This window comes from Haemaphysalis longicornis, unplaced genomic scaffold (assembly GCF_048455015.1).
Source record: "Haemaphysalis longicornis isolate Haplotype H1 unplaced genomic scaffold, Haemaphysalis longicornis Haplotype H1 scaffold_8, whole genome shotgun sequence".
In the NCBI taxonomy this organism is placed as follows: domain Eukaryota; kingdom Metazoa; phylum Arthropoda; class Arachnida; order Ixodida; family Ixodidae; genus Haemaphysalis; species Haemaphysalis longicornis.
Window position 1 is genome coordinate 69,026,520 of NW_027526445.1, and position 288,358 is coordinate 69,314,877.

At 50.2% G+C, this 288,358-nt stretch overlaps 2 protein-coding genes, 1 long non-coding RNA gene, 1 other non-coding gene and 2 pseudogenes across 7 annotated transcripts; 4 read left to right on the plus strand and 2 right to left on the minus strand.

Moving 5' to 3' along the window:
* Positions 1–7,652: 7,652 nt before the first annotated feature.
* On the minus strand, positions 7,653–146,350 carry LOC144149758 (uncharacterized). Of its 4 annotated transcripts, XM_077681409.1 has the most exons (5): positions 145,990–146,350; positions 144,617–144,697; positions 95,347–96,681; positions 89,135–89,312; positions 85,191–88,096 (listed from the first exon to the last, which is right to left on the minus strand). In XM_077681409.1, exons 3-4 carry the CDS (start codon positions 95,525–95,527, stop codon positions 89,173–89,175), a joined length of 321 nt encoding a protein of 106 aa, XP_077537535.1. In that variant the 5' UTR covers positions 95,528–96,681; positions 144,617–144,697; positions 145,990–146,350; the 3' UTR covers positions 85,191–88,096; positions 89,135–89,172. The 4 variants fall into 4 exon arrangements, 2 of the variants coding, with proteins under 2 accessions (XP_077537535.1, XP_077537534.1); XR_013318356.1 differs by lacking the exons at positions 85,191–88,096; positions 89,135–89,312 and adding an exon at positions 7,653–7,769 and having other exon boundaries at positions 145,990–146,348; XM_077681408.1 differs by having other exon boundaries at positions 85,191–89,312; positions 145,990–146,349.
* Positions 36,887–41,528, plus strand: LOC144148895 (uncharacterized; annotated as a pseudogene).
* On the plus strand, positions 41,490–41,669 carry LOC144150343 (U2 spliceosomal RNA; annotated as a pseudogene).
* On the plus strand, positions 74,083–78,489 carry LOC144148780 (uncharacterized). Its single transcript, XR_013318058.1, has 2 exons — positions 74,083–74,164; positions 74,413–78,489. It is a non-coding gene; the product is annotated as an uncharacterized LOC144148780 (long non-coding RNA).
* Positions 146,351–147,835: 1,485 nt separating the features above from the next.
* LOC144148332 (endothelin-converting enzyme-like 1) lies at positions 147,836–156,315 on the minus strand. Its single transcript, XM_077679881.1, has 3 exons — positions 156,277–156,315; positions 153,018–153,317; positions 147,836–147,856 (listed from the first exon to the last, which is right to left on the minus strand). The coding sequence occupies exons 1-3, from the start codon at positions 156,313–156,315 to the stop codon at positions 147,836–147,838; spliced, it is 360 nt and encodes a 119-aa protein (XP_077536007.1).
* Positions 156,316–266,356: 110,041 nt separating this feature from the next.
* On the plus strand, positions 266,357–266,428 carry Trnat-cgu (transfer RNA threonine (anticodon CGU)). Its single transcript has one exon. It is a non-coding gene; the product is annotated as a tRNA-Thr (tRNA).
* Positions 266,429–288,358: the final 21,930 nt, after the last annotated feature.

Sequence of the window (288,358 nt, forward strand, 5' to 3'; positions counted from 1 at the left end):
TGTGATTTCTTTTGTTGTACCCACTGCTCGCTACTGTGGGCGTGTATTCAACAAAAAAACCAGAAATCAATAAAGAAACAACAAAGAAAGTGCCTATGTGTTCATTGTAGTTTGTGGTCGAAGTATTGTAAAACCTTTTGTATACAGCAAACACTTCCATCTGGAAGGGCACCCAGCTGGGTTCTGGCAGTTGCCTAATATATGAAGACAAAAGCTGACCGAACTGCTCCGGAGCACCGTTTGGCTGATGGCAGCAAACACTTCGATCTGGAAGAGCACCCAGCTGAGTTCTTGCAGTTGCCTAGTGTAGAAGCCAAAAGCTGACCGAACTGCTCCGGAGCACCGTTTGGCTGCTGGTCTGTTTGCATATGGCATCCGCGATTTTTTCCAGAACACCCTGCCTCTCGGCCCACTCTTTTGACGGCGGAGCACTTTTGAGTGCCTTGGTCGCTTCGCAATAGGCCCGGAGTCTCTGGCTGTGTCGGAATTTGTAGTCGGAGTATTCGATGTTGTCGCTGGACTTGACGGGCTGGAGTTCTCGTCCTCGGATAGCACCAGCTCCTCGGAGTACTCTTCCGAACCCTGTATTCTTTTCGGTAAAAGAATATTAGAAGGGACGAGTTTTATTGCGGTATTTAAAATGGGTGGTTACCTGGTCAACATCTGGCGTCTCATCGAAGATGACCGCATCCAGAAACCGCAGACTTCCAAAAAACCTCCACTTCCCGGTTTACACTTATTTGAGGCTTTCGCTGCTCGTGACATACTGAATTTTCTTTCTTTTAGCTCAGTAGGTGCACCGCTTGTTGCAGAACGCAGCTTTGAGTGCATCTGCAAAGCAATAAATCGCAGCATTCAGAAGCACCTCTGTATACATGTAATATAGAAACTCATCAAGCATGTAACGTTTCTCTAGTCACGTGGCTTGCACACGATTACTAGTCGGACCACGTGGGTGCATTGTTCGCTCTTGGAAAAGTATTGTGACGAGCTCTTTGCTGTCCCTTTCTGTCCCTAATTGCCCCTCCCTGAGGCTGTGTTTCCAAAGCTAACCTTTTCGCACACCTCTACTCAACCGGCGTTATTGTGTCGTGCCCCTAGAACCATTTAGTTCGTTCCCCCAGCACTGAAAAACACATTGAAATGGTAGAATAAGTTGAACCAGTAGCAAGATGGAGGAAAGCAGGTCGCAGGAACAAGGGGGGGTCAGCTATTTTCAACGAAAAAAAAACAGGTGGCCAGAGTAAAAAAAAAACAAAGAAAAAGAAACTGAAGAATAAAACTCTCCCCTCACGTTCCACCTTGAGCAATCTTGGTGACAGTATTGGCGCTACAGCGAACCCCGAGCCCCCAAACATAAGCTGGAACCAGCCGTGGTGATGTGTTGTATGGTGAAGAGTAGAAACCTCAAAAGTTGGTCTTCCGAGCCCAGGTCAAGCTCCGGCGGATGGGCTCCCACTCTGTTTACCAGGCATGGAGCTCTTCAGCTATCAGGGTAAGGCTGACGAAAAAAGTACCCCTGTCTCCCCGCTTTTACACTATGCTGTATGGTATTTTTAACCCCCCCCCCCCCCCCCCCCCCCCCCCCCCCCCAAACGTGATCGGTCACTTCCATCTCTCTTCCAAAGCCCGATAATTTCTCACGCTTTTTAGTAATGGAATCCCTGGATAAATAAAACACCCATCAGTTCCCAGTCTGTCTTTCTCATTTCCAAGTTTCTTGAAAGTCTTGCAGCCAAATCGTACAAGGCTAAAAAAGCTCACAACGGGAGAAGTCCTAATTGAATTCCAAAACAAACAATCCTGTAACCTCTTGAAGCAAACGTGCATGGTTGATGTTGACATCAAGATCACGCCCCATCACAGCCTCAATAGCTGCCAGGGCGTGATCTCTGATCGAGATCTAATAAATTAGACTGAAGCAGATCTGCTCGAGGGCATTCGCGATCATTGTGTGACAGCAGCTTGGCGAATCACGATACGCCGAAACGACCAAATAATAGGTACTAAACATAATCTTGACGTTTGACTGCTCAACACTTCCTGAGTCGGTCAACGCAGGCTTCATGAGATGTCCGGTCCGACCCTATGTGCCAAACCCACGCCGCTGCTTTTAGTGTCCCCCGCACGGGGCACCTTGAGCAATTTTGGTGATGGTGAGTGGCGACACCGCGTACCCCGAGCGCCCCATACTTCAGTTGTTACCTACCATGGCTAGAAGTTGAACGGTGAAGGGTTAGAAGCCGTGAACGGTGGCCGTCGGAGCCTTGGTCAAGCTCCGGCCGATGGGCTCCCTGCCTGTCTACCAGACAGGGAGCTCCGGGACCTCTTTGGCTACCAGGGTAAGGTCAAAGAAGAAAGCACCCCCGTCTCCCTGCTTTTATACTATGCTATATGGCATTTTCAAACCCCCCCCCAAACGTGATCGGCCCCCGAAAAGGGCCCGCACCGAAGTTTCTTTTCCACCACTTCCTGACTTGAGTCCTCCGAAACCGAACAACTATCCTCGCTTCATCGTGATGGAATCTGTAGACAAATCAAAACCTCTTGCTTCACAGTCGGTATTTCTCATTTCAAAGTTTCTTGACGGTGTTGTTGGAGGGTCGTATAAGGCCAAAAAACATCGAACCGGTGAAATTCTTGTCGAGGTCAGTAGCCAGGATCAGGCCAATAAACTTCTTGCTCAAACCAGCATCGCCGATCTGCCAGTTCGAGTCACGCCCCACCGCAGCCTAAACAGCTCCCAGGGTGTGATTTCCGAGTATGACCTACTAAATGAATCTGAAGCTGACCTGCTGGAGGGCCTTCGTAGTCAGGGCGTAACAGCGGTCAGGCGCATAACCATCCGCAGAGACGATGAACAAATACCGACAAAGCACCTCATCCTAACCTTTGACAAGTCCACCCTTCCAGAATTCATCAACGCAGGTTACATCCGATGTTCAGTCCGGCCGTACATCCCAAACCCGCGGCGCTGTTTCAAGTGCCAACGGTTCGGGCACGGCACAAACTCCTGTCGCGGCTGACTTACCTGCGCAAGATGCGCCCAGCACGACCACCCGTTCGACAATAGTAGCGTTCAACAATTTCTTTGCGTAAACTGTCAGGAACCACACGCGGCGTACTCCAGAAAATGCAAGAAGTTCCAGCTAGAAAAGAAAATAATCAACATCAAGGTCACAGAGAACATCACCTTCCCAGAGGCGCGAAAGAGGTTCACCTCTTTCCCCCTGGGGAGGTATACCGACGCTGCTCGCCGGGGGGCGGAGCGGTGTCTGGTTTCGGCGGGGTCCCGCCCCCGCCCCCCCCCTGGGTTGCCCAACCAGCCTCTACACCGCTCGCTCACCCAGCAGTGGCTGTGGTGGCAACAAGCCGCTGCATCCACTGCTTCCTCTCCACCGGCCCAAAGCACACGCAAGGGCACGGAGGCAGTCGCAGCGACCCCCTCCCCCGCCTCACTGCCTGTGCCACCTGTGGTGCTCCCCACGCCTTCGACACTGGCAGCGCAGGCAAAGAACACCCGAAAGGGTACCACGTCAAGGGGGCCCAGTCCGCTGGGCACCCCCTTGCCTTCAGATGCCGACATGGACGTCAAGCCCTTCCGGCTTTCATCGCAACAGAAGGAACGGGCTGCGACGTCCAGGTCAGTAGAGAAGGCCAGAAAAACCCTTCCAAGAGTCCAAGCCCCGAATGGCCCCACATAAATAATCACAGTAGAGTAGCTCTAGCACATCATAATGGGAAGAGAAAACATAGTTCAATGGAACTGCAGAGGCCTTCTGAAAATCTTGACGACGTGTACGAGATTCTGCATGCCAAGTATAATGTGTGTCCAGGAAACACATCTCAATTCCAAACACAAATTTCTTGAATAGTTACCTGGTATACAGGAAAGACAGGGATGGCTGCACACACTCTTCTGGCGGTGTGGCCATAATCGCCCGCAAATCCTTAGCATGCCACCCTGTCACCTTGAACACCGTCCTTGAAGCTGTAGACATCCGCACAATAATTTTTAATAGGTTGATAACGGTATGCTCCATTTGCATCTCTCCTGATCTTGCACTTCTGAGCTCTGACTTTGAGGCGCTGGTCAACCAGCTTCCTGAACCATGCATCTTAACAGGCGACTTCAATGCACACGATTCTCTTTGGGGCTCTTCTCGCAGGGATGCCCGAGGTCGCCTTATAAAGAAGTTTTTAACATTCTCTGGAGCATGCCTTTTCAACAAGAAACAGCCTACATACCATAACATAGGAGACAATACATACTCAAATCTTGACTTGGCTATTGGTTCGGAAATTCTCTTTCCATCCGGAGCTCTCCACTACGGCACACCTCATCGCCTGCGTTGCGTCGGCGCGTTAAACCCTTCAATGAATCACTTCCCCACTTCACTAACATATATAGGTAAAGGCCCAAGCACTTCATCTTCGCATAATAGGTTCAATGAAGCACGAGCTAACTGGGACACATTTACAGAGGCATCGAAACTACACTACACATCCATAGGACACATACACGTTGAAGAAGCTACCCAACTCCTCACGGCGCACATCCTCGACGCCGCCGAAAAGTCCATTCCCCACGCCTCTGGTAACCCGCGCAACCAGAGCAGGCCGTGGTGGAATGAGGACTGTAGGCGGGCACGAGAGGCCCAGAACAAGGCGTGGGATATCCGTCGGTACCCCACGTCGGGTAACCTTATTTTGTTCAAACAGGCTAAGGCGTTCGGAAAACGTCTGCGCCGTGAGGCAAAACAAGAGAGTTGGCACACCTTCTTGACATCCATTAATTCATACACGGACACACACAAGGTCTGGACACGTGTACGTAAGCTCAAAGGACAACAGACACACAGCCTACCCAGCTTAGCACAACAGGGGACACACTTGAAGACCAGGCTAACACACTTGCACAAAACTTCGAACACGTGTCCAGTTCAGCACACTACACAAGCACTTTCATGAAACACAAAACATCTGCAGAAAAAAAGCCCTTACAAGGCCAACACAAATCAAATACTTACAACTCTGAATTCACTCTCTATGAGTTGAGGGTTGCCCTGAGCACGTGGAAACCTTCAGCCCCAGGCGCAGATAAGATTACATACACCATGACACAACACCTACACTCAGACACTCTGAAACACTCTTGCACCTATACAATAAAATATGGCTTTCGGGGCACGTTCCACGCTCTTGGAGGGAGGCCATAGTAGTTGCTTTCCTAAAGGAAAGGAAGGACGCTTCTTCTCCCGCCAGTTATCGTCCCATTGCCATGACAAGCTGCGTGTGTAAGCTCCTCGAGAAGATGATAAACAGGCGACTTGTGTACTTAGAGTACAATGGTCTTCTCGAAAGCTGTCACGCAGGCTTCAGGGCGGGGCGATCTACCAGCGCTTGTTGCGTTAGAGGCGTACTATATCAAAGATGCTTTCCTCCACAAGCACTACTGTATGACAGTCTTCTTTGATATGGAAAAGGCGTACGATACTGCTTGGCGGTACGGCATCCTCAGCGATTTGAAGTCCTTTGGCATGTCGGGTAACATGATGAACACGCTTGCCAGTTACCTGTCTGGAAGAACGTTTCGCGTGCGAGTTGGAACTGCACTTTCTAGGGTTCATCTGCCTGAACCCTAGAACCCCATGTTCTTGTGGAGCTGAACAAAGCACATAAACATCTTCACAGTTATACTTTTGTTGTATGCTTTACACTATCCATCACATGAACTGTTACAGAAAACTGCAGAATACGCAGTTGTGCCACACACATTCCCTACACTTACCTCAAACCCTCCAAAGCAGAAGGGGTAGTTGTCCTTGAGGAGCTTAAATCCAGCTGCATAGGCGTCTGTTGTTTGGCTGTTGTGCACCATTACAGCAATGGGCACGGCACCAGCTGCTGTTGCTGTCAGCAGGACTGTCACATTTTTCCGTGCTGTGTCGGATGATGCTGTAGAATCGACGAAAATGGCCTCGGAGGATGACATGAGCAACTGGGCACGCCTCAGGATTGGAGTGACGAGAAGGATCGTCCAGAAACCTGCGTCTTCTTTGTGAACCTTCACGTCAACTCCTGCAGAGGAATTAACAGATTGATTGCTCCAGCGGCCCACAAAAGGAAAGCTAGGCATGTACAGCAAATCTGCTTTGTCCAAGCTACAGCACATAGTGCTAGTGAAAGCAGTTATGACTGCCTAGGTTTTCAAAGCAAGGGCTAAATTGTGGTAGCATACTGACCTTCAGCTACAATAGATTATGCTATAATGCAGACAACAAAAATGCTGGTATGTTTATTTGTTTTGTTGCTGATACGCACCTCTCGTTAAGGATATAAAATAATAGGAGACATTTTATGCATCTCCGTGGATAACAGCACAAATTGCTGTGCAAGGTGAATAGAACTCATAAAATCACTACCACATGCGACATTAGTCATCGAAATTAAATTTTTTGTTAGTTTATTATTGGGTATCATTTAATTGTAAAGAGTACAATACAAATTATTTTTCCCAGCACACACATGTGCACTTACATATACAGAGTTCCACTTACAATCACTAGTATATATCGCATAGAGCTGTCAACTTTCGCTTCCAACCAATGCAGTCATGACTGCAAAATTCTGTGGGACGTGCAGCCATTTACCGCGATACAGTTGCTGTGCCTTCTAGTAGTAGTATTTATTGAGACTGGAATTTCACAAGCCAAAGCCATGTCCCGGCTATGGTGCAATGTAGTGGAGGGCTGCAGACTACCTTAGACTACCCACGGAACAGACGGGCACTTCTGTTCTTTGCCTCTGTTGTAGAAATTCCTGCTGCAGTTTTGAACTGAACCAATATCTCTAATGTCTGCAGTTATGTTTTGTAAATTATCATAACCACACACAGGCAGATTCCACACCAGTCTCATTTTCTGCAGCCATCACCAAAGTAAAAAGAATTGTCATATTAAAATGATCTACCGTTGTGAATGTAGCTTATGTCCTCGATGCATTTTCTCATTGCTAGTGGCTTTTCTAATGCTATCAAGAGCTGATTTTTATGTAATTACAATGCTATTGGCCTAATTGCATTTCTGTGATTTTCTATGAGTGTTTATTTTTGTAACCTTATGAATGCCTTTTTCAGCCTAGTGTAATTAAGTTGGTAGCTGTTTCATTAACAAAATGAATTGACATTTACAATGAAGTCACTTTATTTTAACTGACTGTGACCTGTATAAGGGCTTATTTAAGACCAGCTTAGGCTTCTGGTTACTTAGAACTTACCTTGTGCTGCGTACTCTGGAATTTTCTCCTGGAGCTTTGTGAACGGGTCCAGAACTGTGCCATGGTGCTCTTTGCGCCACTTCTCGTAAAGGTGGTATACAATTAACCCTGCTTGTGGGGTTTAAAGCACCGTTGGCCAGTTTCAGAATTCCCCCAGAGTCCCCTTCAACACAGAGAGCACTCGTGAAACTCCATGGCTGCAGCAGGTGTCATTCCTTGGGCAAAATATCCATGGAAAAGTTCCTTTGTGTCATCGTTGCACCGCAGGAGACGCAGGCCATCAGCACTCTGTGGGATGGTTGTGCTGGGCACTTATTTTCATAACAGCACATAGGGGAGGGTCCCGTCGGAGGAAGGCATCATTCCTTCTTGTGTCACGGTTGACTTTCTTGACCTTGATGTCAATGCTGGCTGGGCATTTAGTGGTGCGATTGCTGGTAACCTTGTTGTGGTCATAAAGGTGGCATCGCCACGTCTTGTGGCACACCATCCTGCGAAATTTTGGATTAGTAATGTGGTGTTTATTTTGAATCTCGTGGTGCACACTTCCTGAAGTGAACGTAATGCAGTTTAATGGTTGATCTTACCGCATGTATGGCTTATGTAAATGAAGTAGATCTGCGAACTCACCAATGAACAATGAATTTGAAATCATGAAACCGATTCTATAAGACAATCCATTTGCAAAATGAAAATGAAAAGAACAAAAGGGTAAGCTGCTTGTTTTGGAGCACTAAGCACTACAAATAAATTTTACATTGTTTAGTTTGCAGTTTTAAATCATCCCTGCCCCAGTTACAACAAGCAAGTTCATGCATGCTATTCACATATGGTCCTCTCTCTCTCTATATATATATATACCCCCAAGTGCAGGAAACAAAAATACCTTAACATAAATACCCGAAAAAGTGCTGGGGAAACAGCCCCGTCGGTAGCGCAGGGGTGAGACAGCTGCGCATATTGCGCAGATTTGATACAAATTTGTTTTCCTGCGCCAGGCTGCTCCAAAAGCTTGAAAATCGCAAAAATTGCGCCAAACTGCTCCAAAACAGTCTGAGAGCCAAGGATTTTAACGCACCCGTCAGTTCCAGTGTGGAAAAATGCTTACTGACGGCATAATTTTCCAGCGCCCCCAAGGTGATGCTGTTTGTAAATTTTTAATTGATTGATCATTCCATGAAAAACCTGCATAAAATTGTCCCCGAGGTAGTTTTTGTCTAAAGTCACAATGTCGGGTTGCACATGTTATATTCCGTGCGTTTTTAAAATTTTCACATTGAAAATTTCACATTGAAAACCATTGCAAAGTCCTGTAGAAAAAATGCTTAGGTGTACTGAGGCGTCAAACCGCTTGTGCAAGTTGATGAAAAAACGGCAATTTTGGGAGCGCCGTATCTCCGGAACGACGTTACTGGGCACCGCCACCTTGGTGTGATGAAGATATGAAAACATGGCCTCCGGGTGAAGCAGTTCCTTGTGGTTCAGGCAGAGCGCTCCTCGCCAATTTCTTGGTTTTAGTTATGGGGGTGGCTGGGTTTACATTTAGTCATTTGATCGGTTGCTGCAAGGGGCGCGACTCAAAAGACGGGGGAGCTCATCAAAAACAACATGGCGGCCGTGAATTCGCCGTGTTTCGGCCTTGAGTGTGAGGCCAGTACTTGCTTGAAGTGAAATTTCGGACTCATTGCGGTGCTATAAAACACTGAGTTATTGATACCTTTCCTAGCGGACTTGCAAGCGACGGGAATGGGACGATCGACGCTGCAGAAGTGGCGGCACAGGCTACATCGCCGCGAAATGTTCAAGCAGTCTTCGATAGCGGGACGGGCTATCATTGCACGCTAGTAATAATGGTTCATTTATCTGAAGTGAAATTTATTGCCAAAAGAAGGGAGGTGGATAAACATACCAACGTTACTCAGATTATGATTGTAGTGAACATGCACCTTGGGGATTGAAATGGGAGGGCTGGTGGGGTGCGACGACTGTGACCTCGCTTTGGCCGTGGCTCTACACTTGTGCATAAAGACGAGTCTGCATAGGATTACAAAAGTAACAATTTTGGCATTCACATGATAATAAAAATACGTTACGATCGCTTAGTTTTTCAATTTGATATTATCAATGGAACTCCACGCTATGTATGCATAGAGCCTAAGAATTCAAAAATGGCTAGTAAAAAGGTAGTGCAGGTCGTACCTTGTGATACTCTGGTAGAAAAAACTTTATTGAAAGGCTGTTTCAGTGTTATGTACGTTCAAAATCAATTAAAAAGTGCACTTTTCACCCGTGAGTTGCCAAAAATTTGATTTTTTTGGCTCCTAAGGTGATATAATAAATGTCGTTCTGCTCCAAATCAAGGTTCTTCTGCTCCAAAATCGATATTTCGCTGCTCCAAAAACTGCTCCCAAATCTGATTCAGCTGTCTCACCCCTGGTAGCGTACTGCTTATCGCACCAGACCGGTATTCTGAAGGTCGTGGGTTCGGATCCCACCCGGTGGGCATTTTTTCACCACTTTCTTTTCGACTAAAAAATTCTTCATCTCTTTCTATGGCCCACCACAACATCCCCTTTGCTTTCCGAGGTTTTCTTGACTGCCAACCCTTATTTTCTGTCTTATTTACGGAGCCCCTCATTTCCCATTTTCTGATTCGCTACATGCTTAGCGAGGGCCTCTGTTCTGGCAGTCTTGGTGCCAAAGGGAGCTTAAGAGGGTTCAACGCTGGTCGACCAAAGTAACGGCCAGGGGGATAAAAAGAAGGTACGGCCAGGGGGATAAAAAGAAGGTCCCCTTCACCGCGAGTAGTCCGAGTGGCGCTGGCTACCACCCCCAAGTGCAGGAAACAAAAATCCCCGCACGGGGCACCTTGAGCAATCTTGGTGACGGTACTGGCGATACCGCGGACCCCGAGCCCCCAAACATACGCTGGATCCAACCGTGGCAATGTGTTTATTTTTGGAGGGTTAGAAACCACGAACGGTGGCCGTCGGAGCCCAGGTCAAGCTCCGGCGGATGGGCTCCCTGTCTGTTCACCAGGCAGGGAGCTCCGGGACCTCTTTGGCTACCAGGGTAAGGTCAAAGAAGAAAGTACCCCCGTCTCCCTGCTTTTTCCTATGCTATATGGATAATTCAAAACCCCCCCATAAACGTGATCGGCCCCCGAAAAGGGGCCGCACCGAAGTCTCCTTTCCTCCCTTGACAGAGTTGACATTTCCAAAACCTGACAATTTTTCCCGCTTTCTAATAATGGAATCTCTTGACAAGTCAAAGCCCGTCACTGCACAGTCTGTTTTTCTCATCTCCAAGTTCCTTGAGGGCATTGTAGGGAAATCCTACAAAGCCAAGAAACTCAGAACAGGGGAAATCCTGGTCGAAATTAACAACAGGCAGCAATCTATCAACCTCCTCAAACAAACCCGCATGGTAGATACAGACATAAAGATCACACCCCACCGCACGCTGAACAGTTCCCAGGGCGTCATCTCCGATCCTGACCTGATGAACGAAACAGAGACAGATCTGCTCGATGGCCTTCGAGATCAGGGCGTGACGGCAGTGCGAAGGATAATCATGCGTCGAAATGACACCGAAATTCGTACGAAACACTTGATCTTGACATTTGACTGCTCAACGCTCCCCGAGTCGGTCAATGCAGGCTTCATACGATGTCCAGTCCGACCGTACATACCAAACCCGCGCCGCTGCTTCAAATGCCAGCGGTTCGGGCACGGTACCAACTCTTGCCGCGGCAAAACGACCTGTGCGAAATGCGCCGCACAGGACCACCCGACAGATAACTGCAACTCCACCACCTTCACTTGTGTTAACTGCGGGGGATCGCACGCGGCGTACTCCCGCAAATGTGAGAAATTCCAACAAGAAAAGAAAATCATCAATGTCAAAGTAACTGAGAACATCACCTTCCCAGAGGCGCGGAAGAGGTTCGCCTCTTTCCCTCTGGGAAGGTACGCCGACGCAGCTCGCCGGGGGGCGGAGCGGCGTCTGGTTTCTGCGGGGACCCAGTACCGCGAGTCGGACTTGGTCCCGCCCCCGCCCCCCGCTGGGTTGCCTCACGCAGCCCAACCCGGCACCACGCCGCTTGCTGAGGCAGCAGCGGTTGTGGTGCAAACCACTTCTGTCGGGACCGGTGCCGCTCCCGCCTCTGTCTCCCCGTCCTCCAGTCCGTTGGAGGGTACCGAGGTGATGGACACCACGGGCCCCGCACCGGCTCCCACCGTCACCGCACCGCCCGTGCCACCTCTGGTGCCCCGGACGCCCTCGGCGGTGGCGGCTCAAACGAAGGGCTCCCGAGGGGGGGCCAAGTCCGGGGGGCCCGGTCCGTCGGGCACCCCTCGGACATCCGACGACGAGATGGATGTCGGGCCGTTCCTGCCTGCAACGCAGCGCAAGGAGCGGCCTCCGACGCCCAAGCCAGCAGCAGAAAGGCCCAAAAAGCCAAATCCTAGAGTAACAGCCCCGAAAGACACATGAACACACATACACACAGACTTCAGTAGCTTCTAAATCTCCATAATGGGAAGAGAAAATATTACTCAATGGAACTGTAGAGGCCTCATTAAAAATCTTGATGATGTCCATGAGATATTGCATTCAAACCAGCCAAGTGTGATGTGTCTTCAGGAGACACATTTGAATCCCAATCACACAAATTTCTTAAATAGGTACATGGTATTCAGAAAGGATAGGGTTGGCTGCACACACTCTTCGGGCGGTGTGGCCATAATAGCCCGGAAATCCCTAGCATGCCATCCTATCACTCTCAACACCGTCCTTGAGGCTGTAGCAATACGCACAATAATTTTTAATAGGTTGGTAACGGTATGCTCAATTTACATTCGTCCTGATTATGCACTTTCCAGCTCTGACTTCGAGGCGCTGGTCGACCAGCTGCCCGAACCGTACATCCTAACAGGCGACCTTAATGCACACAACTCTCTTTGGGGCTCCTCCAGAACGGATGCCCGAGGTCGCCTGATAGAGAAATTTCTTACATCTTCAGGAGCATGCCTTTTCAACAAAAAGCAGCCTACATACCATAACTTAGGACATAATACATACTCACATCTCGACTTGGCTATTGGTTCTGCAATTCTCTTTCCATATCTTGAGTGGGGCGTGGGCACTGACCCATATGGTAGTGACCATTTCCCCACTTCCCTAGCATATATAGGTAAAGGCCCATGCAGTCCATCTTCCCATAAAAGGTTTAATGAATCACAAGCAAACTGGAGCACATTCACACAAACATCTCAACTACACCACACATCCATAAAACACCTACACGTGGAGGAAGCCGCCCAACTCGTCACGGCGCACATCCTCGACGCCGCCGAAAAGTCCATTCCCCAGGCCTCCAGTGGGTCCCGCTGCCCAAGGAGGCCCTGGTGGAACGAGGACTGCAGGCGGGCGCGAGAGGCCCAGAACAAGGCGTGGGGTGTCCTTCGCCGGTACCCCACGTCAGACAACCTCATTTCTTTTAAACGGGCAAAAGCTTTTGGGAAGCGAGTGCGTCGTGAGGCGAAAAGGGAGAGTTGGCGCACCTTCCTCACTTCCATCAATTCATACACTGATACACACAAAGTCTGGACACGAATACGAAAACTAAAAGGACAACAGACACACAGCCTGCCCCTGGTTAGTACAACAGGGGACACACTGGAAGACCAGGCTAACACACTTGCACAACACTTCGAACACGTGTCCAGTTCAGCACACTACACGAACACTTTCATGAAACACAAAACATCTGCAGAAAAAAAGCCCTTACACGACAAAGACAGATCAAAAACTTCCTACAACTCTGAATTCACTCTCTATGAGTTGAGGGCTGCCCTGAGCACGTGCAAACCTTCAGCTCCAGGCGCAGATAAGATTACATACACCATGATACAGCACCTACACCCAGACACTCTTGAAACACTCTTACACCTATACAATAAAATATGGCTTTCGGGGCACATTCCTCGCTCTTGGAGGGAGGCCATAGTAGTGGCTGTCCTAAAGGAAGGGAAGGACCCTTCCTCTCCTGCCAGTTATCGCCCCATTGCCCTGACAAGCTGCCTGTGTAAGCTCTTCGAGAAGATGATAAACAGGAGACTTGTGTACTTCTTAGAGTACAATGGTCTTCTCGAGAGTTGCCAGGCAGGCTTCAGGGCGGGGCGATCTACCAACGATCAACTCGTTGCATTAGAGGCGTATATAAAAGATGCTTTCCTCCATAAGCAGTACTGTATGACTGTATTCTTTGATCTAGAAAAGGCGTATGATACTGCTTGGAGGTCCCCGCACGGGGCACCTTGAGTATTCATGGTGACGGTGAGCAGCGACACCGCGGACCCCGAGCTCCCAACATAAGCCGTGTCCAACCGTGGCGAGGTGTTTAAAGGTGAAGGGTAGAAGCCGTAAACGGTGGCCGTCGGAGCCTTGGTCAAGCTCCGGCCGATGGGCTCCCTGCCTGTCTACCAGGCAGGGGGCTCCGGGACCTCTTTGACTACCAGGGTAAGGTCAAAGGAGAAAGTACCCCCGTCTCCCTGCTTTCCAATGTATCACATGGCATTTTCCAAACCCCCCCCCAAACGTGATCGGCCCCCGAAAAGGGGCCGCACCGAAGCTACATTCCCACCCTTGCCAAGAATTGCAGCCCAAAAGCCAGATAACTATCCGCGATTCTTGATTGTTGAATCTCTTGACAAGTCGAATCCCATCTCCTCCCAGTCAGTGTTCCTTATCACCAAATTCCTTGAGGGCATCCTGGGCAAGTCTTTCAAAGCCAAGAAACTGAGAACCGGCGAAGTCCTGGTCGAGGTGAACACTCACCAGCAAGCCACAAGCCTCCTTACCCAGAATCGCATGGCAGATCTGGACATCAGAGTCACACCCCACCGTAGCCTCAATAGCTCTCAGGGTGTGATTTCTGAGCCAGATCTGATAAATGAGACAGAAGCCGATCTGCTCGAAGGTCTGAAGGGCGAGGGCGTGACGGCAGTGAGGCGCATCACCATGCGGCGAGATAATAAGCAAATCATGACAAAGCATATAATCTTAACATTTGACCGTTCCTCACTCCCCGAATCCATCAAAGCAGGTTTCATTCATTGTTCTGTCCGGCCGTACATCCCGAACCCGCGGCGCTGTTTCAAGTGCCAACGGTTCGGGCATGGCACCACCTCCTGTCGTGGAAAAACAACGTGTGCGAAATGTTCATCGCAGGATCATGAGACAGATAACTGCCAGGCTGAACAATTAATGTGCAGCAACTGTCATGGACCTCATGCTGCGTACTCCCGCACGTGTGAAAGGTTCCAGATGGAAAAGAAAATAATCAACCTCAAAATCACTGAAAACATCACCTTCCCAGAGGCGCGGAAGAGGTTCGCCTCTTTCCCTCTGGGGAGGTACGCCGACGCAGCTCGCCGGGGGGCGGAGCGGCGTCTGGTTTCCACAGGGACCCAGTTCAGTGAGTCTGACCTGGTCCCTCCGCCGCCCCCCTCTGGGTTGCCTCTGGCAGCCCAATCCGTCGCCACGCCGCTTGCTGAGGCAGCAGCGGTTGTGGTGACATCTTCTGTAGGGACCGGTGCCGCTCCCGCCTCTGTCTCCCCGTCCTCCAGTGTGTTGGAGGGTACCGAGGTGATGGACACCACGGGCCCCGCACCGGTTCCCACCGCACCGCCCGTGCCGCCTTTGCCGCCCCGGACGCCCTCGGCGGTGGCGGCTCAAGCGAAGGGCTCCCGAGGGGGGGCCAAGTCCGGGGGGCCCGGTCCGTCGGGCAACCCTCGGACATCCGACGACGACATGGATGTCGGGCCGTTCCTGCCTGCAACGCAGCGCAAGGAACGCGTCCCGACGCCAAAGCCTCCCGACAAGCCAAGAAAGGCGAGAGTCACAGCCCCGAAAGACGACACATAAACACACACACTCCAGTAGCTCTAACACTAAATAATGGGAAGAGAAAACATAATTCAATGGAACTGTAGAGGCCTTCTTAAAAATCTTGATGACGTATATGAGATTCTGCATGCCAATCAGCCAAGTGTAATGTGTGTTCAGGAAACACACCTGAATTCCAAGAACACAAATTTCTTGAACAGTTACTTGATATACAGAAAGGACAGGGATGGCTGCACGCACTCTTCTGGGGGTGTGGCCATAATTGCTCGGAAATCCTTAGCATGCCACCCTGTCGCTCTGAACACTGTCCTTGAGGCTGTGGCAATTCGAACAATAATATTTAATAGGTTGATAACGGTATGCTCCATATACATTCCTCCTGATGTTGCACTTTCAAGCTCTGACTTCGAGGCACTGGTTGACCAGCTGCCCGAACCATACATTCTTACAGGCGACCTTAATGCTCACAACTCTCTTTGGGGCTCCTCCAGAACGGATGCCCGAGGTCGCCTGGTAGAGAAATTTCTTACATCTTCAGGAGCATGCCTTTTCAACAATAAACAGCCTACATACCATAACATAGGACACAACACATACTCATGTCTTGACTTGGCGATTGGCTCCGCAGTTCTCTTTCCTCTCCTCGAGTGGGGTGTGGGCACTGACCCATACGGTAGTGACCACTTCCCCACCTCACTCACATACATAGGTAAAGGCCCATGCAGTCCATCTTCCCATAATAGGTTCAATGAAGCACGAGCTAACTGGAATACATTTACAGAGACATCCAAACTACACCACACATCCATAGGACACCTACACGTCGAAGAAGCTACCCAACTCCTCACGGCGCACATCCTCGACGCCGCCGAAAAGTCTATTCCCCACGCCTCTGGTGCCCCGCGCAACCAGCGGAGGCCGTGGTGGAATGAGGACTGTAGGCGGGCGCGAGAGGCCCAGAACAAGGCGTGGGGTATCCTTCGTCGGTACCCCACGTCGGGAAACCTCCTCTTGTTCAAACGGGCCAAGGCGCTAGGAAAACGTGTACGCCGTGAGGCAAAACGAGAGAGTTGGCGTACATTCATAACATCAATTAACTCCTACACAGACACACGGAAAGTATGGACCCGAATACGCAAACTGAAGGGACATCAAACACACAGCCTGCCTCTGGTCAGTACAACAGGGGACACACTTGAAGACCAGGCTGACACACTCGCACAACACTTCCAACACGTTTCGAGTTCAGCACACTACACAAACACTTTCATGAAACACAAACTCGTGGCCGAAAATAAGCCTTTACGTGACAATGACACGTCAGCCACTTCTTATAACTCGGAGTTCACAATTCATGAGCTGAGGGGTGCTCTGAGCACGTGCAAACCCTCAGCTCCAGGCCCAGACAACATTACATATACAATGATACAGAACTTACACACAGACACTCTTGTAACACTTCTTCACCTTTTCAACAAGATATGGCTTTCGGGGCACATTCCAAAGTCTTGGAGGGATGCCATAGTTGTAGCATTCTTGAAAGAAGGGAAGGACCCTTCTTCTCCTGCTAGCTATCGACCCATTGCCCTGACCAGCTGCCTGTGCAAGCTTCTCGAGAAGATGATAAACCGGAGGCTCGTGTACTTTTTGGAGTATAACGGCCTTCTCGAGAGCTGCCAGGCAGGCTTCAGGGCGGGGCGATCCACGAATGATCAACTTGTGGCACTAGAGTCGTATATTAAGGATGCCTTCGTGCATAAACAGTTCTGTTTAACTGTGTTTTTCGACCTAGAAAAGGCCTATGACACCGCTTGGCGTTATGGGATCCTTACTGACCTGAAGTCATTCGGTGTTTCTGGTAGTATGTTTAACACCCTTGCTAGCTATTTGTCGGAGAGAACCTTTCGCGTCAGAGTTGGTTCTGCACTGTCAAAGGTACACGTGCAAGAAAATGGCGTGCCGCAAGGCGGAGTTCTAAGCTGCACTCTCTTCATAGTAAAAATGAACTCCCTTGGGAAGGCACTGCCGCCTACAATTTCTTACTCCATGTATGTAGATGACGTGCAGATATCTTTTAAATCATGTAATATGTCCATCTGCGAACGTCAAGTCCAGCTCGGCGTCAAGAAGCTTGCCGGCTGGGCAGACAAGAATGGTTTTAAATTGAATCCTGTAAAAAGCTCCTGCGTTGTGTTCTCTAGGAAGCGCGGGGTCCATATAGACCCAGACATTACTCTTAACAGCGTGTCGATTCCTGTGCACAAGGAACACAAGTTTTTAGGCATTTTATTCGACGAAAAGCTTACATTCATCCCGCATATCAAACAGCTCAAATGCAAATGCTTAAAAACAATGAATATTCTTAAGGTCCTCTCACATCAATCTTATGGGGCCGACAAACAACTCCTGATGCGCCTTTACACGGCCTTGGTGGGGTCTCGGCTCGACTATGGCAGTGTCGTGTATGGGTCTGCTACAAAAACAGCACTGAAAATGCTCGACCCAGTGCTGCATCTTGGCCTTCGCCTCTCATGTGGCGCATTCCGCACTAGCCCTGTTGAAAGTCTTTATGTCGAGTGCGACAAATGGTGCCTAGGGCATCAGCGGGAGTATGTTGACCTGTTGTATGCATCCAAGATCGTGTCTCTGACTACCCATCCTTTTAATCCCACCATGAACGATATCTCAAATTTACAACTCTTTTTAAACAGGCCATCGATTCCCTTACCGTTCTCTCTCAGAGTTAGGGAGGAGGCTTCTGCACTCAATGTCCCCCTTTCTGACACACACAAGACACCCATTCATAATTTCATCGCACCATGGCATCTTCGTTCTGTATCATGCGACTTGTCATTCACTCTTGTAGAAAAAAATAGGGTACCCAGGAATGCAATTCTGCAGCACTTCCTGTTCCTGCAGGACAAGTACAGGTGTGCAGAATTCTATAGCGACGCGTCGAAAACTGGTTCTACAGTATCTTGTGCAGCGCACGGACCAAATTTTAGAGTCAGCAAAACAATGAATTTTCATAACAGTATTTACACGGCAGAAGCATATGGCATTTTACTCGTTTCAAACCACATCATCAGACACAAAATTCCCAAGTCCATTGTGTACACAGACTCTCAAAGCGTTGTACGGGCACTGTCATTAGGAAGGTCATCTAAAAACTATGTTATAAATGCTCTTTTTAAGGTACTAATGTCTGCATATGCCTCAAATCTTGAAATAACTATATGCTGGGTACCAGGGCATTGTGGAATCCCTGGTAATGAGGCCGCCGACCAAATGGCTGGTGATGCTGCTCTCATGACTACGGTTGACATTACAACAGTACCTTACACCGACCTAAAGACACACATCAGACGACAGCTTCGTAACACATGGCAATCACACTGGAGTCAACAAACAGACAACAAACTACACGTAATAAAACCACAACTGGGACGCTACATAACTGACTCACACAACAGATACACTGAAGTCGCCCTGGCTAGGCTGCGGATAGGCCACACACATGCGACGCACTCCCACCTGCTCACTGGAACTTCGGGACCCACGTGTAGCAGGTGTGGAAAGGGCCTATCCGTAGTCCACATACTAATCACATGCAAGGCACTTGACACAACACGACACAAACATTTCCCTGAATTATACAGACGACACATCCCTTTGCACCCATCACATTTTTTAGCCGACGAACCCATGTTTTCTAGTCAGCGTGTTTTCAAGTTTTTAGCTGAGGTGAACTTTCTGCAGCTCTTGTCATATCACGTATAATCACCCTGGCCCTATACACCAGCCATCTCCATTGTCTTTTGTTTAGCATCACTTTTACTTTTAGTCAAATGTTTTAGTATGTACGGTCTCATCACAATTCAGTAACTTCTTCTTTGGCGCTCTTTGCCCGTAGTCGGCCTTGCGCCAATAAAACCCAACCATCATCATCATCATCATCACTGCTTGGAGGTATGGTATCCTCATCGACCTAAAGTCCTTTGGCATAAGGGGTAACATGATGAACACGCTTTCTAGTTACATGTCCGAAAGGACGTTTCGCGTGCGACTTGGAACTGCACTTTCTAGGGTTCATGTGCAGGAAAACGGCGTGCCGCAAGGTGGAGTTTTAAGTTGCACCCTTTTTATTGTAAAAATGAATTCCCTCAGGAAGGTGTTGCCACCATCGATTTCCTGCTCCGTTTATGTAGACGACGTACAATTATCCTTTAAGTCTTGTAACCTCTCTGTCTGCGAGCGCCAAGTCCAGCTTGGTGTTAACAAGCTAGCTGGTTGGGCAGACAGCAACGGTTTTAAATTTAATCCAGGGAAGTGCACTTGTGTCTTATTTTCCAAGAGGCGTGGCATCCGGCCGGATCCAGACATTCATCTCAATGGTGTCTCGATTCCTGTCAAGAAAGAACACAAGTTTTTAGGTATAATCTTTGACGAAAAGCTCACGTTTATCCCACATATAAAACAACTAAAACATAAATGCTTAAAAACAATGAATATCCTGAAGGTTCTGTCGCACATTTCTTTTGGTGCTGACAAACAACTTCTTTTACGTGTTTTTACCAGCTTGATAGGCTCACGACTGGACTATGGTAGCGTTGTCTATGGGTCAGCCACTAAAACATCCCTCAGAATGCTGGACCCCGTGCTTCATCTAGGGCTCCGCTTGTCGTGTGGTGCCTTTCGGACTAGTCCAGTCGAAAGTCTGTATGTAGAGTGCAACAAATGGAGCCTAGAACGTCAGCGAGCCTACACAGACCTGCTTTATGCTTTTAAAATCTCATCAATGCCTCACCATCCTTTTACGTCAGTTTTTTATGATACATCAATATCTCAACTTCTTACTAATCGCCCATCAGTCTCTGCTCCCTTCGCTTTCAGAGTAAGAGAAGAAGCGTCACAACTTGATGTCATGTTCTCAGACACCATCAAAACCTCCTCTACTGAACTTCTAGTACCGTGGCAGCTTCGCCCGATATCATGTGATGTATCTTTTAAAAGTGTCGAGATAAACAGAGTGCCTAGAAGCGCGATCGTGCAACATTTCTTGTCCCTGCAGCACAAATACAAGTGTGCTGAATTTTACACAGATGCTTCTAAAACTGCCACAACTGTTTCCTGTGCTGCGCATGGTGGTGGTACCTTTAATGTCTGTAGAACTATGAATAGAAATACAAGTATCTTTACGGCAGAGGCCTATGGCATACTTCTTGTAGTTAAACATATTGTTCTAAGTCGAATTCCGAAATCTGTAATTTATACTGATTCTTTAAGTGTTGTGCGTACATTATCCTCACAGAAGTCTAAAAACCATGTGGTCAATACTCTCATTAGTACTATTATGACTGTGCATGCTGTGTGCTGGAATTACAGGTAATGAGACCGCAGACCGAATGGCGGGCGCTGCTGCCCTTACAACAACAGTTGACATAACAACAATACCCTACACCGACCTCAAATCACACATCAGACAACACCTTCGCACAACATGGCAAGCGCACTGGAATCAACAGACTGACAACAAACTACACATTATAAAGCCACTCTTGGGAGCATACACCACGGATACTCACAACAGACACAACGAAGTTACCCTGGCTCGATTACGGATAGGCCACACGCATGCAACACATTCCCACCTGCTCACGGGATCTCCAAGACCCCTGTGTAGCAGGTGCGGGGAGGGCCTATCCGTGGTCCACATACTAATAACATGCAAGGCACTTCACACAACACGACACAAACACTTCAGAGAACTCTACAGACAACATATCCCACTACACCCATCGCTGTTTCTAGGTGACGATGCCAGTGTTTCTATGAAACGTGTGTTTGATTATTTGTCAGATGTTAAGTTTTTAAACCTTATCTCATATCACGCGTAATCAAATCTGGCCCTATACACCAGCCATCACCATTACCTTTAATTGATTTTACAATGTCCGATTTACATGTTTTTATACCTACCTTTTTATGGTAATCACTTCGCTTCATTATATAACTTCTTTTCTGGCGCTCTTTGCCCTCGCTGGCCTTGCGCCATGAAACACCAACCATCATCATCATCAGGAAACAAAAATACCTTAACATAAATACCCGAGAAAGTGCTGGGGAAACAGCCCCGCCGGTAGCGTAGTGTTTATCGCACCAGACTGGTATTCTGGAGGTCGTGAGTTCGGATCCCACCCGGCGGGCATTTTTTCACCACTTTCTTTTCGACTAAAAAAATTCATCTCTTTCTATAACCCACCACAACCTCCCCTTTGCTTTCTGAGGTTTTCTTAACAGCCCCTCATTTCTCATTTTCTGATTCGCTATATATATATATATACAGAAAGATAGGTCGGCAGTCTACAATGCCAAAGGAGGCATAGGGGTGTGGTTAGCCTCTTTTCTTTTTTGCTACGGTTAATTAAGTAAACATTTTTTTTAAATATACAGAAGAAAGAAAGAAAGAAAAACACGCGCCCAGAGTGGGGACCAAACCCACGCCTTTCGATATATATATATATATATATTTATATATATATATAATATCAAAAGACTAACGGATCACGAACGCAATTTTATTAACGTTTTGGCTCGCGGCAAGCCTTCATCAGCTTGCCCAAGGCTGTTTTTTTTTTTGCTCCAAGCCAAAACGTTAATAAACTTTCGGTTGTTACCCGTTAGTCTTCTCGTTTACCGCACATTTTTACCTGTCCCATCGTACCGTCCTACGCATGTCTCCCCCCCCCCTTTCTCTCTCTGTGTGCGTGTGTCTAAGCATTTGCACTGATGATTTGGACACTTGTATATAAAAAGGTCGTAGCACCGACATCAAAAACGTACCCTAAATTTTTGTAAATAATTCACATGGTTGGCTCTGTAAATCTTAACCTGCTCTAATTTTTTGCCCGACTGTAATGCTGGATCATCTTGTGCTCCTCGAGGTAAAAAAAAATTTGTTACTTCGATCTATAGATGACATTGAAATTCATTGCTTTTAAATCCGCAAGTGCGCCCTTCGGCGTGAACTAAATGAAATGTTCTGGTCAACTTCCACGTGCCCTAGCTAACTCGAAAAAAAACAACGTAAAAGCGATAGGAATTTCATTCAGGAAGGAACGAGACAGTTAGGCAATTGGCGCAATAACTACTTTACAATTTGTTCATTGTGCTGTCTAGACGCACTGATTACGTGCTTTGAATGTAAACGCAGAATCTCTGAACCACACTCCAGGAGCTGCTATGTCAGTGTTTGGGAAACGGTCTAATTAGTGTCGCATAATGGCGGCGATGGAAGCAGTCATAGTTGATTTTACCCAACCGGCCGAACCGCTTCCGCTCACTGACTAGCCAGAGTAATGACTCGGGCTGGTCAGTGAGCAAAAGCGGTTTGTCCGGTTGGGTAAAATCAAGACAGACTGATCCGTTTGCAGTTGCAAAACGACAACAGCGAGGATAGCTGTCCCCACACGGAGGGATCGGCCACTGAAGATGACAGGTGCCGGTTACAAAGCTCAAGGCGTCATAATTTGCATAATGCTTTCTCACGCAAATAAAGTAGGCATAATTGCCCAAATAGTTCTTCAGTTAAGATTTAGTCAAGAATTATTGAGTTAATATTCATAATGCATACAATAAAGCGTTGGTAAAAGTTGGACCAAAATTCATTAGTGCGTGAGGAAACGTGCACAAATTAACGAATTTGCACTTGCCGTTGGCACTTCCCTTCCGTGCGGGCCATCCCCGCACGGGGAACCTCGAGCTATCTTGGTGACGGTACTGGCGATACCGCGGACCCCGAGCCCCCAAACATACGCTGGATCCAACCGTGGCGATGTGTTGATAGGTGGAGGGTTAGAAACCACGAACGGTGGCCGTCGGAGCCTTGGTCAAGCTCCGGCCGATGGGGTACATAGTGCCTAGAATATACTGGCTAGTGTGCCGACCGCGGCCTCCCGGGTGGCACCGCGAGCGATGAATGCCGGCGGCCGCCGCTTGGAGCGCTGTCAGGCGGGTGGGTGCGGGCCGCGCTGCGCAGCCTTCGCAACGCCTGCAAGAGGGCTCGTGCGTTTTTGCTTTTGTTCAGCCATAATCTCTTTTATTGAGAAGTTTAGGGAGGAGGGTATGGTTCATCTATTCCGGACAGCAGCTATTGGCGGTGAGATGTTTGAGTGGCGCTCTTTGGCTCTGACGTCGGCTTAGCGACTCGCGCCGCTGTCGTCTGCTGCTACGCTCCGCCTGTGCAGGGCAGCAGTGCCTGCGCCAGAAATCGACCGCTTTCATGCTGTAGTGGATTAAAAAGCCCATTTTTTTGTAATTCAGTTATTTGTGCCAGCTTTTGCACATCAGAATAATTTCAAGCTGTACCCCCCGCCCCACAAGTTTGGAATACACGAGGAGAGAGAAAACAACTTTCTTCAGAGCATCGGTCAGAAGATCGTGTGTAACTCGTCTAGCTTATTCACGAGGTTCAGTGCTCAGAGCTCTTCGATATGTGTTCAAAACGCACAGACTTCCCTACAGTATTTTTGAGATGCTCCTACGAAGACACAACAGGGTAATGCTTCCTGCCAAGCAGCGGGCCCCTATACACGCATCGTACAGCACAAAATGAAGCGGTTATCTTCTATTTCTTTCGTTGCTGTTGACTTGTAGCAGAATAATGTTTTTTTTCTGTTCCCAACCCATTATTCTTTCTGCACCGTTACAAGTCGTATTAGAAGGTTTGGGGATGTTTAGGAGGCTCACAAAGATGGTGTGGATATTTTCTTCAGGCTGTATGGCATACATTCCCTAATTCACGAATTGGATTTCGTTATGGCTGCGTGCAAGAATATGCATATCCGTATCGTGCGTTGTTTATTAACATTCAAATACAAAGAGAAGGTTTGTGCTAGGTCAACGCGATCGCGCCCCAGACATCGTTGTCCAGAGGCTGCTTTTGTGCTCCGGAATTCTATTGTATCCATCGTTATCATAACGAACTGGCTCTCAACCCGAACAATTATGAAATGATTACGGTATTGAAAGCTTTATACACTCGCTAACGACCCCGCATGGGGCACCTTGAGTATTCTTGGTAACGGTGTTGGCGACACCGCGGACCCCGAGCCCCCCACATAAACTGTAACCTACCGTGGTGATGTGTTTAAAGGTGAAGGGTAGAAGCCTCAAACGGTGGCCGTCGGAGCCCAGGTCAAGCTCCGGCAGATGGGCTCCCTGTCTGTTTACCAGGCAGGGAGCTCCGGGACCTCTCAGGCTATCAGGATAAGGTTTGAGAAGAAAGTACCCCCCGTCCCCTACTTCTATGCTATGATGTATAGCATTCTCTAACCCCCCCCCCCCCAAACGTGATCGGTCCCTGAAAAGGGGCCGAACCGAAGTATCTTTTCCTTCATTGCCATCTTTGACATTTCCTGAACCAGATAATTTTTCTCGGTTTCTTGTCATGGAATCCATCAATCCAACCCACCCTCTTGCATCTCAGTCAGTCTTCTTGATTGCCAATTATCTTGAAGCCATAGTAGGTAAATTGTATAAGTGCAAAAAACAAAAGTCTGGTGAACTCCTAATTGAAATAAATGACAAGCAGCAGTCTGCAAAGCTTCTTGCTCAGACTAGACTGGCTGATCTCGACATCCGGGTCACACCCCATCGGAGCCTCAACAGCTCGCAGGGTGTGATATCCGAGACAGACCTCCTGAACGAAACGGATGCGGATCTCCTTGCCGGCTTGAAGGATCAGGGCGTCACTGCCGTGAGACGCATCACTATCCGCAGAGACAACAGGGAGATTCCCACCAAGCACATTAACTTGACCTTTGACCGCGCAGTTCTCCCATAACACAAATGCAGGTTTTATCCGTTGCTCCATCCGTCCGTACATCCCGAACCCGCGGCGCTGTTTTAAGTGCCAGCGGTTCGGGCACGGTACGAACTCTTGCCGTGGCCGAACGACGTGTGCAAAATGCGCGGCGCATGATCATCCGAGCGACAATTGTCCATCCGATAGCCTGTCTTGTGTGAACTGCGGGGGGCCGCATGCACCGTACTCCCGCAAGTGTGAAAAATTTCAAATGGAAAAAAAGATAATTAACATCAAGGTCACGGAGAACATCACCTTCCCAGAGGCGCGAAAGAGGTTCGCCTCTTTCCCTCTGGGGAGGTACGCAGACGCGGCTCGCCGGGGGGCGGAGCGGCGTCTGGTTTCCACAGGGACCAAGTTCAGCGAGTCTGACCTGGTCCCACCCCCGCCCCTCGCTTGGTTGCCTCACGCAGCCCAACCCGGCACCACGCCGCTTGCTGAGGCAGCAGCGGTTGTGGTGCAAACCACTTCTGTTAGGACCGGTGCCGTTCCCGCCTCTGTCTCCCCGTCCTCCAGTCCGTTGGAGGGTACCGAGGTGATGGACACCACGGGCCCCGTACCGGCTCCCACCGTCACCGCACCGCCCGTGCCACCTCTGGTGCCCCGGACGCCCTCGGCGGTGGCGGCTCAAACAAAGTGCTCCCGAGGGGGGGCCAAGTCCGGGGGGCCCGGTCCGTCGGGCACCCCTCGGACATCCGACGACGAGATGGATGTCGGGCCGTTCCTGCCTGCAACGCAGCGCAAGGAGCGGCCACCCACTTCCAAGCCTACAGACAGGCCTAAAAAGCCTAATCCCAGAGTAACAGCCCCGAAAGACGACACATGAACACATACACACACTCCATTCATTCTTAAACGTAAATAATGGGAACAGAAAATATCATTCAATGGAACTGCAGAGGCCTCCTTAAAAATCTTGATGATGTGTATGATATCCTGCATGCCGATCAGCCAAGTCTCATGTGTCTCCAAGAGACTCACCTCAATTCCAAACAGACAAATTTCTTAAATAGGTACATGGTATTCAGAAAGGACAGGGCTGGCTGCACACACTCTTCAGGAGGTGTGGTAATTGTCGCCCAGAAATCCTTAGCCTGCCACCCTGTCACTCTGAACACTGTCCTCGAGGCTGTAGCAATTCGAACAATAATATTTAATACGTTGGTAACGGTGTGCTCCATTTACATTCCTCCTGATCATGCACTTTCGAGCTCTGATTTCGAGGCGCTGGTCGACCACCTGCCCGAACCATACATCCTAACAGGCGACCTTAATGCACACAACTCTCTTTGGGGCTCCTCTAGAACGGATGCCCGAGGTCGCCTGATAGAGAAGTTTCTTACACCTTCAGGAGCATGCCTTTTCAACAAAAAACAGCCTACATACCATAACTTAGGACACAATACATACTCGCATCTTGACTTGGCTATTGGTTCCGCAGTTCTCTTTGGGACCATACACCACTGACACACGCAACAGACACACAGAAGTCGCCTTGGGTAGGCTGCGGATAGGGCACACCCATGCAACTCACTCGTATCTGCTGACGGGATCTTCTAGACCCCAGTGCAGCAGGTGCGGAGAGGCCCTATCCGTAGTGCACATACTAATCACATGCAAGGCACTTCACACAACACGACACAAACACTTCAGAGAACTCTACAGACAACATATTCCCCTACATCCATCGTTTTTCCTAGGTGATGATGCCATTGTTTCCGTGAAACGTGTGTTTGATTATTTGTCCGACGTCAAGTTTTTAAACCTCATTTCCTATCACGCATGATGAAATCTGGCCCTATACACCAGCCATGCTCATTGTAGTTTTGTGACTACTTTTGTTTTTGCTGATTTTACTTAGTGTTTAAGGTTTCACCCCTATCATCGACTATTGTTTTGGCGCTCTTTGCCCCAGTTGGCCTTGCGCCATAAACATCCAACGATCATCATACACCACACATCCATAGGACACCTACACGTCGAAGAAGCTACCCAACTCCTCACGGCGCACATCCTCGACGCCGCCGAAAAGTCTATTCCCCACGCCTCTGTTGCCCCGCGCAACCAGAGGAGGCCGTGATGGAACGAGGACTGCAGGCGGGCGCGAGAGGCCCAGAACAAGGCGTGGGGTATCCTTCGTCGGTACCCCACGTCGGGAAACTTCCTCTTGTTCAAACGGGCCAAGGCATTAGGAAAACGTGTGCGCCGGGAAGCAAAACGAGAAAGTTGGCGTACATTCATAACATCAATAAACACCTACACAGACACACGGAAAGTATGGACACGAATACGCAAACTCAAAGGACAACAAACACACAGTCTGCCTCTGGTCAGCACTACAGGGGACACACTCGAAGACCAGGCTGACACACTCGCACAACACTTCCAACACGTTTCTAGTTCAGCACACTACACAAACACTTTCATGAAACACAAACAAACGGCCGCAAAGAAGCCTATACTAGATAACAATAGGTCAACATCTTCTTATAACTCAGAGTTTTCACTGCATGAGCTGAGGGCTGCTTTGAGCACGTGTAAACCCTCAGCTCCAGGCCCAGACAACATCACATACACAATGATACAACACCTGCACGCAGACACTCTTCTAACACTCTTACACCTATATAACAAGATTTGGCTTTCGGGGCACATTCCAAAGTCTTGGAAGGAGGCTATAGTTGTAGCTTTCCTGAAGGAGGGAAAGGACCCTTCGTCCCCCTCAAGTTACCGTCCAATAGCCCTGACGAGCTGCCTGTGCAAGCTCTTCGAGAAGATGATAAATCGCAGGCTCGTGTACTTCCTTGAGTACAACGGTCTTCTCGATAGCTGGCAGGCAGGCTTCAGGGCGGGGCGATCCACGAATGATCAACTTGTAGCTCTTGAATCGTATATTAACGATGCCTTCGTGTATAAACCGTATTGCGTAACTGTGTTTTTCGACCTCGAGAAGGCCTACGACACCGCTTGGCGCTACGGGATCCTCAGTGACATGAAGTCAATCGGTGTCTCGGGTAACATGTTAAACAGTCTTGTCAGTTACCTGTCAGAAAGAACGTTTCGAGTGAGAGTCGGTGGTGCATTCCCAAGGGTTCACGTACAAGAAAATGGCGTGCCACAAGGTGGTGTGTTAAAGGGGCACTGACACAAAATTTTGAAGGCGAGATAGCTTCGGAGATAGATTGGTGGGAACACATTTACATCATCTGCAAAATATCAGCGGCGAATACAGCCTAGAACATATTTAAAAACAATTTTAAAGTGTGCGAAACGCAACCGAGCAGCCAGCCGTGGACCACGCGCAATCGACATCCCGAGGATATTGGGTAAATAAACAACGTCCAAACACGTCACGAGTTTGTGTTTGCCGCTTCCGCACTGCCGGCGTTTTTCGTCGGCTCGCCAGGCTCACCGCTCCAATCGGAGGGCCGGAGGGCGGAGCTTCTGCTCTCGAGAACGAACGACCCGATCGTTCGCGGCGGAGGCGCCGTGATTTCGTCAGCTCATCGGGCAGCTGGCCGCGACCAAAGTTCTACAGCGATTCCAGGCACTCTGTTTCTATTACTGTTTATTACCATTGGATGCGAAAACGCGCCGGAGGCACGAAAAGCCCACTGAAATAGCCGCCCGGTCGCTGTGCAGGCGGCGGCCACGGCCGCGAAGTGGCCCAGGCCGGCGCAGGTAGCTCGAGTGATAGCTTGTTACCGCTGCACGAAATTGTCCCCAAGTCCCGACCATGGTGGCTTACATGAGAAAGGAGTTAATGATGCCATGGCGGTTGCATTAAAAATTGTCATCTGAACCGCTTACGAGAGCGGCACTCGAATATCTGCCGCAGTGGTAAGCCGAACACATCTGTAGGCGGACCTGTAGGCAGACCGGCCGGCTGCTCCCAACGCGCGTCTTGCACCACCATCTCGAGCGTTGCGCGTCGTTCTTTAGCGCGGTAGCATTTGCACTCGCATCGCCTGCGTCACATCCACGGTCGCTTTTTAATTAAGCGCCTCACGAGATCAGTACGTGGGGGCATTGGCAGAAACTGCCGTCGATGCGGATTCGACAGTGCTACGGCGGCTCTGCTCTGTGATATCCCTCCGACGGTCACGTGGTCAGCTTTGTTCACACAAAATCTACAAAATCCATCGTTTCGCGGCACTCGCTGAAACCGAAACTGCGACTGGCCGCATTGAAAATTCCTCTAATTAAACAACCGTCGCACGCTGAAGCAAATGAGGTTTCTACAGGTTATAAGTAGGTCACTAGCTACTTATCGCAACAAAAAAAACAAGATGCAAAATTTTTGTGTCAGTGCCCCTTTAAGCTGCACTCTCTTCATAGTAAAAATGAACTCTCTTGGTAAGGCACTGCCACCCACAATCTCTTATTCCATGTATGTAGATGACGTCCAGATATCCTATATGTAATATGTCAATCTGCGAACGTCAAGTCCAGCTTGGTGTCAAGAAACTTGCCGGCTGGGCAGACAAGAATGGGTTTAAATTGAATCCTGCAAAAAGCTCTTGCGTTGTGTTCTCCAGAAAGCGCGGGGTCCATCCGGACCCAGACATTACTCTGAATGGCGTGTCGCTTCCTGTGAACAAGGAGCACAAGTTCTTAGTTGTTTGGTGACGGTACTGGCGATACCGCGGACCCCGAGCCCCCAAACATAAGCTGGATCCAACCGTGGTGATGTGTTTTTAAGGTGAAGGGTAGAAACCTCTAACGGTGGCCGTCGGAGCCCAGGTCAAGCTCCGGCGGATGGGCTCCCTGTCTGTTTACCAGGCAGGGAGCTCCGGGACCTCCTCAGCTATCAGGGTAAGGTTGTGGAAGAAAGTACCCCCGTCTCCCTGCTTTTATACTATGCTTTATGGTATTGTCTAAAACCCCCCCCAACCGTGATCGGTCCCTGAAAAGGGGCCGCACCGAAGTATCCTTTCCTCCGTTGCCGTCGTTAACCTTTCCTGAACCGGACCATTTTTCTCGATTTCTTGTGATGGAATCCCTCAATCCAACCCACCCTCTTGCATCTCAGTCAGTCTTCTTGATCGCAAAATATCTTGAAGCCATAATAGGAAAATCGTATAAATGCAAAAAACAAAGGTCTGGTGAACTCTTAATTGAAATAAATGACAAGCAGCAGTCTGCAAAGCTTCTAGCTCAGACTAGACTGGCTGATCTTGACATCCGGGTCACACCCCATCGGAGCCTCAACAGCTCGCAGGGTGTGATATCCGAGACAGACCTCCTGAACGAAACCGATGCGGATCTCCTTGCCGGCTTGAAGGATCAGGGCGTCACTGCCGTGAGACGCATCACCATCCGCAGAGACGACAAGGAGATTCCCACCAAACACATTATCTTGACTTTCGACCGCGCAATTCTTCCACAATACATAAATGCAGGTTTTATCCGTTGCTCCATCCGTCCGTACATCCCGAACCCGCGGCGCTGTTTTAAGTGCCAGCGGTTCGGGCATGGTACGAACTCTGGCCGTGGCCGAACGACGTGTGCAAAGTGCGCGGCGCACGATCATCCGAGCGAGAACTGCTCAGCCGAAACTCTCACTTGTGTAAACTGCGGGGGGCCGCATGCGGCATACTCCCGCAAGTGCGAAAAATTTCAGCTAGAAAAGAAAATCATCAACATCAAAGTCACTGAAAACATCACCTTCCCAGAGGCGCGAAAGAGGTTCGCCTCTTTCCCCCTGGGGAGGTACGCCGACGCGGCTCGCCGGGGGGCGGAGCGGCGTCTCGTTTCCACAGGGACCCAGTTCAGCGAGTCTGACCTGGTCCCTCGCCCGCCCCCCCCTGGGTTGCCTCTAGCAGCCCAACCCGCCACCACGCCGCTTGCTGAGGCAGCAGCGGTTGTGGTAGCAACCTCTTCCGTCGGGACCGGTGCCGCTCCCGCCTCTGTCTCCCCGCCCTCCAGTGCGCTGGAGGGTACAGAGGTGATGGACACCACGGGCCCCGCACCGGTTCCCACCGCCACCGCACCGCCTGTGCCACCTCTGGCGCCCCGGACGCCCTCGGCGGTGGCGGCTCAAACGAAGGGCTCCCGAGGGGGGGCCAAGTCCAGGGGGCCCGGTCCGTCGGGCACCCCTCGGACATCCGACGACGAGATGGATGTCGGGCCGTTCCTGCCTGCAACGCAGCGCAAGGAACGCGTCCCGACGCCAAAGCCTCCCGACAAGCCAAAAAAGGCGAGAGTCACAGCCCCGAAAGACGACACATAAACAAACACACACACTCCAGTAGCTCTCACACTAAATAATGGGAAGAGAAAACATAATTCAATGGAACTGTAGAGGCCTTCTTAAAAATCTTGACGATGTATACGAAATACTGCATGCTAATCAGCCAAGTGTGATGTGTCTTCAGGAGACGCATTTGAATTCCAAGCACACAAATTTCCTAAATAGGTACATGGTCTTCAGAAAGGACAGGGATGGCTGCACACACTCTTCGGGCGGTGTAGCCGTAATAGCCCGGAAATCCCTAGCATGCCATCCTGTCGCTCTCAACACCGTCCTTGAGGCTGTAGCAATACGCACAATAATTTTTAATAGGTTGATAACGGTATGCTCCATATACATTCCTCCTGATGTCACACTTTTGAGCTCTGACTTCGAGGCGCTGGTCGACCAGCTGCCCGAACCGTACATCCTAACAGGCGACCTTAATGCACACAACTCTCTTTGGGGCTCCTCCAGAACGGATGCCCGAGGTCGCCTGTTGGAGAAGTTTCTTACATCTTCAGGAGCATGCCTTTTCAACCAAAAACAGCCTACATACCATAACTTAGGACATAATACGTACTCACATCTCGACTTGGCTATTGGTTCTGCAATTCTCTTTCCATGTCTTGAGTGGGGCGTGGGCACGGACCCATATGGTAGTGACCACTTCCCCACATCCCTAACATACATAGGTAAAGGCCCATGCAGTCCATCTTCCCATTCCAGGTTTAATGAATCAAAAGCAAACTGGAGTACATTCACAGAAACATCTAAACTACACCACACAAACATAAAACACCTACACGTGGAGGAAGCAGCCCAACTCGTCACCGTACACATACTCGACGCCGCCGAAAAGTCCATGCCCCAGGCCTCCAGTGCGTCCCGCAACCCAAGGAGGCCCTGGTGGAACGAGGACTGCAGGCGGGCGCGAGAGGCCCAGAACAAGGCGTGGGGTGTCCTTCGCCGGTACCCCACGTCAGATAACCTCATTTCGTTTAAACGGGCAAAGGCTCTTGGGAAGCGAGTGCGTCGTGAGGCGAAAAGGGAGAGTTGGCGCACCTTCCTCACTTCCATCAACTCATACACCGACACACACAAAGTCTGGACACAAATCCGAAAACTAAAAGGACAACAGACACACAGCCTGCCCCTTGTTAGTACAACAGGGGACACACTGGAAGACCAGGCTAACACACTTGCACAACACTTCGAAAACGTGTCCAGTTCAGCACACTACACAAAAACGTTCATGAAACACAAGACATCTGTAGAAAAGAAGTGCCTGCGTGATAACAACAAGTCGCACACTTCTTACAATTCTCCTTTTTCAATTCATGAGCTGAAGGTTGCTCTGAACGCATGTAAGCCTTCAGCTCCAGGTGCAGACAAAATCACATACACCATGATACAACACCTACACCCAGACACTCTTGAAACACTCCTACATCTATACAACAACATATGGCTTCCGGGGCACATTCCTCGCTCTTGGAGAGAGGCCATAGTAGTGGCTTTCCTGAAGGAAGGAAAGGACCCTTCCTCTCCCGCTAGCTATCGGCCCATAGCCCTCACAAGCTGCCTGTGCAAGCTCCTCGAGAAGATGATAAACACGAGACTGATGTACTTTCTTGAGTACAATGGTCTTCTCGAGAGCTGCCAGGCGGGCTTCAGGGCGGGGCGGTCCACCAACGACCAACTCGTCGCGCTCGAGTCCTATATAAAGGACGCCTTCATTCACAAGCAGTTTTGCACAACGGTATTTTTTGACCTTGAGAAGGCCTACGACACCGCTTGGCGTTACGGGATCCTCTGTGACCTAAAGTCTTTCGGTGTTTCGGGCCATATGCTCAACACCCTTGCTAGTTATTTGTCCGAAAGAACGTTTCGCGTGAGAGTAGGTAGCACACTCTCAAGAGTTCATGTGCAAGAAAACGGCGTTCCGCAAGGTGGAGTGCTAAGCTGCACTCTGTTCATAGTTATGAACTCCCTTGGGAAGGCACTGCCACCTACAATTTCTTATTCAATGTATGTAGACGACATCCAGGTATCTTTTAAATCATGTAATATGTCCATCTGTGAGCGTCAAGTCCAGCTCGGTGTCAAAAAACTTGCCAGCTGGGCAGACAAGAACGGTTTTAAACTTAACCCAGAAAAAAGCACCTGTGTTGTCTTCTCCAGGAGGCGTGGGATCCATCCGGACCCAGACATTATCCTTAATGGCGTATCGATTCCTGTGAGGAAGAAACACAAGTTTTTAGGTGTGGTGTTGGATGAAAGGCTTACGTTCATCCCTCACATTAAACAATTGAAACATAAATGTCTAAAGGCTCTCAACATTCTTAAAATCTTGTCCCACCAGTCGTATGGAACGGATAAGCAACTCCTGTTACGTATTTTCAGAAGCCTAGTGGGGTCTAGATTGGACTATGGATGTGTTGTGTATGGGTCAGCCACTAAAACAGCACTTAAAATGCTCGACCCAGTGCTTCACTTGGGGCTTCGCCTCTCTTGTGGCGCATTCCGTACGAGCCCTGTACAGAGTCTTTACGCAGAGTGTGACAAATGGTGCTTATCACACCAGCGAACCTATGTTGACTTGTTATACGCCTGTAAAATTTCATCAATGGACAACCATCCTTTTAAACCGGTTTTTAATGATACATCCACATCAAAGCTCTTTTTAAATCGCCCATCCATTCCTGTTCCCTTCTCGCTCAGAGTAAGGGACGAGGTCACTATTCATGATGTCCCCTTTGTAGACACATTCAAGTCATCTATCACCGATCTTGTAGCACCATGGCATCTTCGTCCTGTTGCATGTGACTTGTCTTTCTTAAAATACAATAAGAACAGGACACCAAAAAGTGGGATTTTGCAGCATTTCATGTATATACAGGATAAATACAAGGCTGCAGAGTTTTTCAGCGATGCATCTAAAACGTCCACTGCGGTGTCTTGTGCTGCGCATGGGCCCAATTTTGAAGCATGTAGAACAATGAATGTTAATACAAGTATTTTTACGGCAGAAGGATATGGCATATTTCTGGTTGCAAGTCACATAGTTGAACATCGTATTCCTACATCCGTCATTTATACAGATTCGTTGAGCGTCGTCCGTGCATTATCATCCGGAAAGTCATCAAAAAACCATGTCATTAATCTTGTCTTCAAAACAATTATGGTAGCTTATTCCTCAAACCTTGGGGTGACTGTGTGTTGGGTGCCAGGCCATTCTGGCATTGGCGGTAATGAAGTGGCGGATGAAATGGCCGCCAATGCTGCACTCCGAAACACAGTAGACATGGCAACACTACCGTACACAGACCTCAAGCCACACATTAGACAACAACTCCGTAAAACTTGGCAAGCAGACTGGAGCGAACAGACAGACAACAAACTACACGTAATAAAACCACACTTGGGACAATACACTACTGACTCACACAACAGGCACATTGAAGTTACCTTAGCTAGATTACGGATAGGCCATACACATGTGACGCACTCGCACCTGCTCACGGGATCTCCAAGACCCCTGTGTAGCAGGTGTAGGGAGGGCCTATCCGTAGTCCACATACTCATACAATGCAAGGCACATGACACAACACGACACAAACACTTCAGAGAACTCTACAGACAACATATTCCCCTACACCCATCCCTGTTTCTAGGTGACGATGCCATGGTTTCTGTGAAACGCGTTTTTAAATATTTGTCAGACGTCAAGTTTTTAAACCTCATTTCCTATCACGCATCATGAAATCTGGCCCTATACACCAGCCATCACCATCATCTTTATTGATCTTACTATGTCCGGTTTACTCTTTTTATACCTACCTTTTGTGGTAATCACTTCTTTTCATTAAATAACTTCTCTGGCGCTCTTTGCCCTCGTCGGCCTTGCGCCATTAAACAAAAACCATCATCAAGTTCTTAGTTGTTGTGTTTGACCAGAAACTCACATTCATTCCACACATCAAGAAACTTAAACATAAATGTCTGAAAACAATGAATATGCTTAAGGTTCTCTCCCATCAATCTTATAATTCCGACAAAGAACTCCTACTACGGCTCTATACTGCTTTGGTTGGGTCTCGTCTAGACTATGGCAGTGTGGTATATCGGTCGGCGACTAAAACAGCGTTGCGAATGCTTGACCCAGTGCTACACTTGGGGCTTCGTCTCGCCTCGGGTGCTTTTCGCACTAGCCCTGTCGAGAGTCTGTATGTCGAGTGTGATAAGTGGAGCCTTGAGAACCAACGAACGTACATGGACTTGCTATATGCTTTTAAAATTTCAACACTGAATAATCATCCTTTTTATCCTGTCTTTAACGATACATCCACATCTCTGCTCTTTGTAAATCGCCCATCCGTTCCTCTGCCCTTTTCACTTAGAGTGAAAGAGCGAGCCTCGGATCTCGATGATGATGTTTAGAGTTTAATGGCGCAAGGCCGACTAAGGGCAAAGAGCGCCAAACAAAAGTGATTACATGAAAGTGACATGGAAGTAAAAGAACATTTCAGTAAAAATAAACAAAGAAAAACACAACGTAATGAAAATGACTGGTGTAGAGGGCCAGGTTGTCAACATGCATAAGAAATGAGACGTAAAAATTTTACGTTGGTGAGAAACTCGAAAACACGTTTGATTGAAAACAGGGCTTCGTCTCCTAAGAAGTATGACGGGTGTGGTGGAATATGTCGTGTGTGTAGTTGTGGGAAGTGTTTTCGTCGTGTAATGTCGAGTGCCTTACATTGTATGAGGATGTGGATCACGGATAGGGCCTCTCCGCACCTGCTGCACAGAGGTCTTGGAGACCCCGTGAGAAGGTGCGAGTGCGTTGCATGAGTGTGCCCTATCCGTAATCTAGCCAAGGCGACTTCAGTGTATCTATTACGTGTGTCGGTGGTGTATGGTCCCAAGTGTGGTTTTATTATATTGTATTCGAGAGTGTAGCAGCCGCAGCCATTCGGTCCGCTGCTTCGTTCCCGGCTATACCACTGTGGCCAGGGACCCAGCATAGAACCAGTTAAAATTTGCGTACATACACCGACATAATACCCTTGACTATTAGATTTACAACGTGATTTTTTGAAGACTTTGTTGACGACAACGCCCGCACGACACTGAGGGAGTCTGTATATATAATGGATTGTGGGATGTGACTTTGAAAGATATGATTAACAACAAGAAGTACACCATAAGCCTCTGCCGTAAAGATACTGGTATTACTGTTAAGAGTTCTAGTGACATTAAGGCCGGGCCCATGCGCCGCGCAGGACACAGAGGTGGCAGTTTTAGAGGCGTCCGTATAAAATTCAGAAAATTGATACTTCTGCTGCAAATACAAGAAGTGCTGCAGAATTGCAAATGTGGGAGCTCGGTTTTTATCTACATGTGTGAAGGATGTGTCGCATGATACAGGGCGGAGATTCCATGGTTCTATAAAATCTGTTTGAGAACTTTGTATGGTGTCTAAAAAGGAGACATAAAGCTCTGACGCTTCCTCTCTAACTCTGTAAGAGAAGGGCGCAGAGAACGATGGTCGGTTTAGGAGTAGTGCAGTCTGAGACGTATCATAAAAAGCCGATTTTAAAGATGGTGTGGCATAGATGAAATTTTAAAAGCAAAAAGAAGATCTGTGTATGCTCGCTGACGTTGTAGGTTCCACTTATTACACTCCACATAGAGGCTTTCCACTGGGCTAGTCCGGAAGGCGCCACATGCCAACCGGAGCCCCAGATGAAGCACTGGGTCCAGCATTTTCAGGGATGTCTTACTTGCTGACCCATAAACAACGCTTCCATAGTCTAATCGTGAACCTATCACGCTGGTAAAAACACGTAAAAGAAGTTGTTTGTCAGCCCCATATGAAAAGTGGGAGAGAACCTTGAGTATATTCATGGCCTTTAAGCATTTATGTTTAAGTTGTTTTATGTGTGGAATGAACGAGAGCTTTTCGTCAAGGGCTACACTTAAAAACTTGTGTTCATTTCTGACTGGAATTGAGACACCATTGAGTTTGATGTCTGGATCCGGCCGAATGCCGCGCCTACAAGTACACTTCACTGGATTAAATTTAAAACCGTTGCTATCTGCCCAGCCAGCTAGCTTATTAACACCAAGCTGGACTTGGCGCTCGCAGATAGACAGGTTACAAGACTTAAAGGATAATTGCACGTCGTCTACATAGATTGAGCAGGAAATGGTTGGTGGCAGAGCCTTCCGAAGAGAGTTCATTTGTACAATAAACAAAGTGCAACTCAAAACTCCACCTTGCGGAACACCGTTTTCCTGCACATGAACTCTAGAGAGTGCCGTTCCAACTCGCACGCGAAACGTTCTTTCAGAGAGGTAACTGGCAAGCATGTTCCACATGTTACCCGACATACCAAAGGACTTCAAATCGCTGAGGATGCCGTACCGCCAAGCAGTGTCGTACGCCTTTTCAAGATCAAAGAATACTGTCATACAGTACTGCTTATGGAGGTAAGCATCTTTAATATATGACTCTAACGCAACGAGTTGATCGTTCGTAGATCGCCCCGCCCTAAAGCCTGTTGACTTGTCAAGAGATTCAACAATCAAGAAGCGCGGTTAGTTATCCGGCTTTTGGGATGCCATGGTTGGCAATGGTGGGAATGAAGCTTCGGTGCGGCCCCTTTTCGGGGGCCGATCACGTTTGGTGGGGGGGGGGGGGTTGGAAAGCTTAAGATGCATACAATCAAGTGCCTCTTGGAGCTTGACCTGGGCTCCGACGGCCACCGTTCGTGGTTTCTAACCCTCCACCTATAAACACATCGCCACGGTTGGATCCAGCTTATGTTTGGGGGCTCGGGGTCCGCGGTATCGCCAGTACCGTCACCAAGATTGCTCAAGGTTCCCCGTGCGGGCAACAGCGATGGATGTAGTGGGATATGTTGTCTGTAGAGTTCTCTGAAGTGTTTGTGTTGTGTGAAGTGCCTTGCATTGTATGAGTATGTGGATTACGGATAGGCCCTCTCCACACCTGCTACACAGGGGTCTTGGAGATCCCGTGGGCAGGTGGGAATGTGTTGCATGCGTGTGGCCTATCCGTAATCGAGCCAGGGTAACTTCGTTGTGTCTGTTGTGTAAGCGTCCCAGTTGTGAAGGGACACGGGACAGCTACTCCGGCTCATCCCCCCAGCACCCACCACCTTAGTGAATGATCAGCAGGGCAAATAGAAGAGTCCGAAGAGACACCGCAGGCTTCAGTGAGCATAGTTCAGCAAGAAAACTAAGAGGCGCCGATCTACGAACGCACGAAAAAGCTCCGCCGAATTGCCACCAGGCCAGTAAACGACCAAACATGGCAAGAAGCAATGATGATCACAGATGAAGCACTCTCTGTGGCCCAAAAGACAGTAAAGATAAAATTAACGGACAGTGACAGGCGACCACCGAAACAGATCAACCCGGAATGCGCCAAGGACATCTAGAAGTTATATAAACGCAACCGTCGCCAGGCAGTCCGGCTCATCTTAGAAGGCCCGCCAACACCATGCCCCATCCACTGCATGAAGTTACAGGAGGTCTAAGCGGAGAGGACCGGCAACAATTCACTACTGACAACAAGGCTCCCAGCACCTGAGGCCATTGATACACAATGGTTCCTCGATCAGGACGTGGCATTATTAGGTGCGAGAGCATGGCACCGGGGGGGGCAGATAGGCTGATGTACCAACACTGGAAGAGCATAGATCCGGAAGGGGCATTTCTTGCCGGCACGTTCAACGTCTGCCTTCGCTTCCGCCGAACACCGGCCTCCTAGAGACACTCTGGAACAATATTGCTGCTAAAGAAGGGAGACCCCACCCACCCTGCAAAATACAGACCGATAAGCCTGGGCAACACAATCGCCAAGCTTTATGCGGCATGTTTGGCAGGACGGCTACAAGAATGGATTTCGACACACGCCGTTCTTTCCCGCTGCCAGAAGGGAATTCTACCTTACGATGGGGTCTTCGAACATAATTTTGTGCTCACAGAGAGACTGGATGCTGTGCGAAAACTGAACGGAGGAAACATATGCATCGCGTTTCTTGATTTCGCGAACGCATTTGGCTCAGGCCCCTGCAACGCCCTTATAGATGCAGTGCATGGTGCCGGCGCAGGCGAGGCATTCACGGCAGTCGTACAAGAGCTCTACATCGAGAATACAACATCGGTGGTGGGATCAGACGGTGCGACCGACCCCATTTCAATCGCATCAGGAATCCAAAAGGGGTGTCCGCTCAACGGGCCCCTATTCAACATTGTCGTCGACCCCGTGATCCGGGCAGTTCAAGGGGGCAGTGGAACCCACAACATAGCCTACGCGGACGATCTCACGCCACTGGCCGACAGCCCTGCAGCTCTCAAGCGGCGCATTCGGACAATCGAGTCCCTGACAGGCCAGTTGGGTCTTACGGTAAAACCGACAAAGTGTCGAAGTCTGCACCTTTCGGGCATGCGACCAACAACGTTCTATGTTGCCGGAGTCGCCATACCGCACCTGAGACTTCGAAGGCCACCCATTCCTTGGAGGACCAGTTGGGTAGCGGGTTCTCAAAGATGACGGAACAATAAGAGAGGCCATCCAAAAAAGAGAGAAGCTGTTAAAATCAATGCTTGCACCCTGGCAGCGACTTGATGCAGTGAAAACCTTCCTCTTTCCCGTACTCAACTTTGCGATGAGGATGGGGGCATACGGGAAAGATGAGTGGAAGAAGCTAGATGAAGCACTTCACCCCTTATCAAGAAAACGCTCTACCTTCCAGTAAACGTCACAAACGACTACCCGTACGGCAGTAGCAAGGGAGGAGTGGCAGGAATACCGAATGCAGCAGAAACAAGTGATGCCTGCCGCATAGACGCTGCGTTCAATTTACTATCCTCAGTGGATGCAGAAGTATGAACACTGGCACTCCAAGCGTTCTCGGACGTCGTCTCACGGAGGCTTCGACGGCCTGCCAAACAAGAAGATATGGAAGCTTACCTGACCGGCGACACGGAAGGTGACTTCCGGGCGACGTCAAGCCAAGCTACCACAGTATGGGTGGAGGCAAGAAAGGCATCTCGGCGACTGGGAGTACAATGGGAGCTAAATCCAAGCGGCGCCGGAGTCGCCACCGGTGGAACATCGCTAGCACATAAACATTGCTCCAAAGTAATTAAGACGATACGCAGCCACCTGCAATCGGAACACGATGCCTCTCTCCATTCCAAGCCGAATCAAGGGAAGGTACTGCAATGTGTCGCGGCAGGTCGCGCGAGCTCACATTTCACGCGCACCGGGCACTACACACGCTTTACAGACTGGAGATTTATCCACAAAGTGCGCGTCAACCTCCTGTCCCTGAACGCAGCCCGGCCTTGAAACTTCACCAGTGACAAAGCCTGCAGGGTATGCGGAAGACAACCGGAAACCCTCCCACACGTAATTTGTCGCTGCATGACCCACAGCATGGCCGTGACCGACACACACAACCGTATTGTCAACAGAGTCAAAAACGCGGCAAAGAATAAGTTCACGGTGACGCATAAAAACACTGCTGTAGGCGACACCAGGCTGCAGCCTGACTTGGTTCTGGCAAGAGAAGAAGCGGTAGTCATTGACGTATGTTGCCCATTCGACAACCGGCCCGAAGCCCTCCTCAAGGCCAGAGAACAAAAAGTCGAGAAGTATGAACCAGTGCGCAGATGGCTTCTGCGAAGGTACCAGCAAGTATCGGTGAGTGCGCTCGTGGTTGGGGCCCTTGGTTCGTGGGAGCCAGCCAACGACCGCATTCTACGACGGTTCTTCTGTCGCTCATAACTGAAAATGATGAAGCTGGCAGTGAGCGAAACGGTGTCCTGTTCGAGGAACATATACGCAGCACGTGACTGGGAGAAACGCTCGACCAGCCAACGTGAGGTGGTTCTGATGACCGCTTGTAACCAGCGATGGGCACTGTACGGTCCTATTAGGGGTGTTTTTTCTCTTTCTTTTTCCCTTTTTGTTTTTTTTTGTTCATTTGCGTGATCGATGTTTTGGGTTCATTTTGCTGTGTTTTAAACTTTTTAAGTGCTGTAGTTGAATTTTGATGCTATCTTTCCTACGATTACTACATTACTACTACAAGTTACATCGTTAAGTGTTTGCTTTGCTAATGTCGCGTTATTTGCTTGTATTTGCGTTGTCCTTATTTCTACCCCGTTTTGTATTGTTTCAAGCATTCAATAAAACTCTGTTCTTATCAGCTTAATATCTGATACGAGTCCTATTTGGACGCAACAAATTAAACTAATTTTTGCCACTTGGCGCCGTGAAGGGGCTTGCTCCTCCGGTGCTTGTCCCGGCGTTGGACTGCTGCCGGGTTCGGCCCAAGACACGCTTTGGGGGGCCTGTAATCAAATCCAAAATCAGAAACGAGCACTTTCGGGGAAGGCCCTCATGTCGGCATACGCCTCAAGTCTTGGAATAACAATATGTTGGGTTCCTGGCCACTGTGGAATAGCCGGGAATGAAACCGCAGATCAAATTGTCACTGCTGGTACACTCTTGAATACAGTGGACATAACAACAGTGCCGTTCACAGACATGAAGCCACACATTAGACACCAACTTCGCAACGCATGGCAAACACACTGGAGTGAACAGACAGATAACAAGTTACATGTAATAAAACCACACCTGGGACAATACACTACTGACTCACACAACAGGCACATTGAAGTTACCTTAGCTAGGTTACGGATAGGCCATACGCATGTAACGCACTCGCACCTGCTCACGGGATCTCCAAGACCCCTGTGTAGCAGGTGTAGGGAGGGCCTATCCGTAGTCCACATACTCATACAATGCAAGGCACTTGACACAACACGACACAAACACTTCAGAGAACTCTACAGACAACATATTCCCCTACACCCATCGTTGTTTCTGGGTGACGATGCCATGGTTTCTGTGAAACGCGTTTTTAAATATTTGTCAGATGTTAAGTTTTTAAACCTCATTTCCTATCATGCGTAATCACATCTGGCCCTATACACCAGCCATCACTATTATCTTTATTGATCTTACTATGTCCAGTTTACACATTTTATACCTACCTTTTGTGGTAATCAATTGTTTTCATTAAATAACTTCTCTGGCGCTCTTTGCCCTCGTCGGCCTTGCGCCATTAAACACCAACCATCATCATCATCACTTTCGGGGAAGGCATTGAATGGTATGCATCGGATTTCGAGTCTTTCTCTAGCGCTGTGTTCAAGTTTCTTTCTCGATACACTGTTTGGTGCAGGCGACGTACTGCTGCTTTTCGGTGCCAGGGTGTTTTTTCGGTGGGTATTTGTTCTGTATGTACATCGTTCTATAAACAGTAAAACGGCGTCCAATGGACAGAGACATATAAACGAGTGCCCGCGTGCCTTGCGGTGAAGCTCGACGCGTGGTTAAGGTCGATTTGGGCTCGCCTTGTGGCCACCGTTTTGCTCGTGTTGTCTTGCGCGTCGGAGACTAATTAGAAACTTGATTAACGTTATCGCTTCTCGGCCTTTTGGCTAAGATCAAAATGTAGTCAGGCCGAGAAGCAACAGTCCGAAAGGACTGTCACTCTGCCCGAGCGCCCACCTGGCTCCCTGGACCACTGGACCCCTTGATTGCGACCCCACACCCCTGGACGGCTGCCAGCTGCACGGACCCGCTGCGAGCTGCTGTGGTTCTCTTGGGCCTCCAGCCTGGTCCCACTTGGCTGCCTCCAGACTGGGTACAATACCTGGGGAGGTCTCTCGGCTTAGCGGTGCTCGAACCCAGAGCCAGAACCTCCCGAGCTTCAGAAGGCGCCAGCAACGCTGCGTGCTCCTCGGGCATGCCTGCCTGGGTGCGGCACTGCGCCAGGCATTGCGGTGCCATACCTGGACGACTTCCATCAGCGGGGAAGGCGTTTTTAACCCTGCGCGCCTGGTCCTGACCCCCTGATCCTGCTGGTCACCACCCAGCTGTCTGCGGCTACCTGCAGCTGTTGCGGCTGATCATTCGACTTCGTGGTCTTCCGCCTGGTCCCTCTGGGCCTGCGTTGCTCGTCTGGACGCATCCTGCGAACCCGAACCCTAGCCCTGACCCCGGTTCCCATTGCGGGGTCTTGCAGACTGGGATCGCTTGCCTGCTTTCTTTGGGGTGGTAGGCCCCATACAAAGTCCTTGAACAGTATGCATGAATATTAGGGGTTGTTATTGAGTCATAAGTAGCACCACGGCCTCCGCGATCGGCTGCCGGCGGCGCGCCGTTGCTCCGGCCGTCCCATTCGGCGCGTCCCCCAGCAAAAAAATGTAATGCGGCTCACTCCGCAACGTGCCGCGAGGTGGCGGTGTTAGCCGATGGTTCGACCGCTCGCCCCGGCTCCTCTGAATGGCTTGGCGGAGATAGCGCGGCGGGGTGTCTTCGCTGTCGTAATTCCTCATGCCTCCCCTGCGGGCGTTTTGTTTAGATGAAATAAGACTTGGCAATGATTTTATGAAGTCGGCTTGTCTCAGCAGCTTAGAGAAACTTATTTAAATGAAGCAAAGGTGTGCCAGCGATCAACGAAAGGTTGACCATGTTTCAAGCATGGAGCGAGCATACGGAGTGGTACGCAGTACTTTCTCGGAGGTCATTTATAGAGTTATTATAAATAGTTATTTGGGGTGATGAGAACAAGTTTGCAGTTGGCGTGCCATGTTGTTGCAACGGTCGCCTACCAGGCCCCATCGCGCAAGAAACTAACATCCAGGGCACTGCAACGTGATTTGAAATTATAAGCATATATATGAAATTTTTTACCGCACTGAAATATTTTCTGCTTGTGTCAGGCACACGCTTTGAGATCCTACATTTGTGAATAAAAATACTGCGTATATATATAAAAAAGTTTACTGCCGTTCTGTGTGAAAGCTGACCAGCGGCCAGACCAGCAGGGTGCAATCGAAGAAGTGCATGAAACAAACATTGTTTGTAATTTGTGATTGAACGTATACGGTATACTCCTTAGTTAATTTGTTTAATAATGAAACTTTACAACCATATGAAGCTGTTCGTTTCCCTTACGTAAATGTATTAACTGCAGACGGGAATTCCAACTTCAGCTGTGAACTACTTAGTGGTGGAAAGCAGATAAAACCTGGCGTAATGTTCGAGTCGTTTCCGCTAATAATTGCCATATTTGTTTCGCGATAGTTTTGATAAAACAAAAGTTACAGTCGTTGTTTGTATCCATACACTCTACACATGGCCTTGTAGAGCAGACGGGATTTTTGTAACATTTATAAAGTCACTGTAAACTAATTATGACAATTAAATGAAGCACAGCGTAATGACGCAACCACCCTGGCGACCAATTTTTTAATGATTTTTTTAGGACCGAGATGAGATCGACATATACAGAGCAAACGCCAGAGAGTTGGCTTTGCCGCAAGATGCATGCTGTCAACGCGACTTTTTCTACACACCCTGTCGACGTTCGCAGCTACTGATCGGAACCTAGCCTGTAACACTTCCCCTTAAAAACGTTCACAGAGACACTTTGCTTACTTGCAGGAATGCGAATGCATTTTATTTTAAGCTGTGCGATCCTCAATGTAGGTCCGTTGCGGTTGTGTCACCTCCGATTTCGACAATGTCTTAGTCATCAGAGGGACTATCGCGGCAGCCGATCGCGGAGGCCGTGGTCTGGAATCTACGTGTCGTAACGGTTGAGGAGGCGTCGATTAGGAACGGCAGCGAGAATTTGCGTCTTTGTCCGCCTTGCCTAATTTTTTGTTCATTTGCATCTTCTACATTATGCATCCAGCATAAGAAATAGTAATACCTGTTTGTGATTTGAACATCATTTAAACGCGGAAAGTTTCGCTCGCGCGGTATTATCGGAAAGGCATAGTCGGTTCCGTGGAGCGTAGGGCGGGACAGCGCATGTGAAATAACCCCGTCTTGTCGCCACCGTAGCTGACATAAAAGCATCACCAGGTGCTCTAATATTACTTTCCATTCCTAAAAGCAGCTATGGCCGTTTATTTTTGCCATACGGAGCGCAAAAGCTGTCAAAAGCCATTTCGCGGACCGGCGCAGCACGGACGGCTGCTGCTTTTAACCATCGGCTCCGCGCGCCGCGGTGCGGCGGAAAGCGCCGAAACGGCCCCTTCGAAATTACGCTCTCTCCGACCGAATGGGACGGCCGGAGCAACGGCGCGCCGCCGGCAGCCGATCGCGGAGGCCGTGGTAGCAGTATCTCCAGGTCGTTACATGCATATGTTACTTTGTGGTTCCTCTTGCCACCTCCCCGCACGGGGCACCTTGAGCAATCTTGGTGACGGTACTGGCGATACCGCGGACCCCGAGCCCCCAAACATACGCTGGATCCAACCGTGGCAATGTGTTTATAGGTGAAGGGTTAGAAACCACGAACGGTGGCCGTCGGAGCCCAAGTCAAGCTCCGGCGGATGGGCTCCCTGTCTGTTCACCAGGCAGGGAGCTCCGGGACCTCTTTGACTACCAGGGTAAGGTCAAAGAAGAAAGTACCCCCGTCTCCCTGCTTTCCAATGTGTCATATGGCATTTTCTAAACCCCCCCCCAAACGTGATCGGTCCCTGAAAAGGGGCCGCACCGAAGTATCTTTTCCTCCTTTGTCTTCGATCTCCATTCCAAAGCCCGATAATTTATCGCGCTTCCTGGTAATGGAATCCCTAGATAAATCAAAACCCATCACTTCCCAGTCTGTCTTTCTCATTTCCAAGTTTCTTGAAAGCGTTGTAGGCAAATCGTACAAGGCTAAAAAGCTCACAACCGGAGAAGTCCTAATAGAAGTCCAAAACAAACAACAATCCTGTAACCTCTTGAAGCAAACGCGCATGGTCGATGTTGATATCAAGATCACGCCCCATCGCAGTCTGAATAGCTGCCAGGGCGTCATCTCTGATAGAGATCTAATAAATGAGACTGAAGCAGATCTGCTTGACGGCCTTCGCGATCAGGGCGTGACAGCAGTGCGGCGAATCACGATACGCCGAAACGATCAAATAATACCTACCAAACACATCATCTTGTCGTTTGACCGCACAACACTTCCTGAGTCGGTCAATGCAGGCTTCATGAGATGTCCGGTCCGACCCTACGTGCCAAACCCACGCCGCTGCTTCAAGTGTCAGCGGTTTGGGCACGGCACAACCTCTTGCCGTGGTAAACCGACGTGCGCAAAATGTGCAGCACACGATCACCTAACCGACAATTGCGAATCCGAGAGCTTCACCTGTGCGAACTGCCAGGGACCGCACGCTGCCTATTCCAGGAGCTGCGAAAAATTCAAACAAGAAAAACAGATCATCGCCTTGAAAGTAAACGAGAACATCACCTTCCCAGAGGCGCGAAAGAGGTTCGCCTCTTTCCCCCTGGGCAGGTACGCCGACGCGGCTCGCCGGGGGGCGGAGCGGCGTCTGGTTTCGGCGGGGACCCAGTACCGAGAGTCGGATTTGGCCCCGCCTCCGCCCCCCCCTGGGTTGCCTCTTGCAGCCCAACCCGCCTCCGCACCGCCTGCTAAGTCAGCAGCGGCTGTGGGGGCATCCACGTCCGGTGGGGATGCTGCTGCACCCACCGTTTCCCCCTCTCCACCGGCCCGAAGCACACGCGAGGGCCCGGACGAGATGGAGACGGAGGCAGTCGCAGCGACCCCCTCCCCCGCCTCACTGCCTGTGCCACCTGTGGTGCTCCCCACGCCTTCGGCACTGGCAGCGCAGGCAAAGAACACCCGAAAGGGTACCATGTCAAGGGGGCCCAGTCCGCTGGCCACCCCCTTGCCTTCAGATGACGACATGGACGTCGAGCCCTTCCGGCTTTCATCGCAGCGGAAGGAACGGGCTGCGACGTCCAGGTCAGTAGAGAAGGTCAGAAAACCCCTTCCAAGAGTGCAAGCCCCGAAAGACCCTACATAAATAGTCACACTCCAGTAGCTCTGAACACATAATAATGGGAAGAGAAAATATTGTTCAATGGAACTGCAGAGGCCTTCTGAATAATCTTGACGACGTTTATGAGATTCTGCATGCCAATCAGCCAAGTATAATGTGTGTCCAGGAAACACATCTGAATTCCAAACACACAAATTTCTTGAATAGTTACATGGTATACAGGAAAGACAGGGATGGCTGCACACACTCTTCTGGCGGTGTTGCCATAATCACCCGCAAATCCTTAGCATGCCACCCTGTCACCTTGAACACCGTCCTTGAGGCTGTAGCCGTCCGCACAATAATATTTAATAGATTAATAACGGTATGCTCCATATACATTCCTCCTGATGTTGCACTTACGAGCTCCGACTTCGAGGCGCTGGTCGGAGCTCACCTTGAACACCGTCCTTGAGGCTGTAGCCGTCCGCACAATAATATTTAATAGATTAATAACGGTATGCTCCATATACATTCCTCCTGATGTTGCACTTACGAGCTCCGACTTCGAGGCGCCGACTTCGAGCTGCCCGAACCATACATTCTAACAGGCGACCTTAATGCTCACAACTCTCTTTGGGGCTCTTCCAGAACGGATGCCCGAGGTCGCCTGATAGAGAAATTCCTGACATCTTCTGGAGCATGCCTTTTCAACAATAAACAGCCTACATATCATAACATAGGACACAACACATACTCATGTCTTGACTTGGCTATTGGCTCCGCAGTTCTCTTTCCTCTTCTCGAGTGGGGTGTGGGAACTGACCCATATGGTAGTGACCACTTCCCCACCTCACTTAGATATATAGGTAAAGGCCCAAGCAGTTCATCTTCCCATAATAGGTTCAATGAAGCACGAGCTAACTGGAACACATTTACAGAGACATCGAAACTACACCACACATCCATAGCACACCTACACGTAGATGAAGCCGCACAACTCCTCACGGCGCACATCCTCGACGCCGCCGAAAAGTCCATTCCCCACGCCTCTGGTGCCCCGCGCAACCAGCGGAGGCCGTGGTGGAATGAGGACTGTAGGCGGGCGCGAGAGGCCCAGAACAAGGCGTGGGGTGTCCTTCGTCGGTACCCCACGTCGGGTAACCTCATTTTGTTCAAACGGGCCAAGGCGTTAGGAAAACGTGTGCGCCGTGAGGCAAAACGAGAGAGTTGGCGCTCATTCATAACATCTATAAACTCATACACAGACACACGCAAGGTATGGACGCGTATACGCAAACTCAAAGGACAACATACACACAGCCTGCCCCTGGTCAGTACAACAGGGGACACACTGGAAGACCAGGCTGACACACTCGCACAACACTTCCAACACGTGTCCAGTTCAGCACACTACACGAACACTTTCCTGAAGTATAAAGCCTCTTGTGAAAAGAAGTCCCTACACGACAACAACAAATCACAGACTTCTTACAACTCTCTGTTTTCACTACATGAGCTGAGGGCTGCCTGTGCAAGCTCTTCGAGAAGATGATCAATCGCAGGCTTGTGTACTTCCTCGAGTACAATGGTCTTCTCGAGACCTGCCAGGCAGGCTTTAGGGTGGGGCGATCGACGAACGATCAACTGGTTGCACTTGACTCATACATCAAGGATGCCTTCGTGCATAAGCAGTACTGCTTAACTGTCTTTTTCGACCTCGAGAAGGCCTACGACACCGCTTGGCGTTATGGGATCCTTAGTGATCTCAGGTCATTCGGTGTTTCGGGTAATATGTTGAACACCCTTGTTAGTTATTTGTCGGACAGAGCGTTCAGAGTAAGAGTTGGTTGTGCACTTTCAAAGGTTCACGTCCAAGAAAATGGCGTGCCGCAAGGAGGCGTGTTGAGTTGCACTCTCTTTATCGTAAAGATGAACTCTCTTGGAAAGGCACTGCCACCAACAATCTCTTATTCTATGTATGTAGACGACGTGCAAATATCTTTTAAATCATGTAATATGTCAATATGCGAACGTCAAGTCCAGCTTGGTGTCAAGAAGCTTGCCGGCTGGGCAGACAAGAATGGGTTTAAATTGAATCCTGCAAAAAGCTCCTGCGTTGTGTTCTCCAGGAAGCGCGGGGTCCATCCGGACCCAGACATTACTCTGAATGGCGTGTCGCTTCCTGTGAACAAGGAGCACAAGTTCTTAGGTGTGGTGTTTGACCAGAAACTCACATTCATTCCACACATCAAGAAACTTAAACATAAATGTCTGAAAACAATGAATATACTTAAGGTTCTCTCCCATCAATCGTATGGTTCCGACAAAGAACTCCTACTACGGCTCTATACTGCTTTGGTTGGGTCTCGTTTAGACTATGGTAGTGTGGTATATGGGTCGGCGTCCAAAACAGCGTTGCGAATGCTTGACCCAGTGCTACACTTGGGGCTACGGCTTGCGTCGGGTGCTTTTCGCACGAGCCCTGTCGAGAGTCTGTATGCCGAGTGTAATAAGTGGAGCCTTGAGAACCAACGGACGTACATGGACTTACTTTATGCGTTTAAAATTTCATCGCTGAATAACCATCCTTTTTATCCCGTTTTTAACGACACATCCACATCTGTTCTTTTTGTAAATCGCCTATCCGTTCCTCTGCCCTTTTCACTGAGAGTGAGAGAGCGAGCCTCGGATCTGAGCGCTTCGTTTTTAGATGTGTACAGGTCATCCTCTTTAAACATTTTACCTCCTTGGAAAGTTCGTCCTGTGTCCTCCGACCTTTCTTTTATGAAACTTGACAAAAATCGGGTACCGCGAGCTGCAATACTGCAGCACTTTCTGTCTCTGCAGTTTAAATACCCACTTGCAGAATTTTACAGTGACGCGTCTAAAACCTCCACTATGGTCTCCTGCGCTGCTCATGGTCCGAATTTCTGTGCAGCCAGAACCATGAGCGTCCACACGACAATTTTTTCAGCAGAGGCGTATGGGATTTTGCTGATTGTACGGCACATACTTGAAAATCAAATTCCAAAGTCTATCATCTACACAGATTCCTTGAGTGTTGTTCGCGCACTGTCATCGCATACACCCCCCAAAAACCACATAGTTAATCTTGTATTTAACATTATCATGTCTGTGTATGCAAAGAAGCATCAGCTGCTCCTCTGCTGGGTTCCAGGACACGCTGGGATCGCTGGGAATGAGTTGGCAGACGAGAGGGCAGCTGCTGCTGCACTCAGGAACACTGTAGACATAACAACCGTACCATATACAGACCTCAAGCCACACATAAGACAACACCTGCGCAGAACATGGCAAACACACTGGGACGAACAGACAGACAACAAACTACACGTAATAAAGCCACACTTGGGACGGTACACAACTGACTCACACAACAGACACACAGAAGTCGCCTTGGCAAGGCTGCGGATAGGGCACACCCATGCGACGCACTCGCATCTGCTGACGGGATCTTCTAGACCCCAGTGCAGCAGGTGCGGGGAGGCCCTATCCGTAGTGCACATACTAATCACATGCAAGGCACTTCACACAACACGTCACAAACACTTCAGAGAACTCTACAGACAACATATCCCACTACATCCATCGCTGTTTCTAGGTGACGATGCCATGTTTTCCGTGAAACGTGTGTTTGAGTACTTGTCAGAAGTGAAGTTTTTAAACCTCATCTCCTATCACGCATAATCATATCTGGCCCTATACACCAGCCATCACCATTGCCGTTAATTGATTTTATTGTTATTTTGGCTTCAGTAGCTACTATTTTATTTTAGATACTTTTGTTTGGCGCTCTTTGCCCCAGCTGGCCTTGCGCCAAAAAACTCTAACCATCATCATCATCATCCTCTTGCCACCTATCTCTGTCCTACTTTCCCGAACGTTGCTGAGGGCTGTCATCAACATGGACAAGCCTGGACAATCGATCCAACAGAACCAGGAGAAAGACCCTGGTTTCGAGCCTCGGGAAACTCCTCCCGAGGGCAGGCAACCCATACGCACCGATACCACACTGACGGTCTTTTTTCCTGCCCCGACAACGTTCAACTGCACGGAGGTTGGGTGCCGGGCCAGCTAGTCCCCCGCAGTTTGGACCTCTAGACGACAATCCCTGGAGCGCCACCTGGAAAGGGAGCACGGCATCCGAATCGGTGAGACCGTCGACCAATGCTCATTTTGCGATTCGTCAATTGGGACGCGACCTACCTGCCGCACTGGAGGCACATTGCTCGCTTTAACGAGACAGCGTCATGGTTGCGCGGAATGCCCCCTGTCATTTCCTTCCCGCAAGGCACTAGACAATCATACTCAATGGCATCGGCGTGAGCAGGCCAGGCAAATGCGCTCCGCACAACCTCAACAGCCGCAGCAGCAACAGCTGCCCACCATACTTGTCAAACGCATGATCGGCTCAGCTCCCACCACCAAGAGCCTCCCCAGCATGTTAACCATGCCACCTCCCGCTCCTGCTCTCCCGTTGTGCCTGATAGCCGACCTTTAGGCAGCCCAGAACCGCAGGTTATGCCCGAGACAGCGGATTTCGCCGCCACTTCCACACCTATCTCGAGTCCGCCAAACACCCCTCCCGGCACTCCAACAGCAGACGGCACTTCCCCGGCAACACAGGATACTCAAGGTGAATCAAGCCCACCTGATGCCGGTGAAGGTGACAGTGCCACAGAATCGAACCTTGAGGCTGAACTGTCCACCGAAAGCCTAGTGGAAACCGGTGACGAAGAGCATATTCTCCGGGAAGAGACAATGCAGCTGCGGCGCCTGCTTGCTGAGGCCACAACTGAGGAAAACTGGGAGAAGGCAACCCTAATTATTGAGGAGGCGATAACCAAGGTCCAGGCAGCTGTGAAGCTTCCTCCTGCGAAGTCAACCACGAGGCAACGGAAGACAGTGAACCCGAATAAAGCACAAGAAATTCAAAAGCTATACAAAAGAAACAGGCGGCAGGCTGTACGACTGATTTGTAGAGGGCCCCTCCAATCCATGCCCTTGCGCCTGAAGACCTGGAGGCGCATTTCATTAACACCTGGGCCGATCGGGAAGCCAACACCATACTATTAACCTCCAGAGTACCAGCGCCAAAACAGGTTGACATGGCAAACTTCAGACCGGAGAAGGTAGCTGCGCGCCTTCGGAAATATTAGAGCACTGCACCTGGAAGTGATCGTCTCACGTACCAACATTGGAGGACGGTCGACCCAGAGGGAGCGTTTTTGTGTACAGTATTCAACATGTGCATTTGCTACTGTGCATTCGCTACCTGTGCATTCGCACGGCGCGTTGCGCTGCGGGGAAGCTAGCTCTGCCATGAAGTTTAGACTGCCGTCTCCAAAAGAGCACTGCTTTGAGTTTAGCGCTCCTAAGGAGGCAACCATTGACGATATCATTGATGGCATTCACCAGACTGTGGGACCTGGAGGACTCCGAGCCCTTCAACACCAAGGCTCTACCAGATTCTGTGCAGCGGTGGCTTCGGCGGTTGTGCGGAGGCCCGAATCTTTCGTGCGGAGGCCCGGACGATTCGGCACAACCGGCGGTTGTGACTCTGCGACGGTGCTAGCGGCCCAACCAGCTAAGCCAATTCAAGCGGTGTGTGGTCGTTCCTATGTTCGTAAGGACGGCGTATGTATAGGGTCGTGCCTTGCCCCAATATTCAGTGACCTCCTACTCGCACGTTTCGACAGAAAACTTCGTCAGTTGCTTCCGTTGCTCTGCACTAACGTCACTAAGATTTTCCGCTTCATTGACGACTTCCTAGTGCTGTAGCAGCTCAATTCAGAGGGCACTACACATCACGTTGAAGAAGTGTTTTGAACTCTTTCGTTCCACCCTAAATGTCTCTTCGTAAACAATAGAAGCACCGGTCGGGGGATTGATGCAGTTTTTGGATATGGAGCCCAAGGTGAACCGTGACCATGTGTGTTGGATCTATTCCCCTCGATCCAAAAAGGACTGCTTCAGTTCACGTCAGCTCTCGGGAATGCGCTGCAGCGCTCGTGCACACACCAAGCTGAGGCGAGTTTCTGTTCATAGGTGGAGCTACTGAAGGAAGCAGGGTTTCCTTGCGACCTTATCTTGGCAGTTGGCAAGAAGCTTCTTGTCGAGTCACGCACCAAGAAGACGACGTGCGAACGGGGCAAGGGCGACAAGATGGCCGTTTTACCTTACGTCCATAATGTTGGGTAAAGGATCCAGAAAGCTAGGGAAAAGGTGGGGGTTATAGACATGCGGGGTGCTGGAAAAGACATGAGAAGCGCTTTTTTAACTGTCAAGCATGCGTCGTCTACGAAACCCCCTCGTCCAGTGGATGATCGCACATTGGCTAAACGGGCCGATGCATTAATGATCGACTGAGGGTACACGCCGACAGCCTCCGCACTTTTACCGGCAGCAACCTGGCCACCCACTGTAAAGACTGCAAAGGCTGTGCGCCACGCCTCGAAGCATGCGAATTTACAAAGCATTACAGGGGTGCGCGCAGGATGGAGATTTTTGCAGAGTATGCGATTCTGAAGAAAACAGCGAAGATTGCGTCACTTCACCATCGGTGTCCTTACCAGCACGATCACACATCTGTGAAGCACCGAGATTGCGTTTCGTGACTGAACTTTTGGGTGTGATTTGGTTGTTCATCTTAGTCCTGTGCCCTAGGTTATCGCACATGTGTAGATCGCAGTTTCATTCATGATGTGTTCTTCACTCAAATAAAACATCACTTGCTAGTCTGCGCCCTGTGTGTCTATCGTCTTCTCTTGTGTCCTCGTTTTAATCGCGGTTTTTTTTATTCGGAATGTACCAACTAGCCCAAGCTGGCATGAAGCGCTTTTTTGTGCTGGGTGAACTAGCACAGCAGTCACCAGCACGATCACACATCTGTGAACGCTTTTCTGCTAAAGGAATGCAGTCACTAAAGGTGAGGTATTTGTGAAAATTTGAGGGATGCTTACTGCACAAGCGCTATTCAAGAAATAGTCGTCTGGGCTGCTTGGAATGCCAAACCTAGATAAAAATGTGAACTGGGTATACATTATATACATTATACTTTTGCCCTTGCCAACACTGGCTTATGGCAGAGTGATCTGGAGCACTAGCTATATTGTTATGCAATTCGCAAGCTGAAATCCCGTAGCACTTTTTATTTTTTTAAGCTTTTTATTTGTTTTTGGGCGGTATATTCTAAATTAAATTCACAATTTTGGCGATGTTTCTGTAAACCTGGCAAAACTTAAGGGTGTGCAAATTATGCGAGTAAATACGGTATTTTACAGAACCGAAACAAACTGGTTTGAATACTAATCTTGGACATTGTCCAATTACGTAGTAACTTGTATGAACGTCACTGCTTTAGTTGCTGTGGCTGCCTCAGGCCGTGCGTGGCAGTTTTTCCCCTTTCAGGCCTCATAAAATAAATACCGCCTTATCGACAGGATAAACGATGAAAAGTGTGTTTATTTGAGCCATTATACGCAGTTCAAACAAAAAAGACAGGAACTTGACAAATTCACTTCGGTGTCCTTTTAATACCCCACAACCCGCCGCTGTGGCTCAGTGGCTAAGGCGTTGTTCAGCTTAGCCTGAGGTCGCAGGTTCGCTTCTCAATTGTGGCGGCCGCTTTTCTGATGGAGGTCGAAAGCGAAAACTCGCTTGTGCTCGAGATCCCATGCAGGTGGTCAAAATGTTAATCTGGGGCCCTCCACTATGGCGCACCTCATCGCCTGTGTAGCGTCGGCGCGTAAAACATAATACCCCCTCGTGCCTTTGTCTCTCCTCTCTATCTGCCTGTCATGCCCTCCCCCACTCCCCACACGAGTGGACATACTGGTGTCCATGCCTAGGTGTGACAATTTACAGCTGCTGGTGCACATTCCTTTCTGCCTTCCAGGAAATTCATTCATTTTGGTAAAGGATAAAAATTACTGCAGCCATAATTCTTATACTTGCTTTCTGGCACCTATACCCATGGATAATACCGTCGAACCCCACTACAACGAACTCCGCTTCAATGAAATTTCCATTCCGACGAAAAATTTCCAATTCCCCATCAGTTAGCCAGGGAAGTCAGTGCAACACAGTCCTCGCCCCAACGAACCATTTGTCTGGCTTGCTTTCGCATCAACGAAATTTAATAAGTAGCTGTCTGTCTGATACCTTTCACTGCTCACTACTGGTACACATTGTAAGTGACGCAGTGCCTTGTGTTCTACCCAGGCATCCTGCTGGCACGGGCAACACGGCTGGAGGCAAGAACCAAGGACACTCAACTTCATGGGAACAAGCCAGACTGCTGATGACTGCCACATGAAGCTATCATCCCTGCTTATAAGTATATAGCGGGTTTACGGTTACCTTTTTTTTTGTGAGAGCTTTCTCCTGTAATTCTTTCTGATTGATTGATTGTAGGGTTTAACGCGCCGACGCAACGCAGGCGATGAGGCGCGCCGTAGTGGAGGGCTCCGGATTAATTTTGACCACCTGGGGATCTTTAACGTGCGCTGAAATCTCGTACACACGGGCGTTTTTGCTTTTCGCCTCCATCAGAAAAGCGGCCGCCGCGGCCGGGAATCGAACCCGCGACCTCGTGCTCAGTAGCGCAACGCCTTAGCCACTGAGCCACCGCGGCGGGTTGTAATTCTTTCTGCTTTAACGCATATACCTAATGTTACAGGTTGATTTTATCGTTTTGTTGTACACAGGACACAAAACATGTGAAATGAGACCTAGCTGGCATCAAGCAACTCTTTTCTTGTGAGTTGCTAATTCTTGTGAGTTGTGTGTTGCGCTAACATCACCTTCAGTTGTCCTGCCTGCTTGATGCTTTCTCTGTTCACACAGGCCGGTTGCTGCCAGCTGTCAACAATTAACATGCCCAGTGGTTGCTTCCAGAACACTCAACAATGACCAGCCCTTCTCCGATTAAGTATCTTTTAAACTGCGTGCCAGTTTAAGCAAAGATATTTATTCGGAGAACACCGGGCAGTTGAGTCAGTGTTCCAAAAGCAGCTGCTGGGTGCGTCAATTGTGGGGACAGCTCGTAGCTATATTTCAGGCTAGCCTGTGTGTACAGAGAAAGAATTTAGTGGGTGCCACGAAGGAACGCCTGAGTAAACGTGGATAACGTAATTCCTAAAACCTCTTGAAAAGGTCTTAAAACTCCTTGAAAAGAAGTTGTATAGAAGTCCACAAGAAGGTGCTGAGACATCCTACAAGAAGTCCTGTAGATGTCTTGCAAGCACCCAGATAGACGGCTATAAGCGTCGCGTTAGCACAGCTACAAGACTTCTTCAGGATGGCTTTTATAAATAACTTCTTGGCCGAGATGTCTCTAAGCAGTTCGAATCGTCTTGTGTAGATGTCTTTTAGATTTAAAATAGCCCTTTTTGCGTTTCATGGGCGGAGATGACACCTTGAGTACTGTTCAGGCTCCGGTGGGGTGTCACCCTGATTTCAAGATTAGCTATGCGAGTTTGTTCAAGGCGGATCTTTGCATGCTGTTGGTTGTGTACTTCAACCAGGATTTCTCCAGTTCTTTGTTTTTTGGCCTTATATTTGTCACCAATGATGCCCTTCAGAAATTTTGATATTAGGAACACGGACTGTGATGCAAGAGGCTTTTCTTGGTCACTGGATTCCAACACCAAAAAACGGGGGTAGTTATCGGGCTTTGGAAGACTGAGGGTTGGGAGTGGCGGAAATGAACCTTCGGTGCGGCCCCTTTTCAGGGGCCGATCATGTTTGGGGGGGATTTACGATTTACCATATGGCATGTAAAAAAAAGAAGCAGGGGACGGGGGTACTTTCTTCTCAAACCTTACCCTGATAGCCTGAGATGTCCCGGAGCTCCCTGCCTCGTAAACAGACAGGGAGCCCATCCGCCGGAGCTTGACCTGGGCTCCGACGGCCACCGTTTGAGGCTTCTACCCTTCACCTTTAAACACATCACCACGGTAGGTTACAGTTTATGTTGGGGGCTCGGGGTCCGCGGTATCGCCAGTACCGTCACCAAGATTGCTCAAGGTGCCCCGTGCGGGGAGGTTTCGGAATGTGGATTGTTTGAAGGGATGGAAAGGAAACTTCGGTGCGGCCCCTTTTCGGGGGCCGATCACGTTTGGGGGGGGGGGGGGGGGGTTGAATTATCCATATAGCATTGGAAAAAAGTAGGGGACGGGGGTACTTTCGTCTCAAACCGTCGGAGCCCAGGTCAAGCTTCGGCGGATGGGCTCCCTGTCTGTTCACCAGGCAGGGAGCTCCGGGACCTCTCAAGCTATTAGTGTTGTGTGAAGTGCCTTGCATGTTATTAGTATGTGGACTACGGATAGGCCCTCCCCGCACCTGCTACACAGGGGTCTTGGAAATCCCGTGAGCAGGTGGGAATGTGTTGCATGCGTGTGGCCTATCCGTAATCGAGCCAGGGTAACTTCGTTGTGTCTGTTGTGAGTATCAGTGGTGTATGCTCCCAAGAGTGGCTTTATAATGTGTAGTTTGTTGTCAGTCTGTTGATTCCAGTGCGCTTGCCATGTTGTGCGAAGGTGTTGTCTGATGTGTGGTTTCACGTCGGTGTAGGGTAATGTGGTTATGTCTACCGTATTCAAGAGTGTAGCAGCAGCAGCCATTCGATCCGCTGCTTCGTTCCCGGCTATACCACAGTGGCCAGGGACCCAGCAAAGGATTAGTGCAAATTTGTGGACATACACAGACATAATACCCTTGACTATTAGATTTACAACGTGATTTCTTGAAGACTTTGTTGCCGACAACGCCCGCACGACACTGAGGGAGTCTGTATATATAATGGATTGTGGGATGTGACTTTGAAGGAGAAAGCTCAGAGCCGCGGCGGAGCATATTTTGCCAACGCTGCCGCTCTCCACCACGCGTCGCCCCAAGCTGAACTGGTCACATGATTGAAGCGTTTCGTGCACGGGTCCTGTATCGGTTTAAAATGTCTTTTTTACATGCCGCCAGCAGGAATTATCACCGCCGCAAAATAAGACCCGGCACCAGCGGGGCCAAATCTGATACGGCGCTTTTTGGATAAACAGTGCGCGGTGCATGAAAGAGAACGAGCGCACGATCATCCCCGTGCGGCTGCGAGTTCGCCGCCGATTGCAACTGCAGCAACGTACACCGCGAAAGAGCAAGGCCAGGCCGCCGCACACATGCCGCCATATTTTTCGTTCACTTTTTCAGCCTTGAGCGGAGTGCGAGATTCATGGTGTCAAAAAACTTGCCCGTAGCAGACGGCAGTATGAGCAGCGCAATAGCGGAAGTACGTCACCGCTGAAGAGCGCAGCATCATGGGAGGGGAGGCTCGTGCACCGTCAACAGCAGAGAATAAGTTGAAAGGAGGAAGAAATGCGGCGCAACGATAATGCGCGGTTTTTGATTTACGATTTCTCAGCTAATACTCATCGCTTTAACAAAATTCTTGCGGGAGGAGGTTGCTAATGCATTTCTTTATTAGGTTACATGTACATCCATGCATCGGCTGAAGGTAGTTCAGGACCCCTTTAAGCATGGGTGCCTCGTCCTTTTACATAAAAGTGTCAAGAACCCTCTCCTCCCGAAATCCTAGCATCCAATAACTAACTGTTTTAAATGCAGACTATACGATTTTTGCCTCCCTCCTTGTTTCACGCATGAAAACCATCTGGCCCAACCTAATCTCTCCTGAGCAAACATGTTCACTTCCAAACCGGAATATTTTTCGGCATTAAACCTCACCCGTGATTTAATAGCATTCACCAATCACACTCAAAACTCTGGCTTCTGTATATCACTATACCAAGAGCAAGCTTTTGACAGAGTATCCCACAACTACCTATATGCAGGCCTAGCTGCCTTCAACTTCCCGTTACAGCTTGTCAGCCTCTTCTCCGCCCTATACAGCTGCCCGAGCCGTGCTCTTTGTATTAACGGGTTAACTCACAGCAACCTGGTGATAGGTCATGGTGTACGACAGGGGTGCCCGCTGTCCCCGATGCTTTTTGTCCTGTGCCTGGATTACTTCATCAGGAAGATCTGTGGGAATCCGATAATACGGGGACTTCCTCTTCCGCGCCAGGGGTCTGTTTCGGTGTCTGCTTATGCAGACAACATTTGTGTATTCGTACGCGACGGAGACAGCATTAATGCTGTGGTCCAAGATTTCACTTGCTATGCACAACTGTCAGGTGCAAAGCTAGACATGAATAAAAGTACCCCTTCAACCCCTTGGCTGCAGATATGCACCACACCCCGCTGGCTTCCGCCGGGTAGCACAAACAAAGATTCTTGGAGTGTGGTTTCACCGCGAGGGCACCCCTCCTAACCAGTTTAATGAGCTAGTTGAAGAGGTACACAAGGAAGTTGAGCGAGCCAATTCCATCCCTTTTTCCTTCAGCGAAACGGCATGCCTGATAAAATGCATTTTCCTCCCAAAGTTTCTCTATATAAGCCGGGTCACACTTCCTCCAGAACCCATAATCTATAAATTGACCCAGTTGATGTTCCGTTTCTTCTGGGGCAGCAACTCAGAACGGTTGGCCCGGGATGCGGTGCGCCTGCCGAGGCGCCTCGTGGGTTTCGGACTGCCCTGCATTGGTACAACAGCCCGGCTGTTGGCCCTGCGGGTGCTCATGACCATAATCAGTGAAACTGGTTCTCCTGCCAGAACCGTTGCCCTTTTTTCCTTGGGCCGTCTAGGCGGTTCTTCGCCCCTCATTTAGGAGGCAACTTGTTCCCCAGTGTGGAAAGCCGGCCGCCCATGTACAAGGCCGTAATAGAAGTCCAGAAAGAGCTTTTGGCTCTGGACCCGACCACTGACGTGCAGGAGACCCAACTGTCCCGACTAGGGGAACTGGTAATAAAGAGAGCGAGGCAAAGGGTGGATCCTCCGGATTTCACGTGGGAGGCCCTCACGGCGGGTAACCTGCCTGAACGGTCTTACCCACCAAGGACCGGCTTTGCCGCTGGGGCATCATAGCAAACGATGCGTCTCCTAATTGTGGATGCCAAGAAACCACAGAGCATGCTATGTCCAGCTGCGTGGTGGCGAAATGCTTTTGGCGACTGGTTCACCGAGCATTCCCGGGACTGGGGCTGGGCAGGTACTGGTGGGGGGCAGATGTCCCTGGGATGCTTTCGCTAGGTTGTGCATCGTCCTGGGAATACAGGTTCTATGGCAAAAAAAAGGTGTAGAGCAGCGGCACAGGACAGGCACCTTCGGTTCCAGTGGCCACTTGTTGCACACTTTAGGCAAGAAGTGACACCCTTTCTGGGGTTGCAGCTGTTCCGCTTGGGTGAGGAGCAGTTCTTGCAACACTGGTCGAGCCCCTTCATCCGAGTACAGTCTGGTTACATAAAACTTGGCTTACATTTTCCAGATGTTTTTATGTGAGCCACCAATTATAGTACACTGGTGCCAACGTGTGTGTACTGCACTATTGAAAACTAGTTGAATGTGTAACTGTTCGGTACTGCACGACACGAAACGACTGCTTTAAATCAATCCTTCTTTATGCCCAACCTACGCTCAATCTTAGCCACTATGCTTCAAGAAGCCTGTCGCCTCGCCCGCCTTCGCATTCTCGCTTCCCTAGATCGCGCTATGGCGGCTTGTGCTATCACGGGCATGGCGGTGTCTTATCTGCTGGCGGGTGGACAATGATTTCTAAGCTAACTTTTGGCTTTACCAAGAGAATTATGTTCCCATTCTTTGTGAACGCTGAAGCCACCCGACATTTTACTCGCGGTATTTTTATCATAAAGCCTGATGCAACGTCACGCCATGAGCATTTCAGTTAATGCTTGCGCTTTTTTATTTCTTCTTGTTTCCCACATTCGTTCGGTAATAAAACGGCTGCAAACTAGCAGAGCTACACCACTGTTCCACGAATGTTCGGGAGGACAGCGACCAAAGAAGGAAAATTGTGGATCTCAGCTTGCAAGCCTACACTCAGAGGCAGATATTCGAAATGACGAATCGGCCGCTTTCAACGGTAAACCGGATAGTCCAAGCGTACCGGAAAGAGCGGGGAATTAAGGATGCGCCCCGCAAAGCCCCCCCCCCCCCCCGGAAAGTGACAACAGAAGACGAGGACATGGCCATTGTTGCAGCAGCTGTCGCCTGTCCAACTGCAACTGTTTGCGAAATCAAGAACAGTGCAGGGCTCGAAGGTGTGTCCGACAAGAGTGAAGTGTCGTCTGTACGAGGCTGGCCGCAAATCTAGAACGGCGGTTCAGAAGCGCATTGTTAGTGAGGCTAATAAGCAAAAGTGCCTCAAATTTGCTCGGCAGCACCAGCAATTGACCGAGGACCACTGGGGGAAGGTTGTCTTTACAGACGAATCTACATTTACGACAAAGGCGGGACCAGCGGCAGCGAGTCTGGCGTCCCCAAAACTGCCCGTAAGCACAAATTACAGAAGCTCGCGTATCCTAGAAAGTATTAACTTGCATTTTGCCCTTAGGTTTTGGCTGTCCACATGCATATTCAAGTTTGTGTGAAAAAATAGGAATTCCATTCTCACGGCACTTTACCACCAACTTTGAGCTTGCTACAATGCATATAGCATGCGTTCGAGGTAGTAAATCGAGCAGATCTCTGAAGCCAGAGTTGCGTCACTACAATGCGCCTGTCGCGAAATCAGTGCCTGTGAAATATGTCTAACTTACCGCAGTAACCGCATTCATATGACATTTTAGAGGAATAATAATAATAATAATAATAATAATATTGTTTGAACGTCCCGAAGCTGCATGTGGGGATTGAGACCTGATAGAATGGGATGAAATTATAATTTACGTTGTGCTTATCAGGCTAAACATTTTAAACAGAGCATTGAGAAGACAAATATGATCGTCGGGGCGTGGTGCCAGTACAACAATTTGAGTTTAGCAGCTAGAAATCCGATTTACGCACACTGTGGCATATGTAGAGATGTTTTGCCAAAATCTGGGATTATGTAATAATCCCCAAAACACATGAACTGAGAAAAGAGAGACCGCGTTTTGCATATTTTCCCTTTTTGAAGTTTTCCCTTCTGACCCTGTGGCTGCCCTGTAGTGAAAAACTAACTTTGGCACTTAAAGACTTCGGTTTGAATTTTATGGTGTGCGAGGCGGGTAATTGCGTGGGTTGTTGCAGCACTGGTGTTGCCGACGGATCAGCTCCTGCGGATGCTGGTTGCTGCTGGCGGTGACCTGAACCGGCTGAACTGGACGGCGAGACACGGGAACCCGTGCCTGCAGGTGTCGGTCAGCGACCGGGACCGGCTCGTCCGAGTCCTGCAGATGGGGCTCGACCCCGCTCTGGGCCTGGACACTGAAATGGCCAACCTCAAGCTGGCAACGTGAGCCTCAACTTCCCCCCTACTTTGTCCATGGAAGCTTTGTTTAGCGACTACGAGAGTTAAGGCGGTGATTTGGGCTAGTCGGTTCGCTTTTAACGAAGTTCAGGACAGCGCTAACAAATGGGACAGGAAAGGACAACAAACATGTGGCAGTGTGTTGTCCTTTCTTTGTTTGCCCCGTTGGTTGGTGCTGTTCTGAAGTTCATTGACTATGGGAGAGAGACAGAAGAGGGACTGGTGGGCACGGCTTGTTCTTTGACGAGGGACGTGTGGGGCCCTCAGCTGAGCAGCCACCGCCTTTCTATGCCTACGTGCTGAAATCACTAAGATCACTGCGAGCGCAGCTTCACGAGCTTGATTTTGCACATGTGCAGCCTAGCAAAGTGAGCGAAGTGCTCGCCATTGCGCAGCTGCACAGGGAGCAAAAAGCAATAAGTGATAACGTCCGCTGGAAGCATGATGATGATGCTTGGACGTTTATGGCGCAAGGCCAACTGGGGCAAAGAGCGCCAAAACTATAGCCATCTATGAGGGGTGAAACCTTGATGATGGTTTGATGTTTATGGCGCAAGGCCAACTGGGGCAAAGAGCGCCAAAACAATAGTCGTATATGAGAGGTGATACCTTAAACACTAAGTAAAATCAGCAAAAACAAAAGTACAATCACAAAACGACAATGAGCATGGCTGGTGTATAGGGCCAGATTTCATGATGCGTGATAGGAAATGAGGTTTAAAAACTTGACTTCTGACAAATACTCAAACACACGTTTCACGGAAACAATGGCTTCGTCACCTAGAAAAAACGATGGATGTAGGGGAATGTGTTGCCTGTAGAGTTCTCTGAAGTGTTTGTGTCGTGTTGTGTGAAGTGCCTTGCATGTGATTAGTATGTGCACTACGGATAGGGCCTCTCCGCACCTGCTGCACTGGGGTCTAGAAGATCCCGTCAGCAGATACGAGTGCGTCGCATGGGTGTGCCCTATCCGCAGCCTACCCAAGGCGACTTCCGTGTATCTGTTGTGTGAGTCAGATGTGTACCGTCCCAAGTGTGGCTTTATTACATGCAGTTTGTTGTCTGTCTGTTCGTCCCAGTGTGTTTGCCATGTTCTGCGCAGGTGTTGTCTTATGTGTGGCTTGAGGTCTGTGTAGGGTACCGTTGTAATGTCCACAGTGTTCCTGAGTGCAGCAGCACCGGCCCTCTCGTCTGCCAACTCGTTCCCAAAGATCCCTGCGTGTCCTGGGACCCAGCAGAGGACCAGCTCATGCTTTTGTGCATACACGGACATGATAGTGCAGAATACAAGATTAACTATGTGGTTTCTGGGGGGCTTGTGCGATGACAGTGCGCGAACAACACTCAAAGAATCTGTATATATGATGGAATTGGGAATGTGATTTTCAAGGATGTGTCGTACAATCAGTAAAATTCCATACGCTTCTGCTGAAAAAATTGATGTGTGCATGTTCATGGTTCTGGCTGCATTAAAATTAGGACCATGAGCAGCGCACGACACCATACTGGAGGTTTTAGAAGCGTCACTATAAAATTCTGCAGATGTGTATTTAAACTGCAAAGACAGAAAGTGCTGCAGTATTGCAGCTCGTGGTACACGATTTTTGTCAAGTCTCATAAAAGAAAGGTCGCACGACACAGGGCGAACTTGCCAAGGCGGTAAACTGTTAGAAAAGGATGACCTGTACACATCTAAAAACGAAGCACTGAGATCCGAGGCTCGCTCTCTCACTCTAAGAGAAAAGGGCAGAGGAATGGATGGGCGATTTGCAGAGCAGATATGTTGATGTATCGTTAAAGACAGTATAAAAAGGATGATTATTCAGTGATGAAATTTTAAAAGCATATAGCAAGTCCATGTACGTTCGTTGGTTCTCAAGGCTCAAATTATCACACTCGACATACAAACTCTCGACAGGGCTAGTGCGAAAAGCACCCGAGGCGAGACGAAGCCCCAAGTGCAGCACTGGGTCAAGCATTCGCAATGCTGTTTTAGTCGCCGACCCATATACCACACTGCCATAGTCTAAACGAGACCCAACCAAAGCAGTATAGAGCCGTAGTAGGAGTTCTTTGTCGGAACCATAAGATTGATGGGAGAGAACCTTAAGTATATTCATTGTTTTCAGACATTTATGTTTAAGTTCCTTGATGTGTGGAATGAATGTGAGTTTCTGGTCAAACACAACACCTAAGAACTTGTGCTCCTTGTTCACAGGAAGCGACACGCCATTAAGAGTAATGTCTGGGTCCATATGGACCCCGCGCTTCCTGGAGAACACAACGCAGGAGCTTTTTACAGGATTTAATTTAAAACCATTCTTGTCTGCCCAGCCGGCAAGTTTCTTTACACCAAGCTGGACTTGACGTTCGCAGATTGACAGATTGCATGATTTATAGGATATCTGCACGTCATCTACATACATGGAATAAGAGATTGTAGGTGGCAGTGCCTTACCAAGAGAGTTCATTTTTACTATGAAGAGAGTGCAGCTCAACACGCCACCCTGTGGCAGGCCATTTTCTTGCACGTAAACGTTTGAGAGTGCACAACCAACTCTTACTCGAAACGTTCTGTCTGACAAGTAACTAACAAGAGTGTTTAACATGTTACCCGATACACCGAATGACTTGAGGTCCCTAAGGATCCCATAACGCCAAGCGGTGTCGTATGCCTTTTCAAGGTCGAAAAAGACAGTTAAACAATACTGCTTATGCACGAAGGCATCCTTGATGTATGAGTCAAGTGCAACCAGTTGATCGTTCGTCGATCGCCCCACCCTAAAGCCTGCCTGGCAGCTCTCGAGAAGACCATTGTACTCGAGGAAGTACACAAGCCTGCGATTGATCATCTTCTCGAAGAGCTTGCACAGGCAGCTCGTCAGGGCTATTGGACGGTAACTTGAGGGGGACGAAGGGTCCTTTCCCTCCTTCAGGAAAGCTACAACTATAGCCTCCTTCCAAGAGTTTGGAATGTGCCCCGAAAGCCAAATCTTGTTATAGAGGTGTAAGAGTGTAAGAAGAGTGTCTGCGTGCAGGTGTTGTATCATTGTGTATGTGATGTTGTCTGGGCCTGGAGCTGAGGGTTTACACGTGCTTAGAGCAGCCCTCAGCTCATGTAGTGAAAACAGGGAGTTGTAAGAAGTCTGTGATTTGTTGCTGTCGCGTAGGGACTTCTTTTCACAACAGGCTTTATGTTTCAGGAAAGTGTTTGTGTAGTGTGCTGAACTGGACACGTGTTGGAAGTGTTGTGCGAGTGTGTCAGCCTGGTCTTCGAGTGTGTCCCCTGTAGTGCTGACCAGAGGCAGGCTGTGTGTTTGTTGTCCCTTGAGTTTGCGTATTCGTGTCCATACTTTCCTTGTGTCTGTGTAGGAGTTTATTGATGTTATGAATGTACGCCAACTCTCTCGTTTTGCCCCACGGCGCACACGTTTTCCTAACGCCTTGGCCCGTTTGAACAACAGGAGGTTTCCCGACGTGGGGTACCGACGAAGGATACCCCACGCCTTGTTCTGGGCCTCTCGCGCCCGCCTACAGTCCTAATTCCACCACGGCCTCCGCTGGTTGCGCGGGGCACCAGAGGCGTGGGGAATGGACCTTTCGGCGGCGTCGAGGATGTGCGCCGTGAGGAGTTGTGCGGCTTCATCTACGTGGTGTCCTATGGATGTGTGGTGTAGTTTGGATGTCTCTGTAAATGTATTCCAGTTAGCTCGTGCTTCATTGAACCTATTATGGGAAGATGGACTGCATGGGCCTTTACCTATGAATGTAAGTGAGGTGGGGAAGTGGTCACTACCGTATGGGTCAGTTCCCACACCCCACTCGAGAAGAGGAAAGAGAACTGCGGAGCCAATAGCCAAGTCAAGACATGAGTATGTGTTGTGTCCTATGTTATGATATGTAGGCTGTTTATTGTTGAAAAGGCATGCTCCTGAAGATGTAAGGAATTTTTCTATAAGGCGACCTTGGGCGTCCGTGCGAGAAGAGCCCCAAAGAGTGTTGTGAGCATTAAGGTCGCCTGTCAGGATGTATGGTTCGGGCAGCTGGTCGACCAGCGCCTCGAAGTCAGAGCTTAAAAGTGAAACATCAGGAGGAATGTATATCGAGCATACCGTTATCAACCTATTAAATATTATTAAGCGTATTGCTACAGCCTTTAAGGACGGTGTTCAAAGTGACAGGGTGGCATGCTAAAGATTTCCGGGCGATTATGGCCACACCCCCAGAAGAGTGTGTGCAGCCATCCCTGTCCTTTCTGTATACCTGGTAACTATTCAAGAAATTTGTGTGTTTAGAATTCAAATGTGTTTCCTGAACACACATTACACTTGGCTGATTGGTATGCAGAATCTCATACACGTCGTCAAGATTATTCATAAGGCCTCTGCAGTTCCATTGAACAATATTTTCTCTTCCCATTATTTAGTGTGAGAGCTACTGGAGTGTGTATGTTTATGTGTTGTCTTTCGGGGCTGTGACTCTTGGATTCGGCTTTTTGGGTGGCCTATCTGTAGGCTTGGACGACGGAGGCCGCTCCTTGCGCTGCGTTGCAGGCAAGAACGGCACGACGTCCATCTCGTCGTCCGATGTCCTGGGTGTGCCCGTCGAACCGGGCCCCCCGGACTTGGCCCCCCTTCGGGGGCCCTTCGTTTGACCCGCCACCGCCGGTGGTGTCGGAGGCACCAGAAGTGGCACTGGCGGTGCGGTGGCGGTGGGAGCCGGTGCGGGGCTCGTTGTGTCCATGGCACACTCCAACGCACTGGACGATGAGGAGGCACGGACGGGAGCGCCACCGGTCCCGACGGAAGAGGTTGCCACCACAACCGCTGCTGCCTCAGCGAGCGGCGTGGTGGTGGGTTGGGCTGCCAGAGGCAACCCCGGGGGGGGGGGGCGGGACCAGGTCCGACTCGCGGTACTGGGTCCCCGCCGAAACTAGACGCCGCTCCGCCCCCCGGCGAGCTGCGTCGGCATACCTCCCCAGGGGGAAAGAGGCGAACCTCTTGCGCGCCTCTGGGAAGGTAAGATTCTCAGTCACTTTTACCTTGATGATCTCCTTCTCCTGTTTGATGATGATGATGGTTGGATGTTAATGGCGCAAGGCCAACTAGGGCAAAGAGCGCCAAAACAGTGGTTAAATATGAGAGGTGAGAACTTAGACACTGAAATCAATAAGCAAGAACAAAAGTAAAATCAATAAAAGACAGTGAGGATGGCTGGTGTAAAGGGCCAGATTTCATGATGCGTGATAGGAAATGAGGTTTAAAAACTTGACTTCTGACAGATACTCAAACACACGTTTGACGGAAACAATGGCATCGTCACCTAGGAAAAAAGATGGATGTAGGGGAATATGTTGTCTGTAGAGTTCTCTGAAGTGTTTGTGTCGTGTTGTGTGAAGTGCCTTGCATGTGATTAGTATGTGCACTACGGATAGGGCCTCTCCGCACCTGCTGCACTGGGGTCTAGAAGATCCCGTCAGCAGATACGAGTGCGTCGCATGGGTGTGCCCTATCCGCAGCCTACCCAAGGCGACTTCCGTGTATCTGTTGTGTGAGTCAGATGTGTACCGTCCCAAGTGTGGCTTTATTACATGCAGTTTGTTGTCTGTCTGTTCGTCCCAGTGTGTTTGCCATGTTCTGCGCAGGTGTTGTCTTATGTGTGGCTTGAGGTCTGTGTAGGGTACCGTTGTAATGTCCACAGTGTTCCTGAGTGCAGCAGCACCGGCCCTCTCGTCTGCCAACTCGTTCCCAGCGATCCCTGCATGTCCTGGGACCCAGCAGAGGACCAGCTCATGCTTCTTTGCATACACAGACATGATAGTGTTAAATACAAGATTAATTATGTGGTTTTTGGCGGGTGTATGCGATGACAGTGCGCGAACGACACTCAAGGAATCTGTGTAGATGATAGACTTTGGAATATGATTTTCAATTATGTGTCGTACAATCAGTAAAATTCCATACGCTTCTGCAGAAAAAATTGATGTGTGCACGTTCATGGTTCTGGCTGCATTGAAATTAGGGCCATGAGCAGCGCACGACACCATACTGGAGGTTTTAGAAGCGTCACTATAATATTCGGCACATGTGTATTTAAACTGCAAAGCCAGAAAGTGCTGCAGTATTACAGCTCGTGGTACACGATTTTTGTCAAGTCTCATAAAAGAAAGGTCGCACGACACAGGGCGAGCTTGCCAAGGCGGTAAACTGTTTGAAAAGGATGACCTGTACACATCTAAAAACAAAGCACTGAGATCCGAGGCTCGCTCTCTCACTCTAAGTGAAAAGGGCAGAGGAACGGATGGGCGATTTACAAAGAGCAGAGATGATGATGTATCGTTAAAGACAGGATAAAAAGGATGATTATTCAGCGATGAAATCTTAAAAGCATAAAGCAAGTCCATGTATGTTCGTTGGTTCTCAAGGCTCCACTTATTACACTCGACATAAAGACTCTCAGCAGGGCTAGTGCGAAAAGCACCCGACGCAAGCCGCAGCCCCAAGTGTAGCACTGGGTCAAGCATTCGCAACGCTGTTTTAGTCGCCGACCCATATACCACACTGCCATAGTCTAACCGAGACCCAACCAACGCAGTATAGAGCCGTAGTAGGAGTTCATTGTCGGAACCATACGATTGATGGGAGAGAACCTTAAGTATATTCATTGTTTTCAGACATTTATGTTTAAGTTTCTTGATGTGTGGAATGAATGTGAGTTTATGGTCAAACACAACACCTAAGAACTTGTGCTCCTTGTTCACAGGAAGCGACACACCATTCAGAGTAATGTCTGGGTCCGGATGGACCCCGCGCTTCCTGGAGAACACAACGCAGGAGCTTTTTGCAGGATTCAATTTAAACCCATTCTTGTCTGCCCAGCCGGCAAGCTTCTTGACACCAAGCTGGACCTGACGTTCGCATATTGACATATTACATGATTTAAAAGATATTTGCACGTCGTCTACATACATAGAATAAGAGATTGTTGGTGGAAGTGCCTTTCCCAGAGAGTTCATCTTTACGATAAAGAGAGTGCAACTCAACACGCCACCTTGCGGCACGCCATTTTCTTGGACGTGAACCTTTGAAAGTGCACAACCAACTCTTACTCTGAACGCTCTCTCCGACAAATAACTAACAAGGGTGTTCAACATATTACCCGAAACACCGAATGACCTGAGGTCACTAAGGATCCCATAACGCCAAGCGGTGTCGTAGGCCTTCTCGAGGTCGAAAAAGACAGTTAAGCAGTACTGCTTGTGTACGAAGGCATCCTTGATGTATGAGTCAAGTGCAACCAGTTGATCGTTCGTCGATCGCCCCACCCTAAAGCCTGCCTGGCAGCTCTCGAGAAGACCATTGTACTCGAGGAAGTACACGAGCCTGCGATTGATCATCTTCTCGAAGAGCTTGCACAGGCAGCTCGTCAGGGCTATTGGACGGTAACTTGAGGGGGACGACGGGTCCTTTCCCTCCTTCAAGAAAGCCACTACAATGGCCTCCCTCCAAGAGTGTGGAATGTGCCCCGAAAGCCATATTTTATTATATAGATGTAGAAGTGCTTCAAGTGTGTCTGCGTGTAGGTGTTGTATCATTGTGTATGTAATGTTGTCTGGGCCTGGAGCTGAGGGTTTACACGTGCTCAGAGCAGCCCTCAGCTCATGTAGTGAAAACAGGGAGTTGTAAGAAGTCTGTGATTTGCTGTTATCGTGTAGGGACTTCTTTTCACAAGAGGCTTTGTACTTCAAGAAAGTGTTCGTGTAGTGTGCTGAACTGGACACGTGTTGGAAGTGTTGTGCGAGTGTGTCAGCCTGGTCTTCCAGTGTGTCCCCTGTTGTACTGACCAGGGGCAGGCTGTGTGTATGTTGTCCTTTGAGTTTGCGTATACGTGTCCATACCTTGCGTGTGTCTGTGTACGAGTTTATAGATGTTATGAATGAGCGCCAACTCTCTCGTTTTGCCTCACGGCGCACACGTTTTCCTAACGCCTTGGCCCGTTTGAACAAAATGAGGTTACCCGACGTGGGGTACCGACGAAGGACACCCCACGCTTTGTTCTGGGCCTATCGTGCCCGCCTACAGTCCTCATTCCACCACGGCCTCCGCTGGTTGCGCGGGGCACCAGAGGCGTGGGGAATGGACTTTTCGGCGGCGTCGAGGATGTGCGCCGTGAGCAGTTGGGTAGCTTCTTCAACGTGTAGGTGTCCTATGGATGCGTGGTGTAGTTGAGATGTCTCTGTAAATGTATTCCATGTAGCTCTTGCTTCATTAAACCTTTTATGGGAAGATGGACTGCTTGGGCCTGTACCTATGTACGTTAATGAAGTAGGGAAATGGTCACTACCATATGGGTCCGTGGCCACACCCCACTCAAGACATGGAAAGAGAATTGCCGAACCAATAGCCAAGTCAAGACATGAGTATGTGTTGTGTCCTATGTTATGATATGTAGGCTGTTTATTGTTGAAAAGGCATGCTCCAGAGGATGTAAGAAACCTCTCTATCAGGCGACCCCGGGCATCCGTACGAGAAGAGCCCCAAAGAGTGTTGTGAGCATTAAGGTCGCCTGTCAGGATGTATGGTTCGGGCAGCTGGTCAACCAGCGCCTCGAAGTCAGAACTCAAAAGTGTAACATCAGGAGGAATGTATATGGAGCATACCGTTATCAACCTATTAAATATTATTAAGCGTATTGCTACAGCCTCAAGGACGGTGTTCAAGGTGACAGGGTGGCATGCTAAGGATTTGCGGGCGATTATGGCCACACCGCCAGAAGAGTGTGTGCAGCCAACCCTGTCCTTTCTGAAGACCATGTAACTATTCAAGAAATTTGTGTGTTTAGAATTCAAATGTGTTTCCTGAACACACATTACACTTGGCTGATTAGCATGCAGTATTTCGTATACATCGTCAAGATTTTTAAGAAGGCCTCTACAGTTCCATTGAATTATGTTTTCTCTTCCCATTATTTAGTGTGAGAGCTACTGGAGTGTGTGTGTTTTTATGTGTCGTCTTTCGGGGCTGTGACTCTCGCCTTTTTTGGCTTGTCGGGAGGCTTTGGCGTCGGGACGCGTTCCTTGCGGTGCACCGCCGGCAAGAACGCCCCGACATCCATCTCGTCGTCGGATGTCCGAGGGGTGGCCGACGGACCGGGCCCCCCGGACTTGGCCCCCCCTCGGGAGCCCTTCGTTTGAGCCGCCACCGCCGAGGGCGTCCGGGGCGCCAGAGGTGGCACGGGCGGTGCGGTGGCAGTGGGAGCCGGTGCGGGGCCCGTGGTGTCCATCACCTCAGTACCCTCCAACGCACTGGAGGGTTGGGAGACAGAGGTGGGAGCGGCACCGGTCCCGACGGAAGATGTTGCCACCACAACCGCTGCTGCCTCAGCAAGCGGCGTGGTGGCGGGTTGGGATGCCAGAGGCAACCCAGGGGGGGGCGGAGGAGGAACCAGGTCAGACTCGCTGAACTGGGTCCCTGTGGAAACCAGACGCCGCTCCGCCCCCCGGCGAGCTGCGTCGGCGTACCTCCCCAGAGGGAAAGAGGCAACCCTCTTCCGCGCCTCTGGGTAGGTGATGTTCTCTGTCACTTTCACGTTGATTATTTTCTTTTCAAGATGAAATTTCTCGCACTTCCTGGAGTAGGCCGCATGTGGGCCCCTGCAGTTTGCGCAAGTGAGGTTATCAGAATTGCAATTGTCGGTGGGGTGGTCCTGCGCTGCACATTTCGCACAGGTTGTTTTGCCGCGGCAAGAGGTTGTGCTGTGCCCGAACCGCTGGCACTTAAAGCAGCGGCGCGGGTTCGGTATGTACGGGCGAATAGAGCATCGGATGTAGCCTGCATTTATGTACTGCGGAAGTGTCGATCTGTCGAAGGTCAGGATAATGTGCTTGGTGGGGATTATCTTATCGTCCCTGCGCATCGTGATGCGGCGCACGGCTGTGACGCCCTGGTCCTTTAACCCTTCCAGAAGGTCAGCATCTGTTTCCGTCAGGAGATCTGTCTCAGAAATCACACCCTGGCAGCTGTTTAGGCTCCTGTGGGGCGTGACCCTGATGTCCAGATCATGGATGCGAGTTTGGGCAAGAAGTGTGCGGGATTGTTTTTCAGTGTTGAGTTCGACAAGGATTTCTCCTGTCCTGAGCTTTTTGGCCTCATACTTTTCACCTAATGTGCTTTGCAGAAATTTCGAGACAAGAAATACCGACAGTGAAGCGACGGGTCTCGTTGGGTCAGCTGATTCGATGACAAGAAAACGAGAATAGTTATCCCCGTTTGTTGAAGAGACAGTTGCTGACAGAGGTGGGAATGGAACTTCGGTGCGGCCCCTTTTCGGGGGCCGATCACGTCTGGGGGGGGGTTTAGAAAATGCCATATATCATAGTATAGAAGCAGGGGACGGGGGTACTTTCTTCCACAACCTTACCCTGATAGCTGAGGAGGTCCCGGAGCTCCCTGTCTGGTAAACAGACAGGGAGCCCATCCGCCGGAGCTTGACCTGGGCTCCGACGGCCACCGTTCGTGGTTTCTAACCCTTCACCTATAAACACATTGCCACGGTTGGATCCAGCGTATGTTTGGGGGCTCGGGGTCCGCGGTATCGCCAGTACCGTCACCAAGATTGCTCAAGGTGCCCCGTGCGGGGCATCCACGTGAACGAGATGACCGTAACCTTCTGCACCGCGTTGGATGCCTGCACCTCGGGCCTTTCCCCGACGACGAGCCTCCAGATCCACACCAAGGAGTGGAAGCTTCAAGACGCCGGCAGCGTGTACCTGTTTCGCAGCGAGCCGCGGCAGGTGACCATCGCCGCGCCGTTTGTGAAGCGGGTAGCAATTTTTCTATCCACGTTGCCGGCGGGCTGCCGAGAAGTGGTGCTGCCGCTTTTCGGGGCGCGGGCGATTACGGCCGACGCGCTCACGCAGCTGCTCTCGACTAAGAGCGAGCCGGACGAACGCTTTCAGCGGGTGATGCTGGGAGACTGCAAGCTGGTGGACGCCGGGGGACTCATCGTCGCTCCCGCGGACGTGCTCCAGTCCGTCGAACGCGTCACCAGCGACAGGGTAACGGTGGAGCACCGCTCCGCGGTCCGCACGCCCGAACCCGTTGCCCTGCGCTTCGTCCGGCGGCGTCCCGACGGTGCAGTGCGCGACGACTGTAATCAAGAGTTGCCGGTGCGCGGAGCGCGGGGGCATCACGTCCACGCGGACGTACTTGAACAGAACCGTCGTGCCAACGCCAATCGCAACGGCCATAGTGGCGAACGGCTGCGTGTTCGTGCCCATTAGGTGTGTCAACTGTGGCGTGGAGGCATTTGTTAGGCGCGACCTGCCAACGGATCCCTACGACGAATGCTACCACTCCGCGACAACCCTGTTCGTTCAGTGTATACCGACGGACACCACTCTTCACGCATTCCTTACGGGAGGGGCGTTCCCCAAAGTGCATTGTTGTGTCGTGGGCGACGGCGAGCGGCCTCGGCAGCGACGGGAGCGAAGGCCGGCCGCCGGGCCCACGCACAACATCTTTTTGGCGACGAGGATGGGATGCTTTTCTTCTGCTGCGACGACATCGTCGACGGGTCCGGCAGAATGAAAACGTGAGTGCGTTTGACCTCGCTCGAGTGTGACTGTCCGGCGCGTCTGGCGTCGCGAGGCCTAGCGTTCTTTGTGCTGACGCTTGTCGAACCGTCGTTTAGGCCTCGCCCTACTTCGTTCTTCTGCTTCTGCTCCTGCATCTCTCTCCTTCCTGCTTGGCAGCATGGGCCTCTTCGATAACCTGCCCGTTTTCCTCGAATTGCCGGGGCCGCCTCCGATTCCGTGGCATAACTGGAAAAAATTGTTTCAGGCCCATCTCGAGGCGGCTGGCGGCAGCGACTGGAATGACGGACGACGCGCGTCGGCGCTCGTCAGCGTTTTGGGTAGGGAGGGGCAACGAAGGTATTTTGCTGAGGCGGAGCAGGACGAAGCAAGGAGGAACGCCGCCAGTAACGTGACCGACGCTAATGTAACCAGCCCTTTCGTGACCGACTCCGCGACCGACTGTAGTGTGACCGCATCCTCGGCTCCGGCCATTTCGAAATTCGACCAACTTTTGGAGCAGCTGGACCGGCTCTTCGCTGCGTCCACAAATACGCTTGTTGAACGACATGAGTTCACAAGCCGTCGTCAATTTCGGGGGGAAAGTTTTTTAGAATACGTGACCGCTCTAAAGGAGAAAGCCGTACGTTGCAAGTTCGGGCTGACGTACGCGGAGCGCGTCCGAGATCAAATCATACATGGAACGTCTAACCCCCAGGTTAGAGAAAAGCTGCTCGCACATGGCGAAAAGTTGTCTTTGGAGAAAGCTGAAGAGATTGGTCGGAGTTTTGAATCTTTGTCGTTGGCGAACCAAGCCTTCGGTTCGCATCATCAAGTACAAGCAGTAGGTCGACGAGGAGAAGGTGGCGTCGCGGAAGATGACAGTCGGGGAAGCCGCCGCGCTCAAGATGGCGGCGTGGAGAATCAAGATGACTTGGGCCGCCGGGGAGGCCGGCGCGCTCAAGATGGCGGCACAGGAATTCAAGATGGCCTGGCCAGCCGGGGAGGCCGTGACGTCATTCCACCGGGTTCGGGAAGGCAAGATGGTGGCCTCCAAGATGGACGTTTCCATCCGCAGTCAGCTGTAGAGTTCCGCGGTACAGTTCAGCAGAAGAAGTTTGCAGGCAAGCTTCAGTTGTGCGAACGATGCGGAAATAAATGGCATAATTCAGCATTTGAAAATTGTCCAGCCCGAAATCGGCGCTGCAACTCTTGTAATAAGTGGGGACATTTCGCATCGATGTGCCGTAAGCCGGCACCAGTGCATCGAGTTTCTTCGAAGGAAGCTACGGGATCCGCTTCGACACCGGAACCTGTAGAGCATCCAGCATCCACGGAGATCAACGCACCCGCAAGATCTTCCGTCTTAACAGTCAGCACTTCTTCTAGAAAGGACTTAGTCGTCCAAGCTGAAGTCAGCGTCAACAATCCTCCAAGAAAGGACTTAGTCGTTCAAGCCGAAGTCAGCGGAGTGACCATGCAACTCTTAGTCGATACCGGAGCATCCGTGTCGTTGATGACTGTCGAAGATTTCAAGCGTCACTTCAGTAAACAGCATGCGCTGTCCAAGGCTTCCGTCAACTTGTGGAATTTTTCCAAACAACGTATCGGCATCCGCGGCTCATTCCAAGCTCCTGTTCAAGTCTTGCAACGGTCTTGCTCCGTCACATTCTACGTCACCGACAAAGGGACATCTCTTTTGGGGCTCGACGCCATCCAGCAACTGGGCATTCAGATCGACGGTGCGTCTCTTACGTGTCGACTAGCATCGGTGTGTGCAGTGCAGTGTCCCGTGAACGTGCCCCCGGGTTTCGAACATCTCTTCAACGGCGAGTTGGGTCTTGTCAAGGACGTCTCGCATAAGATCCAACGGCGGCCAGGTGTGACTCCAGTTGCATCTAAGCTACGAAGATTGCCTCTTGCTCTCTGTGATCCAGTGTCCAGCGAGCTGCGACGCCTGGAGGACAATGATGTCATTGAACGTGTCGACGCCTCGGAGTGGGTTTCGCCACTCGTCGTCGTCCGGAAAAAGAACGGTGACATTCGGCTGTGTGTGGACCTCCGGGAACCGAATAAGGCAATTATCATTGATGGGTATCCTTTACCGCCTGTTGAAGAGCTGTTGCAGATGTTTCATGGTGCTGTTTGTTTTTCTAAGCTCGACTTAGCGTCGGCTTATCATCAGTTGTTGCTGGAAGAGGGAAGTAGGGACTTAACTACTTTCGTGACTCATGAAGGTTTATTCAGGTTTAAGAGGGTGTGTTTTGGTCTGGCGTCGGCGCCTGCGGTTTTTCAGAAAATGATGTCTCAGATCTTAAAAAATTGCAAAAATGTTGTTTGCTATCTTGATGATATTCTTGTGTGGGGAAAGACTCAAGCTGAGCATGACGCGAGCCTGGTTGAAGTCTTAACATGTATAGCAAACAGTGGCATGAAGTTGAACGACAAATGTCTTTTTTCGGTCAAGGAACTTGATTTTTTGGGTCACAAGATTTCGGCTGAGGGCATCTCACCTTTGGAGAGCAAAGTAAAAGCTATAGTTCATGCTCCCGCTCCTACGGACATAAAGTCACTGCAATCATTTTTAGGTCTTGCAGGATACTATGCTAAGTTCATAAAGAACTATGCAGAGATAGTTGAACCACTTCGCCTCATGCTCAGGAAGGGTCAGACGTTGTGTTGGTCTGATGATGCTCAGCGCAGTTTCGATCAGTTGAAAGCGTGCCTCACATGTTCTCCGGTTGTGAAAGTCTTTAATCCTGACTTGCCTGTAGTAGTAACTACCGACGCATCTGATGTGGGAATTGGCGCGGTACTACAGCAGCGGTATGGTTCTCGGCTTGAAACCATAGCCTTTGCTTCTAGAACTTTGTCGGAGACTGAGAGAAAATACTCTGTGGGAGAGCGCGAAGCGCTGGCTTGTTTGTTCGCCTGCGAAAAGTGGCACATTTTTCTTTGGGGCAGACGGTTCACACTTAGAACTGACCATCAGGCTGTAGTTGCTTTGTTAGCCGCAGGAGACTCAGGTCGGAGACCTTTAAGGATTTCACGGTGGTCAGCTCGTCTGCTGCACTACAGTTTTGACATCGAGCATTGCAAAGGGTCAGAAAATCTGGTGGCTGATGCTCTGTCAAGATTACCCATTCAGACCGGTCAGGAACTTCAGGAAGAAGAGATAGTGTCGCTGGTAACATCAGTAGTCGATAAAGAAACCGTGCAGCTGGCAACGAAGGCCGATGTAACGTTGCAGAAGGTAGCAGAGTATGTGTCAAAGGGTTGGCCTGATAAGAAAAAGGTACACAGTGACTTAACAGCTTACTTTCATGTAAGGGATGAACTTTCTGTTGTGGACGGATTACTCATGCGTGATGACCGTGTAGTCATTCCTGGTGTACTGGTACCTACGTTTCTCGAGTTGGCACATGAAAATCATCAAGGAATAGTACGAACGAAGCAACTTCTCCGAGAACGTTACTGGTGGCCTCAAATGGATCGCAATGTTGAAGAACATGTAAAGCATTGTCACGTTTGTCAGCTGGCAGACAAGTCTGCTAAGCCTCATGTAGCTCCGTTACAGCCAGTGGAATGGCCTGAAGGGCCTTGGCAAAAGTTGGGAATGGACATCGTCGGTCCGTTAGATGTGTCGTACCCCCGATTTCTTGTTACACTAGTCGATTACTACTCTAAGTGGCCTGAGGTTCTGGGCACAAATTCCATTTCAACTGAGGATGTCATTAAGTTGTTGGACTCTTCTTTCAGTCGGGAAGGGCTCCCTGAGGTTTTAGTGACGGATAATGGACCCCAGTTTGTCTCCAAACAAATGCAAGAGTATCTAAAGGAAAAAGGTATCCGCCACGTGTTCTCGTCGAATTATTACCCTCAGGCTAACGGCCAGATTGAACGGTTTAACAGAGTTCTCAAAGAACATTTACAGGTAGCCAGACTTGAAGGCAAGGATGCTTCGAAGAGCATTACACAATTTCTTGGGTCGTATCGGGTCACACCACATTCAGTGACAGGTCTTTCTCCAGCTTTTTTGCTGCATGGACGTCAGCCTCGTTCCAAAGTGGATATTAGCAACTTCAGGATACGTAAAAAGGCAGCAGAATCGGACAATTTCCTGCCTCATGTTCGGAATCAGGTCTTCACGAAGCAGCATAAAGCTAAACAGTACTTTGACAGAAGGAAAGGTGCGCAGCCGACCCGCATAAAGGTGGGAGATGTCGTGAAGGTAAAATTCCGTAAGCAAGGATTTCTGAAGTATAGTAAGCCGTTGACAGTGCAAGCTCAGGTTGCACCTTTCACCTTTAAGCTCAGTGATGGAAAGATCTGGAACGCTTCAAAACGCACAGTCGTTCCGAAGGGAATCGAGGTTGGCTCAGCACCGTATTCCTTTGAGAATGTTGAACTCTCGTCGAGGCATAAAGCAAAAAGATGTTGTGTCGTGGGCGACGGCGAGCGGCCTCGGCAGCGACGGGAGCGAAGGCCGGCCGCCGGGCCCACCCACAAGCCCAAGAAGAAAGAGTGCGGCCTGCTCGCACCAAGACCAGAGCCCAAAGAGAGCGTTTATTGTTCGACAAGACGACACCTAGACGCATACGCACGTGACCCGTCACGTGCGACCACAGAAACGACATCTAGTTACAATTAACACAACCAAGCGCCCACAGTGAGCGGGCGCTCCACTAGAGGGCGCCACTACACCACATCATCTTCCCGTGCAAAAGAAGTTCGCACACTCTGCGAAATACGCCACTACACCACATGCATCACCTGTATCTCGGCGAAACGTTGGACGCGGAGGTGAAAGCGATCGTGGATTTTGTGACGGTGTTCTCCAAACTCAACAACCTAATCACTTTCGTGCCGCGTTACATGTCGCGGAACGCGCGCACCGCGTTTCTGTGCGCTCTTGCGACCCAGTGCCCGAACTTGCAGCGCGTGTGTCTGACGAGGAGGAAAGACAAGCGGGATGCTCAGTGCTTCGCGTATGGCGTGGTTCTCGCACCGAACGTGAAAGACTTTGTCATCGCGAAGACGAAGCATCCCCAGGAGCCTTCGCGGCACGTAGACCTGGCGTCGTCCGCCGCCGCTGCCGCTTTCGCGAGAAGCACCCTGTGCGTTAGCGTCCCCCCGTACGCGACTGAAGGGCTGTATCTGTTTAAGTACGCGTAAGCGCTGTTACATTTTCGTTTCATGACGCGCAGAAGTGAAAGCGTGTGTGTGTGTATTATTTGTTTTGAGTGTCATTCGCGCAGAAGTGAAAAGCGTGTGTGTATATATATTATATATATTTGTTTTGAGTTGTGCGAGTGCATTTCTTAAGCGACCCTGCAATAAAAAGAAATGTTCTTTACATGTGTGTGTGTTTGTGGTGGGTTGGGCGCCGCCGGCCGGCTGCTGGCGCGCGCGCGCTTCCTCTCTCTCTCACTTGATGATGATGATGATGGTTAGTGTTTAATGGCGCAAGGCCAACGAGGGCAAAGAGCGCCAGAGAAGACGTTATTTAATGGAGAAGTGATTACCACACAAAGGTAGGTATAAAAAGGAAGAAAAAAAAAAAGTGTAAACCAAACATAGTAAAATCAATTATAGAAAATGGTGATGGCTGGTGTATAGGGCCAGATTTGATTATGCGTGATAGGAAATGAGGTTTAAAAACTTGACGTCTAACAAATACTCAAACACACGTTTCACAGAAACAATGGCATCGTCACCTAGAAAAAATGATGGATGTAGGGGAATATGTTGTCTGTAGAGTTCTCTGAAGTGTTTGTGTCGTGTTGTGTGAAGTGCCTTGCATGTGATTAGTATGTGCACTACGGATAGGGCCTCTCCGCACCTGCTGCACTGGGGTCTAGAAGATCCCGTCAGCAGATGCGAGTGCGTCGCATGGGTGTGCCCCATCCGCAGCCTTGCCAAGGCGACTTCTGTGTGTCTGTTGTGTGAGTCAGTTGTGTACCGTCCCAAGTGTGGCTTTATTACGTGTAGTTTGTTGTCTGTCTGTTCGTTCCAGTGTGTTTGCCATGTTCTGCGCAGGTGTTGTTTTATGTGAGGCTTGAGGTCTGTATATGGTACGCTTGTTATGTCGACAGTGTTCCTGAGTGCAGCAGCAGCTGCCCTCTCGTCTGCCAACTCGTTTCCAGCGATCCCAGCGTGTCCTGGGACCCAGCAGAGGAGCAGCTGATGCTTCTGCGCATACACAGACATGATACATTTAAATACAAGATTAACTATGTGGTTTTTGGGGGGTGTATGCGATGACAGTGCGCGAACAACACTCAAGGAATCTGTGTAGATGATAGACTTTGGAATTTGATTTTCAAGTATGTGTCGTACAATCAATAAAATTCCATATGCTTCTGCTGAGAAAATTGTTGTGTGGACGCTCATGGTTCTGGCTGCACTGAAATTCGGACCATGAGCAGCGCAGGAGACCATAGTGGAGGTTTTAGACGCGTCACTGTAAAATTCTGCAAGTGGGTATTTCAACTGCAGAGACAGAAAGTGCTGCAGTATAGCAGCTCGCGGTACCCGATTTTTGTCAAGTTTCATAAAAGAAAGGTCAGAGGAAACAGGACGAACTTTCCAAGGAGGTAAAATGTCTGAAAAGGATGATCTGTACACGTCTAAAAACGAAGCGCTCAGATCCGAGGCTCGCTCTCTCACTCGAAGTGAAAAGGGCAGAGGAACGGATGGGCGATTTACAAAAAGCAGAGATGTGGATGTGTCGTTAAAGACAGGATAAAAAGGATGGTTATTCAGCGATGAAATTTTAAATGCATAAAGTAAGTCCATGTACGTCCGTTGGTTCTCAAGGCTCCACTTATTACACTCGGCATACAGACTCTCGACAGGGCTCGTGCGAAAAGCACCCGACGCAAGCCGTAGCCCCAAGTGTAGCACTGGGTCAAGCATTCGCAACGCTGTTTTCGACGCCGACCCATATACCACACTACCATAGTCTAAACGAGACCCAACCAAAGCAGTATAGAGCCGTAGTAGGAGTTCTTTGTCGGAACCATACGATTGATGGGAGAGAACCTTAAGTATATTCATTGTTTTCAGACATTTATGTTTAAGTTTCTTGATGTGTGGAATGAATGTCAGTTTCTGGTCAAACACAACACCTAAGAACTTGTGCTCCTTGTTCACAGGAAGCGACACGCCATTCAGAGTAATGTCTGGGTCCGGATGGACCCCGCGCTTCCTGGAGAACACAACGCAGGAGCTTTTTGCAGGATTCAATTTAAACCCATTCTTGTCTGCCCAGCCGGCAAGCTTCTTGACACCAAGCTGGACTTGACGTTCGCATATTGACATATTACATGATTTAAAAGATATTTGCACGTCGTCTACATACATAGAATAAGAGATTGTTGGTGGCAGTGCCTTTCCAAGAGAGTTCATCTTTACGATAAAGAGAGTGCAACTCAACACGCCTCCTTGCGGCACGCCATTTTCTTGGACGTGAACCTTTGAAAGTGCACAACCAACTCTTACTCTGAACGCTCTGTCCGACAAATAACTAACAAGGGTGTTCAACATATTACCCGAAACACCGAATGACCTGAGATCACTAAGGATCCCATAACGCCAAGCGGTGTCGTAGGCCTTCTCGAGGTCGAAAAAGACAGTTAAGCAGTACTGCTTATGCACGAAGGCATCCTTGATGTATGAGTCAAGTGCAACCAGTTGATCGTTCGTCGATCGCCCCACCCTAAAGCCTGCCTGGCAGCTCTCGAGAAGACCATTGTACTCGAGGAAGTACACAAGCCTGCGATTGATCATCTTCTAGAAGAGCTTGCACAGGCAGCTCGTCAGGGCTATTGGACGGTAACTTGAGGGGGACGACGGGTCCTTTCCCTCCTTCAAGAAAGCCACTACAATGGCCTCCCTCCAAGAGTGTGGAATGTGCCCCGAAAGCCATATTTTTTTATATAGATGTAGAAGTGCTTCAAGTGTGTCTGCGTGTAGATGTTGTATCATTGTGTATGTAATGTTGTCTGGGCCTGGAGCTGACGGTTTACACGTGCTCAGAGCAGCCCTCAGCTCATGTAGTGAAAACAGAGAGTTGTAAGAAGTCTGTGATTTGTTGTTGTCGTGTAGGGACTTCTTTTCACAAGAGGCTTTATACTTCAGGAAAGTGTTCGTGTAGTGTGCTGAACTGGACACGTGTTGGAAGTGTTGTGCGAGTGTGTCAGCCTGGTCTTCCAGTGTGTCCCCTGTTGTACTGACCAGGGGCAGGCTGTGTGTATGTTGTCCTTTGAGTTTGCGTATACGTGTCCATACCTTGCGTGTGTCTGTGTATGAGTTTATAGATGTTATGAATGAGCGCCAACTCTCTCGTTTTGCCTCACGGCGCACACGTTTTCCTAACGCCTTGGCCCGTTTGAACAAAATGAGGTTACCCGACGTGGGGTACCGACGAAGGACACCCCACGCCTTGTTCTGGGCCTCTCGCGCCCGCCTACAGTCCTCATTCCACCACGGCCTCCGCTGGTTGCGCGGGGCACCAGAGGCGTGGGGAATAGACTTTTCGGCGGCGTCGAGGATGTGCGCCGTGAGGAGTTGTGCGGCTTCATCTACGTGTAGGTGTGCTATGGATGTGTGGTGTAGTTTCGATGTCTCTGTAAATGTGTTCCAGTTAGCTCGTGCTTCATTGAACCTATTATGGGAAGATGAACTGCTTGGGCCTTTACCTATATATCTAAGTGAGGTGGGGAAGTGGTCACTACCATATGGGTCTGTTCCCACACCCCACTCGAGAAGAGGAAAGAGAACTGCGGAGCCAATAGCCAAGTCAAGACATGAGTATGTGTTGTGTCCTATGTTATGATATGTAGGCTGTTTATTGTTGAAAAGGCATGCTCCAGAAGATGTAAGAAATTTCTCTATCAGGCGACCTCGGGCATCCGTTCTGGAAGAGCCCCAAAGAGAGTTGTGAGCATTAAGGTCGCCTGTAAGGATGTATGGTTCGGGCAGCTGGTCAACCAGCGCCTCGAAGTCGGAGCTCGTAAGTGAAACATCAGGAGGAATGTATATGGAGCATACCGTTATTAATCTATTAAATATTATTGTGCGGACGGCTACAGCCTCAAGGACGGTGTTCAAGGTGACAGGGTGGCATGCTAAGGATTTGCGGGTGATTATGGCAACACCGCCAGAAGAGTGTGTGCAGCCATCCCTGTCTTTCCTGTATACCATGTAACTATTCAAGAAATTTGTGTGTTTGGAATTCAGATGTGTTTCCTGGACACACATTATACTTGGCTGATTGGCATGCAGAATCTCATAAACGTCGTCAAGATTATTCAGAAGGCCTCTGCAGTTCCATTGAACAATATTTTCTCTTCCCATTATTATGTGTTCAGAGCTACTGGAGTGTGACTATTTATGTAGGGTCTTTCGGGGCTTGCACTCTTGGAAGGGGTTTTCTGACCTTCTCTACTGACCTGGACGTCGCAGCCCGTTCCTTCCGCTGCGATGAAAGCCGGAAGGGCTCGACGTCCATGTCGTCATCTGAAGGCAAGGGGGTGCCCAGCGGACTGGGCCCCCTTGACGTTGTACCCTTTCGGGTGTTCTTTGCCTGCGCTGCCTGTGCCGAAGGCGTGGGGAGCACCCCAGATGGCACAGGCAGTAAGGAGGGGGAGGGGGTCGCTGCGACCGCCTCCGTCTCCATCTCGTCCGGGCCCTTGCGTGTGCTTCGGGCCGGTGGAGAGGGGGAAACGGTGGGTGCAGCAGCATCCCCACCGGACGTGGATGCCACCACAGCCGCTGCTGGCTCAGCGAGCGGTGCGGAGGCGGGTTGGGCTGCCAGAGGCAACCCTAGGGGGGGCGGGGGCGGGACCAAGTCCGACTCGCGGTACTGGGTCCCCGCCGAAACCAGACGCCGCTCCGCCCCCCGGCGAGCTGCGTCGGCGTACCTCCCCACGGGAAAAGAGGCGAACCTCTTTCGCGCCTCGGGGAAGGTGATGTTTTCAGTGACTTTGATGTTGATTATTTTCTTCTCTAGTTGAAACTTTTCACAGGCGCGAGAGTATGCTGCATGTGGACCCTGGCAATTCGGGCAGGTAAGGTTGGTTGCTGTGCAGTTGTCCGATAGATGATCATGCTGGCCACATTTGGCACATGTTGTTCTGCCACGACAGGAGTTGGTACCATGCCCGAACCTCTGGCACTTGAAACAGCGCCGCGGGTTCGGGATGTATGGCCGGACAGAACAACGGATGAAACCTGCGCTGACATGCTCGGGCAGTGTGCAGCGGTCGAAAGTGAGAATTAGATGTTTGGTGGGTATTTCTTTATTATCTCTCCTAATGACGATGCGCCTTACTGCTGTCACGCCTTGATCTTTTAGGCCTTCGAGCAGATCGGTCTCTGTCTCGGTTAGGAGGTCTGGCTCAGATATCACACCCTGGGAGCTGTTGAGGCTGCGGTGGGGTGTGACTCTGATATCCAGGTCTGCCATGCGGGTTTGGCTCATGAGAGTTGTGGCTTGCTTCTGTGAGTTAACCTCAACTAGGACCTCGCCAGTTCTTAGTTTTTTAGCATTGTATGTCTTGCCAAGGATGGATTCAAGAAACTTGGATACAAGGAATACAGATTGTGAGGAAAGAGGCTTGGATTTGTCTACCGATTCAACTATCAAAAAACGTGGGTAATTGTCAGGTTTCGGTGAGTTGATGGCAGGAAGAGGTGGAAAGGATTCTTCGGTGCGGACCCTTTTCAGGGTCCGATCATGTTTGGGGGGGGTTTTTCGATTTACCATATGGCATAGGAAAAAGCAGGGGACGGGGGTACTTTCTTCACTCGGTTTACCCTGTTGCCGAGAGAGGTCCCGGAGCTCCCTGCCTGGTAAACAGACAGGGAGCCCATCCGCCGGAGCTTGACCTGGGCTCCGACAGCCACCGTTCGTGGTTTCTAACCCTCCACCTATAAACACATCGCCACGGTTGGATCCAGCTTATGTTTGGGGGCTCGGGGTCCGCGGTATCGCCAGTACCGTCACCATGATTGCTCAAGGTGCCCCGTGCGGGGTCTCTCTCTCACTTCCCCCTCACCTCCAGCCTTGATAACGCCCTCCCTCGCTCGCTCGATATTTAAAGGGCGCGCGCGTCGTTGTAGTAACCGATCATGGGCTTCCCGTCCACCGCTCCGACCAAGCTTCCCCGCGTTGGAGAATGGCTGCTTTGCTGCACCACCGACGGGGAACAACTGTGGCCCGGCAGCCCGATCTGGCTCCGGCACATCGTTCTCGAAGCGGCCACGGCGTTCGCCCGTTCCTGTAGGCGGACTCTGCGGCGCGGCCGACACCGACCGCTCGAGATCATGTATCCAAACACGAACGAGGTCTTTCGGGTCGCCGAAGATGAAATGGAGACCGACGACGAACATCACCGCCACGAAACCCAAGAGCCCCCGCACATCGTCTTACCGCTGCAGGCCAGTGCCGGCTGTGGCGGCGACGAGCAGGACATGGATTTCGCGGCACTGGTTGTAGAGAAGGCCATGTTCGTTGGGTTGGACAAGCGCTCCCGTCAGGCGACTGACTACGTGTGTTGCCCGATTGCTCGAGGCATCGACGACTTGGATGAAAAGGACCCGCGCTGCGCCAAGCTCTTCTCCGACGACTTGCTGTTGCAAGAATGTGTTCAGCACGTGCGGCAAGTGGTGAAACGTCTGATAAGTTTCCTGGGACCCCTCGACTGGACGGCGGCTCCGTGCACGCCTCGAGTAATCGCCGCGTGGAACAGGCTGCTTCGGCTGGACGACTGCTTCATCGCGCCGCACGTTCCTTCTAGCGTGGAGCTGGAGAAAATGGCCGAAGATTCATCGAAGCGCATTGCGAAGCGCATTGAAAAGATGGCTGTGCAGCGCGGCGCGCGCGACGACAACGACGCCCTGCTCGCCCTTAACGTTGCGGACGACGCCGCGAACGCCAAGAAAGACGGAGTAGTGCTCACCATCGCGCACGGAACCTGCGACGAGGACGTCGTGACTTGCGCGGACGTCAACCGCGTCCTGGGCAGAGTGGCCGCGCACACCTTTCTCCAACTGCACGCTCACCACGTGCGAGCCTTGGACGTGCGCCTCAACGGACTAGTGCACACGGGCGGCACCAGAAACGCGGCCTCTTCTCTCATTCTGCGGAGCCTCCGACTCTGCACTCAGGTGCGCGTGCTGAGAGCGTCCACTTCGACGTTGGCCGCGGTGTACGCGGCGAGCCTGGCGACCACGGTCGAGCTGTGTGAACTGGACATCAGAGACTATCTCTTCGTTCGCGGCAGAGACGCGGGCATGCTGGCCGCTCCCTACGCGTCTGCGTACGCCTCTCGCAAAGTCGTGTCCTCTCTGCTGCTGAGCAACGCCACTTTCGTGGAGCGCATGAGGCAGCGGGTGGACGCGGCGATCGCGCGAGGTATGTGCGCGAGCCTCGAAGCCATGTGCCTGTACGAACCCCGCCGGCCCGAGGACGCGATCGCCTTTGCTCAGATAGCTCATCTATGCAAGCACGGCGACCTGTATAGGTTCGAGATGGTCGGAATCCCCAACGTGAAAGTGATCGTGGAGAAACTGTTGGGCGGTCGTCCCTATCCCCGTCTTGCGGTGCTAAGGCTGCTGCTCGGACACGTGGACGTTACAGAAGAGCACTTTTCCGTGCTGAGGGACTTTTTGGCGATGGTGCCCAGGCTGGAAGTGCTGGCGCTGCGACAGAACCGCCGCTCGTTTCACCGGTGGTACATGTTTGTCGAGTCTCGCAACACGAAAGCCGACTGCGTCGTGGAGTTGGTCGACAGCCTCCCACATGGCACGCGGGCTATGGAGATCGACTACGTACCCTTGATCGGGAGAGCAGACTTTATCGCGGCCGTGCAGAAGCGCGAACTGCGCGTGTTTCATGCTCCGAGCCTGCATCTGACCCGGGATCTCGAGCCGTATCCCGAGTCCGTGCGAAAACTGTTCTGCGCCCACTCCGAGTGCGCGGCCTCGCAAGACCCCCGGTACAGCCTGTCGGAAATGTCGGACGAAGCGTTTCGCGTGCACGCGATCGCTCCGACCGTTCCCGTCCACCAACACTGCGCGCCGGGAACGCTAATCCTGAACGAAGCCACCGACGTCAACACGCTGCTGTACTCGGAGACTACCGCCGAAACGTTGCGTTCGCTGACGGTGTGCTCTGTGGCAAACTCGGACGCGGTGCCGGTGAAAGCTCCTTCTCTCCAAACGTTCAGCGCCGCCGCGCCGGCGTTCGTGAACGCCCTGACCGTGGGGCCGGTCGGCCGCGCGCTGACAGAGCTGAAAATAATGTACGCCTTCGAAGACGTGCCTGTGGACGCCACTTTCAGTGTATGAATTGATGATGATTCGATGACTTTCCGGATGCTAATGCATGGACGACGCTCAGCGAATGTGTATAGATGATGGATTTAGGAATAGTATGTTCAACTATGTGATTTACAGCCAGAAAGATGCCATATGCTTCTGCCGAAAAAATACTTCTCTTTGCATTCATGGTTCTACCTCCTTCAAAATTGGGTCCATCAGCAGCACAAGACACCGCAGTGAACGTTTTGGAAGCATCACTGAAGAACTCTGCAGCCCTGTATTTATCCTGCAGATAAATGAAATGATGCTCCCTCATGCGGCTGCTGGGCCCTCATGCGATTGTTTGTCAAACGTCAAGCACCCGGGCGAGGGCGAGGGGAAGTTTGGCGTCAAGCGTGGCACTCTCGTCGTGAGCGAGCGCAGCGAGGTAACAGCGCCGCGGTGCGCCCCAGCAGCCGCTCCGGCTGCCTGAGCAGTGGTCCGGTTACTTTTCCGGCCGATAGTACATAAGATGTCACACAATATCAAGAAAGTAGTTGGAAGAGCCGGCATTTGCGTTGTTTTCACTGCGCCGATCGACGCCTGTGCAGAAGAGTTAGTTGCAAGCCCAGTCCAGCCAAGACCTGCAAAAAGAAACATGCTTGGCCTTATGTTGAATGCGAATCTCAAGTGCTGTACAGCATCCCACTCAGTTGCAAAAGGTGCTACATAGGCCAGACAGAGGCCGTTGCATTAATGACCGCCTGCGTGAACACGCTGAAGCACTGAATGGGTCTGTTGGCGGGCGCCTTCCTGCGCACTGCAAAAAATGTGGCTGCACACTTTTGCTTGAAAAATGCGGTGTATTGGGCTGTTATCGGGAGCAGAAGGCACGCAAGATTTATGAGGTGTTTTGCATTTCTCAGCGCGGTGAAGTTTGTATTAGCCCACCGGACATCTCGCTCATCAAAAAAGGGATTCACTATCTCAGAACTTGACACGTGTCTCCTGGCACCATTGCTGTGCATTTTTTAGCAACTAATTTGGTGCTGCTTTCCCTTGTTCCTTCTCCCCTACCCCTTCTTCTTTCTTTCTTGTTTTTTGTGGTCGACCAGCATGTATCCCGATGCAATAAATTCTTTGTTAGTAAGCGCTTCTGTTTCTCATCTTCGCGTCGTCCCGTTCGTTGCGCCGCCCTCTACTCTCAAATTTATGTACCAACCAGCTCAAGCTTCAACTCTTCTGAGGTAAACTGGATGTTCCTACAGTCCACTGCAGACTACATGGCATACTAACATTTACTTGAAGACCTGTCTGTTACGTCATTGAAGACGTCACAAAACGTGATTGGGCAGAAGAATCAAAATTTTAGATTTCATGGATTAATTTATGATTGAATAAAGCATCATTTGCTGCTAAGCAAGTAAGTGCTCAAGGCACTAAAACACCAAATCTTTCCAATAAAACAAAGTTGTATTTTATCTGCGTGGTTCCTTGAAGACTGTATCTCCAAAGCTGCTGGTATTACTTAAATTCAGTTTATTCTATGTTAACCAACTTCTGTTGTTGACTTCCTGCAACCTATTTCCAAGCCTGCCGGTAATAGCTCCTGGTAGATTTCGCCCGAATTTGGGAATAGCCTTTGTTCCTATGTTATGTGTATTTTGTTGTTACAGGTTCACCTTGGGTCCGGCCACCTAGTCAAAGAAGCCAAGTTCGGCTACATCATGGCTAGTCGGGCGCCGGCACGTGTGGCTCGGGAGCTGGCCCGCAGTTTTTGGTCAGCCAAGGAGCTGCAGGCTCGGACGTTGACTGGACAGTCCCACCGCCAGGAGCCGGGCGGAGTGGCCTCTTTGCCAGCTACGCCAACAAAAGTGGAGGCTATAATGTGTAAGGGGGCATTTTGAAGGAGGGAAGGTTGATCTGCATCAGTGAAATGTTACCATGCAGGCAGTGCAGTTATGTAGCAAGCTGGTTTGACCCTATCAGGCGGCCCAAAACTACCATACCATTCCGAGTAGGTGCCCCCCTGCATGCAAGTCGAGATCACTGGCAGAGTGCGGAGGGTGCTCTATCCCAAAACGACACAAAAATTCACGATGGTGGCGGCAACGATCCCTCGCCAGGAAAAAGACGGAATCCACATTCACCTAACATTTTGCCAACGAGTGTTAGTCATCAATCTCAAAAATATAAAAAAAATCCTCCGAGTCAGTCTCAGAGAAAACTTTTCAGAATTCAGCTTGAAGTCTGCCCTGTTCTCCTGGTGTCCTGGCTCCAACATCTGCAAGTCCTCCATGCAGGTCGCCTTCCCCCGGGCCATACAGTGCATTCTTATGGCACAGCCCCTGAAAAACCATGCCGCGGTATCCTCGGGTACAGCAGCCCATGCCCCAGCAACAAAATCGAACATATGCTATTGGGCTGCTAACCACAGTTGGATTGGATTATAGACTGAACGTCACATGCCAATGTTGCCTGTATGCAGTGTAGCTCGGGGTGTGGACACTATAGGGCAAAGGGAGAATCCCACAACAGCACGGAAATTTGAAATTAGCTGTTGATTAAGGGGAGAAGGGCCTTGATGGAAGGGGGGGGGCTTGCTTGTTTGGGATCTTGCGGGAGGTGTCACATGCCACCAGCATGCCCTCCAACATTTTGCACAACCTTGTGCTAAATGTGAGATTATACACCCGAGATAATTTACATGAAAAAAAAAAACAAGCTCTGCTTGCTCATTTCTTTATTATGAAAAAGAAACTCAAAACAAGCAACATACAGTTTGCTTTCAATCAATTTGGTTTGTTTGTGGTTTCGCTTTATCGAAGCCTAATGGTACGAACTGCAGAAAATATGAAATGCAGATCACTGACCAAGTAAAAACATAAAAATTGATGTTTGGGAGCAGTGCGGCTCGTTTTACGCAATGAACTTGAAAGCACCGACTTGTGTGGCCTTCAGTGATCTTGCCAGAGTTTTGGCATCTCTGGGGAACTTGCAGCCACCAGTCCTATTGATTTTCTGTAGTTCAGTCTGGATAACCAAGAATTCCAAATGAAGGCATGCTTATATGTTGTGCTCTATGGACAGAATCTGGGCAACATCCCAGTTTATCTTGCGCCCTGTTTTCTTTGCTTGCTCAGTGGTGGCATTGGTAACCACTTTCTCTTTTTGGAATGGCAGTGCAGGGAGAGTAAATTCCTGTTTTTAACGAAGCTTTCTGAGAGCGAAGGGAATTTTATGTCCTGAGGACTTTGTATAAAGTTTTGTGTATGTGCCTCGGGTGTGCCTGTCTTGACAGTGTCCTACCCTATCACCAGAGTCCTTCAATGCTTCTTTGGTCATGAAACTCCCAGCCAAGTTTCGTACGGGGACAGATGCTATCGGCGAGGGGCACCACCACAGCTCAGAGGGCATCGGGCTCGGCCGCCGCTGCTCTGTAGCCAGTCCGGCAGGCAGGAATGCAGTAGCAGCATGTCTGTTCACGCCAAATGTTTTCGTCACTCACAAAATGACGAGTCCATTTCAGCAGTCCACGACGCATGAAGCGAAAGCGCACTGTTGACAAGGCGCCGAGCGTCCGTTCCCTGCCAAACGCACTCTGACCATTTCCCCTGCTGCCCTGCCCTCCGATCAACACCAGTGCCGTGGTGCAGCCTCCCTGGGCAACGCACGGAGCTCGCCCACAGCGTGACGGCACAGTTTCATGACCAGAAAAGCATTTAAGGACTCTGCTATCACTATAAATGTCAGTTTAGTGCAACACCCACCGTGGTTGCTCAGCGGCTAAGACGTGCTGCTCAGCCCAAGGATATGGATGCGATTCGCGACCTTGGCAGTTGCTTTTTTGATAGAGGTGAAAAGCAATAATGCCTCTGTGTTTGAAATTTCGGCGCACGCTACGGATCCCCAGGTGGTCAAAATTATCCGGACTCCTCAAGTATGGCGCTCCTCATCGCTTGTGTAGCATTGGCATGTTAAACCTCAATCTCTCAGTTAGTGCAAAGTCTCACAAGTGGGTCAGCAAACTGGCTGTGTAACTGGACAGTCCCTAAATGCTTCACGTTTTGTTGTGAGCACCACAAGGTTTTGCAAATGCTTGTGAGACATTTTGATCTGCGTTCATTTTCAAATCCAGTACTAGTGGTTCAACTACAGAGCATCTGGTGCCGTTTTGCAGGTGCCGTGCAAAGGTGGTACATGATAATCCGTGTGATGAGCCACCCGCGAAGAGGATCGCACGGGGACGGAAGGCCCTGAGGGACCTCTTCGCTGAAAGGGGCAGGCTCATGCGCCTGAAAACGCCTGCCGTGCCTGCCGTTGCCGTGCCTGCCGTTGCCGTGCCTGCCGAAGAAACTCAAGAGGGTGCTCTTCCAGCTGCCAGAGCTTAATCGAATCAATCGAATCAAGGGACACCCCTTCTGTTGATCATGTGCAATCGGCGACTGGTGTGCACACTGTCGGTAAAAAACAGGCGCTGTGATGTGACCAGGCATTGTTTGTGATTCAGTGTAAAAGTGATAGAGCGTGTGCGAACATTGCGGTGTTTCATTCGCGTGGAATCATGTGCTTGTTTGTTTGGTTGTTTTTTCGAATCATGTACATATATGCGTGCTTTTCTGTTCCCTTTTGCATAAACCCAGTTGAAGTCTAGCGTGTGTTTCGTCTTTTCTTTCTTCCTCCTGGGTTAAAGTTCGCTAGAAGTATAAACTCAATTTTTGGAGTTCTAATAAAATTTTGTTGTTTACAACTGGAGTAGATGTTTTAATGCTTGCACGATAGCTTCTAGGGCTGGTCTGTGTTTGGTATAATGCACAGCCGGTTCTAGCTCCTAGTGGGCGTGCTTTCAGGGGACTGCGCGCTTGAATTTCAGCGCCAGCGCACTCGATTTTCAGCGCCAGCGCGCGCGATTTTCAGCGCCAGCGCGCGAGATTTTCAGCGCCAGCACAAGCGTTTTCGAGCGGCCAGCGCCACGCGCTTTCGAGCGCTTTCGAGCGGCCAGAGCCACGCGCTTTCGAGCGGCCAGCACCGCTGGAAAGTGCGCGCGCTGGTCCGGAAATCAGGCGCGCGCTGAACGCTGCCCACCAGCGCGCTGCCTTTTCGGATAGGGTAGGGACCATTTATCACACTCGGCGTAGAGGCTCTCGACTGGGCTAGTGTGAAAAGCACCACATGCAAGGCACAGATACAGATGCAGCACTGGGTCGAGCATTTTCAGTGCCGTTTTTGTGGCAGACCCATAAATGACGCTTCCATACAGTCAAACCTCGATATATCGAACACGGGTATATCGAATTATTGCCTATATCGAACTCTTTCTATATCACGCGGAAAATCACCTGCATTTTTAATTTTTTATTTCGAACTGGGACGAACATGAAATGGGTATATCGAACTCCGTCACCCCGGACTGCCCAGACCGCTCGCGCTCTGTTGCCAGGCGGCGAGCTTTACCGCAGTACCTTCGAGGATAGTGGTGGCGCGATGGGCGTTCCCGACTGCTGCGCATCGGTTGCCCTGAAGCAGAATTGGACGGTGCAAAAGAAGAATGCGAGCTTGAAGAAACCTGGGGCCAGCTGGAGCGATTTGTTGGTGCTGAGCCACGAAGCATGTGCATTGTTGACTGTTGGCGGTGACGACAGCACGGGCACGACGGTCGTTGCACGGATGTGGAGATCTTAGCGGAGCTAGGTTACTACTGAGCGCACAAACGAAGACGCTGCCGAGGTTGTACCCGCGAGCGCTGACAGTGCCCCGCTGCTGACTTCGACCGAGGCTTCAGCGGTTTTGGCCCTAGCGCACCGCTACAACAGCGTTATAGAAGGCACCGGACTGTCGCTTGTGGAACGTTGATAAAGTCGTGTATAACACGCCAGGCTACCCTGCTGCAGTACTTTAAGCCAAAAGAACAAATACTTTGAAGCACCAAGTGAGTATTTACTGCACAATTCGTTCATTTATTGATTTGTACCAGTTTATGACGCGTTTTTTACGTAATTTTATATATCGAATTCTGCTATATCGAACTATTTCACGGGTACCGCGCTGTTCGATATATCGAGGTTTCACTGTAGTCCAATCGGGACCCCACTAGGCTTGTAAAAATACGTAAGAGGAGTTGCTTGTCCGTTCCATAGGACTGGTGTGACAAGATTTTAAGAATGTTGACAGCCTTTAGACATTTATGTTTCAATTGCTTAATGTGAGGGATGAATGTAAGTTTTTCATCCAACACCACTCCTAAAAACTTGTGTTCCTTCCTCACAGGAAGCGAAACGCTATTAAGTGTAATGTCTGGGTCCGGATGGATCCCACGCTTCCTGGAGAAGACAACACAGGTGCTTTTTTCTGGATTAAGTTTAAACCCATTCTTGTCTGCCCAGCTGGCAAGTTTTTCACTGTGCTACAGGATCCTCTTCATGACGAGATGGTCCTGTTCATGGACCCACAAGAGCCCAAAATGCAGCCCACCGAGGAAGATTACGTCTACATGTGCGCTGAAAACATTGGAGAACAGGAATCCACCAGGAAGCCAGGTGCTGAGGAGGAGATGCCTTTCTGTGACCTTTTTAAAGGTGCAATCGAAGAAAAGGTGGTTGTGTGTAAGGGGGATATGCTCCTTATGGTGTTGAAGTTTGCTTTGAAAAACAACCTAACTTTCTCAGCCTTGACAAGTATGATTGAGATGATTAATTTGTTTTTTGAGAGACCGGTACTTCCACAATCGAAGTATGCACTGGGGAAAGTTTTTTTGCAAACAGGCATTTCTATGACTTTTTATTTTTGCTGTGACAAATGTTTTACTGTGACACGTCAAGCTGAGCAAGGTTCCACTGTGCTGTGCCCAACGTGCAGCCAGGCTCTGACTTCCAGTTCCGTGACTGATATGTCATTTTTCGTTCTCTTGGATCTTGCCCTTCAGCTGCAGAAGGCGCTTAAGGGGTGCAGCATTTTGGACCTCTCAAAAGTTCTTGAACCAGTAGATGTCATATGAGATATTCGGGATGGAGAAATGTACCGAGAGTTCGTTGCGTAAACAATGGATGCTGAGCACAGAATAAGCCTGACATTAAATGCTGATGGCACGCCACTTTTTAAATCAAGTGGCACTGGAATATGGCCAATCCAGCTTTTAGTGAATGAACTGCCCGCTGAACAAATAATGAACAAGCGTGTGCTACCTGCCCCCTGGTTTGGAAGAAAAAAACCAGAGATGGGGCTCTTCCAAGCTGCATTTGTCGAGTTTATGAATAACTTAAGTACGAATGGATTCATGCTCGAACATGAAGGGGAGAGGAAGCTCTTCAAAGCATTCTGTATTTGTTGCGCGGTAGACTCTGTAGCAAGAGCTCCAATGCAGGGCCTTACACAGTTCAATGGCTGCAATTGGTGCCTGCAAGTTGGGGAAAGCTCTGCTGGGGCCCTGAGGTACCCAGTACAAGAAGAAGAGCCTCCGGAGAGGTCAGGTGAGCACCCCGCACGGGGCACCTTGAGCAATCTTGGTGACAGTACTGGCGATACCGCAGACCCCGAGCCCCCAAACATAAGCTGGATCCAACCGTGGCGATGTGTTTATAGGTGGAGGGTTAGAAACCACGAACGGTGGCCGTCGGAGCCCAGGTCAAGCTCCAAGGGGCACTTGATTGTATGCATCTTAAGCTTGCGAACATGTCCTCTATCACCGGAAGAGGGTAATGCTCCACGTGACATGCCGGGTTGAGGGTTACCTTAAAATCACCGCATATTCTCACGCTTCCGTCCTTTTTGAAAACGACCACGATAGGCGTAGCCCATTCTGCATGTTGCACAGGTGATAGAACACCAAGTGACACCAGCCTATCAATTTCACGAGGGACCTTATCGCGGAGGGCGTAAGGAAGAGATCTGGGCTTACAGAATTTTGGTGTCGCCGTCTCCTTGAGCTTCAGGCTGGCTGGTGGACCTTTGATAAGTCCAAGGTCTGTTGAGAAAACATCCTCGAACTCGCCGAGCAGTCGGTTCAGCATATTGTCGCTTGGCTCGGCACTTGTTGTAAGGTCCGGCGCAGTCAGGTCTCCAATCGGAACGCCCGTCATGTCAAGCAAAGTGATGAGATCAGCAGACAAGGCACAGATACATTTTTATACTTCACTGGAACTGTGAGTTCACCCAACACCAGACGCTAGTCCCGCGTAACACGAGAGCTTGATTCGTGGTGGTTCTAAGTGCGGCCACTGTGCGTGGTGTTGATCGTAGACTTGGCGCGATATGACGCACACCGGGGAACCAGTATCCACTTCCATAGACAGTTCTACGTCGCCCCATCGAAACATGCGCCGTACGGGTGGTTGCAACCCATTTTTTTTCTTCCCGAAATCAACGTCCACACGTGTGCGCTATCCATGTCGTCGTTGATAGATGCGCTTTCAACTGTCAGTGCCTTTACACTCGCTGCCCGCCTCTCAACCCTTGCATCAGTTGAAGCACTGCAGCATTTCTTTGCCAAATGACCGCGTCGCCCACAGCGAAAGCACCGTGCGTTATCCCAGCGGCAGGAGTTATCGTCGTGCTTCCACATCGGCTGCAGTCATGCGACGCGCCTCGTGTACGGTTACCTCGAGAGTGAGCGATGATGGGCTTGCATTTTTAGCACAGTCGGCAGTTCTGCACTCACATCTTTCGCATCGCTGTCAGTTGCCTCGGCTGCAATGACCATTGTTTCAGCCTCCTCGAGGGTTAAATCTTTCTTTGCCAGTAACTGCTTACGTAAGTTAGTTGAGCGTACGCCGCAAATAATCCGGTCCCTCAACATCCGGTCTAGCGCACTTCCAAAGTTGCAATTGTCTATGCGCCGTATTTCGACTAGGAATGCGTGCACCGACTCTCCTTCTTGTTGGCACCGGGTGAAAAACTTGTAGCTTTCTGCTATTTCGTGACGCTTGGGATCGTAGTAGTCATTTAAGGTTGCGAACGCTTCGGCGTAAGTAAGGGAATTCGGCATCCGAGGTGCAATTAGCCCCACTAGCACTTGCACAGTCTGCGTGCTGAGTGCTGCCACTAGAAGTGCTCTCTGCCTTTTGGAGTCAGTAATAGCATTTGCTTCAAAATACGCTTCAGCCCGAAGAAGGTACTCTTTCCACTTATCTCTTGTGTCGTCGAAGACCGGGTACTGGAGGCTGGTCATAGTCGTCGGTACTTGTTGCGGCAGGCCGTGGGCTTCAACTTTCAGGGCAGCATGGGCTTGACACCACTGTAGTAACACAGGCGCGCGCAGCGCAGCCGCATGGACGATGGTCGGGCAGTCAACAACGGCGTTTATTGCCAGAAGGGTGATTATATACGTTGCCAACAAGAGGGGGTCAAGGGAGGGGGGAGAGGGAGAATCAAGGCGCACAGGGCCAAAAGAAAAGGTGCGCGCGCAGCTGGTTTTGCTGGCCGGTACAAAACGAACGAATACAACAAGTTCCAAAAGCGTTGAATATCTGCTTGGTCATTCACGCGTCGTGTGCCTTCTCCAACAACCAAACGGCACCAAAACCAGTCCTATCTGACCGTTAACGATGGCTAACAAGTAGTGTGCTAAAAAAAACTGTACAAAGCTTAACTAACTTTAGTGGCTCCGAGTGTAAAACGGTTCATGTGGCTCACTTTTTTCTTCAGACCGTCACCCTAGCATCAGGCGGTACTGCGGATTGGAGAGGCCTGGTATGAGGCACTACTTGGACATCTGGCACATCGCCAAGGGTAATTGTCCTGAACTTTATCAGCTAAGAGCAGCTGGAAATGTCGCAAGCATGGCCTGACGGAGCTCCTGTGCATCCATATCCCAGGCGTCAAGAAGCTCCGTGCTGCCAGCAAAAGGCACGCGGTGCTGGATCCAGCCCAGAGGCAACCATCTGTACTGGGTGGCTGCAATGGCCCAAGGTGACAGCGAGCTCATCTTGAGCATGTGGAAAAGCATCCTGAACCATGTGTGTGATGTGCACAGCTCATCCTGAGCATGTGGAAGAGCATCCTGAACCATGTGTGTGATGTGCACACTGGCCACGACGGGCCCTTTGCTGAATGCCTGAGCCCCTTGAGGGCAGACAGTGGATCAAACCATGTAAGTTATCCAGCAAAAATTAGCCCCTTACGGGTTATGCTCGTGGCATGTGCTGCAGAAGCACAAGCGTGTGCACAAAATGCCTGTGTTGCCAAACTGTGCTTACATGCTCTTCCTCGGGCATTGGCTTGGCACTGTACCTGCTCTACTTTCTATCTTTCCTGTGTCTGCAGATGCCACAAAAAAAAGGAAAATACACGAAGTGCTTGCATGCCACCTCTTTAGTATTGTAAGGTCACGAGCTTAAAGGGACCCAGAAAAGCTTTGTGAAGATTGCAATCAAATGCATTCAGGTGGTAGAACACATAACAGGAGATTTTTGAGCCAAGTGTGAGCCCGATACGTTGCACGGATAATTTTTAAACAATTTTTTGAAGATAGCCCTTCTCAGCCGATGAGCGTGCCGCCGCAGCGAGCCGATCACTGCTGAGGCAACGGCGAGCCGCCCCCCCCTGATTCGCTATATTGGTGCTGCGCGACAATACAGGCCTTTCGCAACTTTTACAAAAGGCTTTTCTGGGTCCCTGGAAGAGCGCCACTTTTCTTCCATCTCCTGCACTGTTTTCCCACATGCTGAATATTTTGAAAGGCTACTGACGCATAGCAGCTTTGCTCACTGGATGAAACACACAAGTACTAGCCAGTGAATTTAAAGAGAAAAAAACAGGAACAAATGCATTTTAAACTGATTTGTTTGCTTACATTGCATGTCTCTTTCTTAAATGTACCTTCCTTTTATGGAATGTCTCAGCAGCTCCGAATTTATCTGCGGTTGCCTCCAAGAGGCACGCCTCTCTGGATTGCAGCTCAGTGGCTAGATTAGTGGGTCCACACTGTTCTATCTTGCAAGCAGTGACTAGGGGGTAGGCATCCGTACACCTGCAGCTGTCATGGAATGTATAAGGAGGGAGTTTGCAGCACACTGGCAATGTCAATAAATGCTAAATGATGGTCAGTGCACGCAATGCTACTGTACGGGATTCCTACGCCCTGTTTTGCTGTCTCCTCTCTAGCGTCCCGAGCTTTTGCTGCCCTCAAAGGCATCGTGGAGAGCCCTTCCCTGCTGCGTGACTTGACACAGATAGCGCCCGCAGCACAGACCTTCTCTCTGGAATCGTTCCACAGCGTCCTTATTCACTTTGCCCCAAAATCGAATGCTTTCACTCAAGGAGTGATGAAAGCCAGGTGAGTGATCTAACTATTGCAAAGTACACCGAGCTGAACTAAGGGCTTTGCTAACACTTTCTGCAGGACTCGGCTCGCTGTGCTCCACTTTAACGAGAACGCGTCACGGGAGCAGGCAGAGACACAGGATGGGATTAAGAGGTATAAAATCAAGTCATCCAAGTTGAGGAAGGGGCACTATACTGCCTGCCCAGTCAAGGAGGACAGGAGCTATAGTAAGTGCCAGTAAAATGTTTTACTGAGGGAGCTTGCACTCCAAGTTGTAAAGAAATCCCCACTGAGCCTCCAGAGAGTGTGTTTTTTATTTGCTAGCCAACAATATCGCCAAGGGACAGGCGGACAGTAGCACGTTCGCTGTTATGACCGCTTGTCTGTTATGACACATGAACAAAACTAACTAGCAATTGCGACAGCTTGTGGTTGCTTGTTCAGTAATGTTATCTGACTGCAACGTAACATTGATAAAAGGTGTCTCTGTGATGGAGGTAGGCTGTGGATAATTTCCCTGAAAGCTTGTTCGAAAGCGTACAGAAACGAAAGGTTAGGCTTCTCCTAAAGATGTGTGTTTATCTAGTTATTACATAAATGTGATGGCTAAGGCTATACTCAATGAATAACTAAAAATACATCACTTTAGCTCAAGAAATGCACTTGGAAAATTTTCCTTTTATGGTAGAGAGCGTATGCTGCCAGACCATCCAAAGCACATGAGAAATTAAGCAGCAAAGTTACTCTTTGTACAGACACTTAAGAGATTTTGTTGCAACACTAGCGACCAGTTGCAGTGCTCCGGCCTTGCTTGCAGTAGGAGTCGAATGCACACCAAATTCTCATAATAATGCATTCCTTGCGTGCCTGTAATGGCCTTCACTCTTCGAAATGGTCCACCTGGCAGCCACAAGTGGATTCGCTGCATTATTAACTTCTGCGCTCACGTGGACCAAGAAAGGCTGGTCCATAGTGTTCTTTGTAAACTGCATGGCACATAATTACACGTGAGTTTTATCTCATGCCAGTAATTGCTACATTTCTTCTATGCACTGCCATGTTTCTTTTAATCTCCATGCAGGTTCAAGCAGCCGTGGCCATCTGCAGGCGTAGCGCTGCCAAGCACCAAGGCTTCCTTTCGGTCTACAGTAGGAGTACGTGTGCGATACCCAGAAATGTATGACATCTGTGTGATGTACGCTTGTTGCATTAATAAAATTAGGGGCGCTGTTTCACTTTTCTCTTTTCTGTCAGGTTACACACAAGCTGAGAACATGCATGTTTTGACATGGACTTTTTCATTGTTCAAGCATGTCTCTATTGGAAGGATTAAGCCCAAGGATCAAGGATTAAGTTCAAGTTTATCATCAAGCAATGGTCCTATATCCAAAATATAAATGTTACACACCTGGTTTATCTTTGCAGGATAGTGTTCCACAAAATCTGGCACTGCCAGCTGAACGGCCGCAACAAAACTTCAACAAAACGTAACACCAAGTGCCCGGCAACTCTTGATATAAAAATCAAGAAGCTGAATGAGGCGACGAAAAGAAACGACAAGTTTCTGCGAAGGCCAGTGCCACTTGTTGCCGTTATAAAACTGGTAAAGGAGCACAACCACAACACAGGGTCTGCTGAAGCACTCAAGATGCTGCGCACCACTCCAGAGACACGGGAGGCATTCCATGCCTACTTTGAATCTGGAAAGACCCCCGCCAAAGCAATGGAGGAGCTTGAGAAGCTGCCGAGCGGGCAAGTGAATAGCCCTCTGCTGCTGGCGAACGGTGCAGTGAACCCTGCGGCAAGAACAGTGTACTATTGGCACAAACAATGGCGAGATAGAACGTTCGGCCCACTGGCAAACCCACTACCAATGCATCAATGGTATGCAGTCAATCGGATGTTTTTTTATGGTGCTAAAAATTTTGGTCACTCTATTCACAAAAGCTTTATAGCTGCTCTTTTAGCACTGAGATTATAATACGTATTCTGTGGAGTATTCCTTTTGTCCTCCAATTTTCGATGTCTGTGAAAACCAAGTACACCTCACAGAACAGCCTTCCATTAGAGGAACCATGAACGCTGAAACGTCTGCTTGACCTATTTGAAAGAATGCTGCATCAGTTTATTAACCGGGACAATTTTAGCAACTACTACTAGCAATAAGCTAGATGAACAGAATGAATGAAGCAAAGGTAGCTCACCACCCACTTCCTCGTGCTGTTCCTGTGAGAGCACAGTCTTGCGGATCCCTCCCCGACCTGCCCCTACTGCCCTGCCCCTGTTGCTGAGGCGACATTGGAGTCCAGGGCTCCAACCAGCCCAAGCTCGCCACATGGGGGCCACAGGACATCGCCCAGGCCGACCTCCCGATATTCATCGCTGGTCGCACGGCCCCCTTTACAAGAAACTCTTGGAATTCATTTCGGAAACCGGACTGTATAGTTTCCTGTAGTGACCGCAGCACTGTGTGTGTGTGTGTTTTTTTTTTTCCTTTCCTTATGTATCGTACTTCTGTCATGTTTTGTCCAGTGTTTCCCTGTTACTTATGCCCTGTGGCAAAACGACGCAATAAAAAAATTCTTTCCCCTATGCACACATAAGAAAATGCCATTTACTCAAATTTAATCAAAAATTCAAGCAAAACACGATGGGTGTTTTAATTGAATTCCTGTATCTTGACAAGTGAACATGGTTGCTATTGGCAACCGTGTTCCCAAAACTGATGGTAACAGAATACTTTTCTAACGCAGTCTTTTTTAACTCAATTTTCCGACGGCTTTTCCCGCTCCTTTTATTTTATACTGAAGCTTAAGCACATCGCACCGGCATCTGAATTAAAAAGTCACCTTCAATTCGCCGGTGAAATGAGCAGTCTGTGAGAGATGGCCGGAGCAGATTTTTGTAAAATGTGCTTCTCAAGGACTATTTTGTGCACGCATGTGTAACCGCGCAATCTAACCATGCGCGATTACGTCAGCACAGTACGAGCGCTTCCTGCGGCAGTCGTCACAGGCAGCCAGCCCGTGCGAGACCCAGCGGTCCTGCGGCTCGTGAAAGCGGCCGCCACGGATAGGGAGGGCCACGCGTGGGTGGTCCACGTTCAGCTCGAAGGTGGACAGTTGAGCGAGGAGGGCATTGACATCCTGAGCGTGTTCAGCGCATATTTTGAAAGTTTGTTGGCGTCCGAAAAGGCCACACTCAGCGACGCTGGCATCAACTTTCAGGACAGCTTGCGTAGCTTTCTAGGCAACCTTCCACACGTGCGACCTACGAAGTCGATTGTGCCGCTGGTGGCTCCGGTCTCTGCTACTGAGCTCTGGGTAGCAATTAAGGGTGCGAACGTGGCCTCGACTCCGGGTCCTGACGGCATTCCTGCCGCTTTTTACCGAGAATTTTCCCCTGTTGTCCGAGAACCACTGCTCAACATGGTCAATGGGTAATAGCGGAAGGCAGCCGAAAGCTGGACACATTCCGCGAAGGCAAGGTAACTTTGGGAGGGAAGGGATCCAACCAGCCCCAAAGGCTAGTGGCTGATTAGTCTGCTGAACGTGGACTACACGCTGGTGGCCTCAATTCTCGCGAGGCATGTTAGCTACATGCGGACATAGCCTTGCCCAAACACTATTATGCTCAAAGGCCAAACACAACAGCACCGAAAAAAACTCAGACAGAAAAACTGAGTGGAGTGTTTGGATGAGAGCAGCTGTCCTCACACCACATGGTATTCAGCTGCATTTTTCTCAGCTTGCCAACAAATGGGACCAGAAAAGAGGGAGACCACACAAATACACCTGTCACTTTTACCGTCTCCTGTACCTGGCCTTTTCTATTAAGTTTTCCTTCCCAGAGGCACACTTATGAAGGAAAAACATGCAATACTGAACCATTTCACCGTCGACTGCACAGCATTACAACCTCAGCAGTTGAGCTGTGTCTACTAACACCAAACAAGGCATGGTTTGATGGAGCAATCACATGACTAAATCCTCATGGGCTCGAAACAGTGCCATGGGCAGACCCATTCTATATTGGAAGTATCTGGCACCGTCTCAGAGGTCATGAGGAAGTAAAAATGAAACAAAGACAACAAAACTGAGTCTTGGTGAAATGCACGTCGCGAGGTGACTGGCAAACGACCGAGACATGCACTACAACTTTGCTCAGATGCTGCAAAGTCAACCAAGCCTAGTGAAACACGCTGCTTCAAATTCCGTGCTCTAAAGATGATTCAAAAGCAACAATTGTAGCAGAAACACAGTCTGCTTGCAAAAGAAGAAACTTAGAATGCAAGCGCAAACACATTGAACTGTTTATGTTTGGGGGTCGGGGACCGCGGTGTCGCCAACACCGTCACCAAGATTACTCAAGGTGCCCCGTGCGGGGCCTTTATGAATCAATGAAGGTAGGGGGACTCGACCTGCAAGGGCGGAGGCCTGTGCCTCGGAGGTGTCGAGTTGTCGCCTGTTCCAATGAAGGACGTATGCTTTACAGGTGTTCGGTGCCAAAATTTCCGCAGGAGCTGAGCAGAAATGCGGCCAATAAACTCGGAAATACACTCGTGCCAAGAACAGAAAAACTGCAGCATTGAAATGCCGGGAAATGCCGCCTAAACAGGGGCCAAAGGGCTGAACGATGCACTTGATGCATAGGTGTGCACTGCCGCCTGGCGGAGCGCGGGGGAACCAGCACGCTTACAAAATTTGGCTGGGGGCGCGCCGATTGGGACAGCGTGAGAAAAACGCGCGCGGGGGAATCTCGGAGGCCATGGTTCAACACATAGATTCTAACAAATACCAAGTCACAGTCAATTCCAGAGGAGCAGCAACCACCCGTGTACAGTTTAAATCCATCCACCTTGGAGACGAAATAGTTCCCCTCGTTCCAGGCGCCCCCTTGCAACCACCGTCACCTGTCCTTTTCTTTTTTTCCAGTGTACCAGACGAAGCCCTCACCCAAGCTCTCCACCACCACGGCACCATCACGGAAATCAGACACGCAACTTTCAAGTCACAGCCGTCTGTTCGCACTGGCACCCGCTACGTGCAGATTTGGATGAAAGAGGGAAACCCGGTTCCTAACACGTCCGCGTCGGCGGCCACCAGGCGGTCTTCGACTACCAGGGGGTCAAGCGGGTGTGCCGACGTAGCAAACAAGAAGGCCACATAGGAGCCGAGTGCGCGGCCCCCTTTAGTGAGAGGTGCGTTATACGGCCACCAAACGGAACCCTGCGACCTTCCATGCCGGCGATGCTCTGAGGCCCATGCCACAAAGAGCTGCCAGACACCTCCCCTGTACAGCACGGCGGCGGGTGGTTCACAAGCCAGAGTTCAGTCTGCGCATGGAATGCGCAGATGTCTATCTGGACTGATGCAAGGCAGCAATACGCACCTCTTCATGAGATTGATCCCAAGTGCACCTTCAGAATGCCACCTGGACTTAGCAAGCACGAGGAAGCCATTCTGCATAGGCTGCGCTTGAATGTGGCCTACACCGGACATTACCTGTACAAAATCCAGCAGGCATCTTCACCTCTTTGCTCCAAATGTGACTCTCGAGAAGACATCCATCATGTTATATGCGTGTGTCCAAAGTACACCGTGCACAGACAGAAACTCATATTATCTTTGTGCAGGCAGCTTGGTTCGGGACTTGAGCTGAGGGCTGTTTTGGGTCCATGGTCGGGTCCTAGTCAGGCCGCGCGTGCAATCAAAGCTCTTTTGGAGTTTCTTCGGAGCACAGAACTGGACAGAGTTTTGTGATTGAAAATTTTTGCCGCATCAAATGACATCATTTCGTTTTCAGTTTTTTTTCTGTCTTTTTTTTTTTTCTTTTTGTTTTTCTTCTCTCATCTAGCGTAGCAAGCCAGCCCGACGGCTCGGCTAACATCGCTGGTTTTCATTAAAGTTATTCTCTCTCTCTCTCTCCCACTCTCCCGCCCCCCCCCCCCCCCCCCCCTTGGTAACAGCTAAACCCGTCGACACCGGAAAACTTCCCAGCAGAACCCCAACTAACTCACAAGATTACCAAAAGACCGCGAAGACGTCCCGTCCTCTGGAGCCCCAGCAGCAACACCACCACAGGAGAAAGGAAACCAAGAAAAGCACCCCGCGAAAGAAGACGATGACAACAAACCCTGCCCGCTAAGTTCTCAGCCGTGGGCACCCCTTTCCCCGGATGTCCAGGCCCTAGTACGGAACTTGGAGCAATCCACAGAAATTCTGAAGGAAGTTCACGACGCGGATGGCAACGGATCATCACCGAATTCACCGGATTGGCCACGATGGGAGGCCTCCAGCGGGAAAGAACAGGCGGATGAGGAGATGACGGATAAGGAAACCGAAGTGCCTGCAGCAGACCGGAAAAGGACACGTTCGAGTGATGATGGCACTGCACCTTCCACGGTCGGTGCAGCGGCAGTCCCCAAGAAGAACCGGACAGCGGGAAAGAAAAAGTGAACGAACAATGGATCTTCCTCTCAATAATAAGAGAAAAGCTCTGCGGATTACGTCTGTGTCCTGTGGTGAACGTGCAGTGTGTGTGTGCCGCACCGAACTTCGGGCTCCACCTCCTGGCCCGATGCTTCGGGCTTTGGACTACACCGCTTGATGTTACACCAGTTGCTATGTAAGCCCCCATCGTGGTGTTCCACTTCCTAACGTACTGCTGCGGTGTTCAGTGTACCAGGTCATTCCATGTGTAGTTATTTATCTCACAGTAGGCCGCGTTTCCCCTTTAGCCAGTTTTGATAGTCTTGGCCAAACCGCCAGTGCCGCGTGCTACAGTGTTCAGAACAATGTGCAAGTTGGGAGCATTTGTGCAGTCCACGCTACTGTTGTACTAGCATTAGGTAATGTTTCTGGTGTTTAACTCATTTCTAATGTTGAGCGTTATAACCCTGAACGTTCAAGGTTTCAGGAACACAGAGAAGCAGAGGGAGGTTATTCATTTCTCCCGAGCAATGATAGTCGCCTAAGTTTTTTTATAGGAAGTTAATTTTTTTACACAACTAGACGTAAAACGTTTTCAGGATGCCTTTGCTATGCCCTCTTTCTTTTCATTAGCCACGTCTCGAGCTTGCGGCATGGGTGTCCTTATCTTTAACCCCTCCCTCCGCTGGTCTGGGTTCTCTTCCACTGACGGGGATGGTAGAGTTTTGTTGTGCAACTTTACTGTAGGCGGTAGTCGGTTTCGGATAATTAACGTCTACACTCCAGCAAGTGTAACTTCTGCAAATGCATTTTTCCTATCGGTCGGAACGTATTTTCTTGATTCTGCCCCCACAATTCTTTGTGGGGACTTTAACTGTGTAAAGGATAGTGTCAGAGATGTGAGAGGGCCTGGCCAGGGTCGACCAAATTGGAATGCAACAGAATTAAAAACAGTAATCAGTCACTATCACCTACAGGATGCTTGGATTCTTAAGCAGTGTGGCAACTTCACCCCCACTTGGCGACGTGGTATTTCGCAAAGCCGTCTAGATAGGTTTTACGTGTCGCAGGAGTTGGTACCTGCGGTTGTAGACATCCGTGCTGAAACCTTCCCCCACCAGGCCACCTACAACCTACATCTCCGATCACTTGCTAGTTATACTGTACCTTAGGACCGATGATAACCACTCTGAAGGGGCGCGACATTGGAGATTAGATTGCCGAGTACTCTACGATCCGCAAGCACTGAACCACTTAAAAATAGAATAGCAGGCACTCTAAGTTCATCAGACAATGGGTCATGGGACAATCTTAAAACCTCTTGGCACCTCATTGCCCAAGAGGAAAGTATCAAGACTCACCACCGAACTTAACAATACGATCAGCCGTATTCGTATTATCAAACGTGCGAGCCCTTGTCTGTCTCCATGAATGAGTACCTTGGTCTTCTGAGGGAGAGGTATCAGCTGCAGTTAAGCCGTAACTCTCCATCGGCGGCTGCATTTATTAAGAATGGACCATGTAATGGCAGCCTAGAAATTAATCGGTTCCTAAAAACAAAAAAAAAACCTACCACGATCACTGCAGTACAAACACTTTCCAATACTATCTCCTTAAACCCTACAGATATCCATTCCACTTTTTTTTCGTTTTTCTCCCAGCTATTTGAGGCCCCCCCAGAGCAACTGACAACCAAATGTACAGCTGAACACATCAGAGAATTCTGTGGTGACCTCCCTCACGTGCCACCGGACGTAGGGGAAAACTTATTAGCGGCGACATCCACTACACAAGTTTTCAACGTATTGAAAGATATGAAAACCGGTTCCGCTCCAGGCCCCGACGGTTTGCCAATAGATTTTACACGCCCCATGAAAACACGGAACGTTATCGCGGAGCAGCTGCCGAGGGTGGAAGTTGAGTTCCTCCCTCTTAGCAGGATCTGCGAGCTGCGAGCCGTCTCGGAGCTCACGCACAAGCAGGCGGAGCGTTGTGGGCGACCATGCTGGGCCCAGTCAACATGTCGGGTTTTTCCAGCGAACGTCCGCGATTTCGGACGGGAGACTGTGTCGCCACGCAGGGAGTAGTGCCATCCGCCCGGTGTCTGCAATTCGGACAGCACGAGACGGCTCAGCACGTTTTTTTTAGTGCCGCAAAGCGCGCACTTTTAGGCGGCTGGTAGCTCGGATGTTTTCCGTGCAGCTCAGGCAGAATTCGAGGTCGCGTGACGCACTCGTACTTTTTCTACTGGGGGTTGGCACGCTAGTGTTGTGAAGGCATCGCGGAGTGGCTTCGCTTCGCGCTCGGCCTACCCCATGCTGTGGAAAGTGCGCTCGTTACTTATGGCGCACTTGGAAAATGAGCTCGCAACACTTGGGGAAGCGGCCTTCCTCTGACGCTGGTCGTGCCACTTTATCTCTGTCCAAGAAGGTCGTGTTTGCCTAATTGTCACCACGGTGTCACGATAACCTTTTTGTAAACGCACAGGGAAGGCACACTCAGGTTTCGGCCGAGGTTTGCGTCCTTGCGCTTACGCTTCTCCGGTTGTACAGCGCGCAGAACCACTCGTTTGTCATCTCTGCGTGTAGCAGACGACGGCCGGCGAGTTTGTTTACGTTCGGCGCGCCGCCATTTGCGCCATAATGAGGTGAGAGGGGATGCCCCGCTGGGCATAATGAGCCCTCCTTCGGGAGGCGCGCAGTTTGAATGCGCGTCGTCTGCTCGCGTGTAACAACAACAACCCGAGCGGACGTTCCAAAGTATGTGCTTTCGTGTTTGTTTGTTGCGCGCGTCTCATGTAATGGGACAGCGTTGCTAGAGTACCATGTAAGCATTGTATTGAGGCACTACACACTAAGTGTAGTAGTTAAAATGTGTTTTGGTTGTCATATGTTACTTGCTGTTTGGTTGTTACCTGCTGTCTTCACTCCATGTGAAGCATTGTACATCCAATGAGTTGCACACAGCTGTTTCATTGTACTGTACAGTATATCAACACATCCGTATGTTGAATTTCGTTGCAAAGGATTGTGTAGTTTATTATGTCATCTACAGGAACTCTGGAACTGCACGAACTTTGTTTAGATTGGAACTTCGATTTTCTGTGCTGTTCTGTATGACATTAAGATGTAAATAAATCCCTCTTCATCTGTCCTTCTCTTGGTTTCTCGGCCTTTTGGCTAAGAGTTGTGCAACGTCCCGGACAGTCTCCTTCGCCACCTGAACTTAGTTTTTTCTCGTTAGGAGCGACGGCGCAGCCACAGGTCGCGGTTCAAGTCACACCAGCCGAGAAGTTGCCCCAAGCCAGGCGCAAGTGCGCTTCCCCGCACGGCGTGCTGCGCGGCGGGGAAGCCAACGCTGCCGTACGAGGTTCCGGGCGCCGCCTTTGAAGGAGCACTGCTTCTAGTTTACTGCTCCTAAGGAGGCCACTGTCAACGACATCATTGAAGGCATCTACCTGAGAGAGGGTCCTGGAGGACTTCAAGCTCTCCAGCACCAAGGCGCTACCCGATTCTGTGCAGCGGTGGCTTCGGCGGCGGCTGCAGAGAAGATAAACATGGCCGGTGAGGTAAGAATCGTCGGGAAAAAGTGCCCAGTAACCTGTGCTGGGCCGCAGGTGGTTCTCATGACTGCTTTGCGACTCAAGCTCTTCGTATCCAACGACGACTTGGCTGCTGGACTCGCCCCCTTCGGACGAGTGATCAGCAAGACCGACCAGACTTTTAAACGCCACCCGTGCGTAGACAACGGTACCAGAAGCTTAAAAATGGAGATGGTAAAGCCCGTGCCCAACTTCATGTACGTGCGCGGGTGCAGGGTGCAGTTTGAGTACCAGGGGGTGAGGCGTGTGTGATCCAGGTGCGGCCAGCCCGGCCACAACCGCGGAGACTGCCAAGCCTTCTGGTGCGACCACTGCCATGCCTTCGGGCTCGAAACTTAGAACTGCGACGCCCAGTGCCACAAGTGTGATGGCCAACCCCCGACTGCCGACTGCCTTAAGACCCGCACCTCCGCAGCGGCCTTAGGTGACTTCCCGGCCCTGGCGTCAGTATCGGAGGTGGTGCCTGCCGCGAGCACGGGAGGAGACAGCGAAGCCACGCCGACCATCGACACACCACAGGAAGATCAACAATGAACGCCCGAACAGCTCCCGCCCATCACCGAGTCATCGGACGAAGGTAGCTCCTTCGACTTCGAGGACGCGCCCTCTCCGCTTTCGCCCTTCGGCGAGAAGGACGAAGTTTTCACGAGTACCATCTCGGAGACGCCCTCGGAGCCAGAGACCATCGCGGCGCCTGCTGCGCCCCTCCCTCCCTGCGGCCGTGCAGGACCCAGCCGCGAAGGAGGAAAAAGCAGGAAGAAGAGTGAGGTGACCGCGGCCAACCCAGCTGCCGCTGCGCCAACTCCTGCCCCTTCGACATCGACCCGGAACGCCCCCAAGGACTCCCGTGCTGTGAATAATCCCACCACCCCCTCGACGACTGCCCGGCCCGCCCCCACGGACTCCCTCCCCACCGCCGACAAAACTGCAATGGACACTTTGGGCCCTGCCCAATTGGACCCAGCCAAACGAGGCCTCCACTCGTCTGGCAAATCGGACGCCGCCGCCGAAACCAGTAAGAAGGCACGGGTCCCCAGCCCGTCTTTGTAAGTTCACCCAATTGGTTGTAAAGGAAAAGCAGATCAATGATAAGTAGCGCATTATTATTATAATGCTTGTGCATTTTTTGTCTTTGAATACTCAAGGCTTTCGTAACTTGAATAAGCAAAGAGATTATGCACTTCGCTAGGGCGCAAAACGTTGATGTGCTTTTCCTACAAGAATGCAATTTCCGCACCCCCCGAGACGTTAATTTATTCAAAGATCGGTTTAATGTTCAAGCATTCTTTTCGTTGTGCAGTTCGGCCTCCTCGGGGGTTGGTGTAGTTTTTCTGCGCACCTCTCTGCGCGAGAGAGCGCACGTAACTTTTGGATTGGATGGTAGAGTCATTGTAGTAGATCTTCATTTGTTTTCTCAACAAGTGCGCACTGTTAATCTGTATGCGCCAGCGCAGCGCCAACATTCGGCTGATTTCTTTAATGCAATTGACATGTATTTACTCAATTCATACCCTACTTTCCTGGTGGGGGACTTCAACTGCGTCACTGATCCTGTGCACGATGTTCGTGGGCCTGGGCAAGGTCGGCCCGTATCGTGGGGCCAGTGCCTTGCGCGATTTGATTGCGCAGTTTCGCCTCCGCGATGCGTGGGTCACCATGCATGGGGATGCCTTTGCTGCCACTTGGTCGAGGAGTCGGTCCGCTAGTAGAATAGACAAGTTTCTATTCCCTACTGAATTAAGCGGCATCCTAACCAGCTGTGAAGTGCTTCGTTTCCCTGAGGATGCCCCTAGAATATCAGATCACGCGCCTCTCTCGGTCACGCTGGAGTCCGAAGCAGACGGTCCTCGTCCTGACCTGTGGCGTATGGACCAGTGTCTGCTGACAGACCCAGTGAGCGCCGAGGAGATTAGGCAATCCCTAAGGGCGGAGGGCGATTCAAGCGCCGAAGCTATAGATTGGGATACAAGAAAGAAGGGCAGGCGGACACTCCTCATCAAGGCCGGGCGAGACCGCAAGGTGCGTGTCACGCGTGAACTAAACGAAGTCTTTCGAAGGATGCGTATAGTTCAGCGTGCTGACACGCTCACCTTTGCTATGCGGGAGTACTTAGACCTGCTTAGGGGGCGTTACGAGCGGCTACTGCGCCAATCCTCCAGTGCAGCTAGCCGGGCGTCAGTCATGGGCAGGCCGGTAGCAGACCCTGCTGTGCTTAGGCACGTCAGGGCTGGTTCAACGGAAAACTCTGGCCACGTTCGTGTTCCCTTCGTCCTGGCGCCGAATGGGGAGCGTAGCACGGACAACAGGGACATTTGTGCGGTGTTTGAAGGCCACTTCCGCCAGTTCTTCCAATCCGAAACGAATCGATTGGTGGGGGAGGCTACGTTCACCAGCCAAGTACAAGAGTTTTGTGGCGCCCTCCCCTGCGTCCCAAGCCATTTGCAGGAGCGTCTTTGCGCCCCTGTTACGGCAACGGAACTGTGGGAGGCACTGGCAGATATGCATGATGCCTCTGCGCCAGGGCCGGATGGAATCCCAGTGGGATTTTACAAGCTTTTCTACCCGGTCATTGAAGATCCGCTAGTGCAGATGGTGAACGCATTTTTGGCCGAAGGAAGGAGGCCCGACTATTCGTAAGGGGAGGGTCGTCCTAATTGCCAAGCCAGGCGGCGACCCCTCACTACCGCAGGGGTATTGGCCAATCACGCTGCTGAACGTAGACTACAGCATAGTTGCGTCCTTGCTAGCCAAACGCATAGGTTTGGTGCTCCCGCACATAGTTAGCCTACCAGAGACATGCAGTGTTCCTGGTCGCACCATTTTCTCTGCGCTTACTTTAACAAGAGACCTCTTTACCTGCGCCACGTGCACGGGCATTTCGGGCAGGTTCATCTCAAGCGAAAGCCTTCGACAGAGTCGAGCACTCGTATTTGCTCGCCGTCCTGGGTTGCTTAGGCTTCCCTTGGGACTGCGTTGAAAGGTTGGGGGCTCCATACCCGGACGTAACTTTGGAGCATCTATTTAACGGTCAGTTAACTGAAATTTTCCCAGTAACATGAGGCATTGGGCAGGGATGTCCCCTTTCACCTCTGCTTTTTGCTCTTTGTCTGGATCAACTTTTGCGCCGTACCGATGAATCCCGCTCATGCACCTGCGGTAAGAGCGGAATTTTCCATGCCTTTAGTTGTGCCAGCTTGGTTGTTTTCCGCACGTGCATCAATGGCAGGAACGGAAAATTCCACTGTTGTTTTATTTTATTAGCTAAAAAGATCATCCGATTCCCCGCAGGGCAAGTGCAGGCTGGAGAAGGCGAGCGCAGAAGAAGGCCCTCCCTCTCGCTCTTTCAGACAAACTATGTAAACGTGAATAATGAGCTTCCGTTGGTTATGCCCCCGGGCGCGCTGCACGCAATTGTTGCCAAAGAATGCGGTATTTCTTGTATTGCCATGTATAAGTACAAATGCTCTAGTTCGGTAGTTCAGTGCAGTACGGGTGGCAGTTTCACAGCCGAGTAGTGTATTGCATGTGGGTCCCCAGCATAGACTGTGTGCTTTTTGGTTCACATTGTAACTGTAGTTATGTAGGAGGAGCAGCCAGTCAAGAAAAGAGCCCCCAGAGTGTTTCCCCTGTGTTGTGGCAGATATTGTTGTTTAGCTATTTTGAATACTTGTTGTACAAGATAGCTTTTGCCTTCTTTGTTTGTTTGCCAATGTGCTAAACGGGGAAGACATCCCGTATGTACATATTGAGAGTATATATGTAAATATTGCAACCAGGATGTAATAAATTTTCTTTACATCCACTGCTGTCTAGCGCGTCGTACGCTGATTAGAAACTCGATTAACGTTATCGCTTCATGGCCTTTTGGCTAAGAGAGCGATAGTTCAGGTGACTTACCCGGGACCCAGCCGCTGGTCCACCCCGGATCGGCGGCGATCGACCCCCCCCCCCCCCCCCCCCTGGCGCCTGGACGACCCTCTACGAGACCATCCAGTTGCATGGGCATGGGCTGCTTTGCCAGCCACCGCATGTTGTTTTTGCACGCCTGCATGTGAAAGAGTGCTTGAGTCTGATTGATAGAGTGCTCTGAAGTGTTGTGGCGCTTTTTGAACCCCCCCCCCCCCCCCCCCATTCCTGAACCCCCAACCAACCCCCAACCCTTGGCTGTCCCTGGAGACTCTCCTGGCCTGGGACTTCGGTTCCAGGCCAGCCTGGCGTCACAGGCCTCCCTGACCCCGTGAAAAGAAGTCGACCCCAGCCTCGGCCGGGGTCCCAACCGTCTGGGGCCCTCGTTGGCCCTCAACCACCTGACGACATGCCTCCACCCAGGAGCAATGCCTTCACCGTAAAGCTACCCGTGGGCTGCACCGCCGATGACATCATCGACGGGGTGGCCCGCATTGTCACCATACAAGAGGTTTACTGTGTCCAGCACATGGGTGCGAAAAACTACGAAGTCACGGTCAACACCAGAGCAGCTGCCACCACACTTGTCCAGTTCAAGAACGTTCGCCTCGGCGACCAACTTGTCCCCCTCGTCCCCATCGGCCCGGCTTCAACCAGCATCACTTGTCTGTTCCTGCCGGCAGCCGTTACCAACGAAGCACTCATCCGTTCACTAACCCCGTACGGCCAGGTCGTCGAGGTCCGGAACGGAACGTTTTAAAGGACAGCCTTCGGTCCTCACGGGGACGAGATACATACAGATGAGAATCAAAGAGGACAATTCGGTGCCCAATTACATTCGGGTGGCCGGACACCGAGCGGTCTTTGACTACCCCGGGGTCCGACGGGTGTGCCGCCGCTGCAGACAGGAGGGCCACATTTCCACCGACTGCACTGCCCCCTTCTGCGTGCGTTGCGGCATATACGGCCTTGAGACCACACCCTGCGTGCTACCATGTCGTCACTGTGGCAGCCTCACGCCACCACAACCTGCGAGGTCCCTCACCTCTACAGCTCGGTGTCCGGAGGTTCTCAGGCAGCCCGGGTGGCACCAGTGGAACCTGACCCTGACGAGTTTCCCCCCTAAGCAATGAGAAACCAGTCAAATCGGCCATGTATACAGCCAAAGACAACACCCCCAGCCAGGCCTCGCCACAAGTAAACACTAGCACCCAAGACAACACAGCACTAGACACAAACGCACCGGCTAGCCAAGACAAATCCCACGACCTACGACCTCAGCCCGAAACCCCTGACCAACAAGCCACCACCACCGACAAGGAAGCCAGAAACCCGAAAGCGCGGCTCACCCGAATGGCCCCACTGGGAGGGTGTCAATGAGGAACTCCAACTTAGTGAAGATTCGGACATGGAAACAGCGGCAGCCAACGAGGCTAAACGAACCAGATCCTCCGACGACACCACAATTATGCCAACCACGAAGAAAAAGAAGCCCCAACGTCGATCACCCAAGAAAAGCCAGCCACAACTACAAGGGCAATACTCAGAATGAGAGGCGTGTGTGCGTGCGTGAAGTGAAGTGCAAACCGTGTGCGAGGTTGGGAGTGCCCTTACTACGACACATCGAACCGCACCACAAGCACCGTGGACCACCATGAGAACTACGTGTGTGTGTGGAACTGGACTTACAGAGACACAACTGACCCGACCAAGGACTACAGCTCAAGCGCCGTACTGTGCTGTGCCAAACATGTGTGCGTGTGCGAGTGGACGCACTGTGACACACCAGACAGAACGAACCACGGGAGGAATGAACACTGCCAAAAGCACGGAGGCCACACCGAATGTAAGCAGCCAACTCCTTTTCCCACACCCGCTCCAATGCTGTATGAGCAGTGGGGCAATGGTGCGTTTAGAAGTGAGTGTTAACGGAATACTTCACACAATAGGATTCTGGTGGGAACAGTGTTAGCGGTTATGTTCCGTGACCGGTGCTTTGATGGGTAGTAGTGGTGACAACTGTGGGGGCAGTGCTTGTGTTGTTGCGAATGGTGGGAAGCGTGTATGCATTTCCTGGGGCACATGGAAATAACACATGCGGAGGTGTGTTCACAAAGTGTTTGCTTCGCGTGGGACAGACTAGTGCAGCACGGTCCTAGTTGTTTTGACGCACACGTATGGGCAGGTATTGGTGCGTGAGCTTAACACTCCTAATGCTTAAGGTCCTAACCCTCAACGTGCAAGGGTTTCGAAGTACCGATAAGCAGAGAGAGGTAGTACATTTTTTAAGACAGAATAGGGTAGATTTAGCATTCCTTCAGGAGACTAATTTTTACACGGCACACGATGTTCAGACATTTCAAACGTACACATCCCTTTGTTTTTTTTTTTTTTTTTTCGCTAGCGTCGTCAAGGTCGTGTGGAGTAGAAGTTCTGGTGTTAAATCCAAGTATATGGAGTACAGGGTTTGCTTCAGTAGGCAGTGAAGGCAGACTAATTACTTTCACCTTTAACCAAGGGGGCACTCTGGTTAAAATCAAATGTCTACGTGCCAGCTAAAACACCAGCTTCCAATGGGTTTTTTCGTGCAATTGGGATTTACCTATATCACTGTTATTTTTTGCGGGGATTTTAATTGTGTACTCGACAGCTACAGAGATGTTAGAGGCCCAGGTCAGGGCAGACCTACATGGAATGCAGCCGAGCTGAGTCTGTTGGTGAGAGACTTTGTTCTAGAGGATGCATGGGTTTTAGGACAGGGAAACACCTTCAAGGCCACTTGGCGGCGGGGCACCTCGCAAAGCCGCCTCGACAGGTTATACGTAAATAATCAGGCAAAGACACACATAACAGGTATTAAGGTAGTCAGTTTTTCAAGTGATGCTGGCTACGTGTCGGATCACAGACCGATCATTCTTTCCCTTAAAGGGACCCTGCAACACTCTCTGAACGGTGCAAGTAAACCTGCGCAACGTTTAGATTACACTGCCAGGAATACCTGAGCCAAATATTACACGTGCACGTGAAGCGGTGAGCGCGCAAATCGATGTGAAAGACGCGGAAAAACAAACCGCTCTCTCTTCAGTTGTCCTCATTATGCATGGCCCGAGGGACGTCACATAGGCCATGGCTGCCCGATCGGCTGTCACTGGTCAACTTCGCGGGTAGATTCTCCCATTTCCGTCGTCGTCATCGCTGTGTACGAACCTCTTCTATGCCTGAACCTGTAGGCACAGTTTTGCCGTTTCTTTTGTGTTTTGAGTGCGCGCGGAGTTTGAGTGATGAGCTCAATACTTCCCTTTCAACGGGACCACTCGACTACACACGTTTATTGCTTCAAAAACGCTCTACCAGCCCGAGCGCGCACTTGCGAGCAGGCACCCATGCCTGCTTTTTTGTGGCACCAGACCGGAAATAGGCCCCTCCGCGTTGCGGAGAAAAGGAGAAAACTACCCGGCATGGGATATATCGAAGGCCGCCGAAGAGAACGCCGCGAGCCACCCCCCTCTCCGGGAGAGAGTGCGCAGCTTTCGTCGCGTTGCCCGCGGTCGAGTTGAGAGGGAACGATTATGCGCGATTTCTCATCGCACGTAGTTTCGTTAATTGTGAACGGATTTTCATAATTCTTGCGGGAGGAGATTTCTGGGACAATAGACTTTATCCCAAAATAGATTACTAGTACTCGATGGCAAGTGTTGCAGGGTCCCTTTAATGTACACTTAAACCACCTTACAAGGCAGAGGCACTGGCGTCTAGACACGAGAATCCTACAGGACGAGACAGCCCGCACTTCATTAGGCAGCATCCTTGAGCTGACCGCTGAGAATCCCGTAGATTCTTTTACCTGGGATCAGCTTAAACAAGAGTGGAAAAGACACACACAAGCAGAGGCGAAGAAGAAAAAATAGAGACACCACACACCTGAACGACGCCCTCACGCGAATTCGAACAGAGGAGGCTCCCTCTCGCCAGAAATGACCGAGTACCTGGAGGAGCTGAGGAGGCGGTATTTCCTTTGCCTACAACGTCTGTCCCCACCTGGAACCGCCTTTAATAGCCACGGGCCGTGTGGGGGGAGCAGGGAAATAAACCGCTTCCAGGCAACCAAGGAAAAACCAACTGTGATTTCCGAGGTTACATTGCCAACAAACACTGTGTCCTCTTGTTCAGACGACATCAAGACATGCTTTACCAATTTTTTCAATGAACTTTACAGGCAGAACTTTACACGCATCGGTAAGACGACCAATCTTTGCTCGCACTGTGAGGACACATTCGGTTAGCGACCAACACAACATGTGTGTCCGACGGGCAAGCCAATGACTGCTATGCCGACACACGAGAAGCAGAAATGGCAACTATGCCCCATGACCTTCCCATCAACGAAAGGAATAGACAACCATATACGGTGGCACACACGGGAAAGGGCAAAGCAGACACGGGCACAAGCTGCGCAGCCACAGCGCGCACCGAGGCACAACTCACCCAGACAGGCAGCTGAATCTGACACCGCGTTATTGAGAGGACAAGATTCACAGATTGATGCCAGCCAGCTTGAGCCTGTGTCAATGCTTCAGAGCATGGAAACGGTCCCCCCCACCACACTGACACCATGCTCAAGTCCTCCTGTAGCACTAACTGGTAGCAGTAGAGGCACACCAGACACACCTGTGGAAGGGACAGAACACAACGCTGATCAACCAGATACGATGATGAATGAAACGGCAGACAGCCCAGCTGAGCTCACCAGAGCCGATCCGCTGACGTCACATGGCAGATCACGCCTAACCCAGCATCCACCACACTGCCCTCCACGCACGCGGCGCTACCTGAACCGTTAAATAGTAATCATGAGGACAGCTATTCTCCGCCGCTGTCACTGGGAAGTTATGGTGCGGAAGAGAGCATACAGGCCTTACCAGAAGACTCTGCCACTGACCGTATTGCACTCCAACAAATCAGCCCGGACGAAGACGTCCTGGCAGCCTATGTAGTACAGTTAAACCTCGTTATAACGAAATTGAAGGGGCGCCGCGATTTGCTCGTTATAGCCAATATTTCGTTATAGCCATAGCCGACATTTACTGCAAATATTTGCATTGTAGTTACCTAAAACAAAAAGCGGGCGAAATAGCATCTTGCCGCACGGCGGTAGTCAGCAAAATAAACACATTCCGGAGGTAAAAAGGAAAAGTCACGAACCTACTTTATTGCAGTTCAAAACTCGTATTTCAAACAGACTTGGCTCGAAGAAGTCTGTAATAGGACGTTGATGCACCTTCCTGATGCGAGCGATGGCTCGCTCAGCTGCGGCCGCTATGTTCACGCCATCTTCGCCGCCCTCGTGCGCGCCGAAGGAGCGGCGCAGCACGTCCACCGCATCTAGTGCCTCCGACGCCGTCCTTAGTGCTTCCTTTCACGCCACGTGCAACAGCGCTGACGATGGACTCTCGGTTGCTCACGATGGTGGACAGCGTACTCGTCCACACGTCAAAGTCTCTTGCCACCACCTTACCACGGACTGCACCTTACCTTCCTTCGCGCCCGATGCGACGGCTTTTATCATAGCCGTCTTCTGTTCAAGCGTGATAGCCTTTAGCTTTCGCTTCCCGCCTGTCGCACTCCCGTTGTTGGAATCACGCGAGCAGTACGATAAAAGATAAGGCTGAAGACTGCCAAAACCCACGCACACGCAACTACGCAGCGACGTCGGCGATACGAACAGGGGAAGGGCAGGGGGGGGAGAGGAAGGCGACGCATTGGGCTCTTCTCGGACTCACCGCGGATAGTCCGCGGGTAGTCCGAGGATTCCCCGAAGCCACCCGAAGCCATAGGGATGCATGTGAAAATCGAACGTCGGACTGCTTCTCGGGGAGCCCGCGGTGAGTCCAAGACTGTAAATCGAAGGGCCCCATTGTCTGCATGCCGTGCACAGCGAGAGGAGGGTGGGAATGGCTTCGCGGGCGCAGCGTCCGCATGGCGCGCCATCCAGCTTCGCGCGCGTGGCGGGAGTTTTGAACTGCTAATACAGTTGCCGCGTCGCGCACTGTCTCAAATCCGCGTTGCGCACTGTTTAACTCTTTCGTTACGGCAGAAAAACGGCCGATTTTAAGTGCTTCGACAAAACATTTTTTTTCTCTTGAGCTACTGAACACACGTAGCCTTGCTATGCATGAAATTGTAGCTTATAGATTGCTCTTCCAAACACAAAGCAGCAGTTTTGTTAAAGGTACAATAACTTACAGTTTATTCGTCAAGTAATCAGAAAAAAGCCCCCAAGAAAAGTATACGAAAAACACAAATCGGCACTTTTACTGAGACTAAAAATTATTTCAGGTATTTTAAGATATACAAATTGTTCCTACGTTCCTTGGCTATGATTCAATATATAACTCAACAGTGTACACCAAGTTTTTGCTTTTTGAGGGCCCGTCAACCTAGCGCAACTGACGGCTGTGCCACGCCGCGAGGGTACTCAAGGGTGAGTGAGTCTCTGTAAAACGTGCATCCAAGTACCGTACTTACCCGATTCTAACGCGCACTTTTTTTCCGGAAAAATAGGTCGAAAAATCGCATGCATCGGATACGAAACCGAAACCGAAACAGCGGAAATTTCGTCTCACCCATCGCCATCACCATGTCAAGACGGCACCAAAGCTTTTAGCAACGATTTTTCGGACGCAGGAAGCATAGGCGCCTAGGCTTTTCGATCGGCGTTCACACAAATCGTCAAATCGTTCCACTTGCGCGCTTGATAACAGCAATGGCAGCAGCGGCTCTCACGCGTTCAAAACGAGCGGTCGGCTGAAGCGTGCGCCTCTGAAAGAAGCTCGCGGGATGGGCGTGTGAGGTGTGGGCCACGATCCCATCGACCATGGTTGAACGTTAGTTCAGAAGTGTGGCATCGCGAACGTGCTTGGCGGCACCGAGGACGAGATGTTGTGGTCAGTGGAGAGCTACGAGGAGTGAGATGAGTGAGATTACTTCGGGAAATAAATCACCCGTTTCTCTCGCATTCTATTTTCTTGCTCACACAGTTCCGTTCGCGTTACAATCGGAGGTGCAAGTTTTTTTTTTTTTTTTGTCAGGAAAATCGGGTGCGCGTTAGAATCGGGTAATTACGGTATACTCTTTTGTGTCCTTGCACAAAATTCTTATCAGTTCGGTGGTAAAAAACAAGAAAAGAAAATCGAGCGCTCTTGACAAGCGTCGCACCTGAACCCTGCAGCGCTAATCTGACACGAGCGCCAGGTTATCTTGAAGGTGATAGCGCGATATAGCGCTGTGCATTTCGCAAAATATCCCGGCCGTACGTTCTCGAGACCCTAAACACAAAATCAAAACCGCAGTCGTCAGATAAGAAGCACGTTTTGTTTATAAATACAGCGCGGAGTCACAACGAAATTACCTGCCAGCGCTTGTTGAAGTGCGAGGCACCTGAACCGGAGCTTCGTCGTCCTAACTGAAATCTGAAGATCCCACATCATTGCTTGACCCCTCACTGCTGCTGAAATAAGAAAAATCGACAGCAGGAGCTGCCGAAGTGCTTGCTACAGCAGTCCGACTGTGCGAAGCGCGGCGTGAACCCGACGCCATTTTTTCTCCTCCTCCCCTCCCCCTTCGGTTCAAATTTCTCTTGCTACGCCGCCACCACACGAGACACATAAACAAACGAAACCGAAATTGAAAGAGAAGTTGGCAATGAACACACCAGATGGGGATAGTTGTCTGTGGAGCGAGGGTTTCAGATTTTGCGGGAGATTTAAAAATCATCGGACGCCGGCTTCCGATTGCCTATGGCGCCGTCGTGAAAGAGTTAAAAATTAGCTCAAAATTTGATTTCTCAACGAAATTTGTTCGTTATATCCCGTAACGGGCAAATTTTACCTCGTTAAAACGAGGTTTTAAATACATTGGTTTCTATGGGGACTTTCAAGGGGAATTACGATTTGCTCGTTATATCCATTATTTCGTTATAGCCCGTCTCGTTATAACGAGGTTTAACTGTACGACTATGAGGCCAACCTGGATCTGATCAAGCGTGGGCGGAATTCAAAGCAATTTTGAAGTCTGCCATTGCGGCCACATCGAAGGCTGTTCACCTCCCTGTGGAGCCGCCAGAGGGAAGACCATGTCACTAGGTAAATGCCGAAAACCCCCACCAGATCCAGTATGTCTACAGATGAAACAGACGGCGAGCTGTGCGGCTGATCATTGAGGGTCAGCACGCCATGTGCCCGATCGCAATTCCTGTCCTCGAAGATCACTTCTGCTTCATCTTGGCTCCCAGAGAAGTGAACACCTCCATTTTTCGTCACAAAGGGCAGAATGACAGCGAGGTATGCATGACCGTATTCACTGCCGAGGAAATGGCCGGAAGACTCAGACGGTGTGAAAACACTACGCCAAGCGAGGACCGGCTCACGTATGAGCATTGGCGGAGCGTTGACTCCGAAGGCCCCTTTCTCGCAGCAGCATTCAATATCTGCCTACACCACCGCCGCATACCAGGTGCTTGGAGGAAGTCAAGAACGGTACTACAAGACGGGAGACAAGTCTGACCCTACAAACTGGCGACCAATTGCGTTGGGATGCACAATTTCAAAGGTGTATTCCAGCCGTCTTTATTCCCGCATGCAGCAATGGGTGTGCGATGGGGACGTCTTACGCAAATGTCAGAAAGGCTTCCTCCCATTTGATGAAGTATATGAGCACAACTTCATCCTACAAAAGCGGTTGGATGCGGTGAGAACAGGCAGAGGTGACATATGCGTGGCTTTCTTGGATTTCGCGAATGCATTTGGGTCAGTAGCACACAATGCAAGCGCTGATGCTGTGCGCTATGCTGGAGCAGGGGAAACCTTCACTGCTATAGTCCAGGACCTATACCGAGAGAATGCCGCAACGATCACGGCCGAAGGGGGTTTCACCGACCCCATCACCATTGCCGCTTGCATACGACAAGGATGCCCGCTCAGCGGATTGCTCTTCAATATGGTGATTGACCCAATCATACGCGCAGTGCAAGGCGGTGCCGGAAGGCATGCAGTCTTCGCATACGCTGACGAGTGTGCCACTCTGCAAATGAGAATCAACACCATCAACACCATCAGAATCAACATGGCGGTGTCAGCATTGACGGACGTCGTGACAAAACGGATGCGACGCCCAGATGAACAAGCGGACATCGAGGCCTACCTGGCGGAGAGACGGAAGGCGACTTCAGGGCAACCTCCACCCAGGTGACCAGTCTGGGCAGAAGCACGGAAAGCGTCCCAGAGAAGTGGGGTGGAGTGGGGGCTCCACCCAAGCGGAGCACGCATCACAACAGGTGGGAATTCCCTCTCCCCGAAGCACCGTTTTAAAGTGATGAAAACACTACGAGGCCACCAGCAAGCCAAGTCCAATTCCTCCCTGGCCAACAGGCCCAACCAGGGCAAAGTGTTGGAGCGTGTCGCGGCAGACCGTGCAAGTTCCCACTTCATGAGGACGGGACAATATACAAAATTCGCGGACTGGCGTTGTATACATGAGGCGTGTGTGATGAGGTAGAGGACAGTGCTGGTGTGTGCGTCGAACAAGGCGTCGACATTGAGGAAGCTCAACTGTTTAACGTGGACAATCACTCTGTGGGGGTATGTGCCGCCTAAGTGTCGCCACCGGAGAACCGGCAGAATAGCCGGTAGAAAAAGTGACATCGGAGAACGAGGAAGAAGAGATGGGATAGTGACGGAGTAGTGGAATCAGAGGAGGAAGTCTTTCTAGGGCTACCCACAAGGTGTGGTAGCCGTGGTCTTCCGAGGCCGTCGTCGAGGACGCCCGGAGACACAACCAGGCTGCAGTGTCAGCCGTGCCTTGCGTCAACAGCGGTGCGTTGGAATCGTTGGTCTCGACTGAGCAACATGGTGATATCGTGGCGATCTACCAACAGCCCCCACATCGATGATGTTTTATCGACAGCATCAAGTGCGCCAGAGCACGTGAGACGCTTCGCTCATTTGCAGTCTTGTTTTTGAACTGAACTTGGACGTGCTAGTTTTTAGGCCCTAGCCGAACTTTGTGTCCTTTGGATAGCGGCCCTTATATCATTCTATTTGTAAGTGTACGTTCGTCTCGTTAACTGTCTGTCAAGATAAATGTTCATCTACGTCGTCATAAGTGCCTTAAGTGCCTGTCTCGTATGCGCGACGTTAATCCCCAGCCCTAGCCACCAATACCATCACAGCGTGCCTAAACCTGCTGCCCCTAAACGCCGCCCGACCTTGGATGCTTCCAACTGAGCAGTGGTTCAGGGTGTGCGGCACCCACCCTGAAACCTTCCCGCACATCCTGTGCCACTGCATGAAACACAGCCAGGAGATGACGGGCCACCACAACCGAACAGTGACACGGAACAGCTCCGACAATCAAATTCACCGTCACGCACAAAAACCGTGCCGTCGGCAACACCACACTGCGCCCAGACCTGGTGTTAGCGCGGGGAGAAGAGGCTATTGTAATTGATGTCTGTTGCCCTTTTGACAACTGTCTCAATGCCCTGCGCAAAGCCAGGGAACTAAAGATCAGCAAGTATGAGCCGGTGCGACAGTGGCTACGTGAACACTACGAAAAGGTGAGAGTTGATGCAGTGGTGGTTGGGGCGCTTGGGTCATGGGACCCTGCAAATTGCAGAGTTCTACGCAGATTTTGCAGTAGGTCAAACCTACGAATCATGAAAAAGTTGGCCTTGAGTGAGACCCTGGCAGCCTCGCAAAATATCTAAACGTCACACGTAACTGGCCAGCATCAGACTCTCGAATTGCCGGCATAAGCTCGAGGGAAAAGAGGCATGTTCCTCTTCTCCCCCCTTGTTGTTCTTGCCGATTCTTTGTTGCTTTATCAGTGTTTTCTTCCTTCTCTTTTTTCGTCTAATTAAACTTAGTGTTCAGAATAATTGTATTTGCTTAACCTTGCCTACTACCATTGTTTTTTTTTTGCAGTGTTCGCCTTTTTTTTTTGTATTTATTCGCCTTGTGAGTTTGCACAACCCCAATTTGTATTGTTCAAAGCATTTTAATAAACTCGCTTCTCGGCCTTTTGGCTAAGAGTTGCCCCACGTCCCGGACACTCTACTTCGCCATTTGGGCTTAGTTTTTTTTCTTGATAGGAGCGACGGCGCGGCCACAGGTCGCAGGAGGAGTCTCACCAGCCGAGAAGTTGCCCCTAGGCAGGTGCAAGTGCGCTTCCCCGCACGGTGCGCTGCACGGCGGAGAAGCCCACGCAGCAGAATGAAGTTCCAAGCGCCGCCTTTGAAGGAGCACTGCTTCGAATTTAGTGCTCCTAAGGAGGCAACTGTTGACGACATTATTGATGGAATTTACCTGACCGTTGGACCTGGAGGGATCCGAGCTGCGATCTTCCATTTCATCGTCAGAGGATTTACTCCGTGACTTTATGTGTTCGTTTCTTTTTTTATTTTTGTCTACGCATTACGGTGTGCTCGACGCCTGAGCGAACATGTTTCGTATGCCCAAACGCATCGCCACTTATCTTGGGACCCAGCCAATGACGCAACATTGAAGCGGCTATGCAGTCGCAGCTACTTGCGGACCATGAAGAGGCTCGTGGTTAGTGAAACGATCTCCTGCTCCCGGAACATCTACGTCACCCATGTGACCGGCCAGGGCCTGCCTGACTGAGGTGGATCATCCAATGAATCCTGCCCCCACCCCAGGTTCACTACCTTTGTGGGTGCCTGTTTTGTTTTTTGTTTTTTTTTTTTGTGCACTGCCGGTGTGTTTGTGTTTGCTGTTTTTATGAGGGTTTTTTTTATCTTATCTTTTGGTTTTCTTACCGACCAAGGCGGAGTGGCACTGTGTTCGTTTATCCGCTCTGCAAGCATCAAACAAAGCTTATCATCTCAGGCTAATCAAGCGTACAAGGTTCCCACTGGTTAATACGTTCAATAATGCCTTCGACAATGCCTTTAAGATGAAAAATAGCGTGTAGTACTGCCTAAATTAAAAGATAATGGCGACGCTCTTTTTTGTATTGTAGCAAACACCCTTGTTTAATTCAAATATATTGCACAATTTTCCAGTTTTTAATATGCTTTTGTTTCCTTTTTAAATTGTGTAAAGTGTCTAATACATTGTATTAGTAGCTTTTTGCGAAACTGCAGCTTGCGTTGACATGCGTGCTACAAGGCTTTCGGCTGCGGTGGGAGTCACTGTGTCGTTCCAGTTTCTGTTGCTTCAGGCATGTAATACGACTGCTGGTAAGCTGTCTGCTTTCTGTCCCAGAATTGGAATGTAGTGTGCCAGCTCTGCCAAGCAACTGTTGGTGGGTGAGCCTCTTACCCGCAGTTGTGGAAAGCCAAATATCGTGCTGTGCTTCGTGACTCCGGAAAAAGTGGTGCGCAGCATTGTTATCTTTTGTGAACGCTTCTTTTTTCTTTTGTGGGATAGAGGCATTCAGTGGGCAGGTGCCATGCGTAATGTTGACTGTTCTAGATGACGAACAGCTGTACTGCTGTCATTGCCGATGTGCTTCAAGCTGTACCCAAAAGGTCAACATGTCAACAGTGGACCTGTATCGTCTAATATTCATTGGCGCTTCCTGTATCTGGGGCAGCCCACTAGGTTTCTCTGTATTTGTCTCATGCGTGAGCAAACATATCCCAATTGAGCTATTTAAATCCAGCCCTGTAAAACCGGCTTCACTAACAAACGCATTGCTAGAAATACATCTAATAAGGGGAAATATAAGCAGTGTGACAACAAAATGTGGGGTTCCAAAGCCTTTTTTGAATACCCAATTAGTGCATTGCGTCACGCTTTTTATTCCTATCGGGTCTGAAGGTACGAGTCTATCATAATTACGCATGTTAATTTGTCTGATTATGTGTTTACTTAGCATGTATTAGGTACTGCACTTCTTTTCATTAAGGGAAGACTTTGCGGGCAGACTTGCCAAAGAATGCTGACACATTAACACTGTTACACTTCTCGTCATTGAATTTTTTTTAGTGAAAAGAAATACTGAAATGGCCCCTTAAATGCTGCTCGTCCGATACCGTTTTCACAACTTTCACAACAGTTCTTACAGTGTCAACCATGTGCCCCTAGCAGACAGCCAAGGACTTGTGGAGGCATGCACAAAAATTTTGATGCATATCAAATAATTGGGTACCACTGCATAGTTACGTTTTCTGAATATGCCTAGACTGGAGCTATCTACAGTCTACGCTCGTTACAGCGGATCCGGCAACAACGGACTTTCGGTTACAACAGACCATTTCTGTTGGTTTGTCTGGTACCCATGCATTTTAAATGCAGTCCACTCCGCTCACAACGGACCCGGCTAGAGCAGACTATCGGCTACAACAGACTAAATTTTAGGCGAAAATTGTTTCGACTGAACGTTTATAGCGGACTTCCGCGGGGCCGGCGCCCGGTGTGCTTTTTCGTTTATTTTGCCAAGAAAACTATTATGTCTGGCAACATTGCTGGCAGCCGGGTCGTTGCCGCAGCCAAGCCAAGCCAGTGGCTTTTTTTTTTTTTGTGCGACCAGCGGCATGAGCGGCAGGGTAGCTGATTTCACTGTCGGATAAATTAAGCGTAATTAACGCGGTTGAACACGAGGAAAAACAGGTTGACATCGCCAGAAGTACAGGCCTTTCTAAGCACAGTGTCCGCTGTACCATCAAGAACAAGGCCGCTGCCGATAAACGCGACTCCGGTGAGATTGAAAACAGGGCAATCGAATACGCGAAGTGGTGCACTCGGAGGCGAGTCTGCCCTCGTCAGTTTTTATATGTAATAAAAAACTCGGGTTCAGTGAAGTTCGGCTTTTATTATTCCCACGCATGCATCGTTCCCGTTCCGTTCGGTGAAAAAGGTAAGAAATGCCTCAAGTAGGGGTTGTTCCCCATCCATTGTGTGCAATCTGCCGGTAACCGTGCGCAGTCCAACTGGTCTAACTTTCGATTTTACAGCTGAGCGTCATCAGATTATTTCATTACATCTGTTTCAATGACCAGAATAAAATCGCTAAAAATGTGGAATTTGCCTTGAGGGAACGTCAGGCAGCGATCCGATTTGTTTGACGAACGGTTTCGGGAAACCTGCCTCGTCGTGAGGGGATTTAAAAGAGCCTAGCTAATGCTGATGGGCACGACTGATGTTTTATAGCTGGTTTATAATTGCGCCTAGTTATATTCTTGCGTTATTTGCTCAGATTATCTTGCGTCTTTACAGGCTTGACCACATGCGCTAAGCCTTTTCGAAGTGCCGGTGCTAAGTTTTGGAAACGGTGTTTACGCGATCCTTTGCCCTCGCGCGAACACTGTGCAGAGGTGCTGCAGGCGTGTAGAAAGAACAAAGTGTATATACTATGCATGCAATATCGGTCAAAGTGCTCACTGAAGAGCTCACAGCCCCCCCCCCCTTCCCGTCGGATACTGCATACTTCGGCTACAGCGGACGTTTTTTTCCGGATTCAGAGGGTCCGTTGTAACGGGCGTAGACTGTATTACAAAGTACTGCTTTGGTGCATAAAGGTGTGTATTTTGTGACGCAACCAGTTTTGCACACCAAACTTTATTTTATGTTAGCTGAAAGTGATTAGCTTTGTGCCTGATAGCCCTTAGACTGCAGTTCTCTGAATACTTAAAATCTATCCAATTGTACACCCGCCCAATTTTTTTACCAATATCAACGGAGCGTCGACCGTTTGGGCAATCAGCGCCTCGTGATGGAGTGATACGGCAAACTCGGCGAGAGTAGCCACACGCGCACTAAGCAAAGGCCGCTGCTGCCGTCATCTGCTAGGCTGTTCGAAGAGCAGAAGGCCGCCCGCGATTTTTGTTATTTGCTTATGACACCGCCTGCCATACTTGAAAGTTTTCGAGACGCCCTCTTTTCGTTCTTTTGGGGCGGGAAGACTGAGAGGGTGGCATGAGCGCTTTTGCGCCTGCCAGTTAAGAAAGGAGGTTTTAGCCTGCCCAACGTGCAGCAAATAAGCAGCATTCTCGCCTTGCACGGGTTTATTGACCTAGTGCGAGACCTAGAATACGTAGGGAGAAAGTTGGTTGAGTACTTTCTGTTCACGACGCGGGTGATGTTCTTTCACAACCCTTACACGGGCCCGTCAGCAGAACAGTCCCCGCAGTTCTTTAAGTACGTCGTGAAAACGCGAACGTTATCGCGGAGCAGCTGCCGGGGGTGGAAGTTGAGTTCCTCCCTCCTGGCAGGATCTGCGAGCTGCAAGCCGTCTCGGAGCTCACGCACGAGCAGGCGGAGCGTTCTGGGCAACCGCGCTGGGCCCAGTTGACATCTCAGGTTCTCCCAGCGAACGTGCGCGATTTCGGGTGGGAGCGGGGATGGCGCGTTTTGCCCACGGGAAAGAAGGTTTCCTGCAACATGGGAGCCTGCCTGGATGGCACGTACATCGGAATAAGGGTTCCTTTAAAGACAAATCCCACAAGAAGAAAGGCCGTGTTGTTCTGCACACACAGCCACCGAAAGCAGCTAGACTACAAGAGACTGTGAACCTTGAGCTAGATTGTGTTTCTTGAAATGAGAAACAAGTGCTTTGTGCTTGTTTTTTGTGCGTCCTCAGTTATTCCTCTATTCCCGAGCGGGGACAACACCACCACGGGTATTCAGGTTTGTATCAACTTAGTGAAGCCCCGAAAATTTTTGATTGGCTTTGGCTTGAGGCCTTTTTCGCAGTTTGTAAATCCCTTTGAAAATTAGTGTTTTATTTCTAGACCACTAATGCTGACTTCACCAACAGTATGAAGAAGAAGCACAAGCTAAGACTGGACTCTTTAATGTAGGAGATACAGCCCCGGACAAAACCATCCCCAGGCTTAGTGCCTGCGCACACGAATGCCGATGAATGCGTAAGGGGATTTTCTCGGTTTTGTGCTTTATTAACACTTTCAGCCACATTTTCTTTTTCAAGCACAAAAATTTTTCCTCTGTGTTCTACGCAATTCTACAGCTCTCCTAAGCCCGTAAACGAAAAATAGATCTGGTAATGCAAGTAATTACTGATTTATTAATGAGGCCAATAATTAAAGACATCTGGCAATGAAAAATGTTACTTTGAGCGAAAAAAAATTTTCCCCCCGTTTTCATAAATTTAATGCCCACATGAGGCTACAAGAAAAAATTGGACCCGCTATGCACATATTTACAAATTTACAAGCCTGGGAATACAACTAAGGCCTCTGGTTCTTTTTTTTCAGCCTCGACGTCGTAATTTCGTGTTCACTGGAGCTTTTTTTTTCTTTGTAGCGCCCGGCTTCACTAAAACGCTACAATGGTGATGTATATCGCAAAAGTCAACGTGCTACAGGGACTGGAGCTATGTGATTTCATTTGGAATCACCGGGACAGAAAGTTAAAATCCCACTGCAACGAAAATTTACCTGCCCCAAATTGTGCTTCAATGTGTGGTATGCACCGCTAAAGTCCTGTGTGACCCAATTTTAAACTCCACAAATGCGCAGTTCTTTTATTAAAACCGTTAGAAAACACGCCACTTCAGCCGACCCAGCACCTAGCGGAGTGTCGCCGCAACTAGTCTCCACTACGGCGGACTTCCGGATGCGACGTGCCAGTCAGGACTCCCGTGCGGCCGTCACCTCTCCCAGGCCTCTCAAGCTTGGACGTTCCCTGGTTTCCCTATAGGCGGCGTAAAAATCGACGCCCCACGTGACCAACCTCCAGCGCAGTTTTCGACCATCAAGTCCACCATACGGCACAACCGAAAGGTTACTCTTGGTATAGCATACAAAACATTCATTCTGTGACTCAAAGAGCCAACACAGTTCACTTACAATGCGTTGTTTAAAAATATTATTAACAAGTTCCGCATCAAACATTCGTTGAGCAAAAATGTATGCAACTTTTTACGAACAGCCGACTGGTGCACCATCTCGTTTCTGAATTCGCAACCACAAAGCCGCTGCAACGGCCCACCCTTTCTATGTGCGCGGAGCACTGGTTTCGTGACTGTTATTGCTGTTATGTGCTTTTGCGTCCATCAGTTGTTGAGAGGACTGGCAAAACACGGGAATTGAGTGCTTGTGGAGTGACAAATGGGGGAAATTCCGCATAGGAAGACAGCTGTCGAGGCCAGAATATTTGATTTTTCCAACAGAAGGTGAGTGTTATGCACTCCGCTAGAACGACGGTGCAAACGAAACCATTGTCGCCGTCAATACCTCATTTGTGCCCTTCGTTCGAAATCGTAGCTCAAGTGAACGAGTTGTTATGGCAAAAAAAAATGTCACGAAAGCGACGTACAATTGCAACGATCGAAATGAAATGATGTCCTGGCCTCTGTAAACTTGCAGATGTCAATAAACGATTTGTTCTCACTTGCTGCTCACTGTGGCCTGTGCCAGTCGAGGCCATCTGGTCACCTGGCATAACATCACTTCACTAGCGCGGCGCAAGTAAACACGTGGCCAGCGTGCCAGCCAGGAACCAGCAGGAGCAGCCACGGCCGGACTCGACGCCCATTTCGCGCGCGGGAGGAGGAGAGTCGAGTCCGGCCGTATAACAGCGAGCCGGCGGCCGCCGTACGAGGACAGCCATGTTATTAAGGAGTTCCATCGGCCTGTGCAAAAGGCATCCGCCATGTTTACAAAGCCGTGTTTACAGCGCCATCAAGCGGGCGTCCTCGGTAGTTCACGACGCCGCCACTACGCTTTTTCTGGCAGTACAGGCAAAGCTAGACTAGAGTTCCTGTATATGCTCCCTACGGCCTCCCGTAGGGAGCATATACAGGAACTCTAAGCTAGACCTTTGCTTCTCTAAAATCCTCCCTGTTCTGTGCCTCTCCTCTGTGCCCTTTTACGTGCGGCCTCACGCGAGTGAGCAGTGTAATTCGTGCCTCTTGCATGAATAATTGGTTTACATAATGCGAGAAGCTGAAGAAACTCTGGGTTGCCTATACATAAAGAGCAAATACGGCAGTAGCACAGCGACTGATTTTGTGGTCGTGACGGCGGCAGCAGGCTCTCGGTCGACTCGATGAGCACGCGAAACGCGTGTACGGCCTACGTGAGGCGATACGCTGTTGGTGCGGCTGGTCAGTGCGGGGACGGTCGAACGACTACGGCAGCTGTGCGGCGCACTGCAAGCTCGCGGCCGGGCATCTTTACGAGTGCGCAATACGTAGAACGGCCGACGCGAGACGATACACTGTTGTCGCGCGAACGACTACGGCGGCTGTGGGGCGCGCTGCAAGCTCGCGGCCGGGTGTCTTTACGAGCAGAACGGCCGGCGCGAGACGATCACTGTTGTCGCGGCCGGTCGGGGCATGAACGAGTACGGCAGCTCGCTGTGCGGCCCACTGCGCGATCGGCCGGTCGACTATTCGAGAGCGCGAGTACGCCGACGGCATCGAAGAGCTCTGCGTCGACGCGAGGTGATACGCTGTTGTCACTTCATCGCCGGTCGGGGCGCCGACGAGTACAGCACGCGACGCACTACACAGAATCGATTCAGCTCAAACTACTTCGTCAAAAAACAAATAAATACTAGCCGCTGTTGACAACATTTCTCTCACCAGTTAGAAAAACAAAAAAAAAAAACGAGGCCACATTATACTGAGCCTCGGGGAAGGTCACTGCTTCACGAGTGAAGACACTGCAGTGCTTTCGTCGCTGCATGGCATCATTATCTAAAGATTTGGCGCGGGCAGCCTGCTAACAGGAACAAAACTGCCCGCGTAAACAAAAATAATAAAATTCTGGATTTGAACTTTCACAACATGCGCTGAAACCTACAGCCTAGCCAGCATGTTTCTACACTTCTCTCCCACGGTAGCTATTTTTTCTTCTTTTCTCTCACAAACACAGGATGGTTCGATCAGCACAGGGCATATTAGCTGTGCCGGCGCCCATCTCGCGCTAAACAACTGCCTTTTGTGCACCCAGCTTCACCACGACGTCTCGCGATGCTGGTGTTTTTGTTTTACCGAACGACTACAGGCGCGTCTTAGCAGCTCACAACGAAGTAATAATGGTTGCACGAGCTTCCCAACCACTTTTCGCGCACGTTTTAAATGTCTAAAGCAACAGACGACCCGAAACACATCGAATGCGCGCCGTCTTCTCACAGGCAGCTGTGCGAAAATCCGCCGGCTGCGCCCACTCGATTCCTGAATGTAACATCACTTCCGACCGTCCGTAATGGCTGCCCTTTTTTTAAAGTTTCGGTTTGAAAAGAGCGTTTTTGATCTTCGTTTACGATGCAGCGAAGCACATTTGGGCCTCCAAATTTTGCAAGTAGCAACTTTTAAGGTTATACTACCGGAAAATAGTGTATTTACGGAGCCGAAAATTTCGTTGCAGTTGGCCTTTAAGTGCTCTCTGTCCTGTTGTCACCTCGTTCGGGAAGTAAAGGAAATATTTTGGTTAAGCAACCCAAGCACTCTGAGTCACTTTAGCGACTTCGGCACACGTGCACATGCACAGGCCGGCCACCCTGAAAAAATAAACTGTTGCCGCGCCTCATTGTTTGCGTGAGCGGGCAAAGGGGGCCGTGACAAAGTATTCATGTAGGAGAACGCATGGTATCAGCAAAGATGACTGGACTGTGAACAAAGACTCTATCCATGGAACCACAGGCTATGATTTCCAGTTAACAACACTTCTAGTCTTGGAGGAGTATGGGTTAGGCCTACCTATTTTATTCACAGCCGGGCTAATGCAACAGCCCTTAAAGCTTCCTTTCAGAGCCGATGAGGTGCCTGTTACAGACTTAATGTCTAATGCTGGACCCGAGTTCTACAATGCTTGGCCGTCAGTCATGGACTACCTCAAGAAAAAACTGCAGTGCACGTGGCACGTGGACAAAAATTGGCGACAGAGCACACAGTGACTGTCACGAACAAAACGAGCTACCAATTTCATGCCTTCTTGTGTGCAAGATTACTTCATACTTGTGCAAAAATGGCAGCTCTGGTGCGAATTAAAGTCGGGATGCAGACGGAAACATGGGGGCCATCATAAATGAACTTGTGGCCCACCACTGCCTGCCTTGAAAGGTGCCAGTTTGAAAAGCAAAACCACATGATAACTATGGTTTTATCGACTTGCGACTGGTCATGTGAAGGTCATGTGAGCTTCCTCTTCTATTTTGTTATCTGGGCTATTAGGACCGCAGCAGCCAGACACCTACATGAAGGTTCGTGCACGCATGGAATGCACCAGGACGGTCCAACTAGACAAGCTTGTTAACCTCCGTTTTTAGTTCTGGTGATCCTAGCCAGCTCAGGCTACAGGACTTACCCGAACACTTCCCGGACCATTATGCCAGTTGACAAGAAAAGCGGGCCTTGATCTACAGGATACAGGATGGTGCAAATGCCAACATGCACCTTGAATAGATGCATAGGCATTGAAGCACACAGTTCTGCAATGCAAGAAATTTAGAGTTTAACTAGACATGCTTGTTAATCTTTTTTCACGTTCTGGTGATGCCAGCCAGCTAGGGCTACGGGACTTCCTCATACAGTACTTCATGAAACAATGTGATGGTTGTCAAGAAGAATGGGCCTTGATCTATAGAATACAGGACGACGCAAACACCAACATGCACGTTTAACACATGCACAGAAAGTCGAAGCACATCATTCTGGAAGGAAAGAAAAATAAGCACGTGGACAAGGTCACTTCTGCCCTCTTTGATCTGGCGCTCCAAGGACAAGATAAGCAAGATGGCCACAATCAAAAAACACCACCACAAAGTTCAAGTAAAATGGGGATGGGACCTGGAGTGCCGAGTCGCAGAGCACCACAGGGCTATCACATGCGATCTCAAAGGAAGCTGACAGCACTTGCTGTCGTCTAGTGGGCGGCAAGTGTGCAATTAGTGTTCACACTGTGCGATGCACACTCGCCCCCTGCCCCCTCTCCCACTTCGAGAGCACACTATACTTGGTGACAACTTAAGAACGGCACCAGAAGTTGCCGCTGTGCCTTATCACCGTAGCCGGATGTTTCTCCGCGCGGCGCAAGTAGGGCGTTACAGGGAATATTTTGAACATGGCGTGAGCCGTTCCCATGATTTGTTGGGACTTAATATGCTTATCAACGACTCCAGTGACAACAAACTGCATGAGAAAAGGCAGACGATATCACGCATTCATAGCGAACCCCTTTCAAAATGCGCGCGTAGTGACGTCACGGGTCCGGCGCTTTGGCGGAGTGATACACTGAGGTGGTGCCGTTCTTGAGTTGCAACTCAGTATAGCGGCTATGGCCAAGCCAGCTGTCGCTGCCGGCGCATGGGGGCAAGCACCTTGCAGCAATGCGCTCTGTCAACCACCCCGAAAGTAACCCGTTTCGGTCTCGGTTCCCATTTCCTCTGCGACACCTCGGAGGGCACGCTCATAGCTCCGGAAGGACAATAGAAAAAAAAAGTGGTTCTCGGCAAGAGCCGAGGTCGGGTGTTGGAAGCTGAACCATGCACTCTTTCGACCGGATGACCTCTTGGGGGAAGGAACTCCTCTGCCCGCTGCCGCAACGCCAGAACTTCCACCCGCTCCTACAACATTCTACAACCTCCTACAACCTTCACTTGGTAAGCCAAACCCTTCATCTCATCTCGCGAGAACGCCGCAGTAAAACTGGACTGTCCATCCCGCTGTGGCCGCTGTTTTGTTTGCACGCGCAACGATATTCGCTGCAATAAACCTGTTTATTTTTGTGTCGTGAGTCAGTGGTGTCCTTTTTCACCCGAACCCTGAGCAACGGGCAACTGTGCACAGCAGGTTGGAACTCGCGTGACAGCCACCAAGCTTTATAGCGAAACGATTGCGGAAACACTAGCGGGTGAAGTTCGCTTCAGAGGCCAGCCTTGAGTAGGCAACCACAAAAACACCCACATGTGCACTTGCTACGAGCACGATTCACTGCACTATATGCAAGCACATCCACGCCGTGCAAATGGCCGGTGCACCAGAAAAGCAAGGGGAAACGCCTGTTGACAGTCATGGTGAAGAGGAGTCAAAAACAATTTGGGCACAAAGCCTTCTAGACAGCATTGGGAAAACGCAGACATCCACAAGCATAACACATTCAGCTGTAGTGTTGGCCTGCGTCGATACCATTAAAGAATATTGTGAGCGCTCTTTTAACACTAATTTCTTGAGTGCCCATTCCCAGCATTGCTTCCAGGCATTGTATCACCCACCCAACGCTCGCTGCCATCATCGCATCCCTTGTCTCGTGCAATCATTATCGCCATCGGTGTTGGTGCTGCTGGCTGCTTGGTCAAGAACGTCCTAATAAACGCTGCCCTGCCTCAGCCCCACTTTCCTCTGAAGTGGTGGAGTTGCCGCTCAGTCCTGCCCTCTGCCGCTAGCACTTAAACCCCTGGAGCACCGTTCCAACTACGCATTCGCTATGAGACCCACCGATGCAGTAAGAAAGCGGGTTCGAACCCAGCGCTCTCAATCGCTCAGCATGGATGCTCACAGGCTGCCAGGGGGAACCTACGACGACATCAAGGATTGCCTAAGCCAGAATAACCGTAAGCTAATTAACAGGCGGGATGATGCTTTCAAGCTGCAAAATGTGCCAATCCCCCTGAGCCAGGTAGCAAAGACGTGGTACCTCAACAAGAAAAGTAGAGCCACTAAATGAAAAGTTTTTAGAGTACCACCACTCTGTTGTCATTGTTTGTTGCTGCCGCGGTGGCCACTGGCGCAGCCACATTGTTACCTTCGCACTCCCAGTGGCAGGCTTCTAGAAGCTTCCATTTTGGTCTACAGGCCCTCCGCCAAACTTCAATCGTTTGCGCGCGACTTCTTTTCCTTTTCCCTCCAAACGTCGGTTATCACTGCTAAGGACGCACACACTCTATAAAATGCCTCTGTGTGTCATCTGGGGCTGTTTTAACCACCACAAAGACGGTAAGCACATGCTCCACTCAGTGACCACCTGCGTGCATGGCTGCAATGCCTGGATTTTCAACGGTGACTGCAAAAATCTGCGAGGCAAGTTCGTAAACACTCCTTTCGTGAACTTTACAGTTCAAGGAGCGGTACGAGTTATCCTACTCGAAAGCTACGACACTCACGCAGGCCAGTTTCTTCATAAATAAAATGTGCCTGCACTGTTTTGATGCGAGAATTAACATTTCCAAGAACTTCAGTGCCCTTTCCTCGCGTGTCGTTTTTGCTTTTGTGTTTAACCAAGCTTTACTGCTTCAAGCACGCAGAATTTCTATTGCCGTACATGCACCATAATGCAATGCCGTGGTAACACTACAGCCGCTGAATAAGTTCTATGCAACAGCTGCAGAGCTTGCAAGGTGTGCAATAAAATAAGGTTGGCAGTGCCTTATTTCAATTGGCACATTTCACGAAAGAAAGTTTCACGCGAGTCTTCGTTCCCGCACCGCTCTGCCATCCATTCACAATGCCAAATTTCGGCAACCTCGAGCCGTTCGAGGGGGGAGGAGACGACTGGCCATGTTACGTGGACCGGCTCGAAGCATTTTTCTTAGACAATGAAGCTTAGACAGAAAAACTGTGGCCCTAATGTACCACCCCACAAGCCGGACAGACGGGCAAAACAGCGCCCCTCACCTTGGGCAGCGACCCCCTGCCGTGGCAGCGGAAAGTGGTCTACCTGGGGGCAACTCTGGACCACCGGCTCTGCTGGAGACCACACCTCAAGTCCGTCCGATCCAAGCTGGCCATGGCGCAGCAGGCAGTTCGCAAACTGGTAGCAGGTAGGCGTGGCAGCACCCCCGAGCTGGCTGTGCACATCTACCAGGCCACAGGCGTCACACGTCATGTATGCGTTCCCGCAGGCCAACCTCAGCACCGCCGCCTGGAACAAACTGGAGCGTGAACATCACGCCTCCCTGCGCCTGTGCCGCCCAGGCAATCAAAGGTGGCCAGCACCACAGCCGAAGCAGGGGCGTGGCCACTGAACCTGCAAGCGCTGTGCTACGGTCTCAACTTCATCGCTTGGCTCAAGCTCGCCCCCGGCGGCCCTGCACTGCTCTCGAGGTTCTGACAACGTCCATATTCCAAGGTACTGAACATCTATCAAGATATAACCGGACCTGAACAACCAAACATGGAGCCCCCCTCCACCCCAGCGAGACGCTGTCATGTGCATTGGCACCACCATCCCTGGCATTCGCAGCAATTACACCACCCCGGCCTGCGCACTGCAGCAGGAAAGAGCCTGTCTGTTTCACGAGAGCTACGCAGGCGCAGTACGTTTTCATGTCGACGGTTGCATTCTGCCCGGCCCCCCCGAATCCGCCGTCGCCTGCGTGGCCCCTGAGCTGGGCATTGCATTGCAGCACAGACTTGCCTTCGCCTCCAGCTCAACAACAGCCGGTCTGGTAGGGCTGCACTTGGCGGTAGACGTCCTAGCAGAACACACAGAAGTCCAACAGGCGGTGTTCCTGTGACAGCCGGGCGGCACTCTGCTGCGCCTGCAAAAACACAGAAAACACGGGCCTCTCGTGCAGGAGGTGGCCGAAAAGCTGTGCAACCTACAACACGAGGGGAGGGGGGGGACGACACCTCGCTCCACTGGGTGCCGGCGCATGCAAGCCTCGAGCGCAATGAACGGGCCGACGATCTTGCAAATGCCACGCACTCGGCGGACATGCCCGTCTACAAAGCCACCATGAAACGCGACAAGGGGCGGCACTGGATCCCTGCACACACACTCCGCCAGCACCCTGACCCGAACCTCGCCGCAGGGAAGAAGCCGAAACAAGTCCCCAGCCGGCCATTCAGCAGAGCTGATCGTAGCCTGCTCTACCAACTGCGCATGCACTGCACCTTCTCTGCGGCCCAGCGCCACTTCTGCAGGGCCGCCTCCCCGCTCTGCCCCCACTGCAGCCAACTGGGCTGCAGTTTGTACAACGCGGAGTGAGCGACGCTGCTTTGTCGGTACGGGGCCCTGGGACTTGCGTGCAGCACCAAGGAGGCGCTCCTGCTTCCCTCAAGAACCCAGGGACAGGACGTGGTACTCAGCTTCACTTCCTCCACGCCACGGGCCTCACTTTGCAGCTTTAATCGCCCTGCGCGTGCGGGAAAGCACAATACCTTCCTCGCCCTCCTTCCGCACCACTTTCTTTTTCTTTCTTGCTTTTTATTTCTCTTTACCTTCCTGGTTCCTCTCCTCATCTCCTGCTGCTGCCCTTGGGGCCCTCTGGAAGACAACAGCCCGCACCTCCACAAAGCGCCCCCCTTCAAGCAGCCAGCCCAGTCGCCCCCGCGCTCGGACAGCAGAAAACACGTGCGGGGCTGCCCATGTACAGCCCGGCCGCAGTGTGCGTGTGTGTGCAAGTACATGGGCGCGTGCTCCGTACCTCTGGACTTCAATCGAGACAGAGCGAACACTACGTCAGTGGCCACAGATCACACAAATGTGCAACTCAATCCAGTACCATACCCAGTGCGCAACAACACAAAACTTGGACACTCTTATATTTACTGTTTTCTTCTCGTTTTGCTCTTATAAATCACTCTTTTCTTGTTTGCGCATCTAACACTTCCATTGTTCTACACTTACAGCCAATAGCTTGTGCATCTTGTTCTTACCTGCTTGTGCGTTTGCCTTTTTCCTATTTTACTCCATTTGCCTGTGTTCATAGCTCACCATTTTCATGGTTTACAGCCATTAGGTTGTCCACACATTAGCAGTCCACTGTTTTCATGATTCATAGTCCACTGTCTTGTTGTCCACACGTCCCACACTCGCAGAATATCATTTGTCTATTTTCTTTCACACCCACAGCCCATCGTTTTGTTCTGACATGTTAACATCACTGTCTGCCTTCATTGTCTGCCCGCTTTGATTGCCCATTCGCATGTCGACTTTATTTGTTTTTTCTTCTCACGTCCACAGTTAAGCTCACTTGTCCCCCTTTGCCTATTTTTCTTTTCTGATCACAGGCTTCACACAATGTTTATTCAGTCTATTTACGTTGCCCACGCCAGGTTTTCACACCGCCGTTCAATCAGCACATCTGGCCCTTAAACAAGTCCGCACCATGTCAAAGCCGCCTACCTGCGCAGTATTGGAATAGCACACTAGTCTTTACCCGTCTTCCTACTTTTCTCTCAGAGTTCCTTATCCTTCGCCACTGTGACCTACCTACTTTTACTTTCCCCTACTCTCCCTGTCCCCTCCATCTCTCCTCTTGCTCGGCCGGGGTTGAGGTGTCGGCGCCACGCCAGCTACCGGCCACTGTCTCCCCAACCCCCAACAACCCCTTTCTTCCTCTTCCCCATTCCCCACACCAGCAGGCGTTGCGGTGTCCACCCTTAGGTGAGACAAACTATGCCTGCTGGTGGAATTTCCTTTCCATTTTAACAATAATATCATTCATTCATTCATTCAAAATGTAAAGCGGCTGATATTGGAGAGCAACAGCACAGTGTGGCTGCAGCAAAATTACTGCGACAGACGTTGGTGACACTTGGCATCCTTTTTACTTCACGACATGACTGTAGCTGCGTGCCTCTCACCACATCGTTTCACGCACACCTGGCAGCAAACATCTTGTGCCTAACCTAAGCGCAGCCATAGGTAGTTAAGCAAAAAGCAATTTCTAACAAGCCCAACCCCTTTAGAGATTTGTGACGGTCGGACATCGCCACTGACTGCCGCGTACAACCCATGCGCACGCAGAAACGTGTTCCCATGTAGAAGCGGGCGGCAGATACTTCGCGTGGCACGAAGAAAGGCCAAGCACGCGCGGAAGAATGTTAATCTGCAGAAGAATGTTAATCCCCGAGGGCTTGCGGGGTGACGCGCCCACGCGCAGAGCGATGACCGGCCGGTTCTCCAACGAGCTCGTCCTTACACCCCCTGTGCGTAACCCAAGGAGGGTATAAGAAGGCGAGCGAACGAGGCCCGGGGGCTCTTTTCCCGACTGGACATCATCTGGCCGGGCCGAACGAGGAAGCCGCCCGTAGGAGTAATCCGATCGCGCGCTCCCCCCCTTCAACACTGGACCAGCCAGTCAGCGGTCACATCTCGGGTCCGCGTCCACGATCTGCCAGGAGCACGGACCGCCTACGCCGACCGGCACGAGAATTCCGGCACCCCCCCCCCGGACGGCCCTGCTCGAGCACATGCACACTGCAGCGCCGCACCTGAACGACTTCTCGGCTCCACGACCCAGCGCCAGCCGCCCTACAGGGTCCCAGCCTCTCAACGGGTGAGCGCACCGGCACCAGCGCTAACTATTGTTATTGTACCTTTGAGCCTGCGTTGTCTCTTTTCCCCTCAACTCTGCGTGGACCCACCTAGTTGGTAGAGTGACGCCATCTCCCCTCCGGGGAGCGTCACAGATTCTAGGAGCATCAGCAGACCCTAAGTGGACCTAGTAAATCATTACAGCAACCACGGCATCTTATTACTCTTAATCACAGAATTGGATACACGTGCAAGGACGCAGCTAGGCATAAACTACAAGCGCACGAGACACTTATTTTTACATTTCCAGCTGTTGCAGACACCGACTCGGCAGTGGCTGGCCCTTCCCGTAGCAGTGTGCAGGGTGTTCCAGGGCAGGGTTCATCATGTGGCCCAGGCATGGAACTTGTGCCCAATGAATGCGGCAAGACTCATGGCCACCTTCGCACAAATAAGGCCATTCGTCTGTTTTAAAAGCCAGTCGGCTCTATCAGTGGCTGGCTGCAGAGCACATGCCTAAGTGTTCAGCGCATTTTTGTGCTCCAAATAAACTGCCCCACTTGCACAGTGCTGCTTGTATAGTGGGAAATTAGCGAGCGGATGCTTTCCTCCCACTTGTAGCTGCCAAGTGCGCAGGAGTCACGCAAGCAGCGCTGTGCCCCGACCTGATGCCGGCTGAGTTCGTCGTGGAACCGACAGAACTGTACGAGCGAGAGGTGCATTTTCTGGGGGCCATGCCAGAACAGATACACACAACATTGAAGCACATTAATGTCCTGACTATTCATGTAGGAGACGCATGGTATCAGCGAAGACTGTCCGGACTGTGTGCACAGACCCCACCCATGGAAACACAGGCTATGATTTCCAGTAAGCAACACTTCTAGTTTTCAAAGAGTATGGGTTAGGCCTACCTATTTTATTCGCAGCCAGAATAAAGCAACAGCCTTGAAAGCTTTCTTTGAGAGCCTGAAATCTACTGAAATCTACCTGTTGCAGACTTTATGCCTAATGCTGGACCCGAGTTCTACAATGCTTGGCCATCAGTCATGGGCTATCACCTCAAGAAAAAACTGCAGTGCACGTGGCACGTGGACAAAAATTGGCGACGGAGCATACTGTGACTGCCACAAACGAAATTGCGAACAAAATGAGTTATCAATTTCATTTAAAGAATGCCTTATTGCGAACGACGTTTCTTCATACTTGCGCAAAAAATGACACCCCTGGTGCAGATGGAAACATGGGGCCCACCATAAACGAACTTGTGGCCCAGCACTGCACACCTTGAAAGGTGCTAGTCCGAAAAACAAAACCATTTGATGATAACTTTCCTTTTATCGACTTGTGAATGGTCATGTGAAGGTAGGGTGAGCTCCCTCTTATATTTTGTTACCAGCGCTATTACAGCAGCAGCAGCAGCCGGATGTCTATATGAAGATTCCTGCACGCATGGAATGCACGAGTAAAATGCACATCGACAAACTTTTCAACCTCTTTAGTTCTGGTTATCCTTACCAGCTCGAGCTAAAGGACTTGCCCAAACGCTAGTTACCAAGAGAAGTGGGCATTGATCAACAGGATACAGGATGGCGCCATTGCCAACATGCACCTTGAATGGATGCATACAATGTTGAAGCACACCGTTCTGCAATGCAAGAAAATTGAAGTCCTACTGACACGCTTGTTAACCTATTTTCATGTTCCGGTGATCCTAGCCAGCTAGGGCTACGGGACTTCCTCATACTTCGTGAAACAATGTGATGGTTGTCGAGAAGAATGGGCCTTGATCTATAGAATACAGGATGACGCAAACACCAACATGCACGCTTAACACACGCACAGAAAGTCGAAGCACAACATTCTGGAAGGAAAGAAAACAAGCGTGTGGACAAGCTGATTTCTGCCCGTCTTGAGCTGATGCACCGCTATTAGTTAATGAGGGTAGTCCACATTGTGAAGAAGATAAACAAGATGGCCGCAATCGAAAAAAGGCCACCACGAAGTTCATCAAGTCAAATGAGGGTGGGACCTGGAGTGCCAAGTCCCCTAGAGCACCACAGGGCTATCACATGCGATCTCAAAGGCGGCTGTCAGTGCTTGCTGCCATCTAGTGAGTAGCAAACGTGCAATTTGTGTTTGTACCCACATGTGCACTTGCTACGAGCACGTGATTCACCATACTATAAGCAATCCCATTCACACCGTGCAAATGGCCCATGCACCAGAAAAACAAGAAGGAATGCCTGTTGACTGTCATAGTGAAGAGGAGTCAAAAACAAGCCGGGCATAGACAGCATTGGCCTGCGTCGATATTAAAAATGTCATATGAAACGGAGGGTGCAGTAGGTTCCAAAATGACTGAAAAAAGCCTCAAAAATGTTGAAAAAGAGTTTCTGGGCTGTAGGAGTGTGAGAAAAAGATAATTTGATGATGAAACAAAATAACAGGCACATAAAAATATCAAACCTCGAGTCAGGTTCCTTTCCAGAAAGAAGCCTAGGCTGTCATGTCCAACAGCTACTTTCTCTAAGCCAACCGAGCAGCATAAAAGCATGATTTCTTGATAAGACCGTGGAAAGGACTGAAATAATTACTGCTTCGTGTCATGAGTACTGCTAATGGATTGACCCGTTATGCAAGAGGAGCACATATGGCCTTAGCAGCAGCATATCAATACAGCCCACTTATGTCCCTGCAATAGTTGCTCTATGTACGCTCAGCATGGTTCGGGTACACAGCTGTGAGGTAGAACCTACATAGGTGTATGTGCTGTTTCACACAGATACACGCCCAATGCCTGCCACACAGCGGAATGTTCTCAGCTGATGGTGGGAGTGTCTTGAATGGCGCATTGCTGGCATATGCGAGCAGTGTATTAAGGCACGTGTTCTTGTGTTCCCACTCTGCTATGCGTGTCTGCATATTAAGTGATTTTGTGCTCAACTTTGGCTTCTGCACGCATTACAGATAATCACTTCTGTGAAGCATGTTGCCCAGTGTAAAGTGCTTTTCCATTCCAGGTGGGTCGCAGCCCCCTTGCAATGCCGCACCCTGCGACAAACACCACCCCAAACCTAAAATGCATGCCAAGGCTAGCTGGATGATGACAGGTGGTTAAGGCATGTTGCCATTTGTCCCTGGTATGTACTCTTAGCTGGCTTCCCATTTCACACTGGCCCCATCACTCCACAATGGCCACCACTAAAACACTGCATCTGGCTTTGCAAAAATCCTTTTTACACTGCGTGCCGTTCAGGAGAAAGCATGCTTGCTCATTTTGATTCTAGTCCCGTGATTGGAGCCTTGCTGGAGCGCACAGAGTACAAGAAAGGACTTCATTATTCATGACCTTCATTGGTCAGGACGGACTTCATTAGTCATGAAATATTTGTCGCATACGCAGTCAGTATTTATATTACATCACGAATGCCTGTGCATGAGGTGTTAATGATGCCCAGGTGAAATGGCTAACCTGTAGAACCGCACTAGGTCTGGCCTTGCCGCTTAGGCACCCAAAGCATCGCACACTTTCATTAAATTATCAGAAGATGACAACGCAGGGTCAGTAGAGCATACCGATTACGTCGAAAGCGTTGAACCTTGTAAATATTCCAAGTGCATCACCCATCACGGCTCCTCTCACCCATCCCACCGCCACATCGCAGCTTTGGCAAGGTGCGAGGTATCGATACATCCACTGCGTAACAATACCGGCATTTTCTGCGACACACTTCACGTCGTGCAGGATTTAGAAAGACAGTCTCCCACTTATGCCTTGTCAATGGGTAGTGCACTCGAAATTAAATGTCAGACCAAAAGAAGTGCTGCCAACAATACGAACACTAGAGTTAAGCTAAAAAAAAATATAAGCGCTTGGATACGTTAACTACAAGATTCTGCTTGCCTGTGCGTTTCAGAAAATGTGTAAGCATTACACGAGGCATAAGCACAACTATCAAGCACTCTGAACAGCATGCACTGGACACTTGCAATTCTTTAAAACAAGTGCATCCCTGATCTATGAACCGGCCAGCATGCCAAGTTCAAGTTCACTTGAACTTTTCGCTTTCCCTTCTCTCTCTCTCTCTCTTTACTCAAAGCTAGCTCATCGCAGTCTTGCAAACCAAAAAGTTAAATTACCAGGCCCCTTTCGTGATCAATTTTCCCACTTGCCTGAAACCTAGTCACCTAAGCATGCGTGACATTGCATTTTGATGTTCATGCACAAAGCGTGCAAAATAAGTCCACTTTAAGGAACCAGGTTATGCTGGTGACAATTCTGCATTGCATCACTGCTGTTTGGCCCGTGGTACGTTCAAGGCAGGCAGCCTGACTCAGCAGAGAGTAGCCCAGGAGCAGGCAACATTGAAAAAGGTAGAAAAGACAGCGTTGTAGTTTCAGCATGCTTGAAAGGGGGCAGCTGCTGGGAGCATAAGCTGCTCGCAGAAACACCGGCTGTCACAATGGATGATGATTTCTTAAACTGAATTACATTTGACACAATTTCCTCTCAAATTTCAATAAATGTTCTTTTCTGTTGGTTTTGTCGTGGCTTCATTGTCAAGCAGTACGAGTCGCAATTGTAACATACTACAAACGAAAAATTCGAAGCCCTTTTGGGAAATATCAAAGAAAGTACTTCCAATGGTGAGTGCTCTGGTAGGTCTCATAAGCAGTTCATTAGGGAAATCCCAAAAAGATCACTTAAGATGTTTGTTACTTGAGGGTAATGTCCCTGGGAGTTCCTGGGCTCCCAAGTGGGGCATCTTTTGCACTTACCTGGGATGTCTGGGCCTCACCTCGGCTTTCCTCTTTCTCTCTCTCTCTCTGGCTTCGTCGCGATTGCAGCAGCAGCACACACTGCAAAGGTAACATCAGAACAAATTTGACGACGCTTACTAAACGCCAGCCAAAATTTACAAGAGCGAGGGAAAAAAAATATTGAATGTAACTTCTGTAAATCATGGATTCAAATGTTTAAGGGCTTCAACAAAAGCACAGTCAATATTCACAACTGCCCCTCCGCGGTGTACCGTGGTCAGTAAACGAAACGCTGCGCGTGTATTAAGGCCGACCTCCATGCAGCGAAATGTCGGCGAAAAGGCGGCGAACGTCGCCCGGCGGCGGCCGCTCTGCCGCCGGCGTCGAAAATACGGCTGTTCGCCGGCGATCTACGCGAGCTAGATGTCGAACGCGCGGCGGCGAACGCGACCGGAAGCGGCAAACTGCATTTTGAGGCCGCAGCCAATCACAGCCTCGTACTTCGTTGTACTTCCTGTCCTGTCTTCCGTCGGCGGCGTTCGCCGTGTCACGTTGCATGGAGGTTGGGTGGACGAAAACTGAGCGGCGCGTCAAACCACGGCGTCCGCCGCGCCAAGTTCGCCGAGAAACTTCGCTGCATGGAGGTCGGCCTTTATAAAGTAGCGTCTCCAACGCTTACTTCGTCCGCCGCGACGCCAACCTGTCGCCTCCGCTATCTGCCGTAACCTCAGCAAAGAAGCAAGGGCCTTGTCTTTTGCGTCCAAACCAACAGCTATGGCATGACAACGTCGCTTTAGCTCGAGCACAGTCACGGTCAGCCGCTCTAATCGAAGGCCGTTCCTCCTTGCTGGACTTCGTTAAATAAAGCACAGCGTCTTGCAATGCAGAAGTTGGAGGCGCGGTACAAGCATGAAAAAGCGGAACAACACAAACGCCGTTCAATGACTCGTACAGCCGGTAAAACGCTTGTCTATAACAGCGATTTCAACTTCAACCAGCTACATCCGAAAACTGCCGAAACATACTCGTTCGAAACATGTCGGAGGCAAAAGCGAAGGGCTAAGACTTCAGAATTCCGCAGTAGTTTTATTCAAAGCCAGCTCCGGCGGGGCAGGATAGGGCTGAGAGTACGAACGCTGTGTTATAGACAAGCCTTTTACCGGCTGTACGTTCTCCTGTCATTTGTTTGTACTACGCTGTAAATAAAGCGCCAATTGAGGCGCAACAAGTTCTCGGCATGTCGCGGCAACTTCACAAACAAAGAGCAAGCTCACAGCCCTTCCGCAAGTCAAAAAAATGGGCATGCAGGAAGTCGCTAGGCCATGACAAATGCAGAGTTACCCACCTGCTTACGTGACATGGAAAATTCAGTAACACTTCACTGTTCTTACCAGTGCACGGAACGTCGTTGCGCAAAAAAGCACGTGTCTCGTCCGCTACAACGCAGCAAGTTGCCGACATGTTCGCGAGCAGTGCAACGTTCGAACAAAGCACGACGAACGCTCGTGGCGAAGCGTACGACACTTGCCTGAGAAAAAACCTTAAGGTGGACACCTCTCGCAAATACTGGAAACAAGTACGCGTGAAAATACAGTGCCGGCGCAGATTTCTCTATGGTCAAGCTACAAAACACTGCCACCCTCCATGCCGGCGATGCCGCCCGCCTTCTCAGACTCAGCTGTTCTACATTACACATAGAGAGAAAGCATTATACGAGGAAGAATGAAAGGTCTGAAACATTAAAGTTTTAGGATGGTGACGCGCGCCTCTCGCGGTTGATTTCCGAGAGCGAGAGAGTTTGTTACGCGTGTATTTTTTACAGAAAGCGCGCGCTCTTCGATTTTCATTTCCTTACCGCCGATCAGTCTTGGGCAGTAACTAGTTACTAGTAACGCGTTACCGGTAACTAGTTACTTTTTTCAGTAACTTGTAACTGTAACTAGTTACTTTTAAGTTAGAGCTGCCAGCTCCCGCTTGGAAGATCCTGACATACCTCGAGGGCACCGCACCCACCCTGCGCCTGCAGCAAATGCTGCTGAAGAACGAACACTCACGCCGAACAGTCGCGCCGTTCTCGTCGATGCTTTTTTTTTTCTCCCTCCTTTTGTCCTTTTCTTAATATCCCTCCTATCCCACTCCTCATGTCCTCCCTAGTATTTTATCCCCTGTCGTCGTACGAGACTGACACGGTTCTCAATTCGCATCTTTGCCCGGAGATAGCGTATGGAGGGCGGATTGGACCACAGTTTGCTAACCTGATAAGCGTAGTGCCGACTCTCCCCGCACTGAGGTATACGCAGGTGAGCTCCTTGCTGAGGTCAATAATATCCCCAGTTCACTTTCCTTTCCTCCCTTCCCACAAACTCGACAGCGATAAATCACCGTACAAGTTCTATACAATCACGTTTTACAGTGCATGCAGATCAGGCTGCTGAACTTTTCGAACAGACCCAAGTGACCATTGGAGACCGCAGCATTCTATTCCAGGCGCAGGTTTTGCGCCCCAAAGGTACATCTTGTGACGTTATTCGTATTGATCCTGGAGACTCAAACGCAGATCTCCGTGGTCACACAACATATGAGTAAGTCAAGATTCTTTATATCCGCCGTCTCGGTAAAACAAGCTGGACCTTGGTGACTTTCGATACTGTCATACCACCAAGAACAGTGCGTACTTTCACCTAACTGTGCCGTAAAGCCTTACGTACCGCGAACACTGGTGTGTTACCACTGTCATCGCGACGGGCACCTCCAGAAGCACAGTCCCAATGCCGCAGTGTGCTTCCACTGTGGCGAAATTTATGGCGGGGACACCAGCCCGCAAGAGGTGTCCTACGGCAATACCTGCAAAGCGAATGGTCAAACTGCGGTTTCGCGATAATATGGAACCAAGGTCGCCCGAATACAGCGCTGGCAAGAAAATCAGAACGATCGCGCCACTAAGGGGCGCGGGGTGAACAGCCAACAACGCGTCTTCGAACGCTCAAGGTTGCCCCCTTCTTCCAACCTAGCAACATTCCAGCTCCACCGCTTGATGACAAGACCATGAAGGACTGTGGGACGGCACGACTGTTACAGCAGTTGCCTTCAGAAAGCTACAACCGCTGCGATAGGCCGACGTACTCTGCCGTTCTCCAAGACAGCAGCGCAGACAAATCCCAAACCAAAGAGGAAAAAGTTACCACGCCCGGCGGCAATGAGCCCCTTCCTACAGTTTTACCCGATCACATTCGTGCCCTACATGACCAGCTGGTTTTCCTGCAGCGCCAGTACAAGGAGGAGGACGAGAACCTCGACATGATTGAGGAGCGTCGGCGGAAAATTCCCGCCCACCAGAGGTCGCGCCATTCCACTAGTCGCCCGGATCCGAAACCTTTGACTAAAGAAGATGTGGAGGATATTGTTACCAAAGTAATCCAGAAATTCCTACCCTACCCTACCGGCATACCAGGCATACGCTCTGGCAGGTCATTGCAAGAGACCGCTGTGAAGGCACCATCTGAAGTCGTGGTGTCTGAAGGCACCATGGCGCCAACTGTCGCGGCCTACGCGCCAATGTGTATGATCTAAATGACCGCCTTCACAGTATGGCAAACAAGCCGATTGCTATTCTACTGCAAGAGGCGCGTGGAACTGGCCCCGCGATACGCGGCTACAGGGGATATAGTGAACTCAAGTATTCTAGTTCACTATACCGGGGATACGCCGCTCCGGCAATCTGACGGGCCCTTCCTCGGAGATCGGGATTAATGGAAGTGACGCAAGAGGTCGCCATTTACGTCAGGCAAGGTGTTCCTCACTGCCAAATGCCTACGATGGAATTTGGCAGCGATGTACAGGAGATGGTGGCAGTACGGATTTCCCTGGGCCATCAAAAACTCTTAGTGGCATCAGCTTACGTTCGACCTGCTATTGGATGCGGATTTCGAATGGATTCGACGGCTTCGTAGCCTCTACCCTAAGGACATTTCAGTGTTTGGAGGTGATTTGAATGTGTTAAGCTCAACGTGGAGCTGCCGCTCCCCATCTGTTCGGGGTCGCAGCCTGGAAAAGGCGGCCGAGGATGGTGACTTAGTACTGGTAAATAATTTAACAGTGCCAACCCGTCTAGGCTCAGGACCGCGACAACGAAACACAATTCCTGATTTGACATGGGCCACTACCGATGCGGTAGCCAATTGGTGGCGCGAAACCTCTCCATGGGGTAGTAGTGACCACTACCTCTATGAGTTCAGCTCAGTAGTTCCACTCGTTCCACACTGCGTTCGAAGCTACTCATATTTACAGATTGCAAACGTTTCCGAATACCTCTAGCCGAAACAGAATCCCAACTATTCCACCAGCCAGGCGCCACTCCTATACACATGCCCTGGTTACCCGCATTGTTAAGGTAGCTAAAGGAGCTACTCAAACTTTACCGACAGAGCGTAACACACCAGCTCCAGGCCGCCACCTCATTAACTTGTGACGGGTGTGAGACACCTTACAAGAGCACTACTGTGCTGGAGGCCGCACTTATTCAGACCTCATGTGAATCCGCCGACACAATGTCCTTATTTGGCGCCACACGAGACAACTTGCGAGGAACCGCTGGTAGGAGCATTGCGCTTCGTTTTCTCACCGAACCGGAGCTCGGAAGTTGTGGGGAACGTTCCGGGCCATCACTTGTGGCATGAGCTCGCAGGCTCCAGTCTCGGCTGTGCTTCTGCGCACCGGAGCTACTCACAAGGCTTTTGAACGAGAAGCTGCTAGGACGTTATTTCCCCGGCCATCCTCTACGCCACCCCAAAACATTTACTTCTCGGAGCCGGTAGACGAAAACGACCCTCTTGAGTAGTCCTTCACTATTACTTCACTGGAGCAAGTGAACGTGCGCAGTGTGCCTGGCAAAGATGGCGTGACTTCGTCAATGCTGCGGAATTCGGATGACCAGACTAGACGCGATATACTGGAACTATTGAATTCTATTTGGGCCTGAGGACATCTGCCAGAATCTTTCAAGCACGCAGTCATCACACCCATTCCTAACGCTGGGAAACATCCATCCACGACGTCTAATCTACGCCCCATCTCCCTGACGTCGACATTGTGCAAATTGCTTGAACGAATGGCCGCTACGCGACTTATTCACTACTTGGAAGAAGAAGCTCTCTTTTTCCACCCAGCGCAGACTGAATTCAGAACCAATCTCGAAACGCATGACAGCGTCGATCTCCTTCCGGGGATACTCCGGCGTGCACGGCATCACCTTCCTTCCGGCCCTCGTCTGGTCTTGCCCGGGCCTTGCCGTACTTCGCACCCAACACTTCGTGGCGTGGGTTCACTCATACGACGAGTGGATTCGGCCCTCTTGGCGCGTCAGGGATACATTTACAGCACTCTGGAGCTTCGTCTGTGCGACCTCGATGGCTGGCCATTATTAGCGTCCTACCTGCCGTCCCCCTTCCCCTGCGGCTCTGGGCCATCCTTTCTTAATAAAGTTTGCTTCCTTCTCCCTCGAATCACCTGCTTGTGTAGCAGGTGTGGGGAAGGCCTGTCCGTAAGTCACATTCTAATTACATGCAAAGCACTCCACACAACAAGACGCAAACACTTCCCTCAACTATACAGACAACACATTCCACTGCACCCAGCACAGTTTTTAGCGGATGATACTATTATTCCTCTACAACGCCCCTTTAAGTTTTTAGACTTTCAGTGTTTAGCGGAAGAATTTAGCCTACCATAAATAGGAACACCGCAAGGAGCAGTGCTTTCACCACTACTCTATAACTTAGCCCTACTTCAAATCCCGCAAGCACTGAACAAAATATCAAATATTAGTCCCTAAGCGGGTGATATTAAACTCTGGACCCAGCGGGGCAGTGATGCCGAAATAGAAGAAATCATCCAAGCTGGTGCGACCGATGTAATAGAGGGTGCTCCCCTCGATGGCCGCCAATGCTCCGGAGCAAAGTCAGAGCTATTACTTCTACCTCCAAAGAAAAGACAACATTCGAATCCAAATATCCATGTTTGCATTGAGTCAACCCCTACACCGAGTCTCAAAAATCAGAATTCTCTGACTCACTGTAGATCGCTTCAGAACTGCTACGGACTTTATGAACATCTTTCTTTTCACGTCGCCCAAACCATCGGGTTAATTAAACGCGTTGCTACCCGAAATACCGGCGTTGAAGAAGCTGATCGACTTCGTTTAACCCAAGCATTTATGAGCCGTATTAGCTACTCCCTCACGTACCTCCCCCCCAACTGACCCGGTCTTAGCGAAAATAAGTTCTCTCATACGGTTTTTTTGTACACGGCACAGGAGCTCATAGAAGCTCAGTGTGTTGCCCAACTTAATCGGCTAGCCAAAACACTTTCCTGGCAGCATCTGCTTCAACGCCTCCAACTCAAAGCGCCCATCATCAGAGCTTCCAAATCTCCTATCCCGCTGAAAATTTACGCTGGCATCAAAGCCCGGATCCCTCGCACTCTCATGCACACCGTGGCCGCAGGGTGGAGAGAGCCGAAGCGCTTGCAGAAAAGCACCCGATACGTCCAGACACAGTGCATGTCGATGCTGCTGAATGCCGACACCGCAATGGATTCGTTATAGGAGTCATCGATGCCCCAAACAATCCCCCACTCACTTCTCTCACGGTCCGCACGGCGGAACCGGTCACGGCGGAAAAGGCGGCAATCGCAATAGCCCTTGCAAGTCGGCCCCCACCTTCAATAATTATTTCTAGGTAGGAAACGGCCATTAGAAAGTATGTTTCCTGTACCATCTCACCCCGGGCCCTAAAACTTCTCAAAAACCCACCTACTTGCCCAGGCTGAGCTGATTTGGACTCCCGCACACACTGGGCTTGGGGTAACGAGGGGGCTCACACGACAGCCCTAGCACTCACCTCCCGGTCGTGCCCCACCTCTGTGGCCTCTCATGGAGCCAGATCAGCCCGAGATGAGTTACAATAAAATTACTACTCAGTACCTCCTCTCTGTCCTCTTTACCCACCGGCCCACCTTTCACTGACTTTGCGCGGAAGAACAAATACGGACGCTCACACAGACATTCTCTTCCCAATAGGGCCCTCCTCCACCACATACATACCTCATTTTATACCTCCTCCTTTTGCCGACTATGCGGATACAAGGCCACGGTGCAACATCGAATGTGGACCTGTCCATATGATCCCCTCCCTGAAATCAATTCCTCTGAGCTCTGGTAGGCAGCGGTGCGCTGCTCTCAACCGGAGAGACAGAAAACCATCATAGCTCGGGCTACGAAAGTTGCCGCACAGCTCCGGCTGCCGGCCACCTCCCTGCTTCTCTCTCTGTCTCTCTCTCTCTCTCTCTCTCTCTCTCTCTCTCTCTCTCTCTCTCTCTCTCTCTCTCTCTCTCTCTAATACTTTGCCCGACCAAATACTTCTATATTTTAATACTTTCCACGGGCAATATAAGACTGGAACAATTTGCAAGAACGCATTGGAGTGGGAGTTTCACGACAGCCTTACAATGACTGACGATTATAATATTAAAGAGGCTGTTCTATGTTTTGCTTGAATTGGCACGTCTTTTTTAAATTTTTAAGTGGATTGTAAACCCTGTTATAGCGGTTTTAGCGCACTATATGCCCGTACTTAATGTGAATTTAAGCCTGGCCTGTCTATTGCACATGTCTCCTAGTGAATTTTGTGTTGATGTTGCTATAGTCTAAATTGCATTGTGTATTGTACTGCATTGTATGTGCATTTATATTCTTTTATATCTTGCCCGTCCTGCTTGCACAGTTTACTTGGTCTGCAGTATCGTGTAAATAACTAAATAAAAATAAATCCCCCTTGGCACCTCTTTCCACCAACTGTCTTTGCTTTCTCCTCTTCCTGAATTCCAGACTCCATTCCCAGCTTTGTCATCCCGCCGTAATCCGCCTCCTGCAAATCCTTTCCTCCTCTCTCTTCCCTTCGCCCCCTCACTACCCCGGTCCTGGCCGTGCCCTAGTTCACGCAAACCCCTATTGGTCACGTGTACCACACATGACCTATGGGTTGATCCTACTCGTTGGTTACTGGTGGGTCTATGGCAACGGCTAGACCACGTGACACGGAAGGAAGCTTCAAGAGAAGGCCGAGTAAAGCAGGGGCAAGTGGAGGAAAGAGTGTGAGAGAGGGGGCAGGGGGAACACAAAGAAAAGGAGCACATGCCAATTTCGCACTAATTTTGATCAATGACCTATCTTGTACAACAGCATTATCTCACGCAATGGCAACGTCGGGATAGTGTTATAACCTGACGCTTTTTTACTGTGCCTGTTTATAGCTATGGCCGGATGTAGAGGAGCACACAATGACAGTAGCTTCAATGACAGTTGCAATTGTTGCAACTGCATTTACAGTTGTCAAGAAAGAGCAGAGGACCATGCGGAATGTACCTTTCGCAAGTTCGTCGAGTCCTCCGTAACCTCCGCGATAGCACGCTGTACGACCATCTCGGAGAGACGCAGCTGGTGGCGGCGGTGCCAGCCGTGGCACACCAACTGCGTAAAGCTCTGGCACGGATCCACCGACGCGTTCAGCGTCTCGTTCAGGAGCTGCGCGTACTCGAAACACCTCAGCTTCCAGCACACGCTCCCGGTGAAGCCGCGGCCAGACAGCTGCAGGGAGGCAAGCAGCAGAAGGACGCCGAGAAGCCCGACGACCGCGGCGATGCCGAGGACGACGCGCTTCAGATTCTGCGACCAGAGTCGGCGTAGGGCATTCCCCCGGGACGCCTGCGGCGAGTGCGATTTGCGGCTTCGATATGCGGTCTGAGCAATCGCCCAACGGATTCGAAGAGAGAGCGAGGATGCCACGTTCGGTAATCTGCACATTCACTCTGGGTAAAAGTTCTTGACAGAGTGACATTGAACCCTCCGTTCGCCACGGCAAAGGTGAAAAACCGCGCTGTTGGTCCAGCAGAACTGACGGCCGTCCTTTCTTAAGGAGCAGGCTCCCGGACGTAACCAATTTTTTCAGACGATACCGTGATCCACCGGCGACTGAAGGGCGACTGCGACAATGCACTCCGACTGGCAGTGCCGGTCCGCAACGGTCCCTTCGCTCTGACTTCCATTGAGTGGAAAGGCCCGCTCAACCCAGCACTTTCCCGGATTTCTAACTTCTTGGTTGAGAAGTGGGAGGGAGAACTGGCAAGCGTAGCCTCAAAGAAAAGCTTCGGCAGGTCTACCGGCCTAAAAATATTGGACGCTGCAATGTGGTACTGAGCCTTGACCGCTTGACTCCTTTTGTCTAATAAAGTGTATTTTCTTTCTCGAGCCGTTGACAAGGACCGGAACATCGTAGAATAGAGGACGCCCACCACAAGACCGGTGCCACCGTCCCCAAACAACGATGAGCTTGCGAATAAAGATGTTTATTCTCTCTCTCTCTTTCTCTCTCTCTGTCTCTCTCTCTGTCTCTCTCTCTCTCTCTCTCGACAAAAGACGATATAGTCTTTGCCAAGTAAATGGCTCCGTTCGCTTTCTCGCTCACCTCTCATGTCCCTCTTGTGTCGCGCTCCTTTCAAGGTAAACACGCTAAAGGTTTGCTCAAAACAATTTAAATTTACCGCGTTCCACTGCTCCAGTCACAAGTATATCGGGCCAGCAGGCGCCGCACCCTGATTGGTCAATTCTAAGCACGCTGATTGGTTGGTTTACAAGCGGATGTGACGTCATTTTTAAGGTTAGTTTTTTTTTTATGGGAGAAAGACGTGCACCACTATTTCTTTCTCTATGGACGTGCTGCCTTGAAGGTGCGCTGCTCTGACCTCCGACGTTTGCGGCGTATTTACTTTTCTGCGGCATGGCGGGCTCGTCGAATGCTGCTCCCACCGATGAGGATCGTCGGCGCTGCCCTGACTGCGACAAGGTGTTTTCGCAACGAAAAGACATGCTTAAACACGAGAGAAAAGTGCACCACAAAGAGGGGACAAGCTCAAAAAGCCACATGAAGTGTGACAAATGCGGTCACAGCGTTACAACTTTTGACAACCTCGTCCTTCACCACAGAGCGATGCATGCAATTTCGACGCTGAGATTGTGCAACTGTCTTCGTCAGCGCTGAAGGTAAGAAAACTTGGAATAGTTTGCTTTTATTTCGCCTGCGTTAATCCGCTTCATCTAGTATTGTGCCTAGTACGTAATTTAAGGCCTCTTATCGCACGTGACCTTGAATAGCTGTGAGCAGCGTTTAGAAGTAAGAAAATGTAAATATGAGCGAATAGATATTCGTATTTAATTGAATGGACATTTGTGTTAGATAGAAACGATGACTTCATTGTTTTATTTGTGACTGTGTTAGAAAATTTGGTTAGGCTTCAACGTAGGCCTATCAAGTATCAAGTCCACGCTCAGCGACGTTGCAATTAATGCAGGGCGATATCTTTACTGCTGTTAGCAAAACTGAATCAAATGAAATGTAAATGTGAGCCGACGTATATTCGTCACTGTGTAAAATTAACCTCCGCTTGCTTCATGTTGCGACTGTTCCAAATTTCTAGGCCTAACGTATTAGAATGGTAACGTTCGCAAGTGGCAGTTGCGCGCATTCACCATATTTACAACAATATTGCGACGCGGAGTCGTGGTTCTGGCGAGTTGGTACATCACTGCAAGGGATTAAAAGCGCCGCAAAGACGGCGGACCGAAACGGAAGACGCACAGAGCACGGTGTGTGTGTGTTTCGGTGCGCCGTCTTGGCGGCGCTAAAAAAAATCTTGGAATCAAGGCAACGCGACATAGTAGAGAGTTTTAGCATAGCGTTACCGTGTTTGCGGCAGTCGACTGCGCATGCGCGAGTTAACGTGAACGGTAACTTACCGGCACAGGCTTTACCGTCGCCAGCGAGCTTCCTGAGCAGACGAAGTGTACCGTCGCGTATTGAATACAGCAAATGCAGTGCGCTCGGCGCTTTATGCTTTGTACAGCCTATGAAAGTAATCTTACTTGATGCTGTTTATTACGTCTTCGGGTCTTCCCATGGTGACGCTGCAGTGTTATGCTGCATCTGGCAGTGTGCCAGAACACTTTTCTCTTAGCAGAGCCTGCCTGCTTCAGAGAGCGCGTCTCCCAGGTGGCAGATTGGGAGGCTCCTACCAAAGAGGCGGGCTAGTATTAGCAGATTTCAACCAGCACAACATATGCTTCATTTAAAAAACTCAGCCTGCACATTCCTGTTTGGTAAAAGATGGCAGTATCATTAAGAATAAATGTGTTGTTGTAATTATATTGTTGTTGTTGTAATTGTAATACAGTTGCATTCAAATTGCATGTCCTGCCACGCTGGTAATCTTTGGACTGAAAACTGGACTGGGTAGTTCATCTAGGTTGGCCCAAGCATGTTGCAACTCAAGCCCATGCCTCTGCTTGGTAGGAGCGGTGCTTGCACCCGCGGACCAACAGGTGACGGGACAATGAAAGCTAGTACCCTGTGTTCTGCCACATAAATCGGTGTTTTATATCATGCTTATGTGTGAGCATGCCGTCAACTTAGCCTGTTTCGGAGCTGAAAATGTTGCTCCGGACTGCCTGTATGTTTTCTTGCACCCCTCATCCAGTGCCCGTTTCCCCGGGATGGCGCATACCCAACCCTGCCTGAGCCCGTTAAGCTCCAGAGGACTTCCACCCTGGGCCACGGCCCACAATGGCCCACCTGGTGCTGCAGCCCCGTCCACTCACGCTTCGGTAGCATGCTGCCATGGGTTCTTTTTGGATAGCCGAGGGGGGGATTCGGTGCTGCTACAATTGATCCTGGCTGAACTAGCAGTGCTAGAAGAGGCCAACTGTGGGGACAGATACTCCTGTACAACAGAAAATGGCCTGCTTTTGCTTGCGCTGTCTAATCTTAAAAAAAAAAAGAAGCAACACCTGGGCCATGAAGCGCAGCATAGTGGAGGGCTACGGACTAATTTAGACAACCTGGGGCTATTTAATGTGCACCGTAATCTTGACACAGCGGCACCATCGTATTTTGCCTATTTATTTCCCGCAATTACAGCCTGGCTGTCCTTGGTTACTGCATGCTGCAACCCTCCTTAGCTTGTCATGCTGCCAAAGCATGCTGCAAAAGAACTCGTGGCCTGCTCAGATTGACGTTTGGGTTTCACTACCGTTGACGGATGTGAAGGCTCGCTTACAGCCTCTGTACATTTTTTTTTCGCTTGCTAGGAGTAGACCACATTCACAGGCACTACAAAAATTTCAGTGCCTTGGAATGTCGCCACTTTTGCCTGCAGTTGGATGTGCACTACCCCCACCTCCTCCCCAAACATGTGCTAGGCTTTTTTGAGAGCTGAGAACAAACTCGTTTATTACCTGTCAGTATGGTCACTCATGCTGTATGTGTTTCGTTTTTCTGTATTCAGCAAGTTCCTGTTGTCATGAAGATGCTCCATCCCCATTGCCTGCTGCACCTGTTACTGGACAAGTCACTGGTGCTCCAAGAACTTTCATTTTGAGCTGTGAATGCGACACTGAGGGAGCTGAAGACATGTTGAGAAATGTGTCGCCTGGGCTGCAGTTGGTGTTTCCCTTATTGCTTGAGATGTGCTCTAATAGGAGTGTTGCCACACTACCTTGGCAATGGGGCCTACACTGTATTCATACTAATCCAAATAAACATGATTTACCTGGAAAGTTTGCTTCAGAGACATCTCTTTGCTACAGACAGCAATATAGGCCAGGGTGGGAAATGGGAACTATTGAGTGCATGGTGGAGGCTGCCACGAGCACACCTCATTTGAAAGACTAGCAACAATACCACCTGATTATGAACTTCCGCAACTTAACTTTCCACATGGTGGTTCGTTGTGCACCTGCAGCATTCCAAGAAAAATGGCATTCAGAAATGCGAGGTTTTCAAGGTCTTTCACAGCTGTGTCAATTTTTGAGCACCACAATGGGAACCTTGATGGAGCCAACATTTCAACAAGAGGAATCCCCTTCAGATAACTCCACTTGTCAAAGCAATGGCTCAACAATTGTTCCTAATGGTGTGTTGATAAGCAGTTTGTGTGTTACAAAATTTTTTTATTCGCTAATGATCAACCGAACAATCGGGTCGTCCTAACGTGGTAGCCTTATGGTTAATTTTATTTATTCAGAAACTTTGACGCTTATCAAGGGTGTGTGCAAGGCAGTGGTTTGTAAGTGTTTAGAGAACCATCATGAAACCCAGTAAAAGGCAACAAACCTCAAGACATCAGAGATCAAGGCGCTTGCTTTTAAGCAAAAGGAGCTTACATAGTAGCCCCCTAACTTTGCGGTATCCTAAATGGTAGAATGCAGCGCACATGAACAGGTAACAGAATAATGTTTCTTAGCAAAATGGCCATTTTGAGTCACGATGAGGAATATTTGTGCATAATCAGCCTCCTACTGTCCACTGCACCACAAAGGCCCCTCCCACAGACTTCAAAAGCATGCTCTGTCATCTGAATCCATTCCTTTTTCTGCAGTGGCAAGAGTACAGTACAGACAATATTCATGCAGCAAGCACACACAAGTAAAATTGGCCAACGAAGTATTTGTGCCAAAGCAGCAGCAAAGCCTAGAATTATGACGGGGGTCAAAAACACCGCAGCAACTACATTTAAAGGGACCCTGAAAAGCTTTGTGAAGGTGGCAATCAAATGCATTCAGGTGGTAGAACACAGAACGGGGGATTTTAGAGCCAAGTGTGAGCCCCATACGTTGTACGGATAATTTGTAAACAATTTTTGAAGATCGCCTTTTTCAGCCGATGAGCGCGACGCCGCAGCGAGCCGACCGCGGCTGACGCAACGGCTAAGGTGCCCCCTGATTCGCCCAATCGCCGGCGAGGTCGGCCGCCGGCGACGTCACTGTTATTGGCTTCCGGCTGCTCTCCCTCCTTCCTGCGCCATCCCGAGGCAAAGGCGGGTCCGCAGCGATTGACGCGTGCCTAGGCGCAGGAATGTAGCTAGCGCAGAACGGAAGTCGAGCGTCGAGATGTCACGTGGCTATTCCCAGCTGCTTTGAAGGAAGCAGAGAGGGAGGAGGAGTCGATTGATTGATTGTAGGGTTTAACGCGCCGACGCAACGCAGGCGATGAGGCACGCCGTAGTGGAGGGCTCCGGATTAATTTTGACCACCTGGGGATCGTTAACGTGCGCCGAAATCTCGTACACACGGCCGTTTTTGCTTTTCGCCTCCATCAGAAAAGAGGCCGCCGCAGCCGGGAATCGAACCCGTGACCTCGTGCTCAGCAGCGCAACGCCTTAGCCACTGAGCCACCGCGGCGGGTAAGGAGGAGGAGTCGATCGGCAAGTGGGGAGGTGCATTTAATTGCTTCTGGCGCAGCTAATACTGAATGTAGATCAATAATTCCAATGGCATTGCATCACTATATTGGTGCTACGCGACAATACAGGCCTTTTGTAACTTTTACAGAAGGCTTTTGTGGGTCTCTTTAATTGCAGAATGCGTGAGCTTTCCGAGATGCACTGTAAAGCTTACAAACTGCCCTAAAGCTCTGATGCAGAACAGCAGCAAGTTGAGAGCTATTTTAAAGCTAATAATGCATAGGTCGTGCAATGAAGTGTGCATGTCTCGTAGAAACATCTGCACTGCTATTCTTGGATCCTGATTTTAGAGGACTCCTTGCAAAATTGCTAGCCATAATTACTTTGGTTCAGGTTAGCTGATGCTTAACAGTACATATAACAGAAATATAGCATGCAAGCAGAAATGATGCGTTAAGCAGACACAGCCATGCAGCATTGAGTAAATGGAAGCAAGTGTGGCATCTGTGCAAATCAGTGGTGGCCGAAAGAAACAATGTGGCATGGCTATTAGCAGCAAATTTCCCTAGGGCAGAGGACACGCTGAGGCTTGATTGATTGTAGGGTTTAACGCGCCGACACAACGCAGGCAATGAGGCGCGCCGTAGTGGAGGGCTCCGGATTAATTTTGACCACCTGGGGATCTTTATCGTGCGCCAAAATTTTGCACACACGGGCGTTCTTGCTTTTCGCCTCCATCAGAAAAGTGGCCGCCGCGGCCGGGAATGGAACCCGCGACTTGGTGCTCAGCAGCGCAACGCCTTAGCCACTGAGCCACCGCGGCGGGCGGCACTGAGGCCTCATCAACTGGGTGGAACAAACCATTTCTGATTCGTGTTTGGGAGAAGGTGTACATGCAAGTCGAGAATTTCGAAATTAAGAGCATATAAAAAGAAAGTGCAACTCTCGGCCTAGGGCGAGCACAAATCATGGCTGCCTGTACTGCAATGAATGTGCAAGTAGTTTTCTCCACCACCTATTCACCAAGTAGGGTTTTATGCTGACCATACCACTAGAGAGAGCAGGTTACGGGGTGACAAGGGTTGGCTGCAGCGAATCCCGCATGGCAGGCAAATATGTGGCCCTGAAAAGGGCCGTTTTAGCAAGCCGATGGTCTTCAGTGGTGCCTCGTTGCACCTCAGGACGGCGAGCAGTACTGCAGGCAGTCGTTCCTCTCGTGGCCCTTGGCTCCACAGCGGACACAGCGGGAGAAGGTGTACTTGGCACCAGGTGCAGCTCGGTCTGGCGAGAGAATGCCCCGCCCGTACCGCCTGGCCAGCGCCTTCACAAGGATCGCGGACCTCTCGTCGATGCCACGATCCCTCGACACGTGGTATCGGTATCCATCCGCGGCAAACAGGGACCGCTTCGGCTGTTTCGTCGCGTTCAGGAAACGGTGCTGCGCACAAATTCAACAACAAAGCAAGCAGACTGTCAGGGCAAATGCAAGCACACTTTACAGTACAGATATTTAATGTTAGGTAACAACAAGACTCGCGAAGAAATGCGAAGCAGGCACCGGTTCACTACTAAGTTCTTTTTAAACCATGTATGCAAACATTTAGTGTGCCTCTGCCATAAATAAGTTCTTTTTATGCCCCTGCTACACTATGTTTTGAAATGACATTCGGCTCAAATGAGATTCGAGCCAAATAAGCACCAAAAGATACATTTGGGATTTCAAATGCCATTTTTAGCACTCTCGCACGCAGCGTCTTCGATTGGCAATAAAAAATATACTACTGCCGTACGTAAAACAAACAAAATATTTGTTTGTGGAACTTTGTTCACTGCTGATTTACTTAAAATATGAAACAGACATATTTAATTTTAATACTTTCAAAACCAGTGGGTCAGTCCCCCCCCCCCCAAAAAAAAAAAAAAAAGACACGCAAGACAGCAGCCACATTAGAGTAAAAACTGGTGCCTCTTCTAATTTGACATCATTTTACTGCCTTAGACTGCTCCTACATTTCATCGTTGTATTATTGTACGAAAACGGAACGGGGCGACAACAGTGCCACTACAGCACGGCGAGCAATTGTGAAATCTTTCAAATGCCATCGAAATTGTAGTGTAGCACGGGATGCTGAATGACATTCGAAGCACCCGATTTGAGTCAAATGACATTTGGTTCAAATGACATTCACACCCTAATGTAACCATGTAGCAAACATTTAGTGGCACTCTGCCATTACTAATTTTGTAAGGCGGACTTCTCCAAAGTTTCATACAAAGTGGGACTTTTAGCTCCTATTTCCGACTCTATAAGCGTACTTCAGTGCAAACGCTAGGGGGTACGGCAAGTTTGATAACATGCATTTCGAGAACACAGCGACGTCGCAGGCGAAGCACGTGGTCGGTCAACATGTTTTCACAACAGAATGGTACCTTCTATACACATACTTCCACGCAAAACTGGCTAAAGTTGTGTACAATTTCTAATTTTTTAAAACAGCGTTAGAAATATAGTTATACGTAGCCACTAGAGAACAAAACAATACACGTAGGCCTATACGAGCTCGTCCATTGTTACCTCAGCGTTCAGTATGTAGACGTCGTGCATACGCTTCAGGGTGGCCGTTAGCTTCCTGTTCAGCAAGCGACGAGTTTTAACTCGCGCTTGCCGACTGGAAGCAATGAGGCAGCACCGTGAAGACGTACACGGCAGGGGCCACCTCGCGCTGCAGCTGGGTCACCAGGGCCTACAACACAAATAGGGCGACATTTAATGTCCATCCCGCCTTCACAGACAAACAAAATAGTGCGAGGGTTTCCTCTGTACACACCTTGATGCTGTCACATATCCGCTGCGGATCTGCGCCGGTCCGATCTAAATCGTTCCCCCCAACATAGAGAACGGCGAAATCTGCCGGCCGGCAACGCAAGCGCGACACTGCTTCGGACAGCCGGGGAGTGTTGTGGCCACCGAAGCTAAATGTGCAGGTATCCACAAACGGCAACAAGCGCAGCCGCAACCTGCACATGAATTTGAGTTGGCTGTCGCCAACTAGAACTCCGCGTAACGACATCACTCGAACCTGGCTGCCTGGCGTTGCACTAACGATGAACCACGGTACAGAGAACCGTCCTGACCGTCCTCTGAACTCACGCTGCCAAATGCCAAATGACTGCCCTGGCGAGAGAAAAAAAAAATGAAACGTCACATCCGGTTAATGTGTGTGTGACGTCATTTTAACGGACCAATCAGGGTGCGGCGCCTGCTGGCCCGATATGCTTGTCTCCAGTCCGGCTGCCTAGAGTTTGTGTATATGCTCCCTACGGGAGCCGTAGGGAGCATATACAGGAACTCTACGGCTGCCTAGATGCCAGCGCTCCCGTACGGCGGAGACGCGCGTTAATCCAGGCGCCCTACTTCAACTTTTAGAGAACCGCGTTGTTGTCCTAGTCCACGTGCATTCCAAGCAGAACGTGGAACCCTGGTGGAACCTATCTAGCGGATCCTTTCGTAACTGTTGCCGCCAGAAGCTATAGTGGCGCGGGAGACAGCAGGCGACAGTGTTTTTTTTTTTTTCTGCAGTAGATGAAGTATTTTATTTCGCAAAAATCAAGCATTTATGAATCTTTCATAAAGTGACACTGTAGACGTTCCTTGTGTATTAATTTTCTGTCTTATATTTGCTTAATGTCTTGTTCTTTTTCAACAATGTTGACAAGTATGAACATATAAACCGGACTTGTACGTTTATATTTCGCTAAGACCATTGCGCTGACTTCTTATCACTTTGGCCGGGTGGCTGAATCGAGTCCCAGACCGTCAGACCGACCGACAGATATACAGACGGACCAGAATTTCTGGGTTTAAGTAGCCCAAGAAATACTATCGCCTCTAATAAAACAACTCGATCGTCGCCTTTTGCGTTGCGTACTCACCGTAAGTAAAAAAAAATAGTAATGAGAAAATAACGAATGGATGGCGTATAAACCTCCAAGACAGAATGCAGGCCGGCAGGACTGTAAGCTCCCAATTTTCAAATCTTCGAGCAAAATTTACAGTATGCAATGAAAAATACGACTTTTCAGTAGCGTTCGTGCAAGGACTCTATGGAAGCTTCCTGTCCATGTCTCTCAATACATCTACTTTATCATTGTAACGTATATTAAATATTGTCGTACTCTAGAAGTACGTGTAAAGAGGTTTATAGCACTGCGAGTTTTTTTGCATTATTTAGTTGGTGGCGTGGCTGAGATATGAATTGTTGAGGAAATCTTCATAAATTTTGCCAGCACCAAAGTACATAGAAATCTTGGTGTTTTCACCGGCCAGTGACGCATTGAAATTTTTAAGTGATTTATCGATAATACTCTCCCAAAATTTCTCAGTGCACTTTCTCCTTTATCGGTTTAAGTACCCGTGTTATTCCGTCTTCTATTGCGGCTTTCTGTCTCTCTAGCCCCATAATCCACTCCTCCAGGTGGTCTTTATAGGTACTGTTAATCCATTGCGAACCAAAGTAGTCCTTTCAGCACTGTTTACTAGCGTAACGTGCTCGCGTAGAATGTGCATAGAATTGGCGGCTACCTTAATTTCAATATTCATGCTGTTCATCAGGGTACGAATTTCGTCTCTGATGACACACGTTTTGCAGCGAAAACCAAGCGTTTGGTATTTCTCGCAACTCGTTTGAATTTTTATTGGTTATTTTTTTTGTTGTTATGTTGCAGTGCGAACGCAATGAAACTCGCCACGTTTAACCAATATTGACAACCTCTCTAATTGGATTTGCTCCTTCGTTTTTGACTCATTTTCCCGCGCTTGCCTACACCGGTTCATTCGTTTGGCGTTATAATTAACAAACAAGTTGCCTTTCAAGGTCCTGTTGCTGTTACAGATGCAGCTTATTCTGCATTACATGGTCATTCAGTAGGCCTTCACACTGTTTTATTAACGCCGCTGATTTGTTGCGAAGGCGTAAGTCAACTTTTGTGCCTGGCAACTTGCTCGTGCACGCATGCTCGGTTTGCTTCTTCGAACTATAGTTTCGCCGCTTGCTTCCCAACTGCAGCCTACTTGTAGCTTGGTCAGCCTTGTTACCACTGCTCATCACTATGTGCCCCTTGACATTCGTGCTGACCCCGACCACGTTCACATTTCGCGTTTGATGATACATATAATATCTTCCGCTTTAATCACGTACAGAAAATGGAGGAGTTGAGACAAACAAGTCTGGCAGCAACAAGCGTCGACGCAGAGGCAAGCGTGTGACCTCAAAGATCAACGTTTTGAAGGTCACTTCAAAAGCACTTCGCCGGCCTCACGCGATCAGTCGCCGTCGGCCGCTGGTCGCCGCGATGCAGCCGAGGCTAAAGGACCAAACGCTGGATTTAGCGTCCCTGCGGTCGGGCCTTAATGTTTTAAACACGTCCAAGGTTAGCAACACTCGAAAAAGCCAAGCCTTAGAAAAGTGGTAACTTGTGGTCTGTTTATGCTAGCCATAAAATTCTTGACTAGGCTTTGACCACTTGTACTGTATTTTTTTTTCTTGCCGCATCATCGGCCGTAGTGTGAGTAGTTAGGTTGCGATGCCGGTCCGTCTGCCCTAGGACCGATTGCGTGTCTAACTGCAAAGGTCTGTGGCGTGTCGGCGGGTCTGCCGCGGCGCTGACCGGAGCTCCGGAAGATTTGCGCCAGTAAACGACAAGGGTTATTAGGCGAGCAGGGATTAGGGTTTCACTTCGAACGCACAGCGTTGCCCGAACGAACTATCTATAATTGCGTGTGCAAGGCCATGTCCCCCAAATCCTCCTGATCCCTACAATCAAGTTTCCTCGCAAACAGGCACTGGAAATGTTAGTTGGCAGGCATCCAGCGCTTTAAATACGCACTAACTCGCTGCTGGAAGCGCAGAGTGAATGACAAAAGAAAAATTGGAACGATCGTGAGACGTGTTCGGAAATGATAGCAGGGCGATTAGATGAATGATGATGCACCGACTTTAGTTTTCAACCTAATGAGCTGCATGAACGTTCAACGCCGGGGAAGAGGGTACAGTCTCAAGTTTGTTGATAGAGAATTCAGGTGTTGCCTTGCCTAGCAGCGAGCTAAAGGAGTACTGACACAAACATTTGAAGGCGAGATAACTTCGGAGATAGATTGGTGTGAATACGCATACATAATCTGCGTATTATCAGCGGCAAATACAGCATAGAACATATTTAAAGTCAATTTTAATGTGTGCGAACCGCAACCGAGCAGCCATCGGAGGACCTCGCACAATCGGCATTCCCTGGATGTGGAGTAAATAAACAACATCCAAACACGTCACAACTTTGTGTTGGCCGCTTCCGCGCTGCCGACGTAGATCTCCGGCTTGCCGCTCCGATGGGAGGTCGGTGCTTATGCTCTCGAGCAACGAACTATCCGATCATTGGCGGCGGAGGCGCCGGGATTTCGTTGGCCCATCGGGCAGCTGGCCGTGACCTAAGTTTTACAGTGATCCCAGGCACTAGTTTTATTTCTTTTTATTACACTGGGGCCCAATTCTCGACTGCACAAATTCCCAGGCATTCGCCATGTTTTTCGCGTAAGCACGACGTAAACAATCAGTGACGTGATGCACCTGTAACTATGGGTCTATTCGTTTCACCTGCACCACGTGAACCAGTTCAGGCGGTGCAGCACTTCGCTGTTCGTTACAGTGGTGCAGCTCGTGGCACCTGAACCGCGCCGTTCGATACACCGGTGGTGCCGACGGGTGCAGGACGAGTTCACGGCTTCGCCTGCACTCCCTGCAGAGGAGGTGCAGAAGCAGACGAAAAAAGTGCAGGGCTGGTTCCGCCAATGGCGGAACCCACTTTGCAACGCTGTGAACTGGTTCAAGAGGTGCAGGCTGAATCGAATATACCCTATGACAACAGGCAGTGTAATTCGACGCTTCACTCATGAAGATCGCGACCAAGGTATCAAATAATGAGCATAAAAGATCTAAAAAGATCTTGCACGTACTATAACAATTAAGAGGATAGCTGAGGCTGGCAAGAGAAACACATTTCTGCAGGTAAAAATTGGCGTCAACACGACAAAGCGATCGAGTAACGTTCATCCAAAAGCGACCGAAAGGCGGATGGTGAGCTAAAAAACATCAAATAATTTTTTTTACCGTGTCTATTATTTGTTTCATTCGCTTTTAGTAACATAGTTGGGCTCTCTGCTTCGATGCAAGCTTTGGTGCGTCATCTCCTTCCCGGCCGTGCCCTCCGCCACGCTATCGTCTACTGCTATGTTACAAGAGTATGGCGTGATCACAAAAAAAGACGGCCGCGGCCATCGCTTGTATGACACATTAGAGCAGCGAAGCGCTACGCCTGATATACGCGGAGAGCACCGATTTCGACTATTCACTTATTCGTCAAGCTCGACTTCAATCAGCGCAGTAATGCATAAAACAGTGACTTTTCTGTTTTTTTCTGTCACTTTTCTGTTATTTTTCTCTTGAGTTCGATCATGTGACCCAGCAGCTTACTAGGAGGAGCGTGGACAAATACCATGCATTTGGTTTCTCTGTCGTGGAGAGGCTTGTACTGCCCTCTTATATTAAGGTTACGCAAGACAAATAATTTTTACTTTATTGCCAAACATAAAAGCACAATAGTGCACGTCATTTGTATGCTCCGTAATCGCTGAGTTGGAAACAGTCAAAACTAATATTTCTTTCGGTAGAAAACACTCTTTATACTGCGCGTCATGCGAAACTGCGCCTACTGCAAATTCCCAGACATTTCGCGGCGCCGAAGGTCGGCGAAATTTTAGATGCGAAGCATTTCATGCTCAAGGCTGTGTCCCTCCCTCCCTCCCTCCCTCCCTCCCTGGTTGTCGTTGTCCGCCATTCGCACTCCACTGCGCATGCGCGTCTCTTCAGCCCCGTCAGCGTTTGGGCTGACGTCAGCGCAGTCCACTATAAAAAGAAATGGTTAGGCGGCGCCCGGTTTCGATCCCACGACTCTCTGGCCGCAACGGGAGGTACGTGGCGCTCTTCCCATTGCGCTACTAACTTTTTTTTCTTTATTGCCGGTCTTCGACAGTGCAACACAACATAAAGGTACAACAGAAAACACACAATCTACAAAAAGGCCGCCATGCCATGGTGGACTGGCGTTGTCATTTGTGGCTGTGGTTGCCCCGGCATTGCGTCCGGCGGCTTGCGGCCAGGCTATACGCCTTGACGCTGTCGCAAGGTCGAACGCCTCACCACAGCTGCCTTTTGAGGCGGCTCTCCGTTTCCGCTGCCGCCTTCTGCCTCCTCCTTGTGACCGGTCTCTTCCCGGCACCGCTTAGCAGTGGCGTTGACGATAATGGCAGAGGAGGCGCTTCGTTCTCTGCTGGTCGCCTTCCATTCCCTGGGGTGCGTTTTCCTCGAAGTGGTCGTCGCCATACTCGCCATCTTTCACCTGTGCATCAGGCAGAGGTGGGAACTCCATGGTTGGTTGCCCGCCGTGGTTTGAGTCCTGGGAACCTTGGTCACTGGGTTCAAGAGAAGCTGGCGCCACTTCCGGTGACAACGCCTCCCCCGCGCTTTCTGCCGCTTCTTCTGCTTTCGCTGTGTCCATGAGGAGATCAGACGCGTCGTCGCTCCCCACGGTCCCCGTCACCTTTGCATACGTCTTAACGCACTGTGCGTCTTCGTGTCCGAAGCGTCGTCGGCAAATGGAGCAGCGCGGCACTTTACAGTCTCGGCGAACGTGGCCGGCGGTGTGGCAGCGCAGGCACTGCATGGGAAGCCCAGGGGCCACAACAAGGGCCAGTTCACCTGCAACTCGAATCTGGTGGAGGAGATCGTCCACCTTCAACCCGGACTTCAGCTTAAGAAGCCCGGTGCGAGTCGTAGAACCCTTGTCACTCACGCCCTGTACGCGCCAGCGTTGCTTGGTAATTTCCGTCACCTTGCCGAACGCCGCAAACGCCGCACGAATGTCGTCGTCTGCGACGCCGTACAACAGCCAATGAAGTTTTAACTTTACCTCCTGGTGTTGCGGGTCGATGACTAGGCAGCTGCGTCCCTTCACTTGCACCTCGCCGGCTGCTGCCATCTCTTTCGTCGCCTCGGGGCTATTGGACGTGACAGCCCAGATGTGGTTTATCTGGTATGCCCCCACGGCAACTACCTCCGAAAGCATACCACACTTGGCCAGCATGTCCCTGAAGTCTTCCACTCGAAAAGGTCGAGCTCGCACGTCACCATGTAGAAAAACTGTGTTCGAAACGATCCGTTCGGTTGGCAGAGAGGACAAAATAATCTGGTACTCTTCCTTATCGCTAACTTCCATCCTGTTTCCGCGGCTTGACAACGCCGCAATTGCCGCCCATTGGGAGCACATGACCCTACGTCCTTCCACTGCAGTGGCCGGGAGCATGTGCTATGAACGCGCCTTATGCCCTTCACTCTTTCAAACTACGTCAAGAAGCTACTGATACAACGAAGGCACGCGAAGCTGAACGTCAACGGAAACGACGAACTGAAAACTAATGGGAACTTCAGTCGACCCTACGGCTGCTTCGCATACTACTCAGGGTTCCCCTGCGGGAAGATGGTGTAATTTTTTGCCCTATTTCACGGCAAAACAGCCGCCATTTTCAAGCTGTTACGGAACATTACGTCACTTTTGCGCAGGCTGAAGTTGCCAATGTGTGATGTGATCGTTCCCGCCAACTGTTTAAATTACGTCGCGCCTTCTCAGCACAGAGAGGGCGTGTATTACAAGCAGTATTGCTGTTGAATAGCAAAAATAGGCCTACGTTGTCATGTCCGGTGCATTTGGTCCAGTTTTTCATTACCGGCCAAGAATTATGCGCTTTCAGTAAAGAGAAATAAGGCAAACTTTAGAACTGTTGACAGTAAACGTCATGAAACGTCAAAATGACGAAATTACACACAACCGCTTTGTCAACCGGAAGCACGTCACCAAAATTGAAAGCCAATCAGAAAAGACTTCCGTCAACTTCCCCAGTTCCCTGGAAATTTGTGCAGTCGAGAATAGGGCCCCTGGTCGCGAAAACGCGCTGGGGACACGAAAAGCGCACTGGGCGAGTCGCTGCTCAGGCGGCGGCCACAGTCGCGATGTGGCGCAGGCCGGCGCAGGTAGCTCGAGCGATAGCTTGTTCCGCTGCACGAAATGGGACCCAAGTCCCAAAAATGGCCGCACATATGAGAGAGGAGTTGATGATGCGATGGCGGCTTATAGCTCGGCTATGCCAGGATATACGTAGCGTGAGCTAAGGTTCAGCTGGTTAATTTAGGTTTCCTGGTTGCAGAGGATCAGCTGATTATCATGCTTACTGCTGCTAAAACCATTTCCAATCCAATCTAAGTCCAGTCCGGTCCAGTCCAGTCCAGAACAGTCCAGTCACTGCTCTTCGAGCATGCGCAGCCCGGCTCTCCACGAGCCACGCTAAACGGCTATCAAGGGGCTCCGGCGCAGCGTCAGACTTGGCTACTGCGCTACGGCGGCACAGAGCTAGGCACAAGCCGGCGCCAGTGCGTCTGCCGCGGCTATGACGTCACTCCTCTGGAATGCGCAGACCCAATTCTCTACACACCCGTACTCCAATTGGATTGGATTTCAATCCAACACAATCCAATTTAATCCAATCCACATCTAATCTTAGCCAATCCAATTCAAGCGAATCCAAACCGATCCGATCCAAACCAATCCAATGCTCCTCGCGCTTGCGCAGAACGGCCCTTCACGGCACACGCGAAACCGCTCAACGTCGGCCAGTGCAGCATACGCTACAAAATCGTCATCTGCACCGCTTAAGAGAGCGGCAATCGAATATCCGCCGCAGTGACAAGCCTAACACATCTGTAGGCATACCCGTAGGCAGACCGGCCGGCAGCTCGCGTCGCGCGTCGTTGCACTCACGGCGCCTGCATCACGGCCGTGGTCGCTTTTTAATTAAGCGGCTGATGAAATCAGTACGTAGGGGCATTCGCAGAAACTGCTGGTGACGCGGAATAGACAGTGCAACGGCAGCTCTGCCCTGTAATATCCGTCCGACAGTCACGTGGGCAGCTTTGTTTATACCAGATCCGGCCTTTCGCGGCACCCGCTGAAACCGCAACTGCGACTGGCTGCATTGAAAGCATGTTTAATTGAACAACCACCGCGAGCTGAAGCAAATTCGTTTTCTACACGTGATAAATAGGTCATTAGCTAGTTGTTGGACCTCTGGGTCCTCCAGCTGCGGCGCGAAAGGCGTCCACCTGCGACACATATGGAGCACAGTTCCCGACACTTCTACCGAAGAACGCGCACTTTGCTACAATCGTGACCCAGCACGCCCACGAACAGATTCGACATGAAGGAGTACCAGACTTCTTGGCCCATGCTCACCGCAAGCTTTGAACGACACGCACCCGACAACTAGTTAACAAGACTCGACAAGGCTTTCCTTCCGAACGTTTGGGCTCAAAGTCCCGAGTGAAAGAAACGCCTCGGCTCTACAAAGAACGTTCAACTCTGGCCCACCTACGTCATCTGTCGGCGGGGGAGAGTGTTGCAACTTCTTTCTCTTCTGCGCTGTAGCAGATGACACTCATCATCATCAATCTCACCAGCACGGACCGAGCGGTGGCACGCGCTCGCGCTCCACGCGCACTGCAGTTCGATTAAAGCCCTTATTAGAGAGTTTTAGCTGACCGTTTTTAACGCTCCGCTCCGGTATCGGCGGCCCGCTCAGCGCAACCGGAGCCAATGCCGTTCGCGGCCAAGCACGCCACGCATGCGCAATGGCGCTTCCGCTTGCTATCGGAGCGGAGCGGACCGTGAAAGACGGTCAGCTAAAACTCCCTATTATCATCTGACGTGCGCTCTCCACTCTCCCTCGACGGCTTGGCAGCCGGAGGACCTCGAGGTCTATTACACTAGTTATCGCAACAAAAAAAAAAACAAGATGCGAAAATTTTGTGTCAGTGCCCCATTAAGGCGGTCGCTATAGATGGTATTCACGTAAGAGTTTAACAGGCGATTTCTTCTCTTGGCAACACTGAAAATCGCCATGACAGTGCCCGCGGTGTGCGCATGCGTCCGCATCTCGCAGAATAATAAAAAAAAACTGGCCCCTAAGAGCTCCTTAGTGCGTCTAAGAACCCAACATATCTCTCTCCAGACTTCGTTTCACGGCGTATATCCGCTCACAACACCCACTAAACATTCAAACCACCGAAGCAACACGGCAAAAACAACGCAAGTCTGCGTAGTCCAATGCTCCGGCTTATTCCACCAACGAGGGTAGAGCCGAGTGGTGGCGCCACCCGTCAAGCTGCCCGGTCCCTACACTCGATTACGTGTGTGCGCTATGGTGTTTACGTTTCTTTCTCTTGTTGTTTTCCAAATAGCACCTTTATTGCAAACCTTGTTGTCATTGGTTGTTCTGCTGTGCTGTGCTGTTTAACTCGCGATTTTGTGCTGAATGACCTGTAACTCCTCCCTTAGTTTCCTCCCTCACTCAATACCCTTTTTTTATAAATAAATATATATATATATAAATAAATAAATAAATAAACAGTACGAAGCTGCCCCGATTCTTTTTTCCAGCTTCGCTTGAAAACTAAGCAGTAAATATCCGTAAAATGCGGATGCCGCTCTTTTTTACACCAAGCGCCCTTAAAATCAGCTTCACTACTAGGCGCGCATGCGTTGCTAGGATGCTTTTTTCTGCCGCCGTTAGGAAGTTTGCTACCAACGAAAGCTCTAAAACATTGTAATAAATACTCTCGCAGGCCTTATACATCACGCCCTAGATCCCCCTAAATCCGGCTTTAGTGCCCTGCAAAGGCATTGCTGTGAAGCCATTACTAGGGATCTAGTACCCAAAATGTGATTGTTTGATTGTGGAGTTTAACGCGCCGACGCAACGCAGGCGATGAGGCGCGCCGCAGTGGAGGGCTCTGGATTAATTTTGACCACCTGTGGATCTTTAACGTGCGCCGAAATCTCGGACACACGGGCGTTTTTGCTTTTCACCTCCATCAGAAGAGCGGCCGCCGCGGCTGGGAATGGAACCCGCGACGTCGTGCTCAGCAGCACAACGCCTTTGCAACTGAGCCACTGCGCCGGGTACCCAAAATATGAATGCAACCGCTCCTTTGAGCACGTTTATAAGACCGGATGCATCCCTACGAAAAGCCACACGCCAAGCCCGTGTATAGGCGGCTTCATTGATTTCTTCTTGCGCAAGAAACAACAAGCACGTTCACGCAAACGGAGTCGGGGGAAAAAAGCCGATATGCACTGACCTATTGCTGGGAATACACTTAACCCCGTCACAATTCAGGGGCGTTAGGGGGAGACTGATGCGAAAATACTACGGCTTTGGCGCCTTTCACCATATACCTCCTGAAGACCCCAGGCATCGCGCCACGAAGCTGTATGCATCGAACCGCTCTTTGAAGTCGGCTGCACTGCTGCGCACTAGTGCACTGCTGGTAAAATCTTTTCGGGGATGGAAGAAAAGGGGCAATGCAAGCGGTCACCCACGCAGATAAGCCATTTTGCGACTTCAGTGGGGGAAAATTGAACACAAGAATAGGGAAGTTATTTGGAGTATGACATCACGTCGAAGTCCTTGTATTTTTAAGTTGTGTAGATTTTCTGCTTCGTCAGTCTATTGTGTTTTTTTTACTTTTTTTAATTACCACATTCACGGTTTCTCCTTCTCTCCCACCTCCTCCATAAAATCCTGCGTCGCGTGCGATTTGAAGGTAATCGCGCAAGCTTCGACCGATAAAGACGGCAGCGCTCCCGCGCGGTATTTTTCTGCGCGCCTCGGATTTAGTTTATGCATTCTCCTCTCCCTCAAGTGCTGTTCCTTCAAGCATTCATCACTCACGTGGCTAGTAGACCATCCTCTCCGCTTTGTGGTGATTTTGTGTGGTTGTAATCACGTGTGCGCTTTCTCCTTGGTTATCGTGAGCGTCGATAGCACCGATTGTGATAAGTGCTCAGTATTTCCAGACAATGAGTTTGTGCGCACCTTATCGGTAACTACTGTAAGATACGACAAGTGGGACGTCGTCGCTGCGTGCGCGATAAAAAAAAGAGGAAGGCGTTACTGGTTTTGCCCCGGGAGTGATGGCTGCTTGAATAAACAGCGATCGCGGGAGAGAAGAATGCGTAAGCTAGGAACCAGGCGCAGTAAAACAAGCCGCGCGGGGGCGTTATTGCCGCGATGGGTCGACGCTCGCGCGATTACCATCAAATCGCACGCTACTGTACGCCCTTAATGAAGCTGCGGATACATTAGCGAAAATGGCATTGTCGTTACCTATTGTGGAGGTGCTTCCCCCGTTTGCTTGCGTGTTGCTAGCCCGTTATCGACAATACCTGTTCGCCCAGGACGTGTCCGATCACGGGCTGCACACCTCTCCGGAACTCGAACACCTCAGGTTTCGGTGGAAAAGAAGCCTCTGCCAAACTCGCTCGAGCGAAGTTTCGCTGACTTCGTTTCGGTGTGGTGTTCCCCCACTTAACAGGTATCTATACCGGGCAGATCTAGCAACCTCACCCTTGTGCCACTTCTGCCATGAAATTGAATCGGATGAGCATTTCTTCCTTTTTTGCCGCCGATTCTCGCATCACCGGAGAAGGCTGCTGGAGGCTCCCCTGCGGCGTCTTGGAATGCCACTAACCTTGCCAGTGCTTTTGTCGTTTGGAGGCACGCAGCTAGGCCACTGCCATGGGGATGTCTGTCAAGCCATTCATTCCTTCATTTCAGAGACGGCTCGTCTGCCTTGTTAAAATGATTCTGATCAGGCTCTCTCGCTCCTCTTTCTTGTTCTATTTCTGTCTTCAACCTATATTCTAAATTCTTTCTTCGACTGCACCTTCTTGCCTATCTGGTTTTTTAGTTTAAAAAAACACTCTTCTTGGCCAATCCCCCTGAGTGGGTATTATCCACTTTATGGGCCACCACCACCACCACTGCCCAAGCTTTCAGCCCTGTGTTTCCAAGTAGACCCGCACTGTGCTCGATATGATTACTCGTTATTCTCTTTCCGCGCATTTAAAACAAGTTTGCGCCGCTTCAGTGGTTGCTTAACGCTGCGGGGTATCTCACTTGCAGGCAACTTTGCCTACCGAGGGGGAGGGGAGGCAACAGCCTTAATGTCAAAGCATTACTGCACACAACGTAGCAAGAGGAATCAGGGGCTTTACTGAAGCAGCGGGAACAAAACAAATGGCACAGGAGATGCATTCAGCCAAGCACTTCAAAGTCCAGAGGCTTGCGGCACGGCGGGACGGCCGCATGACCAGTTGCTGTCGTGTGCGTGTTCCTTGAAGGTGGCTGGCGGCACTCCCGGCGGGCGACCCCGCTCACAGGCGCGGCTGCGCTTATCCAGCGACCACAAAACGTGCCACGCCCCCTCCATCGCAGTCTTTCCACCGTACAGTGTCCGTCAGGCTTGTCTAGGCCAAGCGAGCGCGCGGCTTAGGAGCGTGCTGGCGACATCTGCTGATAGCGGCTGGCTTGGAGATAACTTACCATTGCGCGTGCGTGGATCTCGGACCGGCTCGGGCCGCTCGCCTTTTAGCATGGGTGACTCAAACTTAGACGCCACGTACCCACCGAAAGGGGCGCTTCTGTTCAGCAGTGCCTAGAGTTCTTGTATAGGGGAGCTATATACAGGAACTCTAGCAGTGCCAGCCGTAGGCAGTGATGCTGGGATAAGCGCGTAATTTGGCGCGATGCATTATCAGCGCAGGCGTTACGTAATCGCACAAGAGGGAATTCAACGGAAAGCGCTGCAGTGCACTCTTGTTTCGTGCTTTTCGTTGCTAAACGTAAGATTCAGAAGATTAGCGCAAGCCTTTTGCACGACTGCGTAACCACCTACACGGGGACAGTGCACTGCGTCAAGCGACGCGTCTGTTCAACGCTCACTGTTGGGCCTGCGGAAGAAAAGCGCCCGACGAGGGTGGTGGCGTCTGTAAATTAGTGTCGCATGCGAAACGACGACTGGCCCGAGCCTGTCCGAGATCTGCGCACACGCAATGGCAAGTTATCACCCACCCAGCCACCTATCATGCTGCAGATGTCGCCAGCACGCTCCGAAGCCGCGCGCTCGCCTGCCATAGACAAGCCTGACGCGCACTGTACGTCCATACATGGGAGTATAGGTGGCGCGCGAGAGTTCCGAGTTCCGAGTTGTAGAGAATCTCTACAACCCCCCCCCCTTTTCAGAAAAAGAAAAGTTCTTGGCTCCTTGCCACGCCCGCACACACGCGCCCAAATGTCGCTCTTTGGTCCAATTTTCTCCCGCCCTGAGAAGAGAAAAAAAGTTCTTGGCTCCTTGGAATGTCGCTCTTTGGTCCGAGGTCCAGCACGTCGATGTTGTGGGCACAGTTCCGACCTCCGTACTTAAGTGAGCGAAGGTGAAGGCGCGTTACAGAAGTTGGCATTTGCCTTTTGATTTGCGCCAGTAGACGGACTGGCGAAGGTAACCGAGGCCATCCCCGGCGACTATGGCGCCAGAGTGCGCCGACGGAGCGTTGCATATCGCGGTCCGAAGTATAGTTAGTGGTGGGCCAGATCCGGTGGAGCCCCAACCAGGACGCATAGTTTGCTTCTCCGCGCTGTCCGAGAAGGTGCGGCCGTCCGCGGTGCTGTGGGGCGGCTCCGGGGTTTCAGCTCCTGGGTAGCAGCGGGACCTGCGAAGACAATGGACCTCCTCGATTTTCATGTCCTGGATGGTCCGCGGGCAGTCCGAGGACTGTCCTCGGACCGGAAGCCCCATAGGAATACATGGGAAAAACGAGCGCCGGACCGCGTCTCGGGCAGTCCGCGGAAGGTCCGGGACTGATAATCGAGGAGGCCCAATATATTCCCGTGACTGACATTCGGCTCGCTCCAAAAGCAGGAATATCGCACGCACCTTCCCGCATTCTCGGGCGGAATTCTGCGGCTGGAAGCAGACCGTCTCCGACAGTGTGATCAAGTGAGCCCGGCACTAATGATACCATACCGCTGTGGTTCAGGTGCGTCATACTACTTGAACCGGATTTCCGCAGCTGCGGTACTTCGACAGAGTCCGCGTGGCCGACGAGCCCGTCGTGCTGGTCGGAGTACTCTCCAGGCAGGAAGTTCTGTGCCTGAAAAGGACCTGACAGCCTGCATGAGCCATTAAAGTGGCACTCGCCATTGGTTACGCTCTTCTCGGCATTGCTACGAGATAGTTCAGTGCAGTCAATCCTTAGTGAGCCACGCTTATCGCGGCATTGGACAGAGACCGCAGTAGGCGTTACCAGACAGGAGTGTTTTCCGCCTAGCCCTCTCCTCAGATTTGAGATTACGCTAAAGCGGAGCCTTTGCGCCATCATCGGTAACACATTGTGAGGCTGGTTGCTGCAATTTACATTGGGCAGTCGATCCTGACCAGCCGGATCGAGGAAAATGGCAGCGTTCCGTCCGGGTTCGTGTGGGACCGGGTCGCTATCAGCTCCGTAGCCCATCTTGGCGGAGATGGCCTCCGGCCCCGTAGCTCGCCCTGGCAGGGACCGGGTGGATTTCATCCCCAGGACCATGGGTTGAGTCATCAGTGCGCCCTGGGAGGCGCGTTAGTAGGGCTGCATGATGCGGCTCGGGTGTGGGCTGACCGGAAAATTGATTGATGTGATTGATTGTAGGGTTTAACGTGGCGATGCAACGCAGGTGATGAGGCGTGCCGTAGTGGAGGACTCCGGATTAATTTTGACCACCTGGGGATCTTTAACGTGCGCCGAAATCTTGTACACACGGGCGTTTTTGCTTTTCGCCTCCATCAGAAAAGCGGCCGCCGCGGCCGGGAATCGAACCCGCGACCTCGATCGTGCTCAGCAGCGCAAGGCTGACCGGAAAAGTCGGTGGGGCTGTCACATGGGAGCGCTTGCTCCGGCTGCCGGGGAGCAGCACCCGCAGTCTCCTCCGCTGCAGGCCGAGGAGCGGGCTCAACCCGGACCTGGTCACCATCAAGAGCTGCAGTGCTCGTCACGCCCTCGTCAGTGTTTGTGCCGGACGGCATCTGCGGTTTGCTGAACATCAGTGCCTGCAAACTTCGCAATAGGGTACTGCGCGAGTGGAAGTCAGAAAGCCACGGCGTCCCTCTATGAAGGGCGGATGTGCAGCATTGTGCCGCGGAAAGAAGTAGATGCTTGCGGCTAAGCGGTCATATCAGACAGTTACCATCGATAAGCGAACGATGGTCGCTGTTTGCGAACATTTCCTCGTAATTCCATACAACTGGCATTCGCGAAGCAACTGCCGGGCTGCGCGGGCGCTACGGAATGAAGCATTTAGTGCTGGAAAAGAGCGCGCTTCGGCCCGAAGTTAACCAAATCAACGAGCGTTTGGACGGCGCGCTGAGGTTATCAGCTTCTGTGCCGCGGAACAGAAAGCCGTGGAGTGCGCAGACTGGTTGAAAAGAAATGAACAATTATATTAATGGACGAATTTCCAAAACCGCCCTTCAAATCCTCCAGCTAAACCCTCCTAGGAGAAACGTGACTTTCGTCTGGACACCTGGCCACTCCTGTCTTCGTGGAAACTTCGTCACTCACACGAGTGCCCGAGAATTAGCCGGCCGGTCTCCACAAGATCAGCAGAGGGTTAACCAGCCGTTAGCAACGTACAGAGATATATATCACTCAACATTATAGGCTTTCCGGACAGACATATCCGCCAGGCCATAAATCCCTCACAAAAGAGCAAGAAACCTCACTTAGGCAGCTGCAGACCAATACTTTCCGCACCCTACAAGGCTTGACGCTATATTCCCTACAATGTCCTCACTGTGGAGAGCTCTCAACCTTATATCACATGGTGTGGACTTGCCAACATAATAAGAATATAGACAGAATACGAAATCAAACTTTAGAGCAGTGGGAGGGGAGCGAGAGCTGGCCATCTCAGATCCTGATCGTCAGCTTCGGCTCGTCGAGAGGGCGAAGGCGGCAGCAAGCTCTACTGGGGTCCTGGACTGAGGACTCCACTCCACTCACAGCGCTCTTATTTGATATAAGAGCGACAACATTATGCTCCTCCTCGGGCGGAAGAGCGACAACATTATCTTTCAGGGCGTCTAGCGCAGTCCCGAAACAAAATACATTTCACTAAGCTGAAATGCTCAGTTCCAGAAACAGCTGCCACTTGCAAAAAAGAATGCCTGAAAATTTTACTCGCAACCTGCTCCTGTGCGTAATGGCCTTTCTGGAAGGACTGTGCCAGCCTAAATGCACGTGGGACGCCACTGCAGGTAGTTTTGCCTACCGAGGGGGGTTCAGGAAACAGCCTTTTCAAAGCATTACTGCACAGAACGTTTCAAGAGGAATCAGGGGCTTTACTGAAGCAGCGGGAACAAAACAAAAGCCACAGGAGATGCATCCAGCCAAGCACTTCACCAAAGCACTTCAATGTCCGGAGGCTTACGGCACGGTGGGACGGACGGCTGACCGCTTGCTGTCGTGCGGGTTCCTTGAAGGTGGCTGGTTGCACTCCCAGCTGGCGACCCTCCGGTGACTCCCCCGCTGACAGGCGCGGCTGCGCTTATCCAGCGAGCACGAAACGTGCCACGCCCCCCTCCATTGCACATTCTTTCCACCGTGCGTCCATACTTGGCAGTAGAGGGCGGCAGTTCCAACGGAACAACGCGACAGTTCAGAGGGAACAATCCCTACGCACTGAAGCCAAACCCGGCGGCGGTGATGGGCAATCGGCAGCCTTCCATTTCCTCGGACAAGGCGTTTTTTTGCGACAGCCAATGACCACCCCACGGAGCCTTCCCTTCACTTGATATTAAGGCGTAGCATTCTTTGCCGAGTACCCCCACAGCCAGGAGCGTGTAAAGCCCTGCATTTCCACAAAAATGTGGATTTCGCGAAAGTCCCAAATGTAATCGTTATAATTTTGAAAAACAAAAATAAGAACATTCAAATATTACGGAAAATGCCAAAACGTATACCGCATGGCATTTGCAGAATAATGCACATTTCGCGAAAGTTTCACCTGTAATCGTTATAATTGCGTAAATGGAGATAATTCGTAGAACGAAATTTTGAAAAATACGAAAAATAAAAAATAATTATGGACTATGGTGAGCCGTGTAACGGCCTGGATTTCCACAATAACGCAGATTTCGCGAAAGTTCTACATGTAATCGTTATAGAATAACAAAATTTTGGAAAACTCAAAAGTAACAAAAATATAAAAAAACTAGGGAAAATGGCAAAACATATAGCGCATGGCATTTCCACAATATTGAAGATTTCACGAACGTTTCACTTCCAATCGTTATAATAGCGTAATTGGAGATAATTGGTGGGACAGGATTTAGAAAAACCAAACATTTGGCTGGAAAAAGCTCACTCAAGACAGGCGGCATCAGCATGCTACGCATTAGTAGATGATTCTCTGAATTTCTGCAGAATTTTTTCGGTGCACTTTAAAGGGTTAACGACAAATATCTCGTGCACCGCTTCAAATTACCACGGAGTCCAGCAGAGGAGCGGACGGGGCATGCCATGTAACAAGGGCGAGCGGCGTACTCGCCGCATCCATTGACCGTTATGCGCCGAACTTAGGCTAGTGGCACCTTTCGACTTGTTCGCAGATGCTTTTTTAATGTGTTATGTTTGATAAAAAGCTCACATTCATTCCCCACCTGAAACAACTTAAACAGAAATGCTTAAAACTATGAGCATCCTGAAGGTGCTGTCACATCAGGGCTATGGTGCAGACAAAGACCTCCTCCTGCGTGCCTGTTCTGCCATGGGGTCTCGGCTGGACTATGGCAGTGTTGTGTACGGGTCGGCCAGGAAAACAGCCCTGAAGATGCTTGATCCAGTGCTGCACGCAGGGCATCGCCTAGCCTCAGGGGCTTTCCGTACTATCCCAGCGCAGAGCCTATACGCGGAATGCAACAAATGGTGCACCTAGAACATCAACGAATATACCGTACTTACCCGATTCTAACGCGCACTTTTTTCCGGAAAGATAGGTCGAAAAATCGCATGCGCGTTAGAATCGGATACGAAACCGAAACTGCCGAAACAGCGGGAATTTTATCCCACCCATCGCCATCGCCATCTCAAGATGGCGCCAAAGCATTTAGCAACGTTTTTCGGACGCAGGAAGCATAGGCGCCTAGGCTTTTCTATCGGCGTTCACACAAATCGTCAAATCGTTCCACTTGCGCGCTTGATAACAGCAATGACAGCAGCGGCTCTCACGCGTTCAAAACGAGCGGTCGGCTGAAGCGTGCGCCTATGGAGAAGCTCGCGGGATGGGCGTGCCACGGGCCACGATCCCATCGACCATGGTTGACCGTTCGTTCAGAAGTGTGGCATCGCGAACGCGCTTGACGGCACCGAGGACGAGATGATGTGGTCAGTGGAGAGCGACGAGGAGTGAGATGAGTCAGATTACTTCGGGAAATAAATCGCCCGTTTCTCTCGCATTCGTTTTTCTTGCTCACAAAGTTCCGTGCGCGTTACGATCGAAGGTGGAAGTTTTCTGTTTGTTTTTTTTTTTTTGCCAGAAAAATGGGTGCGCGTTAGAATCGGGGGCGCGTTAGATTCGGGTAATTACGGCACATGGATTTACTATACGCTTTTACGATCTCATCAATAAATAGTCACCCGTTTAGGCCTGCTCTTAAAGATACATCTCTGTCCAAACTTTTTGTTAATCGCCCATCTGTTTCTCTGCCTTTTTCACACAGAGTGAGAAAGGAGGCGTCAGCTCTGACCATCTCCTTTTTGGACTTGTACACATAAGCAATTACTGACATTTTGCCACCATGGCAACTTCAGCCTGTATCATGTGATTTATCTTTTATGAAAATAGATAAAAACCACGTTCCATGAACTGCAATTCTGCGGCACTAGTCTTGTCACCGCAGGATAAATATAGATGTCATCAGGGCCGTACCCAGAAATTTTTTTCGGGGGGGGGGGTTATCAATTTTGGGAAGGGGGTAGTTTTGCTGAAAGCAACAGTAAGTATTGTTTACGTGCTGCCTGAAAAAAATTTCGGGAGGGGTTTGAACCCCCAAACCCCCCCTCTGGGTACGGCACTGGATATCATGAATTTTAATGTGACACATCGAAAACTTTAACTATGGTGTCGTGTGCCGCTCATGGTCCTAACTTTAATTCTTGCTGAACCATGAGCGTACATACACCACTATCTTCTCAGCGGAAGCATATGGAATTTTATTGATCGTACAGCACATTCTTAAAAACTAAATTCCTAAGTCCGTCAGCTTTACAAACTCTTTGAGCGTTTTGCATGCATTGTCGTCCCGCAGACCCAGAAAAAACCACATTGTCAATCTAATTTTTAATGCCATAATATCTGTGTATGCTAATAATTTTCAACTAATCCTGTGCTGGGTTCCAGGCCATGCTGGAATCGCGCGAAATGAGACCGTGGATCAAATAGCCGCTGCTGCTGCACTTCCAAACACAGTGACGTAAAAATACCCTACACCGACCTCAAGCCACACATAAGACAACGCCTTCGCAAAATAAAGGCAAGCAGACTGGAGTAAACAGAGGGACAAGCTACACTTCGTAAAACCACACATGGGACGATACACTATATACTGACCCACACAACAGATTCATCGAAGTTGCCCTAGCTAGATAACGGATAGGCCGCACACACGCTACACACTCCCATCTGCTCACTGGATCTCCAAGACCCTTGTGTAGCAGATGTGGGGAGGGCCTATCCGTAATTCACATTCTAATTACATGCAAAGCACTTCACTCAACAAGACGCAAACATTTCCCACAACTATACAGACAACACATCCCACTACACCCAGCACTGTTTTTAGCGGATGATCCCATCAAATTTATACCCCTCATTTCCTATCACGCGTAGTTTTTGAACCTAATTTCATGCCATGCACAATCGCACCCTGGCCTTTTACACCAGCCATCTTCATTGTCTCCTACTGATATTAATTTTGTTTTTGTTGCGAGATTTGAGAGTTGATATCTTCATTCGTCATAGATAGCTATTGTTTTGGCACTTTTGCCCTAGCTGGCCTTGCGCCATAAACATCCAATCATCATCACATTCATGCTCGTCACGAATTTGATGACCCAGGCAACATAGGGAGCTAAACCTCCTGCGGGTGCAGGCAGGCACTAATTAGTGTCGCTGGAGTGGCTTAGGTCGAAGTTGCGGTGCAATCGATAATTGATCACTACATATTCTACTAACGACTGGTTCCTTTCTTACCCTTGGAACCGATGGATATCCAGGGCTTCAGGAGCGCTGCCGCCAGAGGTGCTTGAGGTGTTCGATGCGGTTGCCGGCTGAGCATGGTGGACAGGCCCACTGTGAGCATCGGAACTCTGGGAAAGCGTAGCACGCTTTTCATGGTCCGTCTTGCTGCTCCGCCGAGTGACTTGCGGGGCTTCGGACCCTCGCTCGGGGGCCAGAGGCATGTTGAGACTGCTGTTAGACTTTGTCTTCGCTGCCGTACCGGCAAGAGGGTCGACGCAGCGTTGGTTGCAGATGCGCTGTGGCGTTGTGGGCGCAGCCGTTTCCGGACTCCTGCGCGCGAAGAAGCTGCTACTACGTCTGAGGAGCGAAGCGAACTGAGCCGAGAAAATGGCGCCGGTCGAACAGCTCGCGCAAGTGCGCGTTCTCTCGTGGGCACGGCACACCAAGAAACGACGAAGAAGAAGTTCATATCCGCGAACGCCCAATCAAGAAAGCTCGTTTGAATTGCTGAAGGGTGCTAATTAATGGGTAATTCGGGTTTTATTCATAACTAAATTTTCTTTTACAGACTCTTTCAGGAAACAATTTAGTATTTTGAAGTCCCCACGTATTTAAGCAAGCGATTTAGCCCTGGCCAATAATTCCCCCTTGTGGGTACGTGCGAAAATCATTGAGGACATCATCATCATCATCAATAAAATGCAGGGGGGGGAAATGGCAGCATCTCCACTCTGTGGATGATGGCGGGGGTGCGGAGTACGGGGACTCGAAATGACATACAAGTTGCGCCCCGAGTGACATCCGATTTGCGCTCCCACGGTCATTCGATTTCAGTCGCTTTGCCTCCGCTTGCCTCGCTTTCGTACTCGGGGAACCTCATTGTCTTTGTAGACGTTGGGCAGCACCGTGACGCTTGTTACGTTCGTTTCCGTCCATGGCGGGAAGAGGGTGTGTGATTTCCGGAACGCGGTGCATCGCCGCGCCATTTCGTGTTTGCGCGTAGCGCCATCTAGCGTAGTTCGACGCAGTCACTGTGTACTACAACTTGAATACAACCTGAGTACACCGGTGTTTTTGCGCGTTTTCTCATTGCTAGGTTATGTTTGAGCCTGTTTTCGGGTGTTTTGGAGAGTTCTTGTACGCTTTTAGGTAGTTTGCAGGTCTGGGTTCATGGACCATTTCATCGGCACCTTCTGGGCTTTATACGCGAAGCAAACTTGTTCGTGTACCTGTGAATCGTGCACCGTTATGGCGCAGGGCAAACTTTCGAAAAAAAGATAGGGACAAGAAGAGAGTGGAGTGGGTAAGGGAACAAACGCGTGTTAAGGACACATTAGTAGAAATTAAGAAGAAGTGGACGCGGGCAGGGCATGTAATGCGAAGGCAAGATAACCGTTGGTCATTAAGGGTAACAGAGTGGATCCCTAGAGTAGTCAAGCGTTGCAGGGGGCGGAAGAAAGTTAGGTGGGCAGATGAGATCAGAAAGTTTGCGGGGATAAATTGAGCGCAGTTAGCACAGGATCGGGGTAATTGGAGATTAATGGGAGAGGCCTTTGCCCTGCAGTGGGCGTAGATAGGCTGGTGGTGATGATGATGATGATGAGCAGAGGCAGTAAAAATCGGGCGGGGCAGAACGCGCACGTGGAGCTCCATGGCAGGGGTTGCACCGAGAGGCATGGATGTTGCTTGGAACAAGACAGGGCTTGGCTGACGAAGGTTGCTCACACGCAAAAACGGAGGAGGTTGCCGTCCTTTGCGCAGAACCCGGTGAACCGAGGGGAGTGAAGTCTTGCTGCTCACTGAAAAATCGTGATGGAATCGATAAGTCCTCCACAGAAGTGCTCTCGGTCCTGTCAGCATTTTGAAACGAACTCTCATTGGAGCAATGACACGACTTCGTGGAAGCTGCACTTAACAGATATTTCAACTCATCTTCGGCAGCTTCTTTTCACGCTCTTATCTTTCTAACTTTGCCTTTCGCTTACACGCAACGCTTTGATGCTTTCGAGTGGACATCTTCTCTTTTAGTTATCGCCTTTCGTTCACCCAGCTGGTGCAATGAGACTTGGATGGTCCACCAACCCTAGGCCAAGACGAAGTCATTACTTCTATCTGTTGGTACCTTAAGGTGACGACAGCCCCGAAGTCATTTGGTTACAACGTAATGCTATGTTCACACTACCGGCGCGAAAACCCTATTGGGATCTATATATGGACGTAAAAAACGGCGCATAACGCAGTTCGGTTGGCTGAGGCGCGAAATGACGTCATTCTTTAAAGTTTTTGTGGCAGTTGCGGCAACAGTATGAACCCGGTCTAACGCTATTTCTACTCACTTTACACGCTATGTACATGACGTTCCAAACACTTTCCAATATCGTAATGCTAAAGTCTGATTGGTCGAAAGATGTCCAGCCCAGGTCAGATTGCACCAATCACTGTCAGTGTCCGTCGGTCTGCTTTAACCATGCCTTTCACGCCGTGCCTTAATTAAGGCCGGGTCGCTTTGATGGCGTGAGCTTAGACCCTGAGTCACATTCCCCCAACAAGTTGGCGCCAGGCTCTGCGTACCCTGGGTCTTACGTGAGAGAAAAATTTTTCTCTCACGTAAGACCCAGGGTACGCAGAGCCTGGCGCCAACTTGTTGGGGGAATGTGACTCAGGGTCTAAGCTCACGCCATCAAAGCGACGTTGCCAATAGATAACGCCGCCGTAGCTGCCATCAGTTGTTCCTAGGAATGAGCAGGGCGTCTATTCATACCATGCAACTGGTGCCCCGGCGCCTGGTCTCTGGCAGTTCGCTGTCAATGTCTATCGTACGTGTCGTCCCTGCTCTGTTCCTCTTGCAGGCCGTCTTTCTCGGGCAGAACGGACGCGCCACCTCGGCTGTTGGCGCCTCAAACTTCGAGCAGCGGCGCAGCCGACGTACACAACCGTAAGATTTGCGCAGTAAACGCATCAGAAGCATGGCACTCCCAGCAGTGGCTGAGTACTCTCTGCGCTCCCAGTGGTTTTTAGAGAAAAGGATAAGCATACGCCGAAGGATGTCGAGGCGCTAGAGATTGACCGCCTTGATGAAAACTGCATCCGCATGCCATCTGTTGCGCTCTCAGAAAAAAGTAAAAAATTAGCAATGGGTTAGCTCAGCTATGCCAGGATATACGTTGCGTGAGCTAAGGTTTAGCTGGTTATTCTTAACTTTCCTGGTTGTCTAGGATTAGCTTGATTATCATGCTTGCTGCTGCTTGAATGACACACACACGGTATACGCGTTATGTGACACATGTATATTCATCAAGCGGCTCCAGGCGCAGCGCCACCGATCGCCCCAGAGCTAAGCTGGTCCCACAGGCGCACGCCGGTGTTCCTGCGACGCACGAGCCAGGTTCCCACACCTGGCCACCCCTCGCATGATCATCAAGTGGACCGGGCCGCGACGTGCGGAACGGAGGTCGGCGAAGACGCTGGGCGCGTAGAATGTGTGAGAGACGCCGGGCAGCGAGCAACGTTCTGTGCGCCGTGTGACGTCACTGCTCCTCGCGGATGCGCAGCACGGCTCTCCAGGAGGCACGAGAAACTGCTCAACCTCGACCAGTGTACACCTCACGCTACAAAAACAGTATCTGGAGCAACGAGTGTAGAAGGCAGGGCGCGAGATAATTATGTTTACGTCATATTTTGTTGGTCCTTCTTATTGGATGTGTCTTGGTTTATGTCTTTCTCGGCGGAATAAAAATCAATTCTTCAGCGCCTGTCCTGTCTTCTCTCCCTCGTGTGTCGTCGTCTTCGTGCGTTGTAAAAAGAGAGAGAGAGGGAAGATTTTTGCCGGATTTTTCTGTCGCCTACATGCTTCTCTGCTATAGGGATCGGGGATGTAGGGAAGAAATGCCCTAGAAAGAAGTGGGCAGAAAAAAAAAAAAAAAACACTGGTGTGGCTTGACGTGCTTGACGGACGATTTTCTAGATTGTGTCACGGAATTCACACTTTCAAAATGTGACCAATGCAGGGATTTATACACTTTTATGCTCTGCTCATACAAACGTTTTCCAATCCAAAAACCACGAGGAGCGAGAGAATGGTGACCGCTGAGCCCCCGGATCGCGCTGTGGCATTAGCAAGAAAAAATATTTTCATGGCTGTCGTCAAGCGCTACCGTGAACGTAAAAAAACAAAAAAAAAAATTCCAGCGCTAATGCCAAAGGTGAGAAGACACCCTCCTTGGGAGAGGTCACCGCTGCCGCCACATTTTCTGGAAGCCATTATGGATAATAGGAGACATGACTACCAGTGCCAATCCTGCTCGAGACGATCTTGCAGATCCCGCCACCGCTGCCTCGAGTCGGTGACGACGAGATGGTGAAAATCTACAATACGGAAGACGACTGCATCCACCACTGGCCGTGATGAAGACGACAACCTCTTCGATGCATATGACGACGATCACTAGAACCTACACTGCAAATTAACAATGATACAGTGTCCAGCAAGGCTCACCTACAACAGCTTCGCCATTCAAGTCTTGCGCGTGAGTGCAAGCTACCCTGAATTTTTACCTCAGACTGAAGAACTGTGAGCTGACTTCAGGACAGGCACATTGTGCAACAAACAGTCATTTGGGGCATTCATTTTTTAAGTATATAATGTCTGTTTCAATAAGGAGTAATCAGCAGAAGGCTCCAACATTTGCGAACCAAACCACTAAGTCTGCCATTTTTTTCCAGCCCTCGAGGCCCCCTATAGCTCGGGGGCCCGGTGCATTTGAACCCTCTGAATCATCTGCAGCACGCACGGTTCAAGCGTGGGCTGATCCGCGGCCGCTGTAAGGATATGAAAATTGCAGACCATTGAAACGAGCCAAACTATTAGACTTGCCCCCCCCCCCCGAATATTTGCTGCGCGGTGGATCATCCATCAAGATGTAAAAAACTCTGTATTAAATTAAATTTGCACGTCTGATGCAAAGTGAATCAAAGAAGTGCTAGATTTGCATTCCTGCGTTTGTTCCTAATACACATAAATGTAGCAGGCTCAAATACCGAGCCTAGGCTTATTCCCGAATCAATAGAAACGCAAATTCGAAATCTAATATCCGCGCACTAGTTCTTCACTTGATGTACGACTTAAAAAATGTTTCGAAGCTTCAGGGAAGACGCGTCGATTGGGGAGAAATTTGAACTGTAGCTGTGGTCCCATATAATACGTACGCCGCTATGAGTGCGAATTCTCAATAAAAAGGAAAAAAAATGTAAATTTGTGGACATCATAGCGACATGTGGTGATATCGCATGAATTACCACAAGCAGATGATGTTGAGTGAAACATTGAGTGCACCTTAAATTTCATCCAGCGGCCGTGGTATGGACATCAAACATATGGATGTCCTGAAATGGCATTGGATATTATGACCATTTGCGGATATCCTATGGACTTTCCTGGTTTGCTACCAGCTGGTCAATAACAATAACGATACTTTATTTCAACCAGGTGAGCTGGGGTGTGCTGGAAAGGCCAAAGACACATATCGAGAAGCCTAGCACACCGGCCTATGGTGCAGGAAAAATGGGTGTAAGGAAATTATTCACAGGGAGAGGAGTGTTTTCAGGAAAAAAGGTCTGCATGCAGTGGACGCCAGCGTTCCCTGCAAATATGAACGAATAAATTAAATATACAAGAATGGCAGTTCAAACTCTGGGGGTCCATGGAGGAAAGAATACTCCTTGGGGCCGTCTATGCTGGGCCGTTGGTCTACGAAAAATACGAAGTTCTCTTGCGGAGTTAAACCGCGAGGGGCGTGTGTCACTACACCGCCAGTTGCCCTCATCCCTCCTCGCGAATTCGGTAACACACTCTATGGGTAACATAACGTATAACGTCACCTCTTTTTGTTTGATGCTTGTTTGTCCACAGCGGGCGTGTTTGCGCCAGCGTTGTTTTGGTTAACTTTTGTAGTTCACTGTGCTCGGCTTTGTGAAAGGTGTCATTGGTGTCACTCTTCAGAGTTTTGATAAGGCATGCCGATAACGCTCCGTCGCAAGCGTTCGTGCTTTGCTCGAACTCTGCACTGCGGGCGAACATGACAGCAACCTGCTGCGTTGCGGCGGTCGCGACACGTGCTTTTGGCGCAACGATGTTCACCGGTGAGGTGAGTCTTTGTCAGGTGGTAAACTCTGCGTCTGTCAAAAGTCTAGCCACTTCCTTCATTACCTTTTACAGCTAGGCTTGCCGGAAAGCTCGGAGCACCGGCATGACGCAGTACACACGAATGAGGAATGAAATAGAAACAGAAGCGATGTAATGGTGCTCGTTGTGTGCTGCTTTTTGTCGGTGGGCGGCGCGAGTCAGTTGATATTCCATGACAGGGGTCCGGGACAGTTCATCGGACGCCGTTTTATCGAAGGCATGCTCGTTTCATCGAAGACGTTACGTCGAACGCCGTTTTATCGAATCGGCGAGCGCGTTTAATGGAAAAGCATGCACCTGCCATCGGGGCAGCAAAATGTTTGACATTTTTTCCGGCATTTGTGACCATGTGAAGGCGTCATCCCTGGCCACCATTGACATACGTGAGAAGGGGGGAAGGGGTGAGGCGAGGAGGCCGCGGACCCCTGCGAAATTTCTGGGTTCGCGAGAGGAGTAATGTGTGGCAACAATGGCATTGACTCGGCTTATTGTGCAACTAAGGCAACTGTAAAGTATTATTTGTTGACAAGCTTCAACCCAACAAACTTGCGCAAACTGGACGTCTGCTCTGGTCAGCCATTTAGTGAGGCATTCTCGCACTGTTTCTTTTGAATTTTTTCCATGGGTTCCGGCCCCCGTGCCAAACTAATGCTTACGCCATCGCTCGCCACCCTTCCCCAGTTCAAAGCATTTTGCTAATGGCTCATCAGTGATAACAACATGTGGTGTCCTGCCAATTCGATTTCGTGCAGCAAACAAATGAAGATTCATGTGAAGCATGCACTAAGTTGGGTTTATTAAACGAAATGAGTGGTGTAAGAAATGGCGCAGGATGGGCCAAAAATGGACAGATAAAACACTCAAGCATTCAATCTTACAGTCAATCTTTCAAATAGCCAATCTTTCAGGTTATGAGCAATCACTGAGGAAATCTTTGACCGGCATTTGCCGACGATTCAGGCAAATGCGCATGAGGCTTTCTTCTCGAGCAACGATTGCTCTTTTTTGCTTTGGCGGCTTCTGGCTTCGTAGCAGGGATTCTGTTTTGTCTTGAGTCGCCTGATGTTCTTGCTGAAGGCGGCTGAGGAAACGGCTGAAACCGGTGTGTGGCGTGCCCACAACTGTGGAGAAACAACTGTGCCAGCTTTGTGGGGCATCATTTCCCTGTGGCTGCTCTGCAGCTATAAAAGGCTGGGCGGACCACAACTGTGGAGGAAATATTGGCGGCATCCGAATCACGTCACCTGGCAGTTGATGGGCTTTGCCCACGATGAAATTCTCGAAACGCGGAAGTAGCTGCGATGCCGCTGGGGTGAAGTCATTCTTTAAGTCGTCGAATGCCTGAAAAAAAGAACAAATACAAATGCTTGGTACCTTGAAGCACAACCTTGGCTAAGTGGCTTACTCGGGGAATTCTGTGAGCTGGCAGGAATGCAAGGGATCCCAGTTGCCTTACAAAGCTCGAGAAATCGGCATCACTTGCGTAGTGACGTGAACTGACAACCAGTGGACAATTAGGGTAACAGAGTGGATGCCGAAAGATGGGTATAGGAGAAGGGGATGGCCAATTACATGATCTAGGGACGAAATACGGAGATTCGGTGGCCAACACTGAACTCGAGCAGCGCAGGACAGGAGCTATTGGAAGTCAATGAAAGAGGCCTTCGTCTGAAATGGACCTCATTAGGCTGTTAATTATGACGATGATGAGTGTAAATATATTGTTTAACTATTTGATGCTCTTTCCTATGTTCCCGTCCGATGGCAGGCTGGAAAAGATGCCTCTGGTAAAGGTAGTATGTCCATGTGGATGGTACCTGAATGGCTGCCTGGCGAAGCAGCCGGAGCACCTTTTCTGGGCTGGCTCCAGAAAAGCATATTGTGGCACACAGCTGCAAATTTGCTTGCGCCCTGTTTTTGAGAAGCGGCTGGTTGGTCCAGGATGTGTGGTGCTTGTTACGAGTCGGGAAAGCCGTTCTTCAGGGTTCATTCGCGCCTCGAAGAGAGCGACGCAAAGCCGTGCACGGTCGTTCAAGCGCAGCGTTCCGAAAACAATCACGAGCTAACGTGCCCGCCCGCATCGCCAGGCGCATGAACGTGCCACTTCGTTGTCGGCGTCTCTCTAATCATTGTTACTTTTCATGTTGGCGGTAAACTATAAATCCGCAACAGTGCTCACAGGCATCACACCACGTCAGCACGGTGAGAATGGACCCCTTCACCTTGGTCACACCGCTTCCCGCAACCACCACAACACCGGAACAGCTTGAGTAGCTCCTGGTATGCTACAATGAACATCTTTGCTGGAGCCGTAGGCACTGCAAAAGACTGTTCATGCCTGCAGAGAAACAAGCATAAAATACTTCTACAGGCAGATGTTTGGGCTCAATGGTTCAGGGGAGTGATGTGTAGCGCTTGCAACAAGCGCATCACTTTCTACTTGAGTGCGGTGGGTAATTTGGCAAGTTAGTGAGCTTCCATGGTTGTGAGCTACGCAAAAGACTGGGACTGAAAATGAGTTGAAAGACACAACTTATCCTTTTTGTTTCTTCCAAGTCTTTTCATTATGTACGTGCTACTAGACCCTAAGCTGTGGCATTTGTTACATTCATACGTAGTGCCTTACTGCACTGAATCGTCGAGGGAGGGCTGGAACGTAGTGTCCAACTCTTCTGCCTTTCCACTTGGAAGGGGTGTTGAGCATCGCGAAGGGGCAGAAAAAAGCACGACTGTGTGCTTGCTGCCCCCGCTGCGGTTCCTGCTTGTCCAGCTGCTGGCTTACGGCGGTCAAGGATTTCTTCAGATGTCGTCTGAGTGGCTCTGCTCGTGAGCATTTTGGCCCCAAAACTTGCCTGCACAGCTGTCAAAAATGCCAGATGTGAGACGATTACATAGCCAACTCTTGCTAACAGACGTCAGGCTTTCAAAAAAGCGGCATTTTTATCTGCTTCAATTGTGCCTCAAGGATGTCAAAATATACTAACACGTCCATCCATCAGTCATACTACAATAGTTATATTTGTAATTACAACGTGGCCATCTTATTATGAAAGTATACCCACACCTCAATTTTCAATGCTATAACAGTTTCTGCCAGTTGAAGTTACCAATAGGTGTTACTTTGTAAGGTCTTTATTGTTAAAGTAAATATCATCAAACCTTGTTCACACAAGACTCTTCATAGCGGTTATTACTTTGGAGAAGCCTCAGAAAAAAATGCATTTTTGTTTTTCAAGCCAAGGCTGCATTTTTAAATTGGGGTTATTACACCACCTACAAAAAGGACAAGTGTGATTCCCTCAGCCTGAAAAAGTACTTCCCATGGCTCTGGGCCACAAGATCAGCAATACTGATGGCACATTTTCTCCTGTCTATGCAAAGTAATTCACCACATGGTGGCGCCAAGGCCTCCTGCAAATCTTCATTCTGAATTGATTCCACTGCAACCAACAGTTTTTTATAAGTGGGGCTAGTAACCATGAGTGTCATTGCCTTCAGAATGCACGCACACCAAACTAACCAAAGATTAAGTTTATTATATTTGGATGTCCAGTCTATTGGACTGCACGTTGACTGCCTGACTTTTCATTAGACATACTGCACATGCACCTGGTGAAGTGTGTTGCGTGGGTTTGACTCGGACGGTCCTCCGCACGCGGCTTCCGTGTATACGGGGCGGCGTGAGAGGCAGGCAATACAAAGGCAAACGTCCAACAAGCAATGGCGGGGTTTATTGTGCGAACCCTTCTTCTTCTTGCTCCGATGTGGCGGCGGCCGGAGCCGTTCGGCTCGTGACGGGCTCGCCCGCGTATGAAGTTCGCCTGAAAAGGGAAGAGGGATTACCTGGCAGCCGATCTCCTCGCTGTCCCGGACCGGACTGCAGTGTTGCCAACCAATTTCGACCAGATCGCCCCACATCGCACCTCAAAAAGCCCTACATCGCCCTACACAATATTCGCAATAGCCCTACGCCCCGCCCTACGCCCCGCCCTACGCCAAAAAAATTGCAATTTTTTTATTTTAAACGGTTTTGTTTTGTTTCCTAATATTAAAATTTTTGTTTGTACTAATTTTAGTTATTTAGCTTCGGCTACAGAATCAATACATCTGCTTGCTGTGGAGCTGCGGTTGCCCGTGTTCCACGGTCATGTTAGCGCAAGTGCGTCCACTTGATGATGACCAGCACGGAGTTGAGATTATCATTTCCAAGCCTATTGCGCTTTTTTGTTTTCACGTCGGCCATGTGCGAAAATCCTCCCAGTAGCGGCATTGGAGTGGGGCAAAGATAGTATCAGCTGAGCCAAGGTTACGATGTTGAGAAACTCCGGCTTGTCTCCGAACGTTCTCATTTGGTGGAGATCGGCCCAAAACAAAGCAGGTGGTTTGACTTCCAATGACAACTTCTCATCTTTGCTGAAGTAGGAAGGCAGCATTCTCCATTCTTCCCCGACTATGTGCGCAGCGGTTCTGTAGCGTCGGCAAGGCAGGTAGCTTCCCTCCATCTTCTGTGCTGAGGGCTGTCTTCGGGGTCACGAACTGACAGAGTCATGGCAACCGGGGTCATGACAAAGAGCCCGGAAACTGGATCCCTCTTTTTGACCTCAACGGCGGCTGTCTGATAAAAAGACAGACAGCGAATGCGAAGGTCGCAAACCAGCACACTTCTTCAGCACAGAATTGCACCCTTCGCCCTGGTATACCTCTTTAAGAGGCAGCAGAACTCTTTGGGTCCATGGTATTTATGTCAGCCCTCTCCAGAGCAGACGGCTGGACAAAGTTTGCAGCAGACATCGGATTAGGCGTGGACTCTCTCTGCCTGGAGTTATCCGATGAGGTTTCCGTTGCCTTCCGTTTCCGAAGCCTGTTAAAAAATTTGACCACGAATTTCATAAACCTGAAATAAACCTCTGTGACACTAGTTCATGTGGTTTAGAATGAATTCGGCGGCCACTATTCGGTCTTCCACGGAGGCTTGCAAGACAAGGAGTCGCAGGGTTTCCCATTCTTTTAGTACACGCTCAACGCACGCATAAAGCACGAGCCATCAGGTCTCGCATGGCTGCAGAATCTTCCTTTTTTCAGTCTGGAGGAACTCCTGTAGTGCAGATACTTGTTTCGCAGAAGATCTTCCAGGTATCTGGGACGCTTCATTGCAGCTTTGCTGGCAACAATGTTGGTGGAATGGCATATGCAGCGAATGAGCACGAAACTCCTGTCTGCCTTGTGCTGAAATTTTCGGGCCAGGGAAATATGCTCGCCAACCATAACGCTGGCGTTGTCACATGCCAGGCCCAGGATGTTTTTCAAACGTACCTTTTTTTCTGAGAGGCAGTTTTCAACAACTGCTGTAAAAATCGAAAGTCAAAAATTATGGAGCAGGCACCCCGGCCGCGATCTGTGAGATCTCCTATCGGCGCCTTATCACGGGAACACAGGTTCCGAAATAGTTTCGACATGTTTGGCCGCGGCGCTGGCTCGAAAACACGCGCTCCACCGTGGGGGTAGCACTATGAAGGCACCCTGCATGCTAGCCCCCATAGCAACCGTTGTACCGCTGCGCTGGTAGCAATTCAAATCGCGCCCGCGCACCTTCCGCGCCAGCCCAGCCATGCCCTCACGCTCTTCATTATAGCTACACCCCCTACCAGCGGTGGAAACCAACTTTGCAACGCAGCAGCCTGTTCATGCCACAGGGCATCCACAGGGCAACACCAGAGTTTGATCTTTTGTGCCTTTCTGCTGCGTCTGCTCTTCGCAAGCTTTTCTTTCCTCCATGGCTCTTCATTTGCTCCCTCCACTCCCTCTCTACCGAAAGATCGGGTTGCGGAAGCCTAACCTAGCGGTCAAAATTTGCATTACAACCAGTTAGTTGAGGACATAATTTCAGATTTTCGCAGCTTCATGTGGCGCAAAATGGAAAGTTCAACAGAAAAGTTTAAAATCGCCCTACGCTCGGCGGAAAAATGGCAGGACGGCCCTACAGCCCTACGACAAGAAAAAATTTCCCAAAACGCCCTACATGTAGGGCGAAAACCCTATAGTTGGCAACACTGCCGGACTGCCCCGGCGCGCGCGCCGTCCTTCCTCCTGCCCGGCCGTACGGCTCGTGACGTCACCGCGTTCTCCCCCGCGCCCGATGGGGCCGTCTGGACTCGCGTGGTGCGTGACGTGAGGTGATGACGTTGCCTCCGGGCGAGGAGCGATCGCCCCTCCGTGCCCCGCGCCGGTGGGTGCGGGTTTCCGCTACTACCCTTTCTACAAGTGCTCATGAAAATCGTTCAGGAATTTTTTGTCACTTTTAGACTGCATTGCCCTGATAGGATCTGTGTCTGTCTGTGTTGCAGCATCTTGTTTCGTGATGTGTAGACTGGTGCAGGAACCACTTTGTCCACACTACAGTTCTAATCACAAAATATGCAAAAGGCATTTAGATTGGCTAAGTAATGGAATTTGCACATATTTGCCTGTGAGGTAATATCACATACCTCATGCAATGGCAAGCTTCCTCCATCACTGGAGCTGAATTGCAGTCCAGAGGTATGGCTGACATCTGGCACTAATGAAGGCCATCCATCTGCAACCGTCTGTGTGATGGAAACAAAAAGCCACATTCCAGTTATGATGATTAAAGACTCCAAGCAGTTGACTGCAAGGTGGTAATTCTTTTCAGAAGTAATAATACCAGTGGCATTTTCCCCAAATAAGGGCAGTTGCTCTTAAAATGTGCCCTGCAATGTTGTTACTTCTGTTGTCATTTAGCACTGTCATATTTTGTGCAACAAATTAATTCTCACACTGCCTACTGACTTTTTTGTGATTTGTATGTGGAAGTTGTAAGTGAAAGGCGTAAGTGCATGCCCAGTTAAGAAAAACAAAAGGAAAAGGAAATTTCAATTCTGAGGGTCTTACGCACTGAAGCTCCTGGCCATGAGGTGTGTCATAGCACAGGGCTCTAAATTAATTTCAAACCGTTTAAGGATCTGTAAGCTTAGGTGAAACCTCAACATTTGGCTTTTCATGCCCATATAAAAAGCGGTTGTCACAACCGGGATCGAACCCGCATCAGCACAATGCCTTGGCCGCTGAGCCATCAAGGCGGGTATCATGCCCATTTCCAAGCATAGGCGTGTGCAGTGTGAGAATACCGTTCCTGTCGCCTTACCAGGGAAAGGTTGGAGGGTTGCGACAATCCCACTTCATCATCGACAGGTTCTGCAGTGCTACATGGCTCCTCTTGCTGGAGTGTAGCAAGAACACCCTGAATTGCAAACACATAGTCTGTTTACAGCATAGGCAAACTGGTTCAATGTATAGAAATTTAAGGTAGGAAATTTTGCCTAGCTAAGTACGAAATTTAACAGTTGCAAGGAGGAGTTCTTTACACACTTTGGAGTGTGGAGAGATAGGCTGCAGCTACTGCATCATCCCCATGACGCTGCAATCCCCCCTCCTAAAGTAAAGTCGGTAAAGAAGGGTAGCTGTCAACGTCACTCAACGCAACGCCACAAAGTATGCTTGTGCAATCACATGGTTGAATGCTACCAACCTAACCCAGTTAATAGCAAGGCTAGTAAGACGTGACTGAATCCTTCCCGAAGTGTGGGCTTATATAACGAAGTCCTGAAATAACGAACCATCAGAAGTAACGGTAGGAAAAAAAAAAAAAGAAACGAGCGGATATGAGCAACCACATCTGTGCCACTGTGACACAGAAGCGAAGAACCACTACGCCATACCTTGGCGGTGAAAAAGTGTTTCATATCAGTTGGGCGATTAGGAAAGCGCATGGCACATACTACGCATAGAAGTTGCATACAGTGTAGTTCTGTGGGTCGCAAGTACAGAAGGAGACATTCTAAATGAAACAAATCACCTGCAGTCGGTGATGACACCACTATTTCAACCAGTAAATTGTTCGTGTCGTGTTCTAGAGCGTAGTAAAAAAAATCACCCGTGTTCATGTACATGACACTTGGGAGTAAGCGGCGAAGTATGCGGGCTGTTAGAAGACACGCTTTCATCATACGATCGCCGACCATGCATAGAGCACAAAATACGCAACAGTCGGGAACCGCGAGGGTGGTATTTTCTAGAAAAAATTAGGTAGAATTTACTTGACCACAAGTACGCTTGTAGTGGCGGCGTGTGCCGCCGATGAATGAACGACTAGACAACTTGAGTGCCCATCGGAACAAAAGACCCTTTATTCCAAGTTGCGCATGCTTATATACCTAAACAACACTGGCGCCACCTGCGGCAGTGATCGCGGAACCGAAACCAAAGAGACAAATATACAACACATTCCCTTCCTTAAAAACAGCTATATGGATTAGTAATGTAGTAGGTTAGTAGGTTAGTACATATGCACAAATACTATACAAAAATACAAACTACAATGAACATAGCTAAATACCATTACAAGATCACATTTACTAAAGAAATCCACCACAATGAATATGTCAGTTCCTTTCGCTTTCGCACAACTTCGCGCACTAGTTGTAGCCATAACGCTGTGGTGGTAGTCTCTTTCTTGGTGGTTGCACCCTTCGTTGCTGGCCGACTGCTCCGGGAGACTCGGCCGACTGCGTAACAGCAGGCGACCTGGACGCCTGCGCAGCCGAAGGAGACCTGGACGCCAGCGCAGCCGAAGGAGACATGGGCACCTGCGCAGCCGAAGGAGACATGGGCACCTGCGCAGCCGAAGGAGCAGCCGAAGAAGTCCTCGTCGTTAATTCTGGGGTAGGGCCCTCACATGTAGGCGGAGACCCTCTTTCACTAGCTGTACTGTTTCTTCTCCACGTATAAAGAGCAGGAGAGGCTCGCGGAACCTTTGAGAACTTCGACGCATTCCAGGTTTTACCGTCATCCAGGCGGAAAGAGGCTGGTCCCTTTCTGCTGATCACCTCTCTTGGGCGGCTGAATTCCAGGTCGCCTTTAAATCTAATTGTGGGTTTCTTCACTCTGACGAAGTCACCAACGTCAACTCTGGTTTCTCTTGCAGCCCTCCGAACATCCGTGTATCGTTTGCTGTCCTGTTGTTTTTGCTTCACCCGCTCCCGTAAACGCCGGAGTTCCAACCCAGGATCGTCAAAGAAGGTGCCCGACGGATGCCCGACGACATCCAACCGAGTTCTTGGCAGCCGTCCGTGTAGAAGAAGCGCTGGAGCTTTTGCCGTTGTAGCATGCGGTGTGCATCGGTAGACACCCAGGTACTCTGTTACCGCCTGGCGCAAGGGTCGCTGCTCAAGAACCGCCACTTGAATGAAGCTTTTTAGTACTCTATTAAATCTCTCCACTTGGCCGTTTGCTTGTGGGTGGTACACGGACGAATGCTTCAAGTGAATGCCGCGATCTTGCAGAAACGCGTGGAATTCCCGGGATACAAACTGTGGGCCGTTATCGCAAATAATCTCATCTGGGTAGCCTTCGCGCGCGAACACAGACACCAAAAACCGCGTTACTGCGCTGGTTGTTGTGTCACCACAGAAGTGTACTTCGGGCCACTTGGAATGATAGTCGACCAGCGTGATTGCATATCTGCAATCGTAAGGCGCCCGCTCAAATGGACCGACAATGTCCATGCCCAGCTTCTGCCACGGCTGATCTGGAAATGGGACCGGTTGCAATGGTGCAGCTCTGACTTTTGTACTTTAGTCTGCTTCCTGGCATATGCTGCACCTCTGAATAGCTAGCTCGACTTGGCGGTCCATGCCCGGCCACCAATACTTTTCTCGCAGCCGCGCTTTTGTTCGCACCACTCCGGGATGCGACTCATGTGCTGCAGCGATTACCTGCTGCGTGAGTGACGTGGGAACCACAAGCCGTTCGCCACGCAAGATCAGATTGTCTACCACAGAAAGTTCGTCACGCACTTGGAAGAAAGGCTGAAGCTCGGCCGATAAGGATTTGTGTGCCGGCCACGACGATTGCACATAGATTTTGCTTTGTTGCAGTGTGCTATCTTGCAACTGGGACTGCTCAAACTTTTCTCTGGTAATGCAGGAAGGAATTTCGAGAACTGATACAACCTCGTCAAACAGCGTTTCTTCTTGCTGGAAAGACGTCGCGGGCAAGCGTGAGAGTGCGTCCGCCACTTGGTTTTGCGACCCCTTGCGGTACTCGACGGTATAGTTGTACCGTAGTAGGCGTTCTGTCCATCGTGCTACCCGCAAGGGGCGCCTTCCTGTTCCTTGTGTTGAAAGCAATGCCACCAAGGCTTGATGATCAGTGAGCAACGTGAAGGGGCGTCCCCACAAGTACACGTGCCACCGCTCGCACGCCCAAACACAGGCCAACGCTTCCCGTTCTCCTACCGAATATTTCCTCTCAGCTGGCGAAAGAACTCGAGACGCGAAAGCGACAGTGTGCAGTTTATGTCCGTCCACCTGCTGTAGGACCGCTCCAAGTCCGCACTCTGATGCGTCCGTCGACACTAAGACTGGAAGAGATGCATCGAACATTCTCAGTATAGTGCTAGATGCCAGAGCGTCTTTGGTCTTTCTGAAACTAGCGTCTATCTCGTCAGACCAAACGAATCGCTGCCCCTTTCTTAGCAGGACACGCATTGGTTCAACCATGTCAGCGAAGTTGGGAATAAACCTAGAATGATATTCGACCAATCCCAGAAATGATTGAAGGCTGGCCAGATCAGTGGGCGCTGGAGTGTCTCGGATGGAAGCAACCTTTTCCTTCAACGGCACAATACCGTTTGCAGTGATCCTGTGGCCCAAGAACGCCAGCTCCGGCGTATCGATGACGCATTTTGTGTTCAGTTTGAGTCCTGCCTCTTTTATGCGCCTCAGAACTGCGGTAAGATTCGCCATGTGCTCCTCTCTCCCCTTCCCAAACACAATGATGTCATCGATATAGAACAGGACGCCACTGCAACCCTGCAGAATTTTCGACATCATACTTTGAAAAGCAGATGGTGCTGAAGCGAGCCCAAAACACACGCGCTTAAAACGGAAGAGGCCGTCGTGTGTTATAAAAGCCGTTAAATCGCGGCTCTCGGGGTGAAGCATGACCTGATGGTAAGCTGATGCAAGGTCAAGCTTGGAAAAGTGGGTTGCCCCCACTAGACTATGCAATAGCTCTTCTGTATGAGGGAGGGGAAAGCTATCTGCTACGACGGCTTTGTTTACCTGTCGAAGATCTACACAAATGCGGATACCTCCATCTTTCTTTTCCACCACGACAATGGGGGACACCCACTCGGATGCCTCTATTCGCTCTATCACGTCCATTTTTTCCAAGCGGCGGAGTTCTTCCGAGACTCGTGGCCGGATTGAGAGCGGAAGGCGCCTGAGTTTTGAAGCAACTGGCTGAACTGTGGACCGTGTCTTGACGCGGTGAACAAAACCCTTCGCGATGCCAAGTCCTGGATCGAAAATAGCACCAAACTCTTCAACTAATTCTGATGGAAGGTGAATGGACTCCTCCGCCCCTGCCTTGACTGCGGTGTGCTCCGTTCGAGCGCTAGTACGCACTGCTGTCGTTTGAAGGCACTGTAGTGACGAGCCATCAATCTGCAGACCGAGCGCCCTGATTGCATCAATACCCAAAAGCGAGGTGCCTTGTTCAACGACATAAAAAAGAAGAACTGTTGTGCAGTTATTGTACCTGACATCAGCAAAGAAGCAACCACGCACTGGAATTGGTTTCTTCGAATAATTCAGTAGTCTAGTTCGAGCAGCTGAAAGCGTCTGTCCTTCAAAATGCTGCCTAAATAGGTCATGCGACAAAATCGAAACTGACGACCCTGAATCCACGAGGAAAGTTAACTTCGTTTCACCAACTGCTACTGATATGTAGATTGCGGGACGAGTGGATGTCGTCACAGCCAGAATGCTTAATACTTCTTCAGTTATCGAATTTTCGCCGTCTAGTTCACGAACCGGAGCGGCGTTTCTGTTGCAGACCGAGCGAAAATGACCCATAATACCGCAACCATGACACCGCTTGTTTTTGGCGGGGCAGCGGAATGAAGCTGCGTTGTGCCGAGGGGAACCGCAGCGGTAACAATGTGTCTGCTGGTTGCGAAACCGCGTCGAGGGACCGGTGGAAGTAGGTGCGGAAGGCGGAGTGTTTGCACGAGCATTTATGCGCTGCACATCTGCAGTGGAAAATTCTTGGAGGTCATTGGTTGCCTGTTCGAACTGCGTCGCTATAAGTACAGCTCGACCGAACGAGAGGGAAGACCCTTCAAGAAGCAACCGCTCGCGCAAATTGCGAGATGATACACCCGCAACGAACTGGTCACGCAAGGAATCTTCTTGAGAAGGAAAAGAGCACGTAGCTGAAAGCTCACGTAACGCGGTAACGTACTCATTGATTGCTTCACCGACTTGCTGCACGCGCCTACCGAAACGGTGCCGTTCGACCACAACATTGATTGTTGTCGGGAAGTGCGCATGCAGCGCTGCGACAGCGATATCGTACGACGATGCTTCATGCTTTGTCTGAGTAGTGTCCTTGATAACTCCCGATTCTGTATCAGTAGTTGATTGCTCACCGGGCTTAGCGTTGGCCAAGGATGGAAGCGGCAGGGTGTGAAATATGCGCTGGCCTTCGACACCGAGGCTGTGCAGTAGAAGAGCCTTGCGGCGGTCCGGCGCGCACTCCGAAGCACCCGATGCGAGCAGAAAATTCTCGAAGATGCGGATCCATTGCGGCCAGGGTACAGCAGGACGGCCAGGCGTGGGCAGGAACGGGGGCGGTGGTGCCAGTCCGGAAACACTCATGGCGGAGAAAACAGTTGGCGAAAATCACGAAAATCACGCCCCCTCCTAACCGAGCATCCTCGTCGCCAATGTAGTGGCGGCGTGTGCCGCCGATGAATGAACGACTAGACAACTTGAGTGCCCATCGGAACAAAAGACCCTTTATTCCAAGTTGCGCATGCTTATATACCTAAACAACACTGGCGCCACCTGCGGCAGTGATCGCGGAACCGAAACCAAAGAGACAAATATACAACAACGCTGTTGTCCATCGAAGCCGCCGCTGTTTGTAGCCCGATTCCTGCAATGTTTGGGGCACTCCATTAAAAGATGTACTCCCGAAGTGCGCAGAGCAAGTGATACGGTTCGCTGGAAAGTCCGAGCGCGTCCATCCACATTTGCTTTCGCTCTTGGCTGGATGGGAAGCGATGGAATGAAAGGCATTGGCAGGTGTCGTCGTTACTACAGCCAGGGGCTGCGCATCTTTTTTTCCCTATAACGGGAACAACAGAGCTACTCTGCGACAGCCACACCAGATCAACAGCGATGGCACAAGAAACACGGGCGCGTGTTCGTACTCGCGCGTTGTCGGTCCCATGGGTTGCTCCTGGCTGCTCCTCACTGTATCCTTCCACCAAGAACGGAGGAGCGTCAAGCCCGGTTTGGACCGGTGTGTAAGTGCTTTACACTCAGGTATAAAATATGTGCGACTGTGTAAACGTACACACACACAATGTTTTTTGTAGCTTTCTGATGTTTTTACGCTCGTAGAAAATTGCTTAAATCAAGGGCCCACTAGTACGTCACGATTAGTTCAAGAAATAGCCGTTGTGCTCCGATGCCATCGACCCCCCCAAAAAACCTAATCTCAGGGTCCCTTTAAGAAGCATCGTGCACTGATACAAAAAGTTTTACGCTTATATGAAAATGTTCCTAAAACCCGCCGCGGTGGCTCAGTGGCTAAGGCATTGCGCTGCTGAGCACAAGGTCGTGGGTTCGATTCTCAGCCGCGGCTGCCGCTTTTCTGATGGAGGCGAAAGGCAAAAATGCCCGTCTGTACGAGATTTCGGCGCACATTGAAGATCCCCAGGTCGTCGAAATTGATCCATAGCCCTCCACTAAGGCGCGCTTCATTGCCTGCGTTGCGTCGGCGCATTAAACCCGACAATCAATCAATCAAAATCAAGTCAAAATGTTCCTAACGGCCGAGTGTGCTTCTTATAGAAATATATCATTTCTTTGCTGAAATAAAAAAAGGTAATCAAGAAACACATTTCGGTTTATCTGGTTTTCACTAGATGGCGCTAGTTGTCTAGGAAGCCAGAGATTTATTTTTTTATTTTGGCACGGAAGGGACGCATTTAAAAAATAACCAAACTAGGCCATTTTGAGCATTTTCATGGACGTGTCATGATGTAGTATACCCCGTAGCAATGTTAACAGGCAAGGCCTTTTTAAAGTCTTTGTTTTTCCTTTGATAACTGTTGTTTGTCCAGTTGGTTGTTAAGACGGGCATCCTGATCAGTAGAATAAAGCTCACTGATGCATCTCACTGAGGAAAAGTCTGGAGTTTAATCCTTGTGGGCAAAACCACATGCACATGTTCTATAAGCACCACACTTGACTCCTTGTTCACCCCTTTGAAATGTCCATTCGCAAGCAGGGCGCGAGATTTCAGCGCAGTGCTGCCCGGTGGATGGCGGTGCGCGGGATCCAGATATTGTCAAGCCGGCGGAGACTTGCCATACGTACCTTCACTGATGTTTCCTGGAAAGGTTTCGCAGACGTCCTTCGACAGGGCACCTTTCCCTGTCGGTTCTTGTGATCTTTATGCGAGGCCAGCCGCAAAGACGTTCGGCTGGCCACACAAGAGATCAATTCCTTGTTAATTGCCATCGCTGACGCGGTGTTGAAGGTGGCTATTGCGGCTGATAGACAGGAGGAGCAGAAGCCCATGGCAATGGATTTTGTTTGGCTGCTGCTGAGGAAGCAACTTCTGGCACGCGGAAAAATATCTGGCATAGCGAGACCTTGCTGAACATGACGCTTTGCCTGGCGCGCTGTGAGGTGGCGCATGAACGCACGAGCACGTAAAATCTAGAGCACAGGTGCGCGTGCATGTGGCTACCGCTTAAATAGGCAGGTTTGACAGGGGTATTACTCCGAGCTTTCTTTTAATGTCTCGAATGTCATCTGCAAGAGCATCCTACCTCTCCGTTTCATGGGAAAGTAACTTTTATAGCTATTTTCTTAAGCCGTTTTTTTCCATGCGAGCTTGATGGTTGGTTAGACTCCTCGTTTCTCTGGCTGCCATCTTTACCGTCTGCTTGAAAACTTTTGTCATATCGTTTCAGGTCAACACATGGCGAGTTAAGTTTTGAGCACACTTTTCTCGTCTTCGTCTTCAACTAGTGTCGTTACATGGGCCAGGTCCACCCGACTTGTCGGTAGCTTGTACTTCTCAACAACTTCGTCTGGCCTGGCCTGGCCAGAAGTCAGGTGGTTTCGAAGGTTCTTCAGGAGGTGGGGCACATGTAATTGATGGCTTACAGTACCTCCCTGCATAAATTCCAAACAGGCGCCACAGTGCCATGTTTCTCCCTGCCATGTCCGAAACTACAACATGAATTTTGAGTCCCAGGGATTTGCACGCAGTTGATATTTTGATTAGTTCACCTTTAAGAGAACTTGCGCAAAATGAGTTTTCTAAAAGGTAGTAGCCAGCTACCTGTTTCCATCTGGGTGGCAGGCCACCAAGCATGAAGACTAACCAATGGGCAGCTAGGCAGTCATCAGGTGTAGAGCTGTCTGCTAAATGGAGGTTGGGCGCCCGCAGAACGTTACTGCATGAATGGTCGTACACAAGCCCAGAAGTTATCTGCATTTCATCTATCATGAGTGCTGCATCCGCTTTTCAGGTTTCATAAGGCTGACCTGCAACAGCAAATAAAATAGAAATAGTTCCAAGAACTTCCGCTGTGAATCAGTCATGACTGTTACACCAGAAGATATTGCAGAAACACGTTATGTATGTTCAGCCAAAGAAGTATTTTATGAAGTGGGGGTAGATATTTTTGCGTTTCAGTGTATGTCACATCAATGTTTATAGATACCTTTTCAGTTGCGTATCTCCCCGCCGTGGCCATGGAGTGAAGGCGGCCTGCCGTGACTCTTGCCACCGCGGTGGTGTGGTTGCGAGTTGTGCTAGCAGAGCAAGCGTCGTCTGCTAGCGGGGACCGTTCCGCCTGGCATCTCCGGTTCTCACCACGTCTGGCTGCGTACTGCAAAAGGTACAACTGTTCTCAGAAGTTGCTCATCATTTTCTTGCAGCTGTTCCAGTGCACGATTTATTTGAAACGGACGGTATTACGCAAGGAGTAATGTACGTGCACCCAGGGATTTTGAGCGGGGGGCTAAAATATCAAGAGTGACAGCCTTTTGAATGAACGTTCGTGTACTAGTGGCTGTCGAGTGTGCACACCAGTTCGCTTGCCATGCCGTTCGCGCAAATTTATTGCAGCACGAATGATATTTCCTCACAACCGTGTGGAACAACTGCTTTCTTTATGATAGACATCCGAGTAGCCCAGTTTCCGTGCCTCAGGCTGTGCCTGCTTTGAGTTCTGCGACTGCGCAACTCGGAACAATCTAGTGCTAAGTTGTATTCTTCCATGCGTATTCTCAATGCGCATTCTGTTTATTTTGAAGAAATAGTCGACATGGGCTTGCCCAATATATGCGTACCGCTATGCACACGGAGTATACTAAGAGATTCTGCACGCACATGAGGATGAAGATAAGAACCACGTATCCCAGGTTCAAACCTTACCTTACTTTGATCCATGCAGTCAGTGCTTCCAAAATGGGAAAAGAAAAACTTTAGCGCGTAGTCAGTTTTCAGAATGGGAAAACGACGAACTTTATTAACACTAGTGTTCACAAACTACATTGACTTGGTGAAGATTTTGCTGTCGCAGCTCTATCTAAAGTTTCACATTCTTTCGTTCCCTTTGTGCACGAACTGCACTGTCATTCTCTTGGCACTTAAGTTGTGCACAAAAGTGCATACCAAATAAAAATGTATCAGCTCGGCTGTGAACTTCTCAGCGTGCTCTGGGCAGCCAACAATGTTTGTACCTTTCTTAATGAGGGCGTCCAGAGCATCCCAGAAAAGGTCCCCGAATGTCTCTCCCTTGCACGCTTGCCTGACTGTGTGCTCCACAGAGTGTATACAGGTGAACAGCTTGTTTGAGAGGAATACAACACTTCCCGTGACAAAAGCACGCTCAATTACGAGCACGGCTTCAGGAGGAAGGGAATCTTGCGACTCAAGGGCTTCTTTCGTACAGTTTTCACAATGTGTGTTCTTGCTGAATTTAAAAGCAACGTAGCCAGCCAAGTAATGTAATGCTGCCGTTTCTGGCGCAGGAGAATTGTAGCCATGATCTTTAGTAGCACTGCACAGTTCTTGAATGGAATAGACACCAGTATTTTCCAAACATGCTCTTTCTGCACGCTTTTCTATAGCAAAGTGCATCTTGACACTGCTCCAAAGCTCACAAATGCACAAACGCGATCGCTACCTGTCTCACAATTCCCTGTCAGGTGCGTGCAGTGAAAGTAGACGAAATATTTGGCTGAACTTCGTCACTGTCGGATGGTCTACATCGCCTCCAGATAACCTCACAAGACCAAAGAATCTCTAAAAAAAAACGCATTTTAACCACATTAAATGCAGCAGCACTTCAACTTAGATACCTCGAGTGGATCCTGCTTAAAGCTCGCCATAATAATATAGTTGACGCCCTAGCTGTGCAGAAAATCAATTATAGACAAGATGGACATCAGTGTGACATGGATGGACTCGACAGTTTGAGCAGATGCAAAGAGCTTGACATTTCGGCTTGATTCCGTCCGATTCATCATCTCCAGAAAGTCTCCAGAAAGCCGGCATCTCCCGTTCTCACCACTTCTGGCTGGGTACTGCGAATGAAATAACTGTTCTCGGATGGTGCTCGTCATTTTGTTGCGGCTATTCCACTGCACGAATTATTCGAAACGGGCCGTATTATGCAAGGAGTAATGTATGTGCACCCAGGGATTTTGAGCGGTGGTTAAAGTATCAAGAGGTACAGCGTTTTAAATGGATTTTTCCGTAGCAGTGGCTGTCAAGTGTGCACAACAGTTCGCTTGCCATGGCACTCGCGCAAATTTATCGCGGCACGAATGATATTTCCCCATAGCCATGTGCAACAACTGCGTGCAACAGTTTGCATGCAACAACTGCATGCTTTCTTTATGATAGACATCAGCGTATACTTTATAGTTTCAAATGAATCTAATTGTTGCTTCGGTTAAACATAACCCAAAATTCTGGCTAAATGAGGAAGTTTGGTATTGAGATTTGTATTGTATGTTTTCTGGTTGTACAGTGTTAGCATTAGGAATTTGTGTGTCATTAGTTTGTTTTGTTTCATTAATAGTTGTTAGCAAGGCGAGACTTGCTCCTCCTCTTTACAGTTGCACATTATTATTATTTATCATAATTATTATCCACTCCTACAGCCGGCTGCGAAGCGGGTTGGCATTGCGTCAAGCGCAGCAAATGAAAGAAAACACAGCATGTTGACGGAGCAACGAAATGCTTTCGTGTGTGGCCGCACTGTCCAGTAGCACCACAAACCAAATGCGTTGAAAAGGCAAGGTTCTCGCACTAGGGTAAAGACAAACGTGAGCGGAAAGAAGAAACTTGTAGAGCAGACACGCAACTACACTGCAACTTTGAGCTCAGCGGACCGGCGCCCGGCCGCCGCTGCCACCGACACAGCGCAACTTGCGACCGGAGCGCCCTCTCAGCGCCTAGGGTAAACTCGCGCCCGCCCAGGAAGGCGCAGTTGTGAAAGTCAACAAGTATCCATAAACGTTGTGTCACACCTGCAGCGTAGTTTTAGCTATGAGCATTGAATACCTTCATCTTTAGGGGGTCCTGAATGTCGGTCAGGAGTCCTGGTGGAAACTTGATGTGCTGAATGTGCCTTTGAAGAGTTCTTTCTACCGGCATCCGGTATTCACATTCTTTTAGGAAGTTATAGCCACGGGATCCCCAGGTCAGGCGTAGCCTGAGGGAGTGAACAAGGGTGCTCGCTTCCTACCGCATTTCTTGAGTTGATAACCGCTCCATTGGTCGCATTTGGTCATCGTTTAAAAGACCCCTATTCCTCTTCTTCAAGCAGGACTTTTCGTTTTCGCTTTTAGGTACCTCTTTCTTGCTATGACCAATTTTCTGTTGGTGTCTGCTTGAGGGCGCTCTAGCTGCGCTATTCGATCGAACAGTGCCTGCTGCGTTGCTACAAATTGATTGATTGTGGGGTTTTAATGCGCTGGTGCTTCACAGGCGATGAGGCGTGCTGTAGTGGAGGGCTCCAAATTAATTTCAACCACTGTCTCGAACACATGGGCGTTCTTTCTTGTCACCTGTGATGCTAAAATGAAAAAAGACACGATAAGCATTAAGCAACAAATGATTAACCCGTCGCACGTTACAGATCACCGCTGGAAGTGGCTTACGGGGCATCCAGGTGCAAAGGAACAAGAGCCACTCCGAGACGGATGGTAGACATGAGCTGGTGCCTTCTATGAGGGGAACCTGCACAAAGAACTACCCATGCATGCATTTCAAAGCCACATGTTGGAGATATCGGTTACCTTCAGAAAAATCTTCGCCCTTTTTTATCTGCCTTTTGCCCTTAGCTGCCCTTCCCTTTTACGCCACCAAAAAATGTTTCCAGGTGGTCTTGAGACATTATGTGGGTGAGCAGATACTGCAGCGTCCCTGTTGCCACAAGCCTGCCAGAAGGTGCTGTGACACTGCGCCTATATATAAGGAGTCCTGCAAATACGGTTTTCTTGAGGCCCTCAATCACTGGTTTTCCTTGTGCATCCTTGAGTCCTGTTATGTACAATTTAGCCTTTCCAAAAGAAATAACGAGCCTATTGGTTCTCATGAAATGTTGCGATTTGCAACGTGTATGCAACGACGCGTACGCGAGAGTAGACATATGACCCACTAGTAGACATATAGTAGACTAATACTAGTAGACCCAATACTAGACTAGTAAACAGTAGACATATGACCCACTAGCAACTTTTCTACACTGAACTTGTGAAAGTATAATGGGCCGTACGTTGCAGCCGAACGAGGACAACAAAATCCAGTGCAAATTATTCGGGGAATATAACCTTACTCAGAGTTGTCTGTACTTACATTCTGTGCAATGTTTCAATGTTTTATACTGGGAACTATAGCGGGGTAAACAATGGAAGCTGCTGACATGTGAACAAAGAAAACTAAAGCGTGGCAAACTGTTCGCATGGCGACGCAGTGAAACATCCCCCTCGCGAGGGGCACGATCAAATGCAGAGCATTTCCGGGGGGCGCACGACGTTAAGTAGTTTGCGTTACGTTAATGTTGTTGCACTTGTGGCAACTGCTGACGAGAGAGCGCTCGTCAGCAGTAAAATTGGCAGCCTCGGCGCACGTTGAGTACGAGAGAGGGGAGAAAGTGTCCTTGAAACGTGCCTGGGCGCGCTATCGAGTGTTGATCGCGCCGATAGCGAAACGTCTGAGCCGGGCATGTCGAGGCGAGCGATGTGGACAACTACGGACGCCAAGAATGGGTGACATCTTGAGTTAAAGAAATGCTCTGCATTTAAAAAAAGTCCTCATTGAAGCCACATTCGCCTTTTGCAGAGGGGCCCCTTGCATCATCAGCTGAACGGAATTCTCGAGTTCAAGACATTAAAAGAATTTTCAAAGATCCTTATGAATTCAGCCATAGCATGTGCACCTTTGGTACCAAAGATGGTAGATATCTAAGTTTGTCAACATGTCAACAGCACTCTGCTAATTTAACTCTGCTTAGTGCATGGTTTGTGTTCCTTGTGTTTTGTAAAGGTAGTAACACGAATTTTCTACTGGTTAGTTACTGAGTGAATTTAATCTCCTCATAGAATTTCTCAGAGAATTTCCCGCCATCTCTCTTCTATTTGAGGGGGAGAACTCCAAGGGAACAAGTAGCTTTAAGGATGAGGTTTTTGGGTATCTTTCTGCTTTGAAGCTTCTGAAGAGGAATGAGTCTTCATGTGGAATTTGTAATTAATTTGTTTTCGAACTTCATGTATAAAGTGCGACAATAAATAGTCAGGGCATCCGGTATACTCGCTGTCAGACATTTGCGTTTGTTCTGAGTACACCTCTGGTCTTGTTCTCAAGAAAATTAGACCAGCAATAACTTTTGAGGAGACTGGTCGGCATCGTCAATCCCGTTAAAGAGGCTGACAAATTGATTTCAAACATTTTTTTCGTGGTTCAGTACATACTTCTTCGCAAGTTCACGCCAAACAAAGGGGTGCAGTTTAGCAGCATTGTCCTGCCACAGGTCGAGGCGCTTCCACCTGTAGAAAAAACACCTGTCAGTCCACACAGGATCCTTGTTGAGAACTTCAACATTGGTAAGCATAATAAGGGGATTGAATATGTTTCCACAAAGTCTTCATATTTATTGTTTACACTTTATTTAGCTCCACCCAGAAGCATTTTGACAGCCTTTATGAGGTTCAATATTGGGTCCATTCCAAAGTATGAATCGTCTGCTGTCACACTTTTGAAACGGAAATGTTGGGTGAGGTGGTCTAGCGAAGCGAGTGGTTCTCGTGGGGTGCTGTGCACATTTAGTACGAATATACAAGAGGTGGTTCTAGAACTGGGAAGAATCTCGATAAATTTATGGCCAATTTGGGAGTGAATGTCAATAATTTTGTGTTGTGAGATCGCGTGCAACCAGAATTGCTATGCAAGGGGAGGCTGGTGAGACGTATGATGCGTAGTTTTGTAGGGTGACAGGGGAAGTATCAACTTCTTGGAGGGCAATGACATCTGGGTTTTACCCGCCGCGGTGGCTCAGGGGCTAAGGCATTGCGCTGCTGAGTACGAGGTCGCGGGTTTGACTCCCAACCGCGGCAGCCGCTTTTCTGATGGAGGCGAAAAGCAAAAACGCCCGTGTGTACGAGATTTCGGTGGCACCTTAAAAATCCCCTGCAGGTGGTCAAAAATAATCCGGAGCCCTCCACTACGGCACGCCTCATCGCCTGCGTTGCGTTGGCTTGTTAAACCCTACAATCAATCAATCACATCTGGGTTTTTTTTTGCCTGACTGAGATGTAGAAGGGCAATATCTTTGCTTTGAAATGAACGACACTTCCATTGCCATACGATTAAGGGATGTTGTATGGCTTGCAAATTATTATTCATTTTGGAGTACACCAAGAGTTGCTGCAATTTCCGCGTCTCGTTGAGGGTAGATTTGTTTCTTTGGGTATGGTACGTGTTCTCGACCTGAGAGTTCCAAAACTTGTTTAGCACAGTTCACGAGCGCTGAGTTCGTGGCCGTGATTTAATGTTTGATTTCCATGGTCCGTCAAAGGTGAGACAGCTGCGCATATCGCGTAGTTTTGATACAAATCCGTTTTCTTGTGCTAAGCTGCTCCGAAACGATGCCAATTCTGAAAATTGCACTGAACTGCTCCAAAACAGCCTGAAAAGCAAGGATTTTGACGATCATGTCTGTTTCACTGGGGAAAATTGGAGACTTCACAACATGATTTTCCAAGCAGCCCCAAGGCGACGATGTTTTTAGTGGCTTAATCGACTGATCAATCCATCAATAAAAAACATGAGATAGATAGCAAAAAATGCCCCGAAGGTCGCTTTTTAGACATTTTTGGATTGCACGTTTTTATAGTTTCCCGGCGAAGACAATTGGAAAGTGCAATTGAAAAATACTTGTCAGCTGATGTGACAAGCTATTTGCGCAAGTTGGCGAGAGTCACGTTTTTGCTCGGGTTCGTGACAACCCGTGAGAGGACACTGGGACTCGTTGCAGGACGAAAGGTTGTTTCGCTGTTTATTCTCCAACCACACACTGGCTTCCTCTACAACACACAGCGAAAGTTGCACACCTCACTTGCAACCCTTTCGGCCACATGCCGGTTTCTCCGTCTCAAACGCCGGACCACCTCACTTGTCGGCGTCCGGCTCTCAACCCCCGCTCCGGCGCCCCCAGCCGGTTGCGTCTTCCCCACCCCACCAGAACAAACAAACACCGCTCCATACAACAATCCCATGAGCGGTGGCAAGGCCGAGCGAAACAGTTCCTAAGAATTTGGGTGCCTCGACCTTCCCCCCGCGGGCCAAGGCTGGCACATGAAGCTGTGCCAGTGTTCAGCCCGGAAACCCCTGAGTTATTTCACACCCCGTCTCCCGGGGCCACTTCTACGCCTGCCCCCCTGTCGCCGTGGCGTCCTGGCAGGCGAAACCTTGACAGCGAGAAAAACAATTTTCTGTGCATTGTTTCTCAGGAATGACACCACAAGGTGCCATCATCTTGGTATGGTTGATTGGCCAAGCTACAGCAATGTTCTAGTTCACCGTGCCTGAGCCCTCGTCTTCCACTTCTTGGTTGGACGTGGTAGTTCGGCACTGGTGCAAATAATGTCAGGTTGGTTCCATTGTTCTGTGCTGACTGCAGACGGGACGATGATGCATGTAGTGGGGAGCGTCACCCTAAATGAGTTCCTCAGCCTGTACTTGATGTTTTCAGCAATTAACTGAACTTAGGGTGTAATCCATCTTTGGCCACGTGTCCCTGGGGGTCGTGGTGAAAATCCGTGTTGGATGATGTCAACGTTTCGTTGGTTGAGTTCCAGGTCAAGGAAAGAATCGTTAAGCCTAGCTTTACTCTCGTAGTCGGCTACGGGTCTGTTGCCTGGGATGTGTCTGGCTGGTGTTTGTTTTCAATCCTGGTAAGCACTGTTGTGAGGGTTATCTTCGCGTTGGGTTGGTTGGTCTGAACGTGCTGTACGAGTTTTCATGGCCTTGAAAGCGTTTTCGCCGTGGTTGTACTTTAGGTCGTTAGTTCCAAAGTGAAGTATGAAGTGCGTGATGTTGCGTGGGGCGGCATCTATGAGCTTCTTGATGCCGTAAGTCGTGGTGCTGCTTTGCAAACTAGTGTACGGTGCCTGTTTCCCGGAAGGAAAGTGATCCTGAATGTACTTTGAGTGACTGTCACCGATTAAAGCTATGTGTGCCAAGAAAAGAACAGGAGTCTTACCTTGCCCCGTCATCTTCAAACGGGAAATCCAGAGAACGGTGGAACTTTGAATAAGGTCTGAAGATAAGAATTGAAACTTAATGCGAAGTATCAACCTCAGACCAGTGGCAATGTGGCAATAACCAGCAGCACCGCCTCAGCTGTTTGCCAAGGAAAAATTGATGCTCATTTCCTTTTTCCGTAGCCACCTGTAGATGCGCCAGGCCTGCACAAAACACAAAACTTGAGTTTTTTTAGTTTCGGTGCGGGTCTGCATTGGGTCTATGAGCGCGCGAAATAGCCGTCAAGTGTTTTTGCTGGACATCTGACGAGCTGCCGTGTTGCATCTATTCACCTAGTTGTCGTCCATGAGTTGGGCCGCATACTCGGCCGCCGTCTCGGTGAGCTTGTTGATTTGAGTTTTAAGTTTGCAGTTATGCTTCTGTAAGTGCCATTAACGAACAAGGCGATATCGCGCTTCCCATATGTGGAGGAGGTTGTTGTCCACATCCGAGAGATTGCCTCTGAGAGCTGAATTTTGGTTTCAGTGGAGTGAAGGTTACTAACCAGATCTTGAGACCACTTTTTGTAGCCTCGCTCGAGTATTGGTGTTGCGTCGTTGTAGTTAAGCCTAAATTTCGGCCAGTCTGGTCGAGACAACCGCACCATCTGTTCATGTGACAGCCTATATGGAGGGTGTCCCGCCATTTTTGGTTTTGAGAATTACGACTGAGTGGGCTGTAGCTCCGGGGCCAGCTCACTGGCTTGTACCTCTGTCCCAGAAAGGGAGCTACTGTGCTCATCATCCTCTAGGATGATCAAACGATGAGAAAATTTGCCTGGGCAGCCAGGTACATCCTTCATGTTACCTTGGCTCGTAGCCTGGGCGAGTATGTTGGGAAGGGCCTCCACTACTTGAGCGTTAACCTGGGCGTGCAATTGTTTAGTGATTTTAGACAAGAGTTGCGTTCCCCTACTCTTTGTTTTCAACTCTTTGCAAATTTGTTTTCAAGGCGGGTCTGAAGGGTGTTAATGGAGGATTCCAGAGTTGTTGGCGCCGCCACCTCGCTCTCCATGGCTTCTGCATGCAAGGCAGTCTCTGGAGGGGGAGTGGATTGATTTTCAATAGCTTCAGTTTTGGCTGAACGCATCTCGTTTTGTGCCTTGAGAGATGCCACTAGGTTGAGGAGCTCAGTGTCAGCCGCTGAGCTGTAGGGGGAAGAGGGAGGAGAGGTGGGGGTGGAGGCAACCGTGTTTGTGCTGCCCTCCTTGCCATTCTTGACGCTGTTTTCCCAGGAGTCACCAGGGCTTTGCTTTTTGGTTTGTTGCTGCTGGGAGCTGCCTGGGTGCCCTTGGCCGCTGTGTTGGGGCGGTGGTGTTGCTGCTGCTCCTTGCTTCTCAGCGTGCCCTCTGGGTGCCGCCCGCGTCGAGTTGATGTCACTGTGTCGTGGTGAGTCACCGCCGCCGTCAGTAATGTTTGCCGGCTTCCCCGCTGGGTTTTTGTTTTTGCCTTTTTTGACGTCCAGCTTGGTGAGCGTGCGGTATTTTGCCTCACAGTCTCTTGAAGTTGTCGCGTGGCCACCACCACACACTGCACATTTTGCGTTACACCCATGAGGGGCCCGCGTCTCCTCCACAAAGGGCGTGTGCTGGCCACACAGGCCACAACGATCTTGGTTGGGGTTGGGGCGTGTGTCTGCCCTGTGTCCCACGGTGCTACACAAGTCGCGTGCTGGGACGGTCCGGAGGTAGAATTGGACAGTGATGATCTCTGGGTTGGATAGGACAGTCCGTGGCTTCACCTTCCCGCCAAGGAGAGTCGGGCACTGTTGAACATTTAAAACTTTTGAATATCGAGGATAGTACCTTCTCCATTGAATACGTCCCTTTAGTGTTGCAGAAGTCTCATGATTAGCTACGGAGACGACGCCATAGCTAACCTCTTCGTCGCCTTGTTTGAGGCGGCCATGGAGAGACACATCTCCTTTCGCCGAGTTGATCGCGAAGTCCCCAAGAGTGCGGTTGGCCACCTAGGCATTCCGGGTGCTTGCAAGAATGAGGTTTTGCTCTCGGGAGAGCACAAAGCTAAAGTCTGCAGTCGACTGCACGCCGAGGTAAGTGCGCAGAGAGATGTCAAGCTCACCAGGTTGGAAAATGGCTCAGAGTTCCAGGGCGCTTCAGGGCTTTAAAACAACCACAAAGTTGTCCGGGTGAAATTTCGGAAGAGGCTTTGGTTTCCATGTTGGTTTGGCTGGCTCCTTGTCCCTGTGCGAGGCAGGAGCTTGCCGCTTTGATAGCTGCTTGCCAGGAGCAGCTGGGGTGGTGGCTGCTGCCATTTTGGCTTTCCGTCATTCAGGGCGTCTCTGCACAAGCCAGAACAATATTTTGTTGCAGATGGGCTCCGCTGCTGCCGAAACTTTGTCCCCGGCATGCGAAGTGGTCGACCATGCCATTTCCTCGGGGTCGTAGCCCTGTTGAGATGAAGAGGCGGCCGTGTTGTTAGGAGCGGTGGTTTCCCCGTGGCCAGGCGTCGGCCAAGCCGTGAGGCTATGTGTTGGCGCCATAGGGTGGGACGGAACCGTCTTTTGAATTTGATGTCAGATTGGCCCACCTTGACAAAAAGCAGCTGTCTTTGTTGTCTAGGTAACTTGCTGGGTCCGGAGGACACAGTATAGAAGGGGTCCGGTCAATTGGTCCTTGGCTCTTGTCAAAAATCGACGGAGTTAATGGGCCAAGCGTCCGCCCGCTGCGCACACTCGCGGCGCCCCTCCTTAGTGTATGGTGCAAGTTGTCTAGGAGTAAAGTGATCCTGTACATGCTTAATGTCACTGTCACCGATAAAAGCTACATCTGCCAAGGAAAGGAGTGGAGGCTTACTGTGTCCTGTCATTTTGAAACATGAAATCCGGAGAATGCTGAAACATTGAAGATGGTGTGCAGATAAGAATTGAAATTTTATACAAGGTAGCAACCTCAGATCAGTTGCCAACGTTTGGACAAGCAGGCTTGTCTTCATTGGAGTGTATGAGATCATCTTTGGTTCACTCTCTGCAGAGATAGCGGTGTAGGTGGGGATGGTCAGGCAGTAGGCGCTGACTACTGCAAACAGAGGTTGGCTATTGTTGTGTTGTGCACTACAGAGCGAGGGAGGCCGTGGACACCGCCATCATTTTCGAAACGGCCCTGCTTTATTTTGCCGTCTTTGTCTTCATTTGGCCGACTGCTAGCTCGCGGATTGTCTTTAGTTGGCCCACTACACTACAGCCATCAGGCCTGCCAAGAAGCTAGGAACACATAGAACACGCCACACTACCCAAGCCATTTGCCCGGAATGAACTGATGCTTATTTTCTTTTTTTCGTACCCACCGGCGGCTGTGCCAGGCCTGCACAACACACAAAACTTGCAGCGCTGTGTGGTGGTGATGCTTTTCAGCAACATTGTAGCAGATAGGTCCTCTTACAGAGAAGATGGGTTGGCAAGTGGGAAGTAGAGTGGGAGGTCAGGATTTGTTTGAAAGGGGTGAACCAGTGAGAGAGAAGCGGTCTGTATTTCCTGAGACGTGACAGCCACTAACGAAAGAGGAGGGGCTGAACGAAATTCTTCGAAGGTTGAGGGGTGGTGTATGGTGGGGGGGATTACAGTATGAAGTGTCTCAGTAGTGACGTGGCGTGACCAAAAGTGAGGCTTCTGGGAATGCCAGGGTGGTGGGCGGTTTCAAGGGGAGCATTTGCTGCAGGTGCTATCTTTCGGCCACCCTTAATGCAGTAATTCTTGCTCACCCAATCCTTTCTGTAAGGCCCTTTGAGGCATCGGAAGTATTGTTGTAAATAAATTAAGAGTGGAACTGAACTTGATACATGGTTATGTTTGCATTTATGTACTGTTTAATGCCTTTTTGTGTTGCTACAGTGCCTGGCCAAGCTTTGTGCACTGTACATCTTTACGGATTCCTCCACAGCTTGGGAGGTGGAACTTTTCGCCAACCTCCATGGCACGCGGTAGCGCTAGGAAGGGCCAGGAAACCCAGCCCGCTTGCGTTCTTGCGCATGCGATGCTGCAGATCAGTTTAAGCCTAATGTTGCCAATGTTCTAGCGTTCTAGGACATTTCTAGCCTTGATAGGACAAGAGAAGCTCGTCAAACAAACGAAAATATTCAAAAATCATAATGAAATGTTTAGGAGTAAACAATGTTAGAAATAATTGTCTGTGAAGAATGCTTTTTGTGTTCAACGAGTCTGGTCTGGTGAGAGAAAAACTTGGTCTCCCTTGCGCATTATCGCTAGCCATAGTAACGTGCTTGCTCCGCGAAAGCGTGGTCTCCAGAGTTGGGGGGCAGGTGCAAGACGTAACTACGTGAGCATGGTGTGAGCAAGACGGTGGGCATGGGTGTTAAATTGCATCCAGACTGGCTGTTTTATAGATGAGGCGAGAAATAAAAAATGCCCATTTCGAGATTTCAGCACATGCTAAAGACCCCTAGGTTCATGCGTAGCTGTCCACTATGATGCTCCGTAGCACAGGCTTGCCTTGAGCACTTAAAAGCTTTAATTTTGATGTTGAGACCAGATTATTTTTCACAGGAGTTGATAACGTTCTGGTGAAATATTGGGAATGGTTGTTCTAATAGTTCTCATTGAGGCATGTGAAGTCTTCTTTGATATAGGTACTACTCGTAAAGAGTGCTCTCGCATAAATTTATGCAGTCAAAACTGGCTTGATCGAACTCTGTTGTTCTGGTTACAGCTTCTTCTTGGCTGCTTTAGACACCAAAGTTGCATTTTGGAGTGTGTAGTATCCCAATTTTCATGTCCATTTGCGCTGTCAATCAGTTAGGGTAACTATTTGAACATCTTGGAAAGACTTTATTTGCTGCAGCACTTCCAGGCACCGCACTGTGTTTACAGCATTCACGAGGAAACTTTACCGTGTCATCTGGCAACGCCCCTAGTATGGGCAGCTTTATCAACACCAAAAGCTGCATTGTTCAGTGTGAGCAGTGCGCTTTCCGTTCCGAGACAAGATTTCTTGGCCTCTGCTTTCTTCTGCGTGCTTTTCTTCGTTGCAGTGCTTTCAGAGGTTGATGCATGTAAGACTAGGTTCACGACACTCCACAAATAGACAATAGATCGGCACTTAAGTATTTATTCTTTGAATGAGTGGGCTCCCCAAGGTTGGGAGCCCGGACCAGAAATGTGCAAATGAAAAAAGGGTGACAGCAAACGAGCTCACAAAGTGTGTAGGGCAAAACATATTCACGTACTGCTTACTCCCCTCGCCGAATGCATCTACACTCAGCAAACATGCTGTGTGAGTGCTGGCTGTGGTCAGGTCCCTCATTTGTGGAGCAGGGCGGCCACCTTTTGGTAGATGGCCTGGTGCGGAGTGCTCCTCTTGCTGCGCACCCCAGGCAGCTTGGTGGTGATGTCCAGGGCCTCTCCCAGGCCAGGTGGTGGGAGGCGCCAGGGGGTCCCTGCGGCACCACGATGTCCTCCTCGTAAATGTGCAGCAGTATGCCCATCTGTGAGTTCGGGCAGCCGTGGAACCACTGCAGCAAGGCCGCCCCGACAGCTTTTCTGCAGGCGGTCAATGTGGCACAGGCCTGCCTGGAAGGCCCGCAGCTCGATTGGCCAGGTGGCTGCCGCGGGAGATCGGCGCGGGAGGCCCATGCGGAGCCGGATGGTCCGGCACTCATCCAGCTCGAGCTCATTCCACCACAGTTGCTTCTGATGGACCAGGGGCAGCGCATACAGCACAGCCGGGGAGGCCATGCTGCGGAAGACGCGCTGTACAACATGGTGGGAGCAGCCGTTACTTTGCACCAGCAGTCTCCACACGCCCTGCTGCATCACCGCAGTGCACAGACACCGTGCTCACACAGCTGGCAGCCATGACAGCTGGGAGTCGATCAGCAGCCCCAGGTATTTCACCTGGCGCCGCCATGGGAGGGGCTGGCCGTTGAGGGTGGTGGGTAGCATTGCCCTGTGGGTCTCAGCGCCTCTTGGGTGTTGCCATCATGGCCTGTGTCTCGGCCTCTGAGAGATGCAGGCCACGGCTTGGCAGGAAAGCAGCCACAAAACGTAACACGTCCTCCAGGCACGCCCTCGCATGCTCGCCCAATTATCTGGTAAACCTGAGCGTCCAGATGGCGACGTCGTCCGCGTAGATTGCTATCCCCTGTGGATACCAGAGCCCAGCGGTGATGCAGGCCGGGAGCAGAACCAGCAGCAAGTTGAACAGGACCGGGTTCAGCACACTCCCCTGGGGCACGGCATCGCCAAGTGGTCGATTGGTGTAGAACCTGGCCATAGTTCTCAAGGTCACTGTTTAGGTGTGGCTCATTGTTTTCCGCATGCACTAACGAAAACTTTCCTCCTTCTGGTTCAGTCTTGTTGAGGGGATGGGGCTGCTTGAACCTCTAGCACACCAAACGAAAGAGTTCCTCGAGGTCGTACGCTAGTCTGTCCGGTGTTGCACCCAGTGAAGGGCACGCAGGGTCTACAACCAGGGTGGCACATTGTGCCCGTAGCTGTAAATGACAGCTACATACCTGTCTTTGGCCAGGCTCCCATTTCGTAGCCCGTGTTGGACTGTGCGGATGTGCGTGAGGTACTTTAGTTCAATCAGGTTATGGAGGCCCGTCTCCGTCCATTCCTGGCATTTGATCACTTGGCCGAAACACGACGCGCTCGGACGGTTGTCCGTGCCTTTTTCCAGCGTTTGCTGTGTCGTTGCTGCTCAAGGTCCTGAGCTTCGTCTTGGGACAGCTGTGTGTCCTGCACAAAGTGAAAGTAAGCATGAAAGAAAAAAAAAAAACCAACAAACCAATTTTTAATAGTCCAGTGTTTTTACTTTCCTTGCTACCAAAGCCCAATCAGCGCTCCTGCAGCTTATCTGCTGCCCCAATGTTTGTTTTCTGTGCCTTGCTGCGCATTAAAGTGAATTAATTGCTAATAGTAGATAGGGACATTGTGTGAGATGGAAAAGAGATTCCAGGCCTGCACCACAGAAGTATCGCAGGAGAGTAGATAGGGACATTTGTTATGCTGAGGCATGCAAAAAGACTGAAAAATAAAGAGCCTCTGCCCGCGCCACAAAGTATTAGCGATGAGATGTTTGAGTGGCGCCCCCTGGCTCTGACGTCAGCTTAGGGACTCCCGCCGCTGTCGTCTGCTACACTCCGCTTGTGAGGGGCAGCAGTGCCTGTGCTATAAATTGCCCGCTTTGATGGTTTAGTGCATTAAAGAGCGCATTTCTGGTAATTCAGTTATTTTTGCCAGCTTCTGACAGATACCAATAATTTCAAGCTGTATCCCCTACAAGTTTGGAACACACAGGGATACAGAGAACGACTTTCTTCAGAGCATCGGTCAGAAGATCGTGTGTAACTCGTCCTTTCTAGCTTATTCACGAGGTTCAGCGCTCAGAGCTCCGCGATAAGTGTGTAAAATACGTAGGCTCCCTTCAGTATTTTTGAGATGCTCTTATGAAGACTCAACAGTCTAATGCTACGTACCAAGCAGTGGACCCCTACACGCGCATCGCACAGCAGGAAATAAAGCGGCTGTCTTCTTTTCCTTTCGTTGTCATCGACTTGTATCAGATTAATGTTTTTTTTTTCTGTGCCCTACGCATTAATTTTTCTGCGCCGTCACAAACGTCTTATTAGTAGGTTGGGGATGTATAAGAGGCTCACAATGATCGTGTGGATATTTTCTTGAGGCTGCATGGCATGCATTTCCTTCTTCACAAATTGGCTTTCGTTATGGCTGCGTGTCAGCAGGTGCATATCCGCAGTGTGCGTTGCTTATTCACATGCAAATACAATGAGAAGGTTTTTGGTATACGCCACCGCGATCGCGCCACAGACAATTAATGTTGTCCAGAGTACTCGAAGGCGGCTTTTGTGCACCGAATTTCTATCTTAACCATCGTTATCATAACGAACTGCCTCTCAACCCGAACGATTTTGACAAGATTACGGTGTTGAAGGCTTGATATTCTCGCTAACGAACGCAATAAATAGCTGTACGTGCATATATTACAGGAATCAAAACCGGTGCATATGTCCAAGCGGTTCTTTATTGTTTTACAACGCCTTCAGGCTTAAAGAACAAATCCTAGCCTACTCGGGAGGGTGTTGTATGAATTGAAGAAAATTACTCTTACTCTCTCGTCCTGGACTAAGGACCCCACCCAATAATCAGCTCTATTTTACTATTAAATAAAGGCTTCTCCTCCTCCTGCTACTCCTCCTCCTCTTGAGTGCAGTTTGCCTATAACGCATATCTGAATATTGGTGAGATATGGCCGTGGGAAATGTACCGAAATATCCCTCCAGGTTTGAACAAACATAGTGTCACTGTATCTTTACAATAGACGTGACTCGTTTTGCTCAATAAACATCCGTACTGGTTACAAGCCTGGTGTAAAACCAGCACAGAGTGGGTTATTTGGAATTCAACCTACAGTTTTCGAAGCCCATAGTGCATGTCGGCATACGTTCATGCCAAGACAACATAAAGTGATGTGATACAATACTTTCGAGCGCTCGGCAAGGTTGCAAAAACTGCTTTACCTCACATATGATTACCGTGAACCTTAATGCCTTTTGCCAAAGCCGAGAGCCCCGAAGGATTGCAATTTGTTTTGGCCTTGTATTTTCGCTGTTTTCAATTACTAGCAGCTGGCTGTTTCCTTTGTTCAAAAGATTGCTTAATACAGAAGCTGACGCATAGCTCCGACTCTTCGCTCTCCGCACAGGACCGGCTTCGTAAGGAATGGAGCGACGCCGGCAACGTTTCTTCCGTAGCGGTATCAAAAAATATACTTTAACTCACCCCTTGAGCTAGTGCATGCGATTTTAGGTCGATTATTATAATAAAAAGCTACGCACACGCAAAATCTTTTGCGGACAAGCATCAGACGACAACCGAGCGCAAAGAAACAGCAGGGAGAGCGAGCCCGAGTGAAGCAGACAACAAATGCGAGAATCCCTAAGCCGACGTCGCGGAGGCCGCGCTCCACAGCGTCGCCCGTGGTCGTGCACACCGCCAATAGCAGGCTTGATTTTGATTAAGACCTCCTTACCTCGGTTAATCCAATATGTAAAGAGAGTAAAAAATAGTAAGGAGTAAGGAGAAAAAATAGTAAGGAAAAAGAAGTATTCTACCATCTAGCTAGACCACCGCCAAGGGGGACCTGTATCAGCGGCGTTTATTGGGTGGGAATCGAATTTGGGGGGCATACTAGCCTGCCCCGGGGGGGTGAAAAACCGTGCCTCCCTCTCCTGGCTGGTCTAAAAAACACTCCCCCCGGTGACAGGTCTGGTCTTAACCTCTCCTGACCAGAAATATTAGAGGGGGGTGTTTGATGGTGGCTTCGTCCAGATTCCAGGCTATTGCAGGTTGGTTGTTATCCTTGGTTGGGGGGTTGCTGTCTGGAGGGAACCGGTGGTAGCGATGTCTTTCTGAAAGAAAATATGCGGTATCTGGGTAGACTCTGTGCTTCTTAGGTTTGGTCGATTAGGTCATTTATCCTTATGATGAGACTTTCTAATGCCAAGTATGTTGTTTTGTGTTTGAGGATTTCGGGTTTGTGGGCCAAGATGTCCTTAGGGAATTTCTCTTCTAGTGGGCGTCTTTCTGACTGGGTGAGTGGGCAGATAGTGAGGTAGTGGTCTATGTTGTCAGCCTGTCTTCCGCATTTGCATTTCTGGTTATTTGTGTTGTTAAAGCGATGCAGGTAGTCCGGAAGACGTCCGTGCCCAGTGATGGTCTGGCTCGTATAGTAGTTTGAGGGAAAGTGGGGGGGGGGGATCAGCTTGGGATGTCTGATCCACTGGTATGTGGTTGATGTGTTAGAGTTGGTATTCCAGCTCTCTGCCCATTTCTGGTGCATCCTTTGCCGCAGCTGTGCCTGGATGAAGTGTATTGTGACCGGAGTTGACATGGTTACGCCCTCATTGATAGCTTCTTTGGCAAGCTGGTCCGCTAATTCATTTCCCCTGATCCCGGTGTGTGCTTTGACGTGTTGGAATGTAATGTCGTGGGTTTCGGAGGTTTTGCTGAATATGGTTTGATGAAGGGGTTTGTATTGTCCGGGTTGCGTAAGCCACTCAGACAGGAGAGGCTGTCGGTATAGATGCGGTACGAGGAGTTGGGGGGGGTGGTTTTAATGTGCTCTGTTGCTGTGATGATAGCGATTGCTTCAGCCTCAAAATTGTTGCTATGGACGGGGAGTTTAAAGTGTCGGCTGAGTAGAGTTCTTTGTGATTGATCTAGTACCACAAAGGCTGCTCCACAGCCTCTGTCAGTCTGAGATCCATCTGTGTAAATGCTGAAGTCTGTTCTTTTGCTTTGGTGAGAGTCGGGTTGAATTGAAATTTTCCGAGCTGGGTGAGTGAGCCATTTGTCGACCTTGTGTGCTAATTCGGTGTTTGAAAGGTTAGGTTGTTGTGTGTGAAAGGGGTATTGTGGTGGAGGATGTTGTGCAGCATATTTTCCCTCTCTATGGTTAAATGGATGGGTGGGACGTTGGCTAGAATTGGCAATGCATTGTTGGGGGTGGTGCGGAATGCCTTTGTTATTTGCAACAGTGGTGCGCGTTGGATAGTTTGAAGTTTGCGGAGAATGTGTGATTTTGGGTGGTGCCAGACTGGTGAGGCGTATAGAACTAAGCACTGTGTGCCCCTTATGTATTATGTCCCTCAGTTGGTTTGGAGACATACCCCATTGTTTCCCTGAGAAGCGTGATAGTTTAGAAGTTAAGAGAGCACTTTTTTTGTGAATTTCCTGGAGGTGCGGGAGAAAGGACAGAGATCGGTCAAACATGACTCCTAAGATTTTAAGTTGTTTTGCGTGCTGTAGGGCGCATGAGCCTAGTTTGAAGTGCGGTGGCCGAGCTTGGTATTTGGGGCCCAAGGTTAGATATTTGCATTTCCCTTTGGAAAATGTAATCTTATCGTTGTCGGCCCACTGTTGGACCTCCTGCAGGGCCAATGTGGCTTTCTCTTCTATGCCTTTCCTGGTGCCGTCTTGGATAATGAGTGTAATGTCGTCCGCAAAGGCTTGTATGTGTACCTTGTTTGGGAATGTGGTGTTAAGGAGGTCTGTGATAGTTAAGTTCCATAGTAATGGACTGAGTGGAGAGCCTTGTGGGGATCCTTGGGTGATGTTTATTTTAACGTTAGTGTTTGCATTGCTGAAGGTTACTGCTCGGTTTTGTAGGGAGTTGCTAGTGAGGCTGATTAGATTTGGCGGGCATTGGATGTCACTCAAGTACTTAGTTATTTTTTCATGTCTGATATGGTTGAACGCATTTTTGATATCAAGGGAGATGATTACCGTAGTGTCCTTGTTGGAGTTCCCGGTTTTGATTTGCTCTAGTACCGCCTCGAGCGCCTTAGTGGTTGAAGTGTTGTGCGTAAAGCCGTATTGGTTGGACGGGAGGAGCTGATTGGCATGTAGGTGGTGGTAGATACGATTTTTAAGCAGAGTTTCCAGCATCCTACCGAATATAGAGTTCAAAGCGATTGGGCGGAAGTGTTCCGGTTTTGAGGGGTTGGCGTCCATTTCTTTTTTGGGGACGAGTACAACTTTCGAGGTTTTCCATTTCGAGGGAAAGTGTCCGAGAGAAAGTGCTGCATTAAAGATCTTAAGAAAAAGAGGCGAGGGTGGTAGGAGTATAATGCTTGTATAAAGGTAGTGCTGAGGTCATCTGGGCCTGGGGCGATGAGTTTTTTGATGTTGTGGACCACTGTGTCCACCTCTGATTGTGTAAAAGGATCATCGTCCTTTGCTTGCGTTGGTGTGCTGTCGAGGTAACCGGTAAGAGGGGTGTTTGTGGTATTAGTGTTGAAGAGTGTGGAGAGAATGTGGAGAACTGATTCTTCGGTGTTGGTGGTGATAGTGCCATCGTCCTTTCTTATAGCTGGTATTATACTTGCTTTCTTTACCTTCCCTGCTGCGATTTTGTAGGGGAGCGTAAACGGGTTTCCTTTATGGATTTCGCTGCAGAAATCCCGCCAAGATTCTTTGCGTGTAGTGGTAAGATTATTCTGATAGCTTTTTAATGCCTGAAGGTACGTTGATTTGTATTGTGCCCTGGTGTCTCCTTGTGCTTTTTGATATCGTCGTCGGTGTGCTCTGACTTTTTTCCTTTCTATTTCTAATTCAGTGGTCCACCAGGGATTTACACGTTCGTGCTTATTGTTAACAGGCTTGGAATACTTTGTTTTAAGGTTATTAATTTTGACGTACAGGTGGTTGACGACGTGCTCTAGACGGGTTATGGTATTAATAGGGCAATTCGTGGTTTCCTGTAGCCATCGGTCGTTTTTTAGTGATTCTATGGGTACCGTTCTATGGGTACCGTTTTGCATTAGGCGTTTGGATTGCTCGGGTCGGTCGTATGTATTTGTGATCGCTGGCTGTTTCTTCCTCGCTGACGGTCCATTGGAGTGCGTGTGGTGATAGGGATGGAGAGACCCATGCGAGATCTATCCAACTCCGGCCGTTTTTAGTTTCAAATGTAGGCGGGCTATTTGGATCATTTTTAATGCTGTAGCTGATAGAATTGATGAATTCGGCTAGGATTTCTCCTCTTTGGTCGAGGGTGTTGCCTCCCGAAAGGGGATTTTTGGCGTTAAAGTCACCTGCCACAAGGACATGGCTGTTCTGTTTCCGGGTGATTTCCCTGATAGCATCGAGGGTCGTATTTAGGTCCTCCTTAGGGGGGGCGTAACAGTTAATTACTAAAACCGAATGTGTGTGCCATGGTATATTGATTGCTATTAAGGTGTCAGTTATAATTATGGGAAACACTCCTATTTCGCTGTTATGGACCACAATGGCGGTTTTAGGTTTGTGTGGGGCCGCTATGATTTTATGTTTCAGAGAGAAGCCGGTTAATGTGTTTAGATGATGGTAAGGTTCTTGGATGATGGAGAGGTCATGCTGGTCTCTTTTTTGGAAGACATTGAGAAATTCACTCGCTTTCGCACAGCGAGCGAGGCTAGCCTGGAGCATGTGAAGAGCTTTGGGGTTGTTCCCCGTGTTCATTCCCAGAGTTCTTCCTCGCGAGCTATCCATTTCCTTCGTATTGGGCACTCTGCAGAAAGGACGGTGTGTGGTGCCGGAGTTGGGAGGCCGGCTGACCAGCAGGAGGCGCATTGGGGCGGCCTGCTGGTTCCCGGAACCTGGCACTGGTCCAAGGTGTGGGGACCACAGCAGTAGCCGCACCGCAAAAAAGTTCCTCCTACAATGCTTCCCAACATGTTCAAGTGTAGCGCACTTGTTGCAAGTGGGCACGCTGTGTTGCGGGTACAGTGCACAGGACACCCAGCCTAACTTGAGGTGGGATTGTTTTTTGAGTTGGTTGTGGAGTGGGACGGTTGTTGTGATGGTGATTGTGCGTATGCCGTTGGGGTTTGGGTAGTCTGAAGTGATGATGATGTCCTCTTTGTTGGCGTGGAGTTGTGGGTTCTGGTGGAGGATGAGGTGTGCGATGTCATCACATGGAATCTCCGCCTCGACCCCCACGATGCGGAAGGCTGGCTTCTTGGGAGCCGGAATGTGCATCTCGATGGCCCGGGACTGTGGGTCGGTCGAGATGGCTCGATGGAGCGTGGCGATCCCTTCTGCACTGGTGGACGAAACCACGACTGTGTTGCCTGACACTTTTACTTCAGGGTCTGTCAGGCCCAGCTGATCTGCAGGGAAGCTTGATTGAATGTACCACGCGATTTCTTCTGTGTTTGGTCCACCTCGGGAGGCAGCTCTTAGGACCTGAGCTGTTCTCCTTTTCGGGGGAGGCTGTCTCTGTGTTGGTGGTGATTGCCTCTGTGGCGGTGGGACCTGCCTCAGGGTGTGTGCGTAGGTGTTGGGTGGGGTAGAAGTTGTGGGAGGAAGGGTAGTTGGGGAAGGGGGGGGTCGGGGGGGAGCTCGCACTGGTGGTTGGGAGGGGGTCTCTGGGCAGCAGGTTTGTTGCCGGGAAGGGTGCCTGTAGGGGGGTTGGCCTGGTAGTTGCCTCTGGAGTTGTGAGTGTTTGATAAGGGAGGTCGCCTAGGTGGTGGAGGCCGAGAGGGTTGGCGGTCAGGTGCGCCAACACTGTCAGAGGTTGGTTGTCGCAGTAGGGGTGGAGGGCAGGTTTCTGTGTCGCGTGGTGTTGGACAGGGATGAGAGTTCCGGACGGCCATGCCCTCCAGTTCTGCCACTCGAATGGTTAGGTTGAGGAGGACCTTTTTTGTTTGTTGGAAGGCCTCAAGTAAGCTCGTGCTTGTCTCCTCGGAGAGCCCTTCCCTCTGGGCTTTGCAATGGGATTCTCGTTAATCCATTCATGCGGTAATTAGATGTCGAGGCATTTGGCTGTTTTTTTTTCTCTCTAGGGTTTCCGAGAGCATTGCCGTTCTGAAGGCACTATACCAGAACACTGGCAAGGTAGTATGGCCCCTTCAGTGGTTCCTTCACCCAGCAATGGTCTGGTTATCTAAGGAATTTTTATTTTTCTCCTGTTACAAAAGCAGGTACAGAAAACTTGTGGTTACACTTTCCCACCTACTCAGTCCGACATCACTCTTTGCTGTTAACAAACCAGGTAATTTCCACGGAATGAGGCAAGAACGGTCACTGTATGGACACAAATGCGAATGACACACTTCTTGGTACATGGGTTTTGCACCATGAGGGCAGCTTATGCCCGGGGTGGGGGGGGGGACCTTTTCCTCTCCCTGGCACTCGCTCACTTTACACAACATGTTTCATTTACACTGGATTTACCTTGCAAGGTACGCAAATACAAGGCGTTCGTGGTTTGTTAACTTTACCACGTATACTTATTCAGCCCACCTTTTCTTTTTGGGGGCACCACAACTTATTGGGTACCTAAAGAAATGCCTCTATTTACAGAATGCAGTTGAAACTGCCTTTGGCAGTGGCAACACAAGCACGCTGTTTACATTCACAACACGTGACTAACACCTGCAAACACACAAGTACGCGGCTTACATCTGCGAACACGTACACTTTGCAATAGAATGAGGCGTCAAGCACCCACGTGTGGGAGGGACGTCTCCCTGTCCGAGGTGCCTGCGCGTTTTACTAGCTTATGTTCCCGTGAAACGTAACCCGTGTATTGGGGTGCAACTCAGGTGCACTCGCCCGTTTAGGACCTCAATGAACGGACAAGACCATTTTCTCAAGTACTCTTCTTCCCCCAAGAAGAAGAGCTCTGCTTCCAGATTTTCTGTTAGTTTTGTGTGCATGTGGATCAGCAAGTTCCACTGGTTTCGTCTGGCGTGCGATTGTTTGACGGCGATATACCTGTTAATCCAAAAGGTGTGAAAACCGATCGTTATAATTAATGAGTGCTGCTAAAGGGTGTCTCGGACATCTCCTGCCTTCCAGGAAATCCCGGATGCGGAGTTATCTGTATGCTCTGCTCACTATAACCCAGAATGTTTTAGTCGCGGTGCATTGGATCATTGCGTGTTCATTTGTCTCCTTCTGGTTGCAGTGTACTCACTTGTCTGTGGTTGCTATGCCCCATCTCCTCAAGACAGTTCTCGTCGTCAAGACTGACCATCCGTATTTTAATGTTACATCTTGGGCTTCGCCCGGTACGTTTGTGTTGATCAGCTTGCGCCAGGGGAGGTTCTTTTGTTTCTCGTTTAGGTTCCTCTTATCTTCTATTTCCCTTTGTGAATTATGAGCGGTTAGTTTCTTATATGCTGCTATTACCTTGGTGTAAAAGAGGGGGCGCCTGATTTGCCTTAGGCCCGCTCGGAATATGCTGAAGGAATAACCTAGCCTGTGCCCCCAAGAAATATACACTTGGCTGTCTTGCTGGATGCCCAGTCTGCGGGCTTAGGACCCTAAAAACACTTTTCAACGCGTAGGTCACAGAGTAGCTAGTTACTGAGGGGATGTTCCACCCTCCGAATTGTCTGGGCAAGCCCAGTTTCCTGGTTTTGACTAAAGCTGCTTTGTCCGACCAGAACAGACGTAGTATTTCAGATGTGATTTTGACCGCTATGTGTCGAGGGAGGGCGACTGTCCCTGCTATATACCATATCTTCCCTGTAAACACGCTTAGTGCCAGATACCGTCTAACTGCATATGGGAAGTCGAACGCGAAAGCTTCATTTACGTCCTCCCTGAGTTGTTCAAGTGCTTGATACCACGTCTTAAGCGATACCCCGCTTGAGGTGTAAGTAACCCCAAGAATTGCTGCATGTGTGACCACTGGGATCCCGTAGATGTGTTGTTTTCCTGATGAACTTAGGCTTAAGGCTTTACTTTTCGAGCAGTTCAGTTTCGCACCAGCTAGCTCGGAGTACTCCTCAAAGCAATTGAGTGCATGTACTAGACTGTCTTCATCCCTTAAGTACAAAGTAACATCGTCAGTATACGCTGTTATTTTAACTGTCTGGCTCCCTGGTAAGTGTAAACCTAGAATGTGTGTGTTATTTTCTACACTTTTTAAGAAAGGTTCTATTGCTAAAATGAAGAGTAAAGGGGAAAGTGGGCACCCTTGATTCCCTAGAACTGCATTCTGAGTGGCAGTATTACCATGGTGTTAATTGGCAGAGTGGGAGGAGTTCATCCATCCCACATTATCACCCATGTGGCACGGTGGTCATATGTTGATGCACCGTGAATGCATGGACCCCCCCTGGAGGCACCATAGGGTCAATATTTTAAAATCGTACTCCCGCCATTTACCTGTGCTTTTTAAAATTTTGTTACAGTGACATTTAGAGCACTGGGCAGAAATCACATTGCGTCAGCACCGACCAGCAGCCCTTGCCATGCTTTGTTTTAATTAGACAGTCGGATTCCCCGGTCCGTGCCAGTTCTGAGTTGGCGGTTTTCTGCCGGCCGAAGCAAGAACCTTAGGTGCGAAGCCCACGGCAAAAACATTTACGTTCCCTCCAACGAAAAATAAATTAAATAAAAATTGCAACAGACCTGTACCAGCTTTGCTATAGCAGGTTAAAGCCAATTAGAAAAATAGATGAAAATGGAGCCAAGCCTCCAAAATTGTTTTGGAAGAAAAGCCAATAAGTAAATAAAAAAAGGAAAGAAAAACAAAGGCTCTTTCTTCGGTCGACAGAGGACAGCACAACCCAGAAATCGCACACTTATTCATCAAAAATATAGTAAAGGTGCCGCATGACAAGTACAGAATCAAGAAAAATCCACCATCCCCCCCGGTGCCTCCTAACCCCCCAGCACTGGCACCCCCCTGCCTCCCAACAAAACGCCCCCCCCCCCCCCCCCCCCCACCCCCGGAAACTTCACCGCTGACCCGACACACTCCCCGCCACTCCTCTGCCCCCACACAACAGTCCCCACAGCCCCCACAAATGCCACCGCACCAGCTTTCCCACCCAAACGATGCCTCCCTCCAAAAGTACAAAACCCTGGACCCCATCCAGCCTGCCCCCTCCCCAGAGCTCATATCAACTGTCCCAATCACAGGCCGACCACACATCCTGTGTCCCTCAGCAGGGTCCTCCCCGCCAAGTTCACACTCACAAAAAAAAAAATGCAACATTCAGTCTTAATGCTCTTCAAAGTCCCGTCACCAAAGTATCCAAAGGAAGAAGAACACAAAGTCCAACCATGAAAGTCCACGCACTGCCCAGTCTAGAGGCTGCTCAAATTAGACGCAGGCTCTTTAAAGTCCCATCACCAAAGTGCCCCCCCCCCAAAAAAAAAGAACAAAACAAAGTTCAACCAAGGAAGTCCAAGTTCCAGCACAAAGTCCTGTTCACCAGGCAGTTCACTACAACACCAATCGACAGACCCTCTGCCAGACCTACCAACCCCCCGCACCAGTGTCCCAGCCAGCCCCATGCCACCGCCTCCCTCCCCAGAAGTCCCCAGAAGGTCCCCAGAAGATCCTTCAGAAGGTCCTCAGAATGTCCTTGCACAAGAGGTCTCAGGGGCACGCAGCGCCCTCAATTACGCCGTCCGCCAGTCCACCCGGGGACGCCAACATCAACACCAAAGATCACACACAGCACTCGTTGACGCTTGAAACCACCACCACTACACCAGTTGTGCAAAACAGCCGCAATGGTACAAAATCCGCACTGTGACTCCTCAGGTTTCCAGCTCATCTCGGCGCATCTCCAGAAAACTGATACACGAACACCAAGGGTTTTTTGAAAAAGCACAGTCAACTGCCTTTCACCAAGAGACATATCAAGGGCAGCTTTTAAAAGAGCCAGTTTCATAATGGGAGAAGCAGTATCATTTGCACCAATGAAACTGCTTTTCAAGAATTTTTAGTTGGAGAACTTTGCCAGCTGGCCACTCTTTTTCTGAATTCGGTAGCGTGTGGCGCGGTCGTAGACAATCTCAATTCTGTAAGAGCAATGGGCAGAAAAAAAGAAAACTTCGTAAGCTGCAAGAAGTGAAGTTTTGTTTCTTTACTCACATTTATATACAAAACAACTTTGCAGCTACAGTGCCGCAATGACACTTTTATGACAATGAGGTTATGAAACAAGCTTTTCTCAAAGTACTGATTCAGGCTGTGTCACGTAGGGAAAAAAACATTGTGCTAATAACGTCGCAGTTCATTGAGATAAAACATACACGAAGTGTGTCGACGTGCACAACCAGTAGTGTGAGGACCAGAAGCCAATGCTGGTGAAAAATTTCAAGATATCCACCTGAGGAATCGGGTGCTTAAAAAAGTTCCATTGCTAGGTACATCCCCGGTAAACGGGAGTGTAGTGGCCACTGGTGTCTGTTGCATTGGGCACTTGATACGGACAGGGAACAGTGGGCTGTATCCCAGCCTGTTCTTGGCCGTACAAGTGTACCATGACCGTGCCAGGGTGCCTGGTGAGCTCCCCTGATACGATAAAGTGATTGAACGATACACTCAGAAAAGATGGTATGCCAGTGGCCGACCTCTCGCCTACTATGCTTAACAGTGTGGTAATTGTCCACAACAACAGAAACAACCAAAGAAGAACAACATTATAATTAGAAACGAAACTCCAAACAAGACCAAACGGAGAACTCAAAGATTTTACTACAAATGGTAAAAGTCGCATCCTTCTCGACGTGTTCGGTGAAGCGTTGAAGCACAGTCAGACTGCCGCGCAGTACGCATGCGGACAGCCAACCTGAGTTGCGTGGCAGCAACCCCAAATTTGCTCCATCCAACATACTCCCCTGACACAGCATGGAATGGACGCCGAAGACGAGACCATGGAACGAGACTGTTCGCCTGGGAAAAAGGTTCTCCAGTGCAGAGTACTTTCGATCCTTGTCCCGGCGCTTCTATTTTAAAATCCCCTCGTTTGGGTCCCACATGGTGGCGAGGTCCACGAATACCACCCTGTCTTGCGCCTGAAGCACCAAGTGAGGCTTGAGGTGCCCTCCTGCGGAGCTTATGTACACCTTCTTCTCCAACACCGCAACTCCTGTGTTCCTCTCCTTGGCGATCCTTGCGACCTGACGAGCAACGAAGTTGTGGCGTTCTTGACGGACGAGGCTTTCTGAATCGCACTCTTGCAAGAATGAGAGGACTGTTTCCGGTCTTTCCCTCATCGGCTTCAGATACGCGCAGCAGGGTTGGAAGAATGTTTGTTACTCAGTGTTCTGGTGGGGACCAAGTTTGTGCGGAGTAGTAATGCACGTGTGTGGTCAACATCTTTCAAGAACCTTGAGTTATGCTGAAGTCGGGAATTTGCCTGTTGCTGTTGCATGTGGGCAAAGGGATCGTTGTTAGTGTCACATTCACGCAAACAGTTGCACCATTTTGCAGTGCCCCTTTTCAAGGCAGCATCGATCATCTTAGGGTCTGTAGCCCCCCTCAGGAACATCAGAGTGTTGCCACCCGTCTATGGCTAGCACTCAATCTCATTGAACAGGAAGTCGACCGCCGGGTCGGCCAACCGCATGAGCTTAGCAGAAAGTTGACTGCGCTATTCTATGAAGTTGTAGAACACCAAGACCGACATTCCTCGATGGAGCCAGATGGGGCTGCTTGGAAAGCTCTTTCTTCGGAAGTAGCAGGAAATCCTTCACTTTCTTACAAAGAAGTTTTTCCAGTCGCTGCGACTCATTTACCAACTTGTGGAGTGTGCGATGTAGTATAGAGAAGTGTAGGAACGAGAATGTGTCGGATGCAACTAAGCTTTTGAAATGGCTTCAACGACGCCGTATTGATCTGTTGAAGGAGATGCAGTGCTTTGGCAGGTTTTAGTTTGGGAGCTTTGTTTACAGCGAATTCCAGGCTGAGATGATACTTGATAGGGCAGTCAGGACGCACTGAAGACAGATTTGAATGTTGGAATTGAAGTTCAGAGAAGTCGTATATGAAGCTGTGGGTGTAGTGATTTATTCGGTAGCCAACGTTACTGGGATTTGAAAGGATTAATAAATAGAACGCGGGGCACGACGCAAAACCATGCATATTGGGTGTGTACAGAACAGAAATACACATACGCCAATAAGCACTCTTTCTGCGTCCTTACCTTGCCTCGTCGCGTTTCGTGTAAAATTCTGTGGCGTATTAGCAACTTTTGCCAACATTCCCGCAAGGCTCACAATCACAAGCTACTTTATTTGACGCGAAAAATACACGAGCTCTTCTCTTTCGCTAGTTCGTAATGGCAATAAAAGCGTCAATAAACTTACTTGCGGGTGGTCATCGTATCGCGCAGAAACAGCAGCTGCTCGTAGAACGGCCACGAAGCCGGCTGCACTGTACTGTCGGCTGGCGGGTTCTCTTCATCGTCGTCGTCGTCTTGTGTGTCGGAGTCGTCGGCGTCTTCGGTGCCCATGCCGCTTTTTTTATGTTGCTGGGCTAAGACGAACAGCCTCCTAAACTTGTCCTTCAAGAATATCCACCGTTTTTGTAGCGCAGTGATGCACTCTGCTTAGACGAAATGAAATATCAGCTGCTCCTTTCACCACAACCTGTCAAGCCGGCGGAGACGCGCCGTACATACCTTTGCTGACCTTTCCAGGAAACATGATTTCGCACACTTCCTTCCACAAGGCACCTTTTACTTGTCGGTTCTTGTGGTCCTTGTGCATGGCCAGCCACAAGGACGTCCGGCTGGCCACACAAGGGATCAATTTCTCATTGTTTATCGCCATCGCCGACAGCTTTGCTTGTTCCCTGTGCTTGCCCCATTTGCTTGTTCCATCACTTCCCCTACTCTTTTTCGGGAAGCTTGCTCACCTTCACGCGTTCGTCGTCTCCCACCCTCCCCTTGATCACCTCTCCTTCCCTGCCCATGTTGGAGCCGCCGACAACGATGACTTGGCGCCTCCTCTCGTCTTTACCCGGTACTTTAGCAGGTGTTCGGGGTCTACGGTGGTTGACCACGGCAGCAAATGATCTGGCTGCGATCCACCACTTCCCGGCGCCGCCTCAGGGCTTTCTTTGCTACCCGAGTCCGCTCTGCGTTGACGGACACCGCTCGTGCGCGCAGCATCAGTCGCCCCCTGTGGCTCTTCGTTATCGCCGGCGTGCCGCTCCTCGTGCTGATCCCGTGCTCTCACGTCGTCACCTACCGCTGGAGTCACGAGCTCTTCCACCCGCTTTTCTAGCTGGGCCTGCTTATCTCGAGTTTCGTTCAATTCAGCCACCGTGACACCAACTGAGCGGTCTTCGCCTTCAGTTTCGTACGTGTTTCGAGCTTCGATTTCAAGCTTCGTCCAGTTCGGCCACTGTGCGCACCAACTGAGCGGGTTCCGTTTTCAATTTCGTACGTGTTTTCTCAGAAACTTTATGGAGAGTACGCCTTGGTGATGAGTACCTGAAGTTTATTTTGGAGGTTATGGGGATTCTGATGCTTTCTGTGGCCTAAGGTTGGAACACTTTGCTCAAAGCGGCATGCCGACGATTATAGTCTCTTTTCATATGGGCAGGCTGGCGCTCAACGTTTCGACGAAGTTCTGACCATTCCTGATATGGATTTACATGAAAGCGCTGTGCATGGAAACCTATAATCGACAGCCTAGTTTGGGGAATACGACCTCGAAGGTGGAAAAAGGGAGACTGGTTGGTGGTTGTGTGGGGTGTATTCTCTATATAGAAATACATATATTTGTTAACTGTTGTTTGGAGATGTTTTTTTCCAGCAATGGCGCACTTAATGAAGCCCTTAGCCTCTTCTAGCCTGAAGTTATTGTAAGGCAAAAGAAAAAAAATATTTTTTACTATCTTTAGTCTGCTGACAAAGAAGTCACAGAATAAATGTGACACATGCCGGACTATTTGCAACAAAGGTATGGCTATGTCGCGAAAACGCGACAACACGTCACAATAGGTCCGCAAATGTTTATTTACAAACACATTTCACAAGTCATTTCTTCGTGCTCAGGAAACTTGGCGTTCACCCCTTGTGAAAAGCAATGACACAATTTGAATTTTCGTTAATACAAAGATGGGTTTTGCACTTTGTGCAAAAAGAAACAGGTTGACCTTTGCAGCCGGGCGTTTTGCACCGCTGTCGCTGCGGTGCAACTTCAAGCCAGTGTCCAACGTTATCGTGACGGACTCCAATATTAGGAGTAGGAGCTGCTGGTCCTCTTCTTTTCAAGCTGTGGTTCAACAGAAAGAGACGGCCGGCACCTTTTCTTCATCATATCCTTGTTTTAAGCATAGAGGCAGCTGGGAACAGAAATCTTGAATGATAAGAGATCCAGTTGCTCTTTCTTGGGGATCGTGAGAGCACCGCAATTCCTGTGGTACTGCAGCCAGCTGCTCACAACGGCCATATCAACAAAGTGGAAAAAAATCTCGGGTAGAATTTTTTTGATTTGAGGAAAATTCTGTAATATGACATCAGTCCATCTAGTAGGTCAACTCCACCCATAAATGTGTTGTATGTCTTCACAATGGCGGGCTGCTCAACTTGACATCTTTCTTTTTTCTTGCGGTCGTACCGCTGGCAGCTTCCCAGGGGCTCGGCATTCGCGAATGTGCTGGCTATATTTACTTCTCAGCATTCGTACCGCTTCACTACTCTCACTTCAACTGAATCGTTGCCTGCCTTTCCATGTGGCTTGTGGTACTGTTGCAAGCAATTATTAGCTTTCAATCAAGACTCCATCCTGGTGCGGGAACGCGGGGCACGGCGCAAAACTGTGCACATTGGGTGTGTACAGGGCAGAAATACACATACCCAATAAGCGCTGTTTCTGCGTCTTTACCTTGACTCGTCGTGTTTCATGTAAAATTCTGTGGCATATTAGCAACTTTTTAGTCTCACAATCACAAGCTACTTTATTCCATGCGAAAAATACGCGAGCTTTTCTCTTTCGCTAGTTCATAATGACAATAAAAGCGTCAATAAGCTTACTTGCGGGTGGTCATCGTGTCACGCAGGAACAGCAGCTGCTCGTAGAACGGCCACGAAGCCGGCTGCACTTTACTGTTGGCTGGCGGGTTCTCTTCATCGTCGTCGTCGTCTTGTGTGTCGGAGTCGTCGGCGTCTTCGGTGCCCATGCCGCTTTTTTTATGTTGCTGGGCTAAGACGAACAGCCTCCTAAACTTGTCCATCAAGAATATCCACCGTTTTTGTAGCGCAGTGATGCACTCTGCTTAGACGAAATGAAATATCAGCTGCTGCTTTCAGCACAACCTGTCAAGCCGGCGGAGACGCGCTGTACGTACCTTTGCTGACCTTTCCCGGAAACATGATTTCGCACACTTCCTTCCACAAGGCACCTTTCATTTGTCGGTTCTTGTGGTCCTTGTGCGTGGCCAGCCACAAGGACGTCCGGCTGGCCACACAGGAGATCAATTTCTCATTGTTTATCGCCATTGCCGACAACTTTCTTGTTCCCTTGGCTTGTTCCCTTTGCTTTCTCCTTTGCTTGTTCCATCACTTCCCCGACTCTTTTTCCGGGAAGCTTGCTCACCTTCACGCGTTCGTCGTCTCCCACCCTCCCCTTGATCACCTCTCCTACCCTGCCCATGTTGGAGTCGCCGACAACGATGACTTGACGCCTCCTCTCGTCTTTAGCCGGTACTTTAGCAGGTGTTCGGGGTCTACTGTGGTTGGCCACGGCAGCGAATGACCTGGCTGGCGATCCACCACTTCCCGGCACTGCCTCAGGGCTTTCTTTGCTACCCGAGTCCGCTCTGCATTGACGGACACCGCTCGTGCGCGCAGCACCAGTCGCCCCCTGTGGCTCTTCGTTCTCGCCGCCGTGCCACTCGTCGTGCTGAGCCCGCGCACCGGCGTCATCTCCTGCCGCCGGAGTCACGAGCTCTTCCACCCGCTTTTCTAGCTGGGCCTGCTTATGTCGAGCTTCGTCCAGTTCGCCCACCGTGCGCACCAACTGAGCGGTCTTCGCCTGCCCTGCCTTGTCAAGTTCGGCCACTCGCACCTCGAGAGCCATCCGCCACTCGCACCTCGAGAGCCACCCCTCCAACTCCTCCACCCTAGCATTCAGCTCCTTCTCAAGGCGTTCGAAGCCCTGTCTTGCCCGTTTGCAAAGCCTACACTCGAAGGGCGCCTTCTTAGCGTCGGCCACGCGCTCGAACGTCGTCTCCCCTAAGTAGCACCAGTGCAGGCACTCTTGGCACTGCACCTGGTCTTCGTCCCCAGTGCGCATTCTCGTCCTGGAGGCCATCGTTCGGCCAACTCCTAGGCCTGAGTCGCCCAATCACACAAACCCCGCTACTTCGCAAGAATTGTTTTCCCCACTTGAACTCTAGCGCGCCCGTCGCGTCGCCACCGTTCGGTCACACACGTTGCTCCCAACCATTAAAACATTTCTGTCGCTGCGCTAATACAAAGAAAGAAGTATCACTGAAAGAGTATCACTGAAAAGTAGTTCGGCTGAGTCTGCGAAGTGTATGAAACACTCAGAGCTTATGGCTTCTGGGGAGCAGAAATCGCATCCCAAGCAGACTTTTCTTTGCTCTGCTTTCTCGATCTCCTGCCACTTCTTTCCTTCGTAAGCACGGGCGGCTGAGTCTCGCGTAGTGTACAACTCAGACTTTGGAGGGCGGGTTACAGCTCGGACAAAGCCTTGGGGACAGGTATTAACACTGTCTCGTGTACTAGTGAAAGTACTTGCCGTTTTTCAATAGATGAACAGAGGCAAGTACTTTCAAGAGAACGAGGAGAAAAAGGGGTATGTAAGAGATAGCGCAGCGATCAGTCATGCTTTCCCTCCGTGGATGCCGAACAGTTGGAAAGTCCCAGTGTGCTTCCTGGTGAACGCCAGCCCCACATGCTATGGAAACAGCGGACACAGATGGGCTAGTACATCAGCACGCACTTGCCAGAGAGCACCAACAGCTGCTCTGTTCCTTCACAAGTGTGGACCTGGTTTCCCTTTTCTTTCCGTTGCCTTTGACTGGCGAAGTGGGCTCTGCATGTTGAACGGCATACCATGCAAGGCTGCGGCTGCTGGTGTTTGAAGAGGCCTCTGACTCCCTTGGGTGTTTGCCGCAATGAGACAGGCGCCTATTGTTCATCCGGTCGGCTGTGCGAGTCTCTTTCGTGGCGCTCCAGTTTTTGTCGGTATATATGCAGCAGTGATCAGAGGGGGGTCATCTGAGGTGGTGCCGAAAGACCTGGTCGATGCAGTTGCCATTCCCTTGTTCTGTCATGCCACTCCCATAGGTCTGCATGGCTTACTGATGATAGTAATCCTCTGACGATGGTAATCCAGTATCGCACAGGGTAGCATGGAGCATAGCATAGCACTGTATGACTTGTAGGTTACACCCAGTGCCTTAAGTTCCGCATGTGAACTTGCAGGCTGTCATAAAAATGTCACAAAGTGGTCGCAATGGGTGCACCTGATGAGGCCTTGCGTGTGTTCTTGGAGCAAGGCAGCTGGCCTGCCAATGCACTGCTGGAGAGGATCGACGGCGTCTGCGTATCACTGTGTGGCAATAGCCGCTGTGTCATCTTTGGGGAATAGGGACTTGAAGTAGTTAAACCGCTGCCTTGGTGTAAAGTCAGAATTTTCTTGCGCTGTCTTTTCAGATTGTTTTACATTGCTTGCCAGTTGTTCTCTTGCCGTCAAGTCAAATGAGTTATAGTTTCGGAAGGTTCAATCGGGAAGCTGAAGTCCGCTGTCACTCAGGCTCGATGTTCATGTTCAGCATGTCTTTAGACCCACATGTCTTTGGACCTTTGGTTAACTTTCAGCATCTGAGAAAAATTAGTACTTTTGTTTTTTGCCGAAGCCATGTTGGGAGACGCACGTTGTTAACCGACCAAATTTTGCTGCCTTGCTTTCGTTTCTATTTTCTCATGACTTCTGAGACGGGGCCAGATACTTCCACCATAGAATGGGGCTGCCCATGGGCCTGTTTCAAACTCATGAGATTTTTTCACTCGTGATTCTGTGTTAAACCTCGTTGTAGTTGGATGAAACTAATTCCCATGCTCGTAGAACTTTGCCATCAAGAGTCAGATGGTTCGATATAGGCAGCGTTTCCTTGATGCTTATATGCACGGAGAAAAAGCACGCTTGGGAAAGCTGTGGCAAAGACAATGGTGGTAAGATAGCTCAGAAAAATGCAGCAAGTACTTCGCAAAAAAAGTACTAAAGAGATGTAGAGGCTTGGGTGGTTACATGCGGTGGTATTTCGCTCTCTGGCCAGGGCAACTCTTTTTAATAATGTGCAAGGTGGCTGTGAGGTTAGTGCCTTGGAGCAATGTCTTCCTTACTAACTGCTGTCTACAGTAAAATCTCGATGATACGAATCTCGCGGGGTCACGAAAAATATTCGTACTAGGCAAAATTTGTATTACCCAAACATCCGAAACTAGCTAAATTAAGAAAAAAATCATAGTGATAAACTTATCTAGGCACACAGAAAAGCTCTATTTATTTTGTACCGTAGAAACCTTAAATGTCCTCCTGTTTCTTTTCGTGAGGTCTTCCAAGAAATTCCGCTCTAACGCATAAAAACGTGTACACGTGTCCTCGCCGATTTCTTGTGGGCCCTAGCACGCCTAAGAATGTAGTGCATGCAGCGTTTCAGCTGTCGGTGGTTGTTGCCCCCATTTTTGTCGTCGCCGTCATCACTGGAATCTGCTGCCTCGCATGTGGCCTCCCACAGTGTGCTCCACGTGCGCGCACCACAAGTGGCAAAATGTTTATCCGCCAAGCGAAAATTGTCCGCAGTGCACCTGGCATCAAGGCGGTCCCAGTCCTCAATTTCCGGATTTTCCGGCTCAGGAGCCATGTGTGCGGGGCTCCTGAAGAAGCCGCACTTGGCAAAGCAGTTTGCTATGGTTGTCGGCGTGACTCGGTCCCACGCCATGGCGATGAAGTGGGTTTCGTCCAGCAGGCTTAGCCGCAAGTCGTCATCCTTCGGATCAGTTTTGGCTAGAAGGCAACGCACAAGAAGTCCTTTGAAATGATGCTTGGCGTTCTGTATCAGTCCAGCATCAAACGGTTGTAGGTGCGTGGTCGTGTTGGCAGACAGAAATACAAGCTTAATGTTCTAGAGTGTTACTTGCTTAGGGATGGCAGCGCACTGGTCCAGAAACAAAGTAACCTTCCTATTCTGGCTGGCCATCCTTCTGTCCAGTAGCGACAGAAACTCTTCAAACAGGCGTGCCGTCATCATCGATGACTTCTTGTTTCCACGATACACGCACAGCAGATGATTCTCGCACTTAAAGGGACCCTGTAACACTTACAGTCGACTACTCAAAATGTATTTTAAGGTAAAGTAAGGTAAAGGTAAGGTAAAAAACAACGGCGCCCTAAATAATGCTGACCAGTCAGATTACGACGCACTCCAAAAAAAAAAAAAAGTTTATTTACGCTGCAAAGGTACGACGTATTAGTTGCATGCCACTTGTCTCGTTTGATTTTAACGGTCCAAAGAAGCCTTCTTTTTAGGGTCTTTTGGAAACCGGTACAACTTCCATCCGTTTCTCGAATGATTCGTGCACTGCGGCACGCAGCAGCCGGGCATGGTGATGCGGAGATGGGTGCATAAAACTGGAAGGGAATGAACACTGCCCCACAACACCACACACGCCACGACCTACCGGCCGGAGGCGTCAAAATGGCGGTTGCGCTGGCGCCGAAGCTGAGGTGGCGGCCCTCACTCCGAGCTTTCGGTGGCTTCACACTGTCATGCATGTTGGCTGTCTCAAGACTGGGTACCAAGATCAGCTTGTTTCCCAGGAGAAAATATCCTAGCTGGTTTCAACTGGTCCCATCTGAGATGTTTTATGGTTAAATTCCCAGCTGGGACTAGCTAGAAGCTGGTATCAATTGATCTCAGCTGGTCGTAACTGTTTCCAACTGGGAATAGGCATCATCCATCTGGTATGACTGTGTTCAGTAATAATTGCTCCAAGGACATTATGTGGAATAATGAGATGAGCAAAAACAGCAAAGTGTTTGTTTTTAGCTATATAAGCGTTACAGCTGCGAGCATTGCTGCTGCGTTTTGTGGGCTAACGTACGGGATAGCAGAGGACTCCGGCTAGCTTTGCTAGAGAACGCTACGCGCCGTACACTAGCCCTGCGGAATCCGAAGACTCACGCACGGGTTCGGGTACTCACATGCGGTAGACAGGCTCCGGCAATCCAAAGTGAGGCTTTATTGCCTGGCAGATACAGGGCATATACCAAACAACACGACTATCACTTGTGGGGTGACAGTGGCTCCTTTCCCTCGCTCAAGCCGCTGGGCTCAGACCTCGATATCGGTCATCACGGCCACGGGAGCAGGGGAGGCATCCCGTGGCGACCGATCAGGGCAGAATCTCTCGGCAGAGTCCCTGCGGCACGCTCTCGCGGGCCGCTCGTCAGCTTGGGTGGAGGAGAGGAGGTCTCCTCTGGCGATCGAGAAGAGGGCGGCGAGGGAGAAGGCGACGAACTGGTCGTCCCTCCCCCTTGCCCCCCCGCACACGTTCGCGGCCGGTTCGGCGCGTTGCGCGGAGTCGTGAAGAGAGCATGACCTACGTGACGCGCCGGCTACCCAAAATGGCGGCTACCAGCTCGCCCCAACACGTGTGCGGACAAGGCATGGGGGCACAAGGGTCCCCACAACACCCCCCCTCCTCAAGACCGAGCCCGCCGACGGGAAACCCACCCAAAAAAAAATAAAGGCGTACGCGGCCGCTTCTTCTGACCTGTTTTATTTAAAACTTCAAGAGGTTCTCGCTGTCGGTGGTGTCAGCGCTCGAACTGGAAGTGGCATCGTCGGCCACCTCCATGCCCTCCGGTGTTCCCGCCGCGGCCGCCTCCAGGGTTGCGCAGAGGGCTGGAGGCAGAGGCACGTCCTCTTCGAACAACACTGCCTTGGCCACCCTGGACGTCCTCCTCCGGACCTCCGCCGTGATGGCCGCGGTGAAGGAAGGGTCGGTCGCCAGGGCCTCCACCACCGAGTTGATCAGGCTCGGCAGGGCGGCCCTCACGACCTGTTCGGCCAACGCCGGGGCCAAAGTAGCAGGAGGGACCGGGGGGGCCGCTGGCAGTGGAGCAGCCACCACAGGAGCCGGGAATGGGGCAGGAGGCGCCGCCGGGCCCGAAGTCGCCGCAGGACCAGGTTGGAAGGGCCCCGGGGGAGCCGCAGGTGCCGTCTCGCAGGGAGCGGAGCTCGAGGGCGGCGGCGGGGCGTGAACTTGGTGGAACTTTGACTGGTCGTGGCTGTCCGTTAGGCGTAGCCCGCCGCAGCCCGCGCAGTACTGCGCCTCCAGAAACGGGGCCAGGGATGCGCCGCTTGCTGCCGCCGCCGCTGCCGCGGACACCGTCCGCCCCTCGAACATGCCGAGGGAGCGGGACTGCCGTACCCGCGGCCGCCGCTGCTGCTTCCAAGGGCGGGCGGAGAAAAAGCTCACCAGCGGCTCCTTGCCCTCCTGGAACGTCCAAGTGGTTACTGTTCTCTTCATCGGCTTCGGCACTGGCAGCCCGGACCCCGCCGGAACGCCAGTCTGGGAAGAGGCCCCGGGCAAGAGGGAATACCCGGGCTGGGAGGAAGGCCTCGAGGAGGAGCCGGGATCGCCCGTAACGCCGGCCGTTCTTGCAGGCTTCGCAGACGACGCGACCGGGCGGCGCTTCTTGGGTGCCGGCCGGTCCGGGCGAGCAGGAGGTTGAGCAGGGGCCATGTCGGTGGGTCGAAGGCGAAGGACGAAATGGCCTACCCCGCGTTCCCACCTTAATTTAACCTCGAGGAAGGGCCACGCAACAAAAACGAGCGTACGCTACCTGGCGGGGGCGCAGTGGCGCCTCACTTCCCGCTGGGGAATCGACTGACCGGAAGTAGGTGAGGGGGTCAAGAAGGTTCCCCCGTTCTCCCTTCTCCCTGTCGTGCAGATACCCCTTTCCCCCTACCGCTTCGGAGGCAAATGGAGGGCGAGGGCCCTCCGCCGGACCGCGCGAGTAGCGAGGAAAGCGAACCACCCGTGCTCCTCCTCGTGGGGAAGGTGCCAGAGGCAGAGCGCTCTGTTTACCTCGGAGGGGTTGCGGAGGTGGTTACGCGCGCTTGCGCAACCAGTAGTGACGGGTGTTCGGCCGTTGGGCCGCCGCCCGAGCCGTGGGACTCGGACCTCGGTATCCGCCATCACGGCTGCGGGAGCAGGGGAGGCATCCAGTGCGACCGATCAGGGCAGAATCTCTCGGCAGAGTCCCCGCGGAACGCTCTTGCGGGCTGCTTGTCGGCTCGGGTGGAGGACAGGAGGTCTCCTCCGGTGATTAGGACATTTTTTTCATCCACGCCGAAGTCCCGCTTGGCTTGAACGTTAGACGACAATTCCGCGGCTAAAACAACTTTTCTTTTAAAAGCGGAATTATAATGGCACCACTTGTTTGGTGCCATGGTGCTGTCAAAACCAAACGCCACACTGCACACAGGCCACTATCCGCACAGTTCAAAATAGCTTAATTAAGGAAGGTACTTCATTAAGAACTAGCCGGGAGATGACCGGCGTCGTCCATGCTTGGGCGCGCACTGCCACTCCAGGCCCGCACAATCTCAAATGAGTCACTATTGAAGTGGGCCCCACTAGGTGGTGGTACTTGTCCGCTTAGGGCTTGACAGAGCGCAGTACGTGACAAATACCACATTGCTCAGCATGCCTTCATCAATCCCCAACTTTTCGCACACCTTTGTACAACCTTGTTAGGCAGTGCGGGTTGAGGTGGAGGGGATGATGGTGCTGGGGGTAGATTCGATCGCTGACTTCCCGAGGTGGCAGACAGCAGCATCAGCACAGACAAAGTGGGCCGCTTTGATGATGCATGAGGGGATGGCTTCGCTGGTAGTGATGTGGTTTGAAGGCTCTTATCTTGCTTTCTATGCTGTAAGGCCGGCTTTCGGGCCTTGTTGGCACAACCCACATCCCGGCTCTTTTGGATGTTGTGTACTCCAGCGAAAAGGGCGGGCTGACTATGCAGGCTTCACAGGCAGCATTCGATTTATGCCATGCATGCCTGTCGTCCTGGTAGTTAATGTGCGAAACGGATGACTTTAAACCAGAACTTGAGTAAACTGATTGAGAATGGATAAAGTGGTTACAAGCACACTGTTCTTGCCATAGAAATGCAGTGGGTGCGGCCACTGCTACACCCCAGCTTATATTCTCTGAAGTGGGGGCTCTCCCACCCTTGTTAGGTTGAAAGTACCAGGCGGGTGAGAGTAAGTCACAGAGTGGCTGGCGGGGGAGTTCACCAGGTGACAGGGAGCAGTCGAGAAGGACATGGTACTGGTCTTGTTTTCGTGCGTTACTCGTGCAGAAATCGGGTGCTCTTGATTGTGGTGGACAGCAGGGCGGCCTTCACAATGAGGACACCAGCTTGCGCAGGAATGCGGTTCGTCCGACTGTATGATTGTTGGGACTGTATGATTGCATGATTGCCACCGCTGTTGATTGCTGGGACATGCTATCATGCAGTGTCCTTATTACGGACATTGTGCAGTGGTGGGAACATGGCTTGTCTTGACGTCACCGAAGTTCGTTCCGTTGGTAGTTGTGAGGCCGCGTGTTAAGCAGGCGGGCATGTGGCCCGTGGAGGAGGATTGACAAGTGACGCCATGGCTTGAGAGCAACTAAAAAGCATATATTCGTTTGCGGACACACAGACACCCGGGAAAAGAACTAGGGACGTGAACGGCAACAAAATGTAGCACGTGCAATGCGGAGGAAGACTAAAACACAAGTCCGAACCAAAGTTTTAGCGGAAGGAAAAACAAGGCGTAATGCTCACATTCCAGTCTACTCGACGCTGGGTGGCATGACGTTGGTGGAATGTGTTGATAGCTCCCCGTGTACGGTGTCGGTGGTTTGAAAACATGGCGGGACACTTTCTCTGTGCCGCTTGTTGAGACGCAGTGACTGCAGGTCCAAACGCTGACGCCCGCGCTCGTGCCTGGCCACTCTAGGCCTCGCCCGAACCTTGGCCCGAAACACTCCTCGGGATCACGCCAGCGGGAACAGGCACCCCGCGTTGCAGCAGAGCAACCCCCGGAGCAGCTCCTGAGACGATTCTTGGAGTGCAGCGCAAGCACGCTCCTAGCATGACCTCAAACCGCCTCCCGAGACAAACGAATCCTTGCTCCCGTTCCTCTAGCGCTGTCTGGTCGCTACCCACCGCCGCCACACTCCCCTCTCGTGCTCCCTGCTCCGCGTGGTCCCGCTCGTCGTCGTCTTCTCTTTCACTGCCGGCTCGCCTCCGTCGTCTGCTGGCGCACTGTCACGGCCCGGGGTTGTCAGTCATCACAGTAGTACACGCAAAATGGGATGTGCCTATCAGAGAATGTGAGAATGGCAGAGTTGCTATTACCCATGCGGTGGACAGAGAGGATGTCGGATTGGTAGCATTCCAAATCACGTATGAGGTCGTCGGTCATGGCATCGGGAGCAATTCCGTGTGTTACTCCACAGAATGAGTTGGTGGGGCCATGAAGTAAGGAGGTACATGATAGTGAGTCCGGCCAGTGTGATGGTTTGGATGCGGAAGATGTGGTTGACTAAGATGTGGTGCTTTTTGAGTCCAACGGGGTGGTTCCAATGGTGCAGGTGAAGTGAAATATCACCAAACGCATGCGTCGGTAGCTTCACTGCTTGGATGACGGTGGGAAGAATTTCAAGCCACTCTGCTGGTGGGTCAGATTGCATGGCTGGTAGGATGAAAGCCGACAGCATGTAGGTCGATGCTGGGGGGGGGGCAGGGAGTGTGGGCTTGCAGGCTTTAACGAGATTTATCCACTGCCCCCCCTGGTAATCTAGCTCGATAGGGGCATCCTGTTTGCTGGTAGAGGCAGTAGAAGAACCCATTGGGTGGAGTTGAAGCATGTGGTCCAGTTGGCAACATGGTACTGCTTTGCGAGATCCCTTATGTCTGCAATACGGCTGGTCCAGACACTCCTCAAGAATGTGTGGCCGGTGTGGTATCCATGACTTCAGCATCTGAAGATGTCATGCTGTGCGCAGGGCTGTGATCGGTGGCTCGAGCAAACCCAGCACCAGTGCCTGGCTGGGGGCAAGCTCGATGGTTGGCTTAGCTTGTCACATTGTGTGGTGCAACTTTGATGCAAGGGGCCTCCCTTTGCCTCTCTGCACCTCTAAACACTAGGATGGGGGTGTCAATGGAGTCCCTAGTCGTGTTCACCATATGTGTGGTAGAGGTGGTGGCTGGAAGCACAAATTTGGGGAAATCCAGTGAATTGGCTGGAGCGGATGAAGCCATGTCTGATGCTCACAGCTCTTGTAGCACCTTCCCCTTATGCACATTTTTTCCAGTTTTGCTCTCTGGGAAAAAGTCACTAGTAAACAGAACAAGGCTTCTAAGTTGCATTGTGCGGTAATTTAATGCACGGTTTCAGTGCTATAGGCCACTTTTTTATCGTCAGTTCACATGTCACGGGTCATCGAGCAGCGGCCTTCCTTCATCGCACACTCGATCTCGGGCATCACTGCTTCTCGAAGTTCGTCTTCAACTTGGAACAACACACTGCGAGACTGTCGCAGGGTGCGGAATCACGGTTCTCATGGAGAGGCTCCCATACTTGGCACTGATAGCAATCAGTTTGTCGGCAACTTGTAGGAATCTGTCCTCACAAGCGTCCAATGGGTGCATGGCTTGTGCATCACTTGACGCAAGCAGTCGTCACATTTTTTTTAATACTAGATGTCACCTGGTGTTTATTCTCTGGTAAAAACGATGAAATTGCGGTGGATAAAATGGCTGCAGTGTTGTCTGCCATTTTGCACTTGTGCTGGTTTATGTGCAACGTTCTTGTCTGCCCACCTTCACGGATGAAGAATGCATTGCCACTTTTTCACTGCACATTCCCCACTGGTGAAATAATTTGCATGCCGACAACTTCCAGGAAATGTTTCCAAGTCTGCTTTTTTTTTTTTTTTTTTCCCACCGAAGGTCTCCTGAACATGAGCCTAGTGTTTGGAAAAGACTGCCTGCCCAACAGCTGCTACTAATACCAGATTCAGCCTGCACTGTGCACCACGTCTCATTGTAGGAGCTGGGCATGCTGTAGGCTGTAGGGGTTCTCCTTAAGCGGGGCAATGACTTGAGCGCTCACACCAGTGAGCTTTTTGAGCAGGTGCTCATAGCAGAGCCTCCCGGTCACTGGCATGGTGGAGAAGCCTTTTTTCGACATAGTCCTCCCATTCAGCCACTATGTAGTCAGTCAAGGTGACAACTATGTACGCCTATGTGCGGCAGAAAACAATGTCTTTTAAAATCCGCATTGAGGATTCCAAGTAATTGTTCGTATTGTGGCCGGAAGTCGTTAGTCCAGGGTCGATACATGGGAACCCACTCCTTGCAGTCAAGGAACCCTTCAACCGTCTGGATGTATTCCTGGTGAGGGAGGGTGTACAGGTTTCTAATTGCAGCTGCAGGCTGCTCTTCATGCATAGCATAAAAGGATCTGAAATGTGAATGCACAAAACACACTTTGTGCGCAAAACACACCACGTGGTAACGCGGAACTGTGTTCCAAATCACTTCGTCATAAGACAGATCTTCAATGACCAGAGATTTGAGCGTGTCGCGGCATTGACGAAACAAACCGTTCAGTCTGGCGTGCATCGTGAGAAGAACGTCTCGCGGTTCCGCGGCGGCGGAGTAGTTGTGCGATGCGCGTTGCAGGGAACGAAAACGGATATTGCGAATTCGAAGTTCCACGAGATGCGTCCAACAGATCAACCGACTTGTGAGGAAGAGATTGGATTGATCCATGCACACTTCTCTCAACCACCACATCTTTTCGAAAATGCAATTTCTGATTTTAGCATCTGTGTAGAAATATTCTAACCAGTCGCGGCTGTTATCGCTAGACTCGACGAAAAACGAAACTATGCAGCGGTGCGAACTGAGTATTCTCACTAACCACCTTATCACTCTTCTACGAAATCTCCGGCTACAAGTACGCACGCCCACGGTTCGGGTGTTAAGTCTGAAAACTAGACGCAAACAAGGTGTCATTTTGCGCTGGTACAAGTACGGCAACTCTTCTAACACAAAGTGAGTGTACAGTAGCAAAATGGAGTTAATAAAAGTCAATTTGGCAAATAAAGTGCACTCGCACTCGCTGTAATAACCGTCACAACTCGACATGTCCGGGAGGAGATCCATACCCTTGGTCAAATCGGGCCACTGTAGATGTTTTGGCTTGGTTGACCTTGGACACTTTTTTTCTTTGGAGGGTGTGGGGTCCTGGGGCCGGTGAGGCAGGGCGACTGGCTGACCAGTTCGTCCAAGCGGGGAGGGCGGCTCGCTGACACGTTTGGCTCGGCCACAGGGAGGGTGCTTGGCTTTGGAGATGGCCCAGGTGCCAGGCAGGGAGGCAGTGGCTGGCAGTGGCTGGCAGGCCGGCTGGCTGGCAGGCACGAGAGGGTGGTTGGTGCGGTGCGCGGAGGCCCTCTCAAGTCTACACGCAGGCAGGCCCGGGTGGTTTTTGGTGGGGTGCTTGGACGTGAAACCGACAGGCAACGGCAGCAGCAGGGCACGCTTTTTGTATTCACACACACACGACAGTGTGGCTGGTGTGTGAATGCCAACTGTGGCCGACCGATGCCAGATAAACACTGCGTCGTTTACAGTGCCCACGAAAATACACATCATGTTAATGGTGATCGAACAGGAAATCAAAATACCTTACATTGCTGTTCCTGAAGAGCGTACAAATATTAATTTTATCACCTTGATGCAACGCGAAGACAAAGGAAAGTTAAGGAGCATCTTTGAAGGTTCAGAAACAATTGAATACGATGACGATCCCCGGCTACTCGAAATGCGGCGAAAAGCGTGGCACTATTTATGGAGCCTACTTTACTCTGTGGTTCAACAAGTGATGGAAACCGCGCGTCACAACCCCAGGACACCCGTCTTCAAAGTTAATATGAACGCGATACTGTTTCTACAGGCTTGCATTGGAATGACAATCGATCCGGCACCCTTGGGGATAGAGCAGCCGAAATTATACGGCCAACCGATCGAAGGTGAAGAGTGGGTCCAAGGACAGGAGTTCAATTATTGTGTGAGATACAATCTCGCTGCAATCAAACAGCTATACCGAAACAACGACAGCATGGGGTTCGTACCCGTAAAAGACGCATACGACATACAAGACGAGTATATTTTGAGGTTTAGGAGGTGAAAAAAAAAGTTGGAGCAATTTCAACGAGCAATTTAAAGGTGCTCATGGTACGCCTGAATTCACAAGGATCTTCTGAATGTATATGTATATGTATATAAAGTTCCTGCGTTTTTCGAGCCGCCACTTTCCATAGGGGCGATTTCCCGTGCAAGCCGGGTGAACTTCCCAAGTGTTGTAGTCCCACACAAGGGTCAAGTGCCAGGCCGGGGAGTCGCTTGTACCTATTTTACCGGCAGGTGCCCGGTGCCACCAAGGCACACGAATGCACATGGTGCCTTCCACTGCCAGGGTGGACGCTCAACTCGCAACCACCTGTAGCAGGACACGCCGCCAGACTCTTTCACCCCCGGCAATGGCGCAACGCGGCATGATTGCCGGGGGCCCCACCAGATGGACAAGGGTCAGGGGCCCCTCGATAGGGTAAAGGCAGCTTTCCAGGCGTGTATTCCCCTTTCAAGGGTCCTAACCTAACCTAACCTAACCTAACCTAATGGGACACGTGTACCCATTAAAGAAATTGGTGGGTGCCCGGCGGTACCAGGATTCGAACTCAGTACCCCCCGCATACGAGGCGAGCGCTGTACCTCTGAGCCATTGCTGCGGCAAAAGTTACAACCCCTTCCACCGGGGCATTTCCCGACAGTTGGGCAACTTCCCAAGCACGAGATCCCCTGTGCAGGGGGTGCCTGTATTAATTTTTCACTGGTTGGTGCCCAGCGGTACCGAAGTACCTCCCACAATCTCGTACGTCATGGTACAAACCGACGTGGTGGAACGGTTTCCAGTACACTGGATCCCCTGTACGGGGGGCGCCTGTCCCCATTTTATTATTGTGGTGGGTGACCAGCGGCTCCAGAGGAACCTACCATGTCTGCTGCAGTGGTAATGCGTGTCCAAGCCCTTCATCCCCCGCCGAGACAGGGGCGCTTGTACCCTTTGAACTGGTGGGTGTCCAGAGGTCCCAGACCCCGCTTGAAGGGGTTTGAGGGACCTACCACTCTATGGCAGCGTTGTGGCATCGCTGCTCCTCCTGGTCGCGGCGGTCTTCTCGTGCCTTGAACTCCTCAAAGCGTATGGCAGCCTCCTGCTGGATGCGCTCCCTCTCTAGGGCAAGCCAGTTGTTTTCAAGCTCCAACCTCTTCACTTCTATGGCGTTCTCTTTGTCACGCAACAACTGTCCGTGGCGCCACTTTTTTTCCAAGAAAGCGTGGTCAGCGCTGAGGCGTGGCTCCCTTCTTTCTGTAAAATGAGACTGATACAAGGCAAGTGTGAGTAAAATGGCAGGTGTGGAAGGAACCTATCTGTAGTCCACATACTAATCACATGCAAGGCACTTGACACAACATGACACAAACATTTCCCTTAATTATACAGACGACACATTCCTTTGCATCCACCATACTTTTTAGCCGACGAACCAATGTTTTCTACTCAACGTGTTCTTAAGGTTCGAACCAATGTTTTCTACTCAGCATGTTCTTAAGTTTTTAGCCGAAGTAAACTTTCTGCAGCTCTTATCATATCACGTGTAATCATCCTGGCCCTATACATCAGCCATCTCCATTGTGTTTTGTATTACATGACTTACTTCTACTCACAGGTTTTAGTATTTAGTCTCATGAACCAATAAATAACTTCTTTGCCGCTCTTTGCCCGTAGTTGGCCTTGCGCCAGAAAAACCCAACCATCCTCGGCTTCTTAAACAGCGAGCTTGCTTTTCATTCTGAAGCGCTGCCACAGTTGGCATTGCACGTTCTTTCAAACGTTGTGAGCTGTAGACATCAACCAGCACCACTCTGCCTGCAGAACATGAAAGTGGCAATGCAGCAGCTGCGGAGATGGCCACACCTCGCTGTCCTCTGCCCTTGAATCATCAGTCATAAAAGCAGCAGGTGCCCGCAGTAACAAACATCACCAATTTGTCTTTGTGTTCCTTTTTAGTGGCATGGAACTATTGAGTACAGCACAGTCCACTTATAAGGGTACTCAAAAAGCCGGCAAATTCCATTGTAACTGTTTACTGTATCTGGAGTGGCTGTAAAAATTCTCTCTGACATTGTTGGGGCATATGTGTCGCTCACGGCTTTGCTCGGACACTCCGTAGCCGTATGTAACACTGTCCCACGTTGAGCAACATTGGAAAAGCTTGTGTGTGTTAGGAAGAGTCTTTGGTGTGCCTGCTGAAATGTAATGTTCCCTTTTAATTGAAGAGCAATGATCTTTTTCTCTTTTTTCTATTGGGAGCACGAGCAAGAGTACGGCGTGTATGCAGTGGACCAGAGCTTGAGTGTTTTCTGGTGTATTGTTGGGAGGGCTAAACTTTGCACGTGCTGCCTTTTCCCGGCACCGTGAAGAGCCATGGCCAAATCTCTGGCAGTCATTGCACCGGCGAGTGTTGGGGATATATGGACTAAACCCAAATGTTGACCCAACCTGCCTCAACAGATTCCAGGGGTACGGTTGTCAAAAAAGTGGGAATAACGTGCTTAGTTGGGATTTTCTTCCCATCTTCATGGATCTTTATTCACCAACGTTTCAATAAGTTCTTCCTTAGTCAGGTTTACGCAGTATTCATCTGAAATTACTCCTTTGGCAGTTTTCATAGATAGGCGGGCTATGCTCACATGAATGTCAGTTGCAGTATTTAGTTTGGTCAGTTTGGCGCATGTACTACATCTTTTCAATGTTTCAATAGTTCAATGTTTTATTAATAGAAATTTCTTTTTCTTCGCCTTGTACCGATCTTCAATGACTTGTAAAACGTGACAAAAATTTTGTTTGATCAGCTTAGCACTCTCAAAAGAGTGGATAAGCTCATGACAGATTTTATTACAACAAATGGCACCGGGGTTGCAGTCTTTGGTGTCCTTTTGCACGCGGGGCTTGTTGGGTGCCTTGCCTCAGAGCTGGAATGCTTTTGCAGCCGTTTTTGTTTCGCAAGGCATCCTTTTCAGCTCCTCTGCGAAGAACATGGTGCCCAGTTTGGAGACCTAGTGATGCACAGTACTCTGCGTAAGCATGGCAGTTTCCAGCATTGTACTTCCACACTGCCTCGTTGATCGCTGTCTCTATTGCAATCAACGAAGCATTCTTGTCTTTTGGCAGCAGGGACCAGCAGCGTTCTGAGTCTTCTTTCCAAGGCAACGGCTGAGGAGCTGTGCTTCAGAAAGCTGCTGGTAGACAGGCAGCAAGGCGAGGCAACATGCCTGGTGAGCTCGTTCTTGTGGGGGCTTCCCCTGCGCTTCTGCAGCCTGGTATCGGCACCAACTCCTTGTTGGCAAAGTTCGTGTCGACGTGACGCGATGACATGTTGCCATCACGGCCTTCTGCATTTCTTCTACAGTGCACTAGCTCATGCAGCCACACAGTGAGAAATTTACTCTTACATGATTGATGCAGTCTTCCTTCATAACCGTACGAATCCATAGTCTCATCTTGGCACAGTGCCAGGTAGGTCCTGCAGTTGCCGTCACACACAATGTTTGTGTAGCAGAAGCCGTGCTTCTCAAGTGATCTTCTGAAAAGAACTGGTCAGCTTCTACCTCCATTTTGCCAGACTTCACATGAGTGTTTTTCTGGCAGATGTGCGATGCCTTCCAAGAGTCGTAGCTATCTCCTTTTGGGCCTAGTGTGATCCATGGCACCGATTTGAGGAGACGGCACAGTCAAGGACCAGCCTTGTGTGAAGCTCTGAGTGTGCCGACACCGATGTGGGATGTGTGGCCCCGTGTAAGCCATTTCTTATCAAATACCACGATAATGTTGAGAGCAGGGTCCATCTCTTGGTAAACCTCGCGCACAGCTGCTGCAGCATCAGAAAACAGGTTAACAGCTGCTTCACAGGAGGGCCGAAACTCACAGCAATGCACTACCATTTCCACAAGTGTGCCCTTCACCCCACTTGTGGGAATGGTATTGCATTGCTGTGGTAGTACACCCCACAGGCATGTGGCTTTGTCCAGCACTTCATGTGCTGTTTGCACGATTGTCTTTGCATGCTAGATGTCCCCAATTTTCAGTTCAATACTGCTCTTAGTGGAAGCTGGCATTTGTTATTTACTTTTTCGTATTGGCAAATAAGACACCTGCTTGCATGGGGTATTCATGGTGCATAGTAAACAAGTGTGTTCTAGAAACTGTTGTGGTGTGCTTGCAGCCTGACTTAGTTTCCCCTAATAGTGAACACAGCTGTAGAGGCTAACACACTCAGGAAACTGTGCATGTGGCTACCTTCTTGGTATTGCTGAGCAGAAGTTGACTGCTTTTTAAGTTGTGTGTACTTTTTGTCTCGTGGTATCTGCGACATTCAAAGGCATGGCATAAGTGTCATAATTAGTGACATTCCACGAGCCATTTGTACATTTGCATTTTAAATGCACTGCCCACTTTAACACCATGTCTGAGGTTTCTACTGAATATATATGCTAATAATAAAGCAGTCACATCTGTTTTAACTGAACTATTTCAGATGTACCCTTGCTGAGTAGGATCGTGCTAGCTATTTTTATGGTTTTGTGCCCTGCTTGCTGACACTTTTTCCCAGCATATTTTTAGGTAGGAGAATGGGAAGCCATGCAGCACCTTCATGGTTTGGCAAAGCCATCCTAATTATTGTGGTAATCCGGCAATAGTGGCGGTGGACAATCCCGCGCGATGGACATGTGCCGGCTGAGGATGAGGAGGTGGCGCGAGAGGGGCGAGGATAGGACATGGCGGACTCGGCTGGGCGACGTGTGTGCAGCCGGATCGGCTGAGCGGTGTACCTTGGCGTAGCGGGACTCCAAGTAAAGGTGTGATCGAGGGGGCTCAGTGTCCTTTCTTGGGAACCGCGGCCGGGTGCAAGAACCCCGGTACCACATTTGGCGCCCTGAACGTGGGGCCGGCCGTGGTTCCTGGGAAGGCAATTGTGGTCTTCTTCCTCGTTTTGGTGTTCCGTGGCAAGTGTGACCGACAGCTCGCTGAAGATGCGGTCAGACACGATCGACCTGGCGGACCAGTCTCTGGTGGTGGACATCTCGGATGCCCTCAGCGAGAGGGACAAGGTCAAGTTCACTGTCCACACCAAGACGACGCTGTCGGACTTCCAGAAGCCGGAGTTCTCTGTGCTTCGGCAGCACGAGGAGTTCATCTGGCTCCATGACGCTCTGGAGGAGAGCGAGGACTACGCCGGGATGATCATTCCCCCGGCCCCTCCGCGGCCGGACTTCGACGCCTCGCGGGAGAAGCTCCAGAAGCTCGGCGAGGGCGATGGCTCCATGACCAAGGAGGAGTTCGCAAAGATGAAGCAGGAGCTCGAGGCGGACAGCTGCTGACGACTGCGCCGGACACCACCCCCGCGGAGCAAGGCCCGCGGACAGGACCTTGCCTTGTTTGGACCTTCTGCAAGGACCCCCGGGTCTTAGGAGGCCACCTGTGGCACCGGTCTACTGCCATCCGGGCTGAGCCGTGGGAGTCCCTCGAGAGTGCCGACGACTGCAGCCGAGGGCAGCCAGCGTTGGCCTTTTCTTCGGAGGGGGGGAGAGTGTGGTAATCCGGCAATAGTGGCGGTGGACAATCCCGCGCGATGGACTTGTGCCGGCTGAGGATGAGGAGGTGGCGCGAGAGGGGCAAGGATAGGACATGGCGGACTCGGTTGGGCGACGTGTGTGCAGCCGGATCGGCTGAGCGGTGTACCTTGGCGTAGCGGGACTCCAAGTAAAGGTGTGATCGAGGGGGCTCAGTGTCCTTTCTTGGGAACCGCGGCCGGGTGCAAGAACCCCGGTACCACATTATCCAAGACATAACCGAAGTTCAGGACTTCAGCATTATCATGCAGGGAAAGAAGAAATAGTTCAAGCAATCAACACGGCTCAAGGAACGTGACTGCTACAATTTCCGCGTCAAGTATTTCGATCCGCTACCTTCAGAACCCGCAGCTGAAGCTCACTGCTGACATGTGGCCATTGTGACAGACACGGCATCCACTTCAACAGTACCCAGCCCTTTGAAAAACGTGTTTCAGGTGTGGTAAAGAAGGCGAATTCAGGAATGCCTACCGTACGCTGCATCCTGCAGCCACACCTGTCGTCACCTTGTGTGAAACAACACACTGGCCACCAGTGTGAAACATTGAGACACCCCACCCGACGTTGCTAAGGAAATAGTCGTCACCAACTGGGCCAACACACAAGAAGTTCATCATGGCAAGGATTCTACGTTGACATCAAAGTGAATGGAATTTCGCTTTTCCTTCTCTTAGATACCGGATCAGCTGTCCCAATATTAGCTGAAAACATATTTCAACGTTACTTGTTGCGAAAACAGTGCTTAAGGCTTCACTGCAGATCCTGAAAAACTGCTCGTGTCGCATCAAACCAGTGTGTGGATGTTTCACAGCAGCAGTCATATATCAGAATCCCCAAGGGTCCCTACTATTTTATGTGGTGCCAGCAGGCAGCTCCCTTCTTGAAATTGATGCTTTTTCAGCTCTCCAATTAGTTTTCACAGAAGACCAGCTCCAATGCTGGCAAACAACTACAGAGAGCCAGTCCGACATTGACCAACTAGACGAAGGGGTTGAACAACTCGGCCTTGAACAACAGGGTCATGTATCTGAGCTAGCAGAAAGTAGACGGAGAGAATCGCAGCTGGCCGAAGAAATGCAGCTGCTAAAATTGCAACAGCAGATCTGCAGAAAATACGAGTGAACTTGTCTGAACTTAAAAACAGCGCAAGTAACTCGGGTACTTTGAGCAACAAGGGTTGCATCCCTCACCACAATATCCCACGTCCTATGACAGCCATGGCTCAAGCTTACTCGCATCACCACCAACAAGGTCAATGCACCACCAGCATCCACAGTCGAGCATCAGGCCAACGGCACCTCCCTCAAGCATCAGGCCAATGGCACCTCCCCCAATCAGCACATCGTTCTTCAATGACGGGTCGTCTCCACAGGAAGAGAAAGAAGCTGACAAGGCCGAGGAAAACACCCATAAGGTCGACGAAGCTCTCAAGCCAGAGGGAGACTACGAGAAGTTCGAGAACGTCGAGAATGACAAGTCCGCCGACAAGGACAAGAAAAAGGGAAAAGGAAGGTGACGGTGCTGTGTGTGGGCCGTGAAAGTGAAGTGCCAGTGAAAGGTAGTGCAATTTCGTGCCTTCCAACTTTCAGTACTCTTGAGTGACGTTTCACTCAGAACAATCATGTGAACAAATGCGTAGCATCTGGCAGTGTCGTATGGTCTTCAAATTGGTTTATGTTTGGTTTAGGAATGTTGTGCGTAGGGCAATGTGAGTTCTTTTGTATGGCTCTTGAATGATCAGATCTGCTAGTTTTAGTTCATGTATCCGTGTTTTCCTTCCTAAGGGGGCGGGGAAGAATGTAGTATGTGGGTTATAGGATTTTGTCAGTTGTCCGTTTTGGGTATGTGAGTGTTAATACCTTTGCTGGCATTGTCTTCTTCTTAAGTGGGGGGGGGGGAAGAATGGGGTAACCAGGGTTTTGGTTTCGATGTCAGTGGTTCTACCGCGGGAAGACTGACCCCAGGGTTTATATGTGACGCCTGTCTGAATAAATTTCACTTTGGCTTCACTCAACCCAAGTGCACGTTTGTTCTCTCTGCCCTTCAAGTCTGTCGCCGACGCGACACTGCACAGGTCCATTTCAAACAGATTACCACCAATGAAAAATGCAAGGCAAGCACACAAACTTTCTGTACGTGTAAAAGTGCAACAGGTCATCATGATCGGTGACTCTAACTTGGGCAGGGTGGAGTGCTGATCAGTGGGAAAGTGAGTGCGGACGAAGAAGTGATGGTCAGCAAGCTTCCTGACAAACAGTACAAGTTGTAATTGAACATGCAAGTTCCAATTTTGGGGCGTAAGGGAGGAAACGATGTGCTGCAATGAGGCAGCGGAGGGTTAGCAAAGCTGTAAAAGGTGTCGCCGAATTACTGCCACTTTTGGAAGGTCTGCATATTGTGGTCTGCAGTGTACCTGAGGTTCAGTGGGAAGAGCATGTTTTAGAAACGGCTGTGGTTGCTGTGAATAGGAATCTGGGGCAGTTAAAAAGGCATTGACCAAAACAGAGACGCTTATGTTGGCTGAACCAATGAAAAAAAAAAAAAGGATCATTGGAAGTCTATAAAGGAGGCAAACAAGAGATAAAGAAGGACAACTTTTACGACAATGCTAAATGCAGTCTGTTGCGCTTTGAAGCTTTGGCTGCTGGCTCGTGAACAAGAACATATGAGTAATTATTTGCCCCAGAATGAGAACTTTAAAGCGCGGGTTTATATTTACAAGTGCTCTGAGGACGGTCAACTAGCGCCCCGCCCCTGGACCAACGCGGGAGACGTAGAACGTCTTTTTTCCCAGCGGCCGCCATGTAAGACGTGGTCAGAGGTAATTGGCATATCCGAACTGCTGGAGCCAGAGCCCTCGTAATAATGCATGTAGCAGAACAGAAAGATACGGGACAAGGGACTCAGCAAGGACACATATCGAGGTTGCAGTCGTCATTTCCAGTGCTATTCGGCTGTTTCCGACATATTTAATAGGGCCGGATGACGTGTGTTTGTCATGTTTCTTTGATACAGTGATAAATAAGCGAAAATATAAGTCGAGAAAAAATCCGCCGTTTTTTTCCGAGAGCGGGAGTCGAGCCCATATCTCCGCATAACGCGTGCGGTGCACTGACCAATTATGCTATCCCGCAGCGGCTCCCTTCTCGACTTTAAAGCGGGGCTTTATATTTACAAGTGCTCTGAGGACGGTCAACTAGCGCCGCCCCTCGACCACCGCGGGAGACGTAGAACGTCTTTTTTCCCAGTGGCCGCCACGTAAGACGTGGTCGGAGGTCGGGGTTAGCAATTGGCATATCCGAACTGCTGGAGCCAGAGCCCTCATAATGCATGTACCAGAACAGAAAGATACGGGACGAGGGACTCGGTAAGGACACATATCAAGGTTGCATAGCCCTGGCAATGACGACTGCAACCTTGATATGTCTCCTTACCGAGTCCCGCGTCCCGTATCTTTCTGTTCTGCTACATGCATTACGAGGGCTCTGGCTCCAGCAGTTCGGATATGCCAATTGCTAACTCCGACCACGTCTTACGTGGCGGCCGCTGGGAAAAAAGACGTTCTACGTCTCCTGCGGTGGTCGAGGGGCGGCGCTAGTTGACCGTCCTCAGAGCACTTGTAAATATAAAGCCCCGCTTTAAAGTCGAGAAGGGAGCCGCTGCGGGATAGCATAATTGGTCAGTGCACCGCACGCGTTATGCGGAGATGTGGGTTCGACTCCCGCTCCCGGAAAAAAAACGGCGGATTTTTTCTCGACTTATATTTTCGCTTATTTATCACTATCAAAGAAACATGACAAACACACGCCATTCGGCCCTATTAAATATTTCGGAAACAGCCTAATAGCACTGGCAATGACGACTGCAACCTTGATATGTGTCCTTACCGAGTCCCTCGTCCCGTATCTTTCTGTTCTGCTACATGCATTTCGAGGGCTCTGGCTCCAGCAGTTCGGACATACCAATTTCTAACACCGACCTCCGACTACGTCTTACGTGGCGGCCGCTGGGACAAAAGACGTTCTACGTCTCCCGTGGTGGGTGCGGTTCTACTACCCTCGATCTCACGTGGGCCTCAAAAGTGTAGTTCGCGAATGGCGCTGTGGTACAGAACCTATGGGTTCAGATCACTACCCCATATGGATAACATTGGCAGACTCAACTTCTCGTTGCAAATTGCGTCGCACAGTGGTAGACTGGGACCGCTTTCACTCCCTCATTGCGGACTACAAGCACACTTTACCGTTAGCCACTAAAATAGCTCGGGCTGTCAAGCATGCCACCAGAAATTTCGACGTCCGGGACAACACTCCGACACCTAACAAACACTTGATCAACCTTTTGTCGACCCGCGAGATCCTCCACCTTCAATATCTCAGCAATGGAAAATTCGACGACTTACTCAAAGTTCGGAACAAAACAGCACAAGCTAGACGGTACGCCAAGCACCTTAGAAGAACGCGTTGGCTTGACCACTGCGCAAGCATAAATGAACGAACCGGTTCGTATAAGCTGTGGCGCACTTACAAAGCTCTCTTTGGTACGACAAAATCCCTTAACACCACGCAAAACATCCTACTTGCTCAGTCTATAGACGAAGACGAACTGGAACGAGTTGCAGCCCAGACATTCTTCCCCCAAGATAATGTATACGACTTGACCATCTACGCCCCAGCCTACGGTGATCACCTGAAGCCTGAGGACACATTCTTCACCATTCAAGAACTGCACATAGCCCTTGAGGCTGTTAATGTCAAGAGCGCTCCCGGGAAGGACAAAATTACTTGGCAAATGCTCCGTAACCTTGATGAGAAATCTAAAGAACAGTTGTTGGCGGAAATTAACACAATATGGGAATCTGGGATACTCCCTGATGAATGGAAGCACTCCGTTGTGCACCCAATACCAAAGCCTAAAAAACCCCCTACTTCCATTTCCAACCTTCGTCCCATTTCACTTACATCCACTCTTTGCAAACTGATGGAGCACATGATCCTTACTCGTCTCACCTACCTGCTCGAGACAGCAAACGACGCCATTTATGACACTGCACAAACCGGGTTCCGGCCCGGTCTGACCACTCATGACAGCCTGCTCTTATTACGACCAATGATAGAGAAAAAATTGAGAAAGAATTTTAACACAGCTCCAGGAGTCCTTGTTACTATTGACCTCAAGAAAGCATTCGACACAGTTTCCCACGCCTACATCATTTCGATTATGGGAGAACTTAACATCGGTCACAGACTCACCAATTTTGTCAAGAACTTTCTCTGCAACCGAACGTTTGAAATACATACGGGTAAAGAGCATCCCCACATCTTCCACAACCACCGAGGTGTACCGCAGGGCGCTATTTTATCTCCGACTCTATTCAATCTCATCATGTCAAAAATTGCCAGGGAACTCCGACAAATTCCCAACATTCAAAGTACTACATATGCCGACGATATTAAGATTTGGATTGACCCCCGTAAGACAGACCTGACCCAACAGCAGGTGCAGGTACATATTCAAACTGCACTCGACACTCGCCGACGCCCTCCAACAGACTGGGATGCAGCCCTCGCCTGCAAAAGCACATACGTGGTGTTTGGTGGCACACAGCAACAGAAGAACGCCTACACTTTTCAGTTTGTACGATCGCTCCTTAAGCCGTCCCCCGAAAAGTGGGTTAAAGTTCTTGGCATCCCTGTCCCTGAGGATGGCGGCTGCAGTGTGGCTTGAACAAATCAAGAAAACATGGCACCAACAGCTTCACATAAACGCATAAGCAACCGGTTAGGAGGGGCTACAACGGACACTCAAACTGTTGACCCAGGCTGTCCTCACGAGCAAAGTGACATATGGGGCAGTATGCTTCGACTTCACTAAGGCTCAGTTGCAGCAGCTGGAGGTGCTACATCGGGAGAGCCTTCGAGTCATCACTGGCCTTCCCAAACATGCCAAACTCGAGGAGCTCTACAAGCACGCTCAACTCCCCCCCTCTCACAGAAATCACCCGAACCCGTCAGTAAGGCTACGACCAGAGTCCGTCAATGCTTTGAAAAGCATTGACGGACTCTGCTACGACTTCCGACGAGCATCCACTATCGCCGGCCGTGCGCTACTCGCGCTACTGCCAGAATGCGCGGCACCACAACATTCCATCCCTTTGCCGCTTCCACCATGGGACGACTTCGTCGTTAACCCAAAGCCACTCCCAGTCACCGGTCCTACGCTTCGCCACTCCAACAAACACAGACGCACAGCTGCAATGACCGAGCGGTTTCCACATAGCGCTATTTATACCGACGCCACAATTGGGACCCCACCACGAATACTTCCGGATTAGCGGCCATTCACTCGACATTTCAAGTCGCCTGTCAACAAGAATATCCAACAGCGCCATCGTCTACCCACCTCCAACTCGAAGCGGTATTACTGGCTGTCCGACAACTTCAAATTTCTCACTGGCCTACCAACCAGCCTCATGCAACTATCTTCACAGCCAGCCAGGAGGCATTCCGCGCATCGCGCCGGGTGCCTTATCAGAATTCTATCTGCCCGTCCATCAAGATGCTTCCCCGAAGGCTACATTGTACAACAGTACTACAAATTCGGGTAGACTGGGTGCCACGGCACTGCGTTAACTCCACCAAGGAGGCCGCGCGCGCCCTGGCGAGCGATGTTCTTTCCACCCGCTCCCACCCAGTTTTGCCTCATCACGACCCAAGCTTTGACCCCTTTCAAGCCCGTGCCACCTACCAGCGATGTGCTAGAGCTCGACGCCGCAGCCGCATCCCTGCCAATGACTACCCGTTACCTACATGACTGCCACGTGGCCTTCAGGTTCTGATCCACAAGGCTCGTGCTAGGGCGGCGCTTAAGAGGACATCCTTTTCAAGTGGCGTTCTTACATACCAAAAAAAGGGCGGCCACCCGTTCTCCCCGGCGCTACCGCAAGCAATTCACTAGCTCCGCCGGCCATGACACCACCCACGTGCGTCACGTGCTCTTTAGGAGCCACACCGACCATTGAACATCTCCTTTGGACGTGTCCGGGTCTGCACGCGGAGCGCACGTCTTGCAAACACAGCAGCGTTACGTGTTTGACGGACTGGCTCTACCCACCCGCAGCCACAGCCAAGCAGGTGTTTGCCTCCTTGTGGGACTTCGCTCTCGCTACTGGCGTTCATCTGAGAATGTAAAGTTTTCCCTAATTGACGCCACCCTCACCACCCGCCCCCACATAGGCCGAGTCGCCATCCTTGTGTCAATAAAGTTTCATTCATTCATTCATTTTCTCGACTTATATTTTCGCTTACATATCACTGTATCAAAGAAACATGACAAACACACGTCATTTGGCCCTATTAAATATTTCGGAAACAGCCGAATAGCACTGGCAATGACGACTGCAACTTCGATATGTGTCCTTACCGAGTCCCTCGTCCCGTGTCTTTCTGTTCTCCTGTATGTATGTATATATATATATATATATATATATATATATATATATATATATATATATATATATATATATATATATATATTGCCGCGAACCATACATTGGGTTTGTTTATTTGTGTTTTGCTTTTACCGCCCGGCTGCGCCGGTCTGCGTTATCTCTGCGCCAAGGGAAGCGCGTGTTCCATTCTTTCTTTGTGTGCCGCATGTGTTATCTGTTGTGATAGGGAGAGCATTCCGATCTTACGTGAACAGCCCAGAATAATCTTCTTGGATCTACTATGTTCTCGATGCGAATCGACGTTTCGAGAACCACGCGCGCCGAAAGATAAAAAGCCTGCAGTGCGGACGCCGGGGCATTCGATTCTGCGACGCTCGCCGACGCACGTACGTCACTTTGTTGACCACTGCTTCGCCGCCTCTGTATTCTTTTCAGTTGTTAGGGGAGCACAAGTTCGCTCCAATAAACTTGTTTCTTTTCCAAACAACTGCTTCGTCCTTGGCTACGTGACATCTGGTGGAGGTGCTGGGTACGCACCCTTCATGCCCACTACAACCTCTGGAAGCCGCCAAGCCAGTCCAACAAGAGCCAGCCTCCGCGTGCAAGATTTACCACCCGTTTTCGGTCTACTACCGGAGAAGACGAAGAAGAAAAACGTCGCAACCAGCACCATGCTCAACCAAGCCAACCCTCCTGTCGTTCTGCAGCAGCCACGGGAACCGCCATCATTCCGAGGAGCCCCCGCAGAAGACCCAGAAGAATGGTTGGAGAAACTGGAGCGCGTCCGGAAATTCAACAGGTGGGACGACGCAGAAACGTTCCGGCACGTTTTCTTTTACTTGGAAGATTCGGCTCGCACTTGGTTCGAGAACCACGAGAGCTCTTTGACAAACTGGGCTCAGTTCAAAAGCGAGTTCATTAAGACCTTCACTACCGTCGTGCGAAAAGAAAGAGCCGCCCTTTTGTTGGAAACGCGCACGCAACACCCCAACGAAGGTGTCGTGATCTTCGTTGAGGAGATGAAGCAGCTATTTCGCCGCGCGGACCCCGAAATGACGGAAGAAAAGAAGTTGCGCTTCTTAATGCGCGGAGTGAAGGAGGAACTGTTTGCTGGACTTGTCCGAAATCCGCCCAAAACCGTCGCCGAATTCGTGACCGAAGCAGCACCATTGAGAAAGCCCTCGAAATGCGTGCTAAGCAGTATGACCGCAACTTTGTTGGCGCGGCCAATGCGAACGACCTTGGCAGCACGCGGATCCCGGCCGACAGCCTACGCGAGACTATCCGCGCAATAGTGAGAGAGGAGCTGCGGAAACTTCTCCCAACGCCGCCGCAGCCCCAAGTCGCTTCCCTCACCGACGTGATTAGAGAAGAAGTGCAACAAGCGTTGGGAACTTCCACGCCATCCGAGGTACCCCGAGAGCCACAAGCTATGACATACTCCGCGGCTGTTCGTCGACCCCGCCCTGCTCCAACACGCCGTCAAGAGGCCCCGCCGTACCGCCGCCCACTGTCACCCGCCCGACCCCCGGTAGCCCGAAACCAGACGCCGAGGAAGACGGCGTCTGGTTTCGGGCTCGAGATTTCAAAATTTTCAAAAGACGGCGTCGAGATTTCAAAATTTCGCCCATACGTGTATGGAAGGCCATTCAAGGTTGTAACAGACCACCATGCGCTGTGTTGGCTCGCAAATTTGAAGGACCCCTCTGGCCGTCTTGGGCGGTGGAGCTTGCGCCTGCAGGAGTTCGACGTTACAGTCGTTTATAAATCCGGCAGGAAACACTCCGACGCCGACTGCCTGTCCCGCGCCCCCGTCGACCCACCACCACAAGACTCTGATGAAGACAGCGCGTTCTTCGGGATCGTGACGGAGAGCGACCTAGCCGCCCAGCAGCGTGCCGACCCCGACTTACGCGTCATAATCGAGTACCTCGAGGGATGCAACGTTGCCGTTCCTAGGGCCTTCAAGCGCAGCTTACCAGCATTCAGCCTGAGAAACTCCGTCCTCGTGAAGAAGAATTTCAGCCCCGGAACAAGAGCGAATTACCTTCTCGTCATCCCCGCGGACCTTCGTGACGAAATTTTGGAAGCGTGCCACGACGACCCGTCTTCCGGACATCTCGGCACAGCTCGCACTATTGCAAAAATTAAGGCGAAGTACTTCTGGCCCCGCCTTACATCCGACGTCACCCACTACGTTCGGAGTTGCCGGGACTGCCAGCGACGAAAAACGCCGCCGACAAGACGTGCCGGACTTCTACAACCGATCGCCGTCCCGCGGAGGCCCTTTCAAGAAATTGGAATGGACCTTCTAGGCCCGTTCCCGACGTCACGATCGGAGAACAAGTGGATTGTCGTAGCGACAGACTACATGACGCGCTACGCAGAGACCGCCGCTCTTCCGCGGGGGACTGCACAAGAAGTCGCCAAGTTCTTCATAAACCAAGTTGTGCTGCGACATGGAGCCCCTGAAGTCCTAATCACGGACCGCGGAACGGCCTTTACCGCGGAGCTGATGCAAGGAATCTTACGCTACAGCAACACGGATCACCGAAGAACGACGGCGTACCACCCCCAAACGAACGGACTAACAGAACGTCTGAACAAGACAATTGCGGATATGCTGTCCATGTACGTCGACGTTGAACATAAGACTTGGGACGAAGTCCTCCCGTATGTCACGTTTGCGTACAATACAGCGACGCAGGAAACTACGCAGATGACACCGTTCGAGCTTGTCTACGGAAGACGACCGACTACGATGCTCGACGCCATGCTTCCGCATGTAGAAGACGACGACCTCAACGCCGACGTCCAAGGATACCTTCAACGTGCGGAGGAGGCCCGCCAGCTTGCTCGAGTTCGTATAAGGGACCAGCAGCTGGTGGATGCCGGCCGCTACAACCTCCGACGCCGAGACGCCGAGTACCAACCAGGGGATCGTGTGTGGGTTTGGACTCCAATCCGACGACGCGGACTCAGTGAGAAGCTCCTGCGACGCTATTTCGGACCCTACCAGATTCTACGACGTGTTGGTCAACTTACCTACGAAGTGATCCCTGATGGTGACTCCAGCACATCACGACAACGCAGGCGGCCTGAAGTCGTCCACGTGGTTCGCCTAAAACCTTTCTACGGACCATGACAAACTTTTATTTTCATTGGTTCGGACTGTCGCTTATGTTAGCATCGGGTCGATGCACTCTTAGAGGGGGGGTAATGCCGCGAACCATACATTGGGTTTGTTTATTTGTGTTTTGCTTTTACCGCCCGGCTGCGCCGGTCTGCGTTATCTCTGCGCCAAGGGAAGCGCGTGTTCCATTCTTTCTTTGTGTGCCGCATGTGTTATCTGTTGTGATAGGGAGAGCATTCCGATCTTACGTGAACAGCCCAGAATAATCTTCTTGGATCTACTATGTTCTCGATGCGAATCGACGTTTCGAGAACCACGCGCGCCGAAAGATAAAAAGCCTGCAGTGCGGACGCCGGGGCATTCGATTCTGCGACGCTCGCCGACGCACGTACGTCACTTTGTTGACCACTGCTTCGCCGCCTCTGTATTCTTTTCAGTTGTTAGGGGAGCACAAGTTCGCTCCAATAAACTTGTTTCTTTTCCAAACAACTGCTTCGTCCTTGGCTACGTGACAATATATATATATATATATATATATATATATATATATATATATATATATATATATATATATATATATATATATATATATATATATATATATATATATATATATATATATATATATATATATACACGTATCTTTCTGTATTTCGTCAACGAGCCCCTCATTTCCTTACTATATTATTCTGCGACAGCCTAGCGAGGGTCTCGGTTCTGGCAGCCTTGATGCCTAGGTAGCATAAGAGGGCTTCCCGCCAGTAACCCGCTCATGACAGGCTGTAGACGTTCGCGTCACGCCCCGGGGGGTTGAAAAGAAGGTCCCCTTCTCCCCGTGTAGTCAGAGTGGCGCTGGCTACCACCCTCAAGCGTCAGATACACTTCTAGTATATATAAATAGCTCAGAAAGTGAAGGAGAACACAGTCGCCCAGATAGCCGAATTGGCAAGGCATTCGACATGTAATCGAAAGGCGTGGGTTCGGTCCCCACTCTGGGCGCGTGTTTTTCTTTATTTCTTCTGTATATTAAAAAAAATGTTTACCTAATTAACCGTGGTGAAAAAGAAAAGAGCCTAACCACACCCCTATGCCTCCTTTGGCGTTGTAGACTGCTGACCTATCTTTCTGTATTTCCTCAACGAGCCCCTCATTTCCTTACTATATTATTCTGCGACAGCCTAGCGAGGGTCTCGGTTCTGGCAGCCTTGATGCCTAGGTAGCATAAGAGGGCTTCCCGCCAGTAACCCGCTCATGACAGGCTGTAGACGTTCGCGTCACGCCCCGGGGGGTTGAAAAGAAGGTCCCCTTCTCCCCGTGTAGTCAGAGTGGCGCTGGCTACCACCCTCAAGCGTCAGATACACTTCTAGTATATATAAATAGCTCAGAAAGTGTAGGAGAACACAGTCGCCCAGATAGCCGAATTGGTAAGGCATTCGACACGTAATCGAAAGGCGTGGGTTCGGTCCCCACTCTGGGCGCGTGTTTTTCTTTCTTTCTTCTGTATATTAAAAAAAAATGTTTACCTAATTAACCGTAGTGAAAAAGAAAAGAGCCTAACCACACCCCTATGCCTCCTTTGGCGTTGTAGACTGCTGACCTATCTTTCTGTATATACACGTATATATATATATATATATATATATATATATATATATATATATATATATATATATATATATATATATATATATATATATATATATATATATATATAAGGTTAGTAGAGACAGAGACAAACGAGAAAGACTTAGAAAATAAAAATAAGTTTACTGACGTTTCAGGGAGAGGACTCCCTTTCTTCAGAGTACAAAATAAGTTCGTTTCAGAGCTATATATACAGAAAATGTAGCAAGCGCGAGGGCAAGGTAAGAGGAGGGAGAGTTTGTACAAATGGATTCATGGTTGGTGGGTAGCAAAAGAATGAAGGGAGAGCGGGAAAATTAATTACAACAAGGATAATAAGAACACACAGTCACGCGGTACGAACTTGGAAAAAAAGAGAGAGAGAAGAACCAAACACAGAGAAAAAAAATACATAATTAAAAAATCAATAACAAGGTAATTTTCCTCCCCCGTGGCAACGGGGGTGAAAGAGGGGTCAAAACAAGATAGGCCCATGCCCGTGTTTGACATGGGCAAAAAGATTAGTCACGCGGAAGACGTTCCAAAGAAGATATGCACACAAAGGGCGAACATCTGCCCATTTACACCCGTTCTAGGAATCCAAGTAAGGTCATTGAAACAAGAGATACGTGGCTTCTGTTGGTGGGAGGCGGGGGTCGCGCCCAATAGCAGTAGGACAGGCAGTTTCGACAGGAAAGAGTGTACATTGGTATACAAAGAGCGAAAAAAATAAATAAATAAAAAATAACCAGGTAATTTTCCCCTCCCTTGTGGCAACGGGGGTGAAAGAGGGGTCAAAACAAGATATGCCCATGCACGTGTTTGACATGGGCAAAAGGATTAGTCACGCGGAACAAGGAAACGAAGATATGCAAATGCACACAAAGGATGAACATCTGCCCATACACACCCGTTCTAAGAATCCTGGTAAGGTAATTGAAACGTGAGACACGTGGCTTCTGTTGGTGGGAGGCGGGGGTCGCTCCCAAAAGCAGTAGGATAGGTAGTTTCGACTCGAAATGAGTTTACATTGATAGGGGAAAAAATACAAGGTCAAACAAGTCATGAAAAAAAAAAAAAAAAACAGGCAGGTGCACGCGTATGACGCGGCAGCAAGTGGTATTCATCTGCCCGGCGCATGGTGCCAGTTCAGGGAATGCCGAGGCGGTCAGCAACGAATATTAGAAAACAACAATACAAAAAAGAAAGAAAGAGGACACGAAAACAATCACACACGCTCGCGTTCACAAATTAATTGCAAGGTGAGAATATCAAAGCTAAAAATGGTACTGCAGCCTTCTACCCAGAACACAATGTCCAGACTTGTTCATCGAATTTGCTTCAGTGAAGCCATTGTGCTAAAAAACATCGTGCTAGCACGAAACTATACCCTACTACGAGAGCTCGCCAACTAATGGGAGAATATTATTGAGGGAAAGAAATGAACAGGCATAACACTAGCCTGAGAAATGCAGCCGAAATTTTAATCGGAGGAAAGACAGGTAAATTTCCCATAACTTTCATTTATGCCAAACGACGCTGATTTAAACTTATAGATAAGGTAAGACTCACGAACCTCGCGATCGTGATGCGTTTTAAAGCTAGATTCAAGAATTGTGGCCTTCAGTTGTTCAAAAGAATGACCAGGAGTGTTAACATGCTTTGATAGAGGCAAAGAAGGGCAGGTTTTTGCATGGGAGCGGTGATTGTTAAACCTATAACGAAAGGGTGTTTCAGTCTGGCCAATGTATTGTTTGCCGCAGAGGGTGCATTCCAGCAGGTATACGACGTTGGCGGAATCACAGTTAAAGTTCCCTTTTACATTAACATAATAGTTTGAAGCTGTGCTGGCGGCGCGCTGTGTGGTGGTCATTTGTGGGCATACCTTACACCGTGGTTTGTTACAGGGCATGCAACCAGTAGTCTGTGGTCGGCTGATGCTGGATTTAGTGAGAACGTCGCCCAAATTTTTGCTGCGTCTATAAACAACACGTGGTGGCTCGGGGAATATTCTCTTTAGGCGTTCACTTTGAGCGAGGATATTGTGATGTTTCCTTAGTATGGAAGCAACTTTCGGAGAAGAGGCCGAATGGGTCAAAACGAGATTGGTTTGTTGATTGGGTTTTGGAGCTTTTTTTCGGAGAATTTCGGAGAAATTAGTTGGCGAGCTCTCGTAGTAGGGTATAGTTTCGTGCTAGCACGATGTTTTTTAGCACAATGGCTTCACTGAAGCAAATTCGATGAACAAGTCTGGACATTGTGTTCTGGGTAGAAGGCTGCAGTACCATTTTTAGCTTTGATATTCTCACCTTGCAATTAATTTGTGAACGCGAGCGTGTGTGATTGTTTTCGTGTCCTCTTTCTTTCTTTTTTGTATTGTTGTTTTCTAATATTCGTTGCTGACCGCCTCGGCATTCCCTGAACTGGCACCATGCGCCGGGCAGATGAATACCACTTGCTGCCGCGTCATACGCGTGCACCTGCCTGTTTTTTTTTTTTTTTTTCATGACTTGTTTGACCTTGTATTTTTTCCCCTATCAATGTAAACTCATTTCGAGTCGAAACTACCTATCCTACTGCTTTTGGGCGCGACCCCCGCCTCCCACCAACAGAAGCCACGTGTCTCACGTTTCAATTACCTTACCAGGATTCTTAGAACGGGTGTGTATGGGCAGATGTTCATCCTTTGTGTGCATTTGCATATCTTCGTTTCCTTGTTCCGCGTGACTAATCCTTTTGCCCATGTCAAACACGTGCATGGGCATATCTTGTTTTGACCCCTCTTTCACCCCCGTTGCCACAAGGGAGGGGAAAATTACCTGGTTATTTTTTATTTATTTATTTTTTTCGCTCTTTGTATACCAATGTACACTCTTTCCTGTCGAAACTGCCTGTCCTACTGCTTTTGGGCGCGACCCCCGCCTCCCACCAACAGAAGCCACGTATCTCTTGTTTCAATGACCTTACTTGGATTCCTAGAACGGGTGTAAATGGGCAGATGTTCGCCCTTTGTGTGCATATCTTCTTTGGAACGTCTTCCGCGTGACTAATCTTTTTGCCCATGTCAAACACGGGCATGGGCCTATCTTGTTTTGACCCCTCTTTCACCCCCGTTGCCACGGGGGAGGAAAATTACCTTGTTATTGATTTTTTAATTATGTATTTTTTTTCTCTGTGTTTGGTTCTTCTCTCTCTCTTTTTTTCCAAGTTCGTACCGCGTGACTGTGTGTTCTTATTATCCTTGTTGTAATTAATTTTCCCGCTCTCCCTTCATTCTTTTGCTACCCACCAACCATGAATCCATTTGTACAAACTCTCCCTCCTCTTACCTTGCCCTCGCGCTTGCTACATTTTCTGTATATATAGCTCTGAAACGAACTTATTTTGTACTCTGAAGAAAGGGAGTCCTCTCCCTGAAACGTCAGTAAACTTATTTTTATTTTCTAAGTCTTTCTCGTTTGTCTCTGTCTCTACTAACCTTATTTTTTTCGCGCTCTGTGTGAGTTTTTATCTTTTCAGTCTATATATATATATATATATATATATATATATATATATATATATATATATATATATATATACATATAGTTAAGAGAAAAGGTTCCTGGCTATGAGGTTAGCTGTACGATAGAGAAGTCAAACTGAAAAAAAAGTCAAGCATTTCCCAAGTAAGAGGGAAGATGGCAAAGTACGAATGCCCGAGTTTGCCCGAAGTTACCCGAAGTTACCCGATTTGATGCGGAGGGGCGCTATGTTAAAGTCTTTGGCATTCGCACGTTACGTACCTCTCATTTGGGAAATGCTTGGGAAAGCGCCCTCGAGCGTCGGAATGCGGAGCCGACGAGCGAGCGCCCTCACGCGGACGGAACGCGAAGCGAACCGGCACAGCGGCGCGCCGCCCGCAGCTAAGCCGAGCAGAAGACCGTTGCTACGCCGAGACCGTTGCTACGCACGCTCTCTCTCCTCCTCCGCGCCGTTGCTAGGGGAGAGGGGGAGCGCGGACGGCGGGAGAGACGCGCGCGAAGGCGCAGTACCGGCGAGGGGGAGATGTCACGCGAGGGGGAGAGGCACGCGCCGAGGATGAGTGCAAACCTAGCGGGGGGAGAGGCGCGCCAGCTGCAGAGCACGTGATGTCACGGCGCGAGGGGGAGGGGGGAGCAGACGGCAAGGCGCCAGCGCGCGGTCACGTGGAGTGTGACGTCACAGCGCGAGGAGCGGTGCGGAGCCGGTGCGGGGCGCGCGCAGCCACGGCGCGGGAGGGCGGAGCGCGCGCAGTCACGTGGGGTGTGACGTCGCTGCGCCGTTGCTACAGACGCTCCCCTCCGCTCCTCGCGCCGTTGCTAGGGGAGAGGAGGAGGCGCACTGCGGACGGCGGAAGGTTCGGGGTCGCTTATAAAGTACATTCGTACTTAAAACATAACAACATTCATTCTAACTTTTCGACCGGGGACCGGTCTTTTTCAAAGATACAAACAGTGCAGATCAGTTGGGTTTAAATACATTTCAGTTGTGGGCGGGGCAAGAAGATGTATCAAGCAAAACGTAGGCTCTACGCGACACAGAAGTATGCGAAGCCGCAGAACCCAAGGGGGGGGGGGAAGCGTTGGAGTGGTGCCGGCGAACACAGGGGAGAGGGGGGTGTAATCAAGGCAGGGGAGGCTATAGGATAAAAGGACGGCGTTGCGTGACACTGAAATCACTACGGCAAACCAAGAAAGTGAGGTACTAAGGAGGGGCTCGTTTCCTGCCCGTTTTTTAACTGGAAAATGACTGGTTAGGGGAAAAGGGTGGGGGAGACCAGAGTTAATTACGGACGCTTAGTGCAAGCGTTAACACACTCTCACACACACAAAAAAAGAATCAGGAAAAAAGAAAAAGACATCAGTGCCATCTTAGTACCCTCATTCTCTGTCGCAGATGTGACGTTCCGGAAGGGCTGCGCATTTACGTTAAAGCCGCCACCTCCGACATGCCTCAAGAGCTTAAGGCTAGGTGGGAGCTATGCATACATGGAGCATCCAAGGAACTTTTGAATATTGTTATTGACCATGATAACTCACAACCAGAGCACATCCTCAGTGAGGAACGAAAACTCGCTGACTAGGTAGACTTGACGCCCCATTAAATTAACCTTTTAAAAGTGTTTGCAGAAAAGAAAGAGTGCCATGTAATTCTAACAAAACAGAAAAAGCTGCTTCGGGACGGCATAACTTCCCCTCTTGAAAAAGTAGACACGTCTTTTTTTCCTTCCCATGCAAGCCCCGAAAATATTCCTGACCTGAACACCTCATAGCTCAAAGAGTGCCACATAGTAAATCTTTCCGACACCCCCCTCACTGATGACGAAGAACGCGTGCTATCAAGAGGCTTGCGTTTTTGCCCTGAAACCGGCAGACTACACGAATTACAACTCTATAAGGATCTAGAGAACTTCTCCCGAACTCAGCTTAGGCTCAGCGAATATTACTATGGCAAATCACAAGACCCTAATATGGACACTAGGCTGCCATCACTACGCCATTGTACTCCTCCCCAACAAAGAGACAAATGCTTAGAAATGTACATCAACGCCGTACAACGTGACATTCTAGCTCAATGTAAAAATCGATCACCGCATCACAAAAATCTCTCACAGAAAAAAATATTACAATGACTGTTGGAGTACGGGAATCGTGCCGAAAGAATGGAAGAGTTCACGGATGATCCTGATCCCCAAGCCGGGCAAATCACCAAATATAAACAACATCCGACCAATCTCACTGACGTCCTGTGTGGGAAAGGTGTTCGAGCACGTCCTGATGGCACGGTGGCAAAATTGCCTCGAAGACAACGACCTCTACCCGCAACTATGATTGAATTCCGACGGCATCTCTGCACACAAGACGCCATGCTGCAGTTGTAACACCTAACCATCGACAGAGACACGCGAGACACCAGGGCTATTGGGGCTCGACCTACAAGGAGCTTTTGATAACGTTAACCACTCGGCAGTACTCGAGCAAGTTTCGAGGTTGGACATGGGTAAAAGGTCTCACGAGTATATCAAGAGCTTCCTGACGGGGCGAACGGCTGTGCTCATTGCCGTAGATGTCGAGACGAATGCCAAGGTGATCGGAAGCCGAGGCACGCCTCAGGGGTCAGTGATCTCGCCGCTCCTGTTCAACTTGGTAATGATCAGGGTCGCCCACCAGCTCGCAGAGGTGGAGAACGTCGAGCATACGATATATGCCGACGATATCACCCTGTGGGTGAAGGGAGGTAGCGATGCCCAAGTGGAAGAGGTCCTGCAGAAAGCAGTGAGGACCGTCGAGGGGAGCCTCGAGGGCACTGGCCTGAGATGCTGACCGAGTAAGTCTGACCTGCTTTTGTACAAGCCCACAGACAGTCAGCGTGAACAACGAAGAGAACGAGACGAGATTAAGATCTACACCCAGGATGGGTCGGCGATCCCCAGGGTATCCGACATCAAAGTACTGGGTATGCTTCTCAACGAGAAGGGCAACAATGGGGGAACAATGGCGAAGATCGCCGGCAAGGCGGCCAGCGCCATTCGGCTCATGAAACGAGTTACCAACAGGAAGAGGGGGCTGCGCGAGGAGAACCTCATACGACTAGTGCAGTCATTCGTAATGAGCCACATAACATACGTGGCGGCGTTTCACAAGTGGAAAACCAATGAGAAGAAAAAGCTGGAATCGCTCATTCGAAGGGCGCATAAGACGGCCATCGGACTACCCGAGTCTACAAGTACCGAGCGACTGCTAATCCTGGGCGTACACAACACCTTGGACGAAGTCATCGAGGCCCAACGGGTGGCGCAGCTAGAGAGGCTAACCATAACCAAAGCGGGCAGAAGAATCCTGGACAAGCTGGGATATAACTACCATGAACAGCAGGGAACCAAGACGCAGCTACGAGGCGACAGCAGGGACAAAATCCAGGTGGATGCAGTCCCGCGCAACATGCACCCGGAGTACAACGAGGACAGGCGGCGAGCACGGGCCAAGGCGCTGACGGAGCTCCACGCCGGGGACGCTGGAGCCCGCTACGTCGATGCAGCAGAATTCTGCAACGAACGTGGCTTCGTGGCTTCGTTGACGCCGAGGGCAACCTCCGAGCGGCGGCCAGCGTTGCAAGCGGGAGACCCGAGGAAGCAGAGGAGGTGGCGATCGCGCTGGCCATCAAAGATCCAGGCTGCACAACGGTCCTGAGTGATTCCAGGCAAGCTGTCAAAAACTTCTCCAAAGGCAGGGTTTCCCCCGTAACGGAGAAACTACTGCGAAGACAACCAAATGGGGAAGACGAGAATCAAGTGGTTCGCGGCACACGCAGGTACGGTGTCGGCACGTGCTGAGAACCGCAATGAAACCGCACACGCTCGTGCGCGCGAACTCACTAACCGCGCCAAATCGCCAGGAACAACAACAACAACAACAACAACGCGCCGGGCAAAGTGGCGGTGAGCATTTGTGGCACAGCACACGAGACCGAATGACTACCTACAAAGAAATTCCTCAGGCCTATCGACGTGCCAGACGCAAGCTCCCGCCGCCCTGCAAAGGATTGAACAGGGAGCAGGCGGTCATCTATAGGCAACTCCAAACAAAGACGGTCCCGAGCCTCTACCTAAAGCACAACATGTACCCGGTGACATACCTTGATGCCACCTGTCGGGTGTGTCGCAAAGCTCCAGCAAGACTCGAGCAAATCGTCTGGGATTGCCTCGCGTACCCGGACGAATCAAACACAAGAACGATGCCACCTGCCTTCGAGGAGGCGGTGCGGACTGAAGACCGAAGTCTTCAACTCCAGGCTGTCCAGCGAGTCATTGTGGCGCTGGCCACGCAGGAGGACCCCGGCGACCCTTTCATGAGGAGCGGAGGACCCCTAGCTAGCCGGGTTGGCTACATCTGCGGTGACGACTCCGGCCAAATCATGAAGAATTCGCAGGCCCCAAAGAAGTTTTCCCAATCCAATCACAGAAAGTGGAAGAGGCATTAAAAGGTTTAAGCGGGCGCTCCAACATCACAATTAAACCCGCCTACAAAGGTGGCGCAATTGTTATTATGAATAAGCAGGACTACATCACTGACGCAGAAAGGCAGCTCAGCGATACTTCTTTCTATAAACCGACCGACACCGATCAGACCTCCCAATTTAAGACCAAGGTAAGCCAGGCACTGATGGCGCTCGTCAAGGACAAAATAATTCCGGAAAAAACTGCAGCCTCACTTCAAGTTTTAAGTCCAGTTCCAGGATGATTTTATATGTTGCCTAAAATACATAAAGCAGGAAATACAGGCAGACCAATCATCTCCGGTATAGGTACGGTAACAGAAATGATCTCTAGTTTAATCGATAGCTTAATCAAAGACATTCCACCCGCCGCGGTGGCTCAGTGGCTAAGGCGTTGCGCTGCTGAGCACGAGGTCGCGGGTTCGATTCCCGGCCGCGGCGGCCGCTTTTCTGATGGAGGCGAAAAGCAAAAACGCCCGTGTGTACGAGATTTCGGCGCACGTTAAAGATCCCCAGGTGGTCAAAATTAATCCGGAGCCCTCCACTACGGCGCGCCTCATCGCCTGCGTTGCGTCGGCGCATTAAACCCTACAATCAATCAATCAAAGACATTCCTCCCACACTACCTTCGTATGTAAAGGATAAAAACCATTTTCTGGCTGATATTATGGATCTAGTTATACCGGAAGATAGCCTGCTAGTCACTCTCGGCGTCGCCTCGCTATATACAAATATTCCACACTCGGACGGCACCCGATCTGTCATCTATGCGTACGGTGATGCTTCCCAAGAGAATTCAATTGATGGTGAAACTCTCGGCGTGCTTTTAAAGCTTGTCTTGGAGCTGAATAACTTTGAGTTCGACAATAAGCACTACGTGCAAATCGACGGGACCTCGATGGGAAAAAAAATAGGACCCAACTATGCTAATATCTTCATGGGCACTTTGGAGTCTGAATTTCTAAGCAACGCACAGCTTCAGCCTCTTTTCTATCGAAGGTTCATTGACGATATTTTTCTCATTTGGGGCCATGAGGAAGAGGAACTTCTTAAATTTATAACCGCTTTCAACAACGCCCACGAGAACATTTCATTCTCCCACTCATATTCCGCATCTGCCATTAATTTTCTCAATGTTTCAGTGAGAACATGAGACAACAACCTTGTGACCTCGGTGTACAGGAAGCCAAAAGAGCGACATCAATACTTGCATTTCAAAAGCAATTACGTTAAACACTGTAAACTCGGCATACCATACAGTCAGTCTCTGCGTTTTAGAAGGATATGCTCTGACCCAGCTGACTCAAAAGCCAAATCTTTGAATATGACCCTCAACCTTATTCTAACATATGCCGCTTCATCATCCAACGTAAGCTGCATACTCAGAAAGTATCACAACATTTTACGTCAAAGCGAAAGGTTGCGAAGTGTTTTCCCTGAGCCTCCCCGCGTCGTGTACCCACGTGCGAGGAACATCACAGATATTCTAACGTCATCTAAGGTCAACACCCCCCGTTTCACAGGCACCGGACCCTGCAATAAGCCTGGGTGCAAACTGTGCCCCATGATGACTAAAGCCTCTGTCGCCACCAGCACCACGTCTTCATTCTCTTTCGAGATAAGAGGACGGTTTGACTGTGACAGCGCAAACATTGTCTCTCTTTCCAGATAAGAGGAAGGTTTGACTGTGAAAGCGCAAAGATTGTCTACCTTCTTGAATGCACCATATGCCACGCCCAGTACGTTTGTCAAACTGAGAATCCGTTTAGAATGAGAATCAACAACCATCGAGCGCACATAATGTCCCAACCACACCTTCCCCTATCTAAACATGTAAATAATCTGGGCAACCCCTTCCACGCGTTCACAGCCACAGTGCTTCAGTCCCATTTCAAAACGTATTATGACCGTGAAGCTCGGGAATCGTACCTTATTTACGAGGTTAACACTGTCTTGAGCGGCATAAATAAAAACAAAGGCCGATTGTCTTGCTTGCCCAATCAGGCACCGGGGAAGGTTGATGCAACGAACAACCGAGAAACTTTGTTCTCAAAGAGAAGCGTTTTTACTTCTTATTTTCTCTAATTTTTCAAATCTTTGTATACTGTACTGTGTACGTAATGTACTTTATACTGTGTCAGTGCACTGCTTGTGTATTGTTGCCACACTGTATAGGCACGAATGTACATAGATTTCACCATTGTACCCCTTACTTTATTTATTTCTTGTTTTTTTTTTGTTTTTTATTATTATCATTCTGTGTCCTTTTGCACTGAATAATTGCTATTGGTAATCGATCTTGCATGAACGCTCCTCGAGAACTTCATGTGGCACTCTATATCTACCTCTTTGTATGTGTTATTTAGCCTTATGTCCACTTATATTTCGGTATTTAGGTGATCTAGCTTGAATTAGCGTTACTTTGCATTGTATTGTCCTTGAATCGCATGACCTTGCCTTTCTCCGTCCGCGTCGTGGACGGCAGTCACGTTTCACGCAAGAAATCGCTTCCGTGTTTTCACCCCATTTGAAATCACGTGCTGTTTTGGGGATTTCTTCGAACCTCTTTCATCCCCGTATTCCCCCCCTGCGGTTCTCGCGCACCTCCCGCAAAAAAAACCCCTTTCTTGTCTCAATCCCCCTCTTCCTTCCTTCCTGTTTCTTTTTTTCTTTTTTTGTGTGTTTGTGAGCGTGTGTGAACGCTTGCACTAGGCGTCCGTAATTACCTCTGGTCTCCCCCACCCTTTTCTCCTAACCAGTCATTTTCCAGTTAAGAAACGGGCAGGAAACGAGCCCCTCCTTAGTCCCTCACTTTCTTGCTTTCCCTCTTTGTATGTGTTATTTAGCTTTATGTCCACTTATATTTCGGTATTTATGTGATATAGCTTAAATTAGCGATATTTCGCATTGTATTGTCCTTGCATTGCATGACCTTGCCTTACGGCGTCCGCCTCGTGGACGGCCGTCACGTTTTACGCAGGAAATCGCTTCCGCGTTTTCACCCCATGTGAAACCACGTGTCGTTTTGGGCCTTTCTTCGAACCTCTTTCATCCCCGCATTCCTCCGCTGCGGTTCTCGCGCCCCTCCCGCTAAAGAAAAAACCCTCTCTTGTCTCAATCACCCTCTTCCTCCCTTCCTCTTTCTTTTTTTTGTGTGTGAGCGTGTTAACGCGTGCACTAGGCGTCCGTAATTAACTCTGGTCTCCCCCCCGCACGGGGCACCTTGAGTAATCTTGGTGACGGTGTTGGCGACACCGCGGACCCCGCGCTCCCACACTCACGGTGTAACCGACCGTGGTAATGGGTTTTAAGGTGAAGGGTAGAAACCTCAAACGGTGGCCGTCGGAGCCCAGGTCAAGCTCCGGCGGATGGGCTCTCTGTCTGTTTACCAGGCAGGGAGCTCCGGGACCTCTTTGACCATCAGGGTAAAGTCAAAGAAGAAAGTACCCCCGTCCCCTGCTTCCATACTATGATATATGGCATTTTCTAAACACCCCCCCCCCCCCCCCAAACGTGATCGGCCCCCGAAAAGGGGCCGCACCGAAGTTTATTCCCACCTCTTTCAACAACGGTCTTTTCAACAAACGTGAATAACTATTCTCGCTTTCTTGTGATCGAGTCAGCTGACCCAACGAGACCCGTCGCTTCACTGTCGGTATTCCTTGTCTCGAGAGGAGGCACGTGCTGACGCGTTCCACTTTGGGAAAGCTTCGCATGCGCTCCGTCATTTTTCACTGATTGCACTGGTTAATTGACCCGCAGCTTTATGAAAGGGCATCGACTAGATGTATGAAGTTGCATGGAGCACCGGAAACCCGAATTCCGAGGTAGGGGGACCATTTTTTCGGAAATTTCAGGACTTTTTTGTGCCCTCGAGCCGCTAGGCCTAACGACAACTTCGGCCCCGGCCGAGGGAAGCGGTAGGCCAAGGCCGAGCCCCGGCGACGCCGAAAGCCGATCACCGATTCATCGGTTGCTACGCAAGCGCGCAACGACCCAAGATGTCTACCGCTATGCGAGTAGAAGTGGATGGCGTAGAAATTTCGCCGGATCAGTTCACTAGAGCGCAGGGGCGGAAAACCGCTGGCGAAAAAGTGAAGCAAGGCGGCGTAGCATTGCTAAGCCTAACGCCCGTACTCCAAGTGAGCCAAGATGGCGCCAAGGCCCCAACTGACGTCAACGGTCGGGGCAACGACCTCGGTGGCGCCACCGGCAACGATCTACGTCAGCAGAGGGCGAAGAAACGAATAAACAAGGGCAAGCTGCTGAAGGGCGTGCGCATGCCAGACCTGCCGCGCGCAGATATGAAGATTGTCATGCGGCCACGAGGCGGGCTCCGCGTAAGCGAGGTGGCCCGCGTGGAAATAAGCCGAGCTGTAACGGCGGCGGCGCAAGTCGACGCAATTGCTGCTAGAGAAGATGTGATATGCCTAAACCACCAACAGAACATCATAGTCGTGAGTATCTCACGCCGACAGATACGCCATGGTGGAGCGAATCGACATTCGGGGAACGTCCCACGAAGTCAGCGCGTACGAGTCGGCTCCTTACGGAACAGTGAAAGGAGTAATACGGGGCATCCCACTGGAGGACACCGCCCAAGAAATACAAGATTTAGTCGTGCACAAGCACAATCCCACGGCGTTGCAGGCGAACAGCATCGGCAAGACCAGGTCGGTGGTGATCGCCTTCGAGGGACACAAAGTGCCCAACTACGTCCGGTATGGGAACCTGCTAATTGAGTGCACCCTGCACAGGAAGCAGATTGACGTGTGCTACGCATGCGGCCGAGTGGGGCACAGGATGGACGTGTGCCCCAATCCTCAATACAAGATTTGCCGGGGCTGCGCTGTCGCCAACCCCGGAGAAGACCACAAGTGCGTACCCAAGTGTGGCCTGTGCGGGGGGAAACATCTCACCGCCGACAAGGCTTGCAAGGCAAGATTCAAAACGCCTTACGTCGTCCGTCGACGGCGCTGAGAACGGCGCCGGGCGGAAGGAGACAACGAGGACAAAAAGCAAGGCAAAAGAGGTCCTACAGGGCGACCCCAACGTAGCGCCTCTTCGCAACGGGGCCGGTCCCAGACGCCGGTCCGCAACAGCAACGGCGGCGGCCGCCAGAGCCGCTCTCGATCGAAGTCACGATCCGGGGGCGGCGGCGGCGGCGGCGGCGGCGGCGGCAACCGCCGCCGGGAAACGGCGGGTCGAGGTTCGAGCGGAAGATCCAGGTCCCGGAACAAGTCCCGTTCAGGATCCAGGGCCGGTTCGAGATCCAGGGCCGGATCGAGACTCCAGGCCGAGTCTACCGGACGACGAGGGACAACCGCCGAGAAAAAGGTGGGCTGGACCGGCAGGTCTTCTGTCGCTCGGGTTAGCGAAACCGAATTCCTGCCCCTCACCCCCTCCCAACCCTTTAACCTAAGAGCTAGCCCGCAACGGGATTGCAATGAAGTACAAGAGCTCAAGAAAATCATAGAGTGGCAGAACGCTCAGATACAAGAGCAGAACGCCCAAATTAGGGTCTTAATGAGCAAAATCGATGCGCTAGCTAGTGGCAGCTCAGCAAACGCGAGACCCCAGGGGGATAACAACACGGTGGAGAACGCCGGAGGAATGCGCAAGGTGCCGCGGAGGGACCCCCCGTCGCCCCGCTTAGGGCGGGATGCGGGGGTGGCACGGCCGGCGCAACAAGCGCCGAGCAACCAAGAAGCAATGGACTCCGAAGAAAGCACCGTCAACCGCGAGACGGCGACAGCGGCGGCGCAGATTCCAAAGGGAGGAGAGCTTACAGCGATCCTAACGGCCGTCACCCAAATCAACGAGAAACTGAGCGCGATGGACGCCAGATTCGAGGCCCTCGAAGGCCAAGTGCGGACGCTGTCGATCAAACACGAACGGCTAGCGACTAAAGTAGCAACCCTTACCGCAAGGAACCTTTTCGCGTCCCTGAACTAAGAACGGGCGGAAAAAATCAAGGCATCGATCGCGTGTAGGCGCGGCCGCCTAGAAACATCCGAAGAAGATGAAGCAGGGACCAAATAAGAAAAAGACCAACGGGGGGGACGTTACAGTAATTTATCAATGGAACTGCCGGGGGATCCGCAACAAGGAGGCGGAACTGTTACTCCACATTGACGGGCTCGAACACAAGCCCGGTGTAATAGCACTACAAGAAACGAACAGCAAGCCCAGACTCCCGGGATACGTGACGTACACGGACCCGACGGAGGAAGGGACAGCGGTGCTCGTCCGCAGCAACGTGGCGGCTACTCAACACGTCACGGCGCAGGGCGGATGCGAGCACACGCTCGTCGAGATTCACGCAAAAACAATTGGACACACGGGAAATCTATACGTCATGAGCGCGTACTGCCGCCCGTCACAGAGGCAGTACGACTTTGATCGAGTAGTGAGCCAGGCGAAAAGGTTGGCGGGGAGCAGGTTGCTCCTGATCCTCGGCGACTTCAACGCCCCTCACACAACGTGGGGGTACAAGTACCAATCGAAGAGGGGAAAAGCTCTAGCCAACACCATGGAGGACCATGAGATGGCCCTGTTAAACGAGCCAGACATGGCCACCAGAAGGGGCAACAGTGCCAATAGGGACACAAATCCGGATCTGTCATGGCTATCGGGGGCACTGGACGTGTCCTGGAGAAACGAAGACGTGGACCTGGGCTCCGACCACAGCGTAATCGGCATTACCATCAAGGGACCCCAATACCGCGCCATGCTGGGGACGGCACGCGTAACGGACTGGGACAAGATGCGGCAATACACTCACGAAATCGAAGAGGCTTCGGAGAACGATAAAAAAGCCGACCGAAAGCAAACGTACGCCGAATGGGCGAGGGATCAGAAAAAGGCCCTCGAGAAATTCACGCAAGAAATAACGACGACGGCGCAGACACCTTTCGTGGACGCCAGGCTGGCTCACATGTGGGCTGCCCGGCACTCGCTGACGCGAAGGTGGAAGCGGCAGCGTCACAACAAAAAGCTGGTCAAACGTATCGCGGTCCTTAACAAACCGATTGCCGAATACGCAGCCAAGCTATGCCAAGAGAACTGGCTGAGCACTTGCGATGGCTTGCAGGGTAAGCTATCGGCACGGAAGACGTGGTGCTTACTCAGGCACCTAATCGACCCGATGAGCAGCAAGACCGCAACCAACCGCAACCTCACCAAGATCCTCAACACGTACAAGGGAGACGGCCGCAGGCTACTGGAAGACCTGAAGGCAAAATACCTCAAGACCGAGCGAGGCCAGTACCCGACGCCCAAGAGGTACGGAGGCCCTGAAAACGAAGAGATGGACCGACCGTTCACCATGACGGAACTCTGGTCGGTCATTGACGACAGCAACAGAAAGAGCGCCCCCGGCAGGGACGCGATCACGTACAAGTTGCTTGGAAACATGAGTGAAGCGGCGGCCCGCGGCCTCCTGGGGCACATCAACGAAACCTGGCAGAGCTCGCAGCTGCCGAAAGAATGGAAAGAGGCAGAGGTTCGATTCATCCCGAAACCCGGAAAAGCGCTGACGATTGACAACATGCGGCCCATCTCCCTTACGTCGTGCGTGGGGAAGGTGATGGAACGTATGGTCCTTCGCAGACTTCAAAAACACTTGGAAGAAACAAACCAAATGCCCGAGACCATGTATGGGTTCAGACAACACCTTGGCACCCAGGACGTCCTGATCCAACTGCAAGAACTCGTCGTCAAGAAGGCGACGGGGAACGTGGCGCGGGGGATACTCGCCCTAGACCTAAAAGGGGCCTTCGACAACGTGTCTCACGCGAGCGTGCTCCAAAATCTAAACGAAACGGGATGCGGTCGGAAGACCTTCGGCTACATCAAGGACTTCTTAACGAGAAGAACCGCGACCATCAGGATAGGGGAAGAGAAGTCGGAACCCGTCGAGCTCGGCGAGAGAGGCACCCCTCAGGGGTCAGTCTTGTCGCCCCTGCTCTTTAATCTGGCCCTCCTGCTCCTGCCCAGTCTACTCAAACAAATCGAAGGCGTGGACCACGCGCTGTACGCCGACGATATTACGGTGTGGACGAACCGAGCCGGGTCCGATGCCTGGGCGGAGGAAGCCTTGCAGAGGGCGGCAACTACCGTGCACGAATATGCAAAGACCTACGGGCTGATCTGCGCTCCCCAGAAATCGGAGCTGCTCATGGTTCAGCCGGGACGACCCAAGAAGGAACTGCCGCCGAACGTGACCATCACCATTGACGGCACAGCCATTAAACCGGCGCAACAGATCAGAATCCTGGGTCTGCTGCTGCAAAGCGACGGACGAGCGTCCGCGGCCGTCACGAAGATCAAGAACACCTCGGAGCAGATATTAAGCATGATCCGAAGGGTCTCTAACCGTAACAGAGGCCTGAAGGAAGACGACGCAATGCGCCTAGTGCGGGCATTCGTCGTGTCGAGGGTGACCTACTCTGCCCCGTACCTCCAGCTAACGAAGGCAAACAGAGACACCCTGAACACGATGCTGCGTAAAGCAACCAAGCAGGCAATGGGCCTGCCGATCTACTCGTCCACGCAGAAACTGCTGGACATGGGGGCCCACAACACGGTGGAGGAGCTGATCGAGGCTCACCTGTCCAACCAAAGGGTACGGCTAAGCCAAGCGGACCACGGCCGGGTCGTCCTGCGGAAAATAGGATGGCAGATAGAACCACTGTCAACCAAGGCAGCCCTTCCCGAGCAGTGGAAAGAGGCCATTCAAACCAAGCCACTCCCCAGGAACATGCAACCGGGGAAGAACGAAGGGAGGCGGACCGCGCGAGCCAAGGCCCTGGCTCGACAGCTGGAGGAGAACCCTAGGATACTCTACGCGGACGCCTCGCTCAGAAAACACGACGACCGAGCAACGGCGGTAGCCACGTCCATCGACAAGCTGATCGTCAGCGCGTCGCTGAGGACGACAGACCCAGCCGTTGCGGAAGAAGCAGCCGTGGCACTCGCACTCGTGCAACCGAGCGTGGACACCGTGGTCACAGATTCAAAGTCAGCCTACGGAAGCTTCCGAAGGGGAGTGATCTCTACCACGGCGCGAGCCATTCTCTCCAAGCACAAGCCTCCGGGACGAGCCATCGAGCCCGTGTGGGTACCGGCTCACTCGAAGGTGGAAGGCAACGCCCTCGCCGACCACCACGCCCGAGAACTGTCCATCCGGGCCGACGACGAGCCGGCTGAGCTACCGCATCCCGTGACCAGCTTTAAAGAGATTACTCAGATGTATAGAAACGCGAGGTGCAAACTTCCCGAACCGCACCCACAGTTAATCAGGCAACAGCAAACGATCCTGCCGCGCATGCAGGCGGGATCGCTAGCGCATCCCGTTCTGTTACACCGAATGTACCCGGCGCAGCACGACACACTCTGCCCTTTTTGCAAAACGGAAAGAGGCACTCTGGCACACATCATAGCCGAGTGAAAAGACCTCAAGAACCCCCCACCGCCCTTTCCCCCCAACACCCCCAATCCCCAACCCCCCGAGTGATGGGAGACCTTGTTGTCCAGCCCCGCCCTGCCAACGCAGCTAGCACTGACGGCCAGGGGCCAGGAGTTGCTGGATACATATGGGTCCCGTGAATAGGGAACCACCCCGTCTGGTGCCTGCGCGCACCATCGAATTTTCGAGCTCAGTAAAGTTGATTCTCTCTCTCTCTCTCCTTGTCTCGAAATTTCTGCAAAGCACATTAGGTGAAAAGTATGAAGCCAAAAAGCTCAGGACAAAAGAAATCCTTGTCGAACTCAACAATGAAAAACAATCCCGTACACTTCTTGCCCAAACTCGCATCCATGATCTGGACATCAGGATCACGCCCAACCGGAGCCTGAACAGCTCCCAGGGTGTGATTTCAGAGTCGGATTTCCTTACAGAAACAGATTCCGACCTTCTTGAAGGATTAAAACACCAGGGCGTCACAGCCGTGTGCCGCATTACGATGCGCAGAGATGATAAGATAATCCCACCAAACACATTATCCTGACCTTCGACCGATCGAGACTTCCGCAATATATAAATGCAGGCTACATCCGATGCTCTATTCGCCCGTACATACCGAACCCGCGCCGCTGCTTTAAGTGCCAGCGGTTCGGGCACAGTACAACCTCTTGCCGCGGCAAAACAACCTGTGCGAAATGCGCAGCGCGGGACCACCCCACCGACAATTGCAATTCTGACAACCTCACTTGCGCAAACTGCAGGGGCCCACATGCGGCCTACTCCAGGAAGTGCGAGAAATTTCAACTTGAAAAGAAAATAATCAACGTGAAAGTGACAGGGAACATCACCTACCCAGAGGCGCGGAAGTGGTTCGCCTCTTTCCTTCTGGGGAGGTACGCCGACGCAGCTCGCCGGGGGGCGGAGTGGCGTCTATTGTCGGCGGGGACCCAGTACCGCGAGTCGGACTTGGTCCCGCCCCCGCCCCCCCTGGATCGCCTATGGCAGCCCAACCCGCCTCCGCACCGCTCGCTGAGCCAGCAGCGGTAGTGGTGGGAACCTCTTCCGTCGGGACCGGTGCCGCTCCCGTCCCTGCCTCCCCGTCCTCCAGTGCGTTGTATGGTGCAATGGACACCACGGGCCCCGCATTGGCTTCCACCGCCACCGCAACGCCCGTGCCACTTCTGGTGCCCCCGACACCTGCGGCGGTGGCGGGTAAAACGAAGGGCCCGGGCCCCGAAGGGGGGCCAAGTCCGGGGCGCCCGGTTCGACGGGCACACCCAGGACATCGGACGACGAGATGGACGTCGTGCCGTTCTTGCCTGCAACGCAGCGCAAGGAGCGGCCTCCGACGTCCAAGCCTACAGAAAGGCCCAAAAACCCAATCCAAGAGTCACAGCCCCGAAAGACGACACATAAACATACACACTCCAGTAGCTCTCACACTAAATAATGGGAAGAGAAAACATAGTTAAGTGGAACTGCAGAGGGCTTCTGAGTAATCTTGACGACGTGTATGAGATTCTGCATGCCAATCAGCCAAGTGTAATGTGTGTCCAGGAAACACATCTGAATTCCAAACACAAATTTCTTGAATAGTTACCTAGCAAAAATTCCAATAGAAATTTGTATTGGTCCAATAGAAATAATGTACTGGTCCTATAGGTCAGGCTAATGGTTCTATTTGAGTATCTATAGGACCAATACAAAATCTATTGGTCCGATAGAGTGACATGTATTGGTCCAATAGACCAATTTGTATTGGATCTATTGGTCCCAATGGGACCAATAGCTATTGGGACCAAAAGCTATTGGGATAGTGGGACCAATAGCTATTGGTTGTATCAGCCTAATAGACCAATTGGGGATATCTATTGGTCAAATACATTGTCCAGTGCTATTGGTTTACAGGCACTAATAAAAAAGTAGAGCTGTTAGTTTTTTAGGCGGTGTGCTGCTAAGCCCAAGGACGGGGGTGCGATCTCGGCCGCAGCGGTTGTTTCGCCTTGATCTAGATCAAGGCGAAAGGTAAAACTGCCCGTGTGTCGATTTCGCGCTGCGGCGCTCGGTACACGTACACCACCGGTGGTCAAAATTAATCTGCAGCCCTGCAAGCAATGTTTCTGTCCGAAGACATTCGATTCACGTTAGGTGCAAGCATTTTGCATTTAGCACGCCTGAAAAATAATGTCCTTGTAGCGCTTAAATATTTCCTGGTAGCAACGAGTTGCAGCCGCCGGCGCATGGTGTTTGCCCGCAATGCTTAATTTCGACAAGCAAAAAACACCGCGCGTGTGATTCTGTGCCTACAGTAGTTATAGATTTTTTCGCGAGCGTCAGCGCTTCCCTTCATAACCATCGCCTCTAATTTTTTCAATGTCGCTGTAGCTGTGCCGCGGAGCGGCCATATTTGTTTTGGGTGCCGATTCAACGGCCGATTCTTATGATAAGTGTCGTACGTACATATATGTTTGCAGGAAGTAAAGCCTACAAAATCAAAATTAACACCAAAATAGTTAACCCCACATTATAAAATTGCATAATAATTTTAAGGTGAAACACATTAATTAAAAACTGCTCAAGAATGCTCCTCTGACAATATGAACCTGGCGGAGGTTTCGTATGCAAGACAAAGCAAAATGGTTTCTTCCATGTCCGGTGCTTACGCACGATCCCCGGCGCGGGCGTTCATCTCAGCCGCCAGCCACCGTGTTTGTGAATTTTAGTGCCACACATTGTATTTGTTAGTTTTAAAGTTACGAGGACATCATCTGTGGAGCACTAGAACGTAAAGACACCTTCGACGTCGCTCGTATTCAGGATTCTTGTCTTCACGCACGACAAGGTGACGAACGTGCACGCATTACGCAGCTTGGATTTTTGCATTTGAAGGTATGTATACATTTCTTTTCACCGTGAAGCTGTAGAAGCTTTTTATTTCCTGATAAATTTTTTAATTAAAAATAGCAGAGCAGGTCGACAAGCGGTGCTTTCATTTTTGGAAAAGCCACTATCGATGCAACCACGTGTGAGCTGAGTATAAATGCATGTAGGACTTTGTCTTCCGATTAACGAAATGAAGTGCCGCGGGTAATGTTTCATCCAGATGGAATCGAAACGAAATGTCTAACTTTAGGAGCGTTGCGACCACATTGGCGTATTCACGCACCGTAGTTCGTTGGGGTTGAGCGGCGTGCTGCCGTAGAGTGGTATGTTTCGCCTGGACGAAATGCTAGACACACTTATAAAAATGTGCAGTTATTGCAGAAGTTCCTAATTATTGCCATACTGTTTTTGCAGGTCTTGCGGCTCTGACTCGAGGAATATATGCACCGGAAATTCGACAGCCTGTTGTGCAATAAAACTGCAGTCAACCAGCACTTACGGCTTTGTGGTATTTGAAGGGTAGTGGGACCACGTTGTGTTTAGAAACTTGCTGAAGCAAGTGTAGCATGGCCAAATGAATGCAGTGAACTAAAGGGCTTGGCCTGCATTTGGCCATATTTCAATTGGTGCTCCAGTGGGCCCATGGTACCAATACACCTATAGGTACCAATAGACCTATAGGTACCAATAGACCTATAGGACTAGACCAATATACCAATAGGTACCAATACACCTATAGACTGATACACCAATAGCTATTGGTGTCAATAGCCCAATAGGCTATTGGTTTTGTCTCTTGGTAATTTTTGCTAGGGCTAGCTGGTATACAGAAAGGACAGGGATGGCTGCACACACTCTTCTGGCGGTGTGGCCATAATCACCCGAAAATCCTTAGCATGCCACCCTGTCACCTTGAATACCGTCCTCGAGGCTGTAGCCATCCGCACAATAATTTTTAATAGGTTGGTAACGGTATGTTTCATTTACATTCGTCCTGATTATGCACTTTCGAGCTCTGACTTGGGGGCGCTGGTCGACCAGCTGCCCGAACCGTACATTCTAACAGGCAACCTTAATGCACACAACTCTCTTTGGGGCTCCTCCAGAACGCCCCGCACGGGGCACCTTGAGTAATCTTGGTGACGGTACTGGCGATACCGCGGACCCCGAGCCCCCAACATAAGCTGTGACCTACCGTGGTGATGTGTTTTTAAGATGAAGGGTAGAAACCTCAAACGGTGGCCGTCGGAGCCCAGGTCAAGCTCCGGCGGATGGGCTCCCTGTCTGTTTACCAGGCAGGGAGCTCCGGGACCTCTCTCGGTATCAGGATAAACCAAGCGAAGGAAGTACCCCCGTCCCCTGCTTTTTCCTATGCCATATGGTAAATCGAAAAAACCCCTCCAAACCTGATCGGACCCTT

What these genes read in the sequence shown, in the direction of transcription:
- LOC144149758 (XM_077681409.1), bottom strand. Translation starts at nt 95,527, where the DNA reads ATGACGGGCGTTCCGATTGGAGACCTGACTGCGCCGGACCTTACAACA. An exon ending in GACGGCGACACCAAAATTCT is followed by an intron (nt 89,313 to 95,346) that starts GTAAGCCCAGAT and finishes TTGTTGGCGTAG; the next exon opens with CTGGCAAAGAGGCCACTCCG.
- LOC144148332 (XM_077679881.1), bottom strand. Translation starts at nt 156,315, where the DNA reads ATGCTACCGAAGCGTGAGTGGACGGGGCTGCAGCACCAG. An exon ending in GGACGGGGCTGCAGCACCAG is followed by an intron (nt 153,318 to 156,276) that starts GTGGGCCATTGT and finishes CTCTGGTCGCAG; the next exon opens with AATCTGAAGCGCGTCGTCCT. An exon ending in ACTCGACGAACTTGCGAAAG is followed by an intron (nt 147,857 to 153,017) that starts GTACATTCCGCA and finishes CTGGCGCTGCAG; the next exon opens with GAAAACCAGCTGGTCATGTA.